The 288,358-nt window shown below is 48.3% G+C and overlaps 3 protein-coding genes across 7 annotated transcripts; 2 read left to right on the top strand and 1 right to left on the bottom strand.

The window, feature by feature from the left end:
* The first annotated feature begins 65,683 nt into the window (after nucleotides 1–65,683).
* On the top strand, nucleotides 65,684–217,441 carry LOC147090578 (chloride channel protein ClC-Kb-like). The gene is made up of 23 exons (XM_085977326.1): nucleotides 65,684–65,909; nucleotides 77,771–77,899; nucleotides 86,104–86,232; nucleotides 92,996–93,135; nucleotides 95,698–95,775; nucleotides 96,986–97,064; nucleotides 106,490–106,615; nucleotides 108,290–108,374; nucleotides 110,794–110,895; nucleotides 127,662–127,746; nucleotides 132,208–132,387; nucleotides 137,144–137,213; nucleotides 141,100–141,210; nucleotides 145,791–146,004; nucleotides 148,392–148,525; nucleotides 152,095–152,231; nucleotides 153,674–153,707; nucleotides 196,993–197,057; nucleotides 201,007–201,075; nucleotides 201,938–201,976; nucleotides 208,062–208,166; nucleotides 210,562–210,648; nucleotides 217,267–217,441. Exons 1-23 carry the CDS (start codon nucleotides 65,684–65,686, stop codon nucleotides 217,384–217,386), a joined length of 2,544 nt encoding a protein of 847 aa, XP_085833452.1. The 3' UTR covers nucleotides 217,387–217,441.
* Nucleotides 217,442–223,627: 6,186 nt separating this feature from the next.
* ufsp1 (UFM1-specific peptidase 1) lies at nucleotides 223,628–233,855 on the top strand. Of its 4 annotated transcripts, none has more exons than XM_085977325.1 (3): nucleotides 223,628–223,760; nucleotides 231,113–231,187; nucleotides 233,043–233,855. In XM_085977325.1, the coding sequence occupies exon 3, from the start codon at nucleotides 233,072–233,074 to the stop codon at nucleotides 233,720–233,722; it is 651 nt and encodes a 216-aa protein (XP_085833451.1). In that variant the 5' UTR covers nucleotides 223,628–223,760; nucleotides 231,113–231,187; nucleotides 233,043–233,071; the 3' UTR covers nucleotides 233,723–233,855. The 4 variants fall into 4 exon arrangements, with proteins under 4 accessions (XP_085833451.1, XP_085833449.1, XP_085833450.1 ...); XM_085977323.1 differs by having other exon boundaries at nucleotides 231,108–231,187; XM_085977324.1 differs by lacking the exon at nucleotides 223,628–223,760 and adding an exon at nucleotides 223,807–223,968.
* A 20,440-nt stretch (nucleotides 233,856–254,295) lies between these two features.
* Nucleotides 254,296–286,202, bottom strand: LOC147090576 (uncharacterized). 2 transcript variants are annotated; one of them, XM_085977320.1, is made up of 8 exons: nucleotides 286,057–286,202; nucleotides 277,244–277,455; nucleotides 276,222–276,420; nucleotides 270,427–270,539; nucleotides 264,182–264,333; nucleotides 260,769–260,988; nucleotides 259,382–259,476; nucleotides 254,296–256,912 (listed from the first exon to the last, which is right to left on the bottom strand). In XM_085977320.1, exons 2-8 carry the CDS (start codon nucleotides 277,386–277,388, stop codon nucleotides 256,244–256,246), a joined length of 1,593 nt encoding a protein of 530 aa, XP_085833446.1. In that variant the 5' UTR covers nucleotides 277,389–277,455; nucleotides 286,057–286,202; the 3' UTR covers nucleotides 254,296–256,243. The 2 variants fall into 2 exon arrangements, with proteins under 2 accessions (XP_085833446.1, XP_085833447.1); XM_085977321.1 differs by lacking the exon at nucleotides 286,057–286,202 and adding an exon at nucleotides 280,392–280,688.
* Nucleotides 286,203–288,358: the final 2,156 nt, after the last annotated feature.

The following is a 288,358-nucleotide window of genomic DNA, read 5'->3' as shown; positions in this document are numbered from 1 at the left end:
CCTTCTTGACTGGCATCCACATGTAGCACATATGGCAGCTGTGGGTTTGCAAAAGCCAACACGGGGGCTTGAGTAAGACTTTGCTTTAAGGTGTGGCAGGCCCCTTCGCATTTCTCATCCCATCTAACACCAAAAGGCTCAGAGGGTTTGAAGTAGTCCTTGTTCTCTTTACCTTTAGCCTTTTTCTTCCTCTCGGCTGGTGGGAGGTAACCAGCCAGCAGCTGATTCAGAGGATGGGCCACTTTGGAGTAATCCTGCACAAAGCGCCTGTAATATCCGCAGAACCCAAGAAATGACCGCAAGGCAGTCACTGTGTTCGGTTTGGGCCATGTGGTAACAGCTTCGATCTTGGATGGATCTGTGGCTACTCCATCCTGTGATACAATATGCCCCACATAGGACACGGATGTTTGGCAAAACTGACACTTGTCCAATGATAGCTTGAGACCTTCATCCTCCAGGCGACCAAGCACTTTCAGCAACCGAGCTTCGTGTTCTTCAAGGGTTGCCCCAAACACAATGATATCGTCCAAGTACACCAATACTTCGAGCAAGTTCATGTCCCCAACTGTTTGTTCCATTATTCTTTGAAAAGTTGCTGGAGCGCCTGAAACTCCCTGTGGCATCCTTTCAAATTGGTAGAACCCAACTGGACATATAAAGGCTGTCTTTTCTTTGTCCGATTCACTCATCAGTATTTGGTAGTATCCACTTCTGAGATCCAACACACTGAACCACTTGCTTCCATTAAGACAAGCCAGTGCATCCTCAATTCTTGGAACGGTGTATTGGTCGGGAATAGTACGTCTGTTAAGCGTCCTAAAGTCCACACATCCGAATCTTTCCGTTCTTTTTCCTCACCACCACTATAGGAGATGCATAAGGACTCCTGGACTCGGTAATGATCTCAGCTTCTTTTAGCTGCGACAGGTGCTGTCTCACTGCTTCGATGTCAGCTGGTGCCAGCCGTCGAGACCTCTCCCGAAAGGGTTTATCCTCGGTAATTCTGATAGAATGGCGAGTACTCTTACTACAACCAACATCAAACTCATGAGTAGAGAAAACGCCTCTCTGCTCCATCATCTTCCTGACTAATCGGTCCTTCCATTCTTTAGGAACGAATGAATCTCCAAAGTTGAAGGAGGAGGGTGTCAGATCTCCGGTTGAGTTAACTTTGGACTCTTCCTTCACATGTGACGACAGTACATTTACAGGAAACAGATGCGCAATCGGCATTCCTTTCCTCAATGTGATTCCTTTGCCTGACATATTCCTCACGGTCACTGTAACTCTCCTTGACATCACAGCTGTCGGGGTCTGCAACTCTGGTCTCACCAGAAGCTCATTTGGAAACCGTGACTCTTCTGCAGGATCATCAGGTGACTCTATCAGAATGGCTTCAGTACCTGGCGTTCCAGGGAATTTTGGTATCCCAGGGATTCTAGTCACTCCTCCAGGACGCAGGGTGATAGGTTTGGCTCGAACGTACCACACAGTTCCTCTTTTGCTATCATCTACGTCGGAAGAAAGTTCAGGCAGTTTCTCAAAAGCCTTTTTGAAAACAGGGTGAATGTGTCTGGTGCTCAAGAAGTTTTCACCTCCCTGCTCTTTGCAGCTTGTCAGGAGTCGTCTCACTATGGGTGTATTACTGCCAACCAGTATGGAAACCTCACCTTTCACCATGGGGTCAGGGCAAACCAACACAAGTGCATCAATGGTCTCAGTGGTCCCTACATCAGCTTCCAAGAACTCCAACCTCAGCGACAAATAGCCATCATATGGGTAATCAGCAGGACTAAGGCCCCAGATCTGCAGAAGACTGATTGGGGTTAACGGCAAATGCGTCAGGTATCGGTCATAGAAGGATCTGTACAATATGGTAACCTGAGAACCCGTGTCGAGGATAGCTTTAGTATAAATGCCTTCAATCTGTATTGATACAGCAGAACTCGGCCCTACTAAACCTTCAGGTATGATGTCTTTCATATCCCCTCGTCTATTATTGCACTTAGCGGAACGTGTCTTAACTACAGGGACAGCAGGCCGTTCCGTTACTGTGCCCCTTTGTAGTTTCCCGACTTCTTGGTAAGTTTTATGAGACGGTCATTTACTTTTTTTAGATTTTCCTCACCTCTACATTCTCGCTTGAAATGTCCATCCTTTCCACAGTTATAACAAAAGACTCCAGGTCTATCTCCTTCATGGGGATATCCTTTAGAGGAATCATTCATTTTGCTGTTAGACTTCGCAGGGTGTTCAACCTTTTGCACCCGGGCGTCATCCCTTTCTGTGTTGGGCTTAGACCGAAAATATGCCATCTCGGCTCTCATGACATTTATTTCCTTCTTCAGCTGCTCCATCTCAGGGTTGACATCACCCTTAGGAGTAGGAACTGTAACAGGAGTCACAAGCTTGGACATCACAGCACTCTTTGCTACATTCCGGGCCTGAAGCATATCCTCCTCCTCTCTGACTTCCCTTAGCAGCTCAGTGAAGGTAGGTGGATCTCGCAACTTCTGGGTCATGCGTATGTGAAGAGCAGTCACGTCTTCGAGCAATGCACCTCGCACAACCTGTTCAATGCGGAACCGATTCATTTCAGGCAACTCAATCCCTCTTTTCCGTAACATACAATGCAGCAGTTTGTCTATTCTCAGCAGATAACTGGACAGCTTCTCTCCCTCACACTGGAATGTGCTTCTGAATCTGACCATCAAATCTGAAATGGTTTCAGTAGTTCCAAAGGCAGTTTCTAGAGCCTGCATGTAGTCAAAGGAAGTAGCAGAGGTGTTCTGCGCCTTTAAGAATCTTACAATGTCAGCAGCAGGACCCTTAAGGCTTTCTACTATTCTCTGCCTCGTCACATTGTCACTGCACTGCCATTCCTCTAGCAGAGGCAGGGTCTGCTCAGCCCAGGCGTCGTACTCCTCTTCCCCACTGGGAGTTGGTCTCACTCCTTAGAACATACGGAGCTTACGGTATCCCTGAGCCTCGAAGGGCAGATTGGTGCATTTATCCACCAGAGAACTAATGGCACTGACCAACTGAGTGTTCATATCCAGGGCCGAAGGACCTATCAGACCTTTGACATCAGCAACAGTCTTTCCTTCTTGTCTCAAGAATGATAACAACTTGGTCTGAAACCCTTCTTCTTCCTTAGTAGTAATAGGGACAAACTGAACTGGCCAGGGACCAGCCTCTTCAGAAAGCCCAACTGCCTCAGGTAAACCATGACCTCTCAGGTTCTCTGATGTCTGGATCAACACAAACTGCTTCTTGGTAGCTGTATCCAAGCAGCGCTCAACTATCCTAACCTTTCCAAAGGCTTTGACACAATTCAGAGCCCTTAGCAAGACATCATCAGGGTCATCGTTAGCAACACCATTCAGCACAATGGCATGGGTAGTAGCTATCTGCTTCCGTTTGCACCAAGCTTCAACCTCAATAACATCCATCTTTTATGCTCAAACAGCCCAGTAGAAACCACAAACCACTCTCTTAGCAATGAGCATTCAATACTGTTAGTTTACTGACATAAATAGACCACAATCCCGGACGAGCCCCCAAAATGTAACCCCTTCACGGTTCTCTAGATATATGTGAGATGTGGTCTCTGTTGTAGACAGTATTCTATAGTCCAGTAAGGAGATCACTACTACAATGGCTTAATTCTAATTATCTTACTTTATAGTTTTAACGTCAGACAGTATAAGAAGATTACAGGTCAATGAACTAAATTAGACATTTGCATACATTAGAATGAATCTAGACATAATAAACATACATTCTCCATTTACATGGATTCAAAGGAGAATCTGTCCCTGTGTCCAAATTCGAGTGCACTCTTTCGTTGGCACGCTTAAGTTGGAGCTCATGGTATGTATAATGTCTGCAAGACTTACGACTCCGAACCCCTTCGTTGAATTCTCTTCACGATCACTGAATCCCACTTTGAGTTCTGGATGCAGAGCACACAGCAGCAGCTGGAGTTGGTGACTCTCTCTCTCTCTCTGCAGCTTTTCCAAGTAGCTCCCCATCAGCACGAGGCAAGCAGCTCTCCCCAGACCTCTGCCTTGCAGATCTGGGTTCAGACGACGATCCCCCGGTACTAGTGACTTGCAGCCAGCCAGTTCAGGATGCAGTGCTACTAATACGAAGGGCAGCGGCCGATTTTGGAAGCCCGGTTCGGGATGTGGCAGCCATTTGCCTCCTGAGCCCTCTTTTTAGAGCTCCTGCCCTCTTCTCTTCCAGTCGCTCGCTTTTTCCCGCTCGAAAACCCCGACTCCACCCCTTCCTCCTGGGGTTTCTGCCTGGAGACTGCGCAGCCTCACTGTCTGCAACAGTTGATACTGGTGCAGAATTATGGAAAGTCTGCTCTTAGTCACATTGTGTCCTTAAAAGTTCTTGCCGTACCTTCACATGGGCAACTTTAACCCAGGGATTTATAACAATGATAATACAGTGTCTAAGTTAAAGATTGATAACCATACTTAGCATACATAACATTTCCAGTGGGTATTACACTCCCCCCCTACCAAATATAGGCATATCCCCATGACTAATGAACTTTACACATAAGGGGTTGCATGCTTCCCAACCATGTATAAAGGGAGGTAACATATCGAACCGTAGGGGCTATCATTACACTTGGCACTCCTAGTGTACTGTATGTCAATCTTTCAGGAACCTTCTTAACTCGCTGTGAGCTCCTTATTTCGGATACCCGGTCTTCAGTTCCTTCAGCTACGTTGGAGGCGTTGGTTCCTTTGTTATCATGCCTTTCAGTCTCTTTTATCTCTTTCTCGGAAGCATCTGGTTCTTCCCAGACCATGTCCAAGTCTGAGCTAAATGGTTCAGACAATTCATCCAGATTCTGTCTTATGTGTCTTTCTGGGAGGTCGTACCATAGATCCCATTCTTCATCTTCCGACTCATCAGGTTCCTCATGATCCACACACTGTGTCATGGGTTTTCTGTCTTCTGGAACAAAGTTTTCCTGGTTTCTCGTTTTTTTCCTTCTTCTCTGCAGGGTTCTCCTACTAGGTGTCGGCTCATTATCCGCCGGCGGATCCAGACGCACTTGCTGTCCCAATGGCAGGATATGATTCCGGTGCAGTATTTTTATGGGTCCATTCCCACCTGCAGGTTTTAGCCGAAACACAGGTAGTTGTGACATTTGACTTTCAACAATGTAAGGTGTAGAAGCCCAGCGGTCTGCTAACTTATGTTTCCCTTGAAGTCCTAGGTTCCGTATGAGAACTCGGTCACCAGGCATGAGTTGGGAAAAACGGATCTTCTGGTCATATCTCTGCTTATTTCCTTTATTCTGTTTGGCAGAAACAGACTCAGCAAGTTCATAAGCAGCTTGCAATTCCTTTCTCATGTCAGATACATACTTGAGGTAAGTTCTCTGTGATGTGCCATCACTGGATACTCCGAAACACAAATCCACCGGCATCCTCGCTTCACGTCCAAACATGAGGTAGTACAGTGAAAAACCAGTAGCGTCATTTCGGGTACAATTATAAGAATGAACAAGATGTCCAATGTGCCGACTCCACTTGTTCTTTCGCTTTGAATCCAGCGTTCCAAGCATGTCTAACAAAGTACGGTTAAACCGCTCAGGTTGAGGATCTCCCTGAGGATGGTATGGAGTTGTTCTTGACTTCTCAATCCCGAGCATGGACAACAACTCATGTATAAGTCTACTTTCAAAGTCTCTACCTTGATCACTGTGTATTCGCTTTGGCAGTCCATAGTGGATGAAGTATTTCTCCCACAACACTTTGGCAACGGTGGATGCTTTCTGATCCTTTGTGGGAAAAGCTTGGGCGTAGCGAGTATAATGACCTGTAATGACCAAGACATTTGCGGTATTGCTGGAATCGGGTTCGATGGACAGAAAATCCATACAGACAAGGTCTAGAGGTCCATCACTTTGCATGTGAAACAGAGGAGCAACTCTTTTAGGTAAAGTCTTTCTCTGGACACAACGTGCACAGGACTTGCAGAACTCCTCAACCGCAGACTTCATACGCGGCCAATAGAATCTGTCCTTGACCAACCCATAGGTCTTATCTACTCCCAGATGACCTGCATCATCATGCAAAGACTTCATCACTATTTCCCTGTACTTTTCAGGCAGGACCAACTGTGAATGACATGGTTTAGTGGGTGGGTGAGTGATTCTACACAACACTCCCTCTTTAATTTCCAAGTGGTCCCATTCTCTTAGGAGCAGACGACAGTCAGGATGTTTTGATTTGTCGATCTGTGTAATATCACCCAGACGGAGAGCTGAAAACACCTCATGAATACAGGGATCCTCCTGTTGTGCTTTGGATATTTCAGATGAACACAACATGGGTAAGTTTTGTACATCCAAACTGGAAAGGTTGCAAAATGCCTGGGGAACAGCATGCATTGACGCTCCCAAGTGGTCAATCTCTCGGGCATGAAATGAATTCTTTGGTCCAGATACCACGGACATCTGACACATTACTTTCACATCTGCTGAAGCAACATCTTTCCACTCTGGTTTCTGGTAGTGTGGGCGACGAGACAGAGCATCTGCGTCAATGTTCTGGTTCCCAGGTCTGTACCTGAGACTAAAGTCGTAAGCAGATAGTGCAGCAAGCCAGCGGTGGCCGGTGGCATCAAGTTTTGCCGAAGTCAACACATAGGTTAATGGATTATTGTCTGTCCTCACTTCAAACTTCGCTCCATACAGATAATCCTGCAGCTTATCCACCACCCCCCACTTCAACGCCAAGAATTCTAGCTTATGAGCTGGGTAGTTACGCTCTGATGGCGTAAGACTGCGACTGATGAACGCTACGGGTCTCAGCCCTGCTCCTTGGTCCTGATAAAACACACCACCCAACCCTTCTTGACTGGCATCCACGTGTAGCACATATGGCAGCTGTGGGTTTGCAAAAGCCAACACGGGGGCTTGAGTAAGACTTTGCTTTAAGGTGTGGAAGGCCTCTTCGCATTTCTCATCCCATCTAACACCAAAAGGCTCAGAGGGTTTGAAGTAGTCCTTGTTCTCTTTACCTTTAGCCTTTTTCTTCCTCTCGGCTGGTGGGAGGTAACCAGCCAGCAGCTGATTCAGAGGATGGGCCACTTTGGAGTAATCCTGCACAAAGCGCCTGTAATATCCGCAGAACCCAAGAAATGACCGCAAGGCAGTCACTGTGTTCGGTTTGGGCCATGTGGTAACAGCTTCGATCTTGGATGGATCTGTGGCTACTCCATCCTGTGATACAATATGCCCCACATAGGACACGGATGTTTGGCAAAACTGACACTTGTCCAATGATAGCTTGAGACCTTCATCCTCCAGGCGACCAAGCACTTTCAGCAACCGAGCTTCGTGTTCTTCAAGGGTTGCCCCAAACACAATGATATCGTCCAAGTACACCAATACTTCGAGCAAGTTCATGTCCCCAACTGTTTGTTCCATTATTCTTTGAAAAGTTGCTGGAGCGCCTGAAACTCCCTGTGGCATCCTTTCAAATTGGTAGAACCCAACTGGACATATAAAGGCTGTCTTTTCTTTGTCCGATTCACTCATCAGTATTTGGTAGTATCCACTTCTGAGATCCAACACACTGAACCACTTGCTTCCATTAAGACAAGCCAGTGCATCCTCAATTCTTGGAACGGTGTATTGGTCGGGAATAGTACGTCTGTTAAGCGTCCTAAAGTCCACACATCCGAATCTTTCCGTTCTTTTTCCTCACCACCACTATAGGAGATGCATAAGGACTCCTGGACTCGGTAATGATCTCAGCTTCTTTTAGCTGCGACAGGTGCTGTCTCACTGCTTCGATGTCAGCTGGTGCCAGCCGTCGAGACCTCTCCCGAAAGGGTTTATCCTCGGTAATTCTGATAGAATGGCGAGTACTCTTACTACAACCAACATCAAACTCATGAGTAGAGAAAACGCCTCTCTGCTCCATCATCTTCCTGACTAATCGGTCCTTCCATTCTTTAGGAACGAATGAATCTCCAAAGTTGAAGGAGGAGGGTGTCAGATCTCCGGTTGAGTTAACTTTGGACTCTTCCTTCACATGTGACGACAGTACATTTACAGGAAACAGATGCGCAATCGGCATTCCTTTCCTCAATGTGATTCCTTTGCCTGACATATTCCTCACGGTCACTGTAACTCTCCTTGACATCACAGCTGTCGGGGTCTGCAACTCTGGTCTCACCAGAAGCTCATTTGGAAACCGTGACTCTTCTGCAGGATCATCAGGTGACTCTATCAGAATGGCTTCAGTACCTGGCGTTCCAGGGAATTTTGGTATCCCAGGGATTCTAGTCACTCCTCCAGGACGCAGGGTGATAGGTTTGGCTCGAACGTACCACACAGTTCCTCTTTTGCTATCATCTACGTCGGAAGAAAGTTCAGGCAGTTTCTCAAAAGCCTTTTTGAAAACAGGGTGAATGTGTCTGGTGCTCAAGAAGTTTTCACCTCCCTGCTCTTTGCAGCTTGTCAGGAGTCGTCTCACTATGGGTGTATTACTGCCAACCAGTATGGAAACCTCACCTTTCACCATGGGGTCAGGGCAAACCAACACAAGTGCATCAATGGTCTCAGTGGTCCCTACATCAGCTTCCAAGAACTCCAACCTCAGCGACAAATAGCCATCATATGGGTAATCAGCAGGACTAAGGCCCCAGATCTGCAGAAGACTGATTGGGGTTAACGGCAAATGCGTCAGGTATCGGTCATAGAAGGATCTGTACAATATGGTAACCTGAGAACCCGTGTCGAGGATAGCTTTAGTATAAATGCCTTCAATCTGTATTGATACAGCAGAACTCGGCCCTACTAAACCTTCAGGTATGATGTCTTTCATATCCCCTCGTCTATTATTGCACTTAGCGGAACGTGTCTTAACTACAGGGACAGCAGGCCGTTCCGTTACTGTGCCCCTTTGTAGTTTCCCGACTTCTTGGTAAGTTTTATGAGACGGTCATTTACTTTTTTTAGATTTTCCTCACCTCTACATTCTCGCTTGAAATGTCCATCCTTTCCACAGTTATAACAAAAGACTCCAGGTCTATCTCCTTCATGGGGATATCCTTTAGAGGAATCATTCATTTTGCTGTTAGACTTCGCAGGGTGTTCAACCTTTTGCACCCGGGCGTCATCCCTTTCTGTGTTGGGCTTAGACCGAAAATATGCCATCTCGGCTCTCATGACATTTATTTCCTTCTTCAGCTGCTCCATCTCAGGGTTGACATCACCCTTAGGAGTAGGAACTGTAACAGGAGTCACAAGCTTGGACATCACAGCACTCTTTGCTACATTCCGGGCCTGAAGCATATCCTCCTCCTCTGACTTCCCTTAGCAGCTCAGTGAAGGTAGGTGGATCTCGCAACTTCTGGGTCATGCGTATGTGAAGAGCAGTCACGTCTTCGAGCAATGCACCTCGCACAACCTGTTCAATGCGGAACCGATTCATTTCAGGCAACTCAATCCCTCTTTTCCGTAACATACAATGCAGCAGTTTGTCTATTCTCAGCAGATAACTGGACAGCTTCTCTCCCTCACACTGGAATGTGCTTCTGAATCTGACCATCAAATCTGAAATGGTTTCAGTAGTTCCAAAGGCAGTTTCTAGAGCCTGCATGTAGTCAAAGGAAGTAGCAGAGGTGTTCTGCGCCTTTAAGAATCTTACAATGTCAGCAGCAGGACCCTTAAGGCTTTCTACTATTCTCTGCCTCGTCACATTGTCACTGCACTGCCATTCCTCTAGCAGAGGCAGGGTCTGCTCAGCCCAGGCGTCGTACTCCTCTTCCCCACTGGGAGTTGGTCTCACTCCTTAGAACATACGGAGCTTACGGTATCCCTGAGCCTCGAAGGGCAGATTGGTGCATTTATCCACCAGAGAACTAATGGCACTGACCAACTGAGTGTTCATATCCAGGGCCGAAGGACCTATCAGACCTTTGACATCAGCAACAGTCTTTCCTTCTTGTCTCAAGAATGATAACAACTTGGTCTGAAACCCTTCTTCTTCCTTAGTAGTAATAGGGACAAACTGAACTGGCCAGGGACCAGCCTCTTCAGAAAGCCCAACTGCCTCAGGTAAACCATGACCTCTCAGGTTCTCTGATGTCTGGATCAACACAAACTGCTTCTTGGTAGCTGTATCCAAGCAGCGCTCAACTATCCTAACCTTTCCAAAGGCTTTGACACAATTCAGAGCCCTTAGCAAGACATCATCAGGGTCATCGTTAGCAACACCATTCAGCACAATGGCATGGGTAGTAGCTATCTGCTTCCGTTTGCACCAAGCTTCAACCTCAATAACATCCATCTTTTATGCTCAAACAGCCCAGTAGAAACCACAAACCACTCTCTTAGCAATGAGCATTCAATACTGTTAGTTTACTGACATAAATAGACCACAATCCCGGACGAGCCCCCAAAATGTAACCCCTTCACGGTTCTCTAGATATATGTGAGATGTGGTCTCTGTTGTAGACAGTATTCTATAGTCCAGTAAGGAGATCACTACTACAATGGCTTAATTCTAATTATCTTACTTTATAGTTTTAACGTCAGACAGTATAAGAAGATTACAGGTCAATGAACTAAATTAGACATTTGCATACATTAGAATGAATCTAGACATAATAAACATACATTCTCCATTTACATGGATTCAAAGGAGAATCTGTCCCTGTGTCCAAATTCGAGTGCACTCTTTCGTTGGCACGCTTAAGTTGGAGCTCATGGTATGTATAATGTCTGCAAGACTTACGACTCCGAACCCCTTCGTTGAATTCTCTTCACGATCACTGAATCCCACTTTGAGTTCTGGATGCAGAGCACACAGCAGCAGCTGGAGTTGGTGACTCTCTCTCTCTCTCTGCAGCTTTTCCAAGTAGCTCCCCATCAGCACGAGGCAAGCAGCTCTCCCCAGACCTCTGCCTTGCAGATCTGGGTTCAGACGACGATCCCCCGGTACTAGTGACTTGCAGCCAGCCAGTTCAGGATGCAGTGCTACTAATACGAAGGGCAGCGGCCGATTTTGGAAGCCCGGTTCGGGATGTGGCAGCCATTTGCCTCCTGAGCCCTCTTTTTAGAGCTCCTGCCCTCTTCTCTTCCAGTCGCTCGCTTTTTCCCGCTCGAAAACCCCGACTCCACCCCTTCCTCCTGGGGTTTCTGCCTGGAGACTGCGCAGCCTCACTGTCTGCAACAGTTGATACTGGTGCAGAATTATGGAAAGTCTGCTCTTAGTCACATTGTGTCCTTAAAAGTTCTTGCCGTACCTTCACATGGGCAACTTTAACCCAGGGATTTATAACAATGATAATACAGTGTCTAAGTTAAAGATTGATAACCATACTTAGCATACATAACATTTCCAGTGGGTATTACACTCCCCCCCTACCAAATATAGGCATATCCCCATGACTAATGAACTTTACACATAAGGGGTTGCATGCTTCCCAACCATGTATAAAGGGAGGTAACATATCGAACCGTAGGGGCTATCATTACACTTGGCACTCCTAGTGTACTGTATGTCAATCTTTCAGGAACCTTCTTAACTCGCTGTGAGCTCCTTATTTCGGATACCCGGTCTTCAGTTCCTTCAGCTACGTTGGAGGCGTTGGTTCCTTTGTTATCATGCCTTTCAGTCTCTTTTATCTCTTTCTCGGAAGCATCTGGTTCTTCCCAGACCATGTCCAAGTCTGAGCTAAATGGTTCAGACAATTCATCCAGATTCTGTCTTATGTGTCTTTCTGGGAGGTCGTACCATAGATCCCATTCTTCATCTTCCGACTCATCAGGTTCCTCATGATCCACACACTGTGTCATGGGTTTTCTGTCTTCTGGAACAAAGTTTTCCTGGTTTCTCGTTTTTTTCCTTCTTCTCTGCAGGGTTCTCCTACTAGGTGTCGGCTCATTATCCGCCGGCGGATCCAGACGCACTTGCTGTCCCAATGGCAGGATATGATTCCGGTGCAGTATTTTTATGGGTCCATTCCCACCTGCAGGTTTTAGCCGAAACACAGGTAGTTGTGACATTTGACTTTCAACAATGTAAGGTGTAGAAGCCCAGCGGTCTGCTAACTTATGTTTCCCTTGAAGTCCTAGGTTCCGTATGAGAACTCGGTCACCAGGCATGAGTTGGGAAAAACGGATCTTCTGGTCATATCTCTGCTTATTTCCTTTATTCTGTTTGGCAGAAACAGACTCAGCAAGTTCATAAGCAGCTTGCAATTCCTTTCTCATGTCAGATACATACTTGAGGTAAGTTCTCTGTGATGTGCCATCACTGGATACTCCGAAACACAAATCCACCGGCATCCTCGCTTCACGTCCAAACATGAGGTAGTACAGTGAAAAACCAGTAGCGTCATTTCGGGTACAATTATAAGAATGAACAAGATGTCCAATGTGCCGACTCCACTTGTTCTTTCGCTTTGAATCCAGCGTTCCAAGCATGTCTAACAAAGTACGGTTAAACCGCTCAGGTTGAGGATCTCCCTGAGGATGGTATGGAGTTGTTCTTGACTTCTCAATCCCGAGCATGGACAACAACTCATGTATAAGTCTACTTTCAAAGTCTCTACCTTGATCACTGTGTATTCGCTTTGGCAGTCCATAGTGGATGAAGTATTTCTCCCACAACACTTTGGCAACGGTGGATGCTTTCTGATCCTTTGTGGGAAAAGCTTGGGCGTAGCGAGTATAATGACCTGTAATGACCAAGACATTTGCGGTATTGCTGGAATCGGGTTCGATGGACAGAAAATCCATACAGACAAGGTCTAGAGGTCCATCACTTTGCATGTGAAACAGAGGAGCAACTCTTTTAGGTAAAGTCTTTCTCTGGACACAACGTGCACAGGACTTGCAGAACTCCTCAACCGCAGACTTCATACGCGGCCAATAGAATCTGTCCTTGACCAACCCATAGGTCTTATCTACTCCCAGATGACCTGCATCATCATGCAAAGACTTCATCACTATTTCCCTGTACTTTTCAGGCAGGACCAACTGTGAATGACATGGTTTAGTGGGTGGGTGAGTGATTCTACACAACACTCCCTCTTTAATTTCCAAGTGGTCCCATTCTCTTAGGAGCAGACGACAGTCAGGATGTTTTGATTTGTCGATCTGTGTAATATCACCCAGACGGAGAGCTGAAAACACCTCATGAATACAGGGATCCTCCTGTTGTGCTTTGGATATTTCAGATGAACACAACATGGGTAAGTTTTGTACATCCAAACTGGAAAGGTTGCAAAATGCCTGGGGAACAGCATGCATTGACGCTCCCAAGTGGTCAATCTCTCGGGCATGAAATGAATTCTTTGGTCCAGATACCACGGACATCTGACACATTACTTTCACATCTGCTGAAGCAACATCTTTCCACTCTGGTTTCTGGTAGTGTGGGCGACGAGACAGAGCATCTGCGTCAATGTTCTGGTTCCCAGGTCTGTACCTGAGACTAAAGTCGTAAGCAGATAGTGCAGCAAGCCAGCGGTGGCCGGTGGCATCAAGTTTTGCCGAAGTCAACACATAGGTTAATGGATTATTGTCTGTCCTCACTTCAAACTTCGCTCCATACAGATAATCCTGCAGCTTATCCACCACCCCCCACTTCAACGCCAAGAATTCTAGCTTATGAGCTGGGTAGTTACGCTCTGATGGCGTAAGACTGCGACTGATGAACGCTACGGGTCTCAGCCCTGCTCCTTGGTCCTGATAAAACACACCACCCAACCCTTCTTGACTGGCATCCACGTGTAGCACATATGGCAGCTGTGGGTTTGCAAAAGCCAACACGGGGGCTTGAGTAAGACTTTGCTTTAAGGTGTGGAAGGCCTCTTCGCATTTCTCATCCCATCTAACACCAAAAGGCTCAGAGGGTTTGAAGTAGTCCTTGTTCTCTTTACCTTTAGCCTTTTTCTTCCTCTCGGCTGGTGGGAGGTAACCAGCCAGCAGCTGATTCAGAGGATGGGCCACTTTGGAGTAATCCTGCACAAAGCGCCTGTAATATCCGCAGAACCCAAGAAATGACCGCAAGGCAGTCACTGTGTTCGGTTTGGGCCATGTGGTAACAGCTTCGATCTTGGATGGATCTGTGGCTACTCCATCCTGTGATACAATATGCCCCACATAACATTTCCAGTGGGTATTACACCTGCATTTAGTGCCCATCCCTAATTGCCCTTGAGAAGATGGTGGTGAGCCGCCTTCTTGAACCGCTGCAGTCCATATGGTGTAGGTACACCCACATTGCTGTTAGGAAGGGAATTCCAGGATTTTGGCCCAGCGACAGTGAAGGAACGGCGATATAGGTCCAAGTCAGGATGGTGTGTGGCTTGGAGGGGAACTTGTAGGTGGTGATGTTCCCATGCATCTGCTGCCCTTGTCCTTCTAAGTGGTAGAAGTCGCGGGTTTGGAAGGTGCTGTTGAAGGAGCTTTGGCGAGTTGCTGCAGTGCATTTTGTAGATGGTACACACTGCAGCCACAGTGCGCCGGTGGTGGAGGGAGTGAATGCTGAAGGTGGTGGATGGAGTGCCAATCAAGCGGGCTGCTTTGTCCTGAATGGTGTCGAGCTTCTTGAGTGTTGTTGGAGCTGCACTCATCCAGGCAAGTGGAGAGTATTCCATCACACTCCTGACTTGTGCCTTGTAGATGGTGGAAAGGCTTTGGGGAGTCAGGAGTTGAGACACTCGCCGCAGAATTCCCAGCCTCTGGCCTGCTCTTGTAGCCACAGTATTTATATGGCTGGTCCAGTTCAGTTTCTGATCAATGGTAACCCTCAGGATGTTGATAGTGGGGGATTCAGCAATGGTAATGCCATTGAATGTCAAGGGGAGATGGTTAGAGTCTCGCTTGTTGGAGATGGTCATTGCCTGGCACTTGTGTGGTGCGAATGTTACTTGCCACTTGTCAGCCCAAGTCTGAATGTTGTCCAGGTCTTGCTGCATATGGACGCGGACTGCGTCAGTATCTGACGAGTCTCGAATGGTGCTGAACACTGTGCAATCATCAGCGAACATCCCCACTTCAGACCTTATGATGGAGGGAAGGTCATTGATGAAACAGCTGAAGATGGTTGGGCCTAGGACACTGCCCTGAGGAACTCCTGCAGTGATGTCATGTGATTGAGATGAATGACCTCCAACAACCACAGCCAACTTCCTTTGTGCTAGGTATGATTCCAACCAATGGAGAGTTTTCCCCTTGATTCTCATTGACTTTTGAACAGGAGGATGAAAATTTAAAATTTGAGGCGTTGCTGGACCAGGGAGCCAATGTAGGTCAGTGAACACGGGGGGTGAACGGGACTTGGGGTGAGTTCGGATGAGCCCAAGTTTACTGAGGTGGAATATGGGAGGCCGGCCAGAGACCATTGGAATAGTCGAGTCTGGAGTTAAGAGTATGGGTGAGGATTTCAGCAGCAGATGAGCTGAGGCAGGAATAGAGACGGACAATATTAGGAAGGTGGAATTAGGTAGTCTTGGTGATGGAGAGGCTATGGGGTCGGACGCTCAGCTTAGGGTCAAACACCAAGGTTGCGAACGGTCTCGTACAGCCTCAGACAGTGGACAGTGGCCAAGGGATGGAGTCATGGGCTAGGGAATGGAATTTGTGGCAGGAACCAAGCCATTGGCTTTGGTCTTCTCAATATTTAATTGGAGGAAATTTCTGCTCATGCAGTACTGGATGTTGGACAAGCATCATGATAAAACAGCCAGTGGAGGGGTCGAGAGAGGTGGCGGTGAGGTAGAGCTGGGTGTTGTCAGCATACTTGCGGAAACTGACGCTGTGTTTTCGAATGATGTCGCCGAGGGGGAAGCATGTAGATGAGAAATAGGAGGGGGCCAAAGATGGATCAAGCAGAGGTAATGGTGTGGAAGCAGGAAGATAAGCCATTGCAGGGAATTCTCTGGCTACGACTAGATAGATAAGACTGGAACCAGGCGAGGGCAGACCCACCCAGCTGGACGATGGAGGAGAGACATTGGAGGAGGATGGTGTGGTCAACTGTGACAAAGGCTGCAGACCAGTCTCAAAGTTGTGAGAAGGGATAATCCGTCACAGTCACATAGGACGTCATTTGTGACTTTGATAAGGGCCATTTCAGTACTGTGGCAGGGGCGGAAACCTGATTGGAGAGGTTCAAACATGGTGTTGCGGGAAAGAGTGGCACGAATTTGGGAGCTGACAACACGTTCAAGGCTTTTGGAGCGGAAGGGAGGTTGAAGATGAGGCGGCAGTTTGCAAGGACAGAGGGGTCAAGGGTGGGTTTTTTGAGGAGGGGGCTGGATGACGGCACATTTAAAAGTGAGGGGGAGAGTACCAGAGGAGAGGGAATCATTTACAGTATTACCTAGCAAGGATGCCAGGGAGGGAAGTTGGTTGGTCAGCAGTTTAATAGGGTTGACAGAGCAGGAGGATCTCATGGACAAGATAAGCTCGGAGAGGTCGTGAGGAGACCTTGTGGGAAGTTTGGCTTGGTGGACTTGGGGAAAGGAAGGATGTGGTAGAGGCAGCTGGATGGATGGTCTCAATCTTAGTGACAAAGAAGTCCATGAGCTCCTCGCACTTGTTGGAGGTGAGGCTCGAGGAGGCAGGGGAGTGGGGTTTCAGTAGATGGTTGGTAGTGAAGAGAAGCCGTGGGTAATTTTGCATTCCAGGATGATCCTGGAGTGATGAGCAGTTCTGGCAGGGGACAGCAGGACCTGATATTGCTTGATGTGGTCCAGCCAGATCTGGCAATGAATGGCTAAACTAGTTGTCCGCTCTAAATGTTCAAATCACTTCTCATTCATTTCATTAATTTCTCATGTACAGAAATCTTGATCCAATAATATATTTTTGGATGGATGTTATGGATTTGTTAAGCCTCTCCATTATCTACCAGAGAGTCAATGACTCATGGTCATATTAACCCGTAGGATTTCAAACTCTGCAGGATCCACCAAAGGATCTCGGGGGTCCTCAGGTCATCACATTTCTGTCCATCGCCCACCAGATTTCTGTATTTTTGATTTACCAGCATATTATTTCTCTTGCTGTATACTAATGAAGGGATGTTTTCTGCAATAATAGCAATGCTTCTGTTTGGGTAACTAACACAGTCTTTCAGAATGTAAGTTATTGGTGGCGTTTCTCTTGAGTTTCGTACCTTGCAAATGGGATGCACGGATGGTAGTTGTCTTATGGTGGCAATGCAGAATGGCTCCACAATCAGGTGAGTCTTCAGAAGGTGGGAGATCAATTGATAGAGCTGAAAATCTGCACTCCGCACCCACATTTTGGCCAGCAGCCAGTCGAGCTCAGGATCCGAGGAAAGGAAAATTGGACTGTCTTTTCCTGGGGTTTGCTTCAACTGCAGCACAAGATATAAAGGCGAACAGATAGGGTAGATAGAGAGAAACTATTTCCGCTGCTCGGGGAGTCTAGGACTAGGGGACATAGCCTAAAAATTAGAGCCAGGCCTTTCAGGAGTGAAATTAGGAAACACTTCTACACACAAAGGGTGGTAGAAGTTTGGAACTCTCTTCCGCAAACGGCAGTTGATGCTGGGTCAATTGTTAATTTTAAATCTGAGATTGATAGCTTTTTGTTAACCAAAGCTATTAAGGGATATGGGCCAAAGGCGGGTATATGGAGTTTGGTCACAGATCAGCCACAATCTCATTGAATGGTGGAACAGGCTCGGGGTGCTAAATAGCCTCCTCAGTCCGTAAGGGTGACCCCGAGCTTCCGGTCGCCTGTCATTTTAATTCACCGCTCCATTCCCACTCGGACCTCACCGTCCTTGTCCTCTTGTATTGTTCCATGGAAGCTCAACGTAAACTCGAGGAACAGCACCTCATCTTCCGATTCGGCACTTTGCAGCCTTCCGGACTCAATATCGAGTTCAACAATTTCAGATCATAACCTCGGCCCCTATTACATTTTTACTTATATTTTTTTTCCACCCCTTTGTTTTGGGTTTTCCCTTCCCCCCCCCCTTTCCTTTTTTTTCTCTCTCCCACATGGCAGCTCTCTCTCATCCTGCCAGTACACTTCACACCTAATCTAGAGCCGTCTTTGGTCTCCACTGTCCTATCACCATCTCGTCTGGTTTTGAATACCTCTTAATGTCTCTTCACTTCTTTTGTTCTCTCCCAGCCCTGCCTTTCGATCTATTTCATTTCCTTTCCAGTTTTGAAAAAGGGTTTGACCTGAAACGTCGACTCTATTTTCTCTCCACGGATGTTGCCTGGCCTGCTGAGTTTTTCCAGCATTTTCTGTTGTTATTTCGGATTTCCAGCATCTGCAGTATTTTGCTATCAGCCTCCTCCTGTTCCTCTGTTCCTGTACAACAGAAACAAGTAAGGTTAGTGTGGAGCTCGTGTTAGCATAGTTATTCAGCACACTGTTCTTTCCTATCTGGCACCTGGGTTCAAAGCCAACCTAGACCTCTGGGATGGAGGTGTCTTCTCACTGTCGGTTCTAAGGGTAATATGTGAAATGAGTCTTAGCTAATCTTAAATAAAAACAGAAAATGCTGGAAATACTCAGCAGGTCAGGCAGCACCTGTGGAGAGAGAAACAGAGTTAACGTTTCAGGTCGATGACCCTTAGCTATTCTTAACCCACTTTGCAGTGGACACAGGTCAACACTCTCCAATTATCCTAATTTGGCATAAAATGAGCAATCTCGCTCAGAGGTCACAAGGATGGCTGTGTGGGAAATGGATAAAAAAGTGAAAATAGAGGGAACTTTATTCTGCATCTCATCCATTGAACTGATGTTTAAGTGCTGAATGCTGGCACTGGGTTCAAACAATGGGGAAGTGTTCATTCCACAAAAAGGCTTGCATTTCTATAGCACCTTTCACGACCTCAGGACGTCCCAAAGTGCTTTCCAGCCCATTTTAAGTGTAGCCACTGTTATGCACAGCAAGTTTCCACAAACAGCAATGTGATAATGACCAGAAATCTGTTTGTAATGATGTTGATTGAGGGATAAATATTTATGGGACACCGGGCAGAACTATCCTGCTCTTCTTCGAAACAGTGCTGTGGGATCTTTTATGTGCACTTGAGAAAGCAGACGGGGCCTTGGTTTAATGTGTCATCCGAAAGGCAGCGCCTCCGACAGTGCAGCACTCCCTCAGTTGAGCCTGATCATGCCCTCACCTGATTGTGATTAGCAGCAGATAGTAAGACTCTTCTTTAAAAAGGGGGTGATTGAATCCATCTTTGCTGATTACTTTGGACCTCTGTGGGGCCAAGTGATTTATAAATTATTAATAAATTATATATTAAAATTCTGAGGGGTATAGCTAAAATTTCACTAAGATTCCCCTTTATTTCTTAGATGCAGCAAGCCGAAAAACATTTCCATGACAACTGCAATGAGCTCACATGTCTGTGTGATGTAATCTCCTGCCTGGATGGCAATGGGCATCATGTGGTTCTGCTTGTCGAGGTAGAGCAGGCGGATTGGCGCTGCCAGGTACTGCTGGACGCCATTAAAGACATTGGCAGCACATGTGCTATGTGGGAAGTCGGGGACACTTTTGGTGTCCAGGGCGAACACGTGTGCAGGAAGTGTCTCCAGCTGCAGCTTCTCGAAATCCGCGTTTCGGATCTGGAGCTGCGGCTGGAGTCAATGTGGAACATCCGTGAGGCTGAGAACTATGTGGATAGCACGTTTAACGAGGTGGTCACACCACAGGTAAAGAGTGCACAGGCAGAAAGGGAATGGGTGACCGCCAGACAGAATAAAAGAACCAGGACAGGAGTCCCCTGTCCATCTCCCTCTCCAACAGATTTTCCGTTTTGGATAGCGCTGGGGGAGAGATGGTTTCTCAGGGGAATGCAGCAAGAGCCAAGTCCGTGGCACTACGAGTGGCTCAGCTGCACAGGAGGGGAGGAAAAAGAGTGGGAGAGCAACAGTGATAGGGGATTCTATCGTAAGGGGAACAGATAGACGTTTCTCTGGCCACAGATGTGACTCCAGGATGGTATGTTGCCTCCCTGGTTCCAGGGTCAAGGATGTCACTGAGCGGCTGCAGGACATTCTGGAGGGGGAGGGTGAAGAGCCAGAGGTCGTGGTCCATATGGGTACCAACGACATAGGTAGAAAGAGGGACGAGGTCCTGCAAGCAGAATATAGGGAGCTAGGAAATAAATTAAAAAGCAGGACCTCAAAGGTAGTAATCTCAGGATTACTCCCAGTGCCACGTGCTAGCGAGAGCGGAAATAGGAGAATAGACCAGATGAATGCGTGGCTGAAGAGATGGTGTAGGAGGGAGGGATTTAAATTCCTGAGGCATTGGGACTGATTCTGGATGGGTTACACCTCGGCAGAACCGGATCCAAAATCCTGGCAGGGGGGGTTTGCTAGTGCTGTTTTGAAGGATTTAAACTAGTTTGTCAAGGGGCTGGGAACCTAAGTGTGGGCCCAGAACAGAGAGAAACAAAGCTGGAAGTGCAAGTTAGAAAAGTAGTCAGCAAAACTAGTAGGGAGCAGAAACAAAGGCCAACAGTAAAGAGGGTCAAAGTGCAGAAAAATATTAAACAGGCAAAGTTGAAGGCACTTTATCTAAATGCACGTAGCATTCGCAACAAGGTGGATGAATTAATGGCACAAATAGAAGTAAATGGGTATGATGTAATTGCCATTACAGAGACATGGTTGCAGGGTAACCAAAGCTGGGAACTGAATGTTCCAGGGTACTCAACATTTAGGAAGGACAGACAAAAAGGAAAAGGAGGTGGTGTAGCGCTGTTAATAAGGGATGAGATCGGTACGGTAGAGATAAAAGATCATGGCTCGGCAGATCGTGATGTAGAACTGGAATCAGTTTGGGTGGAGCTAAGAAACAGCAAAGGGCGGAAAACATTGGTGAGTGTTGTGTATAGGCCACCAAACAGTAGTGGTAATGTAGGGCACTGTATCAATCAAGAAATTAGAAGTGCATGTAACAAGGGCAATATGGTAATCATGGGGGACTTTAATCTACATATTGACTGGGCAAATCAAATTACCACTAATGGTGTGGAGGGTGAATTCTTGGAATGCATGTGAGATGGTTTCCTGGATCAGTATGTGGAGGAACCAACCAGGGAACAGGCTATTCTGGACCTGGTACTGTGTAATGAGAAAGGGCTAATCAATAATCTTGTGGTAAAGGGGCCTTTAGGGACAAGTGACCATAACATGATTGAATTTTATATTAAGTTTGAGAGGGATGTATTCCAATCTGAAACTAAGGTCTTCAATCTAAACAGAGGAAACTACAAGGGTATGAGGGACAAGTTGGCCATGGTAGATTGGGAGACTACACTAAAAGGTATGAAGGTGGACATACAATGGCTAACATTCAAGGAAATAATGCATAATTTGCAACAAACATATATTCCTCTAGGGCATAAAAACCCAAAAGGAAAAGTGATCCAACCATGGCTAACAAAAGAAATTAAAGCTAGTACTAAGTCAAAGGAGGAAGCTTATAAAGTTGCCAGAAAAAGCGGTCAGCCTGAGGATTGGGATCTTTATAGAAATCAGCAAAGGGGGACCAAGAAATTGATAAAGAAAGGGAAAATGGAATATGAGCACAAACTAGCGAAAAATATAAAAACGGATTGTAAAAGTTTCTATAGGTATGTGAAAAGGAAAAGATTGGCAAAGGTAAATGTATGTCCTTTACAGTCAGAGACGGGAGAATTTATAATGGGGAATGAGGAAATGGCAGAGAAATTAAATAAATACTTTGTTTCTGTCTTCACTGAGGAAGACACAAAAAACCTCCCAGAAATACGAGAAAACCAAAGGGAGTGGCAAGAATGAAGAACTTAAAGAAATTGCTATTAGTAAAAAAACAGTACTGGCAAAATTAATGGGACTAAAAGTCAATAACTCCCAAGGACCGGATGACCTACATCCTAGGGTTTTGAAAGAGGTGGCCATTGGGATAGTGGACGCATTAGTTGTCATCTTCCAAAATTCTATAGATTCTGGAACGGTTCCTGCAGATTGGAGGATAGCAAATGTAACCCCGCTATTTAAGAAAGGAGGGAGAGAGAAAATGGGGAACTACAGATCTGATAACCTCACATCAGTAGTTGGGAAAATGCTGGAATCTATTATAAAGGATGCAATAACTGGGCACTTAGAAACTAATAGTAAGATTGGGCAGAGTCAACATGGATTTATGAAAGGGAAATCCTGTTTAACAAACCTATTGGAGTTCTTTGAGGATGTAACTAGTGGAGTAGACAAAGGGGAAACGGTAGTATTTGGATTTTCAAAAGGCCTTCGATAAGGTCCCACACAAGAGGTTGGTGAACAAAATTAGGGCACATGGAATTGGGGGTAATATACTAGCATGGTTTGAGAATTGGTTAACAGACAGAAAACAAAGAGTATGGATAAACGGGTCTTTTTCAGGATGGCAGGCTGTGACTAGTGGGGTACCACAAGGATCGGTGCTTGGGCCCCAGCTATTCACAATCTATATCAATGATTTGGATGAGGGGACTAAATGTAACATTTCCAAATTTGCTGATGATACAAAGCTAGGTGGCAGTGTCAGTTGTGAAGAGGATGTGAAGAGGCTTCAAGGGGATCGCGACAGGCTGTGAGTGGGCGAGAACATGGCAGATGGAAGATAATGTGGATAAATGTGAAGTTATCCACTTTGGTAGAAAAAACAGAAAGGCAGAGTATTTCCTAAATGGTGAAAGATTGGGGAATGCAGATGCTTAAAGGGACCTGGGTGTCCTTGTACATGAATCACTGAAAGTGAATGTGCAGGTGCAGCAAGCCATTAGGAAGGCAAATGGTATGCTGGCCTTCATTACAAGAGGATTTGAGTACAGGAGTAAAGAAGCCTTACTCCAATTATATAGGGCCTTGGTGAGACCACACCTGGAGTACTGTGTACAATTTTGGTGTCCTTACCTAAGGAAGGATATACTTGCCATAGAGGGAGTGCAACGAAGGTTCACGAGATTGATTCCTGGGATGGCGGGACTGTCGTATGAGAAGAGATTGAGTAAACTAGGCCTGTATTCTCTTGAATTCAGAAGAATGAGAGGGGATCTCATTGAAGCATACAAAATTATTACAGGGCTTGATAGGGTGGATGCTGGGAGAATGTTTCCCTTGGCTGGGGAGTCTAGAACCAGGGGCCACAGCCTCAGGATAAAGGGTAGGCCATTCAGGACTGAGATGAGGAGAAATTTCTTCACACAGAGGGTGGTGAATCTTTGGAATTCTCTACCCCAGAGGGCTGTGGAAGTTCAGTCATTGGGTATATTCAAAACAGAAGTCGATAGATTTCTGACTAGTAAAGACATCAAGGGATATGGCGATAGGGCCGGTGAATGGAGTTGAGGCAGAAGATCAGCCACGATCTCATTGAATGGCGGAGCAGGCTCGAGGGGCCGAATGGCCGACTCCTGCTCCTATTTCTTATGTTCTTATAACCCCATCCAACACCTTGTAGTTCACAATGAAGATATTCCCATTCTGCAACAAACACAAAGTGGGGAATTTTAACCCCCAGAAACGGATGGGTTTGGGTTGGGTAGGATGTAAAAAAAATTTCAAAACCAGAACCCAACGCCTTTGTATCCGCCCACTTCCGGTTTGAACAGGGGCGGGGTGGGGCAACCAACCTGCTCCCAGGAGGTGCGTCCCTCACTTAAATATTTTAATGAGGCTGTGATTTTATCTCCATCCTGGTCGGTGGTGTTTCCCGGGCCTCGGATACCCACTGGCCAGAATGAGGTGAGGACTGCACCATGGAAGAGGTAAATGCCTTTCCAGCACTGCTTATGGGCCAGGAGGAGCAGCAGTGCTTCCTCCCGCCCTCCCCCAAGCTAACTTGCTTCCTCTTCCCGCGATCGAACTCCCCGCCTTGATCCAAAGCTCCCCCCCCAACCCAAGACCCCCCCCTGCAATCAGCGACCCCCAATCTGTCTCTGACCCCCTGCGATCACACCCCCGCCTCCCCCCCCCAACCCTACAAGCAACCCTGTACCCATAGAAACACAGAAGATAGGAGCAGGAGTAGGCCATTCGGCCCCTCAAGCCTGCTCCGCCATTCAATGAGATCATGGCTGATCATCCAAATTCAGTACCCTGTCCCTGCTTTCTCCACATATCTCTTGATCCCTTTAGCATTAAGAAATATATCCAACTCCTTCTTGAATATATTTAATGAACTGGCCTCCACCGCCCTCTGGCAGAGAATTCCACAGGTTCCCCACTCTCTGGGTGAAGAAATTCCTCCTCATTTCTGTCCTAAATGGCCTACCCCTTATCCTTAGACTGTGACCCCTGGTTCTGGACTTCCCGACCATCGGGACCATCCTCCCTGCATCTAGTCTGTCCAGTCCTGCCAGAATTTTATAAGTTTCAATGAGATCCCCTCTCATTCTTCTAAACTCCAGCGAGTATAAGCCCAATCGACCCAATCTCTCCTCATACGTCATTCCTGCCATCCCAGGTATCAGCCTGGTGAATCTTCGCTGAACTCCTTCCATGGCAAGAACATCTTTCCTCAGATAAGGTGACCAAAACTGCACACAATACTCAAGATGTGGTCTCACCAAGGCACTGTACAACTGCAGCAAGACATCCTTGTTCCTGTACTGAAACCCTCTCGCTACGAAGGCCAACATACCATTTGCCTTCTTAACCGTCTGCTGCACCTGCATGCTTACCTTCAGCGACTGGTGCACAAGGACACCCAGGTCTCGTTGCACTTCCCCTTCTCACAATCTATTGCCATTCAGATAATAATCTGCCTTCCTGTTTTTGCCACCAAAGTGGATAACCTCACATTTATCCACATTATAGTGCATCTGCCATGCTTCTGCCCAATCACCCAACCTGTCCAAATCATCCTGGAGTTTCTCAGCATCCTCCTCACAGCACACACGCCCACCCAGCTTTGTGTCATCTGCAAACTTGGAGATATTACATCTAGTTCCCTTGTCTAGATCATTTATATGTATTGTGAATAGCTGGGGTCCAAGGACCGATTCCTGCGGTACCCCACTAGTCAGTGCCTGCCACTCGGAAAAAGACCCGTTTATTCCAACTCTTTGCTTTCTGTCTGCCAACCAGTTCTCTATCCAAGTCAATACCTAGCCCCCAATCCCACGTACCTTAACTTTACACGCTAATCTCTTATGCGGGACCTTATCGAAAGCCTTCTGAAAGTCCAAATACACCACATCTACTGGTTCTCCCTTATCTATTTTACCAGTTACCCACCCTGCTCCCCGCCCCAACGAGATCTCTACAGCACAACCTTTCCTGCTCTCCTGGACTGTGGTCCATGCTGTAGCGTTCTCCGCCTGACAGGAAGCCGAGCCTGTCAATCAGGCTGGCTTCCGGGTGGGGATCCAGTTTAAAAAAAAAAAAAAGCACGCATGCCGTGGAACCAAAACACCACAGTGTTCAACCAGAACTCTTCCCCACCACTTGGAAATCCCGCCCCAATAAATATCGGAGCCAAAAAGAGGGAAACAACGGAAATGGTTTAACAGTCAGCCATTGTCCTAATAAAGTATCTATGCAGGAGATCATCAGGACTCATTTTAGGGTTCAGGTACCTCCACTCCTTCACTTGTGTCCCCTCTGCAGACTAATGGGTGATTTGATCAAAGTTTTCAAGATAATTAAGGGGAACTGATAGGGTAGGTAACGAGGAACAATTTCTGCTGGTTGGGGAGTCTAGGACTAGGGGGCATAATCTAAAAATTAGAGCCAGGCCTTTCAGAAGTGAAGTTAGGAAACCCTTCTACACGCAAAGGGTGGGAGAAGTTTGGAACACTCTTCCGCAAACGGCAATTGACGCTAGGTCAGTTGTTAATTTTAAATCTGAGATTGATAGAAATAGGAGCATGAGTCGGCCATACGGCCCCTCGAGCCTGCTCCGCCATTCAATAAGATCATGGCTGATCATCGACCTCAACTCCACTTTCCCGCCCGATCTCCATATCCCTTGATTCCCATGGAGTCCAAAAATCTATTGATCTCAGCCTTGAATATACTCAAAGACTCAGCCCTCTGGGGCAGAGAATTCCAAAGATTCACAACCCTCTTGAGTGAAGAAATTCTTCCTCATCTCAGTCTTAAATGGCCGACCCCTTATCCTGAGACTATGCCCCCTAGTTCTAGACTCTCCAGCCAGGGGAAACAACCTCTCGGCATCTACCCTGTCAATCCCCTTCAGAATCTTGTATGTTTCAATGAGATCACCTCTCATTCTTCTAAACTCCAGAGAGTATCGGCCCAATCTACTCAATCTCTCCTCATAGGACAGCCCTCTCATCCCAGGAATCAATCTAGTGAACCTTCGTTGCACCGCCTCCATGGCAAGTATATCCTTCCTTAGATAAGGAGACCATAACTGTGCCCAGTACTCCAGGTGTGGTCTCACCAAGGCCCTGTACCATTGTAGCAAGACTTCCTTACTCTTATACTCCAACCCCCTTGCAATAAAGGCCAACATGCCATTTGCCTTCCTTATTGCTTGCTGTACCTGCATGCTAGCTTTCTGTGTTTCTTGCACGAGGACACCCAAATCTCTCTGAACACCAACATTTGAAAGTTTCTCACCATTTAAAAAATATTCTGTTTTTCTATTCTTCCTACCAAAGTGAATAACCTCACATTTTCCGACATTATACTCCATCTGCCACCTTACTCCCCACTCACTTAGTCTATCTATATCCCTTTGCAGACTCTGTGTTCTCCTCACAGCTTACTGTCCCACTTAGCTTTGTATCCTGATATACCTATCAATTCCTCCAATAAAAGGCGAAGAGTTACGAAGGTGACTAAAGGTTTTTATTGACTAAATAACAGAGCCCACTCTCGTGGGTGATCCGATCCAAGCAGGAGGAATACCAGTCAGTCGCTCACCTTTATACCTGGCCTGGTGGGTGGAGCCAAGGCGGAGTCGGCAGTGGTCATCCCAGGTATAGCAGTGTGGCAAGAGGCGACCTCGTACCGTGATACAATAGTGGTCAGTGATACAGTTATAACGAACAGTGGTGAACAGTGCTAACTACTAACAGTGATACGATAGTGAACGTGGTTTACCACATTCACCCCTTGTTTAGAATTAAGTCCGGCAGGGTGAAGTGTACTACCAATTCTGGTAGGTCAGTCTGTCCGGAGGCTTCGTAAGCCTCTCCGATCGCCGCAGCGGTGGTGTTGCCTTATCCGGTGCTGGTGCCTTATCCGGTGTTGATGCTGGTGTTTGCGTGGTCGGCGAGGGCTCGTGGGGTTCCGGCATGCCGTCTACCTGGGCTGGGGTTGGGGGGGGTGGTGGCGGTGTTTCCGGATCGGCTGAGGGTGCGAGGTCTCGTAGGGAGACAGTGTCCTCCCGCCCGTCTGGGTACGCCACGTAGGCGTACTGGGGGTTGGCGTGCAGGAGGTTCACCCTCTCGACCAGGGGGTCCGTTTTATGGGCCCTCACGTGTTTCCGCAGCCAGACCGGCCCTGGGGCGGTCAGCCAGGTTGGTAGAGTGGTTCCCGTAGTCGACTTCCTGGGGAAAACGAACATTCGTTCATGGGGGGTGGTGTTAGTGGCCGTGCAAAGTAATGACCGGATGGAGTGCAGCGCTGTCGGGAGGACTTCTTGCCAGCGGGAGGTTGGGAGGCCCTTAGACTTTAAGGCTAAGAGGACGGCCTTCCATACCGTCGCGTTCTCTCTTTCCACCTGACCGTTACCTCTGGGGTTGTAGCTGGTGGTCCTGCTTGCTGCAATACCTCTCTCTAGGAGGAATTGCCGGAGTTCCTCGCTCATGAAGGAGGAGCCCCGGTCGCTGTGTATATAGTTCGGGAACCCGAACAAGGCGAAGAGGGCATTCAGGCACTTAATGACCGTGCTACTGGTCATGTCGGGGCAGGGGAAGGCAAAGGGGAAACGGGAGTACTCATCAACGATGTTGAGGAAGTACACATTACGGTCAGAGGACGGGAGGGGCCCCTTAAAGTCGATGCTCAGGCGCTCGAAGGGGCGGGTGGCCTTGATCAGGCTTGCTCGGTCCGGCCTATAGAAGTGCGGTTTGCACTCCGCACAGGTCTGGCAGTTCCTGGTCATGGTCCTGACCTCCTCGATGGAGTAGGTCAGGTTGCGGGCCTTAATGAAATGGTAGAGTCTGGTGACTCCGGGGTGGCAGAGCTGGTCGTGGAGGGTCTGAAGCCTATCGATATGCGCGCTGGCGCATGTCATTCGTGAAAGGGCATCAGGGGATTCGTTCAGCTTGCCTGGCCGGTACAAGATCTCATAATCGTAGGTGGAGAGCTCGATTCTCCATCTCAAAATCTTGTCATTCTTGATTTTGCCCTTCAGCTTGTTATTAAACATGAAAGCCACCGAACGCTGGTCGGTGAGGAGGGTAAATCGTTTGCCTGCCAGGTAGTGCCTCCAGCGCCGTACTGCCTCCACGATCGCCTGGGCCTCTTTCTCGACCGACGAATGTCGGATCTCGGGGCCCTGTAGGGTCCTTGAGAAGAAGGCCACTGGCCTCCCCTCCTGGTTTAGGGTGGCGGCTAAGGCGAAGTCGGATGCGTCGCTCTCCACCTGGAAGGGGATGGACTCGTCCACTGCGTGCATCGTGGCCTTGGCTATGTCTCCCTTAATGAGGGAGAAGGCCGTGCACGCCTCCTCCGTGAGGGGGAAGGAAGTGGCTTTCAGGAGGGGTCTGGCTTTGTCCGCGTAATTGGGTACCCATTGGGCATAGTAGGCGAAAAGCCCCAGGGTTCTCCTAAGTGCTTTAGGGCAGTGGGGGAGGGGTAGCTCCATGAGGGGGCGCATTCTTTCTGGGTCGGGGCCGATGATTCCGTTCTCCACTACGCAGCCGAGGATGGCAAGGCGCGTGGTGTTAAACACGCATTTCTCCTTATTGTAGGTGAGGTTCAGCCGTTGGGCCGTACGGAGGAATTTCTCCAGATTCGCGTCATGTTCCTGCCGGTCGCGGCCGCAGATAGTGACGTTATCTAGGTAGGGGAATGTAGCCTGCAGTTCGTTCTGGTCAACCATCTGGTCCATCTCCCTTTGGAAGACCGAGACCCCATTAGTGACACCGAAGGGGACCCTAAGGAAGTGGTATAGGCGCCCATTCGCCTCGAAGGCGGTATACTGGCGGTCCTCAGGGTGGATAGGGAGTTGGTGGTAGGCCGACTTCAGGTCGATGGTCGAGAATACTTTATACTGTGCAATCTGATTGACCATGTCAGATATGCGGGGGAGGGGGTATGCGTCCAGCTGGGTATATCTGTTTATGGTCTGGCTGTAGTCGATGACCAGGCGGTTTTTATCGCCGGTCTTTACGACTACGACCTGGGCACGCCAGGGGCTGCTGCTCCCCTCGATAATGCCCTCTTTCAGGAGGCGCCGCACCTCAGAGCTAATGAAGGCTCTGTCCCCGGCGCTATACCGCCTGCTCTTGGTAGCGACGGGTTTGCAGTCAGGGGTAAGGTTAGCAAACAGAGAGGGTGGCGGGACCTTGAGGGTGGAGAGGCTGCAGGTGTTACGCGGTGGGCGGTTTAACGTTTGCTGGTTGTTGACTGTGAGTGGGGGGAGGGGTCCACCGTATGCTAGGGTTACGCTTTGGAGGTGGGATTGGAAGTCCAGCCCTAGTAGGACGGCAGCGCAGAGATGGGGGAGGACGAGGAGTTTAAAGTTTTTATACTCCGTGCCCTTAACCGACAGGGTCACGACACAGTAGCCGCTGATGTCCGTGGCGTGGGACCTCGATGCCATCGAGATTCGGCTGCGCGTTGGTAGGACAGAGAGGGAGTAGTGGCTCACCGTGTCTGGGTGGATGAAGCTCTCCGTGCTTCCGCTGTCGAACAGGCAGGTCGTGGCGTGGCCGTTCACTTTGATGTCCATCATTGACTTGGACAGATGGTGCGGGCGGGCTTGGTCCAGGGTGACGGAAGCTAGTGTGTAGCTGAGCGAGTCGTTGTCATCTGCGGGCGAGGCGGTCGGGCGTGGTGAGTAAAATGGCGTCTCCCACGAGGTAGGGCAAAATGACGGAGAAGATGGCTGCCCCCGTAGCTCACATGAGGCACTATTGGGGTCGGTTGCCTTAATCAAAGATGGCCGCCCCCATGACTCATGTGTGGGGATGCTGGCCTCAGTTGCCCTAAACAAAGATGGCCGCCCCCATGACTCATGTGTGGGGATGCTGGCCTCAGTTGCCCTAAACGAAGATGGCCGCCCCCATAGTTCGCATGCGGCACTGCTGGCCTCTGAGGATCCGCTCCTGCAGGCCTTGGAGAAGTGGCCTTTCTTCAGGCAGGTTCTGCATATGGAGTTCTTGGCTGGGCAGCGCGACCTCGGGTGCTTCTCCTGGCCACAAAAAAAACAGCCGGCGGCCCGATCGCGGATGCCCGATGTCGGGGCCGGTGCCGGGGGTGGCGGGGCCGGTCGGGTCCGGGATGCCGACGCAGAGGTAGGTCCCGGGGGCGGTGCTGGGAAGGGTGCTGTGGTAGGGGTCGGGCCCGAGTCCCAGGGTCGCGAGCAGTACCTGGTGAATGCTTCCTGATCTTGGTGGGCCACTTCCAGGGAGATAGCGAGGGCTTCAGCTTTTTCCATGCTGAGGTCTTTAGCTTCCAGCAGTCTTTGCCGTGAGTACTCGGACCGTAGGCCTTTCAGGAATGCGTCGCGGATATTATCTTCAGTATTTTCGGCTGCCGACACCGATTTAAAGTCACAGTTCCTGGCGAGTGCATATAGCGCCTGTGAGAATTCGGCTACTGATTCTCCTGGCTGTTGCGGCCGTGATCTTAGGAGGTGCCTAGCGTACATGTAGTTTACCGGGGTCCGGTACTTCTGTTTCAGCAGGTTGATGGCGGTCTCGTAGGTAGTCATGTCCTCGATGAGAGTGTATACTCTCGGGCTCAGTTGCGCCTGCAGGACACTTAGTTTGGATGCCTGAGGGACGCTGGATTCTCTCAGGTATGATTCGAAGCAGACCAGCCAGTGTTTAAAGTCTGCGGCTGAGTTTGCTGCTCGTGGGTTCAGGTCCAGGTACGGCGGTCTGAGGGCTCGCAGCCAAGCTGGCTGGTGTGGCTGTGCTCCTGGGAGCTGCGCTGGTGGCTCCTCCGCCGGTTGTGACTCGTTGTCGGACATCATTAAATTTAGTCAATAAAATTGATATACCTATCAATTCCTCCAATAAAAGGCGAAGAGTTACGAAGGTGACTAAAGGTTTTTATTGACTAAATAACAGAGCCCACTCTCGTGGGTGATCCGATCCAAGCAGGAGGAATACCAGTCAGTCGCTCACCTTTATACCTGGCCTGGTGGGTGGAGCCAAGGCGGAGTCGGCAGTGGTCATCCCAGGTATAGCAGTGTGGCAAGAGGCGACCTCGTACCGTGATACAATAGTGGTCAGTGATACAGTTATAACGAACAGTGGTGAACAGTGCTAACTACTAACAGTGATACGATAGTGAACGTGGTTTACCACATATCCTCAGCAAACTTGGATACATTACACTCGGTCCCTTCATCTAGGTCATTAATATAGATTGTAAAAAGCTGAGGCCCCAACACTGATCCTTGCGGCACCCCATTAGTTACAGCCTGCCAACCTGAAAAAGATCCGTTTATCCCTACTCTCTGTTTTCTGTCCGTTAACCAATCCTCTATCCATGCTGCTATATTACCCCCAACCCCATGAGCCCTAATCTTATGTAATAACCTTTTATGTGGCACCTTATCGAATGCATTTTTGGAAATCCAAATATACTACATCTGCTGGTTCCCCTTTATCTACCCTGCTAGTTACATCTTCTACTGTTTGAACCCATGTCAGTCGGCATCAAGCACTGCCAGGGCAAACTTAAGATGGGTAAACCTTACAGATCATCTGTAGGCTTGCCAACTCTGGTTGGAGGCATTCCTGGAGATTTGATCACATGACATCTGACCATGTGATGCCTGATCACATGACGTCTGATCACATGACATTCTGATCACAGGACTTCTACAAATGTTATTGCACGTACCTTACAACAGTTGGGTCCCATGTAGTTGAGTATCTTTGCCTGTTGTTTCGCCCCAGTGGTTGTTGTGCGAGAAGTTGCAAGAACCAGGAGGCCTCCCCTGAGCAGGTGAAGAGGGGAAACCAAGAAACTACAGCAGAGGAGGGGGCCTTCATCCCCAGTGCTCTACCTCACCACCACTTCTCTCCACCCCTCCACCAAATAGGTCTTCCCTCTGACATTGTGGATCAGCCTCATTGCTCTCCTCTGCCTCTAGATGTGTTGTTATGTTGAGATGATTAAAACTGTATACAGTACTCCAGGTTCAGCCAGACAAGGGGACTATGAAGCTTCAACATGATCGCTAGACATTTGAACTGATCTGATATGATGATTTAACTCAGTAGCCTATTTACTTTATTGTGATCTCACACTGTTTGGACATTGTGAAGAACACATTGAACTTTAAGCTTTCTGTAAAAGATACTGTGATTGTGTATTAAGACTGTCTCATTCTAAACATACACAGGCAACGTCAGATTCAGTATTATTCAATTAAAGACCAAAATGGATTCTACTACTGCACAGCTTTGATGCAGGAGCATTGCACAGACCTGTTCTTGGTTGTGGGAGATGGAAGGCATCTGTCTGCCCCCACCCCACCTCCGCTCTCCCTGCATTATAAGGCTGGTTCTGTATGAGTGAACTTACCTGGATGTTGTGGACTTATTTTACTCTGGGTTGTGCTGACCTGTGGTAGTGAATGGTTACTGTACCTGTCCTTTGTTTTTGTGCCATCTTGTGATCAAAGTTGACTCCTAATGCCGGGATCCAGCTCCCATGATTCTTCCAATGCCGTTCTGATCAGCCACGCAGAAATTCCCAGGAGCAGGGTGGTGAGCAGGGCAGTGTCCGTTATCTACCTGACATCTTCCTGCAGTAATGTAGCTGAAATCAGTGTGTCGAATCGACACAGCACCTGTGGATGTTACATCTGGCTGACCTGTACTGGTGGCCCACCTGGGCTTCCCTCCTCTTTGTCCTGAGTACGAATGGATCATTTTTCAGAGGTCTGTGGAAGATGCTTAATGAAGAAGAAATGTCTGTTTTTTGACTCTTCAAAAGTGAACATTTTCCACACACCATAACCCAACCACCCCCTTGCAGGGAGTGTGACATGAAGCTTGTCATTCACGTGGAAATGACTTCAGAAATGATACTGGGCGGCCTGCTGGTGGCGCTGTCCAGGGAGAGTATAAATACTCGGGCACGGGCCCAGCTTGCTCAGGACATTCTTTAACGGGAACTAGTGAAGGACACAACTAGACCTCCATGTTGAAAAACAGTTGATTAAAGCCTTGTTTAATACTCCGACCAAGTGCCTAGTAGTTTTCTTAAGTCAGAGTGTTTTACTTTTCATGTATTTCACTCTGATGAAAAACAAGCTGACGCTGCAATGTACAGCAATCTTATAACACACAACAGCAGAGAACCGTGTGGATCAATGCCACCCAATGCAAGTGTTTTAAAGTTAGGTGATCTCTTCACTTGGGTTCCCCAGAGCATAATCCAGCTCAACTCCAGCGATGTGTGAAGGATGTTCTTTTGCAAACAGCAAAGATCCTGCAAAGTAGATAATCTTTATAAGCATTGACATCCTAATGGGTCGGAATCTCATTTAAACCTCAGCCCAGAGACACAATACAACAAATGTACCTTTCCCATTGTAACACTTTTCAATAGAAAGGCGGCAGTTGTATTTCCTCTTATTTTAAACAGACCCAAAATAGCCAGCTCAGTATTTTCCTACCTGTCGACAATCATGAGCTCCCACTCAGAGCAGTGAGGTCGGATGTGGTGCTAGATGTCCACTGTAAATAATGTACTCACACTGTTGAAAATTGAAGTGAGGAGGACATGATCATTACTGACTTCATCAGGCCTCGCAGTCCTCCAGGCAGCAATTCCTGGCGGAGGCTCGTGTGGAGCATAAACACCGGCATGGACAGTGAAATTATCACTGTGACGTCTTCACAGTGACATCACCACAGTAACGTCGCCACAGTGACATCACCACAGTAAAGCCATCAGTGACATCACCATAGTGACATCATCAGTGACGTCTTCAGTGACATCACCACAGTAAAGCCATCAGTGACATCACCATAGTGACATCACCACAGTGACATCATCATTGACGTCTTCAGTGACATCACTACAGTAAAGCCATTAGTGACATCACCACAGTGACGTCTTCATAATGACATCACAGTAACGTCTTCACAGTGACATCACCACAGTAAAGCCATCGCAGTGACATCACCATTGATGTCTTCAGTGACGACATCATAATGATGTCTTCACAGTGACATCACCACAGTGAAGCCATCACAGTGACCACCACCACCACAGTGACATCACCACAGTGAAGTCATCGCAGTGACGTCACCATAGTGACATCATCACAGTGACATCACCACAGTAAATATGTGAAAACGTATGTAATAGTAACAAAAATCTCTGACCAGCCAGGAAGCTGAGCCATGCCGTGCCGACTGCCAGAAAACCCATTAATAGCTGGCACCACCGTGTGCTTTGCTTCTCCAGTCCCATGAATCCAGCAGATCTTCCATCTCAGTGACTTCATCACCACATCATCATTACAGTGATGTCAACAGTGACCTCACCACATCATCACAGGGAAGTCATCGTAATGACATCACAGTGACATCACCCCGGTGAAGTCATCGCAGTGATGTCACCCCAGTGACATCACGACCACATCCTCACCACAGCAGCTTTCAAATCGAGAGCTCCAATGCCGAGTCTCCACAGGGGCCGGAGAATCAAAGTATTTTTAACAGTTCAGGTCAAGTGGCAGCTCGGGTGAACCACATGGCGGAACAAAGAGGGTTTCTCCGGTTTCATTTCCCCTCCCCGGCCCGCCGCCTCCGCCATTCGCTGCCAGCCGGTGCTGAGGGAACCCGCCGCCGGCCGGCACGGTTGAAGGAGTCGATCAAACCCCGGCGGCCCGGGACTGAGGAGGGAAGGACTCACTGAACCAGCTGCTCTGGGAGTCAGTCACCCTTTTCTCCCCCTCCTTCCTCCGGCGGACCAGCGAGGCGGTGGAATGGCGGCCGCCTGACCGCCAGCAACGGACGTCAGGAGCACAAGGCACTTCCCGCCACCAGCGGCATCAGGTGAGCGGCCGGGGCCACCGCGCAGGCGCAGGGCGTGGGGGTCACTGAATGTGACATCACCCATCGTGAGATCACTGACCGCGCACGTGACATCACTGACTGAGGTCACCCACCGTGACATCTCTGACTGTGACATCGCCGACTGACATCACCACCCACGCACATGACTGACTGATACATCACTGACTGTGACATCACCGACCGCGCACGTGACTGACCGTGACGTCACCCACTGCGCACGTAACTAACCGTGACATCACTGAATGTGACATCACCGACTGCGCTCATGACTAACCATGACTTCACTGACTGTGCATCACCAACCATGCACGTGACTGACCGTGACATCACTGACCATGACTTGATAAGCTAGTACTTTTCAGTCTCAAAAAGAGACCTCTCAGGGGATCTGTATAGGTGTATAAAATAAGATAGAGAAAGCTCATCCAGAACTGGATGTCGGACAAGCAGTCTGATAATTTAGAGACCGTGGAGGGGTCACTGACCATGACATCACCCACCATGACATCACCCACCGCGCACGTGACTGACTGTGACATCACCCACCGTGACATCACCCACCGCCGTGCGCGTGACTGACCGTGATGTCACCGCCCATGCACGTGACTGCCCGTGACGTCAGTGCCCGCGCATGTGACTGACCGTGACGTCACTGCCTATGCACGTGACTCACAGTGACGTCACCGCCCACGCACATGACTGATCGTAACATCACAGCCCGCGCACGTGACTGACCGTGGTGTCACCGCCTGCCCTCGTGGCTGACCGTGGCGTCACCAATTGTGCATGTGACTGACTGTGATGTCACCAAGAGTGCGCCGATCTTCCAAAATTTCCTAGATTCAGGAACAGTTCCAGCGGATTGGAAGGTAGCAAATGTAACTCCACTATTCAAGAAAGAATGGAGAGAGAAAACCAGGAACTACAAGCCAGTTAGCCTGTCGTTGGGAAAATGCTGGAATCCATTATTACGGCAGTGTTAACAGGGCACTTAGAATATCATAATATGATTAGGCAGATTCAACATGGTTTTATGAAAGGTAATTCGGGTTTGACAAATTTATTAGAGTTTTTTGAGGATGTAACTAGCAGGGTAGATAAAGGGGAACCAGTGGATGTAGTATATTTGAATTTCCAAAAGGCATTCGATAAGATGCCACATAAAAGGTTGCTACGCACGCTAAGGGCTCATGGGGTTGGGGGTAAGGTATTAGCATGAATAGAGGATTGGTTAACGGACAGAATACAGAGAGTTGGGATAAAGGGGTCATTTTCAGATTGGCAGGCTGTAACTAGTGGGGTGCCGCAAGGGTCAGGCTTCAGCTATTTACGATTTATATTAATGACACAGATGAAGCGACCGAGTGCAATGTATCCAAGTTTGCTGACGTTGCAAAGCTAGGTGGAAAAATAAGATGTGAGGAGGATGCAAAGAGCTTGCAAAGGGATATAGACTGGTTAAGTGAGTGGGCAGTAAGGTGGCAGATGGAGTCCAATGTGGGGAAATGTGAGGTTATTCACTTTGGTAGGAAGAATAGAAAAACAGAATATTTTTTAACTGGTGAGAAACGATTAAATGTTGTTCAGAGAGATTTAGGTGTCCTCGTACAGGAAACACAGAGAGTTAGCATGCAGGTACAGCAAGCAGTTAGGATGGCAAATGGCAAGTTGGCCTTTATTGCTAGAGGGTTGGAGTGCAAGAGTAAGGAAGTCTTGTTACATTTGCACAGGGCTTTGGTGAGACCACACCTGGAGTACTGTGCACAGTTTTGGTCTCCTTATTTAAGGAAGAATAGCCTTAGAGGTGATGCAACTAGATTGATTCCTGGGATGAGAGGGTTGTCCTATGAGGAGAGATTGTGCAGAATGGGCCTATACTCTCTGGAGTTTAGAAGAATGAGAGGTGATCTCATTGAAACATATAAGATTGTGAGAGGGGATTGACAGGGTAGATGCTGAGAGGTTGTTTCCCCTGGCTGGAGTGTCTAGAACTAGGGGGCATAGTCTCGGGATAAGGGGTTGGCCTTCATTCAGAGGGTTGTGCATCTTTGGAATTCTCTGCCCCAAAGTGCTGTGGATTTTAAGTCGTTGAGTATATTCAAAACAGAGATTGATAGATTTTTGGATGCCAGACGATACAGAGTATAACTCCCTCGACACTGCCCCATCAAACACTCCCGGGGCAGGTACAGCACGGGTTAGATACAGAGTAAAGCTCCCTCTACACTGCCCCATCAAACACTTCCAGGGCAGGTACAGCACGGGTTAGATACAGAGTAAAGCTCCCTCTACACTGCCCCATCAAACACTCCCGGGGCAGGTACAGCACGGGTTAGATACAGAGTAAAGCTCCCTCTACACTGCCCCATCAAACACTCCCAGGGCAGGTACAGCACGGGTTAGATACAGAGTAAAGCTCCCTCTACACTGCCCCATCAAACACTCCCGGAGCAGGTACAGCACGGGTTAGATACAGGGTAAAGCTCCCTCTACACTGCCCCATCAAACACTCCCGGGGCAGGTACAGCACGGGTTAGATACAGAGTAAAGCTCCCTCTACACTGCCCCATCAAATACTCCCAGGGCAGGTACAGAACAGGTTAGATACAGAATAAAGCTCCCTCTACACTGCCCCATCAAACACTCCCAGGGCAGGTACAGAACAGGTTAGATACAGAGTAAAGCTCCCTCTACACTGTCCCATCAAACACTCGCAGGCCAGGTACAGCACAGGCTAGATACAGAGTAAAGCTCCCTCTACACTGTCCCATCAAACACTCTCAGGGCAGGTACAGCACAGATGAGTAATGTTCCCTCTCCTCCAACCTAATTATGTCCCTCAGTACCATCTCAGAAGCACCAGAGGGACATCTGTCCAGTTCTTAACCCACCTATGTGGCCTCTCTTAAGTTATCCAATTTAGTACCAAATTAAGGGCAGTTTTGCACTGTGGGCCACTGGTCTCTGGCAATTGGATTGAGACAGTCCCAAACTCATTTCACCCTTGGGTATCGTGCCCAACTAAGCCAATTCTTGGCAGTGGGTTTCAGCATGTTGGGCTTTCACTGTTATCGAGGCAGAGAGTGAAAAAGAATATTACAAGATGGCAGGCAGTGACTAGTGGGGTACCGCAGGGATCGGTGCTAGGACCCCAGTTATTCACAATATATATTAATGATCTGGACAAGGGAACTAGATGTAATATCTCCAAGTTTGCAGACGACACAAAGCTGGGTGGGCGTGTGTGCTGTGAGGAGGATGCCGAGAAGCTCCAGTATGATTTGGACAGGTTGGGTGATTGGGCAGAAACATGGCAGATGCAGTATAATGTGGATAAATGCGAGGTTATCCACTTTGGTGGCAAAAACAGGAAGACAGATTATTATCTGAACGGCAATAGATTGGGAAAAGGGGAAGTGCAACAAGACCTGGGTGTCCTTGTGCACCAGTCACTGAAGGTAAGCATGCAGGTGCAGCAGGCGGTTAAGAAGGCAAATGGTATGTTGGCCTTCGTAGTGAGAGGGTTTGAGTACAGGAACAAGGATGTCTTGCTGCAATTGTACAGGGCCTTGGTGAGACAACACCTTGAGTATTGTGTGCAGTTTTGGTCGTCTTATCTGAGGAAGGATGTTCTTGCAATGGAGGGAGTGCAGCGAAGATTCACCAGGCTGATACCTGGGATGGCAGGAATGACGTATGAGGAGAGATTGAGTCGATTAGGCTTATATTCACTAGAGTTTAGAAGAATGAGAGGGGATCTCATTGAAACTTATAAAATTCTAACAGGACTAGACAGACTAGATGCAGGAAGGATGTTCCTGATGGTGGGGGAGTCCAGAACCAGGGGTCACAGTCTAAGAATAAGGGGTAAGCCATTTAGGACTGAGATGAGGAATTTCTTCACCGAGAGTGGTGAACCTGTGGAATTCTCTACCACAGAAGGCAGTTGAGGCCAACTTATTAAATATATTCAAGAAGGAGTTAGATATATTTCTTAAGGCTAAAGGGATCAAGGAATATGGGGAGAAGGCAGGGACAGGGTACTGAGTTTGGATGATCAGCCCTGATCTCATTAAATGGCGGAACAGGCTCGAGGGGCCGAATGGCCTACTCCTGCTCCTATCTTCTATGTTTCTATGACTAATGTTTTCTGTGAATATGAAATTAAATATGCACAATAACTAGACAATTCAGGAGAAACTTCTTTACCCAGGGAGTTGGGTACCCCTTTTGAAAGTTACTATTGAATCTGCTTCCACCGCCCTTTCAAGCAGCGCATTCCAGATCACAACTCGCTGTGTAAAGAAATTTCTCCTCATCTTCCCTCTGGTTCTTCTCCAATCGCCTTAAATCTGTGTCCTCTGGTTACCGACCCTCCTGCCAGTGGAAACAGTTTCTTTTTATTTACCCTATCAAAACCCTTTATAATTTTGAACGCCTCTATTAAATCTCCCCTTAACCTTCTCTGCTCTCAGGAGAACCATTCCAGCTTTTCCAGTCTCTCCACATCACTGAAGTCCCTCATCATTCTGGTAAACCTCCTCTGCACCCTTTCCGAGTTTAAAATACCTGATGTACAGTGCCGACCAGTGCTGCTAGGTTACGGCAGAAGTATTAGGATGCATTGCTTGGACAATGCAATATAAAACCAGAAAGACCAGACTGTACAAGACCTTGCTTAGGCCTCGTCTAGAATAATGTGTCCGGTTTTGGTCCCTCACACGGTGGAAATGGCTCAGGGTAGAGCCACAGTAGACAGAAGCTCAACGGGACCAGCCTCATAAACGCCGTGGCTACTACAGCAGGCCAGAGGCTGGGTATTCTGCGGCGAGTGTCTCACCTCCCGACTGCCCAAAGCCTCTCCACAACCTACAAAATATAAGTCAGGAGTGTGACGGAACACTCTCCACTTGCCTGGATGAGCGCAGCGCCAACAACCCTCGAGAAACTCGACACCATCCAGGACAAAGCAGCCCGCTTGCTTGGCACCCCATCCACCACCTTAAACATTCACTCCCTCCACCACCGGCTGCAGTGTGTACCATCTACAAGATGCATTGCAGCAACTCTGTTCTCTAGAGTTTAGAAGAATGAGAGGTGATCTCATTGAAACATACAAAATTCTTACAGGGTAGATACAGGGAGGATGTTTCCCCCTGGCTGGAGAGTCTAGAACCAGGGGTCTCAGAATAAGGGGTCGGCCATTTAGGACTGAGATGAGGAGAAATTTCTTCACTCAGAGGGTTGTGAATCTTTAGAATTCTCTACCCCAGAGGGCTGTGGATTCTCAGTCATTGAGTATATTCAAGACAGAGATCGATAGATTTTTGAATATTAAGGGAATCAAGGGATATGGGGATAGTGCAGGAAAGTGGAGATGAGGTAGAAGATCAGCCATGATCTTATTGAATGGCGGAGCAGACTCGAGGGGCCGAATGGCCGACTCCTGCTCCTATTTCTTATGTTCTTAACTTGCCATGGTTTCTTCGACAGCACCTGGAGGGTATCTGGGAGGGTTGTGGGGCTGGAGGAGATTACAGAAATAGGGAGTGGGGGGCGAGGGATTTGAAAACGAGGATGAGGATTTTAAAATCGAGGCGTTGCTTAACCGGGAGCCAATGTAGGTCAGCGAGCACGGGATGGGCGATGCACTCTGATTTTTGGCCAAGTTCTCCTAGTTGCTCCAGTTGTGTGTCAACACAGATACCATCATCACACATGAGGACACCGCCCACCAGGTACATGGTACATACTCATGTGACTCGGCCAATGTTGTCTACCTCATACGTTGTAGGAAAGGATGCTCCGGAGCATGGTACATCGGCGAGACCATGCAGACACTGCGACAACGGATGAACGGACACCGCACAACAATCGCCAGGCAGGAGTGTTCCCTCCCAGTCGGGGAACACTTCAGCAGTCAAGGACATTCAGCCTCCGATCTTCGGGTAAGCATTCTCCAAGGCGGCCTTCGAGACACACGACAACGCAAAATCGTACAGCAGAAACTGATAGCCAAGCTCCGCACTCATGAGGTCGGCCTCAACCGGGATCTTGGGCTCATGTCACGCTACATGTAACCCCATCTGACGTAGGGTCATCCAGACGCGAGTCGTCGTTGGCTTGTTCTCTCTACACAGATGCGGCCGGACCTGCTGTGATTTCCAGCAAAAAAAATGTTCTTTTGTCTGTTTTTTGTTTTTCACACAGACCCCAGCATCTGCAACATTTTACCCCTTGTGACCCCACCTCATTGTTCTCTGATGTAATGTTTTCCTGACTGACCTGTTTGGACACCATTCACACCTTTGATTGCTGTGATTATCTCTCTGCCGAGGTGTGATAAATGGCAGTTAGAAAGATTACCTGTAATCATCTGGCATTATTCTCTGACTATGTAAGCTGTGTTTTTATGCATCTCTCCACTTCACCTGACGAAGGAGCAGTGCTCCGAAAGCTTGTGATTTCAAATAAAACTGTTGGACTATAACCTGGTGTTGTGTGACTTCTTACTAAAGATAAGGGGTAAGCCATTTAGGACTGAGATGAGGAGGAATTTCTTCACCCAGAGAGTGGTGAACCTAAGGAATTCTCTACCACAGAAGGCAGTTGAGGCCAATTCATTAAATATATTCAAGAAGGAGTTAGATATATTTCTTAAGGCTAAAGGGATCAAGGGATATGGGGAGAAAGCAGGGACAGGGTACTGAGTTTGGATGATCAGCCATGATCTCATTGAATGGCGGAGCAGGCTCGAGGGGCCGAATGGCCGACTCCTGCTCCTATCTTCTGTTTCTATGTTTCGATAAAATGTAAAAGTAGTACAACACCACCACCTGCTGGTGGTAGAGCAGATCAACAAGGGCAAAAAGACAATCATTGGGCGTTTTTGATTATATGAAGGATATTGCACAGTAACAGGCCATTCGGCCCAACTGGTCCACGCCGGTGTTTATGCTCCACACGAGCCTCCTTCTCACCCCCCTCCTCATCTCATCAATATATTCTTCTATTCCTTTCTCCCTCTGGGCCAACATTTATCCCTCAAACAACATCAATAAAACAGATGATCTGGTCATTGTCACATTGCTGTCTGTGGGAGCTTGCTGTGCGCAAATTGGCTGCCGCGTTTCCTACATTGCAACAGCGACCACACTTCAAAAAAGTATTTAATTGGCTGTAAAGCATTTTGGGGACGTCTCGAGGTCGTGAAAGGTGCTGTAGATATGCAAGTCTTTTTTTTTCCCTCGTGTATTATCCAGCTTCCCCTTAAATGCATCTCTGCTATTGGCCTCGACCACTCCCTGCGGGAGCGAGTTCCACATTCTCACCGCTCTCTGGGTGAAGAAGCTTCACCTGAATTCCCGACTGGATTTATTGGTGGACATCTTATGTTGATGGCCCCTAGTTTTGTACTCGCCCCACCACAAGTGGAAACGACGTCTGTACATCTATCCCTATTGAATCCCATCATAATTTTAAAGACCGCTATCAGATCACATCCCAGCTTTTCTAGGGTGCTTAGATGTTTATAGGTAGCACGCCCACTTGCAGGAATGCTTTTTTCATTCAGTACCACCGGTCCATCGGGAGGAGGGGAGCCGAGCATGGCAGCCAGAGGCCGACCCGTGAAGAAAGAGAGAAGTAGGCCCCGGGCCGTGGAGCGTGGAGCCGGCAGCGGTGACGAGGAGGCCGCATTGGAGCATTCACATCCCGACGATGTGTTCGGCGAGTCGGGCAGAGGAGCGCAGCGCAACGAGCAGCAGCAGCAGCAGACTCAACGACACGCTGCAGCACGTCGGCCGGCAGCTCCATTTCGGGTAACTCGCAGTCCGGATGGGAGGAGGGGAGCCGGGCATGGTGGCCAGAGCGGGCGAAGCAGGCCACCACACGTGGAGCCGGCAACAGTGAGGAGGAGGCCGCGGTGAAGAGGAGGACGGAGCGGCTGAGGGACATCGTGATCCCACTGCCATGGGAAGCCATTGTATTGACTCTGAACGCGGCGCTGTGTGTATAGCTGACGCGTCCCGACGGGGAACAAGCATTCCATAGTACTTGTTACATATGGCAAATAAATCTAATCTGAATCTGAATATCAGAACCGACTCGCCCTAAAGGTACAATTATTTTCAAGGTTAGAAGTTCGGATGTGTAACCAGAGCGGTTATGTTCACTGCCTCTGGAACTTCTTATGTTAAGTTTTGGTACTTGGGCAATAAATCGTGCCGGGGGATGTGGGAATCCCCCCGCTAGCCCCCGCCCCCCCGCCTTAACCGTGGGATATAGGCACCCTGATCTCTGGAAAAAGTGTACGTAGGATTACACAGTATTTATAGCACAGAAACAGGCCATTCGGCCCAACCAGTCCATGCCGGTGTTTATGCTCCACTCGAGCCTCCTCCCGTCTTTCCTCATCTAAATCTATCAGCGTAACCCTCTATTCCCTTCTCCCTCATATGCTCGTCTAGCCTCCCCTCAAATGCATCTATACTATTCCTGGGATGAGAGGGCTGTCCTATGATGAGAGATTGTGTAGAATGCGCCTATACTCTCTGGAGTTTAGAAGAATGAGAGGTGATCTCATTGAAACACACAAGATTCTGAAGGGGATTGACAGGGTAGATGCTGGGAGGGTGTTCCCCCTGGCTGGAGTGTCTCGAACCAGGGGTCACAGTCTCAGGATAAGGGGTCGGTCATTTAGGACTGAGATGAGGAGAAATTTCTTCACTCAGAGGCCGGTGAATCTTTGGAATTCTCTGCCCCAGAGGGCTGTGGAGGCTCAGTCGTTGAGTATATTCAAGGCTGAGATCAATAGATTTTTGGACTCTAGGGGAATCAAGGGATATGGGGATCAGGCGGGAAAGTTGAGTTGAGGACGAAGATCAGCCATGATCTTATTGAATGGTGGAGCAGGCTCGAGGGGCCGTATGGCCAACTCCTGCTCCTATTGCTTATGTTCTTATTCACTTCAACCACTCCCTGTGATAGTGAGTTCCACATTCTCGCCACTCTCTGGGTAAAGAAGTTTCTCCTGAATTCCCTATTGGATTTCTTGGTGACTATCTTATATTGATGGCCTCGAGTTATGCTCTTCCCCACAAGTGGAAACATTCTCTCTGTATCCACTCTATCAAAACCTTTCATAATTTTAAAGACCTCTATTAGGTCAACACTCAGCCTTCTTTCAAGAGAAAAGAGACCCAGCCTGTTCATCCTTTCCTGATAGGTATACCCTCGCATTTCTGGTATCATCTTTGTAAATCTTCTCTGCACCCTCTCCAGTGCCTCTATATCCTTTTTATAATATGGTGACCAGAACTGTCCGCAGTGCTCCAAGTGCGGTCTAACCAAGGTTCGATACAGGTTTAGCATAACCTCCCTACTTTTCAATTCTATCCCTCTAGAAATAAACCCTAGTGCTTGGTTTGCTTTTTTTATGGCCTTGCTAACCTGTGTCGCTACTTTTAGTGATTTGTGTGTTTGTACTCCGAGATCCCTTTGTTCCTCTACCCCACCTAGACTCGCACCCTCCAAGTGATAAGTGACCTCCCTATTCTTCCTAGCAAAATGTAATACCTCACATTGTAGATCCAACAGCCTGTGTTACAAAGTCAGATTTAATGACTGGAAATTCTCTCAGGCTAGGATTGCAATCGTACGCCGGCCTTTGCTTAGAATTATAGGCACTTTTCTTGCTTTCTCTCCCCGTGAAGAACAGCACACCGACAATGTGGCACTCCCTCAGTGCTGCACTGTGGACCGTGGGATCATGTCTAACTCCAAGTGAAAATGATGATTACTGAGCTAAGTTTATAACTTTGCATTTTAAATCTCAATCACTCCCAGAGCAGGTACAGCATGGGTTAGATACAGAGTAAAGCTCCCTCTACACTGTCCCATTAAACACTCCCAGGGCAGGTACAGCATGGGTTAGATACAGAGTAAAGCTCCCTCTACACTGTCCCATTAAACACTCCCAGGGCAGGTACAGCATGGGTTAGATACAGAGTAAAGCTCCCTCTACACTGTCCCATCAAACATTCCCAGGGCAGGTACAGCATGGGTTAGATACAGAGTAAAGCTCCCTCTACACTATCCCATCAAACACTCCCAGGGCAGGTACAGCATGGGTTAGATACAGAGTAAAGCTCCCTCTACACTGTCCCATCAAACACTCCCAGGGCAGATACAGCACGGGTTAGATACAGAGTAAAGCTCCCTCTACACTGTCCCATCAAACACTCCCAGGGCAGGTATAGCCCGGGTTAGATACAGAGTAAAGCTCCCTCTACACTGTCCCATCAAAGACTCCCAGGGCAGGTCCAGCACGGGTTAGATACAGAGTAAAGCTCCCTCTACACTGTCCCATCAATCACTCCCAGGGCAGGTACAGCACGGGTTAGATACAGAGTAAAGCTCCCTCTACACTGTCCCATCACACACTTCCAGAGCAGGTACAGCCTGGGTTAGATACAGAGTAAAGCTCCCTCTACACTGTCCCATCAAACACTCCCAGGGCAGGTACAGCACGGGTTAGATACAGAGTAAAGCTCCCTCTACACTGTCCCATCAAACACTCCCAGGGCAGATACAGCACGGGTTAGATACAGAGTAAAGCTCCCTCTACATTGTCCCATCAAACACTCCCAGAGCAGGTACAGCCTGGGTTAGATACAGAGTAAAGCTCCTTCTACACTGTCCCATCAATCACTCCCAGTGCAGGTACAGCACGGGTTAGATACAGAGTAAAGCTCCCTCTACACTGTCCCATCAAACACTCCCAGGGCAGGTACAGCACGGGTTAGATACAGAGTAAAGCTCCCTCTACACTGTCCCATCACACACTCCCAGAGCAGGTACAGCACGAGTTAGATACAGAGTAAAGCTCCCTCTACACTGCCCCATCAAACACTCCCAGGGCAGGTACAGCACGGGTTAGATACAGAGTAAAGCTCCCTCTACACTGTCCCATCAAACACTCCCAGGGCAGGTATAGCCCGGGTTAGATACAGAGTAAAGCTCCCTCTACACTGTCCTATCACACACTCCCAGGGCAGGTATAGCCCGGGTTAGATACAGAGTAAAGCTCCCTCTGCACTGTCCTATCACACACTCCCAGAGCAGGTACAGCCTGGGTTAGATACAGAGTAAAGCTCCCTCCACACTGTCCCATCAAATGTGTTTCAGTCCCAACCCTAGAGTAGCAGCTCGTACTGTCCTGTTTGACATAATCCCATCCGGTGCTGTCTGACTGTGATTGTCAGTTGATGCTGAATGAGGGGAGGTTTTGTCCGCAGTCTAACAGGTAGTGGGGAGAACGCTTCAAACACAGCCTTTCCACCATCTACAAGGCACAAGTAAGGAGTGTGATGGAATACTCTCCACTTGCCTGGATGAGTGCAGCTCCAACAACACTCAAGAAGCTCGAAACCATCCAGGACAAAGCAGCCCACTTGATTGGCACCCCATCCACCACCTTAAACATCCACTCCCTCCACCACCGGCGCACCGTGGCTGCAGTGTGTACCATCTACAAGATGCACTGCAGCAACTCACCAAGGCTTCTTCGGCAGCACCTCCCAAACCCGCGACCTCTACCACCTAGAAGGACAAGGGCAGCAGGCGCATGGGGACATCATCACCTTCCAAGTTCCCCTCCAAGTCACACACCACCCTGACTTGGAAATATATCGGCCGATCCTTCATCGTCGCTGGGTCAAAATCCTGGAACTCCCTCCCTAACAGCACTGTGGGAGCACCTTCACCACACGGACTGCAGCGGTTCAAGAAGGCAGCTCACCACCACCTTCTCAAGGGCAATTAGGGATGGGCAATAAATGCTGGCCCTGCTAGTGATGCCCACATCCCACGAACAAATGAAATAAAAAATGCCAGCTTTCCCCCAAATCCTTAACTTTAGTTGTCAGGTCCCCCGAGTTAAACGGACATTCGAAATGCGCCCTCTTTAATAATAGTAGGTGAAGCAGCATGTACAGTGAGCGCCAACAGCAGTGAATGTACGGGTACTGGGACAGCGGAACTGGCGCGTGCACTGTGTCAGGAGATCAGCGGGTCCCAGAACAGGCCCACACTGCTTGGTGCAGCCCTGACTCAGAACACTGTCCGCTTCACAGTATTATCGCAGCGTCGCTTGGGGCTCAGACATAGGGGATGCAGAACGGTTGCCAACATCTGATTGAACGGATTGCTGGAGGTACCGTCACGTGACCCTCCCGCCGCTAACTGCCCCGACCCCGCACTCACGCCATTGGTCGTCCAACATGTCCATCCTCACGTCGCCCCGCCTCTTGGCAAGTGAACGTCTCTCCATCACCCAATTGGATGATCCTTGACTGTCAGTCAAACGGCCGCCCCCCGCCCCCATCTCTAATACTTTTATAACTAATTAACGAAAATGGAAAAAATGCCCGAATGATTTTTCTCCCGGGATGCTGGAAGCAGTGTTCAGTAATCTTTTCATTCCTGGAGACTCCAGGCCAATCCCGGAGGGTCGGCGACTCGAAGATGCAGGAACGTGAGCATCTCGCACGTCCGATTGCCGCCTCGCACCGAGATGTCACCATCGCGAGGCCTTCGGTCAGACGGCGCGGTTCAGATTGACTGCACCGGGAAGGGGGGGAGGGGTGCGAAAGGGACCCAGAGACTCAAATCTGTATCATGTTCTAATGATGGGTTCTTTCTCCCAGTTACCCGTCAGTGGCAAGTGGGAGGGGTGCCAGCTGTGATTCGGTGGGTGGCACGCTCTTGCACGAGTCAGAAGGTTCGTGCGTTCAGGTCCCACTCCAGAGACTTGAGCACAAAAATCTAGGCCGACACTCCCAGTGCAGTACTGATGGACGCTGCACTGTCGGAGGTGCCACCTTTCGGATGAGACGTTAAACTGAGGCCCCATCTGCTCTCTCAGGTGGATGTAAAAGATCCTGTGGCCACTACTTTGATAAAGAGCAGGGGGAGGTCTCCACAGTGTCCTGGGCAATATTTATCCCTCAATCAACATCACTAAAACAGATGATCTGGCCATTATCACATTGCTGTTTGTGGGAGCTTGCTGTGCTCAAATTGGCTGCCGTGTTTCCCACATTACAACAGTGACTCCACTTCAAAAAGTACTTCATTGGCTCTAAATCGCTTTGGGATGGCCTTAAGGTGTGAAAGGCGCTATAGAAATGCAATGTCTTTCTTTCAGAGGACGGCAATGCTCCCGGTCTCTCGGAGGGGTGTGAGTGCCGCAGGCAGCTTGTAAGGAGATGTTATTTTTCAGGCGCGTCACAGAAGCTGGCCTGGGACGATAAAGCAGGGCGCCCCTCCACAGAGATGGGGGGGAGATCTGGGTCAACAACCCTCATTCACCATGTAGCAGCTCTCCAACCGCACCCGTTTCATAGGGGTGAGTCCACCACGCGAAGGCCAGCCATTTCCCCCGGAGACAGACAGACAGAGTGACCCCACCTGCTCTCGTATAAACTGCTGGACAAAGCGAGGTCCATCGAGAGTCAGCCTTCTACCATCCTGGGAGTCGCATGATACAACGATAATGGAGTTGTTGACCATTCATGGCAATCAATCTCTCTCAATGAGTCTACAACAGACCCAGACAGGAGGTGAGGCAACTCCCGGCGGCGGAGAGCTTTGGGAACCGTAGGTCTAAAGTCACCTGCTCCTCCCCGAGCTCGCTGCACTCACCACACGTCCTGTCTCCAATTACTCACATCTCACACCCTTTGTAGCCCAGGCATGGCACTGCATTGACCCGGGTACCAAATCTTCATACAATCATACAGCACAGAAGGAGGCCATTCGGCCCATCGTGCCTGTGCTGGCTCTTGGAAAGAGCTAAACAATTAGTCCCACTCCCCCCTGCTCTTTCCCCCGTAGCCCTGCAAATTTTTCCTTTTCAAGTATTTATCCAATTCCCTTTTGAAAATTACGCTTGAATCTGCTTCCACCGCCCTTTCAGGCAGCGCGTTCCAGATCACAACAACTCGCTGCGTAAAAAAAAAGCTCCCCTCACCTCCCCCTCTGGTTCTTTTGCAAATGATCTTAAATCTGTGTCCTCTGGTTACCGACCCTCTGGCCAGTGGAAACAGTTTCTCCTTATTTACGTTATCAAAACCCCTCATAATTATGAACACCTCCATTAAATCTCCCCTTAACCTTCTCTGCTCTAAGGAGAACAACTCCAGCTGAAACACATAACTGAAGTCCCTCATCCCTGGTACCATTCTAATGAGAAAGGAGGAAGGAACAAATTTCTACCGCGCCTTTCACGACCTCAGGACGTCCCAAAGTGCTCTTTACAGCCAATGAAGTACTTTCGAAGTGTAGTCGGATAGGGAAGCGCGGCAGCCAATTTGCGCACAGCAAGACCCCGCAAACAGCAATGAGGTAAATGACCAGATTGTCATGAATCTTGCCATTCATGTAGAAATGACTCATAAGAACATAAGAAATAGGAGCAAGAGTAGGCCAATCGGCCCCTCGAGCCTGCTCCACCATTCAATAAGATCATGGCTGATCTGATCCTAACCTCAAATCTTCTATCACTCTGCATCCACCCGAACCCATGTGATCTCCCGGGAGAGGCGAAAAACCAGATAAAAGACCCAATGGCCAATTTGGGAGAAAAAAATCTGGGAAATTCCTCTCTGACCCATCTAGGCGATCGAAATTCTTCCAGGAGATCACTCTGTCCCTATATTTTCTACAGTACTTACCTTCTGTAAAGGCAATCTCCACCCCAGCCAGGAACAGGAATAAAACCATCTCCTGAAATCTAACACAGAATTAGAACACAGTAGGAGCAGAACCAGGCGACACGGCCCCTGGGCCCACTCCACTACCCACAGGGCCATGACCATTCCGAACCTAGACTCATGTCCAATTTCCTGCCCGCTCCCCGTAACCCTTAATTCCCTTTACTTCTAGGAAACTATCTATTTCTGTTTTAAATTTATTTAATGATGTAGCTTCCACAGCTTTCTGGGGCAGCAAATTCCACAAACCTACCACCCTCTGAGTGAAGAAGTTTCTCCTCATCTCAGTTTTGAAAGAGCAGCCCCTTATTTTAAGATTATGCCCCCTAGTTCTAGTTTCACCCTTCATTGGGAACATCCTCACCGCATCCACCCGATCAAGCCCCTTCACAATCTTATATGTTTCAATAAGATCGCCTCTCATTCTTCTGAACTCCAATGAGTAGAGTCCCAATCTACTCAACCTCTCCTCATATGACCACCCCCTCATCCCCGGGATTAACCGAGTGAACCTTCTTTGTACTGACTCGAGAGCAAGTATGTCTTTTCTTAAGTATGGACACCAAAACTGTATGCAGTATTCCAGGTGCGGTCTCACCAATACCTTGTACAACTGCAGTTTTTATATTCCATCCCCCTAGCAATAAAAGCCAACATTCCATTGGCCTTCTTGATCACTTGCTGCACCTGCATACTAACGTTTTGAGTTTCGTGCACCAGGACCCCCAGATCCCTTTGTACTACAGTACTTTCCAGTTTCTTGCCATTAAGATAATAACTTGCTCTATGATTTTTCCTGTCAAAGTGCATAACCTCACACTTTCCAGTATTGTATTCCATCTGCCAAATCTCTGCCCACTTACTTAGCCTGTCTATGTCCCTTTGCAGGTTTTTTATGTCCTCCTCACTCACTACTTTCCGTCCCATCTTTGTATCATCTGCAAACTTTGATATGTTACACTCGGTCCCCTCCTCCAAGTCGTTAATATAGATTGTAAAGAGTTGGGGACCCAGCACTGACCCCTGCGGAACACCACTAGTTACTGGTTGCCAATCTGAGAACGAACCATTTATCCCAACTCTCTGCTTTCTGTTAGAGAGCCAATCCTCCACCCACGCCAGAATATTACCCCCAATCCCGTGATTTTTTATCTTGAGCAATAATCTTTTGTGTGGCACCTTGTCAAATGCCTTTTGGAAGTCTAAATACACTACGTCCACTGGTTCCCCTTTATCCACCCTGTATGTTACTTCCTCAAAAAACTCAAGCAAATTTGTCAAACATGACTTCCCCTTCATGAAACCATGCTGAGTTTGTCCTATTAAATTATGTTTATCCAAATGTCCCGTTACTGTCTCCTTAATAATGGACTCTAACATTTTACCAACCACAGATGTTAGGCTAACAGGTCTATAGTTTCCAGCCTTCTGCCTACTACCCTTTTTAAATAAGGGTGTTACATTAGCAGTTTTCCAATCTGCCGGGACCTTTGCTGAGTCCAGGGAGTTTTGGAAAATTATTACCAATGCATCCACAATCCCTACCGTCACTTCCCTCAAGACCACAGGATGCAAGCCATCAGGTCCAGGGGATTTATCCGCCTTGAGTCCCATTATTTTACCAAGTACCACTTCCTTAGTGATTTTAATCGTCTTTAGTTCCTCCCCCCCTAGAGCCCCTGTTTGTCCAGTGTTGGGATATTCTTAGTGTCCTCTACTGTAAAGACTGATACAAAATAATTGTTCAGTGTTTTTGCCATCTCCATGTTTCCCACCATTAATTTCCCGGTCTCATCCTCTAAGGGACCAACATTTACTTTAGCCACCCTTTTTCTTTTTATATAACTAGAAATTTTTGCTGTCTGTTTTTATATTTTTTGCTAATTTACTTTCATAATCTATCTTCCCTTTCTTAATCAATCTTTTAGTTATTTTTTGCTGTCTTTTAAAGACTTCCCAATCTTCCATCCTCCCACTAGATTTGGCTACCTTATATGCCCTTGTTTTTAGTCGGATACTATCCTTAATTACTTTACTTAGCCACGGATGGCTATCTTTTCTTTTACACCCTTTTTTCCTCAGTGGAATATATTTTTTTTGGAAGTTGTAAAATAACTCCTTAAATGTACACCACTGATCATGTACCGTCTTACCCTTTAATCTATTTTCCCAGTCCACTCTAATCAATTCCGCTCTCATACCTTCATAGTCTCCTTTATTCAAGCTCAGCACGCTTGTTTGAGATCCAACCTTCTCACCCTCTAATTGAATATGGAATTCAACCATGTTATGGTCACTCATTCCAAGGGGATCCTTTACTAGGACATTTTTAATTAATCCTGTCTCATTACACAGGACCAAATCTAAGGTTGCTTGCCCCCTGGTCGGTTCAGTTACATACTGCTCAAGAAACCCATCCCTAATACACTCAATGAACTCATCCTCAAGGCTGCTCTGCCCAATTTGATTTGTCCAGTTAATATGATAATTAAAATCCCCCATAATTATAGCTGTTCCCTTATTACAAGCCTCAACTATTTCCTGATTAATACTCCGTCCAACAGAGTTGCAACTGTTCGGAGGCCTATAAACTACACCCACTAGTGTTTTTTCCCCTTATTATTCTTATCTCCACCCAAACTGTTTCACTATCCTGCTCCTTTGACCCAATATCATTTCTCTGTATTATAGTGATTCCTTCCTGTTAAGTCCGTGAATGATTGAGACACGGACTAGCAGGAGAGAAACAAACAGAACTTTACTGGTGAAAGGCATAAACGAATCTAACAAAACAGAGGCTCTCTAGCGCCTTTTATACAGGGGTGGTCACTGCCGGTACTGCAGTCTGAGACCAGTTATTCTCTTAAAGGTACATACACAACAATTCCTCCCCTTTTAGATAAACAGCACATAACATTCATTTAACAACTAATGATAACGAATTACAATCACAATTACTGTTGCTAGATACATTGGTTAAGTTTAACCAATTATAAGTTCAGTCTTTGAGGAGACTTCCTGATTCTGTCTGGATAACGCCTCTTTGGGGTATCAGGTTCTTCTGGCAATGTTGAGTCGGAATCAATGTCATTGTTTGGTTCATCTGCTTCCAATATTACCGGTTCTGCGGTAGCTGCAATTGGAACGTCGATTTCATTACCAGGTGTATCAGATCGTGGTGTGGAGTTGACGTTTTCCAGTGACTCTAGAATCTGGTCAGCATGTCGTCTTACAATGCTCTCCCCAACGTCCACGGTATACATGAGAGGTCCTTGTCGTGTATAAATCGTTCCTGGCTGCCATTTCTCAGTGCGGTAGTCCCGGGCCAAAACTGGTTGACCTATCTTAAAACTCCTGGTCGGCCTTTCATTCATATTCTTAAACTGCCTGTTCTCCACATCTCTTCGGACGTTTGGCTTAACCAAATCCAAGCGGCATCGTAGTCTTCGATTGAAGAACATCATGGCTGGAGTTTGGTTGGTAACCGCATGTGTCGCATTCCGGTAGGCAAACAAGAAGTTGTCCACCTTGTGTTGTAGGGGTATATCTTCATTACACATTGCCTTGATAGCCTTCTTGAATGTTTGGACAAACCTCTCGGCCAATCCATTAGTGGCTGGATGATATGGGGCAGATGTGTAATGCTTAACACCATTGTTCTTTAAGAACCTCCGGAACTCTTCAGACACAAACTGTGGTCCATTGTCAGAGCAAATCTGTTCAGGCAGCCCATTCCTGGCGAATATGGTTCGTAAAACTGTGATAGTTTTTTCCGTGGTGGTTGAGGACATTTTTATTACCTCTGGCCACTTTGAATGTGCATCCACCGCAATTAAAAACATCGAGTCCATGAAGGGACCAGCAAAATCAATGTGCACCCTTTGCCATGGAGATGAGGGCCGCTCCCATGGATGCAGAGGAGCTTGTGGTGGGGCGTTTTGGACCTTCTGGCATCCTGCACAGCTCTTGGTCATCTCTTCGATTTCTCTATCGATTCCCGGCCACCACACAAACGCTCTGGCTAAGCTCTTCATTTTTACCCCACCCAGATGACCCTCATGAAGCTCATTGAGCACTCTATCCGTCAACTTAGGTGGAATTACTACTCTGGATCCACACATCAAGGTTCCTCTGCACACTGACAGCTGTTCTCTTCTCGGCGAGAATGCTGGCAGCAGTGGTTCGCCATGTGCTGGCCATCCCTTCACCGTTAAATCATAGACCCGTGATAGTGTCGGGTCATTCCGTGTTTCCTTTTCTATGTTTGCATTCGTCACAGGGAGACATTCGACTATGGTCGAGTGGAATAACTCCATTGGATCCACTGCAAGGTCTTCTTCTTCCACCGTCGGCAACGGTAGACGTGACAATCCATCAGCATTTCCATGCTGTTTAGTTCCTTTGTACTCGATGTCATATTGGTGTGCCCCTAGGAAAAGGGACCATCTCTGCAGCCGTTGTGCTGTCATTATCGGTACGCCCTTCTGAGGGTTGAAAATGGAGACGAGGTTGATGATCGGTTAGTAGAGTAAATTTTTGACCGTGCAGATAGTGATTGAACTTCTTCACCCCCCACACTAGGCTGAGGGCCTCTCTGTCAATCTGGGCGTAGTTACGCTCGGCAGAAGTTAACGAGCGTGACGCAAAAGCTATCGGCCTCTCCGAACCATCAAGGAATTTATGTGACAGTACCGCCCCAATGCCGTAGGGAGACGCATCACACGCCAGCCTGATTGGCAGTGCTGGGTTGTAGTGAGCCAATACTTCCTTTGAAGTGATTAAGTCCTTACTCTTCTGAAAAGCACGCTTACAATCATCGCTCCATTTCCATGCTACCCCCGTTCGTAGCAGGGCGTTCAGTGGGTGCAGAATTGTCGACAAATTCGGCAAAAACTTATGATAGTAATTCACCAACCCGAGGAATGACCTCAGCTGCGACACATTTTCAGGCGCTGGGGCCTTAACAACCGCTTCAATTTTGTCAGGGGACTTATGTAACCCCTCTTCATCGATCACGTGGCCACAATACGATATCTGTTTCTTAAAAAATTCGCACTTGGGGCGGTTGGCTCGCAGCCCATGTTCCCGTAGTCTAGTGAGCACCTGCTCCAGGTTGTTAAGGTGTTCACTGTCATCTTCACCTGTTACAAGGATGTCGTCCAAGTAACACTGAGTCCCTGGAATCCCTTGCAGGACTTGTTCCATCGCTCTTTGCCATATCGCCGGAGCAGATGCTACTCCGAATACCAATCAATGATACTGGTAAAGACCTTTGTGAGTGTTTATCGTGAGATACTTCCTAGAGGACTCTTCAACCTCCATCTGCAAATATGCTTGTGCTAGGTCAATTTTTGTAAAACGCTTCCCTCCAGACAGCGAGGCGAAGATGTCTTCTATCCTTGGAAGAGGATATTGTACTGTGCGAAGGACAGGGTTCACCGTCACCTTGAAATCCCCACAGATGCGAATCTTCCTTGGCTCTCCGGACTTATTGGTTAACGTTTTCTTCATGACAGGAACGATGGTTGTTGCCCACTCGCTCCAGTCGACCTTAGACAACACGCCCATTTCTCCAGATTCTCCAGCTCTGCCTCGACGGCTGGGCGAATTGCATATGGTACCGGTCTCGCTTTGAAAAACTTGGGAACTGCATTCTCTTCTATTTTTATCGAGGCGGTTACGCCTTTAAGCGTGCCCAGTTCTTGTTGAAATACCTCTTTGGCGTTAGCTAAGATTGTTGACAGTCGTCCAGGAGTGACGTCTTCATCTTTTTTTACCGTCCACCGTCATTGCATGAATGGAATGCCAATCTAAGTTTATCTTCCTGATCCATTCCCGTCACAATAACGGTGGTCCACCATTTGGCAGTATGTAGAGATACAATTTCCGTATTTTCTTGCCATTGTATTCGACAGGCACCCTTATTTTTCCTCTGGGGTATACTTTTTGCCCCGTATACGTCGTCAAGATGATGGATGTCTCTCTCAAGGGTATGTGTGAAAATAGCCGCTCGTAGTCGCGTCGATTCATGACGGTTAGCGCTGATCCTGTATCCAATTCCATTTTAACTTGGGACCCTGCTATCGTGAGAGTGACCCAAATGGTTCGGTGATCCTCTTTTGCGATTACATTGTGAAGTTTGAGACAGCTTAGTCTTCTGTTTCCGGATTCACTATCGCTCATCTGGTCTTCGGAACTACTGTCCGTCATCTTTTGTACTTTCCTGTACGGTTCCTTAGTAGCCTTTTTGTTGTCGCTGGTCTTCTTCCCAGACCTACAAACTTGTGCAATGTGTCCAATCTTTCCGCATTGTCTGCATATTTTGTCTTTGGACCAGCAGTCCTTCTGGTCATGGTTAGTTCTGCCGCAGCGATAACATTTTGCAAATTCCCGTGTCATTTCGTGGGTGCCGTATTCCTGTGGTTTTTGTTGAATTTCTGCAGCTCCCCTGGCTGCTGCTTCATACGATATTGCCACGCTGAAAGCCTTATCTAGCGTCAGCTCTTTTTCTGCGAGTAACTTCTTCTGTGTTCCTTCACTCAGGAGTCCACAGACAAATTTGTCCCGTAGGGTATCTGCCAGTCCTGCTCCGAACTGGTAGTGCTTTGATAGCTTGCGTAGTTCCGTAAGATACTCAGCATTGCTCTCATCTTTGTGCTGAGTTCTCCTGTGGAATTTAAATCTTTCTGCTATCAACAGCGGTGCAGGGTTTAAGTGCTCCTGTAGAACAGCAACAATTTCGTTAAAACTCTTCGCCTTCGGTTTGGCTGGAGTAATCAGGTCCCGCAATAGGCCGTACGTTCTAGCGCCCATTAAGTTTAACAATACCGATGCCTTTTTCCCCTCCGCTATATCGTTTGCCTCGAAATATACCTCTACTCTTTCCACATACGTGGTCCAGTCCTCTAATGTATTATCAAAAGCAGTGATACAGCCAGTCTTCGGCATCTTGCAAATCTAAAATGGCGCCTCCCGCGCTTTGCCTTCTTCTCCGATTTAACAAAATGGCGCCTCCCGCGCTTTTCCTGCTTCCCCGCTGTTGTTAGCGCTGCTTTCCACGGTTTCCTGCGCGTTAAATATTAATTCGTTTTCTTTTATTATCTTCCCGTCATGGAGCGGACCCTCTGGGACACTTCCCTCCCTCTTCTGAGGTCCGAACGCTGCCCAGCTTCGAAACACCGGCCGCGCCCTGTATGCTCCACCCTCTCTCTCTCTCTCCTTGCTTCCCGACTCGCTGCCCGGCCCCGTTGCAGCCCAGGAAGGATCAGAGCACTACCTGCCACCAGCCCGATTAGCTGGGAAACCACGGACCGAGGAACCCAGCCTGGCTCTGGACAGTCTCTCCTGCAAGTCTTGAAATCGATGATTGACGGTCGACGCCCGTTTCTCGAGTTTCAATGGCCTATTTTTTTTTTCTTTTTCTTCTGGCTCCGACCTTCAACACGTCGTCGGAGCTGCTGCTGAGTTGCAGGTAAGTTCGTTTCTAACTCGTCGCCAGTGTTAAGTCCGTGAATGATTGAGACACGGACTAGCAGGAGAGAAACAAACAGAACTTTACTGGTGAAAGGCATAAACGAATCTAACAAAACAGAGGCTCTCTAGCGCCTTTTATACAGGGGTGGTCACTGCCGGTACTGCAGTCTGAGACCAGTTATTCTCTTAAAGGTACATACACAACACTTCCTTTATTAACATAGCCACCCCACCTCCTCTCCCTTCCTGCCTGTCCTTCCTGATTGTTAAATAACCTGGTATGTTTAATTCCCAGTCATGGTCACCCTGCAGCCATGTTTCTGTAATGGCCACAATATCATACCCATATGTCATTATTTGTGCCGTTAACTCATTCATTTTGTTACGAATGCTACGTGCATTCAGATATAGAACTTTCAAATATGTTTTGTAACACTTAGTTCCTGTTTTTTCCCTTTTTAGTACTTTACTTTTTGCTCCATACCTTCTGTCCCTTCCTGACACATTCTGTTTTTTAATTCCCCCACTGCTATCTAAGTCTATGACCTTCTCTGTTGTCATTTCTATTATTTGCTCTCTAGAAACCTTCCCCCCACTAATTAGTTTAAAGCCCTCTCTACAGCCCTAGTTATATGATTCGCCAGGACTCTAGTCCCAGCACTGGCCAAGTGGAGTCCGTCCCAATGGAACAGCTCCCTCCTGTCCCAGTACTGGTGCCAGTGTCCGAAGAAGCAAAACCCATTTCTCCCACACCCATGAGATAACACTGGGCGGCCAGCTGGTGGCGCCGTTCAAGGAAAGTATAAATACTCGGGCGTGGGCCCAGCTTGCTCAGGATGTTTCTGTAACCAGGAACTAGTGATGTAACTAGAACTCATGGTTGTGAAACAGTTGATTAAAGCCTTGTTTTATACTCCAACCAAGTGCTTAGTAGTTTTCTTACGTCACAGATCATCTGTTTGTGTGAGCAAGTAATTCAGTAACGGAGGCCGTCTGCGGGGGAGGGGAATTAGCTGTGCTTTCCCGCCCCCCCCCCCCATGGTAGGACAGCCGGTCGATACTCTCTGTCCGGGCTCAGCCATGAAGCGCGACGCTTGAGCGAGGTACGGGAGGGGTGCTGGCGGCAGCGGGACGGGCAAGAGCCAGCTCTTTCAGGGGAGGGGAGGGATGGCGGGCAAAATGCGACGCAAGGTTTAAAAAGAAAGTACAGGGTCTTTTTCTTTCAACCCCCTGCTGTCCCTTCGCGTTCACATGAATGCACTGTGAAACACTTCTGTCTGAACACAGGATCTCAGTCTCCCTGAAATTTTAAGCAGCTCATCTGGCACTCGCCAACTTGATGGAAAATTTTAACTCGTTAAGCGCCCCGGTGTTATTCCCGGGGGAACGGGATAGGAGCCCAGGAGCAGAGCCCGGGAGAATTGCGATTCCATTTTACAACGGCCTTCGCTGTTACCGCGACGACAGGAGTCAAAGGTGGAGGCCTACTTCGATTTGACTCACGACAGAGTTTCCTACATTACGGGGCTAACTTACCAGGGCAGGTGGCAAAAACGTGCCCTGTATTCCCTAGAATTTAGAAGCTTATGGGGCGATCTGATCGAGGTGTTTCAAAAAAATCATGAAAGGATTCGATGGGGTAGATAGGGAGAAACTGTTTCCTGTGGCGGGGGCGGGGGGGGGACGGCGGTGTGGAAGCAAGAACAAGGAGGCTTAACCTTAAAATTAGAGCTAGAAGTGAAATCAGGAGGCACTTTTTTCACACAAAGGGTCGTAGAAACCTGGAACTCTCTCCCCCAAAAGGCTGTGGATACTGGGGGTCAATTGGAACTATCAAGACTTGAGATTGATGGATTTTTGTTTGGTCTCCTTACCTAAGGAAGGATATACTTGCCATAGAGGGAGTGCAATGAAGGTTCACCAGACTGGTTCCTGGGATGGGGGATTGTCCTATGAGGAGAGATTGAGTAGACTAGGCCTATATTTTCAAAAGTTTAGAAGAATGAGAAGTGATCTCATTCAAACATACAAAATTCTTACAGGGCTCGGCAGGGTAGATGCAGGGAGGATGTTTCCCCCTGGCTGGGAAGTCTAGAACTCGGGGTCACAGTCTCAGAATAAGGGGTCGGCCATTTAGGACTGAGATGAGGAGGAATTTCTTTACTCAGAGCGGGGTGAATCTTTGGAATTCTCTACCCCAGAGGGCTGTGGAGGCTCAGTCGTTGAGTATATTCAAGACAGAGATCGATAGATTTTTGAATATTAAGGGAATCAAGGGATATGGGGATAGTGCAGGAAAGTGGAGATGAGGTAGAAGATCAGCCACGATTTTATTGAATGGCAGAGCAGGGTCGAAGGGCCAAATGGCCGACTCCTGCTCCTATTTCTTATGTTCTTATGTAAGGGTATCGAGGGATATGGAGCTAAGGTGGGCGAATGGGGTTGAGGTACAGCTCGGCCATGATCTAATTGAATGGAGGAACAGCCTTGTTAGATTTAATTTCACAATTTACCAGTAGTCGGATTTCAAAGGGCCTACCTGCACAGGTGAGCACTGACGTTTAAGGCCCTTTGTCATTCTGCGCCTATCTCATTTCATGTTCCTGGCCCCGCGAAGGAGCCCGATCTAGCCTGGCCCGACCTGCTTCAGTCCTCCTTCTTGCGGAGAGAGAGGCGAAGGTTCTGACCTCAGAATCAAACAGTGAACTTTTATCAGCTTTCATACCTGTTGTTACTCTCTGGAACGCGCTGCCTGAATGTGCGGCGGAAGCCGATTCAATAGCAGCTTTCAAAAAAGGAATTTGAAAAATACTTGAAGAGGAAAAATTTGCAGGGCTGTGGGGGAAAGAGCAGGGGGAGAGTGGGACTAATCGGAGAGCTCTTTCACAGGCAGGATGGGCCAAACGGCCTCCTGTGTTGATATATCTGGTGCTAATATGTGGAATGTTCCCCAATCCCTGTTGTCGTCACTGTTATAAACCTCCATCATCAAGAAACTACTTATGAAATAACGCTGGACGGCCAGCTGGTGGCGCCGTCCAAGGAGTATAAATACTCGGGCGTGGGCCCAGCTTGCGAGGGACATTTTGTAAGACAGGAACTAGTGAAGTACAACTAGACCTCCATGTTCTGAAACAAGTTGATTAAAGCCTTGCTTTATACTCAAACCAAGTGAGTTTTATTACGTCAGTCACCATTTAGGAATTCTCTTCTCTTCTTTTTGTTCTAGTTTGAATCATCTCAACTTTATCTCTCTTGCGCATCCCCCGAATATCTTTGCTCCACCATTGGTTGGCCGTGCCTTCAGCTGCCGAAGCCCCAAGCTCCGGAATTCCCTCCCTAAACCTCTCCGCCTCTCCCTCCTCCTTCAAGATCCTCCTTAAAACCTACCTCTTTGACCAAGCTTTTGGTCATCTGCCCTATTGATTCCTGGGGTGAGAGGGCTGTCCTTTGAGGAGAGATTGTGTAGAATGGGCCTCTACACTCCGGAGTTTAGAAGAATGAGAGGTGATCTCATTGAAACATACAAGATTCTGAAGGGGATTGACAGGGTAGATGCTGAGAGGTTGTTTCCCCTGGCTGGAGTGTCTAGAACCAGGGGGATAGTCTCAGGATAAGGGGTCGGCCATTTAAGACTGAGATGAGGAGAAATTTCTTCACTCAGAGGGTAGTGAATCTTTGGAATTCTCTGCCCCAGAGGGCTGTGGAGGCTCAGTCGTTGAGTATATTCAAGACAGAGATCGATAGATTTTTGGACTCTAGGGGAATCGAGGGATATGGGGATCGGGCGGGAAAGTGGAGCTGAGGTTGATGATCAGCCGTGATCTTAGCCTGAATGGCGGAGCAGGCTCGAGGGGCCGTATGGCCTACTCCTGCTCCTAGTTCTTATGTTCTAATTTCTCCTTATGTGGCTCGGTGTCAAATTTTGCTTGCTAACGCTCCTGTGAAGCGCCTTGGGACGTTATACTACGTTAAAGGTGCAAGTTGTTGTTTCTGACTGATTGAACTCCACCCCCCACCACCCCCGGCCCTTACCCTTCAGCCTCCCAATGGCTCATTGAGCTTATCCAGCCTGCAGCTATACTGTGCATATCAGCAAAGACCCCCCCACCGCCCGTGTTGGATCCCCTGCTCTGTGTTGTGTCAGTTGCCGGTGGTGGTGTGTGGGGGGGTGGGGGGGAGGTTACATTTCGGGTCTTCACTACCCCTGCGTTTGCAGGGACGGAGGGGGGGGGAGGTGGGGGGGAAACGCCAGGGCTCCCTGGCTCCTGATCACCGTCCGTCTGCTGGTAAAGTGCAGACCACGGCTGAGAACCGGCCTGGGCTGGGTTGCGATGGCGCCCCTCTCCTGCGGTCGAACAGCCCGCTGCTCAACCGCTGCGGCTCAGACCCAAGTCGTGGTTGACATGAATCAGTCATTCATGAAAGAAAGACTTATGAAATAACACTGAGCGGCCTGCGGGTGGCGCTGTCCAGGGAGAGTATAAATACTCGGGCATGGGCCCAGCTTGCGCAGGACATTCTTAACAGGAACTAGTGAAGGACACAACTAGACCTCCATGTTGTAAAACAGTTGATTAAAGCCTTGTTTAACGCTTAGACCAAGTGCCTAGTAGTTTTCTTACGTCAGTGACCACCTGGACGAGGTGGCAAGCAGCCCCGGGAAAGGGTTCACACCATCGCACCGAGGAGGAGCAGGGAAACTCAGCATTTCAAACAATGAGGTTATTCCGCAGCCACAGTGTGCTGTGTTGTTTGTACCGTACAGTCAGGAACTCAGAGGTTAAAGTCCTGGAATTTATTCGGCCCAGCACTTAATCCTTGTTTTCAATTTTCTCAGTTGGAATAAATTCAGAATTAAGAAGCTCTGTACTGGCCACAATGCAGCCCTGTCAACCCCGTCACTCACCGCAAAATCCACAGGCTCCTGGGTTGCTGTTTCGCGGATTAAGGACAGCGACGTTTTCCATGGCTCTCCCCCCCGCCCACCCACTCCCCCACGGTCCTGTGGGTAGAGGGGCAGTGGGGCTGAGGGGTACTGAGCCACATTGGCCTGTGAGTCAGAGAGAGCAGGGAATGCAAATCAGCCAGGGCTCCTGCTCCGGATCACTATCCAGTGGCCATTGTTGGATGCACGTTTGTGTATGCGTAAGTGTGTGTGTGCATGTTATGAGGGCCCTAGATACAGTGGATAGGAAGGACATATTTCCCTTTGGACTTGGCTGTACAGGGCACAATTTCAAAATTTGCAGATGACACAAAACTTGGAAGTATAGTGAACAGTGAGGAGGATAGTGATAGACTTCACGAGGACATAGGCTGGTGGAATGTGCGGACACGTGGCAGATGAAATTTAATGCAGAAAAGTGTGAAGTGATACATTTTGGTAGGAAGAATGAGGAGAGGCGATATAAACTAAAGGGTACAATCCTAAAGTGGGTGCAGGAACAGAGAGACCTGGGGGTATGTGTGCACAAATCGTTGAAGGTGGCAGGGCAGGTTGAGAAAACGCTTAAAAAAGCACATGGGATCCTGGGCTTCATAAATAGAGGTATAAAGTACAAAAGTGTGGAAATTATGATGAGCCTGTATAAAACACTGGTTCGACCTCAACTGGAGTATTGTGTCCAATTCTGGGAAGATGTGAAGGCCTTAGAGAGGGTACAGAAAAGATTTACAAGAATGATTCCAGGGATGAGGGACTTCAGTTACGTGGATAGACTGGAGAAACTGGAGTTGTTCTCCTTAGAGCAGAGAAAGTTGAGAGGAGATTTGATAATAGTGTTCAAAATCATGAGGGGTCTGGACAGAGTAGATAGAGGGAAACTGTTCCCATTGGCGGAAGGGTCGAGAACACAGAGGACACAGATTTAAGGCGATTGGCCAAAGAACCAAAGGCGACATGAGGAAAAACATTTTAACGCAGCGAGTGTTTAGGATCTGGAATGCACTGCCCGAGAGGGCGGTGGAGGCAGACTCAATCGTGGCTTTCAAAAGGGAGTTGGATAAGTACCTGAAGGAAAAAATTTTGCAGGGGTACGGGGAAAGGGCGGGGGAGTGGGACTAGTTGAGGTGCTCTTGCAGAGAGCCGGCACGGACTCGACGAGTCGAATGGCCTCCTTCTGTGCTGTAACCATTCTATGGCTCTTAGCAGAGAGGTCGATAACCAGGGGGCAGACATTTAATGTAATTAGTAGAAGGTTTAGAGGGGAGTTGAGGAGAACTTTTTTTCACCCAGAGGGTGGTGGGGGTCTGGAACTCACTGCCTGAGAGGGTGGTAGAGGCAGAAACCCTCATCGCATTTAAAAAGTACTTGGATAGGCACTTGAAGTGCCGTAACCTGCAGGGCTACGGACCAAGAGCTGGAAAGTGGGATTAGGCTGGATGGCTCTTTGTCGTCCAGCACGGACACGATGGGCCCAATGGCCTCCTTCTGTGCCGTAAACTTCTCTGATCCACGTGTGCATGTGTGTTTGTGCGTCTGTCGGGTGAGGTGCCAGAGGACTGCTGGTGCCTGTGAACTGTTTCCGAGGATTGACTCAGGAAGAAAATTCGAGAGGATTCAGTAAATTTTAAAAGAAGATGCCCAGGAGGCTTATAATGACGGGAGATTATACCATTTAGTGGGTCGCACTCTCATCTGGCAGTCATGAAGGTCGTGGGTTCAAGTCCCACTCCAGAGTCAGGAGCACTTAATCCAGGCCAACACGCCCAGTGCAGTGCTGAGGGAGCGCCGCACTGTCGGAGGTGCCGTCTTTCGGACGAGACGTTAAACCCTCTCGGGTGGACGTAAAAGATCCTGCAGCACTATTGGAAGACGAGCAGGGGGAGTTCTCCCCGGTGTCCTGGGGCCGATATTTATCCCTCAATCAACATCACAAAAACCAGATTATCTGGTCATTATCACATTGCTGTTTGTGGGAGCTTGCTGTGCGCAAATTGGCTGCCGCATTTCCTTTACGTTACAGCACTTCACAAAGTCATCCATTGGCTGCAAAGCGTTTTGGGACGTCCTGAGGAGGTGAAAAGGTGCTGTATTATAAGAACATAAGGACTAGGAGCAGGAGTCGGCCATACGACCCCTCGAGCCTGCTCCGCCACTCAATAAGATCATGGCTGATCTTCGATCTCAATTCCACTTTCCCGCCTGATCTCTTGATTCCCTTCGTGGCCAAAAATCTATCGATCTCAGCCTTGAATATACTCAACGATTCAGCATCCACGGACCTTGGGGGTAGATAATTCCAAAGATTTACAACCCTCTGAGTGAAGAAATTCCTCTTCATCTCAGTCCTAAATGGCCGACCCCTTATCCTGAGTCTGTGCCCCCTGGTTCTAGACTCTCCAGCCAGGGGGAAACAATCTCAGCATTTACTGTCAATCCTCCTCAGAATCTTGTATGTTTCAATGAGATCATCTCTGATTCTTCTAAACTCCAGAGAATATGGGCCCAATCTACTCAAGCTTTGCTCATAGGACAACCCCCCCATCCCAGGGATCAAACTGGTGAACCTTCGTAGCACCGCCTCCAAGGCAACTCAGTCCTTCCTCAGATAAGGAGACCAAATTATTGCAAGTGCTTTCCGTCTCCGACGTACTGGCAGAGGGTGGAAGTGGCGGCACTGTGAGGTGACCAGCATGGGAGAACAGTCCGTTCAAGCCAGCGTTGTGTCGCTAAGCACCGTGGGGGGAGGGGGCAGCGATCGGCCACCTCACCAGCTCTGATTCGGATCAGCAATTTCTCCATCCCTTTGCAATTACCAGCCTCTGTTGGATGGGATTAACACTGTGAAGGGCCCTTTATAAGCCCAAGCACGTACTTAACTTTTCCCTGAGCACTTTATCAACGGTGACTCCTGACTTGCTGCAACTTCGTTGCTGAAGCACTTTGTAATCAGGGAGTTGCGAGCTCAGAACAACACTGTTGTGATAAAACACACACACACACACACAGAGTCCTTGCAACAACAGAGAGCCAATCGAGAAGGGGAGGTCAGAATGGACGGGCCAGACTGGTTTGATCTAGAGTTTGACTATGGAAGTCGGGTTATATAAAAAGGGATTAACCAATAACTAGCAGCACACCCTCCGGCTGCAGAAGCAGTCAGTGGAATCCAGACCCCCCACCCCGGGCCAGTCACGACGAGAAACCGAAACCCAGGCCGCCAGCAGCCGCCTGCTCCGGATCGCAGATGCCTCCTTATTCGGAGAAGAATGACCTGGACAAGGACGAGACGAGGGAGGAAACTGAGGCGCCAGGCAGCCCGGCTCCGGCCAGCGAGACGGGGAGAGGGGGCGGGAAGCTGGAGCAGGAGAGGGCCGAGGAGGGACGTGACCCGTACAAGCGCTACCGTGCGGCCGATGAAAGGCAGAGCACTGCCAGGAAGACGGCTCAGCGAATGCTCAAGCTCTTAAAACGTAAGTGAGGCACTTCAGGGCGGAGCGAGCGAATAAAGGGGTTTAGAGGTCCGCAGCGCAGAAGCAGGCGATTCAGCCGATCGTGTCTGTGCCGACTCATTGCAAGAGCAGTTCAGAACTAATCCCACTGCCCCGCTCTCTCCCCACAGCGCCGTATCAATCCCAAACTAATCCCACTGCCCCGCTCTCTCCCCATAGCCCTGCATCAATCCCAAACTAATTCCACTGCCCCGCTCTCTCCCCATAGCGCTGTATCAAACCCAAACTAATCCCACTGTCCCGCTCTCTCCCCATAGCCCGATATCAATCCCAAACTAATCCCACTGCCCCACTCTCTCCCCTTAGCCCTGTATCAATCCCAAACTAATCCCACTGCCCCGCTCTCTCCCCATAGCCCTGTATCAATCCCAAACTAATCCCACTGTCCCGCTCTCTCCCCATAGCCCTGTATCAAACCCAAACTAATCCCACTGCCCGCTCTCTCCCCATAGCCCTGTATCAAACCCAAACTAATCCCACTGCCCCGCTCTCTCCCCATAGCCCTGTATCAATCCCAAACTAATCCCACTGCCCCGCTCTCTCCCCATAGCCCTGTATCAATCCCAAACTAATCCCACTGCCCCGCTCTCTCCCCATAGCCCTGTATCAATCCCAAACGAATCCCATTGCCCTGCTCTCTCCCCATAGCCCTGTATCAATCCCAAACTAATCCCACTGCCCCGCTCTCTCCCCATAGCCCTGTATCAATCCAAACTAATCCTACTGCCCCGCTCCCTCCCCATAGCCCAGTATCAATCCCAAACTAAACTCACTGCCCCGCTCTCTCCCCATAGCCCTGTATTAATCCCAAACTAATCCCACTGCCGCGCTCTCTCCCCATAGCGCTGTATCAATCCCAAACTAATCCCACTGCCCCGCTCTCTCCCCATAGCCCTGTATCAATCCCAAACTAATCCCACTGCCCCGCTCTCTCCCCATAGCCCTGTATCAATCCCAAACTAATCCCACTGCCCGCTCTCTCCCCATAGCGCTGTATCAATCTCAAACTAATCCCACTGCCCCGCTCTCTCCCCATAGCCCTGTATCAATCCCAAACTAATCGCACTGCCCCGCTCTCTTCCCATAGCCCTGCATCATACCAAACTAATCCCACTGCCCCACTCTCTCCCCATAGCCCTGTATCAATCCCAAACTAATCCCCCCGCTCCGCTGTCTCCCCATAGCCCTGTATCAATCCAAGCTAATCCCACTGCCCCGCTCTCTCCCCATAGCCCAGTATCAATCCCAAACGAAACTCACTGCCCCGCTCTCTCCCCATAGCCCTGTATCAATCCCAAACTAATCCCACTGCCCCGCTCTCTCCCAATAGCCCTGTATCATTCCCAAACGAATCCCACTGCCCCGCTCTCTCCCCATAGCCCTGTATCAATCCCAAACTAATCCCACTGCCCCGCTCTCTCCCCATTGCCCTGTATCAATCTCAAACTAATCCCACTGCTCCGCTCTCTCCTCATAGCCCTGTATCAATCCCAAACTAATCCCACTGCCCGCTCTCTCCCCATAGCACTGTATCAATCCCAAACAAATCCCACTGCCCTGCTCTCTCCCCATAGCCCTGTATCAATCCCAAACTAATCCCACTGCCCCGCTCTCTTCCCATTGTCCTGTATCAATCCCAAACTAATCCCACTGCCCCTCTCTCTCCCCATAGCCCTGCATCATACCAAACTAATCCCACTGCCCCACCCTCTCCCCATAGCGCTGTATCAATCCCAAATTAATCCCCCCGCTCCGCTGTCTCCCCATAGCCCTGTATCAATCCCAAACTAATCCCACTGCCCTGCTCTCTCCCCATAGCCCTGCATCATACCAAACTAAACCTACTGCCCCTCTCTCTCCCCATAGCCCTGTATCAACCCCAAACTATTCCCAGTGCCCCGCTCTCTCCCCATAGCCCTGTAACAATCCCAAACTAATCCCACTGCCCTGCTCTCTCCCCATAGCCCTATATCAATCCCAAACTAATCCCAATGTCCCGCTGTCTCCCCATAGCCCTGTATCAATCCCAAACTAATCTAACTGCCCCACTGTCTCCCCATAGCCCTGTATCAATCCCAAGCTAATCCCACTGCCCCGCTCTCTCCCCATAGCCCTGTATCAATCCCAAACTAATCCCACTGCCTCGCTCTCTCCCCATAGCACTGTATCAATCCCAAACTACTCCCACTGTCCCGCTCTCTCCCCAAAGCTCTGTATCAATCACAAAGTAATCCCACTGCCCAGCTCTCTCCCCATAGCCCTGTCAATCCCAAACTAATCCCACTGCCACGCTCTATCCTCATAGCCCTGTCAATCCCAAACTAATCCCACTGCCCGCTCTCACCCCATATCGCTGTATGAATCCCAAACAAATCCCACTGCCCCGCTCTCTCCCCATAGCCCTGTATCAATCCCAAACTAATCCCACTGCCCCGCTCTCGTCCCATAGTCCTGTATCAATCCCAAACTAATCCCACTGCCCCTCTCTCTCCCCATAGCCCTGCATCATACCAAACCAATCCCACTGCCCCGCCCTCTCCCCATAGCGCTGTATCAATCCCAAACTAATCCCCCCGCTCCGCTGTCTCCCCATAGCCCTGTTTCAATCCCAAACTAATCCCACTGCCCCGCTCTCTCCCCATAGCCCTGCATCATACCAAACTAAACCTACTGCCCCTCTCTCTCCCCGTAGCCCTGTATCAATCCCAAACTAATCCCACTGCCCTGCTCTCTCCCCATAGCCCTGTATCAATCCCAAACTAATCCCACTGTCCCGTTGTCTCCCCATAGCCCTGTATCAATCCCAAACTAATCCAACTGCCCCACTGTCTCCCCATAGCCCTGTATAAATTTGAAGCTAATCCCACTGCCCTGCTCTCTCCCCATAGCCCTGTATCAATCCCAAACTAATCCCACTGCCCCGCTCTCTTCCCATAGTCCTGTATCAATCCCAAACTAATCCCACTGCCCCTCTCTCTCCCCATAGCCCTGCATCATACCAAACTAATCCCACTGCCCCGCCCTCTCCCCATAGCGCTGTATCAATCCCAAACTAATCCCCCCGCTCCGCTGTCTCCCCATAGCCCTGTATCAATCCCAAACTAATCCCACTGCCTCGCTCTCTCCCCATAGCACTGTATCAATCCCAAACTACTCCCACTGTCCCGCTCTCTGACCCAAGCCCTGTATCAATCACAAAGTAATCCCACTGCCCAGCTCTCTCCCCATAGCCCTGTCAATCCCAAACTGATCACACTGCCCGCTCTCACCCCATAGCGCTGTATGAATCCCAAACAAATCCCACTGCCCCGCTCTCTCCCCATAGCCCTGTATCAATCCCAAACGAATCCCACTGCCCCGCTCTCTTCCCATAGTCCTGTATCAATCCCAAACTAATCCCACTGCCCCACTGTCTCCCCAGAGCCCTGTATAAATCCCAAACTAATCCCACAGCCCCGCTCTCTCCCAATAGCCCTGTATCAATCCCAAACTAATCCCACTGCCCCGCTCTCTTCCCCATAGCCCTGAATCAATCCCCAACTAATCCTACTACCCCGCTCTCTCCCCATAGCCCAGTATCAATCCCAAACTAAACTCACTGCCCCGCTCTCTCCCCATAGCCCTGTATCAATCCCAAACTAATCCCACTGCCCCGCTCTCTCCCCATAGCCCTGTATCATTCCCAAACGAATCCCACTGCCCCGCTCTCTCCCCATAGCCCTGTATCAATCTCAAACTAATCCCACTGCCCCGCTCTCTCCCCATTGCCCTGTATCAATCTCAAATTAATCCCACTGCTCTGCTCTCTCCCCATAGCCCTGTATCAATCCCAATCTAATCCCACTGCCCGCTCTCTCCCCATAGCACTGTATCAATCCCAAACTAATCCCAGTGCCCCGCTCTCTCCCCATAGCCCTGTATCAATCCCAAACTAATCTAACTGCCCCACTGTCTCCCCATAGCCCTATATCAATCCCAAGCTAATCCCACTGCCCTGCTCTCTCCCCATAGCCCTGTACCAATCCCAAACTAATCCCACTGCCTCGCTCTCTCCCCATAGCACTGTATCAATCCCAAACTACTCCCACTGTCCCGCTCTCTCCCCAAAGCTCTGTATCAATCACAAAGTAATCCCACTGCCCAGCTCTCTCCCCATAGCCCTGTCAATCCCAAACTAATCCCACTGCCACGCTCTATCCTCATAGCCCTGTCAATCCCAAACTAATCCCACTGCTCGCTCTCACCCCATAGCGCTGTATCAATCCGAAACTAATCCCACTGCCCGCTCTCTTCCCCATAGCCCTGAATCAATCCCCAACTAATCCCACTACCCCGCTCTCTCCCCATAGCCCAGTATCAATCCCAAACTAAACTCACTGCCCCGCTCTCTCCCCATAGCTCTGTATCAATCCCAAACTAATCCCACTGCCCCGCTCTCTCCCCATAGCCCTGTATCATTCCCAAAGGAATCCCACTGCCCCGCTCTCTCCCCATAGCCCTGTATCAATCCCAAACTAATCCCACTGCCCCGCTCTCTCCCCATTGCCCTGTATCAATCTCAAATTATTCCCACTGCTCCGCTCTCTCCCCATAGCCCTGTATCAATCCCAAACTAATCCCACTGCCCGCTCTCTCCCCATAGCACTGTATCAATCCCAAACAAATCCCACTGCCCCGCTCTCTCCCCATAGCCCTGTATCAATCACAAACTAATCCCACTGCCCCGCTCTCTTCCCATAGTCCTGTATCAATCCCAAACTAATCCCACTGCCCCTCTCTCTCCCCATAGCCCTGCATCATACCAAACTAATCCCACTGCCCCGCCCTCTCCCCATAGCGCTGTATCAATCCCAAACTAATCCCCCCGCTCCGCTGTCTCCCCATAGCCCTGTATCAATCCCAAACTAATCCCACTGCCCCGCTCTCTCCCCATAGCCCTGCATCATACCAAACTAAACCTACTGCCCCTCTCTCTCCCCATAGCCCTGTATCAATCCCAAACTAATCGCAGTGCCCCGCTCTCTCCCCATAGCCCTGTAACAATCCCAAACTAATCCCACTGCCCTGCTCTCTCCCCATAGCCCTGTATCAATCCCAAACTAATCCCAATGTCCCGCTGTCTCCCCATAGCCCTGTATCAACCCCAAACTAATCTAACTGCCCCACTGTCTCCCCATAGCCCTGTATCAATCCCAAGCTAATCCCACTGCCCCGCTCTCTCCCCATAGCCCTGTATCAATCCCAAACTAATCCCACTGCCTCGCTCTCTCCCCATAGCACTGTATCAATCCCAAACTACTCCCACTGTCCTGCTCTCTGCCCAAAGCTCTGTATCAATCACAAAGTAATCCCACTGCCCAGCTCTCTCCCCATAGCCCTGTCAATCCCAAACTAATCCCACTGCCACGCTCTATCCTCATAGCCCTGTCAATCCCAAACTAATCCCACTGCCCGCTCTCACCCCATAGCGCTGTATCAATCCGAAACTAATCCCACTGCCCCGCTCTCTTCCCATAGTCCTGTATCAATCCCAAACTAATCCCACTGCCCCTCTCTCTCCCCATAGCCCTGCATCATACCAAACTAATCCCACTGCCCCGCCCTCTCCCCATAGCCCTGTATCAATCCCAAACTAATCCCACTGCCCCGCTCTCTTCCCATAGTCCTGTATCAATCCCAAACTAATCCCACTGCCCCGCTCTCTTCCCATAGCCCTGTATCAATCCCAAACAAATCCCACTGCCCCGCTCTCTCCCCATAGCCCTGTATCAATCCCAAACTAATCCCACTGCCCCGCTCTCTTCCCATAGTCCTGTATCAATCCCAAACTAATCCCACTGCCCCTCTCTCTCCCCATAGCCCTGCATCATACCAAACTAATCCCACTGCCCCGCCCTCTCCCCATAGCGCTGTATCAATCCCAAACTAATCCCCCCGCTCCGCTGTCTCCCCATAGCCCTGTTTCAATCCCAAACTAATCCCACTGCCCCGCTCTCTCCCCATAGCCCTGTATCAATCTCAAACTAATCCCACTGCCCCGCTCTCTCCCCATTGCCCTGTATCAATCTCAAATTAATCCCACTGCTCCGCTCTCTCCCCATAGCCCTGTATCAATCCCAATCTAATCCCACTGCCCACTCTCTCCCCATAGCACTGTATCAATCCCAAACTAATCCCAGTGCCCCGCTCTCTCCCCATAGCCCTGTATCAATCCCAAACTAATCTAACTGCCCCACTGTCTCCCCATAGCCCTATATCAATCCCAAGCTAATCCCACTGCCCTGCTGTCTCCCCATAGCCCTGTATCAATCCCAAACTAATCCCACTGCCTCGCTCTCTCCCCATAGCACTGCATCAATCCCAAACTACTCCCACTGTCCTGCTCTCTCCCCAAAGCTCTGTATCAATCACAAAGTAATCCCACTGCCCAGCTCTCTCCCCATAGCCCTGTCAATCCCAAACTAATCCCACTGCCACGCTCTATCCTCATAGCCCTGTCAATCCCAAACTAATCCCACTGCCCGCTCTCACCCCATAGCGCTGTATGAATCCCAAACAAATCCCACTGCCCCGCTCTCTCCCCATAGCCCTGTATCAATCCCAAACTAATCCCACTGCCCCGCTCTCTTCCCATAGTCCTGTATCAATCCCAAACTAATCCCACTGCCCCTCTCTCTCCCCATAGCCCTGCATCATACCAAACTAATCCCACTGCCCCGCCCTCTCCCCATAGCGCTGTATCAATCCCAAACTAATCCCCCCGCTCCGCTGTCTCCCCATAGCCCTGTTTCAATCCCAAACTAATCCCACTGCCCCGCTCGCTCCCCATAGCCCTGCATCATACCAAACTAAACCTACTGCCCCTCTCTCTCCCCGTAGCCCTGTATCAATCCCAAACTAATCCCACTGCCCTGCTCTCTCCCCATAGCCCTGTATCAATCCCAAACTAATCCCACTGTCCCATTTTCTCCCCATAGCCCTGTATCAATCCCAAACTAATCCAACTGCCCCACTGTCTCCCCATAGCCCTGTATCAATCCCAAGCTAATCCCACTGCCCTGCTCTCTCCCCATAGCCCTGTATCAATCCCAAACTAATCCCACTGCCTCGCTCTCTCCCCATAGCACTGTATCAATCCCAAACTACTCCCACTGTCCCGCTCTCTCCCCAAAGCCCTGTATCAATCCCAAACTGATCCCACTGCCCCACTCTCTCCCCATAGCCCTGTATCAATCCCAAACTAATCCCACTGCCCCGCTCTCTCCCTATAGCCCTGTAACAATCCCAAACTAATCCCACTGTCTCCCCAGAGCCCTGTATAAATCCCAAACTAATCCCACAGCCCCGCTCTCTCCCAATAGCCCTGTATCAATCCCAAACTAATCCCACTGCCCCGCTCTCTTCCCCATAGCCCTGAATCAATCCGCAACTAATCCCACTACCCCGCTCTCTCCCCATAGCCCTGTATCAATTCCAAACTAATCCCACTGCCACGCGCTCTCCCCATAGCCCTGTATCAATCCCAAACTAATCCCACTGCCCCGCTCTCTCCCCATAGCCCTGCAGCAATCCCAAACTAATCCCACTGCCCCGCTCTATCCCCATAGCCCTGTATCAATCCCAAACTAATCCCACTGTCCCGCTCTCTCCCCATAGCCCTGTATCAATCCCAAACTAATCCCACTGTCCCGCTCTCTCCCCATAGCCCTGTATCAATCCCAAACTAATCCCACTGCCCCGCTCACTCCCCATAGCCCTGTATGAATCCCAAACTAATCCCACTGCTCTGCTATCTCCCCATAGCCCTGTATCAAACCCAATCTAATCCCACTGCCCCTCTCTCTTCCCCACAGCCCTGTATCAATCCCAAACTAATCCCACTGCCCCGCTCACTCCCCATAGCCCTGTATCAATCCCAAACTAATCCGACTGCCCTGCTCTCTCCCAATAGCCCTGTATCAATCCCAAACTAATCCCAATGCCCCGCTCTCTCCCCATAGCCCTGTCTATCACAAACTAATCCCACTGCCCCGCTCTCTCCCCATAGCCCTGTATCATCCCAAACTAATCCCACTACCTTGCTCTGTCCCCATAGCCCTGTATCAATCCCAAACTAATCCCACAGCCACGCTCTATCCTCATAGCCCTGTCAATCCCAAAGTAATCCCACTGCCCCGCGCCCTCCCCATAGCCCTGTATCAATCCCAAACTAATCCCACTGCCCCACTCTCTCCCCATAGCCCTGTATCAATCCCAAACTAATCCCACTGCCCTGCTCTCTCCCTATAGCCCTGTATCAATCCCACTGCCCCACTGTCTCCCCAGAGCCCTGTATCAATCCCAAACTAATCCCACTGCCCCGCTCTCTCCCCATAGCCCTGTCTCAATCCCAAACTAATCCAACTGCCCCGCTCTCTTCCCATAGCCCTGTCTCAATCCCAAACAAGTCCCACTGCCCCGTTCTCTCCCCATAGCCCTATATCAATCCCAAACTAATCCTACTGCCCCGCTCTGTCCCCATAGCCCTGTATCAATCCCAAACTAATCCCACTTCCCCGCTCTCTCCCCATAGCCCTGTATCAATCCCAAACTAATCCCACTGCCCTGCTCTCTCCCAATAGCCCTGTATCAATCCCAAACTAATCCCACTGTCCCGCTCTCTCCCCATAGCCCTGTATCAATCCCAAACTAATCCCACTGCCCCGCTCACTCCCCATAGCCCTGTATGAATCCCAAACTAATCCCACTGCCCTGCTCTCTCCCTATAGCCCTGTATCAATCCCACTGCCCCACTGTCTCCCCAGAGCCCTGTATCAATCCCAAACTAATCCCACTGCCCCGCTCTCTCCCCATAGCCCTGTCTCAATCCCAAACTAATCCAACTGCCCCGCTCTCTTCCCATAGCCCTGTCTCAATCCCAAACAAATCCCACTGCCCCGTTCTCTCCCCATAGCCCTGTCTCAATCCCAAACTAATCCCACTTCCCCGCTCTCTCCCCATAGCCCTGTATCAATTCCAAACTAATCCCACTGCCACGCGCTCTCCCCATAGCCCTGTATCAATCCCAAACTAATCCCACTGCCCCGCTCTCTCCCCATAGCCCTGCAGCAATCCCAAACTAATCCCACTGCCCCGCTCTATCCCCATAGCCCTGTATCAATCCCAAACTAATCCCACTGTCCCGCTCTCTCCCCATAGCCCTGTATCAATCCCAAACTAATCCCACTTCCCCGCTCTCTCCCCATAGCCCTGTATCAATCCCAAACTAATCCCACTGCCCTGATCTCTCCCAATAGCCCTGTATCAATCCCAAACTAATCCCACTGCCCCGCTCTCTTCCCCTTAGCCCTGAATCAATCCCCAACTAATCCCACTGTCCCGCTCTCTCCCCATAGCCCTGCAGCAATCCCAAACTAATCCCACTGCCCCACTCTATCCCCATAGCCCTGTATCAATCCCAAACTAATCCCACTGCCCCGCTCACTCCCCGAAGTGTATTTAGACTTCCAAAAGGCATTTGACAAGGTGCCACACAAAAGATTATTGCTTAAGATAAAGAATCACGGGATTGGGGGTAATATTCTGGCATGGATAGAGGATTGGCTATCTAACAGAAGGCAGAGAGCTGGGATAAATGGTTCATTCTCAGACTGGCAATCAGTAACTAGTGGTGTTCCGCAGGGGTCAGTGCTGGGTCCCCAACTCTTTACAATCTATATTAACGATTTGGAGGAGGGGACCGAGTGTAACATATCAAAGTTTGCAGATGATACTAAGATGGGAGGGAAAGTAGTGAGTGAGGAGGACATAAAAAACCTGCAAGGGGACATAGACAGGCTAAGTAAGTGGGCAGAGGTTTGGCAGATGGAATACAATACTGGAAAGTGTGAGGTTATGCACTTTGGCAGGAAAAATCGTAGAGCAAGTTATTATCTTAATGGCAAGAAACTGGAAAGTACTGAAGTACAAAGGGATCTGGGGGCCCTGGTGCACGAAACTCAAAAGGTTAGTATGCAGGTGCAGCAAGTGATTAAGAAGGCCAATGGAATGTTGGCTTTCATTGCTAGGGGGATAGAATATAAAAATAGGGAGGTATTGCTTCAGTTGTACAAGGTATTGGTGAGACCGCACCTGGAATACTGCATACAGTTTTGGTGTCCATACTTAAGAAAAGACATACTTGCTCTCGAGTCAGTACAAAGAAGGTTCACTCGGTTAATCCCGGGGATGAGGGGATGGACATATGAGGAGAGGTTGAGTAGATTGGGACTCTACTCATTGGAGTTCAGAAGAATGAGAGGCGATCTTATTGAAACATATAAGATTGTGAAGGGATTGGATCGGGTGGATGCGGGGAGGATGTTCCCGATGATGGGTGAAACTAGAACTAGGGGGCAGAGTCTTAGAATAAGGGGCTGCTCTTTCAAAACTGAGATGAGGAGGAACTACTTCACTCAGAGGGTGGTAGGTCCACGGAATATGCTGCCCCACAAAGCTGTAGAAGCTACATCATCACATAAATTTAAAACAGAAATAGACAGTTTCCTAGAAGTAAAGGGAATTAAGGGTTACGGGGAGCGGGCAGGAATTTGGACATGAGTCTAGGTTCGGATCAGTCATGGCCCTGTGGGTAGCGGAGCGGGCCCAGGGGCCATGTAGCCTGATCCTGCTCCTATTTCGTGTGTCTAATTCTGTTAGATTCAGGAGATGGTTCTGTGATAGTAGATTGGCGGTTAGGATCAGATCAGCCATGATCTTATTGAATGGCGGAGCAGGCTCGAGGGGCCGATTGGCCTACTCCTGCTCCTATTTCTTATGTTCTTATGTTCTTATAGCCCTGTATGAATCCCAAACTAATCCCACTGCCCCGCTCTCTCCCCATAGCCCTGTATCAAACCCAAACTAATCCCACTGCCCCTCTCTCTTCCCCACAGCCCTGTATCAATCCCAAACTAATCCCACTGCCCCGCTCTCTCCCCATAGCCCTGTATCAATCCGAAACTAATCCAACTGCCCTGCTCTCTTCCAATAGCCCTGTATCAATCCCAAACTAATCCCAATGCCCCGCTCTCTCCTCATAGCCCTGTATCAATCCCAAACTAATCCCACTGCCCAGCTCTCTCCCAATAGCCCTGTATCAATCCCAAACTAATCCCAATGCCCCGCTCACTCCCCATAGCCCTGTATCAATCCCAAACTAATCCCACTACCCCGCTTTCTCCCCATAGCCCTGTATGAATCCCAAACTAATCCCACTACCCCGCTCTCTCCCCATAGCCCTGTATCAATTCCAAACTAATCCCACTGCCTCACTGTCTCCCCATAGCCCTATATCAATCCCAAACTAATCCCACTGCCCCACTCTCTCCCTATAGCCCTTTACCAATCCAAAACTAATCCCACTGCCCCGCTGTCTTACCATAGCCTGTATCAATCCCAAACTTATCCCACTGCCCCGCTCACTCCCCATAGCCCTGTATCAACCCCCAAACTAATCCCACTGCCCCGCTGTTTCCCTATAGCCCTGTACACGTGGAGTCGAATGGTGACCTCATCCAGAGCTTCAAAGTTCACTAACTCTAATGTTAGCTTGGGGCTTGAAGTGATGCGAGGAATTCCGGCTGTTACTGAATTGGACTGTTATCCTGATGCCTGTCCCACCAATCTAAGGACAAAGTAGCACAACTTGATTCAATGAATGATCGAAGTAGCAGAGATTAAACCCGTTATTGAATAGGTCCATACAAATCGACAGAGACCCACAGCTAGATAAGTGTCTGGGAGCCCGATGTGGTGCTGATATATGCCCCGTTTAATTACAGCGTTCATTCTGTCTGTACGAAAGCAGATCCTGAAGTTCGGTGAGGACTGGATTTTTCTCTTCCTGCTGGGTATGTTCATGGCCACCATCAGCTTCAGCCTGGACGTCATCATTTCCAAGTTTCAACGAGGTAACAAATGGTTTCCTCACGGTCGAGAAGATGCATCTATTTAATTTGCTTTCGGTTGCAAAGCGACAGCTAGGAAACACCAGCCCTGGAAACTAACGGTGCGATATTAGCAAGCAAATTAGTTTCATTCTGACGTAGAATCTTACAGCACGGAAAGAGGCCATTCGGCCCATCGTGCCTGTGCCGGCACTTTGAAAGAGCTTTCCAATTAGTCCCACTCCCCCCCACTCTTTCCCCACAGCCCGGCAAATTTCTCCCCTTCAAGTGTTTATCCAGTTCCCTTTTGAAAGTTACTATTGAATCTGCTTCCACCGCCCTTTCAGGCAGCGCATTCCAGATCATAGAAACATAGAAACTAGGAGCAGGAGTAGGCCATTCGGCCCTTCGAGCCTGCTCCGCCATTCAACGAGATCATGGCTGATCATCCAAACCCTAGCACCCGGGCCCTACACCGACAGCCATCCCACCCAAGCCCTATCCCCGTAACCCTGTAACCCCACGTATTTAATTCGCCCCTAACACTAAGGGCCAATTTTTTATCGTGGCCAATCAACCTAACCCGCACATCTTTGGACTGTGGGAGGAAACCGGAGCACCCGGAGAAAACCCACGCAAACACGGGGAGAATGTGCAAACTCCACACAGACAGTCACCCGAGGCCGGATTTGAACCCGGGTCCCTGGCGCTGTGAGGCAACAGTGCTAACCACTATGCCACAATAACTCGCTGCGTAAAGAAATTTCTCCTCATCTCCCTCCCTGCATGTTTTGCCAATAATTTAAAATCTGTGTCCCCTGGTTACCGACCCTCCCACCAATGGAAACAGTTTCTCCTTATTCACTATCCAAACCCCTCATCACTTTGGACGCCTCCATTAAATCTCCCCTTAACCTTCTCCGCTCCAAGGAGAACAATCCCAGCTTCTCTAAGTCCCTCCGAAGAACTGAAGTCCCTCATTCCTGGTGCCATCCTGCATTCTGCCGTATTTATTATCTCGACCCGATATCTCCTCAGCTTGTCACTGCTTCTGTTATCTTTTTTGAGAGAAGTGAATTTACATTTAGGTAACCAGTTTCGCAAAAAGGGTTTAAATAGTCCCTGAACTTTCACCCTTTGCAGTTTGTGTGCCCTGATTAAACCAAACACTACTTCTCTGTGTCCGAATAACAATGCAAATCAGACAGAGGCAAGCGATGCAGTCTGCGTTAAGTGGAAGCTTACTGCAGATGAAGTAACGTCAATAGCCGTGATTTAACAAGTAGAATAAAGGTCAAGGAAAAAATTTCTGAGGATACCACATCGCTTTAAGAGAACATAAGAACAACAACAACAACCACTTGTATTTATATAGCGCCTTTAACGTAGTAAAACGTCCCAAGGCACTTCACAGGAGTATTTTAAGACAAAAAATTTGACACCAATCCACATAAGGATAAATTAAGGCAGGTGACCAAAAGCTTGGTCAAAGAGGTAGGTTTTAAGGAGCGTCTTAAAGGAGGAGAGAGAGGTAGCGAGGCAGACAGGTTTAGGGAGGGAATTCCAGAGCTTAGGGCCCAGGCAACAGAAGGCACGGCCACCAATGGTGGAGCGATTATAATCAGGGATGCTCAAGAGGGCAGAATTGGAGGAGCGCAGATATCTTGGTGGGTTGTGGGGCTGAAGGAGATTACAGAGATAGGGAGGGGGCGAGGCCATGGAGGGATTTGAAAACAAGGATGAGAATTTTGAAATCGAGGCGCTGCTTAACCAGGAGCCAATGTAGGTCAGCGAGCACAGGGGTGATGGGTGAACGGGACTTGGTGCGAGTTAGGACACGGGCAGCCGAGTTTTGGATGACCTCAGGTTTACGTAGGGTGGAATGTGGGAGGCCGGCCAGGAGTGCGTTGGAATAGTCAAGTCTAGAGGTAACAAAGGCATGGATGAGGGTTTCAGCAGCGGATGAGCTGAGGCAGGGGCGGGGACGGGCGATGTTACGGAGGTGGAAGTAGGCAGTGTTTGTTATGCTGCGGATATGTGGTCGGAAGCTCATTTCAGGGTCAAGTATGACACTAAGTTTGCGAACAGTGTGGTTCAGCCTCAGACAGATGTTAGGGAGAGGGATGGAGTCAGTGGCTAGGGAACGGAGTTTGTGGCGGGGACTGAAAACAATGGCTTCGGTCTTCCCAATATTTAATTGGAGAACATTTTTGCTCATCCAGAACTGTATGTCGGACAAGCAGTCTGACAATTTAGACACCGTGGAGGGGTCAAGAGAAGAAGTAATGCGGTAGAGCTGGGTGTTGTCAGCGATCATGTGGAAACTGACGCTGTGTTTTCGGATGATGTCGCCAAGGGGCAACATGTAGATGAGAAATAGGAGGAGACCAAGGATAGATCCTTGGGGGACACCAGAGGTAACGATGTGGGAGCGGGAAGAGAAGCCATTGCAGGTGATTCTCTGGTTACGATTAGATAGACAAGAATGGAACCAGGCGAGTGCAGTCCCAGCCAGCTGGATGACGGTGGAGAGGCACTGGAGAAGGATGGAGTGGTCATCCGCGTCAAAGGCTGCAGACAAGTCAAGAAGGATGAGGAGGGATAGTTTACCTTTGTCACAGTCACAAAGGATGTCATTTGTGACTTTGATGAGAGCCATTTCGGTACTGTGGCAAGGGCGGAAACCTGATTGGAGGGATTCAAACATGGAATTGCAGGAAAGATGGGCACGATAGAACATAACAATTAGGAGCAGGAGTAGGCCATACGGCCCCTTGAGTCTGCTCTGCCATTCAATAAGATCATGGCTGATCTTCGACCTCAACTCCACTTTCCCGCCCGATCCCCATATCCCTTGATTCTCCTAGAGTCTAAAAATCTATCGATCTCAGCCTTGAATATACTCAATGACTGAGCATTCACAGCCCTCTGGGGTAGAGAATTCCAAAGATTCACAACTCTTTTGAGTGAAGAAATTCCTCTTCACCTCAGTCCTAAATGGCCGACCCCTTATCCTGAGACTACGCCTCCTAGTTCTAGACTCCAGCCAGGGGAAACAACCTCTCAGCATCTACCCTGTCAATCCCCCTTCAGAATCTTGTGTGTTTCAATGAGATCACATCTCACTTTTCTAAACTCCAGAGAGTACAGGCCCAATTTAGGATTACATACATTTTATCCCCCTTTTAACCCGCCACTGTACCATAACTGAATATTTAAAACACCTGGGGACGGTTTAATATTCTACTTCAAAATACCGTAAAATATTAAAATAAAAAAATGAATGCAGCACACCCAGATAGTGTGATCAAGCACGATGTCAATAATTAGCCTCTCTCCTGCATTTCAAAGTAGGAACAGGAAGCTGGCCATTCAGCCCCTCGAGCCTGTTCCGCCATTCAATGAGATCGTGGCTGATCTGTATCTTCACTCCCGCCTTTGATCGCCCAACAGAAATCTCAGTGTTGAAATTGTCAATTGACCCTCAGCCCCAACAGCTTCTCGAGGGAGATTTCGAATAATTTTGAAAGGTGTCTCGAATGAGAAAACGCGGACCGCCACTCTGGGTGGCAGCGGTCTTGTCGGGACATCGGGATGCTCTCTGCTAGCAGCCGGCCTTCTTCCTTCGACAAGGGCATAGGTTTAAGGTGATTGGTGAAAGAACCAGAGGAGGAGATGAGGGAACATTTTTTTCCACGCGGCGAGTTGTTGTACAGGAAACTTTCGATTTACCGGCCCCTAAATAACCAGAAATCTCGGTTAACCGGCAAAATTCAGGAGTAGGTTCAGGTAAGTTTTATTACTTGCCTTCCTCCATTTGTTGCTGTGCAAGGGTGTGGCTGCAGCTGTTGCTAAGCTACAGAGACGCTTGGAACTTGTGGCCATTGTTCTGAACCTGTTGCTAAGCAACAGGGTTTGTTGGTATATACGGAGCTCTCAGCTCCGTATCTTTTACTATAGCTTTCGGTTATCCGGAATTTTTGATGAACCGGCACCACGTCGGTCCCGTCGGTGCCGGATAAAAAAAAGTTTCCTGTAATCTGGATTGCGCTGCCTGTAAAGCCAATTCAGTGATCACCTTCAAAAGGGAATTGGATAAATACCTGAAGGGAAAAAATGTACAGGGCTGTGGGTAACGCTCGTTTTCAGGAGCAGGGATTCTGGCTCATTTTTTTCCTCTTTTAATTTGCACCTCCACCCTGCCACGCCCCCACCCCCGCCCCGCCCAATCTGAGGGATGCTGAGGCCAGTCGTGGCCCCTCTGCAGCCAGCCCAGCTGAGGTCCGTTCGCTCAGCGCGGACCCAGGGACCATTTCCGCCAGTGTGCCTCCACTTGACGCTCGGCAATTCATTTACCGCCGTGGGCCACTGGGACATATTCTTAGGCGGGCGCAGTCTGTTGGTGAGAGCGTCAGTGTACTGCTCGCCCTTACAGGTCCAATGGCCCCCTGTTTGAGCCCTTGGTCTAGCTTGAATTAGCTGATTGTGGCCAGGGCGGCAGCCAGGGAGCGGGAATTGCCCTCAGTGCTTCTCAGCTACGGAGGGGGAAAAGCATCCAGGTGTTGCTGCTCCTGATCGGAGGTGTTACGAGTTATTTCGTATATCAGAGAGTCCTGTGTTATGGGGCATTGCGTGTATTGGAGCACGTTATGTTGAGGGGTATTGGTTGTATGTGAGTGTTATGTTATAAATAACATAAGAACGTAAGAATTAGGAGCATATGTAGGCCATACGGCCCCTCGAGCCTGCTCCACCATTCAATAAGATCATGGCTGATCATCGACCTCAACTCCACTTTCCTGCCCAATCTCCATATCCCTTGATTCCCCTAGAGTCCAAAAATCTATCTATCTCAGCTTTGAATATACTCAACAATTCCTCTAGTTCTAGACTCTCCAGCCAGGGGAAACAACCTCAGCATCTACCCTGTCAATCCTCCTCAGAATCTTGTATGTTTCAATGAGATCACCTCTCATTCTTCTAAACTCCAGAGAGTATAGGTCCATTCTACTCAATCTCTCCTCGTAGGACAACCCTCACATCCCAGGAATCAATCTAGTGAGCCTTCGTCGCACCGCCTCTAAGGCAAGTATATCCTTCCTCAGATAAGGAGACTAAAACTGTGCACAGTACTCCAGGTGTGGTCTCACCAAAGCCCTGGACAATTGTAGCAAGACTTCCTCACTCTTGTACTCCAACCCCCTTGCAATAAAGGCCAATGTGCCATTTGCCTTCCTAATTGCTAAAGACTACCTTGAGTATTGTCCATGAAGACCAGGCCACTCAATTGGATTTGCAATTAAATTTCTAACTCCTGCTTGGGACTGCAGATTTGGAAAGGGCTGTTGCCTCATTGTCTGATAGTATAAGTGGCTTGAGATATCTGCGAATTACTGAGTGCTTGGGTCTGAGTGTTACTGGTGCCCCATGATATGGTCTGCGAAGATAAAAAGCTTGCACACTCCTGGACACTAATGCAGTGGTCAGACTAGTTGATATTTTGTAAACCTTCTGATAACAGCTAAAACTCGCCAAAAATGTTATGGCAACAAGGATAGGGAAGAACAGTAACAAGCTGCACAGGAGAGGTTCATCTGAGTTACTTTGGCACTGCACAATTATTCACGGATTGAAGGTCCATTTATCAATGTATAAAAGCCTTGCGTCCAGCGTGTGTCTGTCGCACTACAGACGTCACGCTCCAGACACCACGCTGCAGAAGTCATGCTCCAGACGTCACACTCTAGACGTCACATGCCAGATGTCACGCTCCAGACGTCACGTTCCAGACATCGCATTCCAGATGTCATGCTCTAGATGTCACAATCCAGACGTCACAATCCAGACGTCACAATCCAGATGTCACATTTCAGATGTCACATTCCAGACGTCACATTTCAGACGTCACAATCCAGACGTCACACTCTAGGCATCACATTTCAGACATCACAATCCAGACATCATGCTCTAGATGTCACAATCCAGACGTCACACTCCAGACGTCACACTCCAGACATCACACTCCAGGCATCACATTTCAGACGTCACACTCCAGACGTCACACTCCAGACGTCACACTCCAGACGTCACACTCCAGACGTCACATTTCAGACGTCACAATCCAGACGTCACACTCCAGGCATCACATTTCAGACATCACAATCCAGACATCATGCTCTAGACGTCACAACCCAGACATTACAATCCAGGCATCACACTCCAGACGTCACACTCCAGACGTCACATTCCAAAATGCCATATCTCGTTACAGATACAAAACAAAGGAGAAAGAAAAGCAGTCAGTGACCTGGAGCCTGAAATTTACAATCCGTAGCAGTCAAACTGTGATTGACCTCAGCAGTTTACAATCCACTACAGTTACCCGGATCTTCTGACTTAGAGCAGTGGCCTTAGAGGGACAGGCAAGTTAGCAGGTGACCACTCGAAGCATGATCCAAATCCCAGACCATGTACGAGCCTGTACCATCTGCTACGCAATGAAACGTCTTGCCAGCCGATCAAACATGTTGATAAGACACAGCAGCATGCCGGATGGCTCAAATGTCACACTCACTTAAAAAGTAACCAATCAGAAAACGTCTGTCAACAAATTCCGATTGGCAAATCAAGGAACCAATCACATTCCTAAATATCCCCCCCCCCCCACAAAGTGCTTTCAACAGCCCACCCCACTACATATTACTTCAAAAAATAGACTTCATAACATAATACAGTTTGCTTGAATTGGGTTTTAATCGGCTTAGTTCTGCTTTTAAGATCGTTCCCAATCTCTTGGTTACCCCTCTCCCTTGTGGAACGCGAGTTCCCAGACAAAGGTCCCTGGAATTCCCTGCTCCCCAGTGAGAGGATCCCAGGGAATCTCAATAATAATAATCATAATCAGAATCAACTTTTATTGTCATTGTTAGTGCACAAGTGCAGTACAACGAAATGTAGGCTTGCGGCTCCCGAGAGTGTACATTTAGATTAAGACATTTAAACATTCAACATTCATTTGGCTTGTAATACATTAACATAAACATAATAAAGTGCATTGACAGATGTGCAGGCTTTAGAGTTTATTTGTGGAGTTCAGTAGGATGACAGCCCTGGGAAAGAAGCTGTTCCTAAATCTGGTCGTTCGGGTGCGAATGCATCTGTAGCGTCTCCCAGATGGCAGGGGGGCGAACAGACTGTGGCTGGGGTGGGTAGGGTCTTTGATGATGGTCCGTGACCTCCGTAAACAGCGTTTCTGGTATATGTGCTCTATGGTCGGTAGCCGGGTGCCGGTAATGCGTTGGGCAGTTTTGACCACCCGCTGCAGGGCTTTCCGGTCAAGGTTACCAGACTTGTGCTCGCCTGTGTTTCTCTACCTTTGTTGACAACATTAATGTTATCTCTGTTGCCGCAGATGACTTAAAAACATGTTGTTTTTTTTTGCAATGATATGACTGTTTTCGTTTGGGCAGCTGACGCTGTCTTTTGGAAGGTCGTGGCGCGTCACTGGGAGTCGGAGGTCAAAGTGTGCAGGAGGTCCCTGGGCAGGTGTTAACACTTGCAGGGCATCTGCCACAGAGTTGCCCCCCCGCTATCTATCCCATTGATTCTCTTCATTACTTTAAACACTTCCATCAGACCAACCTTTAACCTTCTCATCTCCGGGGAATACAAGAAAGACTGAAAGAGTTTGCATTTCTATAGCACCTTTCACAATCTCAGGACGTCCCAAAGCGCTTTAGCACCAATGAAGCACTTTTGAAGTGTCGTCACTGTTGAAATGTAGGAAACGCGACAGCCTATTTGTGCACAGCAAGCTCCCACAAACAGCAATGTGATAATGGCCAGATCATCTGTTTTTGAGTGATGTTAATTGAGGGATAAATATTGGCCAGGATACCGGGGAGAATTCCCCTGCTCCCCCCGCACCCCCTCCCGCCCGCCCGCCAAGGCTAGCCTCACTCCCAAGCAGACGCTTTATTTAAATGACGACTCTGAGGTTGGAAATGCGGGGGGTAATGGAGGGGGCTGGGGCTGGGGCTGGGTTGGGTGTGGCAAAAGTCCTGGCCTAATGGACACATGGGGAGGCAGGTGAAAGACCCGGCCCACCGGACACGTGGCGGTCAGGTTGAGAAAGCCGACACCTAACCAGATGTAGCCTCGTGTAAAATAAGTCCCTTGATTTTCATTTTTCTTTTTCTCTTTCTCATTTTCTTTCCCCCCTGCGCCAGCCAACCTGTGGGTGTACGACACGCTGGAAAATTACCGCTACCTCCAGTACTTCTCGTGGGTCCTTTACCACGTCATCCTCACCATGGTGTCCGCTGGGGTGGCCAAGTACATCTCGCCGCAGGCCGCAGGTACGCACACGCCGCCGCTCTTCGTGTCTTGGGTGCGTCCGCGGTGGGCGCGGGATTGCCGTCAATGCCTGAACGTCTTCTGGGATCTCGGAGTCGCGTTGTGGGATCTATCGAGTTGTTTGCTTCTTGCCAAAGTTGGGGGGCAGGGGCGAAGGTTTTAATTATTAAAAAGGTGCGTACTCAGGTTGTAACTGCACTGCCCAGTGTGGAAGTGGACTTCACAGAACAGGTATGTCCAAGGTTCATTTTTAAAAAATTCATTCCTGGGATGTGGGCCTCGCTGGCAAGACCAGCATTTATTGCCCATCACTAATTGCCCTCGAGAAGGTGGTGGTGAGCCGCCTCCTTGAACCGCTGCAGTCCCGTGTGGTGAAGGTGCTCCCACAGTGACTTTGTCATAGCGGTTTGGTACAACTGAGTAACTTGCTCGGCCATTTCAGAGGGCGATTAAGAGTCAACCACATTGCTGTGGGTCTGGAGTCACATATCGGCCAGACCGGGTAAGGACGGCAGATTTCCTTCCCACATTAGTGAACCAGATGGGTTTTTACGACAATCCGATAGTTTCATGGTCACCGTTACTGATACCAGCTTTTTAATTCCAGATTTAGTTAATTAACTGAATTAAAATTCCTCCAACTGCTGTGAGGGGATTAAAACTCACATCTCTGAATTATTAGTCCAGGCCTCTGGATTACTAGTCCAATAACATAACCACTACCGTACCCCTATAGTTATAAGAGTAAGGAAGTCTTGCTACAATTGTACAGGGCCTTGGTGAGACCGCACCTGGAGTACTGTGCACAGTTTTGGTCTCCTTATCTAAGGAAGGATATACTTGCCATGGAGGGAGTGCAACGAAGGTTCACTAGATTGATTCCTGGGATGAGAGGGCTGTCCTGTGATGAGAGATTGTGCAGAATGGGCCTATATTCGCTGGAGTTTAAAAGAATGAGAGGTGATCTCATTGAAACATAAAAGATTCTGAGGGGGATTGACAAGGTAGATGCTGAGAGGTTGTTTCCCCTGACTGGGGAGTCTAGAACTAGGGGGCATAGTCTCAGGATAAGGGGTCGGCCATTTAAGACTGAGATGAGGAGGAATTTCTTCACTCAGAGGGTTGTGAATCTTTGGAATTCTCTGCCCCAGAGGGCTGTGGATGCTGAGTCTTTGAGTATATTCAAGGCTGAGATCGATAGATTTTTGGACTCTAGGGGAATCAAGGGATAAGGAGATCGGGCAGGAAAGTGGAGTTGAGGTCGAAGATCAGCCATGATCATATTGAATGGCGGAGCAGGCTCGAGGGGCTGAATGGCCTACTCCTGCTCCTATTTCTTATGTTCTTGTGTTCTTATGTCACGGCTCAGCAGTCAGTTTCTCCTGTATTTCCAATTTTCTTTTGCTGTCCTTTAATTTGTAAATATGATCCCCTGTGGTTAAATTCTGTACACAGTAGAAAAGCTAATGGGGATTCAAATGTTTCCATATCTTTCATCATCTCTCCGACACCTCCCTTCCAGGTCGAAAAGCTCAAGTTTCTCCAGCATTTCTTCACAACCCAGACATTTCACACTAGGCCCGTTGGGTAACTCCGACTAGTCTCCTCATCCCCGGGCTGGGCGGGCAATAACCACGCAGGGCTCCCACTCCTGATCGCTGTCCCGTGACGCTGTCCGGTGGAGGGTGTCAGCTGCGGCTCACTGGGTCGCACTCTCGCCTCGGACTCAGAAGGTCGTGTGGGTTCATAGTCCCACTCCAGAGACTGGGGCACAAAAATCCAGGCCGACACTCCCGGTTCAGTACTGAGGGAGCGCCGCACTGTCGGAGGTGCCGTCTTTCGGGATAAGACGTTAAACCGAGGCCCCGTCTGACCTCCCAGGGGTGGACGTAAAAGATCCCACGGGCACTATTTCGAAAAAGAGCAGGGGGGTGTCTGGTGTCCTGGGGCCAATATTTATCCCTCAATCAACATCACTAAAACACAGATGATCTGACCATTATCACATTGCTGTTTGTGGGAGCTTGCTGTGTGCTAGTTGGCTGCCATGTTTCCTACATTACAACAGTGACTCCACTTCAAAATGTGCTTCATTGGCTGTAAAGCTAGTTAGGATGCCCTGTGGTCATGAAAGGCACTATATAAATTCAAGTTCTTTCTTTCCTGCTGGACAGTGCGTGTGTGGATGTAACGGGCGGGGGAGGGGTGTTTGGATTCAGCTGTGATGGCACCACGGTTATCCCACCGGCTGACACGTGAAGGATGGCCATTTGCATAAGGTACCTCAAGCAAGCTTCAGCGCCTTGTACATCCTTACATTATACATCCCACATTATGTATCTTAAATTATATTCCCTATGTTATACACCCCGCATTATATATATTGCATTATACATCGGGGACCATAGTGGAGTGGTTATGTTACGGGACCAGTAGACTTAGACAAATGATCTGGAAATGTGGGTCCAAATCCCACCATGGCAGCTGGGGAATTTAAATTTGATTAATTAAATAAATCTGGAATTGGAAAAAAAAAGTTATTGGCCCAGAAATTCGGATCAGGGGCTTCCCGCGCGGGTGCAAGCCCCCGACCTGCACTTACCTAGCGTGCCGGCCATTGAGCTGTGGGCCCGCGTGGGAATCCGATCCTGGGCCTCCTCCAACTGCCGGCGCGCAGTGCTTGTGTATCCCAGGGGCGCAGTTAGTTCGATGCGTCCCCTGGGATCACGTGGGCCATGGAGAGCCAATGGTAGCAGGGAATGCTTCATTCATAAGTTTGACAGGAAGAGCTGTCAAAACTATAAATACTATGAGCCCCAAAACATCACTAAAATTTCAAATAAATTTTTAAAAAACATCACATTTTTAAAATAACTATAAATTACATGAAAAACTATTTTAAACAATAATTTAAATTTTTGAAAAAATTAATTACATTTTCTAACAGGGCTAAAAATAAACTTACCTTTCTTTAAAGTATTTAAAAATAATAAACCTGTGGAAAAAATGTTTTAATTTTAATTAATTCACCACTTACCTTGTTAAAAGCAGGCCTTGCGCCTGCTTTTTAAAAGTGTAACTGCTGGAGACTTACCCTCCCGGAAAAACCTGGGGAAAAAAACGTAAGTTCGATGCGCACGCGCTGCCTCTCCGGCGCACGTGTTCCACCTCTCAACCCCTTCTTTCAGGGGAACGGAAGTGCCAGTTTCCCGTGCATGCACAGTGCATGCATGAAACCGGCACTTTCGTTGGGCCTACGCGTGAGTACCCCGTGCGTACTCACCCGTGGAGACCCGAATTTCTGGGCCATTATCAGTAATGGTGACCATGAAACTACCGGATTGTCGTAAAAACCCAACTGGTTCACTAATGTCCTTTAGGGAAGGAAATCTGCCGTCCTTACCCGGTCTGGCCTACATGTGACTCCAGACCCACAGCAATGTGGTTGACTCGTAACTGCCCTCTGAAATGGCCTAGCAAGCCACTCAGTTGTACCAAACCGCTACGGCAAAGTCAGCACCATGGGAGTACCTTCACCACGAGGACTACAGCGGTACAACACCAACATCACAGGGGCAATTAGGGATGGGCAATAAATGCCGGCTTTCCCAGCGATGCACGCAACCTGTGAATGAATTTTTTAAAATCAGAATTTTATACGTTTCAATGAGATCCCCTCTCATTCTTCTAAACTCTAGTGAATTCAGGCCTAGTCGACCCAATCTCTCCTCATACGACAGTCCTGCCATCCCAGGAATCAGTCTGGTGAACCTTCGCTGCACTCCCTCTATGGCAAGTATATCCTTTCTTAGGTAAGGAGACCAAAACTGCACACAGTGCTCCAGGTGTGGTCTCACCAAGGCCCTGTACAACTGTAGTAAGAATTAGGGGTGGGCAATAAATGCTGGTTTTCCCAGCGATGCCCACAACCTGTGAATGAATAACAAAAAAATCCTACATTATATATCTTGCATCCTATATTCATTCTTGGCCAATTGCCTCCATTGACCACCACTTTCCATGGTCCCAGTAGCGGAGGAGCCATCAGGTTCCACATCGACCGTCAATAACTACAGTCGATTCTGTTGTTAACTGGATGTACAGCCAGCTCGTTGCAAGTGCCTTAATCAACACAGCATTAAGCGCTTTAGCTGGGCGTCTATTCCATAAGAAGCAATGCTCTGCGGGCGGGCTGAATCCTTGTGGTCTCAAGTCGCGCTTCCTGAGACTTGTTGACTTTGTACCCGTGCCCTCTCGTTCTGAGGTGGCAAAGGTCCTTCAGAGGGGAAAACTGCAAGGTGACAGCGCACGATTGTGTGTGGGGACTTTCGTGCTAACTGCATCCAAAAAGATTTCATGAGTTTACAAGATAGGAATTGCGATTTCATTCCACATGTGCGTACGGTAGGGGCTTACTTTGCTTAAGTAGACGTTCCTTCAACTATTTAAGCTCGCGATAGTGATCTGTAACGGTGAAACCTGTTGTTCAATTTGGCTCCCTCTTTGGTCAAGGAGTTAAGGAGCCACTTTAATTCTCCGCTCCACTCCCACTCTGATCTCTCTGTCCTCGGCCTATTACATTGTTCCAACGAAGCTCAACGTAAGCTCGAGGAACAGCACCTCATCTTTCGATTAGGCACTTTACAGCCTTCTGGACTCAACACCCAGTTCAACAATTTCAGACTATAAATTGGCCCCTGTATTTCTTCATATTTTTTTTCCTTGGTAGCTGTTAATGTTGCTGCCATCATCATTCACACATCATCTAGAGCCATCTTTTGTTACTTAACTTGTCCCATTAGCTCCTTTTGCCTCGCACCATCATCCCTTTTGTCATTTAATCTCTCCTGCCTTCCATCTTATCACAGACCTTCCCTTTGTTCTTTCCTCCCCTCCTCCCTGCCCCTGCTTAAAAATCTCTCTTCCCTAACCTTTTCCAGTTCCGATGAAGGGTCCTCGACCCAAAACATTGACTCTGTTTCTCTCCCCTCGATGCTGCCTGACCCGCTGAGTGTTTCCAGCACTTTCTGTTGTTATTTCAGATTTCCAGCATCCGCAGCATTTTGCTGCTGAGTTACGGGAGCTGCTCGATTTCCGCTCCTGATCTCAGCTGAGGGGGACCAGTTGGGATGCCACAATTGGACCTCGACCTCCCAGCGCTACGCGGGAGGGGCAGGGTGGGGGGGAATTCATCAAGGTCTCCACTCGGCTATCTGACGGCACTCGCTGGAATGTGCGTGTGCGGGGCTGTCGGCGCTGAGGGCAGCTTGGGCTTGACTGTGCTGCCCAACGCGGTTGAATAGCCTGCCGACACTCGCCTTCCGAGCTGACGGATGATAGATGGCCACTTGGGCAAGGTACTGGAGGACGGCCGGCACCTTTAGGAGAGGAAGGGGGAAAATTTGCAAAAAAAAAATGTAACTAATGTGTCTAAGTGTTATTGAACTGTTCTTATCTCATATAGAATTACATAAAATTAGAATTAATTAGAATATACAGCGCAGAAACAGGCCTCTTCATCTGACCCTATCACTATATCCTTCTATTCCTTTCTCCCTCATGTGTTTATCCAGCTTCCCCTGAAATGTATCTCTGCTATTCGCCTCCACCACTCCCTGTGGTAGCGAGTTCCACATTCTCCCCACTCTCTGGGGAAAGAAGTTTCTCCTGAATTCCCTATTGGATTTATTAGTGACTTTCTTATATTGATGGCCAATGTTCCCTCTAATTTTTGTTTTGGGGGGGCCGGGCGGCCCTTTTAACGGGCTGCGCTGCCCGTTCACAAATCCGCGCATGTGCGTTTTTTGCATTCCAGAGCGCTGTGCGGCCGCACGGCTTACAGGGAACATTGTTTATGGCCCCTAGTTTTGGACTCCCCCACAAGTGGAAGCATCTTCTCTACGTTAGCCCTGTCGAACCCCTTTTATAATTTTAAAGACCTCTCGCAGTTCACCCCCTCAGCCTTTTCGAGAAAGGAGCCCCAGCCTGTTCGACCTCTCCTGATAAGTCCACACAGGTCAGTGTCACAGTGGGTGATACCTGTACCCACTGAGCCATCGCAGTGGATCCTTGTGTCAGCCGTGGCTCAGTGGGCAGCACACTCGTCTCTCAGATCAGAAGGTTGTGGGTTCGAGTCCCACGCCAGGGACTTGAGCACATAAAGCTAGGCTGACACTTCAGTGCAGTGCTGAGGGAGCGCTGCACTGTCAGAGGTGCCATTTCGTGCGAGAGGTTAAACCGAGGCCACGTCTGCTCTCTCAGGTGAACGTAAAAAATCCCATGCCGCTCTTTCAAAGAAGCGCAGGGGAGTTATCCCCAGTGTCCTGGGCCAATATTTCTCCCTCAGCCAACACAACAAAAACAGATTATCTGGTCATTTTCACATTGCTGTTTGTGTGGGAGCTTGCTGTGCGCAGATTGGCTGCCACATTACAACAGCGACTCCACTTCAAATAGAACTTAATTGGCTGTAAAGCCCATTGAGACGTCCGGTGGTCGTGAAAGGCGCTGTAGAAATGCAAGTCTTTCTTTGAGGCAACCGCTCTTAATGTCATCTGCAGCCTATTATTTCAACGAAAAAAAATGAAGCTAACATCAGATCAAAGAGAAGGATAAAATTCTCGTATATATGAGAAGGTGCTTTCCGCCCCCCCCAGTTCGATTCTCAACAAGATAACAGGCTGCTTTGTACACAGTGTCGGAGCGGCTTTTTGTTAGCGATACTGGAATCTGTTTTTGGTTCACCGTCTCCCATTTCTGTGCCAGGGTCCGGTATCCCTGAGTTGAAGGTTACCTTGCGAGGGGTGGTGCTGGACGAGTTCTTCACCTTCAGGACCTTTGTGGCCAAGCTCATCGGCGTCATCTGCACCTTGGCGGCCGGGAGTACCATCTTCCTGGGCAAAGTGGTAAGTGGGCACCGGGCGCAGAAGTCTGGAGCACCCTTCCAACGTGTGGGGTGGGGGGGGGGGGTGCGTGGGGAAGTTGGTGTTGCGGGTCGGGGGGCTCGAAAAAGGAAGAAAGAGACTCGCGCCTTTCACAACCTCAGGACGTCCCAAAGCGCTTTCCAGCCCATGAAGTACTTTTTGGAGTGTAGTCGCTGTTGTAATGTAGGAAACGCGGCAGCCGATTTGCGCACAGCAAGGTCCCACAAACAGTGATACAAAAGCAAAATACTGCGGATGCTGGAAATCTGAAATAAAAACAGAAAATGCTGGAAATACTCAGCAGGTCAGGCAGCGTCTGTAGAGAGAGAAACAGAGTTAATGTTCTGACGAAGGGTCACCGACCTGAAACGTTAACTCTGTTTCTCTCTCTACAGATGCTGCCTGACCTGCTGAGCATTTCCAGCATTTTCTGTTTTTATTAATGTTTTAGTGATGTTGATTGAGGGATAAATATTGGCCCCAGGACACCGGGGAGAACTCACCCGCTCTTCTTCGAAATAGTGGCCGCGGGATCTTTTACGTCCACCTGAGAGAGCAGACGGGGCCTCGGTTTAACATCTCATCCGAAAGACGGCACCTCCGACAGTGCAGCACTCCACTGGAGTGTCAGCCTAGATTTTTGTGCTCTTGTCTCTGGAGTGGGACTTGAACCCACAACCTTCTGACTCAGAGGTGAGAGAGTGCGACCCACTGAGCCATAAACCATAAACGTGTACCTGAATAAGATCACCGGGTTGGTTCGTCTTCTAAGCTCATCATATATATGAGAGTATATATATATATAGGGATCAAGGGATATGGAGAGAAGGCAGGGGCAGGGTACTGAGTTTGGATGATCAGCCACATTGAATGGCGGAGCAGGCTCGAGGGGCTGAATGGCCTACTCCTGCTCCTATCTTCTATGTTTTTATGTTTCTATGAGTAGGAATAGACTGGGATGTTGGGCAGTTCTTTTCTCAGAGAGTAGTGAGTCACTCAGTGCCGGCTGGTGCGGTGGGTGCTGACTCTCTGCCTTCAAGAGGGGGCTGGACCGGTTCCTGACTGGAGCAGAGGTTGCACCATAGAGAAGGTCAGTGTCTTTACAGACAACACTTGGTCCGTGTGATCTCCCGGGACAGGTTTCCATCGCCTGAGAGTAATTTCCCAGAGTATTTTTTTCCCTTATGGGATTTCTTCTCTGCTTTTCTTTTTTTTTTTGCCTCTCCCGGGAGATGATGCGGCTGCGGGGGAAGGGAGGGACGGAGGAAGTTGTCTCCTCGCGATGCTGCACCCATCACCGGCGGGGGGGGGGGTGGTGTGGGGCCGGCTCGACGGGCCAGCTGGGCTTTTCCTGCCCGTCCGTCAATTTCGGATTCGTATTTCCGTCACTGCCAACTCATGTTTGAGTTCCGCCTCGGGGTCAATCTTTACAGACTGCTGCCCACGATTTCTCGACCGGGCGCTGCCAGTGGGCAAGCCGGTCCCTTGCCAGCAACGGGCATTTTGTGAAGTCCGCCTTTGCATCTCAAGTGATGACGAACTAGGGTTGGCATGGTGATGCTGAGCCACAGTGGAAATAGTGGGTTTTAATAGGCTAAAAAAAAATCTATCTCTTCGACCAATCTTTTGAGGGCAGAAGTTATGCTGTAGCTGTACAAAGCCCTGGTTAGACCACACCTGGAGCACTGTGAGCAGTTCTGGGCACCACACCTTAGGAAGGATATATTGGCCTTGGAGGGAGTGCAGCGTAGGTTTACCAGAATGATACCCGGACTCCGAGGGTTAAATTACGAGGAGAAATTGCACAAACAAGGGTTGTATTCCCTGGAATTTAGAAGGTTAAGGGGTGATCTGATCGAAGTTTTCAAGATATTACAGGGAACAGATAGGGTAGAGAGAGAAACTATTTCCGCTGGTTGGGGAATCCAGGACTAGGGGGCATAGCCTAAAAATTAGAGCCAGACCTTTCAGGAGTGAAATTAGGAAACACTTCTACACATACAGGGCGGTAGAAGTTTGGAACTCTCTTCCGCAAATGACAATTGATGCTGGGTCAATTGTTAATTTTAAATCGGAGATTGATGGATTTTTGTTAACCAAAGGTATTAAGGGATAGGGGGCAAAGGCGGGTTTCGCAGATCAGCCATGATCTCATTAAATGGCAGAACAGGCTCGAGGGGCTAAATGGCCTCCTCCTGTTCCTATGTGCCTGTCCTAATATCTCCTTATATGGCTCGGTGTCAAAATCTGTTTGTTAATCGCTCCTTGGGACGTTTTACTACGTTATAGGAGCTATATAAATGCAGGTTGACGCTGTCGTTGCTTGTAGAATGATACAACACAGAAGGAGGCCGTTCCCAGAGGTCAAAGCAGGAAGGGGTCACGGGCAGACCAGTAAACTCATCAACGGCGTGTCATTACTGCCCCCTACCCCCCTCCCACCCCCAACCCCTCAGCCATCCTCCATCCTCTTAGTACTGAAGCTGGCTTTATAACTCGCAGGTGATAGTATCACACTGAATGACGTCTTATTCTTGTTTACAGGGTCCCTTCGTTCACATGGCAACCATCCTTGCCACTTTGCTAGGAAAAGTCATGGTCAAATTCGCAGGAACCAAAGAGGTAAGCCTGGATTGAGAAATGTAGTGAATCCAGACATAGCAGATTCAAGGCAGAGACGCTCAACGGAATACGCCTTTTCTCAGTCACTTCAGTTGTATGGAATCCCAATGGCCCAAATTGCTCCCAATTCAACCCTGTTGCAAAGGACCTTATCAGGCTTCCCATTATTCCCCTTGCGCTCAATTCCAGTGGACCATTTGCTCCCCATTGAGTGTCGGACGTGACTCAGTGGGTCGCACCCTCGCCTCTGAGTCAAGTGGTCCTGGATTCAAGCCCCACTCCAGAGACTTGAACACAAAAAATCCAGGCTGACACGCTCAGTGCAGTGCTGAGGGAGTGCTGCAGTGTTGGAAGGGCCGTCTTTCAGCTGAGACATTGAACCGAGGCCCCCCCCCGTCTGCCAGTTCAGCTGGATTTAAAGATGCCATGGCACTATTCAAAGAAGAGCAGGCAGTTCTTCTGGTATCCTGGCTCACATACCTCCCTCAAACAACAACATCACTGACGTCTGGCTGATGTTGACCTCTGGTTCATGTTGCCCTCTGGCAGATGTTGACCTCTGGTTCATGTTGCCCTCTGGTTGATGTTGACCTCTGGTTGATGTTGACCCCTGGTTGATGTTGTCCTCTGGTTGATGTTGACCTCTGGTTGATGTTGCCCTCTGGCAGATGTTGTCCTCTGGTTGATGTTGACCTCTGGTTGATGTTGTCCTCTGGTTGATGTTGCCCTCTGGTTGATGTTGCCCTCTGGTTGATGTTGACCTCTGGCAGATGTTGCCCTCTGGCAGATGTTGTCCTCTGGTTGATGTTGACCTCTGGTTGATGTTGTCCTCTGGTTGATGTTGACCTCTGGCTGATGTTGACCTCTGGTTGATGTTGACCTCTGGTTGATGTTGTCCTCTGCCTGATGGTGTCCTCTGCCTGGTGGTGTCCTCTGCCTGATGGTGTCCTCTGCCTGATGGTGTCCTCTGGCAGATGTTGTCCTCTGGCAGATGTTGTCCACTGCCTTATGTTGTCCTCTGGCAGATGTTGTCCTCTGCCTGATGGTGTCCTCTGGCAGATGTTGTCCTCTGGCAGATGTTGTCCTCTGCCTGATGGTGTCCTCTGGCAGATGTTGTCCTCTGGCAGATGTTGTCCGCTGGCTGATGTTAAGTGCCTCTAATGATGTCTTATGCAGAGGCCCATTTGTTTTCTTTCTGTCCTTCACATAGAATAAAGGACGCAAGTATGAAATGCTGATCGCTGGCGCTGCGGTCGGTGTTGCCTGCTGCTTTGTGGCCCCTGTTGGAGGTAAGGACCTTCTGTCTTGCACCCTTCCTTCCCTCCCAACCGTTTTAAAAAATGTGTCATCCATCAGCTCTTCAAAAAAAAAATAAGGAGGTCACATATTACTTGGAAAATAGGAATCTAAATGGGGTAGCGGAGCAAAGAGATCTGGGAGTACAAATACACAAATCACTATAAGTAGTGACACAGGTTAATAAAAAAAGCAAACCAAACACTGGGGTTTATTTCTAGAGAGATAGAATTGAAAAGCAGAGAAGTTATGTTAAACTTGTATCGAACCTTGGTTAGACCACACTTGGATTACTGTGAACTCTTGTGGTCGCCATATTATAAAAGGGATATAAAGACACTGGAGAGGGTGCAAAAAAGATTTGCAAGAATGATACCAGAACTGAGAGGTTATAACAATCAGGAAAGGATGAACAGGCTGGATCTCTTTTCTCTTGAAAAGAGAAGGCTGAGGGGTGACCTAATAGAGGTCTTTAAAATTATGAAAGGTTTTGATAGAGTGGATACAGAGAGCGTGTTTCCACTTGTGGGGAAGAGCATAACTAGAGGCCATCAATATAAGATAGTCACCAAGAAATCCAATAGGGAATTCAGAAGAAACTTCTTTACCCAGAGAGTGGTGAGAATGTGGAACTCGCTACCACAGGGAGTGGTTGAAGCGAATAGTATAGATGCCTTTAAGGGGAGGCTGGACAAACATATGAGGGAGAAGGGAATAGAGGGTTACGCTGATAGATTTAGATGAGGAAAGACGGGAGGAGGCTCGAGTGGAGCATAAATGCCGGCATGGACTGGTTGGGCCGAATGGCCTGTTTCTGGGCTGTAAATTCTACATAATTCTATGTAAATTCGATGGTCCGGTTGCATTCGAAAAGGGTTCAGAGACGAGTGAGCAGGATGATCCCAGGCTTTAGGCGGCTAAGTTTTGAAGCAAAGTTTAACGTAACTAAACTTATCTTTGCTGGAGGGAAGACGACTGAGGGGGAGGTATGATGCGGATCTTCAGAGCAACGCAAGGTAGAGATCAGGTTGAATTAAGTTCTTTAACTGGGACAGCGAGCATGAGACTAGAGCGGAGGGGGTGTAAACTGCAGCCTGAGGGCCCCCCACCCCGAGCACTGGCTAACCACCTCACCGAGACCACCAGCTGATTTTATTCGGAGGTTTGGAAAAGGCTGTTGCCTCATCGGTGTACAAGTGCTAAATCTGAACACCAAAAGTACTTAGTATCAGCGAAGTTTTAAAAATTCGTTCCTGGGATGTGGGTGTCACTGGCAAGTACGGCATTTATTGCCCATCCCTAGTTGCCCTTGAGAAGGTGGTGGTGAGCCGCCTTCTTGAACCGCTGCAGTCTGTGTGGTGAAGGTACTCCCACAGTGCTGTTAGGGAGGGAGTTCCAGGATTTTGACCCAGCGACGATGAAGGAACGGCCAATATACTTCTAAGTCAGGATGGTGTGTGTAACTTGGAGGGGAACTTGGAGGTGGTGGTGTTCCCATGCGCCTGCTGCCCTTGTCCTTCTAGGTGGAAGAGGTCGCAGGTTTGGGAGGTGCTGCCGAAGAAGCCTTGGTGAGTTGCTGCAGTGCATCTTGTAGATGGTACACACTGCAGCCACGGTACGCCGGTGGTGGAGGGAGTGAATATTTAAGGTGGTGGATGGGGTGCCAATCAAGTGGGCTGTTTTGTCCTGGATGGTGTCGAGCTTCTTGAGTGTTGTTGGAGCTGCACTCATCCAGGCAAGTGGAGAGTATTCCATCACACTCCTGACTTGTGCCTTGTAGATGGTGGAAAGGCTTTGGGGAGTCAGGAGATGAGACACTCGCCACAGAATACCCAGCTCTCTGACCTGCTCTTGTTGCCAAAGTATTTATGTGGCTGGTCCAGTTAAGTTTCTGGTCAATGGTGACCCCCAGAATGTCGATGGTGTAAGGAATTAGCCACACGCTAGCGGGGCTGGGGTTATTTGTCTCTGGCCAGTCAGAAGCCTCTGAGCTGCTCCAGGGACCCCCTTGCGGTTTCAAAGCGCTCCACTATTCCTGAGTTCTGACCCCCCGGACTTACTCGGTGGCGATGTAGACAGAAAACAACGTGACTCGTGGTTTGGGTGCAAAACAGACCAGTATTTATTGAAAACAAATGAAAGAAAAATAGAAATGGCTCTTATGCCTGGTGCAACACTTTTGCTTAAACGCTGTACACTTAGTGTCCACTAGAGGGCTCCCTGCTCAGTGCAACTCTCTTTTATTTAATATACATGCAGTACACTCAGTGTCCACTAGAGCGCTCCCTGCCCAGTGCAACACTACCTTATTTTAAATACAGTACTTTAATATAGACTTTTAAAAAATAGCTACACAGCGTTCATCACAGCACTTCAGCTTGATGCAACACCCCTTTTAATACAGTTTTACATACAGTACTTTAAAACAGCTACTCCTTTTTAATACAGTTTTAAATACCGAATTCAATGTTCACTATAGCACTTCTCTGCTAGGTGCAACACTGTCTTGCTTAAATAGGGGAGGAGAAACGGACACAACGAAGGAAATCGACTAAAATCACAATTCTAACGAAATTCCCACTTTACTCCCACCCCTATACCTATCCTAAGTTGCCTTGTGGAAGGCCAGAAAAACATATGCTCACCACTGGAAATGCCTGCTCCGTGTCATGCGAACTTAGATCTTCACTGCCCCGAAGTGAAAAACACCCCAGTGTTTTAAAAGTAAACTGCTGGTGTTTCGCTTCTACAGGCAGACTCCCACGCTGTAGAGGGACACGGAGGCGAGGCCAGAGAGAGAGAGAGCTTCTGGGAAGCTATCTTTTATACCCCCATTTGGGGCCCACCCAAATCCTGATGTTTCTGGGCTAAAACAAAAGGGATCCAACTGCCCCATTGTCCAGTAACGGGTTTGAATGTGTTCTCCCATTCATTTAAACGGTTTCTCTTCAGTTTGGATGTGTCCACTTGATATACAAACAAATGCTAATAGCATTCAATTTCTTTGTAAACAAAGCATTGTCCTGTGGTCATCTGGGATCGCAATTGATTGACAGTCTTGAGTGCTTAGCAAACAAAGTTCCTTTGTTCATGCTGGCAGTTTCAAGCACTTGATCTTAGAGTCAACATTGTAGAACGTTCTGTAAACAGGCATCGATTGTCCTGCTGCAGGGCGGGGAGGGGGGGGAACTCCCCTTTGACAGATTTTACTGCCATTGAACCTCTCTTCACAGACTCACACACACAAGCTGTTTCCAAGCCCCTTTGTCTTCGGCCATGTGGTCTGACGGCCATTTTGATCCCTGGATTTTTTTTAAAGGTAAATCACCCAGGGATTCTTTAATCAAAAAAATTAATCTTCGGAGCTGTAAATTATTGCGAAATCTTACAGTGGTAATGCCGTTGAATGTCAAGGGGCGGTAATTAGACTCTCGCTTGTTGGAGATAGTCATTGCCTGGCACTTGTGTGGCATGAATGTTACCTGCCCCTTATCAGCCCAAGCCTGAATGTTGTCCAGATACAATTGATTAGTCGGAACTTGGACCCCACCTGAAGCTCCGTGGGACCCTAGTACGAGACCCACAAAGATAAAACCCCGTGGAATGGACCGATACAGGGGCTTAAAGGGTTAAATTACGAGGACAGGTTGCATTATATGTGTCGTAAGAAAACTACTAGGCACTTGGTCGGAGTATTAAACAAGGCTTTAATCAACTGTTTTTCAACATGGAGATCTAGTTGTGTCCTTCACTAGTTCCTGTTAAAGAATGTCCTGCACAAGGTGGGCCCATGCCCTAGTATTTATACTCTCCCTGGACAGTGCCACCAGCAGGCCGCCCAGTATTATTACATAAGTCATTTTCACATGAATGAAAAGATTCATGTGAATATGGTTGGCTTGTATTCCCTTGAGTTTAGCAGTGTGAAGGGTGATCTAATCGAGGTGTTTAAAAGGACTCAATAGCACTTTAGCCCAGCGTTGTCCCACAGGAATCACTGACCTGCCACAATTTTGACACCAACGACACTGCTTTAGCCACAGGCACTCGTTTTAGTTTTTTTTAAAAACGCCGCACACACAATACAGGTTAATGTACTTCACGCATGCAGATTTATGAAAACATCGACCGCCGTTTGGTGACCAAGGGAGTAAAGCAGCCACAACGATCAAAAAACACTCGCACTCTCTGCTTTTCCTCTTACCATTTTACCAACAAACACGCAAAATGGTTAATGTTCACACGCTCACGCCATGCGAATATGAGATCACATGACCAACGGCAGTGTCTGTCGCCCATTTTTATTTACTAATCGGAAAAGCAATTCGCCACTCCTGGATTCCCAATTGGCCACGGCTGGAGGCTAACATATTGAGCAAGAGTGTTTTAACACACTCCCCTAACACACTCCCCTAACACGCACAACCTAGCACACTCCCCTAACACACTCCCCTAACACACTCCCCTAACACGCACAACCTAGCACACTCCCCTAACACAATCCCCTAACACACTCCCCTAACACACTCCATTAACACACTCCCCTAGCACACTCCCCCAACACACTCCCCCAGCACACTCCCCCAACACACTCCCCCAGCACACTCCCTTAACACACGCCCCTAACACACTCCCCTAACACACTCCCTTAACACACTCCCTTAACACACTCCCCTAACACACTCCCCTAACACACTCCCCTAACACGCACAACCTAGCACACTCCCCTAACACACTCCCCTAACACACTCCCCTAACACGCACAACCTAGCACACTCCCCTAACACACTCCCCTAACACAATCCCCTAACACACTCCCCTAACACACTCCATTAACACACTCCCCTAGCACACTCCCCCAACACACTCCCCCAGCACACTCCCCCAGCACACTCCCTTAACACACGCCCCTAACACACTCCCTTAACACACTCCCTTAACACACGCACAGCCTAGCACATGCCCTAACACAGTCCGAACTCACCCCTAATAAACACCATCCCTAACAAGCCGCCGAGCATGCACCCCAATACAACCCTGAACACACCCCCCTAAACAGATCCGCGAACACACATCCCTAACACACACCCCTAAACGGGCCTCATAACATGCCCCTTAAAATGTTTAATACGCCCCAAACTAACCCTAGCAAACCTCCTAACATACCCCCGACACGTCAACTGGCGTACCCCTTAACACACCTTTACGATGGCAAAGGAAGAAAGAAAGAATGACTGACTTGCATTTATATAGCGCCTTTCACGACCACCGGACATCTCAAAGTGCTTTACACCCAATGAAGTACTTTTGGAGTGTAGTCACTGTTGTTGTAGTTTTATTTACTAATCGGAAATGCAAGTCAAAACATCTGGATTCCCTTGTATTCCCTTGAGTTTAGAAGTGTGAAGGGTGATCTAATCGAGGTGTTTAAAAGGATTCAATAGGGTAGATGCACGTCTGGATCAGTTGACAAGCAGCGAGTATAGGAATAGTAGGATAAAACAGGTCAAGGCATTGCTGGGGAACTGGTGCAGGAGGGAGGGCTTCAGATTGCTGGGGACATTGGGACCAGTTCTGGGGCGGGCTGCACCTCAACAGAGCCGGGACCAATTCCCTCCTGGGGGAGATTAACTAGTGCTGTTGCGGGAGGGTTTCAACTAATTTGGCAGGGGGATGGGCACCAGGATGAAATATTGGCGAGGAGAAACAAGGTGCATGGAGGGCAGAACGGTGGCATAGTGGTTAGCACTGTTGCCTCACAGTGCCAGAGACCCGGGTTCGAATCTGGCCTCGGGCGACTGTCTGTGTGGAGTTTGCACATTCTCCCCGTGTTTGCGTGGGTTTTCTCCGGGTGCTCCGGTTTCCTCCCACAGTCCAAAGATGTGCGGGTTAGGTTGATTGGCTATGATAAATTGACCCTTAGTGTTAGGGGGATTAAATAGGTGGGGTTACAGGGATAGGGTGGGATATGTGTTGGGGTTACGGGGATCGGGTGGGATATGTGTCGGTGCAGGCTCGATGGGCCGAAATGGCCTCTATCTGCACTGTGGGGTTTCTGTGATTCTGTGTGACTGAGGAGGCAAATAGCACCAGTGTAAAGAATAGTTCAGAACTAGGAGGGATCAGACAGCGGGGAAATGCGAGGCAATCTAAGATGGGTTTGGAGTGCATGTGCGTAAATGCACATCGCGTGGTAAATAAGGTTGGTGAGCTGCAGGCTCGTCGGTCTATGATATTAGTGGCAATAACAGACCTGGCTCAAAGAAGGCGAGGATTGGAAATGTAATATTCCTGGCTGCATGGTATTCAGGAAAGATAGGAAAATGGAGTGGGTGGCAGTATTGATCAATAAACTAGTATATCACTGGAAAGGTATGATGTAGTTGAGGGGTCAAACACAGAATTTATTTGGTTAGAATTAAGAAACAGTAGAGGAGTTATTACGCTACTGGGTGTATACTATAGGCCACCAAATAGTGGGAAGGAGATAGGGGAGCAAATTTGCAGGCCAATTACAGAAAGGTGCAAGAACTATAAGGTAGGACTAATTGAGGACTTCAATTATCCTAATATAGACTGGGATAGTAACAGTGTAAAGGGCAATTAGGCAGAGGAATTCTTGAGAAGTGTACAAGAGAACTTTCTTGAGCAGTGTGTTTCCAGCCCAACGAGGAAGGAAGCCGTGCTGGGTCTAGTTCTGGAGAATGAAGTGGGGCAAGTGGTGCACGTTTCAGTCGGGGAGCATTTGGGGAACAGTGATCACAATATCTATTGATGAAGTAACAGAGAGGGTTGATGAGGGTAGTACGGTTGATGATGTGTATATGGACTTTCAAAAAGCGTTTTACAAAGTGCCACATAATAGACTTGTTAGCGGAATTAAAGCCCATAGGATTAATGGACAGTGGCACCGTGGAAATGACATTGACTAAGAGACAGAAAGCTGAGAGTGGAGGTGAACGGTTGTTTTTCAGACTGGAGGGAAATTTACAGTGGTTTGCCCCAGGGGTCAGTATTAGGACCACTGCTCTTTCTGATATATATTAATGACCTGGACTTGGGCATACTGGGCATAATTTCAAAGCTTGTAGATGACACGAAACTCAGAAATGTAGTAAACAATGAGAAGGATAGTAACAGACTTCAGGAGGATGTAGACAGGCTGGTGAAATGGGCAGACACATGGCAGATGAAATTTAACGCAGAGAAATGTGAAGTGATACATTTTGGTAGGAAGAATGTGGAGAGGCAATATAATCTAAATGGTACAATTTTAAAGGGGGTGCAGGAATAGGGAGACCTGGGGTATACGTACACAAATCATTGAAGTTGGCAGGACAAGTTGAGAAGGCCGTTATAAAAGCATATGGGTGTTATGTCTGACATTTGTGATAGGCACTCGATTGCCTTGGCCTGAGCACATGGAGTTTGATAGTGCTGTTATCATTGTATTGTGTATAGGTATTCGATTGCTTGTGCCTGGGAGTGTGTGTGTGTGGCAGCCATTATAAAAGCAGCATGAACTGAACTCTGCTTACGGTCTCTGGATTATCTTTGCAAACGCAACAATGGGATTATAGAAACATAGAAGATAGGAGCAGGAGTAGGCCATTTGGCCCCTTGAGCCTGCTCCGCCATTTAATGAGATCATGGCTGATCATCCAAATTCAGTACCCTGTCCCTGCTTTCTCCCCATATTCCTTGATCCTTTTAGCCTTAAGAAATATATCTAACTCCTTCTTGAATATATTTAATAAGTTGGCCTCAACTGCCTTGTGTGGTAGAGAATTCCACAGGTTCACCACTCTCTGGGTGAAGAAATTCCTCCTCATCTCAGTCCTAAATGGTTTACCCCTTATCCTTAGACTGTGACCCCTGGTTCTGGACTCCCCCGCCATTGGGAACATCCTTCCTGCATCTAGCCTGTCTAGTCCTGTTAGAATTTTATAAGTTTCAATGGGATCCCCTCTCATTCTTCTAAACTCTAGCGAATGTAAGCCTAATCGACTCAATGGCCTAGAAATTCAGTGGGCTGCGCCACCCGTTAGCGCCTTAAGAGGGCGCTAAGTGGGTCGGAAGAAGTGGGTCGGAAGCCACTGGCCACGCCTCCCGCTAAATTTAGCGGGACGCTAATGGCGGCGCTAGCCGTTAGCGCTGCGCCGCTACCAATGACGTCATCGGTGTGCGCAGTGCCCCGCTACTGCCCCAATCGCGAAATTTAGTTGCGCCCCCTGCTTTAACGCTGGTCGCTATTTGCGACCGGTTCAGGGGGGCCTACCTGTGGCGGTAGAGGCGCTGAGGTGCGGGGCGGCCATTTTTTTTGCCTCCGCGCTGCCGTCCCCGGCCTCCTGGCCTCCTGAGCCCCCCCACCACCCCCCCCGCCCCGTGGAGTGCCGGCTATGTTCCAAGAGCCCGGCACTTCTCCTCAGTGCCGGGCTCTTTTGCCAGCACTCGCATTTATCCACATTATACTGCATTTGCTATGCACCTGCCCAATCACCCAACCTGTCCAAATCATACTGGAGTTTCTCGGCATCCTCCTCACAGCACACACGCCCACCCAGCTTTGTGTCATCTGCAAACTTGGAGATATTACATCTAGTTCCCATGTCTAGATCATTAATATATATTGTGAATAGCTGGGGTCCTAGCACCGATCCTTGGCTTTAATAATAGAGGCGTAGAGTATAAAAGCAAGGAAGTTATGCTAAACCTTAATAAGTCACTGGTTAGGCCTCAGCTGGAGTATTGTGTCCAATTCTGGGCACCGCACTTTAGGAAGGACGTCAAGGCCTTGGAGAGGGTGCGGAGGAGATTTACCAGAACAGTACCAGGGATGAGGGATTTCAGTTATGTGGAGAGACTGGAGAAGCTGGGGTTATTCTCCTTAGAGCAGAGAAGGTTAAGGGGAGATCTAATAGAGGTGTTCAAAATCACGAATGGTTTTGATAAGAGTAAATAAGGAGAAACTGTTTCCAGTGGCAGAAGGGTCGGTAACCAGAGGACCCAGATTTAAGGTGACAGGCAAGACAACTAGAGGCGAAATGAGGAAATTATTTTGTACGCAGCGAGTTGTTGTGATCTGGAACGTGCTGCCTGATAGGGCAGTGGAAGCAGATTCAATAGTAACTTTCAAAAGGGAATTGGATAAATACCTGAAGGGGGAAAAAAAATAGCTGGCTATGGGGAAAGGGCAGGGGGGAGTGGGACTAATTGGAGAGCTCTTTCAAAGAGCCGGTATAGGCACGATGGGCCGAATGGCCTCCTCCTGTGCAGTACGATTCCATGATTCTATAAGAGGCAAGCCTTGTCTTCCCATTGGTGGGCACAAGGCACCGGGGGCCCTTTGTTATCTGCAGAGTTATTCATGACCGCTCCAAGGCTGAAGTCCCGTTGTTGCTCTTCTCGCCCACCCCAGGTGTCCTGTTCAGTGTGGAGACAACAGCCACGCATTTTGCCGTGCGGAATTACTGGCGGGGGTTCTTCGCCGCCACCTGTGCTGCTCTGATGTTCCGGGTGCTGGCCGTGGTGAATAATGAACACGGTACTGCATTGAAGTTACTTAATGTCTGCATTGAACACAAAGTAAGAAATATTGAGGCATGTTACTGGGCTGTGCAGAACCAGGCAAGTCCCCCAGTTCAAATACTAAGACTGCCTACCTCCACCTCCGGTGCATCGCCCGACTCTGCCCCTTGCCTCAGCCCATCTGCTGCTGAAACCCTCATCCATGTTTTTGTTACCTCTAGCCTTGACTACTCCAAGGCACTCCTGGCTGGCCTCCCACGTTCTATCCTCCATAAACTTGAGGTCATCCATGGCCGCCCGTGCCCTAACTCGCACCAAGTCCCGTTCACCCATCACCCTCTGTGCTCGCTGACCTACATTGGCTCCCGGTCCGGCAACACCTCGATTTTAAAAAGCTCATCCTTGTGTTCAAATCCCTCTATGGCCTCGCCCCCCTCCCTATCTTTGTAATCTCCTCCAGCCCCACAACCCCCCCCGAAATATCTGCGCTCCTCCAATTCTGGCCTCTTGAGCATCCCCGATATTAATCGCTCCACCATTAGTGGCCGTGTGTTCAGCTGCCTGGGCCCTAAGCTCTGGAATTCCCTCCCTAAACCCTCTCTTTGCTCCTTCAAGATGCTCCTTAAAACCTACCTCTTTGACCAAGCTTTTGGTCATCTGCCCTAATATCTCCTTATGTGGCTCGGTGTCAAATTTTGTTTGATAATCGATCCTGTGAAGCGCCTTGGGACGTTTTACTACTTGAAAGGTGCGATATAAATGCAGGTTTTTGTTGTTCAAGCTCTGGCCTGTGACAATCTCAGCCAGGGCAGCAATAGGATATAGTGTTGCCAACTCTCGTTGGTTGAATTCCTGGAGATTTCATCACATGACCTCTCACCCCTAACCAGCCCACCCAGTCAAATAGCCTATTTTTGTCTCCATTTCCAATCTCTAAATAATGAATAAGCAAAAGAAAATGGGGGGTGGGGGGGAAATACTTTTTTTCATAATGCTTCTCTGATTTTATTCTCCTGGGTTACTCGCAGCAGAGTCCAGGAGATTAACCTGTCATTCATGGAGACTTTCGAAGCCCTCCTTGTCAGACCCTCACGCTATATGACACCTGACGTCCTCCCCACCCACTGTTCCCAGACCCCAGGTAAAGCTCCTGTTGCTCAGAAGCTGCACGCCCTCCGATTCACTGTGAGCAATGCCTACTTTGCACCAATCCACATTTTTAACTTGCATTTGCCACCTGTTGACCCAGTTACGTGAAAGACCTAAATCTGTCTTTCCTTTTCCTCTTTCATGGGATGCGGCCGTCGCTGACAAGGCTGACATTTATTGCCCATCCCTAGTTGCCCCTTGAGAAGGTGGTGGTGAGCCGCCTTCTTGAACCGCTGCAGTCCCGTGCGGTGAAGGTACTCCCATAGCGCTGTTAGGGAGGGAGTTCCAGGAATTTGACCCAGTGACCATAAAGGCACGGCCGATATATTTCCAAGTTGGGATGGGGTGTGTGTGGCTCGGCGGGGAACTAGGAGGTGGTGGTGTTCCCGTGCGCCTGCTGCCCTTGTCCTTCTCGATGCATTATCTTCCCTGTGTTGGTATCGTTTGACCCTGAGAGAAGTTGACTGCTTGGATTCTTGGCCACACTTTGAGTGGAGTGAACCATTTGGCCAACTCTTTATGCCGTTTATTATTCCCTCAGAAACAGTCGCTGTGCTCTTCACCACCAACTGGAAAGTGGAGTTCCCCTTCGATCTGCCGGAGTTCCTGTCCTTTGCCATTCTCGGGTAAGACGGGAAAATATTCAGAAAGAAAGGACTTACATTTATATAGCAATGTGGTCTACATTAATGATTTGGATGTGAATGTAAAAGGTATGATCAGTAAGTTCGCAGATGACACGAAAATTGGTGGGGTGGTAAATAGCGAGGAGGGAAGCCTCAGGCTACAGGACGATATAGATGGGTTGGTCAGATGGGCAGAACAGTGGCAAATGGAATTTAACCCTGAAAAGTGTGAGGTGATGCATTTTGGACGAACTAACAAGGCAAGGGAATACACAATGAATGGTAAGACCCTAGGAAAGACAGAGGATCAGCGGGACCTTGGTGTGCATGTACATAGATCCCTGAAGGCAGCAGAACAGGTGGATAAGGTGGTTAAAAAGGCATATGGGATACTTGCCTTCATTAGCCGAGGCATAGAATATAAGAGCAGGGAGGTTATGATGGAGCTGTACAAAACGCTGGTAAGGCCACAGCTGGAGTACTGTGTGCAGTTCTGGTCGCCACACTATAGGAAGGATGTGATTGCATTGGAGAGGGTGCAGAGGAGATTCAACAGGATGTTACCTGGGCTGGAGTGTTTCAGCTATGATGAGAGACTGGACAGGCTGGGGTTGTTTTCCTTGGAGCAGAGAAGGCTGAGGGGGGACCTGATTGAGGTGTACAAAATTATGAGGGGCATAGATAGGGTAGATAGAAAGGAACTTTTCCCCTTAGTAGAGGGGTCAATAACAAGGGGGCATAGATTCAAGGTAAGGGGCAGGAGGTTTAGAGGGGATTTGAGGAAAAACGTTTTCACCCAGAGGGTGGTTGGAATCTGGAACTCACTGCCTGAAAGGGTGGTAGAGGCAGGAACCCTCACAACATTCAAGAAGCATTTAGATGAGCACTTGAAACGCCATAGCATACAAGGCTACGGACCAGATGCTGGAAAATGGGATTAGATTAGACAGGGCTTGAAGGCCGGCGTGGACACGATTGGCCGAAGGGCCTCTTTCTGTGCTGTATAACTCTATGGGCTAGAAATTCAGTGGGCTTTGCGCCCAGTTACCGCCCAAATAGGGTTTCTGCGCCAGTGTAAGAGGGTGCGCTGATATTCAGCGCTGCGGTAATGGCGGCGGTAGCCGGTAGCGCTGCGCCGACACCGATGACGTCATCGGTGTGCGCAGTGCCCCGGTTCCGCCCCGCTTCCGGCCCAAACCCCATATTTAGTTGCGGCCGCCTCTTCTGCAGCGGCCGCAAACAACGATTGAAAAACGGGGCCGTACTGCTGCGCTACTGGGGCGCTTTAAGGTGGAGGTGCGGCCGGCCGCTTTTTCAGCGGCCGCCTGCCCGCACCTCCTTCCCCGGCCTCCTCCACCACCCCCCCGCGGCATTGCCGGCTGCTTTCCGCGAGCCCGGCACTTCTCCGTGGTGCCGGGCTCATTTGCCGGCACAATCCAGCGGCGATCTCGCTGTTGCAGGCACCTCCCCCTTAAGAGAAGGAGGAGGCCTGCAGTACCGCAGCCTGCCGCTCCGCAGCGGGTGGCGCAGCGGGGCCTACAGCGCAGAAATTCAGTTTCAGCGCCCCAAGCGGGGGCGGGCACACCCTGGAATAGCGCCCGGTTCCGACTTGGGGCGCAAAAGCCGAATATCTGACGGGCGCACCTGGCTCCGCGCGCAGCGCTAACTTTTGGGCATTAGCCTGCTGGCGGGCCTTAACTGAATTTCTAGGCCTATGACTCTAACTTTCACAACCTCAGGACGTCCCAAAGCGCTTAACAGCCAATGAAGTGCTTTTGAAGTGTAGTCACTGATGTAATGTGAGGAAGCATGGCAGCCAGTTTGTACAGAGCAAGATCCCACATACAGTAACGTGATAATGACCAGATTTTCTGTTTTTTTGATGTTGGTTGAGGGATAAATATTGGCCCAGGACACCGGGGGTAACCCCCCCTGCTCTTCTTCGATATAGTGCCCACGGGATCTTTTACGTCCACCTGAGAGGGCAGATGGGGGCCTCGGTTTAAAGTCTCATCCGAAAGGCGGCACCTCCGACTGTGCAGCACTGCACTGGGAGTGTCAGCCTAGATCACACATCGAAATCCCTGGAGTGGGACTTGAGCCCAGAACCTTCCAAGGCAGAGAGATGCAAGTGGTGACGACTAAGCCAAGTTTTCAGTTGGAGAAAGTGGAATTTGGGTGCAGACAGGATTAGACTCGACTGCGATGCCTCCTACGGTTCAACAGCCTGCCGACACCAACGGCCGAGGCTCACACACGAATGAACCTTGGGTAAGGTGTCGGGGCGTGCACGCGGAGCTGACAGCTTCTGGATGGTGGGGGTGGGGGGGTGGTGGGGAAATTGGATAGAAAATTGGTAAAATAAAGCAGAGCAAAAATTCGCATGGGGTGAATAACCTCCTCTCTCGAACTTTCCCAGGGTGGTCTGTGGATGTCTGTGTTGCGTCTACCTATTTTGCCACCGGAACCTCACGATATTCATGACCAACCATAAGAAGATCTCCAAGTTCATGGCCGACAAGTGAGTATTTCCGCGAGAAGGTGGGGGTCATTGCACAGTGTCGAAGCAGTATGGCGTCGCTCCTTGTGCACAAGTCCTTCTCCCTGCACCTTTGAGGTGCTGAAACCAAATAGGTAGAGCTTGCATTGAATAGAGCGCCTTTCACAACCTTGGGACATACTTGCATTGGAGGCAGTGCAGAGAAGGTTCACTAGGTTGATTCCTGGGATGAAGGGGTTGACGTATGTCGAAAGGTTAATAGAAACATATAGAAGATAGGAGCAGGAGTAGGCCATTCGGCCCTTCGAGCCTGCTCCGCCATTCAACGAGATCATGGCTGATCATCCAAACCCTAGCACCCGGTCCCTACACCGACAGCCATCCCACCCAAGCCCTATCCCCGTAACCCCGTAACCCCACGTATTTAATCCCCCCTAACACTAAGGGCCAATTTTTATCATGGCCAATCAACCTAACCCGCACATCTTTGGACTGTGGGAGGAAACCGGCGCACCCGGAGGAAACCCACGCAAACACGGGGAGAATGTCTGTGTGGAGTTTGCACATTCTCCCGAGGCCAGATTTGAACCCGGGTCCCTGGCGCTGTGAGGCAACAGTGCTAACCACTATGCCACCGTGCTGCAGGTTGAGCAGGTTGGGCCTATACTCATTGGAGTTTAGAAGAATGAGAGGTGATCTTATTGAAACATATACAAGATATTGAGGGGGATTGACAGGGTAGATGCTGAGAGGATGTTTCCCCTCGTGGGGGAATCTAGAACTAGGGGGCATAGTTTCAGGATAAGGGGTACTCAAGGAATGTGCTGATCAGCTGGCTGATGTCTTCACCGCCATCTTCAATCTGTCATTGGCCCAGGCAGTAGTCCCTACATGCTTCAAGACCGCTACCATTATTCCTGTGCCAAAGCAAACGGCTGTGACGTGCCTGAACGACTATCGACCTGTCGCACTCACACCCATCATAATGTAGTGTTTCGAGAGACTGGTCCTGGCTCACATCAAAGCCAGTGTTCCCGCCTCTCTTGACCAACACCAGTTTGCCTATCGTGCAAACAGATCAACGGAGGATGCAATCACAACTGCTCTACACTCTGCACTGAATCACTTAGATGGTAAAGAGACCTACATCAGAATGCTGTTCATAGACTACAGCTCAGCATTCAACACTATCGTCCCCAACAAGCTGGCCTCCAAACTCCACACTCTTGGCCTGAACACTTCCCTCTGCAACTGGACCCTGGACTTCCTAACAAACAGACCCCAGTCTGTCAAATTAGGTAACCACACCTCCCCCCCCCCTGACCCTGAACACGGGGGCCCCACAAGGATGTGTGCTGAGCCCCCTCCTCTACTCCCTCTTCACCCACGACTGTGTGGCTGTTCATGGTTCCAACACCATCATCAAGTTTGCGGATGATACCACGGTAGTAGGCCAGATCACCAACAACGATGAGTCAGCCTACAGGGAGGAGGTCCAGCATCTCGTGAAGTGGTGCGCCGATAACAACCTGGCCCTTAACATCAAGAAAACCAAAGAAATCATTGTGGACTTCAGGAAGTCTAAAGGCGGAAGTCACACCCCCATCCACATCCATGGGGCTGTGGTGGAAAGGGTGGACAGCTTTAAGTTCCTCGGAGTCCACATCACGGAAGACCTCTCCTGGTCCCTCAATATCTCCTCTCTGGTGAAGAAGGCCCAGCAGCGCCTATATTTCCTAAGGAGGCTGAAGGGATGTAACCTGTCACCCCTGATCCTCTCTAACTTTTACCGCTGCACAATAGAGAGCATCCTGACGAACTGTATCACAGTGTGGTATGGCAGCTGTAGCTACTATGACCGGAAAGCCTTGCAGCGGGTAGTCAAAACTGCCCAACGCATTACCGGCACCCGGCTACCGACCATAGAGCACATATACCAGAAACGCTGTCTACGGAGGTCACGGACCATCATCAAAGACCCTACCCACCCCAGCCACAGTCTGTTCGCCCTCCTGCCATCTGGGAGACGCTACAGATGCATTCGCACCCGAACGACCAGATTTAGGAACAGCTTCTTTCCCAGGGCTGTCATCCTACTGAACTCCACAAATAAACTCTAAAGCCTGCACATCTGCCAATGCACTTTATTATGTTTATGTTTATGTATTACAAGCCAAATGAATGTTGAATGTTTAAATGTCTTAATCTAAATGTACACTCTCGGGAGCCGCAAGCCTACATTTCGTTGTACTGCACTTGTGCACTAACAATGACAATAAAGTTGATTCTGATTCTGATTATGATTTAAAATGGAGATGAGGAGGAATTTCTTCTCTGAGGATCGGGAATCTTTGGAATTCTCTACCCCAGAGAGCTGTGGAGGCGGAGTCAGTGAATATATTCAAGGTGGAGATTGACAGACATTTGAACTACAGGGGAGTCCAGGGGTACCGGGAGAGAGCGGGAAAGTGGAGTTGAGGCCAAGATTGGATCCGCCATGATCTTATTGAATGGCGGAGCAGGCTCGAGGGGCCGATTGGCCGACTCCTGCTCCTGTTTCTTATGTTCTTATCCCAACTACTTCCCAGCCAATGGAGTACTTCTGAGGTGTGTTACATTGAATTTTCCACCACAGAAACAGTCCATTCGGACCAACTGGCCCACGCCGGTGTTTATGCTCCACACGAGCCTCCTTCTCACCCTATCAACATATCCTTCTATTCCTTTCTTCCTTGTGTTTATCTAGCTTCCCCTTAAATGCATCTATGCCATTCGCCTCAACCACTCCCTGTGGTAGCGAGTTCCACATTCCCACCACTCTCTGAGTAGTAGTGTAGTCACTGCTGTAAAGTTGGGAAACACCTGGATTATGTGTCCGAATCTCTAGAGAGGGGTTTGAAGCCACAACCTTCTGATTCAGAGATGAGAATGGGTATCACTGAGCCCTGGCCAAGATTTTTTATTGCACTTTCTCCGATCAATCTCTTTTTTTCTCATCACCTCCTCCCCTACAATCGGCGGTCTTTTGAAATTGAACTCGGCACCGCCCAATGAATTTATTGTTGTCTTATCTTGTCTGTACCTACGGGAGTTAAGTTTGAATCCAGCCCAGACAAATAGGTCCCCTCTGCCTGCTAGTTATGAGGCTCCTATGGGCCTATACTCTCTGGAGTTTAGAAGAATGAGAGGTGATCCCATTGAAACGTATAAGATTCCGAGGGGGCCTGACAGGGTAGATGCTGAGAGGTTGTTTCCCCTGGCTGGAGAGTCTAGAACTAGGGGACACAGTCTCAGGATAAGGGGTTGGCCATTTAGGACTGAGATGATGAGAAATTTCTTCACTCAGAGGGTTGTGAATCTTTGGAATTCTCTACCCCAGAGGACTGTGGATGCTCAGTCATTGAGTATATTCAAAGCTGAGATCGATAGATTTTTGGACTCTAGGGGAATCAAGGGACAATAGAGAGCATCCTGACGAACTGTATCACAGTATGGTATGGCAGCTGTAGCTACTATGAGCGGAAAGCCCTGCAGCGGGTAGTCAAAACTGCCCAACGCATTACCGGCACCCGGCTACCGACCATAGAGCACATATACCAGAAACGCTGTTTACGGAGGTCACGGACCATCATCAAAGACCCTACCCACCCCAGCCACAGTTTGTTCACCCCCCTGCCATCTGGGAGACGCTACAGATGCATTCGCACCCGAACGACCAGATTTAGGAACAGCTTCTTTCCCAGGGCTGTCATCCTACTGAACTCCACAAATAAACTCTAAAGCCTGCACATCTGCCAATGCACTTTATTATGGTTATGTTTATGTATTACAAGCCAAATGAATGTTGAATGTTAAATGCCTTAATCAAAATGTACACTCTCGGGAGCCGCAAGCCTACATTTCGTTGTACTGCACTTGTGCACTAACAATGACAATAAAGTTGATTATTATTATTATTATTATATTATCAGGTGTGAAAATGGAGTTGAGGTAGAGGATCAGCCATGATCTTATTGCAGGCTCGAGGGGCTGAATGGCCGACTCCTGCTCCTATTTCTTTGTTATGTTCTTATAAAATTAGTTTGTGACAATCTTGATTCAGGCCGTAACTACTACTAATTCAGCATAGATTGGCATCAAACAGGCAATCTCACTCAGAGGCCACAGGGATGCTTAACAAAACAGTGAAGCAGTAGAGGAGTTCTTCTGATGTTCAGTATTACCTCCTTCTGTATTATCTTCTGGGTATGGGTTTGTGTAGTCTAACCATTAACAACAAATATTGACAACGCACTTAATGGAGGGCACGTGCGATGACCACCCCATTCTGCCATCATTTTAGAAAGAGGAAAGGTAACATGCCACTTGACCACTCTGTACAGGCTAAACCCTCTGTTGGATTTATTTATAGATAAAACTACATATAATAGCAGAGAGATCGGCAAGATGCAATTCAGTACAAAAATCAAACTGGCACTAACACAAACAGGATTGGCTATTTAAAAACAGGCAGCATCCATAATTGTCACCTGTCCTCTCAGCCTCCTCTGACAAACACACATAGGGCTGGATTTTGTCAATGGTGACGTGATGGAGGCGGGACTCCCAGTTTTTGGGTTGTAGTCCCGCCTCCATTGATTTGTGGCCAACCCACGCGATTTTCCCTTGATTGATCTTGTTGAGCCCACCCAGCGGGCTCAGCAGGCCAATTAAGGGACACCCGGTTACAGGTGACATCAGGGATTGACATTTCATCTGTCAAGAGCTTTTGACAGATGAAATATCAGCATTTGACAGCTCTGTGAAGCTGTCAAACACTGACAATCTGACTTCTAACTTGAGTTCTTCTCCACAGACTCAGTTAGAAACCTCTCCAGAACAGAAAGCAGAACGCTGCAACTTTTGACAGCTCGCGGCCATTCTGCTTTCTGTGCCGGTGAGATGAGGGACTCCCGAGACCTGAAGGAAGGAAGCCTGCATTAGTAAGTAAAGGTAAGTAAAACTTATTTAAACACTTTACACACACCAAACACACTTACCTGTGCACTCATGCACTCATCACTCACCTGAACACCGGACATCTCGAACCCTCCAAGCCCTTCAGCCCGACGGCTCGCCTTGCTAACTTGGTGTGGTTTGGAGCCGTCGGGCAGCCCACACTTCAGGGCTAAAAATAGGGATTAGGCCAAAAACTGCCTGTTAACTACCTGTTAACAGGCAGTTAATTGGCACTAATCCCCTTCCCGCCTCGGGGAGGCGGCTCCCAGCACAGGTCGGGTACCCGCCTCCTGGGAAACGGGCATGGAGGCGGGTGGGGGGCGGGTTGGGGAAGGGTTCATGCCCCCCGATTCTGCAATTTTCCCCCCACTCTCGCCTCCAAACCCACCTCCACGGGGCTTGGAAATTTGAGCCTACAGCCTCTGATGAATAATTACAGAAGGCAGTTTTTCACAAAGTTCCAACTGCCCCTTATGCAAAAGAGACCAGGCAAATAGAAAAGTGAAGATCATAGGAGGGTCCCGGTGTCTTTTCCTATTGTCTTTAGCAAACCTTATCTAAGCGGGTTCGGTAGCATATGTAGTGTCCGCGCCTTAATAATACACGGACTGCAGGAAAACAATAAAAGACTGACGGACAGAAGCCTGCTATGGCTTTCTATACAGGGGTGGTCACTGCCGGTACTGCAGTATAGAATCAGTTCTTCTCTTAAAGGTACATACACAACAGCATAGTGTTTATGTTACTGGACTAGTAATCCAGAGGTCTGGACTAATGATCCGGAGATATGAGTTGAAATTCCACCACGGCAGCTGGGGAGTTTAAATTCAGTTAATGAAATAAATCTGGACTATAAAAACTAGTATCTAAACTACCGGATTGTTGTAAAAACTAATTTCCTTTAGGGAAGGAAATCTGCCATCCTCACCCGGCAGATTTGTGACTCCAAACCCACAGCAATGTGGTTGACTCTGAAATGGCCTAGCAAGTCATTCTGTCATATCAAAAAAAAAAGCAGCTATGATGGAATGCAGCGGTTCACCAACCTCCTCGAGGGGCAATTAGGGATGGGCAATAAATCCCGTGTGTTAATAGTTCAAGAAATGTGTCTCTTATAGTGGTTACACTGGTTCTCGGTGCCTTATTTTAGAGGAAATTATATTTTGAGATCACCACAGAACAACGATGCAGAGGAAGCCATGTACTGTAAAAAGACAACACATCCTGATTTAGGCATAGATAGAAACACTGAAACCACAATTAGTGTAGACAAGCACATTAAATGAGTTGGCAAGCTTGAACTGCAGTGCAGCCAACCACATGTGTTGGTCATGTAAGATTTGGATCACAGGCCACACACAGATTACCCAAAGGGTCTTAGGAGTTGGAGTCATAGGGGGAGAAATTCGGTGGAGCCGCAAACAGGGCGCCAAGCTCGCCTGGGCGCCGGAATTAGCGCAGCGATCGGAGCAGTTGCGACCGCCGGAAATTCAACTTGAACGCCCCAAGAGGGACACGGGGCGAGGCTCGAGGCGCTCCGCGTCCCTCTTAGGGCGCTGAAACTGAATATCGCAGCACAACGTGCCGCAGCGCCACACACTGCGGCACGGCGCGCTGCGGTACTGCAGGCCTTCCTCCCATTCGTAAGGGGGAGGGGCCTGCACCAGTGCGATGAGCGATCGCGAGTGCCGGCAAAAGAGCCCGGCACTGAGGAGAAGTGCCGGGCTCTCGGAAAACAGCCGGCACTGCCGCGGGGGGAGATCAGGAGGCCGGGGACGGAGGTGCTGGCAGGCGGCCGCCAAAAAAAACGGCTGCTCCGCACCTTCACCTTAATTTGCGCCACTGCCGCCACAGGTAGGCCCCGTGAACCGGGCGCGATTTGCGAACGGCACTACAGAGGCGGGCGCTACCGAATATCGAGATCGGGGCGGTAGCGGGGCACTGCGCACACCGATGACGTCATCAGTGGCGGCGCAGCGCAACAGGCTAACGCCGCCATTAGCGCCCCAGCTAAATATCGCGGGAGGCGTGGCCAGTGGCGCTAAAGCCACTGAGTGCCCTCTTTAGGCGCTAACTGGTGGCACAGCCCACCGAATTTCTAGGCCATAGAGTCATAGGGCTGGATTTTGATGGGCTGGGGTCGTGGAATCCGCATTTCGTGTTAGCCACCCGATTCTAAATCAATGTGGGAAAATGATGCCATTTTAACTTAATTGGCCAATTGAGTTCCAACGTGTGGGAACCCATGGCCAATGAGTTTTTTCAGTCTGAAAGTCGCCTCCGATGATGTCATCATTGCTGCTGCATTTAAGGTCTGCAGCAAGCCTTGCTTCTTCTGCAGACTGCCAAGCTTTTGCCCTTGCAGTGAGAGGCACCTGCAGGAAGAATGGCCAGCCAGAGACCTAGGCCTGCACCCCGCTTCGATGACGTTGCCCTGCAGGCTTTAGTAGAGGGAGCAAGAGCAAATAAAGAGGTGCTCTTCCCTTCTTCAGGGAGGAAGAAGCCTCCCCAGCAAACCAAGGCTGTGTGGATCCAGGTGGCAGAGGAGATCAACTCATTGTCAGTAACCCGCAGAACCTGGATTCAGTGCAGGAAGAGATTTCATGACCTTCTGTGCACTGGAAAAGTGAGTATGAATTTCCCATCACCCTCAATCTGATCCCCATTGCCTCTCCTCACCAGCACTCAGCTTTAGCAATCTCTTCCTCCACATCCCACTTGACACTGACATCCATGCACCCTTACCCATTCCCTCTCTCTCTATGGTCACATTCACCTAACTATTCGACTATGCAGCCCTCACACTCCCTATCACTGTGATGCAATTACAACTTACAACACACAGGGAGGGCCCTTGGTCTTGCCACCTCACTCCATCTTTGTCTCCTTCTAAGCATCTATGCTATGGATTCTCTACACTCACTCCTTCATTCTCACTCAAACTCCACTTGTCGCCCTCATTGCAGGAAAAGAGAGCTCACAATAAAAGGGAAAGAGTGAGGACAGGAGGAGGGCCACCCTCAGTAGTCCAGCTCACCCCCTGGGAGGAGGCGGTCCTGGAGATCGTGGGAGTGGAGGAAGATTCCCAAGTGGGGGACGGACAGACGGGCGCATCACAGCAAGCTGGTGACAGAATAGTTTTCCATCTCTCTCAATGACATTGCATGAGTCGCTGATAATGATTCTGAAGGTTTAACAGATGGACTTATGATCATCTGCAATATGCAATGTGCATGTAACCTTGGCATCACATCTCTGACTCTTTCCTTTACTCCCCCACAGGACCATCGCAAGCACCCGTCCCCACTAGCCAGGAGGAAGAGCCTGAGCATCCAGACTCCTCAGAGGAAGCTGTAATCTCTGAGGGCGCAGCGTCAGCAGAATTAAGCGCACCCAGCACCAGCGCAGACACTCACACCTCGGTGGGACCTTCGTGAGATAGAGTAGTGTTGTCACCTGGTGTATCACAGATCACAAGTGAGCATCAGCAGACGGTGGAGACAGGGACAGCAGTGGAGAGTCCTAGTCGGAGGGCGCAGGACTCTGCCAGCTCGGCTCAGCTGCATGTCGACCCTCTGCCTCTGGGTCCGTCCATAAGATCAGCGGTGCTGGAACTCCAGGAACAGATGCAGGAGTCTCTGGCAGGTTTTGTCTCCAGGATCGCTGCGAGTGTGGAGCGAATGGAGCAGTCCATTGTGAACATGAGCAGAGCCTTTGTGGAGTCACTGGCGCATGAACGCATCACCATGGAAAGGATGGCAACCTCCATGGAAGTGATAAGTCGCCAGAGTGCAGAAAACATGGTGAGTGTTCAGAATAGAATGACATCTCTGGAGGGGCGATGGTCATCTATTGAACAGAGAAACCAGACCTCCATGGAAGTCCTTCTGAGTAGGACTGCCAGTGCAGATACGGGTCCCCATGGCCCCCCTGATGTGCAGCAAGGTGCTCTCCAGCCACTTGCAGGCACTGAGGGGGACCTGACCCATGAGAGGGAAGTTGGTGGCAGACATCAAGGAAGTGGGGGCTCCTCTCCAAGCGCTCACACTTCCATGTCACTGCAGAGCCCTCGGTCAGAGCCCCACCAGAGTCCACACCCAACTGAGAGCGGTGTCTCAGCCCCTGCACAGCCGCAGGAGCAGCAGACTGTTGGCGAGCCCTCACAGGTTCGCAACCCCAGAGGACGCCCGCCAAAGGTGTCGAGACAGGAGCAGCAAGAAAGTGAACAAGGGGCCTCCACATCTGCTGAAGCCACAGGGGGAACACTATGTAGGAGCATGCGTAAGAGAAAGATACTGCACAAATAGTCACAAGTGTAGTCACTTGGGTGAAATTTGATGTTTAATGTTAAAAAGATGGTTACTGTAAATAAAAAATCTGATGGCTACTGCTGCAGTTGTGGCGTGTGTCATTTCGCTAATGGGACTTCCACATTGAGGGCTTAGGATTACTTGGTATATGCCTCAGTTGAGGAAGCGCTCAGTTAAGGTGCCCAGGAGGTCACACTGGAGATGGGTGTCAGGCTCCAAACTTCGATAGTTGTGGTTATGCCTTCTAAAAGTTCCCCCAGACCCGAGACAACAAAGTCCTGCCACCTGCAAATGATGGCTGATCAAATCTCCTCTTTAATGGTGGAGCTGCAGCTAATAGTCAGCAATGCAATTGTGCTCCTGCCAGGTTTCACCGTCATCTTTCAGAGCAGGCGTGCTTCACGTCGGAAAAGGGTTAAAATCACCAAGGCCTATCAAAATGGCATTATAGAGGCAATTTAGTGCTTGTTAAGGGCCTTAACGGCCTATCCCGCCTCTTGGAGGCGGGACGGAGACGGGACCAGTAGACACGATTTAATGAAAATTGCTTGGAGGCGGGATGGAGGTGGGGTTGGGCCCACCCGCCAGTTTTTGCAATTTTAACCCCCCACACGTCTCCAATCCCGCCTCAACGGCCCGATGAAATTCGAGCCCATAGAGTTATACAGCACAGAAAGAGGCCCTTCGGCCCATCGTGTCTGCACCAGCCATCAAGCCCTGTCTATTCTAATCCCATTTTCCAGCACTTGGTCCGTAGCCTTGTATGCTATGGCATTTCAAGTGCTCATCTAAATGCTTCTTGAATGTTGTGAGGGTTCCTGCCTCTACCACCCTTTCAGGCAGTGAGTTCCAGATTCCAACCACCCTCTGGGTGAAAAAGTTTTCCTCAAATCCCCTCTAAACCTCCTGCCCCTTACCTTAAAACTATGCCCCCTTGTTATTGACCCCTCTACTAAGGGGAAAAGTTCCTTTCTATCTACCCTATCTATGCCCCTCGTAATTTTGTACACCTCAATCAGGTCCCCCCTCAGCATTCTCTGCTCTAAGGAAAACAACCCCAGCCTGTCCAGTCTCTTATCATAGCTGAAGCGCTCCAACCCAGGTAACATCCTGGTGAATCTCCTCTGCACCCTCTCGAATGCAATTGCCTCCTTCCTATAGTGTGGCGACCAGAACTGCACACAGTATTCCAGTTGTGTCCTAACTAGCGTTTTGTACAGCTCCATCATAACCTCTCTGCTCTTATATTCTATGCCTCGGCTGATGAAGGCAAGTATCCCATTTGCCTTTTTAACCACCTTATCTACCTGCCCTGCTGCCTTCAGGGATCTATGTACATGCACACCAAGGTCCCTCTGATCCTCTGTCCTTCCTAGGATCCTACCATTCATTGTGTATTCCCTTGCCTTGTTAGTCCTCCCAAAAGGCATCACCTCACACTTTTCAGGGTTAAATTCCATTTGCCACTGTTCTGCCCATCTGACCAACCCATCTATATTGTCCTGTAGCCTGAGGCTTCCCTCCTCGCTATTTATCACTCCACCAAGTTTCGTGTCATCTGCGAACTTACTGATCATACCTCCTACATTCATATCTAAATCATTAATGTACACTACAAACAGCAAAGGGCCCAGCACCGATCGCTGCGGTACACCACTGGACACAGGCTTCCAGTCACAAAAACAACCTTCGACCATCACCCTCTGCCTCCTGCCACTAAGCCAATTTTGGATCCAATGTGCCAAATTGCCCTGGATCCCATGGGCTCTTACCTTCTTGACCAGTCTCCAATGCGGGACTTTGTCAAAAGCCTTACTGAAATCCATGTAGACTACATCAACTGCACTACCCTCATCCACACACCTAGTCACCCCCTCGAAAAATTCAATCAAATTGGTTAGACATGATCTCCCCCTGACAAAGCCATGCTGACTATCCTTGATTAATCCTTGCCTCTCCAAGTGGAGACTAATTCTGTCCCTCAGAATTTTTTCCAATACTTTCCCTACCACTGATGTTAGGCTCACTGGCCTGTAATTCACTGGTTTATCCCTACTACCCTTCTTGAATAATGGTACTACGTTAGCTGTCCTCCAGTCCTCTGGCACCTCCCCTGTGGCCAGAGAGGATCTGAAAAATTGTGTCAGTGCCCCTGCAATCTCCTCCCTTGCCTCACACAGCAGCCTGGGATACATCTCGTCGGCCTGGGGATTTATCCACTTTTAAGCCCGCTAAAACCGCTAGTACCTCCTCCCTCTCAATGCTAATTTGTTCAAGTATAACACAATCCCCCTGCCTGATTTCTCTGCCTACATCCTCTTTCTCCATAGTGAACACAGATGCAAAATATTCGTTTAAAACCTCACCTACATCTTCCGGCTCTACACACAGATTGCCACTTTGGCCCCTAATGGGCCCTACTCTTTCCCTGGTTATCCTCTTGCCCTTAATGGCCCAGAAATTTGGGTCGGGGGCTTCCCGCAGGTGTAAGCCCCCGACCTGCACTTACCTTGCTCGCCGGCAGTTGAGCTGTAGGGCCCCGTGGAATTCCGCTCTGGGGCCTGGCCCAGCTGCCGGCGCGCTGTGCTTGCGTGTCCCAGGGGCGCAGTTAGTGCGATGCGTCCCCTGGGATCATGTGAGCCATGGGCAACCAATCGGAGGAGGGAAAAGCCCATTCATAAGATTGGCAGGTAGACCTGTCAAAACTTATAAATACTACGGGCCCAAAATAACAGTAAACCTTCAAATAATTTTTTTTTTAAATCACACTTTTTAAATAAACTATAAATTACATTAAATAACTATTTTAAACAATAATTAAAATTTTTGAAAAAAATAATTTTATATTATAATGGGGCTAAAAATAAACTTACCGTGCTTTAAAGTATTTAAAAATAATAAACCTGTGGAAAAAATGTTTTAATTTTAATTAATTGACCACTTACCTTGCAAAAAGCAGGCCTTATGCCTGCTTTTTAAATGTGTAAATCCTGCAGGCTTACCCTCCCGGGAAAACCTGTAAAAAAAAAACTAAGTTCAAAGCGCACGCGCAGCCTCCCCTGCGCGCGCGTTCGACCTCTGAACCTCTTCGTTCAGAGGATCGGAAGTGCCGGTTTCCCGCGCATGCGCAGTGCATGCAGGAAACCAGCAATTCCATTCGGCCTACGGGTGAGTACCCTGTGCGTACTCACCCGGGGACAGCCGAATTTCTGGGTCATTATTATACTTATAAAACACCTTGGGATTTTCCTTTATTTTGCCCACCAGTGTTTTTACATGCCCCCTTTTCGCTCTCCTAATTTCTTTTTTAAGTATCCCCCTGCACTTTTTATACTCCTCTAGGGCTTCCACTGTTTTTAGTCCTTTGTATCTGCCAAAAGCCTCCTTTTTTTCCCTAATCCATTCTTGTATATCCCTTGACATCCAGGATTCCCTGGACTTGTTGGTTCCACCCTTGACCTTTACGGGAACATGTTGGCGTTGTACTCTCTCTATTTCCTTTTTGAAAGACTCCCACTGCTCTGATGTGGATTTTCCTACAAGTAGCTGATCCCAGTCCACTTTGGCCAGATCCTGCCTTATCATATTAAAATCGGCCTTCCCCCAATTTAGAACCTTTATTTCCGGTCCATCTTTGTCCTTTTCCATGACTACCTTAAATCTCACCGAATTATGGTCACTGTCACCAAAATGCTCTCCTACTGACACTTCTACCACTTGCCTGGCTACATTCCCTAGAATTAGGTCCAGTACCGCCCCCTCTTTTGTAGGACTTTCTACATGCTGGCTCAAAAAGCTCTCCTGGATGCACTTGAAGAATTCTGCACCATCTAAGCCTTTCACACTCTGACTATCCCAGTTAATATTGGAGAAGTTGAAATCCCCTACTATTATTACCCTATTATTTCTACACTTCCTGAGATTTGCCTACATATCTGTTTCTCTATGTCCTCCTGACTGTTTGGGGGCCTATAGTACACTCCCAGCAAAGTGCTTGCCCCCTTTTTGTTTTTAAGTTCCACCCATATGGCCTCATTAGAGAAAACTGCTAAGATATCATCCCTCCTTACAGCAGTAATTGACTCCTTGATTAATATTGCGACACCCCCTCCTTTTTTACACCCCCTCTGTCTCGACTGAAGATTCTATACCCCGGAATATTGAGCTGCCAATCCTGCCCCTCCCTCAACCATGTCTCTGTGATAGCAACAATATCATACTCCCATGTGTTCATCAACACCTTCAATTCATCTGCCTTACTCGCAAGACTCCTTGCATTAAAATAAATGCCATCCAGCCTTGCCACACTCCCTTGTGCCATTCCCTATTTGCTCTGCCTTCCAGACTGACTTGTTTTTTCCTCTATATTTGGCTGTGCATCACCCCTTGCTATAGCTCCACTCCATATCCCATCCCCCTGCCAAGTTAGTTTAAACACCCCCCACCCCCCCAACAGCACTAGCAAACCTCCCCGCAAGGATGTTGGCCCCGTTCCAGTTCAGGTGCAACCCATCCGACTTGTACAGGTCCCACCTTCCCCAGAACCAGACCCAGTGATCCAGGAAAGCCCTCCCTCCTGCACCAACTCTTTAGCCACGCATTCATCTGCTCTATCCTCCTATTCCTATATTCACTAGCACGTGGCACCAGGAGTAATCCAGAGATTACAACCTTTGAGGTCCTGCTTTTTAATCTGCTACCTAGCTCCCTAAATTCTTGTTGCAGGACCTCATCCCTCTTTCTACCCATGTTGTTGGTACCAATGTGAACCACGACCTCTGACTGTTCGCCCTCCCCCTTCAGAATGCCCTGCAGCCGTTCAGTGACATCCTTGACCCTGGCACCAGGGAGGCAACATACCATCCTGGAGTCATGTCTGCGGCCACAGAAACGTCTATCTGTTCCCCTTACGATAGAATCCCCTATCACTGTTGCTCTCCCACTCTTTTTCCTCTCCTCCTGTGCAGCTGAGTTGTAAGGCTTTTTATTAGAGAGATACAGTTTAAGCATAATCAGATGCTACATTCGATTGAAATAGATACAGTAGACATACAGCCTGTGACAGATGAGAACGATCTACGGCCGCGCGACAGAACGAATGGAACAATTTGACCGGACAGACGTCGGACGGACGGTGGACGGATGGACGTTGATGATTTTTTTTTTTATTCGTTTATGTGATGTGGGCATCGCTGGCAAGGCCAGCATTTATTGCCCATCCCTAATTTCCCTTGAGAAGGTGGTGAGCTGCCTTCTTGAACCGTGACGGTCCGTGTGGTGAAGGTGCTCCCACAGTGCTGGTAGGGAGGGAGTTCCAGGATTTTGACCCAGCAACGATGCAGGATCGGCTGATATACTTCTAAGTCAGGATGGTGTGTAACTTGGAGGGAAACTTGGAGGTAGTGGTGTTCCCATGCGCCTGCTGCCCTTGTCCTTCTAGGTGGTAGAGGTCGTGGGTTGCCTTGGCGAGTTGCTGCAGTGCATCTTGTAGATGGTGCACACTGCAGCCACGGTACGCCGATGGTGGAGGGAGTGAATGTTGAAGGTGGTGGATGGGGTGTCGCTCGAGCGGGCTGCTTTGTCCTGGATGGTGTCGAGCTTCTTGAGAGTTGTTGAAGCTGCACTCACCCAGGCAAGTGGAGAGTATTCCATCACACTCCTGACTTGTGCCTTGCAGATGGTGGAAAGGCTTTGGGGAGTCAGGAGGTGAGACACTCGCCGCAGAATACCCAGCCTCTGACCTGCTCTTGTTGCCATAGTATTTGGATGTCTGTCTGCAACAACGGTCACTTCTATTGGGTCTCTTCTCGAGCTGTCAGCCAGCACCTCAGAGTTGTCGAGCCTGATCAGAGTGTTAAGCCGAAGCTAGCATTCCATCCACCCCAAGGAAGCCCTTCCTCTCTCTCTGGCCTATTTTTATAGCTTATTTCGGTGGGCTGGGATCACAGATGTCTATCATTTTTCATTCACCTCATGACTTTTATTATCAGGGCAAAGGTACTTCCTGACCATCTTTGCCACAGAATAAATGGACCCTCACACGAACCTCCCAGAGATGCAACTGGTTATCCAGATTTACCCTGGCAATCTAAAGTCATATAAAATATAGACAATTGTTGGGGCACTGTAGAGGGAGCTTTACTTTGCATCTGGCTATGCCGTACCCAACCTGGCAGTACCTGGTGCTGACAATGGGTGCAAATAGCAGGAAAGAGATTGATTTATCAGCACAGGCATCCCTCAACCTTGATCAGCACTGAAACAAAATGGTGCTGGATTTGGAATAGCCAAGGGGTCAGGAACACAGCAATGTCATCCCCAGTGCTTCCTGCTGCAGCACTTTGGTGCTCTCATGTACTGCTCTTTCACCTATTTCCACCTCCGTATCAGCAGTCTTCTGGCAAGTGCAAAGTGGCTACATTTATTGTTCAAAGATTCAAACTTGGCAACATTAATGGGGGCTGTACTGGCATGCCACCTCGCCCCCCTGGATCTATGGTGGAGGGAGCGTAGGCAGCCAGAAATACGGGAACATGTGCACAGAGGGACGAGGAGGTACAGCAGGGCTCTCACCAGGAGGCCTTACACTCGGAGGTTATTCCGACAGCACTTCTCCTACCTTCAATTAAGCAAGGAGCAGTGTATTAGATGGCTCCATATCACCAAGGTAGTGGTCACAGAACTCTGCCACCTCCTCCAAACAGACCTCCAGCCTCACAGCAGGATGACTTAAACCCCAGATCCCTTTTGCTCACTACATGCCTATCATACCATCCCTCTGTCATGACATATCACAGTGTCCTCCTGGGCGCAGAGGTGAAATGAGAGAGACCACAAAATATTGCAAACTCCATTAATAAATTTATGCATAAGCATATCACACATTTTACATTCATTCTAATAACTAATGACCCTTGTGCCTGCCATAGTTGAATAGCTGTCATTGTGTGCAAGGCGTGAGATGTGGGTGTGAGTGTTGGTAGGTAGAGATTGTTGGTGGGTGAGCGCTGGGGTAGATGGTGGTATGTAGCATTTGGTAAAGCCTTCAATCACCCTGACCACCTGACTGAGGTGGATCTGCTATGAACACACCTGCTTCAGTCCTCCGGCTCCTTATCCTTTTTGTGCTTCTCCTTGCTGAGGCAGCTGCACAGCCAGCATTGCTGAGAATGAGGTGCTGCAGCATCAATGAACCTCCCCTTTAAGTACTGGGAAAAGCCTGTGGCAATGATGAGTTGAGATTAGACTGCACCCGATATTGGTCCACCTTTTGAGCGTAACGCCACTGAACTAGACTTTTAAGACTTGATTTAGCGCCCCAATCATTGAGCAGTGAGCACGAATTTTGAGTGCGGTCTAAAGCATTAGCGCCTGGCGCTAATTCTCAAACTTTTCTAAAGATACCGCCCATTCCTGGGCTATAATGAATTTCTAGCCCTTTATGTTTTAAATTAAAAACCAGACCTTTTGTTTTTGCAGCAAGATTCTATTTGCTGGGTTCGTGGCTCTTGTATTGGCAAGCGTGACCTTTCCTCACGGAGTCGGACAGTACATTGGTTCAAGGGTAAGTCAGTGCGGTTAGAATTTAGTATAAGGACATAAGTGTAGTGTCCGTGTGTTGATAAAGACACTGAAGACAGGAGTTGGTTCATAGGTGTTTATTAAGCAAAGTCTGGGGGGGGTTCTAACAGATATACACAATATACAGGCTTATATAGCCCGAGTGGCAATTACCGGTATTACAGCACACCTGGGGCTCTTAAAGGCACATACACTACAATTCCTCCCCTTTTAGCTAACCAGTACATCATATTTTAAGTAATTATTAATTACATGTTATAAGAAAAATAATATACACATTGCTGTAGTTAATTAATTATAAGTCAGTCTCTCAGGAGGCTTCCTGACTCGGTCCGGATAACGCCTCGGGGGTGTAGTAGTTTCTGGTGGTGTAGTAGGTTCTTCTGGCAAGGCTGATTCGGCTTGAATGCCAGTCTAAACGTATCTTTCTGATCCATTCACGTCCCAACAACGGTGGACCACCATCTTGTAGAATGTATAAATACAACTTTTGTATTTCTTTGCCGTTGTATACAACAGGCACCCTTATTTTTCCTTTGGGGTATACTTTCTGCCCCGTATATGTTTTTAAGATAATTGATGTGTCTTTTAGAGGTATATGCGAAAATAGCCTCTCGTAATCCCGTCGATTTATTACGGTTAGAGCTGATCCTGTATCTAGCTCCATTTTAACTGGGGACCCTGCTATCGTGAGGGTAACCCAAATGGTTTGGTAATCATCTTTGGCAAGTACATTATGTAATTTGAGACAGCTTGGTCTCTTGTTTTCGGAGTCGCTATTGCTCTTCTGGTCTTCGGAGCTACTGTCGGTCATCATTTGTACCTTCCTGTACTTTTCTTTATTGATTTTTTTTTTCTGTCTGTGGATTTATTTTGTCCAGATCGGCATACCCGTGCGATGTGTCCAATCTTTCCGCATTGCCTGCATGCTTTGTCCTTGAACCAGCAGTCCCTCTGGTTATGGGTGGATCTGCCGCAGCGATAACATCTTTCGAAACCCTGTGTCATTTCATGAGTGCCGAAGTCCTGTGTCTTTTGTTGTATCTCTGCAGCTCCTCTTGCTGCTGCTTCGTATGATACAGCCATACTGAAAGCTTTGTCCAATGTTAAATCTTTTTCAGAAAGCAGCCTTTTTTGTGTTCCTTCACTTAAGAGACCGCAAACGAATTTGTCTCGAAGATAATCTGATAGTCCTGCCCCGAATTGGCAATATTTTGATAGCTTTCTTAATTCGGTTAGGTAATCAGCGTTACTTTCATTCTTGTGTTGATTTCTCTTGAAGAACTTGAATCGTTCCGCTATCAGCAGTGGTGTTGGGTTTAACTGCTCCTGCAGGGTATCAACAATTTCTTTAAAATTCTTGTCCTTTGGTTTGGCTGGAGTGATTAAATTTCGTAACAGCCCGTATGCCTTTGCGCCCATTAGGTTCAGCAGTACTGAAGCTTTTTTTTCATCTTCTATTCCATTTGCTGTGCAATATACCTCTACTCTTTCTACGTATGTGGTCCAATCCTCTATTTCGCTATCAAAAGCATCAATATTGCCAGACTTAGGCATTTCAGAAAAGATATGGCGCTTCCCGCGCTTTTCTTTCTTTTCTGCAGCAAAGATATGGCGCTTCCCGCGCTTTCCCGCCGCTGCTGCCGATGAGAACGCTGTTTACCGCGGTTTCCGTTCTTTTTTTTATTTTTTATTTATTTACTGTTGGAGACTCGTTCCCTCCGGACTTTCTCTCCAGGTCTGAACGCTGACCTGCTTGCCGCGCCGGCCGTCTCCCGAGTGCTCCCTCCCAGTCCGTTATTGCTTGCCTCCGATTTCGCTGCCTGTCTCAGCTGTAGAGCCAGCCGCTGGAGCCCCAGCCTGACGCCCAGGAAGGATTAGTGCAGTACCTGCCACCAGCTTGGCCAGCTGGTGAAACCACAGCTTCTCTCAATTTCTTGAGTCTTCTGGACGCCCGAGGAATCGATGTCCTTGAGGTGCTGCCGAATTGCAGGTAAGTCCGTTTCCACTTCGTCGCCACTGTAGTGTCCGTGTGTTGATAAAGACACTGAAGACAGGAGTTGGTTCATAGGTGTTTATTAAGCAAAGTCTGGGGGGGGGTTCTAACGGATATACACAATATACAGCCCGAGTGGCAATTACCGGTATTACAGCACACCTGGGGCTCTTAAAGGCACATACACTACAATAAGAACATGAGAAATAGGAGCAGGAGTAGGCCATTCAGCCCCTTGAGCCTGCTCCGCCATTCAATAAGATCACGGCTGATCTGATCTTGGCCTCAACTCCACTTCCCTGCCTGTTCCCCATAACCCTCGACTCCCCTATCTGCCTATCTCCGCCTTGAATATATTCACTGACTCCACCTCCACAGCTCTCTGGGGTAGAGAATTCCAAAGATTCACGATCCTCTGAGAGAAGAAATTCCTCCTCATCTCCGTCTTAAATGGGCGACCCCTAATCCTGAAACTATGCCCCCTAGTTCTAGATTGCCCCACGAGGGGAAACATCCTCTCAGCATCTACCCTGTCAAGCCCCCTCAGAATCTGATATGTTTCAATAAGATCCCCTCTCATTCTTCTAAACTCCAATGAGTATAGGCCCAACCTGCTCAACCTTTTCTCATAAGACAACCCCTTCAACTCAGGAATCAACCTAGTGAACCTTCTCTGAACTGCCTCCAATGCAAGTATATCCTTCCTTAAATAAGGAGACCAAAACTGTACGCAGTGCTCCAGGTGTGGTCTCACCAATGCCCTGTTCAGTTGTAGCAAGACTTCCCTACTTTTATACTCCATCCCCTTTGCAATGAAGGCCAGACCAGAACTTAGTATAAATAGAAAGAAAGACTTGGATTTATATAGCGCCTTTCACGACCACCGGACATCCCAAAGCGCTTTACAGCCAATGAAGTACTTTTTTGAAGTGCAGTCACTGTTGTAATGTAGGAAACGCGGCAGCCAATTTGTGCACAGCAAGCTCCCACAAACAGCAATGTGATAATGACCGGATGATTGGCCTAGAAATTCGGTGGGTTGCGCCACCAGTTAGCGCCTAAAGAGGGCACTCAATGGCTTTAGCGCCACTGGCCACGCCTCCCGTGATATTTAGCTGGGGCGCTAATGACGGCGTTAGCCTGTTGCGCTGCGCCGCCACCGATGACGTCATCGGTGTGCGCAGCGCCCCGCTACCGCCCCGATCTCGATATTCGGTAGCGCCTGCCTCTGTAGCGCCGTTCGCAACTCGCGCCCAGTTCACGGGGCCTACCTGTGGTGGCAGTGGCGCAAATTAAGGTGGAGGTGCGGGGCGGCCGTTTTTTTCGGCGGCCGCCTGCCAGCACCTCCATCCCCGGCCTCCTGATCTCCCCCCGCGGCAGTGCCAGCTGTTTTCCGAGAGCCCGGCACTTCTCCTCGGTGCCGGGCTCTTTTGCCGGCACTCGCGATCGCTCATCGCGCTGGTGCAGGCCCCTCACCCTTAAGAATGGGAGGAAGGCCTGCAGTACCGCAGCGCGCGCTGCGGCACGTTGCGCTGCGATATTCAGTTTCAGCGCCCTAAGAGGGACGCGGAGCACCTCGAGCCTCGCCCCGTGTCCCTCTTGGGGCGTTCAAGCTGAATTTCCGGCGGTCGCTACTGCTCCGATCGCTGCGCTAATTCCGGCGCCCAGGCGAGCTTGTCGCCCCGTTTGCGGCTCCACCGAATTTCTCCCCCAATGTGTTTTTGTTATGTTGATTGAGGGATAAGTATTGGCCCAGGACACCTCCCCTGCTCTTCTTCGAAATAGTGGCCATGGGATCTTTTGCGTCCACCTAAGAGAGCAAACGGGGCCTCGGTTTAACGTCTCATTCAAAAGACGGCACCTCCGACAGTGCATAGTGGCATAGTGGTTAGCACTGTTGCCTCACAGCGCCAGGGACCCGGGTTCGAATCCGGCCTCGGGCGACTGTCTGTGTGGAGTTTGCACATTCTCCCCATGTTTGCGTGGGTTTCCTCCGGGTGCTCCGGTTTCCTCCCACAGTCCAAAGATGTGCGGGTTAGGTTGATTGGCTATGATAAAATTGACCCTTAGTGCTAGGGGGATTAAATACGTGGGGTTACGGGGATAGGATGGGATATGTGTTGGTGTAGGGATTACGGGGATCGGGTGGGATATGTGTCGGTGCAGGCTCGATGGGCCGAAATGGCCTCTATCTGCACTGTGGGGTTTCTGTGTGAATTCTGTGAGTGCAGCACTCCCTCAGTACCGCACTGGGAGTGTCGGCCTGGATTTTTGTGCTCGAGTCTCTGGAGTGGGACTTGAACCCACAACCTTGTGACTCAGAGACGAGAGAGAGAGTGCGACCCACTGAGCCACGGCTAACACGATATAGATACGGAGAGATGCAGTCCAATATTGGGCATGACCAAAGTAGTCTCTCTGTTTTAAGCACCAATCCTTTGCTCACAGCTCTCCATGAAGGAACACCTGGAAACGTTCTTTGACAACCGCACCTGGGGATCCGATGAGCTGATGTTGGAGAACAACACCAGGCAGCCTCCTGCCCCGACCTACAACGCTAACTGGCTTCAGTGGACCCATATGAGACTGTCCTCTCTGGAAATGTTGACGTTCTTTATAATACTGAAGGTAATCTCTTCTGTTTTTTTTTAAAAAGCAGGTAGATAAGACTGAGTAGTGTAGTTGGTTAGAACTAGGAAACCTTCCAGGCCTCTGTGTGTGTTTTTTTAATTACTTGTTCCCGGGATGTGGGTGACGCTGGCAAGGGTGACGTTCGTTGGCCGTCCCTGAGATGGTGGTAGTGGTCCTCCTCCTTAAACCATCCCTGTGGTGAAGGTGCTCCCACGATGGTGTTCAGGGGAGGGAATTGAGGGTGAGCCAAAGCTTGGTCCAAATGTTCTCCTCCTCGGAAGCTTTCAAAGCTCAGATAGCTCTTGTGTTGACCGACGGAGAATTCTCGGATAAGCTCAACCACGGCTTTGATCCTGCTTCTGGATGAAGCATTCTGTCCCCTGTATCTAGTTTATAGAATCTTACAGCACAGATGGGGGGTCTATTCTGCCCATCGTGCTTGTGCCGGCTCTTTGAAAGATCGATCCAATTTGTCCCATTCCCCTGCTCCTTCCCCATAGCCCTGCAATTTTCTTTTCTCCTTCTCAAATATTTATTCAGTTCCCTTTTGAAATTGAATCTGCTTCCACCACTCTTTCAGATAGCGCATTCCACATCATAACAACTCGCTGCACGAAAAACAATTCTCCTCATCTCCTCCCCCCTCCCCGGTTCTTTTACCGATTATCTTGAATCTGTGTCCTCTGGTTACCGACCCTCCTGCCAGTGGAAACAGTTTCTCCCTATCTACTCTGTCAAAACCCCACGTAAATCTGAACATTAAATCTCCCTTTAACCTTCTCTGCTCTAAGGAGAACAACCGCAGGCTTCTCCAGCCCCTCCGCGTAACTGAATTCCCTCATCCCCGGTACCGCTCTGGTAAATCTCCTCCGCACCCTCTCCGAGGCCTTGATGTCCTTCCTAAAGTGTGGTGCCCGGAATTGGACACAATGCTCCAACTGAGGCCCGACCAGTGATTTGTGAAGGTTTAACAATAAATTACTTTTGCGTTCATTTCTTTGAAAGCTGCCTGTACCCACGGCCAACCCTCAAAATCAGGGTGGCCACGTTTGAGGACCTTGCTGAAACATGAAGGTGATGTCACCTGCCAAACCCCTGCCAATCTGCAAACTTTCCTCGCCATAAGAGCATAAGAAATAGGAGCAGGAGTAGGCCATTTGGCCCCTCGAGCCTGCTCCGCCATTCAATGAGATCATGGCTGATCTTTTGTCTCAACTCCATTCACCGGCCTTATCGCCATATCCCCTGATGCCTTGACTAGTCAGAAATCTATCGACTTCTGTCTTGAATATACAGAATGACTGAGCCGCCACAGCCCTCTGGGGTAGAAAATTCCAAAGATTCACAACCCTCTGTGTAAAGACATTTCTTCTCATCTCAGTCCCGAATGGCCTACCCTTTATCCTGAGGCCGTGGCCCCTGGTTCTAGACTCCCCAGCCAAGAGAAACATTCTCCCAGCATCCACCCTATCAAGCCCTGTAATAATTTTGTATGCTTCAATGAGATCCCCTCTCATTCTTCTGAATTCAAGAGAATACAGGCCTAGTTTACTCAATCTCTTCTCGTACGACAGTCCTGCCATCCCAGGAATCAATCTCGTGAACCTTCGCTGCACTCCCGCTATGGCAAGTATATCCTTCCTTAGGTAAGGAGACCAAAACTGCACACAGTACTCCAGGTGTGGTCTCACCAAGGTCCTGTATAATTGGAGTAAGACTTCTTTACTCCTTTACTCAAATCCTCTTGTAATGAAGGCCAGCATACCATTTGCCTTCCTAATGGCTTGCTGCACCTGCACATTCACTTTCAGTGACTCATGTACAAGGACACCCAGGTCCCTTCGAGCATCTGCATTCCCCAATCTTTCACCATTTAGGAAATGCTCTGCCTTCCTGTTTTTTCTACCAAAGTGGATAACTTCACATTTAGCCACATTATATTCCATCTGCCATGTTCTCGCGCACTCACTGAGCCTGCCGAGATCCCCTTGAAGCCTCTTCACATCCTCTTCACAACTACCACTGCCACCTAGCTTTGTATCATCAGCAAATTTGGAAATGTTACATTTAGTCCCCTCATCCAAATCATTGATATAGATTGTGAATAGCTGGGGCCCAAGCACCGATCCTTGTGGTACCCCACTAGTCATAGCCTGCCATCCTGAAAAAGACCCATTTATCCCTACTCTTTCTTATTCTCAATCCATGCTAGTATATTACCCCCAATTCCATGTGCCCTAATTTTGTTCACCAACCTCTTGCGTGGGACCTTATCGAAGGCCTTCTGAAAATCCAGATACACCACATCTACTGGTTCCCCTTTGTCTACTCCACTAGTTACATCCTCAAAGAACTCCAATAGGTTTGTTAAACAGGATTTCCCTTTCATAAATCCATGTTGACTCTGCCCAATCTTACTATTAGTTTCTAAGTGCCCAGTTATTGCATTCTTTATAATAGATTCCAGCATTTTCCCAACTACTGATGTGAGGCTAACAGGTCTGTAGTTCCCCATTTTCTCTCTCCCTCCTTTCTTAAATAGCGGGGTTACATTTGCTATCCTCCAATCTGCAGGAACCGTTCCAGAATCTATAGAATTTTGGAAGATGACAACCAATGCGTCCACTATCCCAATGGCCACCTCTTTCAAAACCCTAGGATGTAGGTCATCCGGTCCTTGGGATTTATCGACTTTTAGTCCCATTAATTTTGCTCGTACTGTTATTTCACTAATAATAATTTATTTACATTCCTCATTCCCAAGCAGCAATTAAACTCTCATTGACCCCCTCTGCCCCCTAGGCTGTGTTTACTTACAACGAGTAGACAGTATGACCTTAAAAAAGACGGATCAAAAGAAAACAGTTCCACCTCAGCAGCAGAATAATACATTGTCCATCACAGGCTGCAACACTCCTGTCCTCATAAACCAGTCTATCATCGGAGTGAGCAACACCTTATAAAAGGGGCAAATTGTTTTCAGGGAAGGGCAGCTGGCCAGATGCCCCCCTCCCACTGTCACTTTCACTGCGAGCATCTCAAGTACAAGTCGTAAGAACATAAGAAATAGGAGCAGGAGTAGGCCATTCGGCCCTTCGAGACTGCCCCACCATTCAATAAGCTCATGGCTGATCTTCGACCTCTACTCCACCTTCCCACCCGATCCCCATATCCTTTGATTCCCTAAGTATCTAAAAATCTATTGGCACATTCCAATAGAAACAAGAACAACAACAACTTGTATTTATATAGCGCCTTTAAAGTAATAAAACGTCCCAAGGCGCTTCACAGGAGTATTATAAGACAAAAAAATTGACACCGAGCCACATAAGAAATTAGGGCAGAGGCCCAATTGCTTGGTCAAAGAGGTTGGTTTTAAGGAGCGTCTTAAAGGAGGAAAGAGAGGTAGAGAGACGGAGAGGTTTAGGGAGGGAATTCCAGAGCTTAGGGCCCGGGCAACAGAAGGCACGGCCACCAATGGTTGAGCGATTATAATCAGGGATGCTCAAGAAGGCAGTATTTGAGGAGTGCAGATATCTCGGGGGTGGGGGGCGGGGGGGTGCTGAAGGAGATTACAGAGATAGGGAGGGGGGGGGGGCGAGGCCATGGAGGGATTTGAAAACAAGGATGGGAATTTTGAAATCAAAGCGTTGCTTAACCAGGAGCCAATGTAGGTCAGCGGGTGAACAGGTTAGGACTCGGGCAGCCGAGTTTTGGATGACCTCAAGTTTACGTAGGGTGGAATGTGGGAGGCCAGCCAGGAGTGGGTTGGAATAGTCAAGTCTAGAGGTAACAAAGGCAGGGATGAGGGTTTCAGCAGCAGATGAGCTGAGGCAGGGGCGGAGACGGGCAAAGTTACGGAGGTGGAAATAAGCGGATTTAGATATGCCACGGATATGTGGCGGAAGCTCATTTCAGGGTCAAATATGACGCCAAGGTTGCGAACAGTGCTCAGACAGATGCTAGGGAGAGGGATGGAGTCGGTGGCTAGGGAACGGAGTTTGCGGCAGGGACCAAAAACAATGGCTCCGGTTTTCCCAATATTTATTTGGAGAAAATTTCTGCTCATCCAGTACTGGATGTCGGACAACCAGTGTGTCAATTTAGAGACCGTGGAGAGGGTCGAGAGAAGTGGTGCTGAGGTAGAGCTGGGTGTCGTCAGTGTACATGTGGAAAGTGACGACGTGTTTTCCGATGATGTCGCCAAGGGGCAGCGTATAGATGAGAAGTGGAAAGAAAGGATTTGTATTTATACAGTGCCTTTCATGACCTCATGACCTCCCTAAGTGCTTTACAGCCAATGAAGTACTTTTTGAAGTGTAGTCACTGTTGTAATGTAGGAAACGCGGCAGCCAATCAGCGCACAGCAAGCTCCCACAAACAGCAATGTGATAAATGAGCAGGAAATCTGACATGGCCGCCAATGGTGCTGTTGGTTGTGGGATATGTATTGGCCAGGCCACCGGGGAGAACTCCCCAGCTCTTCTTCGAAATAGTTCCACGGGGATCTTTTACAACCATCTGAGAGAGCAGGTTTACCGTCTCATCCAAAAAAAACCCGGCACCTCTGACAATGCAGCACTCCCTCAGTGGGAGTGTCAGCTGAGATTTTGTGCTCAAGTATCCGGAGTGGGACTTGAACCCACAGTCTTCTGAGTCGGAGGTGAGAGAGAGCCGCGGCTGAGCCCCCCCCCCGCCGCCGACGAGGAAAACGAAGCTTTGTGTCCTTATATTTCTGCTTTCTCCCTTTCAGTTCTTCATGCTGTTGTTGGCCACGACAATGGTTGTTCCTGCAGGTTACTTCCTGCCTGTGTTTGTTTACGGTAAGGACTCCAGAAGTGAACCATTATAAAGCAAAGCACTTTGCTCCCTTTCTGTGCCCTGCATTACTGTCTGACGTCTTTTCAAATGCATTTTCCCTGTGCAGACTGTACAACAACAACTTTCTTTTATATAGCGCCTTTAATATAGTAAAAGGTCCCAAGGCGCTTCAGATAGGGTCTGATGAAAGGGAGGAACTGAAAGAAATCAGTATTTCTCGGGAAATGGTGTTAGGGAAATTGATGGGATTGAAGGCCGATAAATCCCCAGGGCCTGATAATCTACATCCCAGGGTACTTAAGGAAGTGGCCCTAGAAATAGTAGATGCATTGCTGATCATCTTCCAACATTCGATGGAATCTGGAACAGTACCCATGGATTGGAGGGTAGCTAATGTAACCCCACTATTCAAAAAAGGTGGTAGAGAGAAAACGGGGAATTACAGACCGGTAAGCCTGACATCGGTAGTGGGGAAAATGCTAGAGTCCATTGTAAAAGATGTAATAGCAGAGCACTTGGAAAACAGTGACAGGATCGGACAAAGTCAACATGGATTTACAAAAGGTAAATCGTGCTTGACTAATCTACTGGAATTTTTTGAGGATGTAACTGGTAGAATAGATAAGGGAGAACCAGTGGATGTGGTGTATTTGGACTTTCAGAAGGCTTTCGATAAGGTCCCGCATAAGAGATTAGCGTGTAAAGTTAAGGCACATGGGATTGGGGGCAAGGTATTGACTTGGATAGAGAACTGGTTGGCAGACAGAAAGCAAAGAGTTGGAATAAACGGGTCTTTTTCCGAGTGGCAGGCAGTGACTAGTGGGGTACTGCAGGGATCGGTCCTTGGACCCCAGCTATTCACAATATATATTAATGATCTAGACAAGGAAACTAGATGTAATATCTCCAAATTTGCAGATGACACAAAGCTGGGTGGGCGTGTGTGCTGTGAGGAGGATGCCGAGAAACTCCAGGATGATTTGGACAGGTTGGGTGATTGGGCAGAAGCATGGCAGATGCAATATAACGTGGATAAATGTGAGGTTTTCCACTTTGGTGGCAAAAACAGGAAGGCAGATTATTATCTGAATGGCAATAGATTGGGAGAAGGGGAAGTGCAACGAGACCTGGGTGTCCTTGTGCACCAGTCGCTGAAGGTAAGCATGCAGGTGCAGCAGGCGGTTAAGAAGGCAAATGGTATGTTGGCCTTCGTAGCGAGAAGGTTGAGTACAGGAACAAGGATGTCTTGCTCCAGTTGTACAGGGCCTTGGTGAGACCACATCTTGAATATTGTGTGCAGTTTTGGTCGCCTTATCTGAGGAAGGGTGTTCTTGCCATGGAAGGAGTTCAGCGAAGATTCACCAGGCTGATACCTGGGATGGCAGGAATGACGTATGAGGAGAGATTGGGCCGATTGGGCTTGTACTCGCTGGAGTTTAGAAGAATGACAGGGGATCTCATTGAAACTTATAAAATTCTGACAGGACTGGACAGACTAGATGCAGGAAGGATGTTCCCGATGGTCAGGGAGTCCAGAACCAGGGGTCACAGTCTAAGGTTAAGGGGTAGGCCATTTAGGACAGAAATTAGGAGGAATTTCTTCACCCAGAGTGGTGAACCTGTGGAATTCTCTACCACAGAAGGCAGTAGAGGCCAATTCATTAAATATATTCAAGAAGGAGTTGGATATATTTCTTAAGGCTAAAGGGATCAAGGGGTATGGGGAGAAAGCAGGGACCGGGTACTGAATTTGGATGATCAGCCATGATCGCATTGAATGGCGGAGCAGGCTCGAGGGGCCGAATGGCCTACTCCTGCTCCTACCTTCTATGTTTCTACAGCAATGATTATCAAGCACAATTTGACACTGAGCCACATAAGGAAATAGTAGAGTCGATGATCCAAAGCTTGGTCAAAGAGGTAGGTTTTAAGGAGCGTCTTAAAGGAGGAGTGAGCGGCGGAGAGGTTTAGGGAGGGAACTCCAGGGCTTAAGGCCCAGGCGGCTGAAGGCACAGCCGCCAATGGTGGAGCGATGAAAATTGGGGATGCTCAAGAGGCCAGAATTGGATGAGCGCAGATATCTCGGGAGGTTTGTGGGGCTGGAGGAGATTACAGAGATAGGGAGGGGGCGAGGCCATGAAGGGATTTGAAAACAAGGATGGGAATTTTAAACTGTAAGCAGACTAGATTAGTTCAGGACTGGAAACTGAATCTTCTGCTCTCTGCCACACTGAGTTAGTGTAGCCCAGGTCGAACGGGTAACCCTGATTGCAGTAAATTACTCATTGGATTTAGGGTATGATGCCCACTATATCACCTGCAAATCTGGAATCACAATGCGACAACAGGCTAAAACTACTAATCAGGTTTATTGGCTATTACTGAATTTAGTGACATGATGATATATAGGGTATTTTCTGAGGGTTTTCTGAAGATATATAGAGAGTATAACTCTGTATCTAACCCAAGATGCACCAGCCCTGGAAGTGTTTTTTTTATTCGTTTATGGGATGCGGACGTCGCTGGCAGGGCCAGCATTTATTGCCCATCCCTAATTGCCCTTGAGAAGGTGGTGGTGAGCCGCCTTCTTGAACCGCTGCAGTCCGTGTGGTGAAGGTGCTCCCACAGTGCTGTTAGGGAGGGAGTTCCAGGACTTTGACCCAGCGACGATGAAGGATCAGCAATATATTTCCAAGTCAGGATGGTGTTTGACTTGGAGGGGAACTTGGAGATGGTGGTGTTCCCATGAGACTGTTTGATGGGACAGTGTAGAGGGAGCTTTACTCTGTATCTAACCTGTGCTGTACCTGCCCTGAGAGTGTTTGATGGGACAGTGTAGAGGGAGCTTTACTCTGTATGTAACCCGTGCTGTACCTGCCCTGGGAGTGTTTGATGGGACAGTGTAGAGGGAGCTTTACTCCGTATCTAACCTGTGCTGTACCTGCCCTGGGAGTGTTTGATGGGACAGTGTAGAGGGAGCTTTACTCTGTATCTAACCTGTGCTGTACCTGCCCTGAGAGTGTTTGATGGGCCAGTGTAGAGGGAGCTTTACTCTGTACCTAACCCGTGCTGTACCTGCCCTGGGAGTGTTTGATGGGACAGTGTAGAGGGAGCTTTACTCTGTATCTAACCCATGCTGTAACTGTCCTGGGAGCGTTTGATGAAACAGTGTAGAGGGAGCTTTACTCTGTATCTAACCCATGCTGTAACTGTCCTGGGAGCGTTTGATGGGACAATGTAGAGGGAGCTTTACTCTGTATCTAACCCGTGCTATAACTGCCCTGGGAGCGTTTGATGGGACAGTGTAGAGGGAGCTTTACTCTGTATCTAACCCGTGCTGTACCTGCCCTGGGAGTGTTTGATGGGACAGTGTAGAGGGAGCTTTACTCTGTATCTAACCCGTGCTGTACCTACCCCGGGAGTGTTTGATGGGACAGTGTAGAGGGAGCTTTACTCTGTATCTAACCCATGCTGTACCTGCACTGTGAGTGTTTGATGGGACAGTGTAGAGGGAGCTTTACTCTGTATCTAACCCGTGCTGTACCTGCCCTGAGAGTGTTTGATGGGTCAGTGTAGAGGGAGCTTTATTCTGTATCTAACCCGTGCTGTACCTGCCCTGGGAGTGTTTGATGGGACAGTGTAGAGGGAGCTTTACTCTGTTTCTAACCCGTGCTGTACCTGCCCTGGGTGTGTTTGATGGGACAGTGTAGAGGGAGCTTTACTCTGCATCTAACCCATGCTATACCTGCCCTGGGAGTGTTTGATGGGACAGTGTAGAGGGAGCTTTACTCTGTATCTAACCCGTGCTGTACCTGCCCTGGGAGTGTTTGAATGGCTCAGATTCCCATTAAAGCAGCAAAGTTTCTAAAACCTTTTTTCCTCCCGCAGGCGCTGGACTGGGACGTCTGTATGGGGAGATAATGGCAAAGATCTTTCCAGAAGGAATCATTTCGGAAGGAATTCATATCAAAATTACTCCTTCAGGATATGCTTTGGCAGGTGACTGGGCCCATTTTGTTTTGTACTGAACTTCCCTCCGCCAAGCAGCAGAGGGAGCTACAATCCACCTCAGTAGCTGACCTGTATCCTAACTCGCACCAAGTCCCCTTCACCCATCGCCCCCTGTCCTCGCCTCCATTTTAAAATTCTCATCCTCCTTTTCAAATCCCTCAATGGCCTCGCCCCCTTCCCGATCTCTGTAACCTCCTCCAGCCCCGCAAACCCTCTGAGATCTCCGCGCTCCTCCAATTCTCATGGAGTCATAGAGTTGTGCAGCACAGAAAGAGGCCCTTCAGCCCATCGTGTCTGCGCCGGCCATCAAGCCCTGTCTATTCTAATCCCATTTTCCAGCACTTGGTCCGTAGCCTTGTATGCTATGGCGTTTCAAGTGCTCATCTAAATGCTTCTTGAATGTTGTGAGGGTTCCTGCCTCTGCCACCCTTTCAGGCAGTGAGTTCCAGATTCCAACCACCCTCTGGGTGGAAAAGTTTTTCCTCAAATCCGCTCTGAACCTCCTGCCCCTAACCTTGAAACTATGCCCCCTGGTTATTGACCCCCCTACTAAGGGGAAAAGTTCCTTTCTATCTACCCTATCTATGCCCCTCATAATTTTGTACACCTCAATCAGGTCTCCCCTCAGCCTTCTCTGCTCTAAGGAAAACAACCCCAGCCTGTCCAGTCTCTCTTCATAGCTGAAGCGCTCCATCCCAGGTAACATCCTGGCTTCTTGCGCATCCCCGATTTTAATCGCCCCACCATTGGCGGCCGTGCCTTCAGGTGCCTGGGCCCCAAGCTCTGGAATTACCTCCCTAAACCTCTCCGCCTCTCTCTCCCCCTTTGAATTGCTCCTTAAAACCGACCTCTTTGACCAAGCATTTGGTCACCTGCCCTAATAGGCCCTTATGTGGCTCGGTGTGAAATTTTGTTTGCTAACGCCCCTGTGAAGCGCCCTGGGACGTTTTACTATGTTAAAGGCGCTACATAAATACAAGTTGTTGTAGTTGTTTTGAGCCCCAGATTGACGGGTTCTGTCACTCTTTAGTGACAACAGGTGCTGAAATTACTCACCTGGTATGATGGTTCTGCGATGGATGCACTGATTCAGACTGCAAACCTCAACGTATAGCGGAGCCAAAAAATTACACTCTCCTCGTCACCACCACTCCGCCCCGCCCACCCCCCCCACTCCCCAAACCTGCCGCTCTTGACGGCACTGAGCCAAAGTAGAAAAACATTTCTGCGTTTGTGTAGCTCTTAAAACCTCTGAATTAATTTGTCCGTAACTACGCAAACCACTCCGGGTACAGGTATATTAATGGCCCAGAAATTCGGGTCTCCACGGGTGAGTACGCACGGGGTGCTCACCCGTAGGCCCGATGGAAGTGCCGGTTTCCTGCATGCACTGCGCATGCGCGGGAAACCGGCACTTCCGTTCCCCTGAAAGCAGGGGTTCAGAGGTCGAACGCGTGCGCGGGAGAGGCGGCGCGTGCGCATCGAACTTAGGTTTTTTTTGCAGGTTTTCCCGGGCGGGTAAGTCTCCAGAATTTACACATTTAAAAAGCAGTCGCAAGGCCTGCTTTTTACAAGGTAAGTGGTGAATTAATTAAAATTAAAACAATTTTTCCACAGGTTTATTATTTTTAAATACTTTAAAGAAAGGTAAGTTTATTTTTAGCCCCGTTAGAAAATAAAATTATTTTTTTCAAAAATTTAAATTATTGTTTAAAATAGTTATTTCATGTATTTAAAAAATTGATTTTAATCAAATCAAATCAAATCAAATCAACTTTTATTGTCATTGTTAGTGCACAAGTGCAGTACAACGAAATGTAGGCTTGCGGCTCCCGAGAGTGTACAATTTGGATTAGGACACTTAAACATTTCAACATACATTTGTACATATATATTAGCATAAATATGACCATAATAAAGTGCATCGGCAGATGTGCAGGCTTTAGTGTTTATTTGTGGAGTTCAGTAGGATGACAGCCCTGGGAAAGAAGCTGTTCCTAAATCTGGTCGTACGGGTGCGAATGCATCTGTAGCGTCTTCCAGATGGTAGGGGGGCAAACAGACTGTGGCTGGGGTGGGTAGGGTCTTTGATGATGGAAAAAATATTTGAAGATTTAGTGATGTTTTGGGGCCGTAGTATCTCTAAGTTTTGACAGCTCTTCCTGTCAAACTTATGAATGGAGCATTCCCTGCTCCGATTGGCTCCCCATGGCCCACGTGATCCCAGGGGACGCATCGAACTAACTGCGCCCCTGGGATACGCAAGCACTGCACGCCGGCAGCTGGAGCAGGCCCAGGATCGGAATTCCACGCGGGCCCTACAGCTCAACGGCCGGTGCACAAGGTAAGTGCAGGTCGGGGGCTTGCACCTGCGGGAAGCCCCCCGACCCGAATTTCTAGGCCATTGTGTATCAGTAAAACAGGTTTATTAAGTATTAAACATCGAGTACAATGAAGTAATACTGAACAAGAAGATAGTCGCAGTCTGTTCATCGAACGCCGGCGTTCCTTCCGAGTGACTGTGGCGCAGTCTCTTTATTCTCTTGCTGTGTTCTGTTGACTGAAGCTTCTTCTTCCTGTGGCTTCGTGCTGCTTTCAGAGTTCAATATCTGTATTTGTATACCCTTTTTCTCCCTTTTGCCTACGTGGCAGTTAGTAAGCAAGCTATCCTTATCTGAGAACAATCTTCACACTAAGTTCTCACAGATGTCTTTTTGCTTTTTAATCAGCTCATTGTTTAGCCGGTTCTGCATTTTTGAGAAGACAGGGATTGGTTACTGTCTCCAGCCCCCTATCTTCTTTTGCAATGTTGCTGAATTTCCTATTCCCCACTATCTCCTTGATAACCTAACAGACCATTTTACAGAATTACATCAAGTTGGCATAATTTCCCATCCTGCTTTGCTCTCAGCCATTCGCCATTTTATACAGGTTTTTAGGTTTTTAACATACAATTTCACATATTATAGTTATTTAATAATGGTTACAAAATCTTAACAATGTTTACTAAATCCTACAGGTACTCTCTATTCTACATTCGTATAGCGCCTTTCACATCCACAGGACATCCAAAAAGCGCTTGACAATCAATGAACTACTTTTGAAGTGTAGTCTCCTTGGGAAGTAGTCAGAAGGTCATGGGTCCGAGTCCCACTCCGGAGACTTGAGCACACAAATCTAGGCCGACACTCCCAGTGCCAGTGCTGAGGGAGCGCCGCCCTGTCGGAGGTGCCGTCTTTCGGATGAGGCGTTAAATTGAGGCCCAGATGCAAAAGATCCCACGGCGCGCTTATGACCCCTCCCCCACTCCCAAGATATTAGGGTACATGTCATAAATCGCAACTTCTACAAGAAGTAACTCAGGAAGTACTACTGAACGGCCAGCTGAGGGCGCCGCCCGAGGAGTATAAATACTAGGGTGTGGGCCCAGCTTGGGCAGAGACAGTCTGGAAACAGGAAGCTAGTGGCTACTAACTAGACCTCCATGTTTTGTTACAAGTCGATTAAAGCCTTGCTTTATGTATAACCAAGTGCGTAGTGAGTCTTTATTACATCAATACATTTTCAACTTGTCATCCAGCGGTAAAACTGGCGGTGTGGATCGATCACTCAGTATAAAAACTGGCCAATTATTTTCCCCATTGAAGTGAATGGAAATAAATATGGTGCAGTTTCTATAACGGGCGGCCTATCCGCACTACCAGCCCCAGGTGGCAAGTTGAACATCTCCCCCATTAGGTCAAAGTTTCTGAGTCAGAAGGGACAGCCAGTGGCTCAGTGGGCAGCACCCTTGCCTCTGAGTCAGAAGGTCGTGGGTTCAAGTCCCACACCAGAGGCTTGAGCACAAAAATCTAGGCTGATGCTCCCAGTGCAGGACTGAGGGAGTGCTGCACTGTTGGAGGTGCCGTCCCTCAGATGAGGTGTTAAATCAGAGACCCAGCTCTCTCTCAGATGGACGTAAAAGATTCCAGGGCACTATTTCAAAGAAGAACAGGGGAGTTCGTCCTGGCCAATATTTATTCCTTAATCAGCATCACTAAAACAGATTGCTGTTTGTGGGAGCTTGCTGTTTGTGGGAGCTTGCTGTGTGCAAATTGGCTGCCGTGTTTCCTACATTACAAAAGTACTTCATTGGCTGTAAAGCACTTTGGGACGTCGTGCAAGGTGCTGTATAAATGCAAGTTTTTTTTTTAATGAATAATGCTCGCCAGATTCCCAGTATCCTTTCAACTCTTGTTTCAGGGCCAGTCCTTGCAAATCCGACTGCCTTCTGTCTCTGAGAGCAACAGCACCCTCAAGAACCTTCTCCTTGTGTTCACAGCACTGTCGCCTCCGGATGCACAGCCTTATTGCTGCCCCCCTTCCACTGGCTGTCAGTAGCATAGCAGCATTAAAATTCCCGTCCATTTCTATTAAATGCTGTAAAGAGTGAGATAATTGCTCCCCACATTAAATAAAGAACACGTGCTGGGAGGGGAGTCTCGGATTACCGCTCCGTTCACAGGGCTGGTTTCCAGTGTTGAACTTGCCCCTCTCCTCTCTCTCTCTCTCTCTCTCTCTCTCTGTAGGGGCTGCAGCCTATTCCGGGGCCGTCACCCACACCATCTCCACCGCCGTGCTGGTGTTTGAGCTGACGGGGCAGATGTCCCACATCCTGCCGGTGCTGATCGCCGTGTTGGTGGCCAACGTGATCAGCCAACGGTCCCAGCCGTCCTTCTTCGATGGGATTATCATTGTGAAGAAGCTGCCCTACCTGCCCAAGCTGACGGCGGGGAAGAGCGGGTAAGAAAAAGGATGAACGCACTGGGTCGGTATTCGAGAGTTGATAGAAACATAGAAGATAGGAGCAGGAGTAGGCCATTCAGCCCCTCAAGCCTGCTCCACCATTCAATGAGATCATGGCTGATCATCCAAATTCAGTACCCTGTCCCTGCTTTCTCCCCATATCCCTTGATCCCTTTAGCCTTAAGAAATATATCTAAATCCTTCTTGAATATATTTAATGAATTGGCCTCCACTGCCTTCTGTGGTAGAGAATTCCACAGGTTCACCATTCTCTGGGTGAAGAAATTCCTCTTCATCTCTGTCCTAAATGGCTTACCCCTTATCCTTAGACTGTGACCCCTGGTTCTGGACTCCCCCGCCCATCGCGAACATCCTTCCTGCATCTAGTCTGTCTAATCCTTTTAGAATTTTATAAGTTTCAATGAGATCCCCTCTCATTCTTCTAAACTCTAGCGAATATAAGCCCAATCGATCCAATCTCTCCTCATACATCATTCCTGCCATCCCAGGTATCAGTCTGGTGAATCTTCGCTGCACTCCCTCCATGGCAAGAACATCCTTTCTCAGATAAGGCGACCAAAACTGCACACAATACTCAAGGTGTGGTCTCACCAAGGCCCTGTACAACTGCAGCAAGACATCCTTGCTCCTGTACTCGAATCCTCTCGCTATGAAGGCCAACATACCATTTGCCTTCTTAACCGCCTGCTGCACCTGCATGCTTACCTTCAGCGACTGGTGCACAAGGACACCCAGGTCTCATTGCACTCCCCCTTCTCCCAATCTATTGCCATTCAGATAATAATCTGTCTTCCTGTTTTTGCCACCAAAGTGGATAACCTCACATTTATCCACATTATACTGCATCTGCCATGCTTCTGGCCAATCACCCAACCTGTCCAAATCATACTGGAGTTTCTCTGCATCCTCCTCACAGCACACACACCCACCCAGCTTTGTGTCGTCTGCAAACTTGATGGTGTGTCGGCCTTGGCTCTGTGAGTAACACTCTCGCTTCCGAGTCAGTGGGTTCAAGCCCCACTCGGGGGGATTTGAGCCCATAATCCAGGCCAACACTCCCAGTTGCTGCACTGTCGGGGGTGCCGTCTTTCAGATCAGATGTTTAACCGAGGCCCCGTCTGCCCTCTCAGGTGAACGTAAAAGATTCCATGGCCACTATTGGAAGGAGAGGTGGGCAGTTCTCCCCAGTGTCTTGGCCAATAAAACAGATTATCTGGTCATTATCACATTGCTGTTTGCGGGAGCTTGTTGCGCGCCTATTGGCTGCCGCGTTTCCTACATTACAACAGTGACTGCACTTCAAAAGTACTTCATTGGCTGTAAATCGCTTTGGGATGTCCTGAGGGTGTGACTTGTATATAAAGACAAGTCTTTCTTTCTATTTTGTGTAAAACTGAAGTCAACTGGATCAAGGGAACCACTGGCTGGAGTCATACCTGGCACAAAAGAAGATGGTTGTGGTGGTTGGAGGCCAATCATCTCAATCCCAGCACATCACTTCAGCAGTTCCTCAGGGCAGTGTCCGAGGCCCAACCATCTTCAGCTGCTTCATCAATGACCTTCCCTCCATCAGAAGGTCAGAAATGGGGATGTTCGCTGATGACTGCACAGTGTCCAGCGCCATTCACAACTCCACAGATAATGAAGCAGTCTGTGCCCGCATGCAACAAGACCTGGACATCCAGGCTTGGGCTGATAAGTGGCAGGTAACATTCGCATCACACAAGTGCCAGGCAATGCCCATCTCCAACAAGAGAGAGTCTAACCAACCTCCCCATGACTTTTAGTGGTGTTACCATCGCCTAATTCCCCCACGTTCAACATCCTGGGGGGTCACCATTGACCAGAAACTTAACTGGACCAGCCACATAAATGCCATGGCTTCTAGAACTGCCTCCCCAAAAGTATCTCCACCACCTACAAGGCATGAGTTAGGGGTGTGATAGAAAATGCTCCACTTACCTGGCTGAGTGCAGCTGCAACAACACTCAAGTGTGTGTGGCTGTTTGACCGAGAGAGGCATCAAGCCCAAGCCCAAGCCCATCCTCACCGAACATCCACAGGCAAATGCACAGAAGTGTGTGAGTGCGTGCATCCGTACGTGTGTGTGTGTACACTTTCCTGTAGATGTTCAGTGAGGACAGGATCGTGCTTGACTCTGACGGATCGATAGCCAAACAACGCTGATCTGTCAAGTGGGTCACACTTGAAAAATGGCCACTTGGCCGAGGTACTGTATCCCCACGAGAGCCGGTGCCTTCGGGGGAGGAGCGGAGCTGGAATAAAAGGAATATAAGAGCAGTTAGTGGACGACTGGATTCACTGCTGATTGGATGCACTGAATGTGTGGCTTCTTGTTCCAGTGCCCATGACATCTACGCGGAAGATTTTATGGTGACAGACCTGAAGTATCTGGCAAAGGACCTGAAATACAAAGACATCCGAAACCTGCTGAAGAACACGGAGCTGAAACAGTTCCCCCTGGTTGACTCGACAGGTACCTCCGTATAATTCTGTCTGTACTCAATGTAAGACTCGGTACGCTCTGCAGCATGGCCATAGTCTGAAGGTTGTGGACACAATGGCCCAGAAATTCGGGTCGGGGGCTTCCCGCGGGTGCAAGCCCCCGACCTGCACTTACCTAGCACGCCGGCCGTTGAGCTGTGGGCCTGCGTGGGATTCCGATCCTGGGCCTCCTCCAACTGCCGGCGCGCAGTGCTTGCGTATCCCAGGGGCGCAGTTAGTTCGCAGTTTTTTTTCTTAATCACATTTTAAAATAACTATAAATTACATAAAATAACTATTTTAAACAATAATTTAAATTTTTGAAAAAATTAATTACATTTTCTAACGGGGCTAAAAATAAACTTACCTTTCTTTAAAGTATTTAAAAGTAATAAACCTGTGGAAAAAATTTTTTAATTTGACTTAATTCACCACTTACCTTGTTAAAAGCAGGCCTTGCGACCGCTTTTTAAAAGTGTAACTCCTGGAGACTTACCCTCCTGGAGAAACCTGCAAAAAAACATAAGTTCCAGGCGCACGCGCTGCCTCTCCGGCGCACGTGTTTGACCTGTGAACCCCTTCCTTTAAGGGAACGGAAGTTACGGTTTCCCGCGCATGCGCAGTGCATGCACGAAACCGGCACTTTCGTTGGGCCTACGCGTGAGTACCCTGCGCGTACTCACCCGTGGGGACCCGAATTTCTGGGCCATTGACAGTCTGCGGGAATCGAAAATTTCCAAACTGAGATCGATAGGTTTTTTTTTTCCGCAAGAGCATTAAGGGTTAAGGAACCAAGGCGGGTAGATGGAGTTACGGTACAGATCAGCCACGATCTAATTGAATGGCGGAAGAGGCTCGAGGGGCTGGATGGGCCTCCTCCTGTTCCTACGTTCCTTCCTTTCTATGAGAAAGGAATGTTGATTAATGGGCACGGTGCCAGATAATCTGGGTGCAGGAAGGGCATTTAAAGCATGAATAGAGCAAGCTGTGAGATATACAACAACAGCAACAACTTGTATTTATATAGCGCCTTTAACGTAGTAAAACAGCCCAAGGCGCTGCACAGGAGTATTTTAAGACAACAAATTTGACACCGAGCCACATAAGGATAAATTAGGGCAGGTGACCAAAAGCTTGGTCAAAGAGGTAGGTTTTAAAAAGCGTCTTAAAGGAGGAAAGAGAGGTCGCGAGGCGGAGAGGTTTAGGCAGGGAATTCCAGAGTTTAGGGCCCAGGCAACAAAAGGCACGCCACCAATGGTTGAGCGATTATAATCAAGGATGCTCAGGAGGGCAGAATTAGAGGAGCGCAGATATCTCGGGGGTGTTGTGGGGCTGAAGGAGATTACAGAGATAGGGAGGGGGGCAAGGCCATGGAGGGATTTGAAAACAAGGATGAGAATTTTGAAATCGAGGCGCTGCTTATCCGGGAGCCAATGTAGGTCAGCGAGCACAGGGGAGATGGGCGAATGGGACTTGGTGTGAGTTGGGACACGGGCAGCCGAGATTTGGATGACCTCAAGTTTACGTAGGGTGGGATGTGGGAGGCCAGCCAGGGGTGCGTTGGAATAGTCAAGTCTAGAGGTAACAAAGACATGGATGAGGATGAGCACCAGCAGCGGATGAGCTGAGGCAAGGGCGGAGACGGGCAATGTTACGGAGGTGGAAGTAGGCGGCCTTTGTTATGCTGCGGATATGTGGTCGGAAGCTCATTTCAGGAAGGTACAAGAGAGTGACGGTCACGTCTGTCAGGCGTGGTGGCTAACGTAGAAGGGACAATGAACAGAGATCGATGGTATTGCGCAGGTGTGTTTGAAGAAGGGATGTGGGAACATCACTTGATGTGGTGACGTGTTAGGTAAACATACTGACATATTCATTCGGCATAGAATGGGCACACTGATGTAACAGTTAGAGGGAGGTAATTAACCCTATAAAGATACAGCACACTGGAGCTCCTTAGGGACTTCTACCTAGTCCTGCTGAGGCTAGCGTGAGCAGTCAAGACGACACGCTTATGACACCTCAAAGAGTCCGTTGTATGTGAGTAACTTTCGGTACCAGTCTCATGGTCAGGGCTGTATCAATGATATTATGAATAAAAGATATTAATTAGACAGCTCAGTTTTTCCTAGTCCTCGAACTTGCAGTAAGGGTAAGAATTAATGACTCGCCCATAAACCCAGTATTCGTGAGCAGGACCACCTTCCGAGGACAAGTGTTCCAGCGGAAGGGGTGGGTTTTGCACAGCCTGACAATTATCCACAGCCCCGCCTCCCTCCCTCTTCCAGATTCCCAATCCTCCTGGCCAATATTTAATCCCTCAACCCACATCGCTAAAAACAGATGAACTGGCCATTATCACATTGCTGTCTGTGGGATCTTGCTGTGCACAAATTGGCTGCCGCGTTACCTACGTTACAGCAGTGACTACATTTCAAAAGTACTTCATTGGCTGTAAAGCACTTTGGGACGTCCTGAGGTTGTGAAAGGCGCTATAGAAATGCAAGTCTTTCTTTCTCATCCCAAGGTTTGGAGAAAGTGTATAAAGTAGAGGTGTTTAACACCCCCCCGCACCACCCCCCCCCCCCGCCACCACCAATCCATGAACGATCGAACCGTTAGTTCCAGATTTTTGTGTGGGCCTTTAGTTTAAGGTCTCCTAAGGAAGCTGTGCATTTCTCCCCAATGCACAGGGTCGATGCTAGCTCCCCGTAAGGCTGCTCTATGTTACCGTGGACCTGTTCACCGCTGACGCCTCACGCACTCAACCACACTCCCCGGCATAGATCGCCGGATCTAAAATAAAAACAGAAAATGCTGGAAACACTCAGCAGGTCAGGCAGCATCTGTGGAGAGAGAAACGGAGTTAATGTTTCAGGTCGATGACCCTTCGTCAGAACTGGAAAAAGCTGGCGATGGAACAGGTTTTTAAGCAAGTTTAGGGGCTGGGAAAGGGGGGGGAGGGGAGGAAAGAACAAAAAGGAAGGTCTGTGATAGGCTGGAAGGCAGGAGAGATTAAAAGACAAAAGGGATGATGGTGCAAGGCAAAAGGAGATGGTAATGGGACAAGTTAAGAAACAAAAGATGGCTCTAGATGAAGTGTAAATGGCACAGGCAGAATGATTGACAGCTGCCATGTGAGAGAGAGAAAAAATAAAAATTAAAAATAGAGGCAGAGGTTATAGTCTGAAATTGTTGAACTCAATGTTGAGTCCAGAAGGCTGTAAAGTGCCTAATCGAAAGATGAGGTGCTGTTGCTCGAGCTTACGTTGAGCTTCATTGGAATGGTGTAAGAGGCCGAGGACAGGGATGCCTCATCTAACCTTGTTCCAGCAAGGGTGAGGCAGCAGAGGGCTGCCAGTGGCCCGTGAAACCCTAGCCCCAGCAAGAGCTAACGTCTTCAGGAGAGGAGGAGAGAGCACGAGCGAGGGGAGGGAATGTAACCATAAAACATTGAACAACCCCTTAAAACAAATCGCCGGGGAGGAGGGAGGAACTGCAATTAGATGAAGATTGTCAAGGATATAAAGTAAAACTTCTGTTACTCCTTCGGTTTGCTAGAATCCATGGTCCTCCTGGGATCCATTAAGCGTAAAAATCTCGCCAAACTTCTGGCGGAGCAGCTTAGCCCGGAGAGAAGGCTGAGGTACATTCTGGAACAATCCAAGGAACCCAAGGAGGCTTTCTCAGAACATGAGGTGAGCGGTGGGGCTGCGGGGGGGCGGGGGGGGGGGGGCGAGAAACGCACTTCAGAATGAAAGGAAGAACGAGAATGACCATTGCCCCAGAAAGCCCAATCCATCCATTGACTCACCAACCGTGTTGAAAGTGTCGAACTGCTGAACCTTCCACTCAGGGTGGACTTTCAGCTGGCTCGACATGGAGAGCGCATTCTCTTCCCCGGTAGGGACTCACCCCACTTATCAAAGCCCTGAGACCTTGGGCATAGGCTGGCAAGAGGCAACACTTAAGGATTCCCCCCCCCCCGTCACAAGTATGTGCGGGTGTGTTGATGAGGTCCCCGTTGCTTGTCCACCCAGGAACGCCCGGCCAGTTAGAGCGCTGGCTTTGGAGCGTTATCTGGAGCTGAGTGGGGACAATCCCAGTCACCAGCGACAGGTCCCATCAGCGAGACAACCCTTGGCACTGTCTTGAGTATGTGATTAACAAGGTCATAGAATCATAGAATGGTACAGCACAGCAGGAGGCCGTTCGGCCCATCGAGTCTGTGTCAGGTCTTTCGAAGAGTAATCCAGTTAGTCCCACTCCCCTGCTCTTTCCCCAAATCCCTGCAATTTTTTCTCCTTCAAGTAATTATCCAATTCCCTTTTGAAGGCTACTATTGAATCTGTATCCACCAGCCTATCAGACAGCGTATTCCAAATCCTAACCACACGTTGCGTAAAAAAGTTTCCCCTCATGCCGTCTCTGGTTCTTTTGCCAATCGCCTTAAATCCATGCCCTCTGGTTGTCGACCCTTCAGCCAGTGGAAACAGTTCCTCTGTCCAGACCCCTCGCGATTTTGAACACCTCTGTCAAATCTCCTCTTAGCCTTCTCTGCTCCAAGGAGAACAGCCCCAGCTCCTCCAGTCTCTCCATCTTCCACCATTTGGCCTGAGAGACATCACTGAGATGTCTTCCCTTCTGGGAATAGTGAACCGTGCTGTGATCATCAGGCCTCCGCTTGCAGCAAGAAGGGACCTGTTGCCTATCCTAATGCTGCGCCAATAGTGACTAAAATTAAGGTGGGGAGGGGAACAAGCACAGGGTTGGTTGTGATGCCTTCCAGGATAAATTGTCTGCTGCCGTCCACTAGTCTAGGGCTAACGCACGGTGCTCATGGGAGGGTACCTCAGCAAGAGTCAAAACCGACACAAGAGGAGGGGGAGCGAGCTGGAAATAATTTGTGGTGGGGGGGGTGGGGAGTTGGTTAAAAAATAAAATTATGATGCAAAACAAATTCTGAGTCAAAGGAAGCGAAACGTCAGATTTATTTTGTCCCGACTGAGAAGCCAGTGACTTTACAGGTACAAATAAAACCGATCACAATGTACTTGCAGGCTTCAGAAGAGAAGTCCTGTCGGTTCCAGAGTTTGATGGAAAACAATTCACATTTATGTTAATGTTTTGTTTAATCCAGAATAGCTCACCTTCCAACACAAATGACTCTGAAGGTGAGTAAAGCACATCTGTGTTTGTGTGTATCCATTTGTGTTCAAATCTGTGTACGGGCATGTGCAGTTGTGTCTATATGTGTGTGTATATAGGTGTGCGTGTGTAAAGGTGTGTGTGTGTGTATATAGGTGTGCGCGCGTGTGTATATAGGTGTGCGCGCGTGTGTATATTGGTGTGTGCGTGTGTATAGGTGTGTGCGTGTATATAGGTGTGTGTGTATATAGGTGTGTGTGTGTCTATAGGTGTGTGTATATAGGTGTGCGTGTGTGTATATAGGTGTGTGTGTATATAGGTGTGTGTGTGTCTATAGGTGTGTGTGTATATAGGTGTGTGTGTATATAGGTGTGTGTGTGTCTATAGGTGTGTGTGTATATAGGTGTGTGTGTGTGTATAGGTGTGTGCGTGTGTGTGTGTATAGGTGTGTGTGTGTCTATAGGTGTGTGTATATAGGTGTGCGTGTGTGTATATAGGTGTGTGTGTATATAGGTGTGCGTGTGTGTATATAGGTGTGTGTGTGTATGGGTGTGTGCGTGTGTCTATAGATGTGTGCATGTGTGTCTATAGGTGTGTGTATATATGGGCGTGTGCGTGTGTCTATAGGTGTGTGTGTATATAGGTGTGTGCGTGTGTATATAGATGTGTGTGTGTATATATGGGTGTGTGTGTGTATATAGGTGTGCATGTGTCTATAGGTGTGCGTGTGTGTATATGGGTGTGTGTGTGTGTGTATATAGGTGTGCATGCGTGTCTATAGGTATGCGTGTGTGTCTATATAGGTGTGTGTATATATAGCTGTGTGTGTTTGTATAGGTGTGCGTGTGTGTATATATAGGTGTGTGTGTGTGTGTATAGGTGTGCATGTGTGTATATATAGGTGTGTGAGTGTATATAGGTGTGCGTGTGTGTGTACATAGGTGTTTGTGTATATAGGTATGTGTCTATATAGGTGTGTGTCTATATAGGTGTGTGTATCTATATAGGTGTGTGTGTGTATATAGGTGTGCGTGTGTCTATAGGTGTGTGTGTGTCTATATAGGTGTGTGTCTATATAGGTGTGTGTGTATATAGGTGTGTGTGTTTGTATAGGTGTGCGTGTGTGTCTATATAGGTGTGTGTGTCTATATAGGTGTGTGTGTGTGTATATAGGTGTGCGTGTGTCTATAGGTGTGTGTGTGTCTATATAGGTGTGTGTGTATATAGGTGTGTGCGTTTGTATAGGTGTGCGTGTGTGTCTATATAGGTGTGTGTGTCTATATAGGTGTGTGTGTGTATATAGGTGTGCGTGTGTCTATAGGTGTGTGTGTATCTATATAGGTGTGTGTGTATATAGGTGTGTGTGTCTATATAGGTGTGTGTGTGTATATAGGTGTGTGTGTCTATATGGGTGTGTGTGTGTATATAGGTGTGCATGTGTCTATAGGTGTGCGTGTGTGTATACGGGTGTGTGTGTGTGTGTATGTGTGTGTGTATATAGGTGTGCATGCGTGTCTATAGGTGTGCGTGTGTGTCTATATAGGTGTGTGTGTATATAGGTGTGTGTGTTTGTATAGGTGTGCGTGTGTGTATATATAGGTGTGCGTGTGTGTATAGGTGTGCGTGTGTGTGTATAGGTGTGCGTGTGTATATATATAGGTGTGCGTGTGTGTATATAGGTGTGTGTGTGTCTATAGGTGTGTGTGTGAATATAGGTGTGCGTGCATATAGGTGTGTGTGTGTATAGGTGCGTGTGTGTCTATAGGTGTGTGCGTGTGTGTGTGTGTATAGGTGTGTGTGTGTCTATAGGTGTGTGTGAATATAGGTGTGCGTGCATGTAGGTGTGTGTGTGTATAGGTGCGTGTGTGTATATAGGGGTGTGTGTGTGTATAGGTGTGTGTGTGTCTATAGATGTGTGTGTGAATATAGGTGTGCGTGCATATAGGTGTGTGTGTGTATAGTTGCGTGTGTCTCTATAGGTGTGCGTGTGTGTCTATATAGGTGTGTGTGTATAGGTCTGCGTGTGTGTATAGAAACATAGAAACATAGAAGATAGGAGCAGGAGTAGGCCATTCGGCCCCTCGAGCCTGCTCCGCCATTCAATGAGATCATGGCTGATCATTCAAATTCAGTACCCTGTCCCTGCCTTCTCCCCATATCCCTTGATCCCTTTAGCCTTAAGAAATATATCTAACTCCTTCTTGAATATATTTAATGAATTGGCCTCAACTGCCTTCTGTGGTAGAGAATTCCACAGGTTCACCACTCTCTGGGTGAAGAAATTCCTCCTCATCTCTGTCCTAAATGGCTTACCCCTTATCTTTAGACTGTGACCCCTGGTTCTGGCCTCCCCCGCCATCGGGAACATCCTTACTGCATCTAGACTGTCTAGTCCTGTTAGAATTTTATAAGTTTCAATGAGATCCCCTCTCATTCTTCTAAACTCCAGCGAGTATAAGCCCAATCGACCCAATCTCTCCTCATACATCATTCCTGCCATCCCAGGTATCAGTCTGGTGAATCTTCGCTGCACTCCCTCCATGGCAAGAACATCCTTCCTCAGATAAGGCGACCAAAACTGCACACAATACTCAAGGTGTGGTCTCACCAAGGCCCTGTACAACTGCAGCAAGACATCCTTGTTCCTGTACTCGAACCCTCTCGCTACGAAGGCCAACATACCATTTGCCTTCTTAACTGCCTGCTGTACCTGCATGCTTACCTTCAGCGACTGGTGCACAAGGACACCCAGGTCTCGTTGCACTTCCCCTTCTCCCAATCTATTGCCGTTCAGATAATAATCTGCCTTCCTGGTTTTGCCACCAAAGTGGATAACCTTGCATTTATCCACATTATACTGCATCTGCCATGCATCTGCCCAATCACCCAACCTGTCCAAATCATACTGGAGTTTCTCTGCATCCTCCTCACAGCACACACGCCCACCCAGCTTTGTGTCGTCTGCAAACTTGGAGATATTACATCTAGTTCCCTCGTCTAGATCATTAATATATATTGTGAATAGCTGGGGTCCTAGCACTGATCCCTGCGGTACCCCACTAGTCACTGCCTGCCACTAGGAAAAAGACCCGTTTATTCCAACTCTTTGCTTCCTGTCTGCCAACTAGTTCTCTATCCAAGTCAGTACCTTGCCCCCAATCCCTTGTGCTTTAACTTTACACGCTAATCTCTTATGCGGGACCTTATCAAAAGCCTTCTGAAAGTCCAAATACACCACATCCACTGGTTCTCCCTTATCTATTCTACCAGTTACATCCTCAAAAAATTCCAGTAGATTAGTCAAGCACGATTTACCTTTTGTAAATCCATGTTGACTTTGTCCGATCCTGTCACTGCTTTCCAAGTGCTCTGCTATTACATCTTTTATAATGGACTCTAGCATTTTCCCCACTACCGATGTCAGGCTTACCGGTCTATAATTCCCCGTTTTCTCTCCACCACCTTTTTTGAATAGTGGGGTAACATTAGCTACCCTCCAATCCATGGGAACTGTTCCAGACTCTATAGAATTTTGGAAAATGACCAGCAATGCATCTACTATGTCTAGGGCCACTTCCTTAAGTACCCTAGGATGTAGATTATCAGGCTCTGGGGATTTATCGGCCTTCAATCCCGTCAATTTCCCTAACACCATTTCCCTACAAGTACTGATTTCATTCAGTTCCTCCCTCTCATTAGACCCTATGTTCCCCGACATTTCTGGGAGGTTATTTGTGTCTTCCTTTGTGAAGACAGAACCAGAGTATGTATTTAATTGGTCTGCCATTTCTTTGTTCCCCATTATAAATTCCCCTGATTCTGACTGCAAGGGACCTACGCTTGACTTCACCAATCTTTTTCTCTTCACATATCTATAGAAGCTTTTACAGTCAGATTTTATGTTGCCTGCAAGATTACTCTCATATTCTATTTTCACCCTCTTAATTAATCCCTTTGTCCTCCTTTGCTGAATCCTAAACTGCTCCCAATCCTCAGGTTTGCTGCTTTTTCTGGCCAATTTATATGTCCTCTCCTTGGATCTTATGCTATCCCTAATTTCCCTTGTTAGCCACGGTTGAGTCACCTTTTTTGTTTTATTTTTATGCCAAGCAGGGATGAACAAATTCTGTAGTTCATCCATGCGATCTTTAAATGTTTGCCATTGCCTATCCACCGTCAACCCTTTAAGTAACATTCCCCAACCCATCCTACCCAACTCGCACCTCATACCATCGTAGTTTCCTTTATTTAAATTCAGGACCCTAGTCTCTGAGTCAAATACTTCACTCTCCATCTTAATGAAGAATTCTATCATATTATGATCGCTCTGACCCAAGGGGCCTCGCACAACAAGATTGCTAATTAATCCTTTCTCATTACATAATACCCAGTCTAAGATGGCCTGATCTCTAGTTGGTTCCTCGACATATTGGAAACCATCCCGTATACACTCCAGGAATTCCTCCTCCACAGTATTGTTACTAATTTGGTTAGCCCAATCTATATGTAGATTAAAGTCACCCATGATAACTGCTGTGCCCTTATTGCACGCGTCTCTAATTTCCCAATTAATGCCATCCCCAACCTTAGCATTACAGTTTGGGGGTCTGTTTACAACTCCCACTAACCCTTTTCTGCCCCTTGGTATTTCTCAGCTCTACCCATACAGATTCCACATCATCAGAGCTAATATCCTTCCTTACTATTGTGTTAATCTCCTCTTTAACCAGCAGTGCTACCCCACCTCCTTTTCCTTTTTGCCTGTCTTTCCTGAATATTGAATACCCCTGGATGTTGAGTTCCCAGCCTTGGTCACCCTGGAGCCATGTTTCCGTTATCCCAATCATATCATATCCGTTTACATCTATTTGCGCAGCTAATTCATCCACCTTATTACGAATGCTACTCGCATTAAGACACAAAGCCTTCTAGCTTGTTTTTTTAAACACTTTTAGACCTTTTAGAATTATTTTTTCTGTGGCCATGTTTGATTTAAATCCTTGATTTCTCTGACTGCCACTTTTGCTTTTCTCCTTCCTGTCTTTTGCTTCTATCCTTGTTTCCCTTTCCTCTGTCTCCCTGCACAGGTTCCCAACCCCCTGCCATTTTAGTTTAAACCCTCCCCAACAGCACTAGCAAACACTCCCCCAAGGACATTGGTCCCGGTCCTGCCCAGGTGCAAACTGTCCAGTTTGTACTGGTCCCACCTCCCCCAGAACCGGTTCCAATGTCCCAGGAATTTGAATCCCTCCCCCTTGCACCATTCCTCTAGCCACATATTCATCTGAAATATCCTTCTATTTCTACTCTGACTAGCACGTAGCACAGGTAGCAATCCTGAGATTACTACCTTTGAGGTCCTATTTTTTAATTTACCTCCTAACTCCCTATATTCAGCTTTTAGGACCGCATCCCAGTTTTTACCTATATCGTTGGTACCTATATGCACCATGACAACTGGCTGTTCACCCTCCCCCCCCCCAGAATGCCCTGCAGCCGCTCTGAGACATCCTTGACCCTGGCACCAGGGCGGCAACATACCATCCTGGAGTCTCGTTTGTGGCTGCAGAAACGCCTATCTATTCCCCTTACAATAGAATCCCCTATTACTATAGCTCTCCCACTCTTTTTCCTCCTGTCCTGTGCAGCAGAACCACCCACGGTGCCAGGAAGTTGGCTGCTGCTGCCTTCCCCTGATAAGCCATCTCCCTCAACAATATCCAAAGCGGTATATCTGTTTGAGAGGGGGATGGCCACAGGCGACCCCTGCACTTTCTGCCTGCGCCTACTACTCTGCCTGGCGGTCACCCATTCCCTTCCTGCCTGTGCAGCCTTTACCTGCGGTGTGACCAACTCCCTAAACGTGCTATCCACGATGTCCTCAGCATTGCGAATGCTCCAGTATGTATCCATTCACAGCTCCAGTGCCGTAATGCAGTCTGCCAGTAGCTGCAGCTGTATACACTTCCCGCACACATGGTCGTCAGGGACACAGGAAGGGTCCCTGATTTCCCACATAGTGCAGGAGGAGCATGCCACAGGGCCGAGCTGTCCTGCCATGACTTACCCTTTAATTAATTCAAATTAAATTAAATCAAATCAATACCAGTAATTACACTACAATTAAATGATATACTCAAGGGCCCTTGTTTACTACCACTCCCCGCTACACAACAGAGACCTTAGCAACTATAACCCACAAAATTAAGACCTTTTAAATTTTATAAACTATTAACGTTAACTGTCAAACTATAGAGTAGTATAAATACTCACCTGGCCGTACTCACCCAATCAGCTGCTTCCCCTGCGCCGGTGTCACTTTCTGTACTGTGACGTCACTCTCGAATTCTGCCGCCGCTCCCGCTGCTCCCTCGCAGGTCCGACGCTCCCGCTGCTGCCGCTGTTCGCAGTGTGTGCATGTGTGTATATAGGTGTGTGCATGTGTCTATAGGTATGTGTGTGTATATAGGTGTGTGCATGTGTCCATAGGTATGTGTGTGTATATAGGTGTGTGTGTGTCTATATAGGTGTGCGTGTGTGTGTATTTAGGTATGTGTGTGTATATAGGTGTGTGCGTGTGTCTATAGATGAGTGTATGTATATAGGTGTGTGTCTAACGGTGTGCGTCTCTGTATATAGCTGTGCATGTACTGTATATAGGTGTGCGTATGTGTCTATAGGTGTGCGTGTGTGTATATAGGTGTACATATGTGTATATAGGTGTGTGTGTGTCTAAAGGTGTGCATGTGTGTATATAGGTGTGCGTGTATATAGATGTGCGTGTGTGTCTATAGGTGTGCATGTGTGTATATAGGTGTGCGTGTATATAGGTGTGTGTGTGTGTGTGTGTATATAGGTGTGCATGTGTGTATATAGGTTTGTGCGTGTGTGTATATAGGTGGGTGCGTGTGTCTATAGGTGAGCATGTGTGTCTATATAGGTGTGCGTGTGTGTATATAGGTGTGAATGTGTGTATATAGGTGTGTGTGTGTGTATTTAGGTGTGTGCGTGTGTCTATAGGTGTGCGTGTGTCTATATAGGTGTGTGCGTATGTCTATAGGTGTGCGTGTGTGTATATAGGCGTGCATGTATGTCTATAGGTGTGCGTGTGTGTATATAGGCGTGCATGTATGTCTATAGGTGTGTGCGTGTGTCTATAGGTGTGCGTGTGTGTCTATATAGGTGTGTGTGTGTATAGGTGTGCATGTATGTCCTTAGGTGTGTGCATGTGTCTATAGGTGTGTGTGCGTGTGTATAGGTGTGCATGTGTGCGTATAGGTGTGCATGTGTGTATATAGGTGTGTGTGTGCGTATAGGTGCGCATGTGTGTCCTTAGGTGTGTGCATGTGTCTATAGGTGTGTGTGCGTGTGTATAGGTGTGCATGTGTGTATATAGGTGTGCATGTGTGTCTATAGGTGTGTGCGTGTGTCTATAGGTGTGCGTGTGTGTGTAGGTGTGTGTGTGTGTGTATATAGGTGTGCGTGTGTGCCTATAGCTGTGCGTGTGTGTAAATACGTGTGCATGTGTGTATATAGGTGTGCGTGTGTGTGTATAAATGTGCATGTGTGTATATAGATGTGCATGTGTGTCTATAGGTGGGTGCGTGTGTCTATAGGTGAGCGTGTGTGTCTATATAGGTGTGAGTGTGTGTATATAGGTGTGCATGTGTGTACATAGGTGTGCACGTGTGTCTATAGGTGTGTGTGTCTATAAGTGTGTGTATATATGTGTGCATGTGTGTATATAGGTGTGCACGTGTGTCTATAGGTGTGCGTGTGCCTATAGGTGTGTGTCTATAGGTGTGTGAGTGTATATAGGTGTGCATATGTGTCTGTAGGTGTGTGCATCTGTCTATAGGTGCACATGTGTGTCTCTATAGGTGTGCGTGTGTGTATATAGGTGTGCGTGTGTGTATATAGGTGTGCATGTGTGTATATAAGTGTATGTGTGTATATAGGTGTGCATGTGTGTCTATAGGTATGTGTGTGTATCTAGGTGTGTGCGTGTGTCTATAGGCGTGTGTGTGTGTCTATAGGTGTGCCTGTGTGTATATAGATGTGCGTGTGTGTATATAGGTGTGCGTGTGTGTATATAGGTGTGCGTGTGTCTATAGGTGTGCGTATGTCTATATAGGTGTGTGTGTGTGTATATAGGTGTGCATGTATGTCTATAGGTGTGTGCGTGTGTCTATAGGTGTGCGCGTGTGTCTATAGGTGTGCGTGTGTGTATATAGGTGTGCATGTATGTCTACAGGTGTGTGCGTGTGTCTATAGGTGTGTGTGTGTGTATATAGGTGTGCGTGTGTGTATATAGGTGTGCATGTGTGTCTATAGGTGTGTGCATGTGTCTATAGGTGTGCGTGTGTGTGTATAGATGTGCGTGTGTGTATATAGGTGTGCGTGTGTGTATATAGGTGTGCGTGTATATAGATGTGCGCGTGTGTCTATAGGTGTGCATGTGTGTATATAGGTGTGCGTGTATATAGGCTTGTGCGTGTGTATATAGGTGGGTGCATGTGTCTATAGGTGAGCATGCGTGTCTATATAGGTGTGCGTGTGTGTATATAGGTGTGAATGTGTGTATATAGGTGTGTGCGTGTATTTAGGTGTGTGTGTGTGTATATAGGTGTGCGTGTGTCTATATAGGTGTGCGTGTGTCTATAGGTGTGCGTGTGTCTATATAGGTGTGTGCGTATGTCTATAGGTGTGCGTGTGTGTATATAGGCGTGCATGTATGTCTATAGGTGTGCGTGTGTGTCTATATAGGTGTGTGTGTATATAGGCGTGCATGTGTGTATATAGGTGTGTGTGTGTGTATAGGTGTGCATGTATGTCCTTAGGTGTGTGCATGTGTCTATAGGTGTGTATAGGTGTGCATGTGTGTATATAGGTGTGTGTGTGTGTGTATAGGTGCGCATGTGTGTCCTTAGGTGTGTGCATGTGTCTATAGGCGTGTGTGTGTGTCTATAGGTGTGCCTGTGTGTATATAGATGTGCGTGTGTGTATATAGGTGTGTGTGTGTGTATATAGGTGTGCGTGTGTCTATAGGTGTGCGTATGTCTATATAGGTGTGTGTGTGTGTATATAGGTGTGCATGTATGTCTATAGGTGTGTGCGTGTGTCTATAGGTGTGCGTGTGTGTCTATAGGTGTGCGTGTGTGTATATAGGTGTGCATGTATGTCTACAGGTGTGTGCGTGTGTCTATAGGTGTGTGTGTGTATATAGGTGTGCATGTATGTCTATAGGTGTGTGCGTGTGTCTATAGGTGTGCGTGTGTGTCTATAGGTGTGCGTGTGTGTATATAGGTGTGCATGTATGTCTACAGGTGTGTGCGTGTGTCTATAGGTGCGTGTGTGTATATAGGTGTACGTGTGTTCGTATATAGGTGTGCGTGTGTATAGGTGCGTGTGTGTCTCTATAGTTGTGTGCGTGTGTCTATATAGGTGTGCGTGTGTGTATATAGGTGTGTGTGCGTGTGTCTATAGGTGTGCATGTGTGTATATAGGTGTGCGTGTGTGTATGTAGGTGTGCGTGTGTGTATACAGGTGTGCGTGTGTGTATATAGGTGTACTTCTGTATATAGGTGTGTGTGTGTCTATATAGGTGTGTGTGTGTCTATATAGGTGTGCGTGTGTATATAGGTGTGCATGTGTGTGTATAGGTGTACATGTGTGTATATAGGTGTGTGTGTGTGTGTGTCTATTGGTGTGTGTGTATATAGGTGTGCGTGTGTGTCTAGGTGAGCGTGTGTCTATATAGGTGTGCGTGTGTGTCTATAGGTGTGCGTCTGTCTATATAGGTGTGCGTGTGTATATATGTGTGCATGTGTATATATAGGTGTGCATGTGTATATATAGTTATACATGTGTGCATATAGGTGTGCGGCGTCTATATAGGTGTGCGTGTGTCTATATAGGTGTGTGTGTGTCTATATATGTGCGTGTGTGTATATAGGTGTGTCCGCGTGTGTATATAGGTGTGTGTGTGTATATAGGTCTGCATGTGTGTATATAGGTGTATATGTGTGTAAATAGGTGTGTGCCTACGTGTCTATAGGTGTGCGTGTGTATGTAGGTGTGTGTGTATATAGGTGTGCATGTGTCTATAGGTGCGCGTGTGACTATATAGGTGTGTGTGTGTGTCTATAGGTGTGTCCGTGTGTGTCTATAGGTGTGTGCGCGTGTGTATATAGGTGTGTGTGTGTTTATAGGGGTGCATGTGTGTGTATAGGTGTGCGTGTGTGTATATAGGTGTGTGCGTGTGTGTCTATAGGTGTGCATGTATAAAGGTATGTGTGTGTATATATAGGTGTGTGTATATAGGGGTGTGTGTGTGTATATAGGTGTGTGTCTGTATAGGTGTGCATGTGTGTCTATAGGTGTGCGTGTGTCTATATAGGTGTGCGTGTGTGTCTGTAGGTGTGAATGTGTCTATATAGGTGTGCATGTGTGTATATAGGCATGTGTGTGTGTATATAGCTGTGCATGTGTGCATATAGGTGTGTGTGTCTCTATATAGGTGTCCGTGTGTATATAGGTGTGCGTGTGTGTCTATATAGGTGTGCGTGTGTATATATAGGCGCGCATGTGTGTATAGGTGTGCGTGTGTGTCTATAGGTGTGCATGTGTCTATATAGGTGTGCGTGTGTGTCTGTATAGGTGTGCGTGTGTGTCTATAGGTGTGCATGTGTGTATGTAGGTGTGTGTGTGTCTATCAGTGTGTGTGTATATAGGTGTGCAAGTGTGTATATAGGTGTGTGTGTGTATAAAGGTGTGCGTGTGTCTATATAGGTGTGCGAGTGTGTCTATAGGTGTGTGCGTCTGTCTATATAGGTGTGCGTGTGTCTATAGGTGTGCATGTGTCTATATAGGTGTGCGTGTGTCTCTATAGGTGTGTGTGTCTATAGGTGTGCGTGTGTGTCTATACAGGTGTGCATGTGTGTATATAGGTGTGCATGTGTGTATATAGGTGTGTGTGCATATAGGTGCGCGTGTGACTATATAGGTGTGTGTGTGTCTATAGGTGTGCATGTGTGTATATAGGTGTGTGCATGTGTGTCTATAGGTGTGCGTCTATGTAGGTGTGTGTGTGGGTATATAGGCGTGTGTGTGTATATAGGTGTGTGTGTGTATAGGTGTGTGTGTCTATAGGCGTGTGTGTGTGTCTGTAGGTGTCTGTGTGTCTATATAGGTGCGTGTGTGTATATGGGTGTGTGTGTGTATATAGGTGTGTGTGCATATAGGTATGTGCGTGTGTGTATATAGGCGTGTGTGTGTCTATCGGTGTGTGTGTATATAGGTGTGTGTGTATATATAAGTGTTTGTGTATATAGGTGTGTGTGTGTATAAAGGTGTGCGTGTGTCTATATAGGTGTGCGTGTGTGTCTATAGGTGTGTGCGTCTGTCTATATAGGTGTATGTGTGTCTATAGGTGTGCATGTGACTATATAGGTGTGTGTGTGTCTCTATAGGTGTGTGTGTCTATAGGTGTGCGTGTGTGTCTATATAGGTGTGTGTGTGTATATAGGTGTGTATGTGTGTATATAGGTGTGTGCGTGTGTGCCTATAGGTGTGCGTGTGTATGTAGGTGTGTGTATATAGGTGTTGTGTGTATATAGGTGTGTGTGGATATAGGCGTGTGTGTGTATATAGGTGTGTGTGTGTCTGTAGGTGTGTGTGTGTGTCTATAGGCGTGTGTGTGTGTCTGTAGGTGTCTGTGTGTCTATATAGGTGCGTGTGTGTATATGGGTGTATGTGTGTATATAGGTGTGTGTGCATATAGGTGTGTGTGTATATAGTGCGCGTGTGTCTATATAGGTGTGCATGTGTGTATATAGGTGTGTGCGTGTGTGTATATAGGTGTGTGTGTGTATATATAAGTGTGTTTGTGTATATAGGTGTGCAAGTGTGTATATAGGTGTGTGTGTGTATAAAGGTGTGCGTGTGTCTATATAGGTGTGCGTGTGTCTATAGGTGTGCGTGTGTGTCTATATAGGTGTGTGTGTGTATATAGGTGTGTATGTGTGTTTATAGGTGTACATGTGTGTATATAGGTGTGTGTGTATATAGGCGTGTGTGTGTATATAGGTGTGTGTGTATATAGGTGTGTGTGTGTATAGGTGTGTGTGTCTGTAGGTGTGTGTGTCTGTAGGCATGTGTGTGTGTCTATATAGGTGCGTGTGTGTATCTGGGTCTGCGTGTGTGTATATAAGTGTGTGTGTGTCTATAGGTGTGCGTGAGATTCTATATAGGTGTGTGTGTGTATATAGGTGTACTTGTGTGTATATAGGTGTGTGTGTGTGATTCAAGGTGTGCGTGTGTGTTTGTGTGTATATAGGCATGCATGTGTGTATATAGGTGTGTGCGTGTGTGTATATAGGTGTGCGTGTGTGTATATATGTGAGTGTGTGTGTGTGTGTGTATAGGTGTGTGCGTGTGTATATATGTGTGTGTGTATATAAATGTGTGCGTGTGTGTATATAAGTGTGTGCGTGTGTGTATATAGGTGTGTGTGTGTGTGTATAGGTGTACATGTGTGTATATAGGTGTGTGTGTGTGTGTCTATTGGTGTGCGTGTGTCTATATAGGTGTGCGTGTGTCTATGTGTGCGTGTGTGTATATAGCTGTGTGCGTGTGTGTATATAGGTGTGTGTGGGTCTATACAGGTGTACGTGTGTAGATAAATGTGCATGTGTGTTTATAGCTGTGTGTGTCTCTTTATAGGTGTCCATGTGTATATAGGTGTGCGTGTGTGTGCATAGGTGTGCATGTGTGTATATAGGGGTGTGCGTGTGTGTCTATATAGGTGTGCGTGTGTATATAGGTGTGCATGTGTGTGCATAGGTGTACATGTGTGTATATAGGTGTGTGTGTCTATTGGTGTGCGTGTGTTTATATAGGTGTGCGTGTGTATGTATGTGTGTGTGTGTATATAGGTGTGCAGTGTCTATATAGGTGTGTGTGTCTATATGTGTGCGTGTGTATATAGGTGTGTGCGTGTGTGTATATAGGTGTGTGTGTGTCTATACAGGTGTACGTGTATACATAGGTGTGCATGTGTGTAAATAGGTGTGTGCCTGTGTGTCTATAGGTGTGCGTGTGTATGTAGGTGTGTGTGTGTATATAGGTGAGCGTGTGCCTCTAGGTGCGCGTGTGACTATATAGGTGTGTGTGTGTCTATATGTGTGTCCGTGTGTGTCTATAGGTGTGTGCGCGTGTGTATATAGGTGTGTGTGTGTTTATAGGGGTGCATGTGTGTGTATAGGTGTGCGTGTGTGTCTATAGGTGTACGTGTGTCTAGGGGTGCATGTGTGTGTATAGGAGTGCGTGTGTGTATATAGGTGTGTGCATGTGTATATATAGGTGTGCGTGTATATAGTTATGTGTGTGTATATATAGGTGTGTGTGTCTCTATATAGGTGTCCATGTGTATATAGGTGTGCGTGTGTCTATATAGGTGTGTGTGTGTATATAGGTGTGCATGTGTGTATATAGGTGTGTGTGTGTGTGTATAGGTGTGCGTGTGTGTCTATAGGTATGCATGTGTGTCTATAGGTGTGCGTGTGTGTCTATAGGTGTGCATGTGTCTATATAGGTGTGCATGTGTGTATATAGGCATGTGTGTGTGTGTATATAGCTGTGCATGTGTGTATATAGGTGCGTGTGTCTCTATGTAGGTGTCCATGTGTATATAGGTGTGCGTGTGTCTCCATACAGGTGTGCATGTGTGTATATAGGTGTGTGTCTGTGTATAGGTGTGCGTGTGTGTCTATAGGTGTGCGTGTGTCTATATAGGTGTGCATGTGTGTGTATATAGTTGTGCGCGTGTGTCTATATAGGTGTACATGTGTGTATATAGGTGTGTTCGTTTGTGTATATAGGTGTGTGTGTCTATCGGTGTGTGTGTGTCTATAGGTGTGCGTGTGTGTGTGTATATAGGTGTGTGTGTGTGTGTGTGTATATAGGTGTGTGTGTGTGTATATAGGTGTGTGTGTATATAGGCATGTGTGTGTGTCTAGGTGTGCGTGTGTGTCTATAGGTGTGCGTGTGTGTATATAGGTGTGTGTATATAGGTGTGCGTGTGTTTGTAGGTGTGCGTGTGTGTATATAGGTGTGTGTCTGTATAGGTGTGCGCGTGTGTGCGTCTGCAGGTGTGTGTGTGTATAGGTGCGTGTGTGTATATAGGTGTGTGTATATAGGTGTGCGTGTGTTTGTAGGTGTGCGTGTGTGTATATAGGTGTGCGTGTGTGTCTATATAGGTGTGTGTGTCTATATAGGTGTGTGTGTGTGTGTCTATATAGGTGTGTGTGTGCATCTATATAGGTGTGCATGTGTGTATATAGGTGTGTGCGTGTGTGTATAAGTGTGTGTGTATATAGGTGTGTGCATGTGTGTATATAAGTGTGCATGTGTGTATATAGATGTGTGCGTGTGTATAAGTGTGTGTGTGTGTATATAGGTGTGCGTGTGTGCATATAGGTGTGTGCATGTGTGTATATAAGTGTGCATGTGTGTATATAGGTGTGTGTGTATAGGTGTGCGTGTGTGTATATAGGTGTGTGTGTGTTTATAGGTGTGCGTGTGTCTATATAGGTGTGCTTGTGTGTGTATAAGTGTGTGTGTGTGTATATAGGTGTGTGTGTGTATATAGGTGTACGTGTCTATATAGGTGTGCGTGTGTGTCTGCATAGGTGTGCGTGTGTGTCTATATAGGTGTGCGTGTGTATATATAGGTGTGCATGTGTATATAGGTGTGTGTCTGTGTATAGGTGTGCATGTGTGTCTATAGGTGTGCTTGTGTGTGTCTATATAGGTGTGCATGTGTGTGTATAAGTGTGTGTTTATATAGGTGTGTGTGTGTCTATAGGTGTGCATGTGTCTATATAGTTGTGCGTGTGTGTCTGTATAGGTGTGCGTGTGTGTCTATAGGTGTGCATGTGTGTATATAGGTGTGTGCGTGTGTGTATATAGGTGTGTGTGTGTCTATTGGTGTGTGTGTGTCTATAGGTGTGCGTGTGTGTATATAGGTGTGTGTGTGTGTGTATATAGGTGTACGTGTGTCCATATAAGTGTGCATGTGTGTATATAGGTGTGCGTGTCTATATAGGTGTGCGTGTGTATATAGGCGTGCGTGTGTGTCTATATAGGTGTGCGTGTGTGTATATAGGTGTGCGCGTGTGTCTATATAGATGTGCGTGTGTGTCTGTATAGGTGTGCGTGTGTGTCTATAGGTGTGCATGTGTGTATATAGGTGTGTGCGTGTGTATAGGTGTGCATGTGTGTATATAGGTGTGCGTGTGTCTATAGGTGTGCGTGTGTGTATATAGGTGTGTGCGTGTGTGTATAGGTGTGCATGTGTGTATAGGTCTGTGTGTGTATATAGGCATGTGTGTGTGTCTATAGGTGTGCATGTGTGTCTATAGGTGTGCGTGTATATAGGTGCACGTGTGTGTCTATATAGGTGTGCGTGTGTATCTGTATAGGTGTGCGTGTGTGTCTATAGGTGTGCGTGTGTGTCTATAGGTGTGTGTGTATATAGGTGTGCGTGTGTGTCTATATAGGTGTGCGTGTGTATCTGTATAGGTGTGCATGTGTGTCTATAGGTGTGCGTGTGTGTATATAGGTGTGCGTGTGTATCTGTGTAGGTGTGCGTGTGTGTCTATAGGTGTGTGTATATAGGTGTGCGTGTGTGTCTATATAGGTGTGCGTGTGTATCTGTATAGGTGTGCGTGTGTGTCTATAGGTGTGTGTGTGTGTATATAGGTGTGCATGTGTGTGTATATAGGTGTGCGTGTGTGTCTATATAGGTGTGCGTGTGTGTCTATAGGTGTGCGTGTGTGTCTATAGGTGTGCGTGTGTATATAGGTGTGCGTGTGTGTCTATAGGTGTGCGTGTGTATATAGGTGTGCGTGTGTCTATAGGTGTGCGTGTGTATATAGGTGTGCGTGTGTCTATAGGTGTGCGTGTGTATATAGGTGTGCGTGTGTCTATAGGTGTGTGTGTGTCTATAGGTGTGCGTGTGTCCATAGGTGTGCATGTGTCTATAGGTGTGCGTGTGTGTCTATAGGTGTGCGTGTGTGTCTATAGGTGTGCGTGTGTATATAGGTGTGCGTGTGTATATTGGTGTGTGTGTGTCTATAGGTGTGCGTGTGTGTCTATAGGTGTGCGTGTGTATATAGGTGTGCGTGTGTATATAGGTGTGCGTGTGTGTCTATAGGTGTGCGTGTGTATATAGGTGTGCGTGTGTCTATAGGTGTGCGTGTGTATTTAGGTGTGCGTGTGTCTATAGGTGTGTGTGTGTCTATAGGTGTGCGTGTGTCCATAGGTGTGCATGTGTCTATAGGTGTGCGTGTGTGTCTATAGGTGTGCGTGTGTGTCTATAGGTGTGCGTGTGTGTCTAGGTGTGCGTGTGTATATAGGTGTGCGTGTGTCTATAGGTGTGTGTGTGTGTCTATAGGTGTGCGTGTGTGTCTATAGGTGTGCGTGTGTATATAGGTGTGCGTGTGTCTATAGGTGTGCGTGTGTATATAGGTGTGCGTGTGTCTATAGGTGTGAGCGTGTGTGTATTGACGTTAAGAAAACTACTGAGTGCTTGGTTTGAGTATAAAACAAGGGTTTAATCCACTGTTTCACAACCATGAGTTTCTAGTTACATCACTAGTTCCTGGTTACAAAAACGTCCTGAGCAAGCTGGGCCCACGTCTGAGTATTTATACTTTCCTTGGACGGCGCCACCAGCTGGCCGCCCAGTGTTATCTCATGAGTTATTTCTACATGAATGGTAAGATTCATGACATTCTTCCCGCCTGAAAGATTTGGAAGTCCGATGAGTTCCTTCTAGCGGATATGACGGACCACGAAGTGCCGCAGTCGTATCAATTTCTGTTTGTGGCTGGAAGGCACGTCTCCTCGGACCATGTCTTGGTCCCTGGGTCACTTGGTTCGTACAGGTAGGTTAACGGGGCCCGTGTCGCCTTGATCGACCTGAGGGAGACTAGGGAGATCGTGATTCCGGGTGCGGGTCCCCACAGGCGCAGAGCTGGCTTCATCTTGGTTGGTAGCCGGGGATTGTCCGGCGTCCTGGCTTCGGGTGGCCATCCCGTGGGGAGCGCTCAGCTCCCCGAGTTGATCCGGTGGAGTAGCCGGCAGATCCCTTGATGTCCCGGGTAGGGCGTCATCCTCAAAGGAGCGCAGAGTGTCGGCATCATTACTATGGATCCCTCTATCGGTGGACAGGGAGCCAGATCTCGGAGTGAAACGGTGGACTCCCGGCCATCCGGGTACCGCACGTGCGCGTATGTGGGATTAACGTCTGTTGGTTCCACATCGTCGATGAGGGGATCGTTCTTGGAAGATCGAACGAATCTTCGGAGCAGCACGGGGCCGGGAGCTGCCAACCATGATGGTAGGGACGTCCCATGAGTGGAGCGATGCTGGAATCCAAAGAATCGTTCGTGAGGTGTGACATTGGTGGACGTAGAAAGAAGAGACCTGATGGAATGCAACACGTCAGGGAGCACAGTTTCCCACTGCTGGTCTGGTAGGTTGCGTGACCTCAGTGCAAAATGAACAGCGTTCCAAATGATAGCGTTGTATCTCTCAACCTGTCCGTTACCGATGGGATGATACGGTGTCGTTTTACTTGTGGCGATTCCCCGTTGGGAAAGATAACTTTTGAGTTCGCTTGACATGAAGGAGGGACCCCGATCAGAGTGGATGAAATTGGCCGTACCGCAAAGGGAAAAGACTTGATCGAGGCATTTGATCACTGTGGAAGTAAGCATATTGGGACAGGGGAAAGCAAAGGGAAAGCGTGAATATTCATCCACCATAGTAAGCAAGTAGGTGTTCCATGTTGAGGAAGGCAGTGGCCCTTTAAAGTCAATGCTGAGTCGCTGCATAGGCTGCATAGCGTGTATGAGCGAGCCATCCGACGGACGGAAGAATTGCGGTTTTAATTCCGTGCAAATTCTACACGTGGAACATGTTCTTTTCACGTCTTCCGTAGAAAATGGGAGATTTTTAGATCACACAAAGTGCAACATATGGGTAATGCCAGGATGGCATAATTCAGTATGAAGATCCGCAAGAGTCGAAGTTGACATAGAAGAGCAGAATGGCTGCGTGAGGGTATCCGGGGCCACATTCTCTTTGCCGGGTCGATAATGTATGGTGTAGCCAAAGGCAGCCAATTCCATCCTCCAGAGCTGTATTTTGTTATTCTTGATCTTAGTGCATTTCCGGTTATCCAGCATTAAGGCCATGGAACGCTGATCGGTTATAAGCATGAAATGGCGACAAGCGAGAAAATGACTCCATTTACGTACTGCTTCGATGATGGCCATAGCCTCCTCCTCGACAGGAGGATAATGGAGCTCGCTACCCTGCAAAGTTCTGGACAGAAATGCAACGGGTCGACCACCTTGATTCAAGGTAACCGAGAACGCTACCTCCGATGCATCGCACTCGACCACGAAAGGGAGATTTTCATCAATGGAACGAAGCATGGCTGTTTCCAGTTGTCGCTTGAGGAGGTTGAACGCTGAAATAGCCGTTGCCTCCAACGGAAATGACTTCGCGTGAAGCAGGGGCTGGATCTTGTCGGAGAAGTGGGGTATCCATTTCGCATAATAGGTGAACTTGTCGAGTGCCCGACGAAGAGAGCCGAGATTCGTAGGAGGAGGGAGCTCCTGAAGCGGACGAGGTCGTTCCGGAACCGGTTTGATGACACCATTGCTCACCCAGTAGCCAAGGATGTTGACTGATGGTACTGATTTCACAGATTTGGACTCATTTAAGGTTAAGTTGCGACGGCGGGGAATGTCAATAAATTTTTGGAGGTTGGCATCATGCTCCTTCTGGTCATGACCAGCAAAGGTGGTATTATCCAGATATGGAAAAGTTCTCTTGCTTGACTAGGCTATCCATTGTCCGTTGAAAGACGGCCACCCCATTGGTGACCCCAAATGGAAGGCGACAAAACTGGAAAAGCCAACCATTGGCCTCAAAGGCCGTATACTTTTTGTCAGAGTCTTTTAACGGTACTTGATGGTACGCGCTCTTTAAGTTAAAAGTTGAAAATACCTTGTAGTTGGCAAGGTTATTGACCATGTCATCGATGCGTGGCAGTGGGTAGGCATCCAAGTCAGTATACTGGTTAATAGTTTGCGAGTAATCGATGCAAAGACGTTTCTTGTGTTGCTTCAGAGGATTTTTAACAACGACGACTTGAGCCCGCCAGGAAGATGAACATGGCTCAATGATACAGTCAGCTAGAAGGCGAGAGATCTCTGCCTCAATAAAGGATAGATCATCTTGGCTGAAACGTCGTGATTTAGTGACTAAGGGCTTACATCGGGGGGAAAGATTGGCAAACAAGGAGGGCTCGTCGAGCGAAGCCACTGAAAGCTCACAAAACGGTACTTTGGAAATAGTAAGCTCCGGCTTTGACCCTCCAAACTTGAAAGTGAGTCTTTTGTGTTGTTTCTGGAAATCCTGTCCCAGGAGCACATCACTGCATAGGTTTTTGAGCACCCCAAGCTGGGTGGAGAAATAAGTGCAGCCATTGAGAATAAGGTCGACAAGACAAAAGCCGGAAGAGTTGGTGGTCTGTGTCGTCAGAGCCATTGCAATTTCCCTGTCTGAGGGGTAAATATACAGTTTTAACTTACTGACAGCCCGCTCACTAATGACGCTGTCAGAGCTGCATGAGTCGATTGGTGCGCTCAAAATGTGCCCATTTACCGAAACCTTCGTGGCTGCATGGGACAGAATTTGGGGAAAAACAGCTGTGATGGGAGGAGGAGCAGTTTTACCCTTGACAGCTGTAACCTTAGTAGTAGTTCTTGGGGGAGGAGCAGTTTTATAGATAGCAGCTGTAACCTTAGTAGTGGCTCTTGGGGGAGGAGCAGTTTTATAGATAGTAGCTGCAAAACTAACAGGGGCTCTCAACCAGTATACCTTAGAAAAGTGGCCTTTCTTACTAACAGAGGCTCTTGACTGGCATACCTTAGAAAAGTGACCTTTCTTACTGCAATGATTGCAGGTTGCGTTACGAGCAGGACAGAATTTCCTATAGTGGAATGCACCTCCACAGAAGAAACACTTCCTTCCAGATTGCCAAGATGCCGCTAGGGCAGGGTCGTCATCAGTGAAGGCTTCTAGGGTAGGGTTGTCATCAGCTAGGTTAGAGTCATCATCAGTGAGGGCTTCTGCCCGAGGCCTATCGAAGGAGTCACTAAAAGTGATAGCAGCAGCCCGTGCACATGGTAAAAGATAGGTATCTGCATTCCTCTTTGCTAAGTCCAGAGAACATGCCTGGTCATAGACAGCCTGTAACTTGAGGGTTTTATTCTCCAACAGATGCTGGCGTATGAAGGGAGACGCAATCCCATTAATAAAGGAATCACAAATTAACTCCTCCTGGTACTGCTCAGCTGTGACAGCTTTAAGATTACAATCCTTGCTGAGCCTGTGAAGCTTTTGAAGGAATTCGTCAAGTGATTCCCCGGGTTGTTGTCGAGTTGTGGCCAGTAGATGCCAAGCAAAAATTTTGTTTGGGGCCTTAACATATAGTCGCTGTAATATTAGGGTAGCGGAGCCATAGGGGTCGATTTTAGTTCAGGTGTGGGAAATTGTCGGGTTCCCCGAATTTAGTAATTCCAACACGATTGTAAATGGGTCTGTGAGATTGATGCAAATTTAACACAATTGGCCAATTGATTTCCAGCGTGTGGGAAGCCTTGGCAATTGAGTATTTCCAGTCAGAAAGTCGCAGAATATGACGTCATCATTGCTGCTGCTTTTAAGGTCCACAGCAAGCCTTGCTTCCTCTGCAGGCTTCCAACCTTCACCATTAAGATGGCACAAGAGCCTGCAGGAGGAACGGCCAGCGGGAGGGCCAGATCTGCGCCCAAATTTGACGAGGCTTCACTACAGGCATTATTGGATGGTGCTAGGGCCCACAGGGAGGTCCTCTTCCCTTCTTCAGGGAGGAAGAGGCCTCTCAGCCAGACCAAGGCTGTGTGGCTAGAGGTGGCAGGTCAAGTCAACTGCTTGGGGCTCACACGCAGAACGTGGTTGCAGTGCAGGAAAAGATTCCATGACCACCTTCGCACTGGAAAAGTAAGTACTGTATGAAGTTTCCATCACCCTCAATCTGTTCCCCATTGCCTTTCCTCACCAGCACTCAGCTTTAGCAATCTCTTCCTCCACATCCCACTTGACAGTGACATCCATGCACCCTTAGCCATTCCCTCTCTCTCTATGCTCACATTCACGGAACTATTCCAGCATGCAGCCCTCACACTCCCTCTCACTCTGATGCTTTGAACACAACTGACTACAGACAGGGAGGGCCCTTGGTCTTGCAACCTCACTCCACCTTTGTCTCCTTCTAAGTATCTATGCTATGCAATCTCTGCACTCACTCCTTCATTCTCACTCAACTCCACTTGCCTCCCTCATTGCAGGAAAAGAGAGCTCACAACAGGAGAGAGCGAGCCAGGACAGGAGGAGGGCCACCCTCATTAGCCCAGCTCACCCCCTGGGAGGAAGGTGTCCTGGAGATTTCCAGGGCTGACTGAGGTGTGGACGTTGGGGAAGGACAGGCAGGAGCATCCCCGCAAGCTGGTGACAGAATAGTTTTCCATCTCTCTCATTGACACTGCATGAGTCGCTGATAATGATTCTGAAGCTACATCATATGGACTTATGATCATCTGCAAAATGCAATGTGCATGTAACCTTGGCATCACATCTCTAACTTTTTCCTTGACTCCCCCACAGGACCATCGAGAGCCCCCGTCCCCACTCTGCAGGAGGAAGAGCCTGAGCAGCCAGACTCCTCAGAGGAATCTGCAACCTCTGAGGGCGCAGCGTCATCAGAAATAAGCGCACCCAGCACCAGCGCAGACACTCACACCTCGGGGGGGACCTTCGGGACATAGAGTAGTGTTGTCACCTGGTGCATCAGCAGAGTGTGGAGAGAGGGGCAGCAGTGGAGAGTCCTCGTCGGTGGGCGCAGCACTCTGCCAGCTGGGCCCAGCTGCATGTCGACCCCCTGCCTCTGGGTCCATCTGTAAGATCAGAGGTGATGGAACTCCAGGCACAGATGCAGGAGTCTCTGGCAGGTTTTGTCTCCAGGGTCGCTGCGAGTGTGGAGCGAATGAAGGAGTCCATAGCGAACATGAGCAGAGCCTTTGTGGAGTCAGTGGCGCATGAACGCTTCAACACAGAAAGGATGGCTACCTACGTGGAAATTATTGCTGCCTCCATGGTAAGGCTGGCTATAGTAGAGGAGAGGAGGGCTACGGCCATGGAGGAGGTTAGTCACCAGGGTATGGAAAACATGGTGAGTGTTCAGAATAGAATGACATCTCTGGAGGAGTGGATGGTCATCTATTGAATAGAGAAACCAGACCTTCATGGAAGTCCTTCTGAGTAGGACTGCCATTGCAGATACGGGTCCCCATGGCCCCTCTGATGTGCAGCAAGCTGCTCTCAAGCCACTTGCAGGCACTGAGGGGGACCTGACCCATGAGAGGGAGGTTGGTGGCAGACATCAAGGAAGTGGAGGCTCCTCTCCAAGTGCTCACACTTCCATGCCACTGCAGAGCCCTCGGTCAGAGCCCCGCCGGAGTCCACACCCAACGGAGATAGACGTCTCAACTCCTGCACAGCCGCAGGAGCAGCAGACTGCTGGCGAGCCCTCACATGCTCGCCACCCTAGAGGACGCCCGCCAAAGGTGTCGAGACAGGAGTAGCAGGAAAGTGAGTAAGGGGCCTCCACATCTGCTAAAGCCACAGGGGAACCATTACGTAGGAGCACGCGTAAGAGGAAAATAAAGCACAAATAGCCACAAGGGTAGTCACTTGGGTGAAATGCTGTGTATTTTGGAAAAATGCCATCAGTTGTGTGTGTTTCATAAAAATTCTGATGGCAACTGCTGCAGTTCTGGCGTGTGTCATTTCGCGAATGGGGCTTTCACATTGAGGGCTTAGGATTACTTGCAGTTGTCAGGATGCTGGTCAAATAGCTCGGAATCCGCAGGGTCTTGGCCATTGTCGATGCTCAGGTAAGAAGCTGCGAGGCAAAAGAGTTTGATTTACTAGGCTAAGCAAATCTGGCCAGGATGAGTGCGTTCCTTGCATCCCGAGCAGCTATGTTCTTGTGTAATGCTGCCGCTGGTTGATGGGCCTCTGCAGGATGCTCATTCTCACACTCCTCCTCCTCCTCCTCCTCATCATCATCATCTGAGGAGGGTATGAGAGGAGCCACTTGGTCCTCAGGAATCTGCAAGCCACGACGCTGTGCCATGTTGTGGAGTGCACAGCAAACCACGACGATTCTGGAGACCCTGGCTGCTGAGTACTGCAGGGCTCCACCTGATCTATCCAGGCATCTGAAGCGCATCTTCAGCAAGCCGATGGTTTGCTCGATTATGGATCTGGTGGAAATGTGGCTGCAGTTGTAGCGCTCCTCAGCTTCGTTGGCTGGCCTCCTCAATGGCGTCATTAGCCAAGTCCTCAGCCCTTGTCTCCAAGTAGCTATTCGTGAAGTTGGTCTGGCGGACTGAATAGCGAAGGCACACTAGACTGGCGCAGTATGAAGGAGTCATGGCAACTGCCAGGGTACTTGGCACAAACATGCAAAATCTCCTTCTTGTGGTCACACACCAGCTGAACGTTAAGGGAGTGGAAGCCCTTGCAGTTGACAAAAATACCTGGTTTGCGAGGGGGTGCCCTAAGGGCCACATGTGTGCAGTCAACGACGCCCTGCACCCTTGGAAAGCCTGCCAGATGACCTAATCCAACCACTCGCGCCGTCACATTTGCGCGATCCCTGGTGAAATGGATGTGATTGTGCGCGAGGGCAAAGAGGGCATCGGTTACCTGCGTGATGCAAGTGTGTGCGGCCGACTGGGAGATGCCGCTGATGTCTGCTGCTGATCCCTGGAATGAGCCTGAGGCAAAAAAGTTGAATGCGGTGGTGACATTGATGGTCACTGGTAAGGAATGTCCACCTGGTCCTCTGGGCAGCAGGTCTTGCTGTATCATTGCGCAGATGTCAGTCACCACCTGTCGCGAAAGTCAGAGCCGCCTTTGGCACTGCTGCTCAGTCATGTTGAGGTAGCTGACCCTGTGTCTGTAGACCCTGTTTAGGGGGTATCTCCTGCGCCGACGGGCTTCCATGCGCTGGCCCCTTCTGGCCTGTGCTGCCTCAGGTGAATGAGCAGCAGCCTGTCGCTCCTGCTGCTCCTGTTGCTGCTGCTGCTGTTGCTGGTGCTGCTGTTGTGCCTGGTTCTGTTGCTGGCGCACCTGGTGCTGGAGGTCCTCTAATGCCAAGAAGCGAAGGAAAAAAAGGCCTCCCATGCTTCTGGTAGATGCCTCAGTTGAGGAAGCGCTGAGTGAGGGTGGCGAGAGGGGTCTCGCAGGAGGTCACACTGGAGAAGTGTGTGAGGCTCCAACCTTCCACAGGTGTGGCTAGACCTGGTAAAAGTTCCCCCAGACCTGAGACAACAAAGTCCTGCCACCTGCAAATGATGACTGCTCAAATATCCTCTTTAATGTTGGACCTGCAGCTGATAGTCAACAAGCCAATAGTGTTCATGCCAGGTTTCACAGGTGTGATTCCCCACAAGGCGTGTTTTACATGGGAAAAGGGTTAAACAGGCAAGGGCCTGTTAAAATGGGATTATAAAGGCCAATCAGTGCTGTTTAAGGGCCCTAAAGACCAGTCCCGCCTGCTGCAGGCGAGACTGATTCAGGTCAATCAGACACACCTAGGTTAAAATGGCGTGGAGGCGGGAACCAAGCGGGGGGGGTTGCGACCCCTAGGTTTTGCGATTTTAACCTCCCGCACGCCTAAAAGCCCACCTCACGGCCCAATGAAAATTGAGGCCGTAGTCTACACAGTCTTCGATATAGTCAAACACATGAGATACATAATTGGCAAGTATCTCTAATTTATCAGGAACATTCTCACCACACACCCTGAGGAAGTTGCTGAGGGTACGATACCAGTGTTTCCATACTTTAGCAGTTGTAGGTGAATTCGGGTCCAGGCCAAGACGGGCGGGTCTGAGTAGTTTGTCCATGATGGATTGATTACTACGTCGGAGTTCCCTTCTACAGTTGAAGTCGTAGCTGGCTGTTCACGAAATCACTCAGAGCGAGTAGCCGATACACAGTTGATAAAATTGACGTAAGAAAACTACTAAGCACTTGGTTAACAAGGCTTTAATCAACTGTTTCACAACCATGAGTTTCTAGTTACATCACTAGTTCCTGGTTACAAAACGTCCTGAGCAAGCTGGGCCCACACCCGAGTATTTATACTTTCCTTGGACGGCGCCACCAGCTGGCCGCCCAGTGTTATCTCATGAGTCATTTCTAAATGAATGGTAAGATTCATGACATGTATATAGGTGTGTGTGTGTCTATAGTTGTGCGTGTGTGTATATAGGTGTGTGTGTTTATATAGGTGTGTGTGTGTCTATAGATGAGTGTATATAGGTGTGCGTGTGTATCTATAGGTGTGTGTGTATATAGGTGTGTGTCTAAAGGTGTACGTGTGTGTATATAGGTGTACATGTGTGTATATAGGTGTGTGTGTCTAAAGGTGTGCATGTGTATATAGGTGTGCATGTATGTATATAGGTGTGTGCATGTGTGTATATAGGTGTGTGCGTATGTGTATATACATGTGCGTGTGTGTATATAGGTGTGCATGTATGTGTATAGGTGTGTGCGTGCATGTATATAGGTTGTGTGTGTGTATATACATGTGCATGTGTGTATATAGGGGTGTGTGTATATAGGTGCATGCGTGTGTGTATATAGGTATGTGCGTGTGTGTATATAGGTGTGTGAGTGTGTCTATATAGGTGTGCGTGTTTGTACATAGGTGTGTGCGTGTGTCTATATAGGTGTGCATGTGTCTATAGGTGTGCATGTGTGTATATAGGTGTGTGCGTGTGTGTCCGTATAGGTGTGCGTGTGTGTATATAAGTGTGTGCGTGTGTGTCTATATAGGTGTGCGTGTGTGTATATAGGTGTGCGTGTGTGTATATACGTGTGTGCGTGTGTCTATAGGTGTGCGTGTGTCTATAGGTGTGCGTGAGTGTCTATATAGGTGTGTGTGCCTATAGGTGTGCGTGTGTGTATATAGGTGTGCATGTGTGTCTATAGGTGTGTGCGTGTGTCTATAGGTGTGCGTGTGTGTCTATATAGGTGTGCGTGTGTGTATATAGGTGTGCATGTGTATATAGGTGTGCGTGTGTGTCTATAGGCGTGTGTATATAGGTGTGCATGTGTGTATATAGGTGTGCGTCTGTATATAGGTGTGCATGTGTGTCTATAGGTGTGTGCGTGTGTCTATAGGTGAGCGTGTGTGTCTATATAGGTGTGCGTATGTGTATATAGGTGTGCATGTGTATATAGGTGTGCGTGTGTGTCTATAGGCGTGTGTATATAGGTGTGCATATGTGTCTATAGGTGTGCGTGTGTCTATAGGTGTGCATGTGTGTCTATATAGGTGTGCGTGTGTGTATATAGATGTGCGTGTGTATCTATAGGTGTGTGTGTATATAGGTGTGTGCATGTGTCTATGGGTGTGTGTATATAGGTGTGCCTGTGTATATAGGTGCGCGTGTGTCTACATAGGTGTGTGTCTATAGGTGTGCGTGTGTCTATATATGGGTGTGTGTGTCTATATAGGGGTGTGTGTGTATATATGTGTGTTTGTGTGTCTATATAGGTGTTTGTGTGTCTATATAGGTGTGTGTGTGTCTATATAGGGGTGTGTGTGTATATATGTGTGTTTGTGTGTCTATATAGGTGTGAGTGTCTATAGGTGCGCTTGTGTGCCTATATAGGTGTGCGTGTGTACCTATAGGTGTGTGTGTGTGTATATAGGTGTGCGTGTGTGTATATAGGTGTATGCATGTGTGTATATAGGCGTGCATGTGTCTATAGGTGTGCGTGCCTGTATATAGGTGTGTGCGTGTGTGCATATAGGCATGCATGTGTGTATATAGGTGTTGCTGTGTGTATATGGGTGTGTGCGTGTGTCTATATAGGTATGCGTGTGTGTATATACGTGTGCGTGTGTGTATATAGGTGTGTGTGTCTGTAGATGTGTATGTGTGTCTATAGGTTTGTGCATGTGTCTGTCGGTGTGTGTGTCTATAGGTGTGCGTGTGTGTATATAGGTGTGCGTGTGTGTATATAGGTGTGTGTGTGTATAGGTGTGCACGTCTGTATATAGGTGTACATGTGTGTATATAGGTGAATGTGTGTCTAAAGGTGTGCGTGTGTGTCTATAGGTATGTGTGTGTCTAAAGGTTTGAGTGTGTGTCTATAGGTGTGCGTATATAGGTGTACATGTGTGTATATAGGTGTGTGTATGTGTCTATAGGTGTACATGTGTGTATATAGGTGTACATGTGTGTATATAGGTGTGTGCGTGTGTCTATATAGGTGTGCGTGTGTGTATATAGGTGTATGCGTGTGTGTATATAGGTGTGCGTGTGTGTATACAGGTGTGTGCGTGTGTGTATATAGGTGTGCGTGTGTGTATGTGTGTCTCGATAGGTGTGCGTGTGTGTATATAGGTGTGTGCGTGTGTGTATATAGGTGTGCATGTGTGCATAGGTGTGCGTGTGTGTATAGGTGTGTGTATAGGTGTGCGTGTGTGTATATAGGGTTTGCGCGTGTGTCTGTATAGGTGTGCGTGTGTGTCTATACGGGTGCGAGTGTGTCTATAGGTGTGGATGTGTGTATATAGGTGTGTACGTCTGTCTATAGGTGTGCGTGTGTGTATATAGGTGCGTGTGTCTAGGTGTGTGTGTATATAGGTGTGCGTGTGTGTCTATAGGTGTGTGTATATAGCTGTGTGTGTGTGTATATAGGTGTGTGTGTATATAGGTGTGCATGTGTGTATATAGGTGTGTGTGTATATAGGTGTGTGTCTAGGTGTGTGTGTCTAGGTGTGTGTGTGTGTATAGATGTGCGTGTGTGTATATAGGTGTGTGTGTCTGTAGGTGTGTGTGTATAGGTGTGCGTGTGTGAATATAGGTGTGTGTATATAGGTGTGTGTGTGTCTGTAGGTGTGTGTGTATAGGTGTGTGTGTGTGTGTATATATGTGTGTGTGTCGGTAGGTGTGTGTGTGTGTATAGGTGTGCATGTGTATATAGGTGTGTGTGTGTGTGTGTTTATAGGTGTGCGTGTGTGTCTGTAGGTGTGTGTATATAGGTGTGCATGTGTGTATATAGGTGTGTGCGTGTGTGCATATAGGTGTGCGTGTGTATATAGGTGTGCGTGTGTATATAGGCGTGCGGTGTGTCTATAGGTGTGTGTGTGTAATGGTGCGTGTATGTATATAGGTGTGTGCATGTGTGTATATAGGTGCGCGCGTGTGTCTATAGGTGTGCGTATGTGCCTATATAGGTGTGCGTGTGTGTATACAGGTGTGCGTGTGTGTATGTAGGTGTGTGCGTGTGTGTATATAGGTGTGTGCGTGTGTGTATATAGGTGGGCGTGTGTATATAGGTGGGCGTGTGTGTATATAGGTGTGCATTTCTGTAGGTGTGCGTGTGTGTATAGGTGTGTGTGTATATAGGTGTGTGTGTGTATAGGTGTGCATGTGTATATAGGTGTGTGTGTGTATAGGTGTGTGTGTGTGTGTGTGTGTGTGTATAGGTGTGCGTGTGTGTCTGTAGGTGTGTGTGTATATAGGTGTGCATGTGTGTATATAGGTGTGCGTGTGTGTATATAGGTGTGCGTGTGTGTATATAGGCGTGCATTTGTCTATATAGGTGTGCATGTGTGTATATAGGTGTGTGTGTGTCAATAGGTGTGAGTATGGGTATATAGGTGTGTGTGTGTCTGTAGGTGTGTATGTTTGTCTATAGGTGTGCATGTGTGTATATAGGTGTGTGTATGTGTATAGGTGTGTGCGTGTGTGTATATAGGTTTGCATGTGTGTATATAGGTGTACATGTGTGTATATAGGTGTGCGTGTGTGTCTATACGTGTGCGTGTGTGTATATAGGTGTGTGTGTGTAGATATATAGGTGTGAGTGTGTATATAGGTGTGTGTGTCTGTCGGTGTGTGTGTGTGTATATAGGTGTGTGTGTGTGTATATAGGCGTGTGCGTGTGTGTATATAGGTGTGTGCGTGTGTGTATATAGGTGTGTGTGTGTGTATATAGGTGTGCGTGTGTGTCTGTAGGTGTGCATGTGTGTATATAGGTGTGTGCGTGTCTATATAGGTGTGCATATGTATATAGGTGTGTGTGTGTTTATATAGGTGTGCGTGTGTCTCTATAGGTGTGTGCATGTGTATATAGGTGTGTGCGTGTGTCTCTATAGGTGTGTGCATGTGTATATAGGTGTGTGCGTGTGTGTATATAGGTGTGCGCGTGTGTCTGTAGGTGTGCGTGTGTGTGTCTATAGGTGTGCATGTGTGTGTATAGGTGTGTGCGTGTGTGTATATAGGTGTGTGCGTGTATCTATAGGTGTGCGTGTGTGTCTGTAGGTGTGCATGTGTGTATATAGGTGCATGTGTGTATATAGCTGTGCGTGTGTATATATAGGTGTGAGTGTGTGTAAAGGTGCCTGTATGTATATAGGTGTGTGTGTGTATATAGGTGTGCATGTGTGTATAGGTGCGTGTATGTATATAGGTGTTTGTGTGTATATAGGTCTGCGTGTGTGTGTATATAGGTGTGCGTGTGTGTATATAGGAGTGTGTGTGTATATAGGTGTGCGTGTGTGTATATAGGTGTGCGTGTGTATATAGGTGTGTGTATATAGGTGTGCTTGTGTGCATATAGGCGTGCGTGTGTGTCTATAGGTGTGTGTAAAGGTGCGTGTATGTATATAAGTGTGTGTGTATATAGGTGTGCATGTGTGCTATAGGTGTGTGCGTGTGACTATAGGTGTGTGTGTGTCTTTATAGGTGTGTGTGTCTATAGGTGTGCGTGTGAGTACGTAGGTGTGCGTGTGTGTATATAGATGCATGTGTGTATATAGGTGCGTGTGTGTCTATATAGGTGTGCGTATTGTTTCTATATAGGTGTGTGTGCGTATATGGGTGTACGTGAGTGTATATAGGTGTGTGCGTGTGTCTATAGGTGTGCATCTTGTTTCTATATAAGTGTGCGTGAGTGTATATAGGTGTGTGTGTGTCTATAGGTCTGCGTGTGTGTCTATAGGTGTTCGTGAGTGTATACAGGTGTGCATGAGTGTATATATGTGTGTGTGTGTGTGTGTCTAGGTGTGCGTGTGTGTCTATAGGCGTGCGTGTGTGTATATAGGTGTGTGCGTGTGTCTATAGGTGTGCATATTGTGTCTATATAGGTGTGCGTATATAGGTGTGTGTGTCTGTCTATAGGTGTGCGTGTGTGTATATAGGTGTGTGTGTGTGACTATAGGTGTGCGTATCGTGTCTATATAGGTGTGCGTGTATCTATATAGGTGTGCGTGTGTCTATAGGTGTGCGTGAGTGTATATAGGTGTGCGTGTGTGTCTATAGGTGTGTGTGTGTATATAGGTGTGCGTGTGTGTATTTAGGTGTGTGTGTGTGTGTCTGTAGGTGTGTGTGTGTGTGTCTGTAGGTGTGCGTGTGTGTCTATAGGTTTGCGTGTGCATGTGTGTTTATAGTTGTGTGCGTGAGTCTATAGGTGTGTGCATTGTGTCTATATAGGTGTGCGTGTGTCTATAGCTGTGCATGTGTGTATATAGTTGTGCGTGCGTGTCTATAGGTCTGCATGTGTGTATATAGGTGTGCGTGTGTGTATATAGGTGTATGTGTGTGTCTATAGGTGTGCGTGTGTGTCTATAGGTGTGCGTGTGTGTATATAGGTGTGCGTGCGTGTATACAGGTGTGTGTCTGTCTATAGGTGTGCGTGTGTGCCTATAGGTGTGCGTGTGTGTCTATAGGTGTACGTGTGTGTCTATAGGAGTGCGTGTGTGTATATAGGCGTGCGTGTGTGTCTATAGGTGTGTGTGTGTAAAGGTGCATGTATGTGCATAGGTGTGTGTGTGTATATAGGTGTGCGTGTGTGTATATAGGTGTGTGTGTGTGCGTCTATAGGTGTGCATGTGTGTGTATAGGTGTGCATGTGTGTCTCTTGGTGTGCATGTGTGTATATAGGTGTGTGTGTGTATATAGGAGTGCGTGTGTGTATATAGCTGTGCATGTGTGTCTATAGGTGTGCGTGTGTGTATATAGGTGTGTGTGTATATAGGTGCGTGTGTATATAGGTGTGCGTGTGTCTGTAGATGTGCGTGTGTGTCTATAGGCGTGTGTCTATAGGTGTGTGCATGTGTCTATAGGTGTGTGTGTGTCTATATAGGTGTGTGTGTGTCTATAGGTGTGCATGTGTGTCTATAGGTGTGCGTGTGTGTATATAGATGTGTGTGTGTGTGTTTATAGGTGTGTGTGTATATGGGGTGTGCATATGTCTATAGGTGTGCGTGTGTGTATGTAGGTGTGTGTGTGTATATAGGTGTGCTTGTGTATATATAGATGTGCGTGTGTATATAGGTGTGCATGTGTATATATAGGCGTGCGTGTGTGTCTATAGGTGTGTGTGTAAAGGTGCATGTATGTACATAGGTGTGTGTGTATATAGGTGTGCGTGTGTGTATATATGTGTGTGTGTATATAGGTGCGTGTCTGTATATAGGTGTGCGTGTGTCTGTAGATGTGCGTGTGTCTATAGGTGTGCGTGTGTGTCTATAGGCGTGTCTATAGGTGTGTGCATGTGTCTATAGGTGTGTGTGTGTCTATATAGGTGTGTGTGTATAGGTGTGCGTGTGTGTAGGTGTGTGTATAAGTGCGTGTGTGTTTATAGGTGTGTGTGTATATGGGGTGTGCGTATGTCTATAGGTGTGCATGTGTGTATGTAGGTGTGTGTGTGTATCTAGGTGTGCTTGTGTATATATAGGCGTGCGTGTGTGTCTATAGGTGTGTGTAAAGGTGCATGTATGTACATAGGTGTGTGTATATAGGTGTGCGTGTGTGTATATAGGTGTGTGTGTGTATATAGGTGTGCGTGTGTATATATAGGTGTGCGTGTGTATATAGGTGTGCGTGTGTGTATATAGGCATACGTGTGTGTCTATAGGTTGTGTGTGTAAAGGTGCGTGTATGTACATAGGTGTGTGTGTATATAGGTGTGTGTGTCTATAGGTGTGCGTGTGTGTGTATATAGGTGTGCGTGTGTGTATATAGATGTGCGTGTGTGTCTATAGGTGTGCGTGTGTGTCTATAGGTGGGTGTGTGTGTATATAGCGGTGCATATTGTGTTTATATAGGTGTGCGTGTGTATATATAGGTGTGTGTGTGTATAGATGCGTGTATGTATAGATGCGTGTATGTATATAGGTGTGTGTGTGTTTATAGGTGTGTGTGTATAGGTGCATGTGTATATAGGTGTGCGTGTGTGTATATGGGTGTGTGTGTATATATAGGTGTGAATGTGGGTTTAAAGGAGTGCGTCTGTCTATAGGTGTGCGTATTGTGTCTATATAGGTGTGCATGTGTGTGTATATAGGTGTGTGTGTGTATATAGGTGTGCATGTGTGTATATAGGTGTGCGTGTGTGTATATAGGTGTGCATGTGTGTCTGTAGGTGTGCGTATGTGTCTATAGGTGTGTGTGTATATAGGTGTGTGTGGGTATATAGGTGCGTGCATGTGTCTATAGGTGTGCGTGTGTCTATATAGGTGTGCGTGTGTGTATATAGGTGTGCATCTGCGTCTGTAGGTGTGCGTATGTGTCTATAGGTGCGTGTGTGTGTATATAGGTGTGCGTGTGTATATATGTGTGCATGTATATAGGTGTGTGCATAGGTTTGTGTGTGTATATAGGTATGTGTGTGTCTAAAGGTGTGTGTGTGTATAGGTGTGCGTGTCTCTATAGGTGTGTGTGTGTGTATATAGGTGTGTGCATGTGTGTATAGGTGTGTGTGTGTATATAGGTGTGTGCGTGTGTGTAAAGGTGTGCGTGTGTATATAGGTGTGTGCGCGTGTGTATAGGTGTGCGTGTGTGTATATAGGTGTGCATGTGTGTATATATAGGTGTGCATGTGTGTATATAGGTGTGTGTGTGTGTATATAGGTGTGCATGTGTGTATATAGGTGTGCCTGTGTGTATATAGGTGTGCGTGTGTGTATATAGGTGTGCATGTGTGTATATAGGTGTGTGTATGTATATAGGTGTGCGTGTGTGTATATAGGTGTGCATGTGTGTCTGTAGGTGTGTGTATGTGTCTATAGGTGTGTGTGTATATAGGTGTGCATGTGCGTCTGTAGGTGTGCGTATGTGTCTATAGGTGCGTGTGTGTATATAGGTGTGCGTGTGTGTATATAGGTGTGCGTGTGTGTATATAGGTGTGTGCGTGTATATAGGTGTGTGTGTGTGTATATAGGTGTGTGTGTGTATATAGGTGTGTGTGTCTATAGGTGTGTATATCGATGTGTGTGTATATAGGTGTGCGTGTGTATATAGGTGTGTGTATAGGTGTGTGTGTATATAGGCGTGTGTATAGGTGTGTGTGTGTGTGTATATAGGTGTGTGCGTGTATATAGGTGTGTGTGTCTATAGGTGTGCATGTGTGTATATCGATGTGTGTGTATATAGGTGTGCGTGTGTATATAGGTGTGCGTGTGTGTATATAGGTGTGCATGTGTGTTTATAGGGGTGTGTGTGCATAAGTTTGTGTGTGTATATAGGTATGTGCGTGTGTGTAAAGGCGTGTGTGTGTATATAGGTGTGTGCGTGTGTCTATATTTGTGCGTGTGTCTATATAGGTGTGCGTGTGTGTATATAGGTGTGTGTGTCTGTAGTTGCGCATGTGTCTATATAGGTGTGCCTGTGTCTATATAGGTGTTTGTGTATATATATATGTCTGTGTGTGTGTCTATTGGTGCACGTGTGTCTATATAGGTGTGTGTGTGTCTATAGGTGAGTGTGTGTATATAGGTGTGTGTGTATATAGGTGTGTGCGTGTGTCTATAGGTGTGCATGTGTGTATATAGGTGTGCGCGTGTGTATATAGGTGTGTGTGTGTGTATATAGGTGTGCATGTGTGTATATAGGTGTGTGCGTGTGTCTATAGGTGAGCGTGTGTGTAAATTGGTGTGCATGTGTGTATATAGGTGTGTGTGTATATAGTTGTGCGTGTGTGTATATAGGTGTGCGTGTGTGTATATAGGTGTGCGTGTGTGTCTATAGGTCTGCGTGTGTGTATATAGGTGTGCGTGTGTGTCTGTAGGTGTGTGTATGTGTCTGTAGGTGTGTGTATGTGTCTGTAGGTGTGTGTGTGTGTATATAGGTGTGTGTGGGTATATAGGTGTGTGCGTGTGTCTATAGGTGTGCGTGTGTGTATATGGGTGTGCATGTGCATCTGTAGGTGTGCGTATGTGTCTATAGGTGCGTGTGTGTATATAGGTGTGTGTGCGTGTATATAGGTGTGCGTGTGTATATAGGTGTGCGTGTGTATATAGGTGTGCGTGTGTATATAGGTGTGCGTGTGTCTATATAGGTGTGTGTGTGTCTTTAAGTGCGTGTGTGTATATAGGTGTGCGTGTGTATATAGATGTGTGTGTGTATATATAGGTGTGTGTATATAGGTGTGTGTGTTTGTAGGTGTGCGTGAGTGTAAATAGGTGTGTGTGTTTATATAGCTGTGTGTGTATATAGGTGTGTGTGTATATAGGTGTGTGTGTCTGTAGGTGTGCATGTGTCTATGTAGGTGAGCGTGTGTCTATAGGTGTGTGTGTGTATATAGGTGTGCGTGTGTCTATATAGGTGTGCATGTGTCTATAGGTGTGTGTGTGTATATAGGTGTGCATGTGTGCATATAGGCGTGCGTGTGTATATAGGTGTGCGTGTGTCTATAGGTGTGCGTGTGTTTCGGTGTGTGTGTGTATATAGGTGTGCGTGTGTCTGTATAGGTGTGCGTGTGTCTATAGGTGTGTGCGTGTGTGTATAGGTTTGTGTGTGTATATAGGTGTGTGCGTGTGTCTATAGGTGTGCGTGTGTATAGGTGTGTGTGTGTATATAGGTGTGCGTGTGTCTGTATAGGTGTGCGTGTGTCTATAGGTGTGTGCGTGTGTGTATAGGTTTGTGTGTGTATATAGGTGTGTGCGTGTGTCTATATAGGTGTGCATGTGTGTATATAGGTGTGTGTGTCTAGAGTTGCGCGTGTGTCTATATAGGTGTGTGTGTCTATTGGTGTGCGTGTGTCTATATAGGTGTGCATGTGTGTATATAGTTGCGCGTGTGTCTATATAGGTGCGCGTGTGTCTATATAGGTGTGTTTGTGTCTATATAGGTGTGCATGTGTCTATATAGGTGTGTGTGTGCCTATAGGTGTGTGTGTATATAGGTGTGCATGTGTGTCTGTAGGTGTGCGTATGTGTCTATAGGTGTGCGCATGTGTATATAGGTGTGCGTGTGTGTATATAGGTGTGCGTGTGTGTATATAGATGTATGTGTGTGTATATAGGTGTGTGTATATATAGGTGTGTGTGTCTGTAGGTGTGCATGTGTGTATATAGGTGTGTGTGTCTAAAGGTGTGTGTGTGTGTATATAGGTGTGCGTGTGTCTATATAGGTGTACGTGTGTCTATAGGTGTGCGTGTGTCTATGGGTGTGCGTGTGTCTATAGGTGTGCATGTGTCTATATAGGTGAGCGTGTGTCTATAGGTGTGTGCATGTATATAGGTGTGGGTGTGTCTATATAGGTGTACGTGTGTCTATAGGTGTGCGTGTGTCTATAGGCGTGCGTGTGTCTATAGGCGTGTGTGTGTATATAGGTATGCGTGTCTATATAGGTGTGTGCGTGTGTATATAGGTGTGTGCATGTGTGTATAGGTATGTGTGTATATAGGTGTGCGTGTGTCTATATTTGTGCGTGTGTCTATATAGGTGTGCGTGTGTGTATATAGGTGTGTGTCTAGAGTTGCGCGTGTGTGTCTATACGTGTGCATGTGTCTATATAGGTGTGCGTGTGTCTATATAGGTGTTTGTGTGTATATATATGTGTGTTTGTGTGTCCATATATTTGTGTGTGTGTGTCTATAGGTGTGTGTGTGTCTATATAGGTGTGCATGTGTGTATATAGGTGTGTGTGTGTCTATAGGTGCGCGTGTGTCTATATAGGTGTGTTTGATTCTATATAGGTGTGCGTGTGTCTATATAGGTGTGCGTGTGTCTATAGATGTGTGTGTGTGTATATAGGTGTCCATGTGTGTATATAGGTGTGCGTGTGTCTATAGGTGTGCATGTGTATAGGTTTGTGTGTGTATATAGGTGTGTGCGTGTGTGTATAGGTGTGTGTGTCTAGAGTTGCGCGTGTGTCTATATAGGTGTGTGTGTCTATACGTGTGCGTGTGTCTATATAGGTGTGCGTGTGTCTATATAGGCGTTTGTGTGTATATATATGTGTGTTTGTGTGTCCATATATTTGTGTGTGTGTGTCTATAGGTGTGCGTGTGTCTATATAGGTGTGCGTGTGTGTATATAGGTGTGTGTGTGTCTATAGGTGCGCGTGTGTCTATATAGGTGTGTTTGTGTCTATATAGGTGTGCGTGTGTGTATATAGGTGTGTGTGTGTCTATAGGTGTGTGTGTATATAGGTGTGCATGTGTGTATATAGGTGTGCGTGTGTGTATATAGGTGTGTGTGTGTGTGTATATAGGTGTGCATGTGTGTATATAGGTGTGTGTGTGTATATAGGTGTGCGTGTGTGTATATAGGTGTGTGCGTTTATATAGGTTGTGTGTGTGTCTATAGGTGTGCATGTGTGTATATCGATGTTTGTGTATATAGGTGTGCATGTGTGTATATAGGTGTGTGTGTGTCTAAAGGTGTGTGTGTGTATAGGTTTGTGTAGTGTATGTGCCTTTAAGTCAGAACTACTTTTACAGCTCCTGTATACTGTAGTACCGGCAGTAACCACACCGGTATATAAGCTTTGCGCATGCCTCTGTACCCCCAGTCGTGAGACTACCCTCCTCCAGTAAAGACCTGTTTATTGTTGATGTACAGCATCTGTGTGATTATTTTATAACAGCATATCCTCTGAATCACGGATCCAACAGTGGCGACGAGTGTCGATTCGAATCTACCTGCAACATAAAAAATAAAAAAAATAGTCGAGGCCAGGAACACGGGCGTCGACCACGAGCAACCGCCCAGCCGTCAGGCAGAGATTGAACTTCGCAGGGGAGGCTGTGGAGAGCCGGGCTTGGTTCCCCAGCCACGACGAGCAGCAAGAGACCGACGACAGGTCCAGTGCAGACCCTTCCCGAGCAGCGGTGGCTGGAGCCGACCGACGGCGGAGAGAAAGCCGAGCAGCGTCGACGGGGTAAGACAAAGGGTGAAGAGCGCAGGGCACAGCCGGGGGTTGAACACCGAGCGGCGTCGAGAAAAAGAAAACAAACCGGAGAGAGAGAGGGTAGAGCACAGCCAGGGCTCACGGGCTGAACAGGGTCCGCGGGGCGAAGAAAGGGGAGCGCGGGAGACGCCATTGAGCCACGGAGAAGAAGGAAGAGCGCAGGAGACGCCATTGAGCCGCGGAGAAGAAGGAAGAGTGCAGGAGACGCCATTTTTAGAAGCCGAAGCGGAGAAGAAGGGCGAGCGCGGGAAGGAAGGAAAGCACGGGAGACGCCATTTTGTGCCAGCGGAGAAGAAGGGGAAGCGCGGGAGGTGCCAATTTTGACAGTTAACTCACACCCAAGGATGCCGAAGAGTGGCAGTATCTCTACGTTCGACAATGAAGTCGAAGATTGGGCGACATATATGGAACGTATTGAGGTGCACTGCAGGGCAAATGAAGTGCCAGATGCTAATAAAGCACTGGTTCTGTTAAATTCCATGGGTGCAAAAACTTATGGGTTACTGCGAAATCTAATAACCCCAGAGAAGCCGGTAAACAAGAATTTTGAAAGCATAGTAGAAATCCTACAGGACCACTTAAACCCCACACCGCTGCTGATAGCAGAATGATTTAAGTTCCATAAAAGGAACCAACACAAAGACGAAAGCAATGCTGAGTACCTAACGGAACTGCGCAAGCTATCGAAACACTGCCAGTTTGGAGCGGGACTAGAAGATACGTTAAGGGACAAGTTTGTGTGTGGGCTACAGAGTGAAGGAACCCAGAAACGGCTTCTGTCGGAAAAGGATCTTACGCTGGACAAAGCTTTCAGTATGGCAGTATCACACGAAGCAGCCGCAAGGGGCGCTGCAGAGATACAACGGAGACCGCAAGAATATGGCACCAATGAAATGTCCTATGGAACAGGGAAGTGCTATCACTGCGGCAGAACAACACATGACCAGAAGGATTGTTGGTTCAAGGACCAAGTGTGCAGACAGTGTGGGAAAGCAGGACACATAGCAAGAGTCTGCAGGTCTGGGAAGAAAACCAACAGTAAGAAATCTCCACAGGAGAAGTACAAAAAGGTACACCAGGTGATGGACAGTGGTTCAGACGAACAGAAAAGTGACACAGACTCCGGAAGCAAGGAGTTGGGTTGTCTGAAACTACATAAGGTAACCGAAATGGAGGATCACCAGACTATCTGGGTTACACTCAAGATAGACGGAGTCCAAGTGAAAATGGAATTGGACACAGGGTCAGCTCTAACAGTCATAAATCAAAGAGACTACAAGCGGCTATTTTCACACATACCCTTGAAAGCTACAGAGATTGTCTTGAAGACATATACGCGGCAAAAAGTCTACCCCAAAGGAAAAATAAGGGTGAAAGTGACATATAAAGGCCAGGAAATACCTAAAATGGATATATATGTATTGCCAGATGGAGGACCACCACTGCTAGGACGTGAATGGATCCGAAAGATACAATTAGATTGGCATTCCATACAGGCACTGAAGGTGGAGGCCAAAAAGGATGACGACGTCACACCTGGACGACTGTCAAAAATGCTAACCAACGCAAAAGAAGTGTTCCAGGAAGGACTCGGAACACTAAAAGGAATAACAGCAACGATTAAAATAGAGGAAAATGCAAGCCCAAAGTTTCTGAAGGCCAGACCAGTGCCTTATGCGATCAGACCAGCTGTTGAAGCAGAGCTGGAAGGGTTGGAATGTTCAGGAGTACTGTCAAAAGTGGACTGGAGTGAGTGGGTTACACCCATCGTTCCTGTAATGAAGAGGTCGTTGAGTAATACGCCTGGGGAACCAAAGAAGGTCCGCATCTGTGGGGATTTTAAGGTGACAGTGAACCCAATCCTTCACACGGTACAATATCCGCTTCCACGAATTGAGGATATTTTCGCCTCGCTATCTGGAGGTAAACACTTCACCAAAATTGATCTAGCCCAGGCGCACTTGCAAATGGAGGTAGAAGAAGCTTCGAAACAATACCTTACGATCAACACTCATAAAGCTCTCTACCAATACAACCGGCTGGTGTTTGGAGTAGCCTCGGCTCCGGCTATCTGGCAAAGGGCGATGGATCAGGTCCTGCAAGGGATTCCAGGGACCCAGTGTTATTTGGACAACATCTTGGTCACAGGCGAAAATGACGGTGATCACCTCGCCAATTTGGAGAAGGTGCTCACCAGATTAAAGGACTATGGGCTACGAGCTAATCGCCACAAGTGCGAGTTTTTCCAGAAACAGATCTCGTATTGTGGCCACGTCATCGATGAAGAGGGATTACATAAGTCCCCTGACAAGATTGAGGCAGTAGTCAAGGCTCCAGCACCGGAAAATGTGTCACAACTGAGGTCGTTCCTCGGGCTGGTAAACTACTACCACAAGTTCTTACCAAATTTGTCTACGGTATTACACCCACTGAACACCCTACTGCAAACAGGGGTACCATGGAAGTGGGATGACGAACGTAGACGAGCTTTCCAGAAGTGTAAGGAATTGATCACATCAAAAGAGGTGTTGGCCCATTTCAACCAGCACTGCCAATTCGTTTGGCATGTGATGCATCACCCTATGGTATTGGAGCGGTGCTGTCGCACAAATTCCCAGACGGGTTGGAGAGGCCAGTAGCCTTTGCGTCTCGGTCACTAACCTCGGCCGAGCGTAACTACGCCCAGATTGACAGGGAGGCCCTCAGCCTAGTATGGGGAGTAAAAAAAATTCAACCACTATCTGCATGGGCAGCAGTTCACCTTGCTGACTGACCACCAACCACTTGTCTCCATCTTTAATCCTAAGAAGGGCGTTCCAGTGATGACTGCACAGCAGTTACAAAGATGGTCCCTGTTTCTAGGGGCGAATCAATATAAAATAGAATATAAAGGCACGAAACAGCATGGGAACGCTGATGGGCTATAGCGCCTGCCACTGCCTACTGTGGAGGAAGCACCAGCAGTGGACCCTATCGAGATATTTTATTCATCAATAATTGAACGATTGCCAGTAACAAACGCGGATATAGAGAAGGAGACCCGAAATGATCCGACGCTGTCGCGGGTATATGAATTGACGGTGAGGGGATGGCCAGCACATGGCGACTCACTGTTGCCAGCATTCTCATCCAGAAGAGAACAGCTGTCAGTATGCCAGGGGACAGTGATGTGTGGATCCAGAGTGGTGATTCCACCCAAGTTAAGGGAGAGAGTGCTAAAGGAGCTACATGGAGGTCATCTGGGGGGAGTGAAAATGAAAAGCCTTGCTAGGGCTTATGTGTGGTGGCCGGGAATCGATCAACAAATCGAAGACCTAACTAAGAGCTGCTTAGGATGCCAGAAGGTCCAAAATGCACCACCACATGCCCCTCTACACCCATGGGAGTGGCCCTCCTCTCCATGGCAACGGGTGCATATTGATTTCGCTGGTCCATTCATGGACTCAATGTTCTTAATAGCAGTGGATGCTCATTCAAAGTGGCCTGAGGTGATAAAAATGTCTTCAACCACTACAGAGAAAACAATTGCAGTCCTACGGACCATATTTGCCAGAAACGGCTTGCCAGAGCAGATTTGCTCTGATAATGGACCACAGTTTGTGTCCGACGAGTTCCAAAAATTTATGAGAAGGAATGGGGTAAGGCATTACACATCCGCCCCGTATCATCCAGCCACAAATGGATTGACTGAGAGGTTCGTACAAACCTTTAAGAAGGCGATAAAGGCCATGTGCGACGATGAAATTCCACTGCAGCATAAGATGGACAATTTCTTATTAGCCTACCGAAACGCGACACATGCAGTTACCAACCAGACCCCGGCCATGATGTTCTTTAACCGAAGGTTGAGATCTCGTCTGGACTTGCTCAGACCAAATGTGCGAAGAAATGTTGAGGACAAACAATTCCAGCACATCAATGAGAAGCCGACAAGGAGCTTCAATGTAGGGCAACCAGTCTTGGCCCGTGACTATCGAACAGAGAAATGGCAACCCGGAACGATATGCACAAGGCAGGGGCCATTAATGTACACAGTGGATGTCAGGGAGAACATTGTGAGACGCCACGTCGATCAGATCTTAGCGTCACAGGAACGCGTCAACCCCATGTCTCGAGTACCTGAGGATGAACCCGACATACCGGTAGCATCTACTTCAGACCCAGTAGCAGTGGAACCCGATGAACTACCCGATGAAAAGGAGTCAGAATCGCCTCTGCACCAAGAACAAGAACCTCCGGAAAGGCGCTATCCCGAAAGGGTCAGGAAGCCGCCCCAAAGACTGAATCTATAAATGGACTTTTGTTGTTTACTGTACATGTTAAGAATGTTAATTGTTATTTGAATATTAGGGGTACGACTAATGTAAAAGGGGAGGAATTGTAGTGTATGTGCCTTTAAGTCAGAACTACTTTTACAGCTCCTGTATACTGTAGTACCGGCAGTAACCACACCGGTATATAAGCTTTGCGCATGCCTCTGTACCCCCAGTCATGAGACTACCCTCCTCCAGTAAAGACCTGTTTATTGTTGATGTACAGCAGCCGTGTGATTATTTTATAACAGCATATCCTCTGAATCACGGATCCAACAGTTTGTGTGTGTATATAAAGGTGTGCGTGTGTATATAGATGTGTGCGTGTGTGTATAGGTGTGTGTGTGCGTATTAAGGTGTGTGCGTGTGTGTATATTTGTGCGTGTGTCTACATAGGTGTGCGTGTGTTTATATAGGTGTGTGTGTCTATAGTTGCGCGTGTGTCTATATTGGTGTGTGTGTCTATACGTGTGCATGTGTCTATATAGGTGTGCGTGTGTCTATATAGGTGTATGTGTGTATATATGTGTGTGTTTGTGTGTCCATATAGGCGTGTGTGTGTCTATAGGTGTGTGTGTGTATATAGGGGTGTGTGTGTGTATATAGGTGTGCATGTGTGTATATAGGTGTGCGTGTGTGTGTATATAGGTGTGTTTCTGTCTATATAGGTGTGCGTGTGTCTATATAGGTGTGTGTGTGTCTATAGGTGTGTGTGTGTATATAGGTGTGCATGTGTGTGTCGATAGGTGTGCATGTGTGTCTGTAGGTGTGCGTATGTGTCTATAGATGTGTGTGTCTATATAGGTGTGTGTTTATGTATATAGGTGTGTGTGTCTGTAGGTGTGCGTATGTGTCTATAGGTGTTTGTGTCTATAGGTGTGCATGTGTGTATATAGGTGTGCATGTGTGTATATAGGTGTGTGTGTGTGTCTGTAGGTGTGCGTGTGTGTCTATATGCGCATGTGAAATGTGTGTGTGTGTGTATTAATGTTCCCTGTAATTTCTTTTGGGGCTGCGCGGCCTCCTTCAAAAGTCTGCGCATAAGCGTTTTTTTTTCCATTTAGAAGCCGTCTCACCTTAAATCTGTGCCCTCTGGTTATTGACCCTTCAGCCGTTGAAAATTGCGCGGGACCCCTGGAATGCTGCGTGGCTACGGAGCCGCGCAGCTCAAAGGGAACATTGGTGTGTGTATATATATGTGTGTGTGTGTTTGTGTGTGTGTGTATATATATATATGTGTGCGTGTGTATGCATGTGCATTCAGGTGAGCATTTAGTTGTGTCTGTTCACTTACATACCTACCTGTGCCGGCTCTCTGAAAGAGCGCTCCCCTTAGATGCAATCCCCTGCCCTTTCCCACATAATCCTTTAAACATTTTCTTTTTCAAATATTGTAAAAGCTATTCTGGATTCTGCTACCCCCCTCAGTGTTCCTGATCGGACATTCCACTTCCTAACAACCCTCTGCAAAAAAAAATTCATCCTATCCTGTGTTTCCCTTGTGCCTCAGTGACCAGAATTGAACACAGTACTAAATGACTACAAAGTCCATTCACCCCATCTTCATTGGGTTTCATTGCAGAAGTCCATCCTCCTGAAACGCAGCCGGTCAATGGAGAAGACAACATCTATATTGAAAATGAAGAGGTAAGTACTCAAATCCGTCTCGTCTATCTCGTGTTGTTTAAAACGTGGACGTTCTCACCAGCTCAGCTCCGCTCAGTGGATGGAGGGTGGGGGGGCGGGGTTGCGGGATGCTAGGGGGGTCAAGGGTCGAGGGGTGTTGTTGCTTCATCCCTTCTCTACAGAGCTGGTAGTTCCTCAGTAAGGCTCAGCAGGTGACCCAACAAGTTTAGTGGGCCTAAGACCTCCCCACAGGCCACCGGACATCTGCTCTGTCGCAACCTTGGAGTGCAAACATCCGGCTTCCCCCTGCTGCCTTTTCCTACCCCTCTGCGATTGCGTTCCCTAACGCATCATGTAATATCATATAACACTGCTGTTATGTATGTTTCTATGTTCCCTTGTCTTTTGTTTCCCCATATACGAGCTCAGTGTTGCCACATACCTTGGCCACTAGCCACACGTGGCTAATTGGGGGTCCAGATGTGGATAATTGGGGGTCCAGATGTGGATAATTGGGAATCCAGATGTGGCTAATTGCATTTCTGATTGGTAAATAAAAATTGTGTAACAGATACTATCGTTGGTCATGTGATCTCAATACTCCTATTCGCATGGCGTGTGCACTTTAGCCTTTTTGCGTGTTTGCTGGTAGAATGCTAAGCAGAGGGTGCGAGTGTTTTTTGATCATTGTGGCTGCTCTACTCCCTTGGTTACTGAACGACGGTCGATGTTTTAAGTAAATATACCCCCTTGTGAAGCACATTTACCTGCTTATACTCACTGGAGTTTAGAAGATTGAGAGGGGATCTCATCGAAACCTATAAAATTCTGTCAGGCCTGGACAGACTAGATGCAGGAAGGATGTTTCTGGTGGCCGGGGAGTCCAGAACCAGGGGTCACAGTCTAAGGATAAGGGGTAAGCCATTTAGGACAGAAATGAGGAGGAATTTCTTCACCCAGAGAGTGGTGAACCTGTGGAATTCTCTGCCACAGAGGGCAGTGGAGGCCGGTTCATAAAATATATTCAAGAAAGAGTTGGATATATTTTTTAAGGCTAAAGGGATCAAGGGATATGGGGAGAAGACAGGGACAAGGTACTGAATTTGGATGATCAGCCATGATCTCATTGAATGGCGGAGCAGGCTCGAAGGACCGAATGGCCTACTCCTGCTCCTATCTTCTATGTTTGTGTGTGTACGAGGCGCCTTCCACTAAAATTAGTCCCTGCGGTTGAAACGGTGTCGCCCTCGTCACACCCGTGGCTAGTCAGCGACTTCTATTGGACAACACTGGGCTAGCTGATCTCCCGTGGCGTTGCTGGTGGTAGTTTGGGGGATGCCCTCAGGACAGGAGCGTCATACCAAGTAACGCACAATGTGTTATTCCGCTGCCAAAATGCAGCCATGTGCAACGTGCCCCTTTAAGTCCAGAAGGAAGCATTGCTGTGTTTTCCCGAGGACCATTACAGGCTAATTACTGTTTGTAGTTCCTGGGGTCGGTTGGAGTTCAACTGCCACAGTATGACACTTGAAGTGTAATAGTATCTGAAAACGTTACACTATTAGATCCTCCATGATGCTGTGCATGATATAAAGTTGGGTGATATGCTGTTTTTATGAGGACAGCAGTGTTACGCATTGCTATATAAAGGCACAATGTATTAATCTGCTGCTAAGGTGGGGCTCTGTTGCTCTAACGTCGCTACATTTAATTGTGCCAAGTGAGCAGTTCTCCGGGTCAGTCAGAGTTTAATTGCTTGGCAAGGGACTCATTACCAGCTAAGGTCAATCAGAGTTTAATTGCTCTCAGGCAGCAGGTCAGAACTCACAAATTACCCTTTGTGCTTCTGATACAATTACTGAGTTAATGGCCCAGAAATTCGGGTCTCCACGGGTGAGTACGCACAGGGTACTCACCCGTAAGCCCAACGGAAGTGCCGGTTTCGTGCATGCACTGCGCATGCGTGGGAAACCGGCACTTCCGTTCCCTTGAAAGAAGGGGTTAAGAGGTGGAACACGTGTGCGGGAGAGCCCCTGCTTCACGCGCAGTCATTTCTGTTGGAGACAACGGCTATTTCGGCTTTCAACCTCCTCAAGCAACAACTGGAAAAAGCCACGCTTCGTTCCATCGATGAAAATCTCCCTTTCGTCGTCGAGTGCAATGCATCGGAGGTGGCGATCTCGGCTACCTTGAATCAAGGTGGTCGACCCGTTGCATTTCTGTCCAGAACTTTGCAGGGTAGCGAACTCCATTATCCTCCTGTTGAGAAGGAGGCTACGGCTATCATCGAAGCAGTACGTAAATGGAGTCATTTTCTCGCTCGTCACCATTTCACGCTTATAACCGATCAGTGCTCCGTGGCCTTTATGCTGGATAACCGGAAACGCACTAAGATCAAGAATAACAAAATACAACTCTGGAGGATGGAATTGGCCGCCTTTGGATACACCATACGTTATCGACCCAGCAAAGAGAATGTGGCCCCGGATACCCTCACCCGTGCATTCTGCTCTTCTATGTCAACTTCGACTCTTGCGGATCTTCATACTGACTTATGCCATCCTGGCGTTACCCATATGTTGCACTTTGTGCGATCTAAAAATCTCCCATTTTCTACAGAAGATGTGAGAAGAACATGTTCCACTTGTAGAATTTGCGCGGAATTAAAACCGCAATTCTTCCGTTCGTCGGATGGCTCGCTCATACACGCTACACAGTCTATGCAGCGACTCAGCATTGACTTTAAAGGGCCACTGCCTTCCTCAACGCGAAACACCTACTTGCTTACTATGGTGGACGAATATTCATGCTTTCCCTTTGCTTTCCCCTGTCCCAATATGCTTACTTCCACAGTGATCAAATGCCTCGATCAGGTCTTTTCCCTTTGCGGTACAGCCACCAGCAGAGACCCAAACGCACCCGGAGCCACGATCTCCCCAGTCCCCCTCAGGTCGATCAAGGCGACACGGACTCTGCCAGCCCGCTGGTACGAACTAAGCGACCCAGGGACCAAAACACAGTCCGAGGAGACGTGGCTTCCGGCCACCGACGGAGATCCAAACGACTGCGTCTATTCTTAGTCCGATTAATTCGGTAGAAAGAAGCCGCCAGACTTCCAATCTTTCAGGCGGGAAGAATGACATGAATCTTGCCATTCATGTAGAAATGACTTATGAAATAATACTGGGCGGCCTGCTGGTGGCGCTGTCCAGGGAGAGTATAAATACTCGGGCAGGGGCCCAGCTTGCTCAGGACATTTTGTAAACAGGAACTAGTGAAGGACAACTAGACCTCCATGTTGTGAAACAGTTGATTAAAGTCTTGGTTAATACTCTGACCAAGTGCCTAGTAGTTTTCTTACGTCAGGGATCCTCTGCATTTTATGTACAGGCAGGACTTCAGCGGTTCAAGAAAAAGGCCCATCGCCACCTCCTGAGGGTAGTTATGGATGAGCAATAAATGCCGGCCTTGCCAGCGACGCCCACATCCCGAGAACTAGTAAGTGAAAGAGTCCTGCTGCTGTGACTTAACACCTCACGCAGGTTCATCATCACATAAGATGAGGAGATGACTCTTCACATCCTCGCATCAGCGGTTGACGTGCCGCTGCAGCATGTCCACGCTTCATGTGTCGTCTCACGGTAAAGTTGGACGCAGATCTTCTGCTCGTTGACTTACCAGGCTCCATCGATTTGTCAGGAGGAAGGGCCTCCGAGTGAGACAAGGAGGGAACTCCGAGGGGTGAGCCGCCCCTGAGGGGCCCCCCCTCACCCACCTCCGAGAGGCTGGTCACTCCCCGACGCTGGCTAGAGATGGGACAAGTTCTGCCCCACCCACCCTCTCAGCCGGGCAGTAGGGCACACTTTAAAAGAGATGGAAAGAGACAAAGTAAAATGCAAAAGTGAAAAAAAATATAAGGGAGAGGGGGAAAAAAAAGACGTTCTAAAGTTTCTTCTCTCATTGTTGACAGGCCAAGATGGTTCCAGAAAATCGCCCGTCAAAGTCAAACAAGCAGAAGCGGTTTCGCTGTTACACCTTGGTAATCAGCCCAGATGTTAATTAAACGTGACGCTCCAACTACAGTTCTGGTTTCAGGCAGGGAGGAGGTTTTAATTTACGTCTGACAGGGTGTTTCAGATTCGGGAGGTTGAGAAGGAGCGCTGGCCATTGAGTTATTGATGGGGGGAAGGTAGGCGATCCGCACTGCCCGATGATGCCTGGACTGGGTGATGGGGTTGGGACTCGGTGCGAGGCTTAAAAAGATGTGCACAGCTGCCATTCTCTAGAGTTTAGAAGAATGGGAGGTGATCTCATTGAAACATACAAAATTCTTTACCGGGCTTGACGGGGTAGATGCACGGAAGATGTTTCCCCCTGGCTGGGGAGTCTAGAACCAGGGGTCTCAGAATAAGGGGTCGGCCATTTAGGACTGAGATGAGGAGGAATTTCTTCACTCAGAGAGTGGTGAATCTTTGGAATTCTCTACCCCAGAGGGCTGTGAAGGTTCAGTCGTTGAGTATATTCAGGACAGAGATCGATAGATTTTTGGATACTTAGGGAATCAAGGGATATGGGGATCAGGCGGGAAGTTGGAGCTGAGGTTGAAGATCAGCCATGATCTTATTGAATGGCGGAGCAGGCTCGAAGAGCCAAATGGCCGACTCCTGCTCCTATTTCTTATGTTCTTATGCCATCCTCAAAGCTCTCCAGGATGACCATTCAGCCAGGGGAATAATAGGGGAGCGAGTTCCATTTTGGGCGAGTCAGTTTGTACTGCCAACCACACACCCCATTGCCAAGCAGAGGCAAGGAATGTTGTGCGTGGCCCTGAACCTCATATTGCATGAATCAAAGATACTCATTGTCCCAATAAACACTCTTGATTTTGACTTCTATTCCAGGACGGAGAGGAAGTGTTTGACACGATGACCACGAGTGAGGTAATGGTGCTTTTTATGAGTTGTAAAGAAGGAACTAGCTTTTACGTAGCACCTCTCACCACCTCGGGACATCCCAAAGCGCTTCACAGCCAGTTAATATTTTTGAAGTGCACTTGCTGTTGTGTCGGCTAACTTGGCAGCCAATTTTATGCATAGCAAGATCCCACAAGCCTCAAATTAGATAAATGACCAGTTGATTTTTATTTTTGGTGAAGTTGGTTGAGGGACAACTGTTGGCCCAGAACTGTCCTGCTCTTTTTCCAATCGTGCCCGTGGGATCTTTTACGTCCACTTGAGAGGGCAGACGAGAGCCTCGGTTTAACGTCTCAGCTGAAAGACGGCCCCTCCGACAGTGCGGCGCCTTCCTCAGTACTGGCACTTAAAATGGCAGCCGAGATTGTTTGCTCAAGCCCTGGGGTTGGATTTGGTCCCACCACCTCCTGACTCAGAGGGGAGAGTGCTAACCAGCCGAGCCAAGGCTGACGCTAGGCAAAAGTTGTCATAAATCGTAAGGAAATACATTGCACTACGAACATAGGAACAGGAGGAGGCCGTTCAGCCCCTCGAGCCTGTTCCCCCATTCAATGAGATCACGGCTGATCTACGATCTAACTCCATGTACCCGCCTTTGGCCCACATCCTTTAATACCTTTGGTTAACAAAAAGCTATCAATCTCCGATTTAAAATTAACAATTGATCTGGCATCAATTGCCGTTTGCGGAAGAGAGTTCCAAAATTCTACCAGCCTTTGTGTGTAGAAGTGTTTCCTAATTTCACTCCTGAAAAGCCTAGCTCTAATTTTTAGAGACCAACAGTTATTCCTAGTCCTAGAATCCCCAACCAGCGGAAACAGTTTCTCTCTATCTACCCTCTCTGTTCCCCTTAATATCCTGAAAACTTTGATCAGATCACCCTTTAACCTTCTAAATTCCAGGGAATACAACCCTAGTTTGTGTAATCTCTCCTCGTAACTTAATCCTTGGAGTCCGGGTATCATTCTGGTAAACCTACGCTGCACTCCCTCCAAGCCCAATATATCCTTCCTAATACAAAAAGAAAATACTGCAGATGCTGGAAATCTGAAATATCCTGTGATGCCCAGATCTGCTCACAGTACTCCGGGTGTGGTCTAACCAGGGTTTTCTACCCCCTTGTATTCTAGTCCTCTAGATTTAAAGGCCAGCATCCCATTAGCCTTTTTGATTATTTTCTGTACCTGTTCATGACATTTTAATGATCTATGTACCTGGACCCACCAAGTCTCTTTGGACCTCCACTGTTTTTAGACTTTCACCATTTAGAAAGTACCCTGTTCTATACTTTTTAGAGCCAAAGTGGATGACCTCACATTTGCCTACACTGAAATCCATTTGCCACAGTTTTGCCCATTCACTTAATCTGTCGATATCCCTTTGCAATGTTATGTTTCCACTACACTGTCTACAATGCCGCCTATCTTTGTGTCATCGGCAAATTTGGATATATGACTTTCTATGCCATCATCTATGTCGTTAATAAATACTGTGAATAGTTGAGGCCCCAACTCAGATCCCTGCGGGACGCCGCTAGTCACCTCCTGCCAATTTGAGTACCTGCCCATTATCCCTACCGCCTGTCTCCTGCCGCTCAGCCAATTTCCTAATGTCAACCATCAGTGTCTTAGTCTCCAGCAACAACAGGAGCTGGAATCAGAGCCAGGTATCGGACGCACGTGGAAAACTATCAAAGAGTCACCGAGCAAAAGTACCGTGAAATTCACACGGGTAGAGATTCAGTTTGTTTGATGTGCAGCATTGCACACACACTCTCCCCATAGGGACACACTTCATGCACCTAAACTGAAGAGCAATTATACAACAACAACTTGTATTTATACGGCGCCTTTAACGTAGTAAAACGTCCCAAGGCGCTTCACAGGAGCGATTATCGGACAAAATTTGACACCGAGCCACATAAGGAAAAATTAGGGCCGATTGGTCAAAGAGGTAGGTTTTAAGGAATGTCTTAAAGGAAGAAAAAGAGGCAGAGAGGTTTAGGGAGGAAATTCCAGAGCTTGGAGCCTCGGCAGCTGAAGGCACGGCTGCCAATGGTGGAGCGATTAAAATCAGGGATGCTCAAGAAGCCAGATTTAGAGGAGCGCAGAGATTTCGGGAGGGTTGTGGGGCTGGAGGAGATTACAGAGGTAGGGAGGGGGGCGAGACCATGGAGGGATTTGAAAACAAGGATGCGAATTTTAAAATCGATAATTTATACATAGGTAGGCAAGAGCTGAGAGTTAGGGACTCCCGAGTGCATCGCTGGAGCTTAACCAGTGACTATCACACAGCTTACCCTCACAGAAGACTGATAGGCCTATCCAAGACCACCCTACCCATGATGGGGTTAGCTAGGGTTATCGGGAGCTGAGTGGGAAGAACACCAGTCCTCGGAGTCTGCATTGAGGATCTGCTCGGATCCAATCTCCCATCCTCAGGTATGTCATAGGAACAGGAGGAGGCCATTCAGCCCCTCGAGCCTGTTCGCCCATTCAATTAGATTGTGGCTGATCTGTACCGTAACTCCATCTGCCCACCTTGGTGCTGTAATCCTTAATACTCTCAGTTTTGAAAATTTCAATTGACCCCTGGCCTCACGGCTTTTTGGGGGCGGGCGTTCCAGATTTCCGCTATCCTTTGTGTGAAGAAGTGCTTCCTGATGTCAAAAACAGGAAGGCAGATTATTATCTGAATGGCAATAGATTGGGAGAAGGGGAAGTGCAACGAGACCTGGGTGTCCTTGTGCACCAGTCGCTGAAGGTAAGCATGCAGGTGCAACAGGCGGTTAAGAAGGCAAATGGTATGTTGGCCTTCATAGCGAGAGGGTTTGAGTACAGGAACAAGGATGTCTTGCTGCAGTTGTACAGGGCCTTGGTGAGGCCACATCTTGAGTATTGTGTGTAGTTTTGGTCGCCTTATGGATATTCTTGCCATGGAAGGAGTTCAGCGAAGATTCACCAGGCTGATACCTGGGATGGCAGGAATGACGTATGAGGAGAGATTGGGTCGATTGGGCTTGTACTCGCTGGAGTTTAGAAGAATGAGAGGGGATCTCATTGAAACTTATAAAATTCTGGCAGGACTGGACAGACTAGATGCAGGGAGGATGTTCCCGATGGTCGGGGAATCGAGAACCAGGGGTCAGTCTAAGGATAAGGGGTAGGCCTTTTAGGACAGAAATGAGAAGGAATTTCTTCACCCAGAGAGTGGTGAACCTGTGGAATTCTCTACCACAGAAGGCAGTAGAGGCCAATTCATTAAATATATTCAAGAAGGAGTTGGATATATTTCTTAAGGCTAAAGGGATGAAGGGGTATGGGGAGAAAGCAGGGACCGGGTACTGAACTTGGATGATCAGCCATGATCGCATTGAATGGCGGAGCAGACTAGAGGGGCCGAATGGCCTACTCCTGCTCCTATCTTCTATGTTTCTGACATCACTTCTGAATGGCCTGGCTCTAATTTTAAGGTTACGCCCCCTTGTTCTGGACCGCTCCCCCCCACCGCACCAGAGGAAATAGCTTCTCTACATCTACCATATCATCTTAAACACCTCAATTAGATCACCCCTTAATCTCCTATACTCGAGGGAAGACAAGCCTAGGGGGAGAAATTGGGTATGTAGCGCCACCTATTAGCGCCTAAAGAGGGCAGTCAGTGGCTGTAGCGCCACTGGCCGCGCCTGCCGCGATATTCAGCGGGGGCGCTAATGGTGGCGTTAGCCGGTTGCGCTGCGCCGCCACCGATGACGTCATCGGTGTGCGCAGCGCCCCATTAGCGCCCCGATCGCGATATTTGGTAGCGAACGCCGCTGTAGTGCCGTTCGCTACCCCCGCCCGGTTCACGGGGCCTTGCTGTGCCGGCAGTGGCGCAAGTTAAGGTGGAGGTGCGGGGCGGCCGCCTTTTTCGGCGGCCGCCTGCCAGCACCTCCATCCCCGGCCTCCTGACCCCCCCCGCGGCATTGCCAGCTGTTTCCCGAGAGCCCGGCACATCTCCTCGGTGCTGGGCTCTTTTGCCGGCACTCGCGAGCGGGGATCGCGCTGTTGCAGGCCCCTCCCCCTTAACAATGGGAGGAAGGCCTGCAGGACCGCAGCGCACGCTGCGGCACGTTGCGCTGCGATATTCAGTTTCAGCGCCCTAAGAGGGACGCGGAGCGCCTCGAGCCTCGCCCCGTGTCCCTCTTGGGGCACTCAAGCTGAATTTCTGACGTTCGTTAAGGCTCCGAACGCTGCGCAAAAATCGGCGCCCAGGCGAACTTGGCGCCACTTTGGCGCCTCAACCCAATTTCTAGGCCCTAGTCTGTACAACCTACCCTCTTAATTTAACCCTTTTAGTCCTGGTATCATTCTGGTGAATCTGTGCTGCTCTCCCTGCCTTATATAAATGTAAGCCTTTCTTTCTTTCTTTCTCCAAGGCCGATATATCCTTCCTGAGGTGTGGGGCCCAGAACTGAACGCAGGGGGGTCTGACCAGAGCTTTGTACATTTGAAGCATCACTTCCACCCCTTTCTATTCCAACCCCCGTGAAAGGAAGACCAACATTCCATTAGCCTTTTTAATTACTTTTTTGTACCTCCCCACTAGCTTTTAGTGATTTATGTCATCCTGCACCCAACTTAATGTCAAAGAGGCTCTGCTTACAAGAGGCCCATTATTTGTCCTGTAACAATTTTCTTATGAGCTGAATGAAGGACTTGCTTAAGATTTGCAGGTAATGTCCTGCATTGCTGTTATATCCTAATAACAGGAGTTGAACTGACTGTCTGACGCAAAGACTTGTACACGTACGGCTACGTATCGCAGCAATCCAATGGAAGTGCTGAGAACAGCCAGCTCATTCATTGTCGACAAGCTGCTTTCTCTTTCTGCCTGAATATTCTTTTTCCCAGTTCTCTCCTGAAGGCACTTTGCCCCACTGGTTCGACCTGCCGTCTGGCGTCTCGCAGACAGGGCAGTTTTACACGTGAGCCTAGATGGCAGGGGCCAGCAAGCCATTCACTCGTGGGGGCGATCCCACACTAACTCAATGAGTTCATCCAATGACCAACTGAGTCATACAGATGCGTAGAATGAGCTGTTTAGAGGTGTGGGCTCAGGTACGTTGTTGGGTGATGGGGAGGAAAGAGGGAGCTTCACTCTGGGCATCTAACCCGTGCTGTGCCTGCCCTGGGAGTGTTTGATGGGACAGTGTAGAGGGAGCTTTACTCTGTATCTAACCCGTGCTGTACCTGCCCTGGGAGTGTTTGATGGGACAGTGTAGAGGGAGCTTTACTCTGTATCTAACCCGTGCTGTACCTGCCCTGGGAGTGTTTGATGGGACAGTGTAGAGGGAGCTTTACTCTGTATCTAACCCGTGCTGTACCTGCCCTGGGAGTGTTTGATGGGACAGTGTGGAGGGAGCTTTACTCTGTATCTAACCCGTGCTGTACCTGCTCTGGGAGTGTTTGATGGGACAGTGTAGAGGGAGGTTTACTCTGTATCTAACCCGTGCTGTACCTGCCCTGGGAGTGTTTGATGGGACAGTGTAGAGGGAGTTTTACGCTGTATCTAACCCGTGCTGTACCTGCCCTGGGAGTGTTTGATGGGACAGTGTAGAGGGAGGTTTACTCTGTATCTAACCCGTGCTGTACCTGCCCTGGGAGTGTTTGATGGGACAGTGTAGAGGGAGCTTCGCTCTGTATCTAACCCATGCTGTACCTGCCCTGGGAGTGTTTGATGGGACAGTGTTGAGGGAGTTTTACGCTGTATCTAACCCATGCTGTACCTGCCCTGGGAGTATTTGATGGGACAGTGTAGAGGGAGTTTTACGCTGTATCTAACCTGAACTGTAACTAACCTGTGACGCGTCTAAAATGGGAACCATTCCTCAGCACTGACTTTGATGAGCAAAAATGTTTTTTATAAGCTGCTTGAACTAGTGCTCCAGGGTGTGATGCGTTGCTGCCCATTCATGGCCATTCCCTCCAGCGCTGATATGAAACTACAGACTCCAAGATTGCGTTTTGATTTTTTAAATAAGCTATTATTTATTGATCTTTTCTTGCTGCAGGTGGAAGACTGGGAGTATGCTCAACTTCAGGAGATCCTCAAACTGGATGAGTGCGTGATTGACCCAGCCCCATTCAGACTGGTGGAGAAGGAAACGCTGTACGAGGTAAAGGCTTTGGCCTTGTCTTACAGTGGCTTCCAACCATGTATTGTCGTATCTGATTGTCTTGTTCCCCTGCTGGCTCAATGAACAGAATCGCAGCCTGGAGCGGAACTGAGTCCAAAAACGGTGAGTGCCGAGTCTCGGGTGGCCAACTCTGGTTGGGCATCTTCCTGGACGTACCATCACACATGACACCCCCGCCTCCAAACGCCCCAGCCCTGCTCTCCCGCCATTGGCCGCCCGACACGTCCACCCTGGCGGAGCCCCGCCTTCCCAATTGGAAAGCGAACAGACCCCATTGAATGAATGTCACGCCGCAGTACTGCAGGCCTTCCTTCCCTTCTTAAAGGGGAGGGGCCTTGCGCAGCGCGACCTGGGTCCAGCTGGGCCAGTGGGATCGGAGTGCCAGCAAAAGAGCCCGGCACTCGAGAGGGGTTGCTCAGGCAGCCAGGGACGGCAATGGAGGCAGGTGGCCAGCAACAAAATAGCCGCCCGGCCCCTACACTTTAATTAGCGCCACCCCGGCCACAGGAAGGCCCCCCTGACCCCATCGGACATAGCTTCCGGCGGTAAGTCAGGGGGCGCTACCGAAGATTGCGGCCGGGGCGCTGCGCACAGCAATGACGTCATCGCCGGCAGCGCAGCGCCGCGGGCCGCCGACGGTTACCGCCGCCGCTAACCTCCCGCTGAATTTCACGGGAGGTGTTGGCGAGGCGCCCAGGCGCTAGTTGCTTTGCACCCCTCCTAGGGAGCTAACGGGAGGCGCAAAGCAACCGAATTTCTCCCCCTGTGACCCCCTGATTCTAGACTCCCCAGCCAGGGGAAACAGCCTCTCAGCATCGACCTTGTCAAGCCCGCTAAGAATTTTATACGTTTCAGTGAGATCACCTCTCATTCTTGTAAACTCCAGAGAGTATAGACCCATTCTACTCAATCTCCTCATAGGACAACCCTCTCATCCCAGGAATCAGTCTGGTACAGGCTGAGCATCAGCCACTCTGGCGAGGTACCAGCCCGGTTGGCTGTCAGCTCCTTCACAAGAGGTCGGGAGTCTGGGAGAGCAATCACATACCATCAACTGAGCCGTCAAATAGATTTTTATGGACTCCCGGGCCGCCTGTATACTTTTTCCCTCCTGAACGAATCCGTGTTTTACATCAGCACGGAGTGTGAGAGGTTGAGGCCCCTGCCCCACTATTTGAAGGGGGCTGCTCCTCAACTTCAGTCTCGCACTCCTGATCATCGGGCCGCCCGGTGCGGAGGGAGGGGGGTGGTGTGCGGGCAAGTCGGAGGACCTCCTCGCGGGTCTACTCCCAGGTCTGGCCAAAGTGGTCGGGGGATGGGGGGGGAGGGAGGCAGTCGCTCTGGCTGCCCGCCTCTCTTCAGCAGCCTTGTCCACGCCCGGGTAACCCTGGAGAAGAGAAGGAGTGCGAGGTGCCCGTCGGTAGGCTTGATGCTTTCCGCAACCGGAGAGATTTGGTGGAGAGGGAAAATGATACTATTTAAGTTGTGTTTCCTTTGTTTTTGTTTCAGTTTTTTTATTAGTGTTTGAAGTTTTCCATTCGATGAGACTGGGGCAACCCCTTATCGTTTTAATTAAAAGAGGCAACTCCATCAACCGAGACTCAACAGCCACTTTAACCAGTCGGCTGGCACAGGGCTCATCGACTGATCGGTGGTCTCACCGTGATTGGTGGATGAAGTGAGGGGTGTGTTTGTCAGGGTACATCACAAATTAACCTGCTACAACAATAACTTGCATTTATATAGCGCCTTTCACGTAGTAATAAGGTCCCCAAGGCGCTTCACAGCAACGTTAATCAAGCAAAACTTTGACACCGAGCCAGCATAAGGAGCGATTAGGACAGGTGACCAAAAGCTTGGTCAAAGAGGTAGGTTTTAAGGAGCGTCTTAAAGGAGGAGAGAGAGAGGCGGAGAGGTTTAGGGAGGGAATTCCAGAGCTTGGGGCCTCAACAGCTGAAGGCACGGCCGCCAATGGTGGAGCGATTAACATCGGGGATGGGCAAGAGGCCAGAATTGGAGGAGCGCAGAGATCTCGGGAGGTTGTGCAGCTGGAGGACATTACAGAGATAGGGAGGAGGGGGCGAGGCCGTGGTGGGATTTGAAAACAAGGATGAGAATTTTCAAATCGAGGCGTGGCCGGACTGGGAGCCAATGTAGGTCAGCGAGCACAGATGGGTGAATGGGACTCGGTGCGAGTTAGGACACGGGGCAGCAGAGATTGGGACGGGTTCAAGTTCATGCAGGGTGGAAGATGGGGGAGGCCGGCCAGGTAAGCGTAGGAATAGTCAAAGAGGCCGGCCACAAGACTCAATACAGGGCGCTGTTTGGCTCTGTACAATTCACTATTTTAAAAAAAACACTCCTTTAATTACAGTGCTACGACCTCTACAATCTCCTTGGACTGCGGATTGCCTATGTGACTTCCACAGGAAGGCTTGTCGGTGTAGTTGCTCTGAAAGAGGTAAGGGGAGCGCTGCAGTCTGCATCCTGCATTCGTCAGTGACTTTGCCACAAGTTCCGATTCAAATCATATCGATTCAAGAAAAGAAAGTAACTTGCATTTTGACAGAACGTGGCATTCACGACCTCAGAACCTCCAAAGCGCTTTACAGTCAATGGAAGTACTTTTGAAGAGCAGTCACTGTTGTAATGTGGGAAACGCAGCAGCCAATTTGCACACAGCAAGCTCCCGCAAACAGCAATGAACTGATCATCTGTATTAGTGATGTGATGCCATGGGATCTTTTACGTCCACCTGAGAGGGCAGATGGGGCCTCGGTTTAACGTCTCATCCGAAAGACGGCACCTCTGACAGTGCGGCACTCCCTCAGTACTGGCACTGGGAGTGTCAGCCTGGATTTTTGTGCTCAAGTCTCTGAAGTGGGACTTGAACCCACGACCTTCTGGCTCAGAGGCGAGAGAGAGTGCCACCCAGTGAGCCGCAGCTGACGCCTGGCATCACTTAGAACGCTAAGTCCGTTCAGTCCAAATCAAGCCTGACTGATGGGACAAACGCCTTCTCTCCCTCCTGACTGTAAAGGTGCGAAGTGAAATGTGTTCGGGGAGGACAAAGGAAGCCTGCAGAAGGACACTTAACGTGAGCAATGGGCTAGGATTTCAGGGGTTGGGGCTGAGGCACAGCTACAGACCAGAGTAGAGGACGCATTACTCCGCATCTACACCAGTCCTGGGAATGCTTAAGGGCTGGGTGCCTTGATTTGGAGTAAAAGTTCACACAAAAATTCAAAAAAGGAACCTAGGCAGCGGCGGGCGGTGGGTTTGACGATGTCTAAGTGACATTGTGGCCAGTTAATCAGGTTTAATTACATGGCAGAGGAGTGAGTGTTCTTCGGGCTGCACTGCCCCACTCCCCCACACTGCGGGCGGGAACTCCCTGTGCAGAGATATTACTCGAGCCTGGGATCAGTACGTACAGTACCTGACCAGCAAACCTAAAAACTAATCTCAGTATTAGACGTTTCTTTAGCCTATTAGTACCAGACTGGGACATTAGAGTACAGGAGGGGGGCGCATTAGTGGGTCAGATGGCCTTTGCCCGACTCTTCCTCTGTGTCCGTGTACATTATAGTACACCCCGCAGACAGACCTGTCCCCACCAGTACTGTACCCCAGTGTTATACAGTGACAGACCTGTACCCACCAGTACTGTACCCCAGTGTTATACAGTGACAGACCTGTACCCACCAGTACTGTACCCCAGTGTTATACAGTGACAGACCTGTACCCTCCAGTACTGTACCCCAGTGTTATAGTGACAGACCTGTACCCACCAGTACTGTACCCCAGTGTTATACAGTGACAGACCTGTACCCACCAGTACTGTACCCCAGTGTTATACAGTGACAGACCTGTACCCACCAGTACTGTACCCCAGTGTTATACAGTGACAGACCTGTAACCACCAGTACTGTACCCCAGTGTTACACAGTGACAGTCCTGTACCCACCAGTACTGTACACCAGTGTTATACAGGGACAAACCTGTACCCACCAGTACTGTACCCCAGTGTTATACAGTGACAGACCTGTACCCACCAGTACTGTACCCCAGTGTTATACAGTGACAGACCTGTACCCACCAGTACTGTACCCCAGTGTTATACAGTGACAGACCTGTAACCATCAGAGTAGAAATAGAAGGATATTTATGATGAATACGTGGCTAGAGGAATGGTGCAAGGGGGAGGGATTCAAATTCCTGGGACATTGGAACCGGTTCTGGGGGAGGTCGGACCAGTACTAAACGGACAGTTTGCACCTGGGCAGGACCGGGACCGATGTCCTAGGGGGAGTGTTTGCTTGTGCTCTGGGGGAAGGTTTAAACTAAAATGGCAGGGGGTTGGGAACCTGAGCAGGGAGACAGAGGAAAGGGAAACAAGGATAGAAGCAAAAGACAGGAAGGAGAAAAGCAAAAGTGGCAGTCAGAGAAATCAGGGGTTTAAATCAAACATGGCCACAGTAAATAATAATTTAAAAAGGTGTAAGAGTGTTAAAAAAACAAGCCTGAAGGCCTTGTGTCTTAATGCGAGGAGCATTCGTAATAAGGTGGATGAATTAGCTGCGCAAATAGAGGTAAACGGATATGATATGATTGGGATTACGGAAACATGGATCCAGGGTGACCAAGGCTGGGAACTCAACATCCAGGGGTATTCAATATTCAGGAAAGATAGGCAAAAAGGAAAAGGGGGTGGGGTAGCATTGCTGGTTAAAGAGGGGATTAACACAATTGAAAGGAAGGATATTAGCTCTGATGATGTGGAATCTGTATGGGTAGAACTGAGAAATACCAAGGGGCAGAAAACGTTAGTGGGAGTGGTATACAGACCTCCAAACAGTAATGCGGAGGTTGGGGATGGCATTAAACGGGAAATTAGAGACGCGTGCAATAAGGGCACAGCAGTTATCATTGGTGACTTTAAACTACATATAGATTGGGCTAACCAAATTAGTAACAATACTGTGGAGGAGGAATTCCTGGAGTGTATACGAGATGGTTTCCTGGACCAATATGTCAAGGAACCAACGAGAGATCAGGCCATGTTAGACTGGGTATTATGTAATGAGAAAGGATTATTTAGCAATCTTGTTGTGTGAGGTCCCTTGGGTCAGAGCTATCATAATATGATAGAATTCTTCATTAAGATGGAGAGTGAAGTAGTTGACTCAGATACTAGGGTCCTGAATTTAAATAAAGGAAACTACGATGGTATGAGGCGCGAGTTGGGTAGGATTGATTGGGGAATGTTACTCAAAGGGTTGACGGTGGGTAGGCAATGGCAAACATTCAAAGATCGCATGGATGAACTACAGAATTTGTTCATCCCTGTTTGGCATAAAAATAAAACAAAAAAGGTGACTCAACCGTGGCTAACAAGGGAAATTAGGGATAGCATAACGTCCAAGGAGAGGACATATAAATTGGCCAGAAAAAGCAGTAAACCTGAGGATTGGGAGCAGTTTAGGATTTAGCAAAAGAGGACAAAGGGATTAATTAAGAGGGAGAAAATAGAGTATGAGAGTAAGCTTTCAGGAAACATAAAAACTGACTGTAAAAGCTTTTATAGATATGTGAAGAGAAAAAGATTGGTGAAGTCAAGCGTAGGTCCCTTGCAGACAGAATCAGGGGAATTTATAATAGGGAACAAAGAAATGGCAAGCCAATTAAATACATACTTTGGTTCTGTCTTCACAAAGGAGGACACAAATAACCTCCCAGAGATGTCGGGGAACATAGGGTCTAATGAGAGGGAGGAACTGAAAGAAATCAGTATTTGTAGGGAAATGGTGTTAGGGAAATTGACGGGATTGAAGGCTGATAAATCCCCAGGGCCTGATAATCTGCATCCCAGGGTACTTAAGGAAGTGGCCCTAGAAATAGTAGATGCATTGCTGGTCATCTTCCAAAATTCTATAGACTCTGGAACAGTTCCCATGGATTGGAGGATAGCTAATGTTACCCCACTATTCAAAAAAGGTGGTAGAGAGAAAACGGGGAATTATAGACCGATAAGCCTGACATCAGTAGTGGGGAAAATGCTAGAGTCCATTATAAAAGATGTAATAGCAGAGCACTTGGAAAACAGTGACAGGATCGGACAAAGTCAACATAGATTTACAAAAGGTAAATCGTGCTTGACTAATCTACTAGAATTTTTTGAGGATGTAACTAGTAGAATAGATAAGGGAGAACCAGTGGATGTGGTGTATTTGGACTTTCAGAAGGCTTTCGATAAGGTCCCGCATAAGAGATTAGCGTGTAAAGTTAAGGCACATGGGATTGGGGGCAAGATACTGACTTGGATAAAGAACTGGTTGGCAGACAGGAAGCAAAGAGTTGGAATAAACGGCTCTTTTTCCGAGTGGCAGGCAGTGACTAGTGGGGTACCACAGGGATCGGTCCTAGGACCCCAGCTATTCACAATATATATAAATGATCTAGACGAGAGAACTAGATGTAATACCTCCAAGTTTGCAGACGACACAAAGCTGGGTGGACGTGTGTGCTGTGAGGAGGATGCAGAGAAAGTCCAGTATGATTTGGACAGGTTGGGTGATTGGGCAGAAGCATGGCAGATGCAGTATAATGTGGACAAATGCAAGTTTATCCACTTTGGTGGCAAAAACAGGAAGGCAGATTATTATCTGAACGGCAATAGATTGGGAGAAGGGAAGTGCAACGAGACCTGGGTTTCCTTGTGCACAAGTCGCTGAAGGTAAGCATGCAGGTGCAGCAGGCGGTTAAGAAGGCAAATGGTATGTTGGCCTTCGTAGCGAGAGGGTTCGAGTACAAGAACAAGGATGTTTTGCTGCAGTTGTACAGGGCCTTGGTGAGACCACACCTTGAGTATTGTGTGCAGTTTTAGTCGCCTTATCTGAGGAAGGATGTTCTTGCCATGGAGGGAGTGCAGCGAAGATTCACCAGACTGATACCTGGGATGGCAAGAATGACGTATGAGGAGAGATTGGGTCGATTGAGCTTATACTCGCTGGAGTTTAGAAGAATGAGAGGGGATCTCATTGAAACTTATAAAACTCTAACAGGACTGGACAGACTGGATGCAGGAAGGATGTTCCCGATGGCCGGGGAGTCCAGAACCAGGGGTCACAGTCTAAGGATAAGGGGTAAGCCATTTAGGACAGAGATGAGGAGGAATTTCTTCACCCAGAGAGTAGTGAACCTGTGGAATTCTCTACCACAGAAGGCAGTGGAGGCCAATTCATTAAATATATTCAAGAAGGATTTGGATATATTTCTTAAGGCTAAAGGGATCAAGGGATATGGGGAGAAGGCAGGGACAGGGTACTGAATTTGGATGATCAGCCATGATCTCATTGAATGGCGGAGCAGACTCGAGGGGCCGAATGGCATACTCCTGCTCCTATCTTCTATGTTTCTATGTTTTACTGTACCCCAGTGTCATACAGCGACAAACCTGTACCCACCAGTCCCGTACCCCAGTGTTATACAGTGACAGACCTGTACCCACCAGTGCTGTACCCCAGTGTTATAAAGTGACAGACCTGTACCCACCAGTGCTATACCCCAGTGTTAGACAGTGACAGTCCTGTACCCACCAGTACTGTACCCCAGTGTTATACAGTGACAGACCTGCACCCACCAGTACTGTACCCCAGTGTTATACAGTGACAGACCTGTACCCACCAGTACTGTACCCCAGTGTTATAGTGATAGACCTGTACCCCCCAGTAGTGTACCCTAGTGTTATACAGTGACAGACCTGTACCCACCAGTACTGTACCCCAGTGTTATACAGCGACAGACCCGTACCCACCAGTACTGTACCCCAGTGTTATACAGCGACAGACCTGTACCCACCAGTACTGTACCCCAGTGTTATACAGTGACAGACCTGTACCCACCAGTACTGTACCCCAGTGTTATACAGTGACAGACCTGTACCCACCAGTACTGTACCCCAGTGTTATACAGTGACAGACCTGACCCCACCAGAACTGTACCCCAGTGTTATACAGTGACAGAACTGTACCCACCAGTACTGTACCCGTGTTATACAGTGACAGACCTGTACCCACCAGTACTGTACCCGTGTTGTACAGCGACAGACCTGTATCCACCAGTACTGTACCCCAGTGTTATACAGTGACAGACCTGTACCCACCAGTACTGTACCCCAGTGTTATACAGTGACAGACCTGTACCAACCAGTACTGTACCCCAGTGTTATACAGTGACAGACCTGTACCCAACAGTACTGTACCCCAGTGTTATAGTGACAGACCTGTACCCACCAGTACTGTACCCCAGTGTTATACAGTGACAGACCTGTACCCACCAGTACTATACCCCAGTGTTATACAGTGACAGACCTGTACCCACCAGTACTGTACCCCAGCGTTATACAGCGACAGACCCGTACCCACCAGTACTGTACCCCAGTGTTATACAGTGACAGACCTGTACCCACCAGTACTGTACCCCAGTGTTATACAGTGACAGACCTGTACCCACCAGTACTGTACCCCAGTGTTATAGTGACAGACCTGTACCCTCCAGTACTGTACCCCAGTGTTATACAGTGAAAGACCTGTACCCACCAGTACTGTACCCCAGTGTTATACAGTGACAGACCTGTACCCACCAGTACTGTACCCCAGTGTTATACAGCGACAGACCTGTACCCACCAGTACTGTACCCCAGTGTTATACAGCGACAGACCTGTACCCACCAGTACTGTACCCCAGTGTTATACAGTGACAGACCTGTACCCACCAGTACTGTACCCCAGTGTTATACAGTGATAGACCTGTACCCACCAGTACTGTACCCCAGTGTTATACAGGGACAGACCTGTCCCCACCAGTACTGTACCCAGTGTCACACAGCTTAATATATTTTCTCCAAATACAACCCAAGTTTGGAGGGGCAGGACCCAGGATTGTGCAGCTGGGTGTTTCTCTTAGTTCAAGTTTCACCCTGGCACCATGGCGCGGCCTGATGCCCTGGTCCTGGTGACGACAGCACGTGTCAGGCAGCCTCGTCGCTTGCTCCAACTTTCCTTTGCTTCCTCCGCAGCTGAAGGCGGCCGTTGAGAGCTGCGTGAAGGGGACGTCCACCAGGGGAAGCTCGGCAAAGCAGGAGGACCTGGCTCAGAACATCACGCTGATCCCGAACGAAGGCGCCAAGGACAACTGAAGGGCGGCGGAATGCAGAGCTTAGCGGGTCCTGGAGTCCCGCTCACAACCCCCTCCCCCCCACCCACCCCGATCTGCATGTTGCCTGAGCGTTACTGCATCCCCTCATTCACAGGAGCAGTTGCCCAAAAGCCACAGACAAGCGCGTTGTAGTGGATCTGTAGATCAGCTTTGGACAGTTTCACACTCCTGCGACCGTTGGCCTAACCCTCTACATGGCTTCGCCTCGCCCTGTCTCTGTGACCTCTCCCAGTTCTATAGTCCTGCCTGGCCCTCCGCCCCTCGAACTCTCCATTCCTCCAACTCTGGCCTCTGGGGTACCCTCCCCCTCCCCCTCCCTCCGCCCCACCACTGGCGGCCGTGCCTTCAGCCGTCTCGGCCCCAGGCTCTGGAATTCTATCCCGGTGGCCCGCCACCTCTGCACCTTTTAAGACCCTCCTTAAAACCCAGCTCTTTGACCGAGCTTTTGATCGCCCCCCAGCTGATATCTCCTGCTTTCGCTCATGTTCCTTTATTTCTGATTACACCTCTGTGAAGTGCCTTGGGACGTTATCTGTTAAAGGTGCTATTTAGTTGTGAGTTGTTGTTGTAATGCCTGCTGTTCTTCGCTTCTCCACCAGGTGACACTGTTACCTCCCTAAAACAATATTGCAAGAGCCCCGGTCCTTGGAACCTCTCTGAACCCATTGCAGAAAGCACAGCTAAAACACATACAGGAAACTTTCTTTTATCCGGCACGGACGGGACCGACGTGGTGCCGGTTCATCAAAAATTCCGGATAACCGAAAGCTATAGTAAAAGATACGGAGCTGAGAGCTCCGTATAAAGCAACAAACCCTGTTGCTTAGCAACAGGTTCAGAACAATGGCCACAAGTTGCAAGCGTCTCTGTAGCTTAGCAACAGCTGCAGCCACACCCTTGCACAGCAACAAATGGAGGAAGGCAAGTAATCACAGAATCACAGAAACCCCACAGTGCAGATAGAGGCCATTTCGGCCCATCGAGCCTGCACCGACACATATCCCACCCGATCACCGTAACCCCACGTATTTAATCCCCCTAACACTAAGTTACCTGAACCTACTCCTGAATTTTGCCAGTTAACCGAGATTTCCGGTTATTTAGGTGCCGGTAAATCGAAAGTTTCCTGTACCATTTGAATTCAATGGGTATCAGGGCGGGCGGGGGGCGGGGGGGAACTCTCCACTGGCTGGAGTCATCCCTGGCACAAAGGAAGATGGTTGTGGTGATTGAAGGCCAATCATCTCAGTCCTAGGACATCGCTGCAGGAGTTCCTCAGGGCAGTGTCCTCGGCCCAACCATCTTCAGCTGCTTCATCAATGACCTTCCCCCCAACATAAGGTCAGAAATGGGGATGTTCGCTGATGACTGCACAGTGTTCAGTGCCATGCACAACTCCTCAGATAATGAAGCAGTCCGTGCCCACATGCAACAAGACCTGGACGACATTCAGGCTTGGGCTGATAAGTGGCAGGTAACAATCGCACCACACAAGTGCCAGGCAATGACCATCTCCAACAAGAGAGATTCTAAGCACCTCCCATTGACGTTCAGTAGCATTGCTATCACCGAATAGCCTACCATCAGCATCCTGGAGTTCGCCATTGGCCAGGAACCCAACTGGACCAGCCACATAAATGCCGTAGCTACTGGAACAGGTCAGAGGCTGCCTATTCTGCGGTGAGTGGTTCACCTCTTGACTCCCCGCCAAAGCCTTTCCAGGACCTACAAGGTAGAAGTCAGGAGCGTGACGGTCCGCCCACTTTGTAAGGAGCCACTTTATTCCCAATGGGTGGGAAACACCCAGCTCGGAAAGGCGGGAGCTTGGAATGGAAATGCTAGCGTGGGTCGGGATTGGCCTGCACGCTAATTCCCAACGTTCCGGTGTGTGCGGGACATCGGTTCCAACTGATGCCAGTGTGAAACGGGTGTCCGGCTTGCTGGGGAATGAGCTGTGAGCGGGGCTGATGGAACCGTACAGCACAGGAGGAGGCCAGTCGGCCCGTCCTGCCTGTGCTGGCTCTTTGCAAGAGCGCTCCAATTAGCCCCACTCCCCACCTGCTCATTCCCGTTAGCCCTGCAAATGTTTCCCTTTCCGTTGTGGGTATTGAGGACACTGGTCGTTATTTTTTTATTGCTGAAGGCTCCTGCAATTGTTGTTGCTGTCAGCTGGTGGTTAGCGTGATTTGCAATTCCAGCTCATTTTTTAAAAAACTTTTTTTATTATTAATTGACTTCTTTCTTGCAGCTGTCTTGGATTAGCACAGCTGTTTATTGTTTAAATTCTGTTTCTGCGTCGATTCTCCAAGCATGCCTTGCGGGGGGTGGGGAAAGAGGAGGAAGAGGCTTGCTGTTAATTACTTCCTTGAGTCAGTGTGCAGAGGGGGGGAGGTGTAAAAGCAAGGCATGTGGTGACGCAGGGTGTCAGAACCACTGTCTCGGCCAATGAGTTGGAGACAGGGCGGGATTTACGGCAGGACTCATAGCCAACAGTCTATTTTACAGCAAACAAAGTCTGTTTACTCACCAAACAGAGTCTATTTAAACTGTGCACTACAGCAAACAGTCCAGAGTCTATTTAAACTGCGCACTACAGCAAACAGTCTATAGAGTCTATTTAAACCATGCACTACAGCAAACAGTCCACGGAGTCTATTTAAACCGCCCACTACAGCAAACAGTCCACAGAGTCTATTTAAGCAGCGCACTACAGCAAACGGTCCAGTGTCTATTTAAACCGCGCACTACAGCAAACAGTCCAGAGTCTATTTAGACCGTGCACTACAGCAAACAGTCCAGAGTCTATTTAGACCGTGCACTACAGCAAACAGTCCAGAGTCTATTTAAGCCGTGCACTACAGCAAACAGTCCAGAGTCTATTTAAACCGTGCACTACAGCAAAAAGTCCACGGAGTCTATTTAAACCGTGCACTACAGCAAACAGTCCACAGTGTCTATTTAAACCATGCAAAACAGCAAAAAGTCCACCGAGTCTATTTAAACCGTGCACTACAGCAAACAGTCCACAGTGTCTATTTAAACCATGCAAAACAGCAAAAAGTCCATGGAGTCTATTTAAACCGTGCACTACAGCAAAAAGTCCATGGAGTCTATTTAAACCGTGCACTACAGCAAACAGTCCAGAGTCTATTTAAACCGTGCACTGCAGCAAACAGTCCAGAGTCTATTTAAACCGTGCACTACAGCAAAAAGTCCACGGAGTCTATTTAAACCGTGCACTACAGCAAACAGTCCAGAGTCTATTTGAACAGGGCACTACAGCAAACAGTCCAGAGTCTATTTAAACCGTGCACTACAGCAAACAGTCCAGAGTCTATTTAAACCGTGCACTACAGCAAACAGTCCAGAGTCTATTTAAACCGTGCACTACAGCAAACAGTCCAGAGTCTATTTAAACCGTGCACTACAGCAAAAAGTCCACGGAGTCTATTTAAACTGTGCACTACAGCAAACAGTCCAGAGTCTATTTAAACAGCGCAAAACAGCAAACAGTCCACAGAGTCTATTTAAACAGCGCACAACAGCAAACATCCACAGTCTATTTAAACGCACACTACAGCAAACAGTCCATAGAATCTATTTAAACGCACACTACAGCAAACAGTCCATAGAGTCCATTTAAACAGCGCACAACAGCAAACATCCATAGAGTTTATTTAAACAGCGCACTGCAGCAAACAGTCCAGAGTCTATTTCAACAGCACACTACAGCAAACAGTCCACAGAATCTATTTAAAGAGTCTCTACGAACTACAGCAAACAGAACTCATGACCAAAACTTCAACAAAGTCTCCCGAAATAAACAGGCTGATTTCTCCAGCACAGTGCAGTGAGTGGAGGATAGTTACATAATACGAATTCATGTGCGGAAAATCAATCCCAGTCACTTTCGGCGGTGCAGTCTCCAGGCGTGAATGACAGGAGTAATTACCCAATCATCTCCATTCTAGCCGTGAATAGTGGCGTCACTAAATGCGGCCTCAGGACACTAACACTCTGCACCATTAGTTGGCCGTGTTTGTGTTCGTGCCTGCAGTCTGCCTGCACTAATTTCTTTCACCGAATGGCTGAAAGGAGGAGATTCACTGGGTGCCTGAGAGCATGTTCGGCTGCCCTGTGGAGGCAGGGGCCTGGGATACTTGGGAATGTGCGTTAAGGAGAAGGGGCAGAATTACCTACAAACTGCAGAGAAATGGTCTTTGCCACGGAACCCCATGTATCATTGTGATTATCTTCTGGTTTTGCGAGCCCGAGGTGTACAAAATCTTAATCAGTCAATAAAAGTATATTTAAGTATATAAAATCTGCAGATGTTAAATAAAAGAAACATTTTTGTTCAATTTTACATTAAATTGCTGGATTTAAAAAAAAACTGGAAATCTGAAACGGAAATAGAAAATGATTGGAATGCACAGCAAGTCGGTCAGGGGGCAGCGAGGTTAGGATTACCAAAGCGGACCCTTAGTGTTTTGAGTAAAGGATGTTTCTTAATCCGAAGTGTTAACCTGTCTATTCCATTCTCAGATCCTGATGGACCTGCAATTCATTTTCAGCATCTTCTAAGCTTATATAATTTACATTTTATTAATCTTTCAAAGATATTCTGGCACTCGTCTCCCTCCTATTGGCTTGAGCATAGGAACAGGAGGAGGCCATTCAGCCACTCGAGCCTGTTCCGCCATTCAATGGCTGATCTGTATCCCAACTCCATTTACCTGCCTTGGCTCCATATCCCTTAATACCCTTGGCTAGCAAAAATCTGTCACTCACAGATTTAAAATGATTAATTGAGCTTGCATCTACACTTGATACGGGAGAGAGCGCCACACTTCCACCACCCTTTGTGCAAAGAAGTGTTTCCTAACTTGTCTACGCTGGCGGTAAGGGCCCCGGGTTCGATAACTGGCCTGTGCTGCGTTAACTGATCTCACCTGGCGAGGCAGTGTGTGGTGTAATTATCCTCAGCGCCTCAAGGCTAAGGAGGGGAAAAAAGAATCAGCTCCCGTCCTCTGGGCTTTCCCCCGCCAGCACCTCCATCTTGTCACCTGCCCCCCTCCTGTCAAAAGTCCCCCAAAGACCATTCTTATAGAATCTTACAGGACAGAAGGAAGACTTGCATCTATATACAGCACCTATCACGATCTTAGGATGTCCCAAAATCGCTTTACAGCCAATGAAGTACTTTTGAAGTGTATACGCTGTTGTGATCATAGAAGTTTACGGCACAGGAGGCCATTCGGCCCACCCTGTCCGTGCCGGCCGAAAAAGAGCTCTCCAATCTAATCCCACTTTCCAGCTCTTGGTCCGTAGCCGTGTAGGTCACGGCATTTCAAGTGCATAGCCAAGTACTTTTTAAATGCGATGAGGGTTTCTGCCTCGACCACCCTTTCAGGCAGCGAGTTCCTAAAATAAAGGAAACGCGGCAGCCAATTTGCGCACAGCAAGCTCCCAGAAACATCCATGTGATAATGACCCAGATAAGAGTGATGTTCGTTGAGGGATAAATTTCGGCCCCAGGGCACCGGGGAGAACTCCCCTGCGTTTCTTCGAAATAGTGCCCGTGGGATCTTTTACGTCCACCTGAGAGATGGCGGCTCGGATGGCGCGACGCTCCCTCGGCGCTGCCCCGGAGGGTGCAGCTTGAGCGCTGGATCTGTGTGCTGGGAGGCGAGGGTGAGGACAGGGGCAGGCGACGGGGGCTGGGTTGCCCTGCGGATGCTGGCTGCGCAGCGACGGCGTGTGTGCCCGCCGCCCAGGAAACGGCCGCCACCCCCCTCCCCTGGGCAGCAAGGAGCCACCATCTGGGCTGGGGGAGGGGGAGTCACGTGGGGGGGGGTGCTGGCCCGCATCCGGGTTCTGCTGGTCGCCGAGGGGGGCGGGGATAGAGAGAGGAGCAGTCACGTGGTGCGTCGCTCTCTCCTCTTGTGTTAAATCAATCAAATCAAAAAACAAATATAACTAAAAAAACCAGTAACTTTTAAAAAACTCAAATCAGAAATTAAATTAAAATTTGGTCATTTGGACCTATTATGCACTCCAGTCCCCGCGGCGCCCACCGGTCACGAAATTGTCTCTCGCTCTCTCGCTCTCTCTCTCCTTCGCATCCGGGTCCTGCCTGCCGGCCGGAAGGGGGGAGTCACGTGCCGTTATGGTCATCACGTGGTGTAGTGCTGGTTGGCATCCGGGTCCTGCTGGTCACCGAGGCGGTTGGAGGAGAGGAGGCACGTGGTAACCTTCCCCGTAACATCCGGGTCCTGCTGGTCACCAAGGTGTTGTGTTTGGAGTCACGTGGTGCGGTTCTCGCTGGCATCCGGGGCTTGCTCGTCGCCGAGGGTAAGAAGGGAGAGTCACGTGATGCGGTGCCCAGTCGCTGGCTGGCATCCGGGTCCTGCTGCTGACGGCCGGGGAGTCACGTGGTGCGGTTCTCGCTGGTATCCGGGACCTGCTGGTCACCAATGGGCGGGGCGAGGGTCTGGCAGCCATTTTGGGAATGGCAGAAGCGGCGGAGAGAGACAGCGACTCGCCGCTTGAGCTGAGTGAGGTAAGGCGCTCGATATGGGCGGCAGACCGATGCTCCGGCTAGGTTAGGCCCGGGCGGGTTAAAGCTGCCTCATGGAATGGTTACAGCACAGGAGGAGGCCATTCAGTCCGTGCCGGCTCGCTGCAAGAGCACTTCAGCCAGCCCCACTCCCCCGCCCTTTCCCCAGAGCCCTGCAATTGTTTTCCTGCAGCTATTTATCCAATTCTCTTTTGAAAGCCACGATTGAATCTGCCTCCACCACCCTCGCAGGCAGCGCATTCCAGATCCTAACCACTCGCTGCGTAAAAAAGTTTCTTCCTCCTGTCGCCTTTGGTTCTTCTGCCAATCACCTTAAATCTGTGTCCTCTGGTTCTCCAGCCTTCCGCCAATGGGAACAGTTTCTCTCTATCTACTCTGTTCAGACCCCTCATGATTTTGAACAGCTCTATCAAATCTCCTCTCAATCTTCTCTGCTCTAAGGAGAACAACCCCAGCTTCTCCAGTCTATCCACGTAACTGAAGTCCCTCATCCCTGGAACCATTCTTGTAAATCTTTTCTGCACCCTCTCTGAGGCCTTCACATCCTTCCTAAAGTGCGGTGCCCAGAATTGGACACAATACTCCAGTTGGGGCCGAACCAGTGTTTTATACAGGTTCATCATAACTTCCTTGCTTTTGTACTCTATGCCTCTATTTATGAAGCCCAGGTTCCCATAAGCCTTTTTAAGATTTGTGCACACATAACCCCAGGTCTCTCTGTTCATGCACTCTCTTCAGGATTATACCATTTAGTTTATATGTTCTCACATTTTGGTACAAAGAATGAATCACTTCACACTTTTCTGTTAAATTTCATCTGCCACGTGTCCGCCCATTTCACCAGCCTGTCAGTCTTCCTGAAGACTATCACTCGCCTCCTCACTGTTAACTATGCTTCCAAGTTTTGTCATCTGCAAATTTTGAAATTGTGCCCTGTACAACCATGTCCAAGTCATCATTAATATATATCATGAAAAGCAATGGTCCTAGAACCAACCGCTTGGTTAACACCACTGTATATCACAGAAACCCCACAGTGCGGATAGAGGCCATTTCGGCCCATCGAGCCCGCACCGACACATATCCCACCCGATCCCCGTAACCCCACGTATTTAATCCCCCTAACACTAAGGGTCAATTTATCATAGCCAATCAACCTAGCCCGCACATCTTTGGACTGTGGGAGGAAACCGGAGCACCCGGAGGAAACCCACGCAAACACGGGGAGAATGTGCAAACTCCACACAGACAGTCACCCGAGGCCGGATTTGAACCCGGGTCCCTGGCGCTGTGAGGCAACAGTGCTAACCACTATGCCACCGTATATGTTCCTCCAGTCTGGAAAAACAACCGTTCAGCGCTACTGTTTCCTGTCACTTAGCCAATTTTGTATCCATGCTGCCCTGCCACTGTCCCTTTTATTCCATGGGCTTCAACTTTGCTGGCGAGCCTATTATATGGTACTTTGTCAAACACCTTTTCGAAATCCACGTACACTACATCAACCGCATTACCCTCATGAACCTCATCAAAAAACTCGGAAGAAGTTGGTTAAACACGATTTGCCTTTAACAAATCCGTGCTGGCTTTCCTTAATTAGTCGACACCTATCTAAGTGACTTAATTTTGTTCCTGATTACTGTTTCTAAAAGCTTCCCCACTACTGAGGTTCAACTGACTGGCATGTAGTTGCTGTGCTTATCTTTACACCCTTTCTTGAACAATGGTGTAATATTGGCAATTCTCCAGTCCTGTGGTACCATCCCCGTATCTATGGAGGATTGGAATATTATGGCCAGTATCTCTGCGATTTTTGTCCTCAATTCCCTCAGGATGCATCCCATCTGCTTCTGGTGATTTATCTACTTTAAGTACAGCCAGCCTTTCGAATACCTCTATCAATTTTTATACTATCAACTGTCTCCACTACCTCCTCCGTCACTGTCTATAGTAGCATCCTCTTCCTTGAAGACAGATGCAATGTACCTCAACCATACCCTCTGCCTCCATGCATAGGTCACTTTTGGCCCCGAATTGGCCCCACCCCTCCTTTTACTATCCTTTTACTGTTTATATTCCTATAGAAGACTTTTATAAGCATATAAATAGTAACCGTTTATGTTGATTGCTGTTCTATTCTCATACCCTCTCTTTGCCCCTCTTTTCTTTTTCACTCCTCTGAAGCACGGTGGCATAGTGGTTAGCACTGTTGCCTCACAGCGCCAGGGACCCGGGTTCGAATCCAGCCTCGGGCGACTGTCTGTGTGGAGTTTGCACATTCTCCCCGTGTTTGCGTGGGTTTACTCCGGGTGCTCCGGTTTCCTCCCACAGTCCAAAGATGTGCGGGTTAGGTTGATTGGCTATGATAAATTGACCCTTAGTGTTAGGGGGATTAAATACGTGGGGTTACGGGGATAGGGTGGGATATGTGTTGGTGTAGGGGTTACGGGGATCGGGTGGGATATGTGTCGGTGCAGGCTCGATGGGCCGAAATGGCCTCTATCTGCACTCTGTGGTTTCTGTGATTTCTGTGATCTTTCTATATATAAAGCCTGATTCTCAGATGTATTTGCAACCTGACATCTGTCATACGTGCTCTTTTTCTGCTTCATATTGGCTATCTGTTTCGTCATCCAGGGAGCTCTGACTTTAGTTGCCCTACCTTTCCCCCTCACGGAAATGTACCTTGACTGTATCCGAATTATTTCCTCTTTAAAGGCAGCCCATTGTTCCACTACAGTTTTGCCTGCTAATCTTTGATTCCAGTTTACCCGGGCCAGATCTGTTCTCATCCCACTGAAATTGGCCTTCCCTCAGTTAAACATTCTTACTCTAGATTGCTCCTTGTCCTTTTCCATAGCTAATCTAAACCTTATGATACTATGATCACTGTTCCCTAAATGTTCACCGACTGATACTTGCTCTACTTGACCCACCTCATTCCCCAGAACCAGATCCAGCAATGCCTCCTTCCTCGTCTGGCCGGAAACGTACTGATCAAGAAAGTTCTTCTGAACACACTTCAGAAATTCTTGCCCTTCTCTGGCCTTTATTCCGTGTTTTAATCCCTCCAATCAGGTTTCTGCCCTTGCCACAGTACCGAAACAGCTCTCATCAAAGTCACAAATGACATCCTTTGTGACTGTGACAAAGGTAAACTATCCCTCCTCATCCTTCTTGACTTATCTGCAGCCTTACGACACGGTTGATCACTCCACCCTTCTCCAACGCCTCTCCACCGTCGTCCAGCTGGCTGGGACTGCACTCGCCTGGTTCCATTCTTATCTATCTAGTCGTAACCAGAGAATCACCTGCAACGGCTTCTCTTCCTGCTCCCACATCGTTACCTCTGGTGTCCCCCAAGGATCTATCCTTGGCCCCCTCCTATTTCTCATCTACATGTTGCCCCTTGGCAGTTTCCACATGTACGCTGACTACACCCAGCTCTACTGCATTACTACTTCTCTCGACCCCTCCACGGTGTCTGAATTGTCACATTGCTTGTCTCCAACATACAGTTCTGAATGAGCAAAAAATTTCTCCAATTAAGTATATTGCGATAACCGAAGCCATTGTTTTTGGTCCCTGCCACAAACTCCGTTCCCCAGCCACTGACTCCATCCCTCTCTCTAACATCTGTCTGAGGCTGAACCACACTGTTCGCAAACTTGGTGTCATATTTGACCCGGAAATGATCTTCCGGCCACATATCCGCAGCGTAACAAAGACTGCCTACTTCTACCTCCGTAACATCACCTGACTCTGCCCCTTGCCTCAGCTCATCCGCTGCTGAAACCCTCATCCATGCCTTTGTTACCTCTAGACTTGACTATTCCAACGCACTCCTGGCCGGCCTCCCACACTCCACCCTACGTAAACCTGAGGTCGTCCAAAACTCGGCTGCCCGTGTCCTAACTCGCACCAAGTCCCGTTCGCCCATCACCCCTGTGCTCGCTGACCTACATTGGCTCCTGGTTAAGCAGCGCCTCGATTTCAAAATTCTCATCCTTGTTTTCAAATCCCTCCATGGCCCTCGCCCCCTCCCTATCTCTGTAATCTCCTCCAGCCCCACAACCCCCCGAGATATCTGCGCTCCTCCAATTCTGCCCTCTTGAGGATCCCTGATTATAATCGCTCCACCATTGGCGACTGTGCCTTCTGTTGCCTGGGCCCTAAGCTCTGGAATTCCCTCCCTAAACCTCTCCGCCTCTCTACCTCTCTCTCCTCCTTTAAGACGCTCCTTAAAACCTACCTCTTTGACCAAGCTTTTGGTCACCTGCCCTAATTCACCCTTATATGAATCGGCGTCAAATATTTTGTCTTAAAATACTCCGGTGCAGTGCCTTGGGACGTTTTAATACGTTAAAGGCGCGATATAAATACAAGTTGTTGTTAAATATTGCCTCAGATTGTTCCCACCGCCAGTGCATTGCCCTTGTGTTACGCAGCTCTCTCCAGGCACAATCTGTTTGTAAAATCTATCGTCGTACCTCATGTGGACGTGAAAAGTTCACATGTTTGGTCCTGTCACAAGTTCAGTAAAATATCTCATTCACACTGCGCCTAGTTACAATGTAGTTATCTACCCCAGCCCTCCCAGATCTCTGCGCTCCTCCAATTCTAGCCTCTTGTTCATCCTCCACTTCCTTCTCCCCACCATTGGCGGCCGTGCCTTCAGCCACCTGGGCCCTAAGCTCTGGAGTTCCCTCCCTAAACCTCTCCGCCTCTCTACCTTTCTGACCAAGCTTTTAGTGACCTGTCCTAATAGCCCCTTCTTTAACTCTGTGCCAATTTTTGCCTGATGACGCCCCTGTGAAGCGCCTTGGGTCGTTTCACTACATTCAAGCCGCTATATAAATGCAAGTTGTTGGTTAGTGATCAGTAATGCTGCGTTTTGGTAATTGAAGATTTATCTTAATTACACTGAGATTGGGCGCGAAGGCTTGCTGTCCTTGTTTTTGAAGTGTCGATAGTAGCCATGGTGTGGAGATGCCGGTGTTGGACTGGGGTGGACAAGTGTAAGAAGTCACAACACCAGGTTATAGTCCAACAGCTTTATTTGAAATCACAAGCTTTCAGAGCGCTGCTCCTTCGTCAGACTTCACCTGACGAAGGAGCAGCGCTCCGAAAGCTTGTGATTTCAAATAAAGCTGTTGGACTATAACCTGGTGTTGTGTGACTTCTTACACTTGTTTTTGAAGGAGTGCTTTCTGCCTATTTTATATAGGGGATGTCACGGTGGGCCTACTCCCACTGAAAGCCTGGAGGGTTTATTTTATTAAATATCTCCTGGAGAAGGCGAGTTAGAGATGGAGTTGGCAGATGAGCTATCTGTGGCTCAGTGGGCAGCACTCTCGCCTCTGAGTCAGTAGGTTGTGGGTTCAAGTTCCACTCCAGAGACTTGAGCACAAACCTCTAGGCCGACACTCCCAGTGCAGTGCTGAGGGAGGTGCCGTCTTTCGGAGGAGACGTTCAACAGAGGCCCTGTCTGCCCCCCTCAGTTGGGCGTAAAAGATTCCCTGGCGCTATTTTGAAGACGACCAGGGAAGTTCTCCCTGGTGTCATGGCCAATATTTATCCCTCAATCGATTTCATTAATACCGGTAATTTATTTCATTGCTGTTTGTGGGAGCTTGCTGTGTGCAATTTGGCTGCTGCATTTCCCACATTACAACCGTGACTACACTTCAAAAAATACTTCATTGACTGACTGTAAAGCGCTTTGGGACGTCCGGTGGTCGTGAAAGGCACTATATAAATGCAAGTCTTTCTTTTGTTTTGAGGCTGCTTTCACAAGTTAACAGTCCCTACCCGAACAGCTTGAAATGGCTCTTCTCATTGGCTTGAAGAGTTCAGATTTCCCCAGTGTTTCCTCATCACACAATCTAGGGATTTGCCTCACTGCCTCCCTGGAGGGTTCGCTGCCCCAGATTCGGAGCATTTACCAAAAAAGGAAGAAGGCCCTTCCTGCTCTGCAGCCTTACTGGATGCCCTCGCAGGCGTCCTTGAGCTGCTGCGTCACCAGGCACCTGCATTGGGCTCCGCACCGACTATCCAATCCTGGATACTGAGCAGGATCTGTGTGCACATTGAGCTGATACTCGCTCAGAGAATCATTAGTGGCTCCCGATCGGTAAGTGGAAATTCTACCTTGCGTTCTTCTTTGCCAGGACAGTGCAATAGTACTTTATCCTGTCTTTTCGCTAGCATTACAATGACTCATAATGAGAGCAGCATGAATTTTTATTAACTGCGCACACTTGAACTGTGGAGAAACAGCCAGCGGTCTATTTATAGATTGTGTGCTTCCAAACCGTGGGCTCTTCAGCCTTGAAAGGAGGTCATTTATAAGCTGAATTTAAATACAGAATGTCACTCCGATTAGGTAGGAGCCGTTACTATACGACACTCCGATAAGGCATCGATTCACTCCATCCCTGACCGGCTGCCATTGAAGTGAGGGGCAACCTTGTCGTTTTTGAGTTGTGTAACACCAGGGTTGGTGCACTGTTCACTGGTGGTGGGGACACTTTGAGGGCATGAATTAAGAATGTCGCCTAAGACGGCGTTGCCCAGTAGAAATCGCTGACTTGCCCCGGCTGTGGCGACACCAGCGCAGCCACATGCGCTAATTTTAGTGGAAACCGCCGTATACACACTCGCACAATACAGGTAAACGCGCTTCACTTAAAACATCCTAACACCACGCAGTAACCAAGGAAGTAAAGCACTCGCAATGATCAAAACACACACTCGCACTCTGACTTTCCTCCATTTTACCAGCAAATGCACAAAAAGGTTAAAGTTCACACGCTGTGCGAATGCGTATTGAGATCACATGACCAGTAACGGTGTCTGTTAATCTTTATTTACTAATCGAATACAATTAGCCACACATCTTAATTACCCATATGTGGCTAATGTATTGGACGACAGTGACTTATTAACAAGTGTAACTTTCTACAGCCTATTGGTTATCAGTAAGCTAGATATTTACCGCGTTGATTCTCCTATTCTCAATCGCCAAAGTGTTGCAGTGTGTTCTTAAACGTTCGTCATTTGCAGTGTGCACTTTTTTTTTTTTTCCTTTTTAATATTCCATGAATCCTGTCCTGGCGCAGATCAGAGGCCCTATGGCTCCCAGCGTAGTAATCCGGAACACATGCCGCTCCCACCAGCATCCAAGTTACAACAAGTAAATGTAAGTAAATATATTGTATGAACTATTTGGTTGTTGACGGGAGATGATGAGTGGTGTGGGGAGAGGTAGAGTAGGACCTCTAGTCTCTGCATCCTGGCAGGTGTCCCCGTGTCATGCAAGCTGCCCGGGAGTGTTGCAAATTCGAAAATGCTGAATAGGGCAAAGCTCCCTGCTGCACTTTCGGGTGGTGATTTATAACCTTTTATTCCCCGGTATAGCCATCGATAGTTTCTGTAGCTTCTCCACGTACGTCAGGCGCCTATATCAAGCTATGAATTTGTTTTCCTTTCTCTGCACCCTCTCCTGTCTCCATTGTAGTATGGTGGCCAGAATTGTACACTGCGGTCTAGGTGGGGCTGAACCAATACTTTCTACACACTCACTTCCTTGGATGTGTACTCTATCCCTCTAACCATACAGTTCCTGTTTGCTGTCTTTACTGCTGCCATGCACTATGCTGATGGTTACAGCAAACTGTTCTTGAGTTAAGAACATAAGAAATAGGAGCAGGAGTCGGCCATACGGCCCCTCGAGCCTGCTCTGCCATTCAATAAGGTCACGGCTGATCTTCTACCTCAACTCCACTTTCCCGCCCGATCCCCATATCCCTGGATTCCCTTAGTGCCCAAAAATCTATCGATCTCTGTCTTGAATATTCTCAACGACTGAGCCTCCACTGCCCTCTGGGGTAGAGAATTCCAAAGATTCACCACCCTCCGTGAAGAAATTCCTCCTCCATCTCCATAAAATGGAGAGGAAATGGCCGACCCCTTATCCTGAGACTCTGCCCCCTAGTTCTAGACACTCCAGCCAGGGGAAACAACCTCTCGGCATCTACCCTGTCAATCCCCCTTGGAATGAGATGAGTTAACCCAGATCTTTCTCCTGTGTTAAGTCCTGTAGACTAATATTATTCCCGCTGCTTATTCCTCTTCCCTAAACTGAGGACATGACATAACAGGAGCTTGATTGAGGGCTTCTTATGAATCAGAAGCCTTTTGCAATTTACAGCAACAGCTTGTATTTATATAGCACCTTTAATGCAGTAAAATGTTCCAAGGTGCTTCACGGGAGTATTTTAAGACAAAAATTTGACACCGAGCCACATAAGCAGAAATTAGGGCAGATGACCAAAAACTTGGTCAAAGAGGTTTTAAGAAGCGCCCGAGAGAGAGAGTGTGTGTTCAGGGCCCAGACAACAGAAGGCACGGCCGCCAATGGTTGAGTGATTATAATCAGGGATGCTCAAGAGGGCAGTATCAGCGGAGTGCAGATATCTTTTGGGGGGGGGGGTGGCTGCGGGTGGGGTGGGTTTGTGGGGCTGAAGGAGATTCCAGAGATAGGAAGGGGCGATGCCATGGAGGGATTTGAAAACGAGGATGATCATTTTGAAATCGAGGCGTTGATGGACCGGGAGCCAGTGTAGGTCAGCGAGCACAGGGGTGATGGGCGAAAGGGACTTGGTGCGAGTTAGGACGCGGGCAGCCGAGTTTAGGATGAGCTCAAGTTTACGTAGAGTGGAATGTGGGAGGCCAGCCAGGAGTGCGTTGGGATAGTCAAGTCTAGAGGTAACAAAGGCATGGATGAGGGTTTCAGCAGCGGATGAGCTGAGGCAAGGGTGGAGACGGGCGATGTTACGGAGGTGGAAATAGGCGGTCTTAGTTATGCTGCGGGTATGTGGTCGGAAGCTCATTTCCGGGTCAAATACGACACCAAGGTTGCGAATGTATATATGTGGAATTCTAGTGTAACTACTTCAGATTATAAATGACATTTAATGCTGTTGTAGTTCACAACCATGCGCATTTGTATTGTTGCTGATTATTAATAAAATGTGTGGATTTTTCCTCTTAAGTCAAGCTGCTCGAGGACCAAGCACGAGGCATGGAATTGGTGAAGAACATTCATTCTGGCCTCCCTCTCCCTGAGCCGGAGTCTGAGATCCAGCACCTGTCTCTGATCCGGGGGGATTACCTCTATTACCATTACCGCTGCGATGGCACGGATGACTGCGGCTGGGGCTGCGGGTACCGGACGATGCAGACCCTCTCCTCCTGGATTATCTTGCAACAGACTAATATAAAGAAGCACAGAGTGCCCGTGTTGAAAGAGGTGCAAGAGGCCCTGGTGGAAATGGAAGACAAGCCCCCGAATTTCGTCAACTCCAAGACCTGGATCGGCTCCTTCGAGATCGCCTTGTGCATCGACAAGTTCTACGATGTCCCGTGCAAACTCGTCCACGTGCGTCGGGGGGGTGAGCTCTTGCAAAAAGCCGAAGAGCTCTACTTGCACTTCGACACTTTGGGGTCCCCGGTCATGATGGGCGGGGACAATGACAGCGCGTCAAAGGGGATTTTGGGAATGTGCACGGGGTCGGAGAACCACTACCTGCTCGTTCTGGATCCCCATTATTCTGGGAAGACCCTGGACAAGGAATATGCTCAAAGAAAAGGCTGGGTCGCCTGGAAGAGACTGGATTTGTTTGACCAGAATTCGTTCTATAACTTCTGCCTCCCTCAGTGCAAAGGTGTGTAACTCGTCCGACGTCACTGGAGCACGCATTAACTGTAGACCGAAATGTCGCTTTTGTGCCGTAATGTATTTATAGAGCAACTTATGAAAAGTGGATGGAAATGAAGCTCCTATTAAACGAATCTTAGTAAAACGAGCACAACCTGTGAGGTTATTGTAAGATGGCTCCACCATCCTTGCGATGAGAGTGGACGTGCTTGGGGACAGAGGACTCCTTTTACCTTCCTGAGTAAAAAGGTGAATGCGGAGGAGGGTCCAAGGGATGTCCCGTTGCAGATATACTCGGCTGCCGGCACAGTCACTGTACACTTATAAAATTCTGACAGGACTGGACAGACTCGATGCAGGAAGGATGTTCCCGATGGTCGGGGAGTCCAGAACCAGGAGTCACAGTCTAAGGATAAGGAGTAAGCCATTTAGGACTGAGATGAGGAGGAATTTCTTCACCCAGAGAGTGGTGAACCTGTGGAATTCTCTACCACAGAAGGCAGTAGAGGCCAATTCATTAAATATATTCAAGAAGGAGTTGGATATATTTCTTAAGGTTATGGGGAGAAAGCAGGGACAGGGTACTGAATTTGGATGATCAGCCATATCTCATTGAATGGCGGAGCAGGCTCAAGGGGCCGAATGGCCTACTCCTGCTCCTATCTTCTATGTTTCTATGTTACACGACCAACACAGTTTCTCATGTAGCGCCGGTGATGCGGTAAAACATCAACAAAGGAGATTCACAACTGAAGGGGCGATGAGCACTGAACAGGAGTTGGAGTGAGAGTTAGAGGAGTGAAGCTGGCGGCGCGATGGAAGAGGTGCGCTCTGAGGCTTTGTAAGTTAGCCAGTTGGGAGGGATGCAGTCGACCATTTTGCCCCTCGAGCCTGTTCTGCCATTTGATGAGATCATGGCTGATCTGCGACCTAACTCCATATGCCCGACTTTGCCCTGTATCCATTAATACCTTTGGTTAACAAAAATCTTATCAATCTCCTATTTAAAATTTAAAATTGATCCAGCATCAATTGCCGTTTGCGGAAGAGAGTTCCAAACTTCTCCCACCCTTTGCGTGTAGAAGTGTTTCCCAACTTCACTCCTGAAAGGTCTGGCTGTAATTTATAGACTATGCCACCCCCCCCCAGTCTTTAACTAGGAGGGGAACTTGAAGGTGCTGAATGTTCCCACGAGCATGCGGTGTGCTGCAGGAGAGCCTGGAAGTCTATATTGAGCCACCTGCACTTACAATGTGTCAGTCTGGCTGAACTTTAAATGCCTGGTGCGATCGCTGCTAAGGGTGAGAGAAAAGTTTGAAGGGAAAGAACGAACTCGCATTTTTATGGTGTCTTCGATCGATGGCCTCTGAGCACCGCAAAGCGCTTCACGGTCAATGCGTTACTTTTGAAATATAATCAGCGTTGTGTAGACGCACATAGCAGCTGATTTGCATACAGCAAGGACCGTTGCGATAAGTGACCAATTAATCCGTTTCAGTGATGCTGGTTGAGTGATAAATCGCAAGGACACCGGGAGAACTCTACGTTCTTCAAATAACGCCATGGATTCTTTTATATCCACCTGCAGATGTTTAATGTCTCGTCCGAAAGCCAGGCCCCCCCCCCCGGCAATGTAGCACTCCCTCAGTACTGCACTGAAGTGCCCGTCTCCATTACATAAGAAATAGGAGCAGGAGTCGGCCATTCGGCCCCTCGCGCCTGCTCCACCATTCAATAAGATCATGGCTGATCTTCTACCTCATCTCCACTTTCCTGCACTATCCCCCATCCCTTGATTCCCTTAATATTCAAAAATCTATCGAGATCTGTCTTGAACATACTCAGCGACTGAGCCTCCACAGCCCTCTGGGGTAGAGAATTCCAAAGATTCACCACCCTCTGAGTGAAGAAATTTCTCCTCATCTCACTCCTAAATGGCCGACCCCTTATTCTGAGACTGTGACCCCTGGTTCTAGACTCCCCAGCCAGGGGAAACATCCTCCCTGCATCTACCCTGTCAAGCCCTGTAAGAATTTTATGTTTCAATGAGATCACCTTTCATTCTTCTAAACCCTACAGAATATAGGCCGAGTCTACTCAATCTCTCCTCATAGGACAATCCCCCCATCCCAGGACCCAGTCTGCTTTCCTAATTGCTTGCTGTTCCTGCATGTTAACTTTGTGATTCTTGTACAAGGACACCCAGGTCCCTCTGAACACCAACATTTCCCAATCTCTCACCATTTAAAAAAAATACTCTGCTTTTCTATTTTTCCTACCAAAATGGATAACTTCACATTTCTCCACATTATATTCCATTTGCCATGTTCTTGCCCACTCACTTAGCCTGTCTATATCCCCTTGAAGCCTCCTTGCATCCTCCTCACAACTTACATTCCCACCAAGCAGCAAACTTGGATATATTACATTTGGTCCCCTCATCCAAATCATTGATATAGATTGTGAATAGCTGAGGCCCAAGCACTGATCCTTGTGGTACTCCACTAGTTACAGCCTGCCAACCTGAAAATGACCTGTTTATTCCTACTCTCTTGTTTTCTGTCCATTAACCAATCCTCAATCCATGCTAGTATATTACCCCCAATCCCATGATCCCTAGTTTTGTTTAATAACCTCTTGTGTGGCACCTTATCGAATGCCTTCTGAAAATCTAAATACACCACATCCACTGGTTCCCCCTTATCTGTTCTGCTAGTTACAACCTCAAAAAACTCTTAACAGATCTGTCAAACACGATTTCCCTTTCATATTACGTGGGCCTCCTGACTGTTGAGAGTACTGCCAACTTAGGAGGAGTGTTCGAGTGCAGGGCCGTAGTGGCTGAAGGCTCTGCCAATAGCACTGCCTTAAGGACAGAGCAGGAACATTCACAGCTTCTGATTTCAGGATCGTACCTTGCTGTTCACTGTGGCGTTTTAAAACGCAGAACTGTGCCGTTCTGGCCACTCAAACATGCTGGTTAATGACCCGACACTAGAGTCCAGATTTTTGTACTTGCTGGTGGTCTCCAGCTCCAGCATTTCATGGTGGGTATCACTCGGTGAGGGAGCCTCGATTTAAATTGGAAGCTCTGCGAATCCAATCAAATGGCAGACTGATCCAGGCAGACCCGCGCTGCTTTAGAACTGACCAGTACAATGTCCATGACTGGGCGAGGTTCTGTACCAAACTTAGACCCAAGAAGTTGTTGTTTGTGTTCTTGGGGTGGGGGGGGCGGGCACGCTAGCGAGACCCTCCCTCGTCGCCCTGAGATGGTGGTGGGCATCCGTCTTGGACATCGGCAGCCATTATGGTGACGGGTGCTTCCATGATTGGCGTTCGGTGAGGAGTTCCAGGATACTGACCCAGCAACAAAGAGAGAGACGGTGTTTGGTATCTGAGTCAGGATGGTGTGTGACTAGGAAGGGGACCTTGAGGTGCTGGATGTTCCTGCGAGCTTGCTTTGTGTTGCAGGAGAGCCTGGAAGTCCATATCGAGCCACCTTGTCTCAACGGACTTTTAAATGCCTGGTTTATATCACTGCTAATCCTGTGCTGCAGTGCGTATAACTCTTTGGGTCAAAAAAAATGTACTGCTCTGGGCAGATTGTTGTGACAGGCTGCTTTGCAGGCAAGTGACAGAGAGTCCCCCCCCCTTTATCACACAATCTAAGTCAATATAAATTAAAGACAGGAGTGAATCATTCCTTTTTAACTTTTACATACTGAGATATGGACGAGCCGTGCGGTGCTAGAAGGGAGGACATTATTCCCTTTCTTTAATCAGGTGTGTGTTGTATGCTTACAGAAACTGACGCTGAGCTACCGACAGATGACAGTACCAGACAGGAGTGCAACATTACTCCTTGCCTGCTCCCTGCAGCACAGACACAGGAGCTGACAGGCACACTGTATAGTACCAAATAGAGGTGGTTAAAGAAAGAAGTCAGACAGACTTGCATTTATATAGCGCCTTTCACAACCACGGGACGTCCCAAAGCACTTTACAACCAATGAAGTACTTTTTGAAGCGCAGTCACTGTTGTAACGTGGGAGACGCGGCAGCCAATTTGCGCACAGCAAGCTCCCACACAGCAATGTCGTAATTTTCAATTTCAATTTTATTTGTCACGTAACCAAATACAACAAGTGAAATCCAGTCAGTGAAATGCTTTTTTCTTGACGAGCCGAGAGCACCAAGCAGCAAGGACACTGAGCTGCCTGGTACGCACGGAGCCCGCAAGGACGGCAGCCATCTTCATCGGCGCCATCGCAATAGGGTCCGCTCGCGCCTCGCTCCGCCTTTCCTGCACTCCTGCCTGACAATCTTCAGCCGCCGTGGTACCGACATCCCGGGGCCTGCTTCTCCTTGGCTCTCCTTCCACTTATATCCTTCTCAATCTTTATCTTAAACCTTCTTTGTGGTCTGGTACTTCAAGGAATGGGAGGGTCTGGCATCAAACAGCAAAGGTCCCTTCACCAAATGTAGATCATGAGCTGCAATAGTTGCCAACATTCTCCTCTGACAGACATCATCTTTTAATTTGGTCTGAGCTACGAGGAATCGTTTCAGTGACCAGATCATCTGTTTTATTGATGTTGATTGAGGGATAAATATCGGCCCAGGACACCGGGGAGAACTCCCCCTGCTCCTCTTCGAAATAGTGGCTGCGGGATCTTTTACAGCCACCCGAGAGAGCAGACAGGGCCTCGGTTTAACGTCTCATCCGAAAGACGGCACCTCCGACAGTGCAGCACTGCCCAGGAGTGTCGACCTAGATTTTTGTGCTCGAGTCTCTGGAATAGGACTTGAACCCACAACCTTGTGACTCGGAGGCGAGGGTGCGACCAAGTGTGCTACATAATCATTGTACTTTTGTCCATAGTTTATGGGACCCCACTGCTCTCATTCCTCTGCTTAAAAAGTTTTTTTTTTTTTTTTTTTTTAAAAAGCACCATCTCCGAAATGGCTTCTGTAACTGGCTGCTTGCAAATTGGCTTCCATTGTTTTGTTTTTTCTCAGCATATTGGAAAGTATGAGAAGTCACACAACACCAGGTTATAGTCCAACAGCTTTATTTGAAATCACAAGCTTTCGGAGCACTGCTCCTTCATCGGGTGAAGTGGAGAGATGCATATAGGCACAGCATATATAGTCAGAGAACACTGCCAGATGATTACAGGTAATCTTTCTAACTGTCCTTTCTGACTATATATGCTGTGCCTATATGCATCTCTTCACTTCACCTGACGAAGGAGCAGCGCTCCGAAAGCTTGTGATTTCAAATAAAACTGTTGGACTATAACCTGGTGTTGTGTGACTTACATTTGTCCACCCCAGTCCAACACCGGCATCTCCACATATTGGAAAGTAGCCAGACAAACCAACGCTATTGATTATCAGCAGAGACGAGCGCAAGTGGAAGAAGCAATTCACGTCCTCGACTATTAAGCAATGTTGCAATCTAATCAGGATAGCCTAGGCATAGACAGCAGTCGTCAGATTCCCCTGGTAGCCATATTTTTCTGTGTGCATTATGGAGCTGGCTGTTGGTTGTGTAAGTTAAAGGCACCGGCCTCGCAGATTCCCTTCTGAGAAACACGGCTGTGTTGCAAAAGGGTTTTCGGAGCAGCGGCGTCGGGACACTTTCTGTGTATCCGTCAGTGATGGTTTTGACCAAGTTAGAGATGCTCCACTAGGTAGGAACGCCTATATTAAAGACTTAGAAACATAGAAGATAGGAGCAGGAGTAGGCCATTCGAGCCTGCTCCGCCATTCAATGAGATCATGGCTGATCCTCCAAATTCAGTACCCTGTCCCTGCTTTCTCCCCATATCCCTTGATCCCTTTAGCCTTAAGAAATATATCCAACTCCTTCTTGAATATACTTAATGAACTGGCCTCCACCCCCCTCTGTGGTAGAGAATTCCACAGGTTCACCACTCTCTGGGTGATTAAATTCCTCCTCATTTCAGTCCTAAATGGCTTACCCCTTATCCTTAGACTATGACCCCTGGTTCTGGACTCCCCGGCCATCAGAAACATCCTTCCTGCATCTAGTCTGTCCAGGCCTGACAGAATTTTATAGGTTTCGATGAGATCCCCTCTCAATCTTCTAAACTCCAGTGAGTATAAGCCCAATCGACACAATCTCTCCTCATACGTCATTCCTGCCATCCCAGGTATCAGCCTGGTGAATCTTCGCTGCACTCCTTCCATGGCAAGAACGTCCTTCCTCAGGTAAGGCGACCAAAACTGCACACAATACTCAAGGTGCGGTCTCACTCATTGCATTTATATCGTGCCTTTCACGACCACCGGACGTCCCAAAGCGCTTTGCAGCCAATGAAGTACTTTTTGAAGTGTTGTCACTGTTTTAATGTAGGAAACGCAGCAGCCAATTTGCGCACAGCAAGCTCCCACAAACATTGTGATAATGAGCAGATAATCCGTTGAGTGGCCAGGAGAACTCCCTGTTCTTCTTTGAAATCGTGGCCGTAGGATCTTTTACGTTCACCTGAGAGGGCAGACTCTGTTTAACGTCTCATCCGAAACACGGCACCTCAGACAGTGCAGCGCTCCCTCAGTACTGCACTGGGGTGTCGGTCTAGATTTTTGTGCTCAAGTTTCTGGAGTGGGACTTGAACCCGTGACCTTCTGACTCAGAGGCGAGAGTTCTGCCAACTGAGCCACTGGCTGACAATTAAAATATAACTTTGAGATGGGCTAGCCAGTGGGGATGAGGTGGCCATAACCCATGCGTTCTCAATCTCAGAAGACATTCAACGAAGCTCAACTGACTGACTTGTCTGTTTAATCCTTTCCTGAAAGTTGCTGGACCTGATTTCAATAACTGCCTGCTATTGTAAATGACTTTATCTGTGAATAAATCCATCTGGCAGCTTAGTCTGCTACCATGGCGTCGGGCGTGCGACTCATATGACTCCTCCTCTGAAGTGATGTGAATGCGCAGTGGCAATCCTCTGTGTCATCCAGGGACAATAAAGGGATCTGTTGTTTGCCATGGGCATGCTATCCCAGATTACTCGGCTGCATATAGTGACACTATTATTCCTGGCCAGAATGGAGATGATTGTGTAATTTCCCCCGTCAATCATATCTGGAGAACCCACCGCTGTAAGTACCTGGGATTGATTTTACGCACATGTATGTAACTGCCGTCCACTCACTGCATTCTGCTGGAGAAATCAGCCTGCTTTTATTGGGAGGCGTTGCTGTAGTTTTGGTCATGAGTTCTGTTTCCTGCAGTTCGCAGAGACTCTTTAAATAGACTCTAGACTGTTTGCTGCAGTACGCTGTTTAAATAGACTGCTGAGTAAATGGACTTGAGAGTCCTGCCGTAAATCTCAGCCCCGCCTCCCAACTCATTGAGAAGAAAGGCTTGCATTTATATAGTGTCTTGCACAACCTCAGCACATCCCAAAGTGCTTTACTGCTAATGTAAGTACAACATAAACATAAGATAAGAAATAGGAGCAGGAGTAGGCCAATCGGCCCCTCGAGCCTGCTCCACCATTCAATAAGATCATGGCTGAGCTGATCCTAACCTCAAATCTTCTATCACTCTCCATCCACCCGAACCCATGTGATCTCCCGGGAGAGGCGAAAAACCAGATAAAAGAGCCAATGGCCAATTTGGGAGAAAAAAATCTGGGAAATTCCTCTCCGACCCATCTAGGCGATCAAAATTCTTCCAGGAGATCACTCTGTCCCCATATTTTCTACAGTACTTACCTTCTGTAAAGGTGATCTCCACCCCAGCCAGAAACAGGAATAAAACCATCTCCTGAAATCTAACACAGAATTAGAACACAGTAGGAGCAGAACCAGGCTACACGGCCCCTGGGCCCACTCCACTACCCACAGGGCCATGACCATTCCGAACCTAGACTCACGTCCAATTTCCTGCCCGCTCCCCGTAACCCTTAATTCCCTTTACTTCTAGGAAACTATCTATTTCTGTTTTAAATTTATTTAATGATGTAGCTTCCACAGCTTTCTGGGGCAGCAAATTCCACAAACCTACCACCCTCTGAGTGAAGAAGTTTCTCCTCATCTCAGTTTTGAAAGAGCAGCCCCTTATTTTAAGATTATGCCCCCTAGTTCTAGTTTCACCCTTCATTGGGAACATCCTCACTGCATCCACCCGATCAAGCCCCTTCGCAATCTTATATGTTTCAATAAGATCGCCTCTCATTCTTCTGAACTCCAATGAGTAGAGTCCCAATCTACTCAACCTCTCCTCATATGACCACCCCCTCATCCCCGGGATTAACCGAGTGAACCTTCTTTGTACTGACTCGAGAGCAAGTATGTCTTTTCTTAAGTATGGACACCAAAACTGCATGCAGTATTCCAGGTGCGGTCTCACCAATACCTTGTACAACTGCAGTTTTTATATTCCATCCCCCTAGCAATAAAAGCCAACATTCCATTGGCCTTCTTGATCACTTGCTGCACCTGCATACTAACTTTTTGAGTTTCGTGCACCAGGACCCCCAGATCCCTTTGTACTACAGTACTTTCCAGTTTCTTGCCATTAAGATAATAACTTGCTCTATGATTTTTCCTGCCAAAGTGCATAACCTCACACTTTCCAGTATTGTATTCCATCTGCCAAATCTCTGCCCACTTACTTAGCCTGTCTATGTCCCTTTGCAGGTTTTTTATGTCCTCCTCACTCACTACTTTCCGTCCCATCTTTGTATCATCTGCAAACTTTGATATGTTACACTCGGTCCCCTCCTCCAAATCGTTAATATAGATTGTAAAGAGTTGGGGACCCAGCACTGACCCCTGCGGAACACCACTAGTTACTGGTTGCCAATCTGAGAACGAACCATTTATCCCAACTCTCTGCTTTCTGTTAGAGAGCCAATCCTCCACCCACGCCAGAATATTACCCCCAATCCCGTGATTTTTTATCTTGAGCAATAATCTTTTGTGTGGCACCTTGTCAAATGCCTTTTGGAAGTCTAAATACACTACGTCCACTGGTTCCCCTTTATCCACCCTGTATGTTACTTCCTCAAAAAACTCAAGCAAATTTGTCAAACATGACTTCCCCTTCATGAAACCATGCTGAGTTTGTCCTATTAAATTATGTTTATCCAAATGTCCCGTTACTGTCTCCTTAATAATGGACTCTAACATTTTACCAACCACAGATGTTAGGCTAACAGGTCTATAGTTTCCAGCCTTCTGCCTACTACCCTTTTTAAATAAGGGTGTTACATTAGCAGTTTTCCAATCTGCCGGGACCTTTGCTGAGTCCAGGGAGTTTTGGAAAATTATTACCAATGCATCCACAATCCCTACCGTCACTTCCCTCAAGACCACAGGATGCAAGCCATCAGGTCCAGGGGATTTATCCGCCTTGAGTCCCATTATTTTACCAAGTACCACTTCCTTAGTGATTTTAATCGTCTTTCGTTCCTCCCCCACTAGAGTCCCTGTTTGTCCAGTGTTGGGATATTCTTAGTGTCCTCTACTGTAAAGACTGATACAAAATAATTGTTCAGTGTTTTTGCCATCTCCATGTTTCCCACCATTAATTTCCCGGTCTCATCCTCTAAGGGACCAACATTTACTTTAGCCACCCTTTTTCTTTTTATATAACTATAGAAACTTTTGCTGTCTGTTTTTATATTTTTTGCTAATTTACTTTCATAATCTATCTTCCCTTTCTTAATCAATCTTTTAGTTATTTTTTGCTGTCTTTTAAAGACTTCCCAATCTTCCATCCTCCCACTAGATTTGGCTACCTTATATGCCCTTGTTTTTAGTCGGATACTATCCTTAATTACTTTACTTAGCCACGGATGGCTATCTTTTCTTTTACACCCTTTTTTCCTCAGTGGAATATATTTTTTTTGGAAGTTGTAAAATAACTCCTTAAATGTACACCACTGATCATGTACCGTCTTACCCTTTAATCTATTTTCCCAGTCCACTCTAATCAATTCCGCTCTCATACCTTCATAGTCTCCTTTATTCAAGCTCAGCACGCTTGTTTGAGATCCAACCTTCTCACCCTCTAATTGAATATGGAATTCAACCATGTTATGGTCACTCATTCCAAGGGGATCCTTTACTAGGACATTTTTAATTAATCCTGTCTCATTACACAGGACCAAATCTAAGGTTGCTTGCCCCCTGGTCGGTTCAGTTACATACTGCTCAAGAAACCCATCCCTAATACACTCAATGAACTCATCCTCAAGGCTGCTCTGCCCAATTTGATTTGTCCAGTTAATATGATAATTAAAATCCCCCATAATTATAGCTGTTCCCTTATTACAAGCCTCAACTATTTCCTGATTAATACTCCGTCCAACAGAGTTGCAACTGTTCGGAGGCCTATAGACTACACCCACTAGTGTTTTTTTCCCCTTATTATTCCTTATCTCCACCCAAACTGTTTCACTATCCTGCTCCTTTGACCCAATATCATTTCTCTATTATAGTGATTCCTTCCTTTATTAACATAGCCACCCCACTTCCTCTCCCTTCCTGCCTGTCCTTCCTGATTGTTAAATAACCTGGTATGTTTAATTCCCAGTCATGGTCACCCTGCAGCCATGTTTCTGTAATGGCCACAAGATCATACCCATATGTCGTTATTTGTGCCGTTAACTCATTCATTTTGTTACGAATGCTACGTGCATTCAGATAAAGAACTTTCAAATATGTTTTGTAACACTTAGTTCCTGTTTTTACCCTTTTTAGTACTTTATTTTTTACGCCATACCTTCTGTCCCTTCCTGACACGTTCTATTTTTTAATTCCCCCACTGCTACCTAAGTCTATGACCTTCTCTGTTGTCATTTCTATTATTTGCTCTCTAGAAACCTCCCCCCCACTAATTAGTTTAAAGCCCTCTCTACAGCCCTAGTTATATGATTCGCCAGGACTCTCGTCCCAGCACTGACCAAGTGGAGTCCGTCCCAACGGAACAGCTCCCTCCTGTCCCAGTACTGGTGCCAATGTCCCAAGAAGCAAAACCCATTTCTCCCACACCAGTCTTTGAGCCATGCATTTAACTCTTTAATTTTATTTATCCTAGCCAAATTCGCTCGTGGCTCAGGTAATAACCCAGAGATTATTACCCTTGAGGTTCTGTTTTCTAATTTGACCCCTAGCTGCTCATACTCCTTTAACAGAACCGTCTTCCTTGTCCTATCTATGTCGTTTGTACCAACATGGACCACGACAACTGGATCCTCCCCCTCCCACTCCAAGTTTCTTTCCAGCCCAGAAGAGATGTCCTTAACCCTGGCACCGGGCAGGCAACACAGCCTTCGGGACTCCCGCTCTTGACTGCAGAGAACCCTATCTATCCCCCTAATGATACTATCCCCTACCACTACAACATTTTTTACTCCCTCCACTTGAATGGCCCCCTGTACCACGGTGCTGTGGCCAGGTTGCTCATCCTCCCTGCAGTCCCCGCTCCCGCCCTCACAGGGAGTAAGAACCTTGATCCTGCTTGACAAGAGCAAGGGCTGCGTCTCCTTCAACACTACATCCTGGATCCCTGTACCTTCCTCACTCGTAGTCACACCGTCCTGTCCCTGACCACGGACTACATCTGCAGTAATTAACTTCATAGGTGTGACCATCTCCTGAAACATAGAGTCCAGGAACTTCTCCCCCTCCCTGATGTGTCGCAGTGTCTGAAGCTCGGTCTCAAGCTCTTTAACATGGAGCTTGAGTTCCTCTAGCAGCATACACTTATCGCAAATGTAATCACCGTGAGCCTCAATGGGGTCCACCAGCTCCCACATTTTTGAAGTGTAGTCACTGTTGTAATAAAGGCAACGCGGCAGCCAATTTTCACACAGCAAGCTCCCACAAACAGCAATGTGATAATGACCAGATAATCTGTTTTAGTAGAACATAAGTAATAGGAGCAGGAGTAGACCATATGGCCCCTCGAGCCTGCTCCGCCATTCAATAAGATCATGGCTGATAATCGACCTCAACTCCACTTTCCTGCCGGATCTCCATATCCCTCTGGGGTAGAGAATTCCAAAGATTCACAACCCTCTGAGTGAAGAAATTCTTCCTCATCTCAGTCTTAAATGGCCTACCCCTTATCCTAAGACTATGTCCACTAGTTCTAGACTCTCCAGCCAGGGGAAACAACTTCTCAGCATCTACCCTGTTAATCCCCTTCAGAATCTTGTGTGTTTCAATGAGATTACCTCTCATTCTTCTAAACTCCAGAGATTATAGGCCCATTTTACTCAATCTCTCATCATAGGACAGCCATCTCATCCCAGAAATCAATCTAGTGAATCTTCGTTGCACCGCCTCCAAGGCAAGTGTATCCTTCCTTAGATAAGGAGACTAAAACTGTGCGCAGTACTCCAGGTGTGGTCTCACCAAAGCCCTGTACAATTGTAGCAAGACTTCCTTACACTTATACTCCAACCCCCTTGCAATAAAGGCCAACATGACATTTGCCTTCCTTATTGCTTGCTGTACCTGCATGCTAGCTTTCTGTGTTTCTTCCACGAGGACACCCAAATCTCTCTGAACATCAACATTTGAAAGTTTCTCACCATTTAAAAAATATTCTGTTTTTCTATTCTTCCTACCAAAGTGAATAACCTCACATTTCCCCACATTATACTCCATCTGCCACCTTACTGCCCACTCACTTAGTCTATCTATATCCCTTTGCAGATTCTTTGTGTTCTCCTCACAGCTTACTGTCCCACCTAGCTTTGTATCATCAGCAAACTTGGATACATTACACTCGGTCCCTTCATCTAGGTCATTAATATAGATTGTAAATAGCTGAGGCCCCAACACTGATCCTTGCGGCACCCCACTAGTTACAGCCTGCCAACCTGAAAAAGACCCGTTTATCCCTACTCTCTGTTTTCTGTCTGTTAACCAATCCTCTATCCATGCTACTATATTACCCCCAACCCCATGAGCCCTAATCTTGTGTAATAACCTTTCATGTGGCACCTTATCGAATGCCTTTTGGAAATCCAAATATACTGCATCCGCTGGTTCCCCTTTATCTACACTGCTAGTTACATCCTCAAAAAACTCTTAGGTAATTTGTCTTTGACAAATTTATTTTCATAAAACCATGTTGACTGCCTAATCATGTTATGATTTTCTAAGTGCCCTGATACTATTTCCTTAATGGATTCCAGCATTTTCCCGACGACTGATGTCAGGCTAACCCGCCTGTAGTTCCCTGTTTTTTCTCTTCCCTCCTTTCTTGAATAGCGGTGTTACATTTGCGACCTTCCAATTGGCTGGGACCATTCCAGATCTAGGGAATTTTGGAAGATCAAAACCAATGCATCCACTATCTCTTCAGCCACCTCTTTTAGAACCCTAGGATGTAGGCCGTCAGGTCCGGGGGATTTGTCGGCTTTTAGTCCCATTAGTTTCTCTAGTAATTTTTCTCTACTTATTAATTATGTTAAGTTCCTCGCCCTCATTAAATAGTTCCCCACCATTTTTGGTATACTTTGTGTCTTCTACTGTGAAGACAACTACAAAATATTTGTTTAACGTTTCTGCCATTTCCTTATTCCCCATAATAATTTCTCCTGTCTCAGCCTCTAAGGGACCAACATTTACTTTTGCTACTCTCTTCCTTTTTTATATACTTGTAGAAGCTCTTACAATCTGTTTTTATATTTCTTGCGAGTTGCAGACACTTAGTGCAGATGTGGTTGCTCGGGACCACGATGCTCTCTACAAACTCCCAGATGCTGCAGTTAACAACACATCACCTGCCATCTCTAGCCTTGTTTTATTTAATTATTTAGTTACAGCTTTTATTCAATTGATATTTTTAGTTTGATTGTTTTATCTAGTTTGTTAATTTAATAAGTACTAGCAAGTTAGTTTCTCAGCTCTTAATTTAACCACCTTCCCTAACTTAGAGAGCAAATAAAAAGCTGCAATACTCACCAACCAATCACCTACCTGCTCTCTTGTGACGTGACTTTGATTTTTTTTTGTTGTTTTTGAATTGAAACCTCGCGCTGCCGCTGCTTTAATTCAGGTCTGTTCTCGGGCCGCTCTTTATCCTCTCGCCGCTGCCGCTGCTTTAATTCAGGGCCGCTCTCGGGACGCTTTTTATCCTCTCGCCGCTGCTTTAATTCAGGGCCGCTCTTTATTCTCCTCCACCGCACCACCCACCCCTCCTCAGCCACAGGATCATGGAGAAGTGTACGCACTTAGTTATAGAGTCATAGAGTTTTACAGCACAGAAAGAGGCCCTTTGGCCCATCGTGTCCGCGCCGCCCATCCACCCCTGTCCTGTCTAATCCCATTTTCCAGCATTTGGTCCATAGCCTTGTATGCAATGGCATTTCAAGTGCTCATCCAAATGCTTCTTGAATGTTGTGAGGGTTCCTGCCTCTACCACCCTTTCAGGCAGTGAGTTCCAGATTCCAACCACCCTCTGGGTGAAAAAGTTCCTCCTCAAATCCCCTCTAAATCTCCTGCCCCTTACCCTGAATCTATGCCCCCTTGTTATTGACCCCCCTACTAAGGGGAAAAGTTCCTCTTTATCTACCCTATCTATGCCCCTCATCATTTTGTACACCTCAATCAGGTCCCCCCTCAGCCTTCTTTGCTCCAAGGAAAACAACCCCAGCCTGTTTAGTCTTTCTTCATAGCTGAGGCGCTCCATCCCAGGTAACATCCTGGTGAATCTTCTCTGCACCCTCTCCAAAGCAATCACATCCTTCCTATAGTGAGGTGACCAGAACTGCACACAGTACTCCAGCTGTGGCCTCAACAGCGTTTTGTACAGCTTCATCATAACCTCCCTGCTCTTATATTCTATGCCTCGGCTAATGAAGGCAAGTATCCCATATGCCTTTTTAACCACCTTATCTACCTGTTCCGCTGCCTTCAGAGATCTATGTACATGTACACCAAGGTCCCTCTGACCCTCTGTACTTCCTAGGGTCCTACCACTCATTGTGTATTCCCTTGCCTTATTTGTCCGTCCAACATGCATCACCTCGCACTTTTCAGGGTTAAATTCCATTTGCCACTTTTCCGCCCATCTGACCAACCCGTTTATATCGTCCTGTAGCCTGAGGCTTTCCTCCTCGCAATTTACCACCCCACCAATTTTCGTGTCATCTGCGAACTTACTGATCATACCTTTTACATTCTCATCCAAATCATTTATGTAGATCACAAACAACAAGGGACCCAGCACCGATCCCTGAGGTACCCCACTGGACACAGGTTTCCAGTCGCAAAAGCATCCTTCCACCATCACCCTCTGCCTCCTGCCACTCAGCCAGTTTAGGATCCAACACGCCAAGGCACCCTGGACCCCATGGGCTCTTACCTTCTTGACCAGTCTCCTATGCGGGACTTTGTCAAAAGCTTTACTGAAGTCCATGTAAACCACATCCACAGCATTTCCCTCATCCACACCCCTAGTCACCCCCTCGAAAAATTCAATCAGATTTGTCAGACATGATTTACCCTTGACAAAGCCATGCTGACTATCCCCGATTAATCCTTGCCTCTCCAAGTGGAGACTAATTTTGTCCCTCAGAATTTTTTCCAATAATTTCCCTACCACAGATGTTAGGCTCACTGGCCTGTAATTCCCTGGTTTATCCCTGCTACCCTTCTTGTATAGTGGTACTACATTAGCTGTTCTCCAGTCCTCTGGTACATCCCCTGTGGCCAGAGAGGTTCTGAAAATTTGTGTCAGAGCCCCTGCAATCTCCTCCTTTGCCTCCCACAGCAGCCTGGGATACATCTCGTCCGGGCCTGGGGATTTATCCACTTTTTGGCCTGCTAAAACTGCTAGCACTTCCTCCCTCTCGATGCTAATATGTTCAAGTATGTCACAGTCCCCTTGCCCGATTTCTATGTCTGCATCGTCTCTCTCCATAGTGAACACAGATGCAAAAAATTCATTTAAAACCCCGCCTACATCATCTGGCTCTACACACAGATTGCCACTTTGGTCCCTAATGGGCCCTACCCTTTCCCTGGTTATCCTCTTGCCCTTAATATACTTATAAAACATCTTAGGATTTTCCTTTATTTTGCTCGCCAGTGTTATTTCATGGCCCCTCCTCGCCCTCCTAATTTCTTTTTTAAGTATGCCCCTGCACTTTTTATACTCCTCTAGGGCTTCTTCCGTCTTTAGTCTTTTGTAACTGCCAAAAGCCCCCCTTTTATTTCTAATGCATTTTTGTATATCCCTTGTCATCCAAGGTTCCCTTTGCTTGTTGGTCCCACCCTTGACCTTTACAGGAACATGTTGGCGTTGTACTCTCTCTATTTCCCTTCTGAAAGTCTCCCACTGTCTTGATGTGGATTTTCCTATAAGTAGCTGCTCCCAGTCCACTTTGGCCAGATCCTGCCTTATCATATTAAAATCGGCCTTCCCCCAATTTAGAACCCTTATTTCCGGGCCGTCTTTGTCTTTTTCCATGACCACCTTAAATCTCACCGAATTATGGTCACTATCGCCAAAATGCTCTCCTACTGACACTTCCACCACTTGCCCGGCTACATTCCCCAGAATTAGGTCCAGTATCGCCCCCTCTCTTGTAGGACTTTCTACATGTTGGCTCAAAAAGCTCTCCTGGATGCACTTTAAGAATTCTGCACCCTCTAAGCCTTTCACACTCTGACTATCCCAATTTATATTGGGGAAGTTGAAATCCCCCACTATTATTACCCTATTATTTTCGCACTTTTCTGAGATTTGCCTACATATCTGTTCCTCTATCTCCCCCTGACTGTTTGGGGGCCTATAGTACACTCCCAGCAAAGTGCTTGCCCCCTTTTTGTTTTTAAGTTCTACCCATATGGCCTCATTAGAGGAACCCGCTAATATATCATCCCTCCTTACAGCAGTAATTGACTCCTTAATTAATATTGCAACACCCCCTCCCCTTTTACACCCCCCTCTGTCTCGCCTGAAGATTCTATACCCCGGAATATTGAGCTGCCAGTCCTGACCCTCCCTCAACCATGTCTCCGTGATAGCAACAATATCGTACTCCCATGTGTTCAACAACAACTTCAGTTCGTCCACCTTATTTGCAAGACTCCTTGCATTAAAATAAATGCCTTCCAGCCCTGCCATATTCCCTTTTGCCTTCGCATATTTGCTCTGCCTTGTTTTTTTCTCTGTATTTGGCTGTAAATCACCCCCTGCTATAGCTCCACTCTGTACCCCACCCCCCTGCCAAGTTAGTTTAAACCTCCCCCAGCAGTGCTAGCAAACCTCCCCGCAAGGATATTGGTTCCCCTCTGGTTCAGGTGTAAACCGTCCGACTTGTACAAGTCCCACCTTTCCCAGAAGCAGACCCAGTGATCCAGGAAACTAAAGCCCTCCCTCCTGCACCATCCCTTTAGCCACGCATTCATCTGTTCTATCTTCCCATTCCTATACTCACTAGCACGTGGCACCGGGAGTAATCCAGAGATTACAACCTTTGAGGTCCTGCTCTTTAATCCTTCACCTAGCTCCCTAAATTCTTGCTGCAGGACCTCATCCCTCTTTTTACCTATGTCGTTGGTACCAATGTGGACCACGACCTCTGGCTGTTCACCCTCCCCCTCCAGAATGCCCTGCAGCCGCTCAGTGATATCCTTGACCCTGGCACCAGGGAGGCAACAAACCATCCTGGATTCACGTCTACGGCCACAGAAACGCCTATCTGTTCCCCTTACTATAGAATCCCCTACCACTATTGCTCTCCCACTCTTTTCCCCCCCTTCCTGGGCAGCAGGAGCACCCCCAGTGCCAGGAAGTTGGCTGCTGCTGCCTTCCCCTGGTGAGTCATCCCCCTCAACAGTATCCAAAGCGGCATACCTGTTTGAGAGGGGAATGGTCACAGGGGTCTCCTGCACTACCTGCCTGCTTCTATTGCTCCTCCTGGTGGTCACCCATTTCCTATCTTCCTGTGCAGCCCTTCCCTGCGGTGTGACCAACTCACTAAACGTGTTATCCACGAACCTCTCAGCATCGTGAATGCTCAACAACCCATCCACCCGCAGCTCCAGCGCCTCAATGCGGTTTGCTAGTAGCTGCAGATGGATGCATCTCTGGCACACGTGGTCATCAGGGGCACCGGCAGTGTCCCTGAATTCCCACATAGAGCAAGAGGAGCATATCACGGGGCTGGGCTCACCTGGCATGACCTTTCCTTTACTTAATTTAAATTAATTTACTATCACCAATTAAAAATATCTCTAAGGCGCTTGTATAGTCTACCAACAGTCCCTGCTACACCAGAAAAGACCCTAGTAACTATAAACTACAGAGTTTAAGTTTAAAAAAGAGAAATACTCACCAACCAATCACTTACCTGCTCCCTGGTGACGTCACACTCTGATTACTTTTTACCTCTCTCCTCTGCTGTTGATTTGGTGCGCCTCTGCTGAACCCGCCGGTTTTAAGTGCCGCCGGTCGCGCTGCTGCTCTCCCACAGGTCCAAGCTCTCTGACCTCGCCTCTGCTGAACCCGCCGGTTTTAAGTGCTGCCGGTCGCGCTGCTGCTCTCCCACAGGTCCAAGCTCTCTGACCTCGCCTCTGCTGAACCCGCCGGTTTTAAGTGCCGCCGGTCGCGCTGCTGCTCTCCCACAGGTCCAAGCTCTCTGACCTCGCCTCTGCTGAACCCGCCGGTTTTAAGTGCCGCCGGTCGCGCTGCTGCTCTCCCACAGGTCCAAGCTCTCTGACCTCGCCTCTGCTGGATGTGAGCTGTCTTTTCCCATTGGGCACGAGGAAGGTATGGTGAGAAACTGGATTGTAGCAAGTATTCATTCCAGCGTGATGGATTGGGTCGGGCCATAGATCTACCAGGCCGCTGCCCCTTTTGTTTGCAATGCAATAGGTGTAACTCTGTGAGGAGCATAAATTTGGAAAATGATTCCGACGGCGCCCACTTGGAACTGTGAAATGCCCAGCTGTACAATTGTAGATCTTCTTGAAGAGCAGGGGAGTTCATCCTGTTGTTCTAGTCAATATTTATCCCTCAAACATCACTAAAAGACAGATGATCTGGTCATTATCACATTGCTGTTTGTGGGAGCTTACTGTGCACCAATTGGCTGCCACGTTTCCTACATTACAACAGTGACTACACTCCAAAAGTACTTCATTGGCTAAAGCGCTTTGGGACGTCCAATGGTTGCGAAAGGCGCTATATAAATGCAAGTCTGTCTTTCTTTCTTTGTCCTGCCAAACTTGGGTTGGGGCTAGAGAGTGCATTTTGAGCTGTGTAATAGTGGGGTAAAGTACCGTTGGGTGAAGGTCTATGACTGCAACCCTAAAAATCCACGGTCCTATAGTTATGCGGGGGTTAGCAAGAGGGCCTCTAATTTGCATGGGGCTGATGGGCAAATTTTCACCTGCCTGCTGCAGATAGCTAGAAAAGCTGGTGCCTGGCCGCCGAGACCCCACTGCGTAACGCCACCCCTCCCTGTTTAAGGGGTTGATCTAGATTTTTAAAGAACGGTCTTTGCCTTCAGGGGTTCCCACTTGCCCCCTCCTGGAGGACTTAACAGCCTCAAGTGCAACTCGGTCCGAACTGAGCTGGGGAAGTGGGAGCTGCCAGCGTGGGTTGTTGCCTTTGCCCTTGTAAGCGGTGGCTCCGATCCTTAACAGGGCTGCCTAGGAACCAGGTGCTGCCTGGATCTCTGGCATTCCCCCAGGTGCTGCCTGGATCTCTGGCGTTCCCCCAGGTGCTGCCTGGATCTCCGGCGTTCCCCCAGGTGCTGCCTGGACCTCCGGCGTTCCCCCAGGTGCTGCCTGGACCTCCGGCGTTCCCCCAGGTGCTGCCTGGACCTCCGGCGTTCCCCCAGGTGCTGCCTGGATCTCCGGCGTTCCCCCAGGTGCTGCCTGGATCTCCGGCGTTCCCCCAGGTGCTGCCTGGATCTCCGGCGTTCCCCCAGGTGCTGCCTGGATCTCCGGCGTTCCCCCAGGTGCTGCCTGGATCTCCGGCGTTCCCCCAGGTGCTGCCTGGATCTCCGGCGTTCCCCCAGGTGCTGCCTGGATCTCCGGCGTTCCCCCAGGTGCTGCCTGGATCTCCGGCGTTCCCCCAGGTGCTGCCTGGATCTCCGGCGTTCCCCCAGGTGCTGCCTGGATCTCTGGCGTTCCCCCAGGTGCTACCTGGATCCCTGGCAGGAGTCTAGTGAAGCCTCTAAGGAAAGTGGGGCAATAGGACCAAGGTTCCATTTTTGGTCTGTGCTGAGATATTTTATTGCAGCGGGTGTGGAACTTGTGGGTGCTACAGTTGGCCCCTGTGACCTTGAGATAGGAAGGGAGGGGTGAAATCAGCCATGGTTCTTACTCATCACTACTGCCCAGTGAAACCATCCCCCTCCCCGTGGAAAGTATGGGAGTCTGCAGACAGGATCGGGCTCACCTGTGCTTGTCCCTTTAGTCAGATACTTATCAACGCTCATTGCCTAGGTTAGAGACAGGCAGAGAGTGGCCCTTGGAGATTCTGGAGGAGGCCCAATTGTACCCCAGCAGGAGTCAGTGCTTCCAAAAGAACGAGAGGGACAAAATAAAGTGACGTTGACAATGAATAACTTTAAACGTGTTTATTTGTGGATTAACACACTGCTCGGCCTCAACTTAAGTCAGACTTGTTACTCCTGTTCATTGTAATAAACAAAAGACCTCTCAGAAGCACATATGAGATGAGGTTTCACTCCCGTTTGATGGGCCAAAGAACAATCTGCATTCAAGTTTATTTTTACCCAACATCTACATACACGGTACAGTAACCCATAACAGTATTTTCATGTCAGGATTGGAGGGCTGCTTTCTTGTAGGTCATCCTGCTGTTGCACTTGTAAAATCATTCATTCACTGCTCTTGCTTCTGGACTCTATCCATGGAGCCGATTCCTCCTGCATCCTCTGCATTTAATGCAATACTCGTCACAAATGTAAACATTTTATAGAAAAAAAAGGGGGGTTCACTATTCCCTTGTGAACATAATGAAATATCGGCAGGCAGCAAAGCACGCAGAACTATCATGTGACTCGACCATGGGAGCCTGCGGTCTCGCTGCCTGACCCTGGAAAACGCAAAACAAAAAACTGAACAAAATCGCCTCTGTGACCTTCACAAGCTTAGACGCAAAATCAGAGGCTGCAGTGTGATTGAAGGATGTAACATACTGTAAACTGGGCTGTTACGTTATGTGGATAAAGTGTCTGCCCGCTTATCGCAAAATTAAACCTCATCACCAAGGACCTTGGTTTAGGGTGACTGACTAAGTCAATTGCAGGATCTCTCCTGGTATTTTAAGAATTATGTTCCACTAGTTCCCACATTACAACCGTGACTACACTCCAAAAGTACTTCTTTGAGATGTCCGGTGGTCATGAAAGACGCTATATAAATGTAAGTCTTTTTACTATTCTGTCCAATTTTGCATGAAAATGGCAGTTCAGTGGCACAGTCCATGGGGATGTTTTGTCCTGTCAATATCCTTACCACAGTTCACCTGCTAGGCACCAAAAGTAAACCTTGCAATTTGTCGCAAAGCTCTCTCGACCCCCCCACCCACCAAGATTAATCTCGAGTAAATTTCCCAGTTTACAATATCTCTGGGTTCAAATGTGGTTTATGAAGCCATCTGAATTCTTCAATCTGTTAAAACCTTGTACCACAATCCAGCCTGTATCCTATATCCTGCAAGCATGGGTCTGTGACTTCCCCCGAACTTCACTCATTCTGTTCGTTCCGATCCAGCCCTGATGTTTTGCTCATTCACTGCGCGTCTTCTCAGCTTTGTCCCAACAAATTCACCATTCTCTGACCTCGCACTGCTCGTCCAAACAAGTTGAATGTTTTCAGATGTTGCGAGGCTCCACCTCGGTCTCACCATTTCTCACTCAACCCTTTCATTAAGCCGAGCTCCTCAATAAAGGTAACTGGACTGGGAGCGACTGCAACAAATTCCTCAGGGACGTAAACGCCAAAACAAGGCCTTTAATCATTTCTAGGATTAGCTTGGTATATTGACCACCCAATGCTTCACTTACTGACCAATTTTCTTATTTTTTTTGGTGTGTACTTGGACAGTGAATTCTCGGACATTCAACCAGTCGAATCCAATTCAGTGCAATTATCGGCATCTTCCTAATTGTAGATCGCTTGACTCTTGTCTCAGTACCTTTCATTTTCCAGATGGAAGGACCACAAATTTTAACCTCCTCAAGGTGTTTCAGCTGTGCTACGTGTTTAAGTCCGAGGGTACTTGTTCCATTTCACCCTGGTTCTCCCAAAATGCTCGCTGACAACAGGTGTTGGAGCTATGACAAGCTGGGCAGAATTAACACGTGCAACTTTGTCTCGATGAGCTGAATTAAAAATAGTTTCAACACGTGATAAACTCTGGCCGTTGACCAACGCCCCATCGTTATCTTTCTCAGGGCACACATCTCCGGGCACAATAATGCCGTTTCATTTCTCCTTCCATGGCCTTTTCCAATAATCTCTCATTTTTTCAACGTGGCTGTATTAAGTAAGGAAATCACAACTGCTGATTTCAATTTCCTGAGCTACCTCTGGCACGATGTCCATGAACTCTGCAGGCTGTCTCCCGGTGCAGAGCGACTTTGCAGAGTCGAAAGTTTGAATCTCGGCCCACGAGGTTGTACTGGCCAGTCTGCCTTCGGACTTGCTGGAGGTCTGAGCGGAATCAGTGGATTTATGCTGCCACGGGGAGTGTTCTAATTCAGGCTTGGGTACGTGACAGATTTGATGAAGCTCTGCGGTTTGAGGAGACTCTAATGAGGAGTTGCTCCAATCGTTAAGAAACGAGAGGTGCCTTTGTTTGGTGCCAGTACAGTCCTTTATTCCCGCACCTCCGGAATTGGCTGGTAAATTAACGCCATTAATTCCAACGTCCTGGAGGTCCTCTGATGTCTGGTGAACACCTTTGCTCTTCAGCGAGCACTTCAGGGCTTCTGCCCCTGTACTGTCCAACTGGCTGCACTGCTTAAGTTCCAGCAAGGTGCTGATGGTGCCATGCTCATCTTTGGATATAGGGCTGGTCTGCTCCTGGTATCTATTTAAAGAGTGAGTAGCATGACTGGCCGGAGCGTGATTCTCCCTCTGAACAGTTGCTGGAGCCACACCCGCAGACATGACTGGAGGAGGAGTGTTGAGCCGTAAACCTTGAAGCACCTTGAAGCAGAGTCAATAGAATAGTAATTGTTAATCACATGGTTAATCCTTTACCAACTCCAGTAGCTATGAAAAAACAAAGATTAATCATAGAAAATCTCACTGGGGTGACGAATCACAATATCCGCCACCGCCACCACCGAGAAGGGACAAGGGCAGCAGGCGCACGGGAACACCACCACCTCCAAGTTCCCCTCCAAGTCACACACCATCCTGACTTGGAAATATATCGGCCGTTCCTTCATCGTCACTGGGTCAAAATCCTGGAACTCCCTCCCTAACGGCACTGTGGGAGCACCTTCACCACACGGGCTGCAGCGGTTCAAGGCGGCGGCTCACCACCACCTTCTCAAAGGGCAATTAGGGAAGGGCAATAAATGCCGGCCTCGCCAGCGATGCCCACATCCCGTGAATGAATTGACAAGTTTGAATACAGTGACCTCCCGCTTGGATCGCGTTCAAGGTTTTGGTGGGTGGTGAGCACAGAAAGATGGGGAAATAAAGAAATCGTGGCACTGTTTACGGTCGGACTAAGTCACGTGTACGAGGAAATTGCCATTTTTCATGCCTAGTCGCTGCTGATCTCAACTGAGGCAACTGGGGTAGGCCATTTAGGACAGAGATGAGGAGGAATTTCTTCACCCAGAGTGGTGAACCTGTGGAATTCTCTACCACAGAAGGCAGTAGAGGCCAATTCATTAAATATATTCAAGAAGGAGTTAGATATATTTCTTAAGGCTAAAGGGATATGGGGAGAAGGCAGGAACGGGGTACTGAATTTGGATGATCAGCCATGATCGCATTGAATGGCGGAGCAGGCTCGAGGGGCCGAATGGCCTACTCCTGCTCCTATCTTCTATGTTTCTACCGTTGGACCTAGTTACCACCACCCCCCCTCCCCCCCAAGCTGAGGAGAAAAAGCTAAGTCAGCCACGGTCCTTGCTGTGGATATTGGGTGAGAATAGGGTTGGGTTTCACCGAAACCGTTCGCATTCAAGTTACCTCCCAGCACTCAAGTCTAGATTCATACTTAGCCAAGGTACAGGAACACTGCCAGTCCCTCTGGAAAAGAATTGAGACCTTCAGAACAGGAGGGAAGAAAGCAATGTAACATCTCTCCTGTGGAATGCATAGAAGAGTAACTTCATTAAATGCGATAGGTGTCGGGAGTTAGATGTGCCTTATGTGGAAACTAGTGTTCTCCTCAGAGCTGAGAAGGTTACAAGGAGATATGATAGAGGTGCTCAAAATTATGAAGGGTTTTGATAGAGTAATTAGGGAGAAACGGTTTCCACTGGCAGAGGGGTCGGTGACCAGAGGGCACAGATTTAAGAGAATTGACAAAAGAATCAGGGGAGATGAGGGAAAAAAAAATGACACAAGTTGTTATGATCTGGAATGCACTGCCTGAAGGGGTAGGGGTGGGTGGGGAAGCGGAGGGGTCCCGGAGCAGCAGAGGCCCAGATTAGTTTTGTGGGCCCCAGATTCAAGATTATCGTCAGAGGGGCCTCTTTTCTTCCATCCCCCGTTGGACTGATCGAAGCCTGCCCGAGCAGTTCCAACTTAAAATGACAATCGGGGTCCTATTTACGTCATAGGACGCCGATTTCCATATTAAAAGGAGCCTATTGCCTGGAACAGGTGGACGCTTTGGTCACCCGGCGGTAGGCCTTTTGTATAAATGGACCGGCCGCATCGCCAGTGTTATGGGGACGATGGGTCTACTGACCCCATTTTGGGGCTGTTACCGTCAGACGAGAGTACTCAAAAATGGTCAAAACAACAACAACTTGCATTTACAGGAAACTTTTTTTTATCCGGCACCGACGGGACCGACGTGGTGCCGGTTCATCAAAAATTCCGGATAACCAAAAGCTATAGTAAAAGATACCGAGAGCTGAGAGCTCCGTATAAAGCAACAAACCCTGTTGCTTAGCAACAGGTTCAGAACAATGGCCACAAGTTCCAAGCGTCTCTGTAGCTTAGCAACAGCTGCAGCCACACCCTTGCACAGCAACAGATCGAGGAAGGCAAGTAATAAAACTTACCTGAACCTACTCCTGAATTTTGCCGGTTAGCCGAGATTTCCGGTTATTTAGGTGCCGGTAAATCGAAAGTTTCCTGTATATAGCGCCTTTGAGGTAGTGAAACGTCTCAAGGCGCTTCACAGGAGCGTTATCAAAACAAAATTTTACACCGAGCCACATTTAAAAAGATATCAGAACAGGTGACCAAAAAGCTTGGTCAAAGAGGGAGGTTTTAAAGAGCGTCTTAAAAAGAGGAGAGAGAGAGGTAGAGATGAGGAAAGGTTTAGGGAGGGAATTCCAGAGCTTAGACCCCAGGCAGCTGAAGGCACGGCCGCCAATGGTGGAGCGATGGAAATCGGGAATGCGCAAGAGGCCAGATGAAGACGCTCAATGAAGATGCTCCACTCAAACAACCTGCATTTTCCAACTGTTATGTCATTACCTGACGTGTGGGAAGTGAGAGATGGTTGTAAACCCGATAACCAGATGGCAGCAATGGGTCTGTGTAGAAAAACTCACATTGATGGATAGCTGGCACTGAAACAAAAAAGCAGAAAGCTCATGAGACAGCGAGTTAAACGTTCCCTCTCTCTTTCTTAGGTCTCGGCAACAATTTGCATTTAAATAACATCTCTCCTGTAATTTTACACCCGAAAGTGCTTAGTAAGGGGATCGGAGAACACCAAGCAAGGAGAGGGAGATCGGTCAGGGGAAGTAGCTAAAGCCGGTCAAAAAGGTGAGCTTTACATAGTCTTACACCGTATTTACAGCACAATAACAGGCCATTCTGCCCAACAGGTCCATGCCTGGTGCTTATGCTCCACACGAGCTTTGAGAAAGATTTGAAAGGTAGGAAGAGGGAAACAAAGCTGAGAGTTTTAGGTCGAGAATCCGAGAGGGTATGGGCGTGAACACCACCGCCAAAGCAGATTAACTGGTCATTTACCCAAATCTTTGTTTGGGACGCCTTACTACGTGCAATTTGGCTGCCACACTAGCCTACAGAACAGTAACTGCACTTCAAAAGTAATTTATTGGTTGTGAAGTGCTTAGGGGTGCCCTGAGGAAGTGAAAAGCACCGTATAACTGCAAGTTCTTCCTATTAGCATCGATATAATAGAAACGGGAAAGAAAGATTGAGATGAAAAGCAAGAAGTTGGAAACGAGAGACGAGAGAAGATCCCCAATCAGAAGATAAGAACATAAGAATAGGAGCAGGAGTCAGCCATTTGGCCCTTCGAGCCTGCTTCGCCATTTAGTAAGATCATGGCTGATCTTCTACCTCAACTCCACTTTCCTGCACTATCCCACGATTCCCTTAATATTCAAAAATCTATCGATCTCTTTCTTGAATATACTCAACGACTGAGCCTCCGCAGCCTTCTGGGGTAGAGAATTCCAAAGATTCACCACCCTCTGAGTGAAGAAGTCTCTCCTTGTCTCAGTCCTAAATGGCCGACCCCTTATTCTGAGACTGTGACCCCTGGTTCTAGACACTCCAGCCAGGGGAAACATCCTCCCTGCATCTACCCTGTCAAGCCCTGTATGTTTCAATGAGATCACCTCTCATTCTTCTAAACTCCAGGGAATATAGGCCTAGTCAACTCAATCTCTCCTCATAGGACAATCCCCCCATCCCAGGAATCAGTCTGGGGAACCTTTGTTGCACTCCCTCTAAGGCAAGTATATCTTTCCTTAGGTAAGGAGACCGAAACTGTACACAGTACTCCAGGTGTGTTGCTCGGTCACACCTTGTACTGGAGTATAAAAACACAGCTGATTTCACAGTTTCTGATGACATTGTTGCAAAGTTCTTTACTGAGTCTTACTGTCAATTTCTTGGGAACGGAGGAGGCTGGCTTCAGATTTCACTGTGAAGCCAGGCGTGGAGTGGGAATCGATGGAGCCTTGGTTCTCCAGTCTGGAGCCGTCGACGTCAGCGGGGAAGTCCTGTGACTGCCGAGACCCAACCGCGGCATAAAAGGAATGAAAGGATGGGTGCGACAGGGTTCTCGTGGAGAATGGGGCAACGACACCTGAATGCTTTACCTATATGGAAAAAGAGAGAGAGACGCATGTAAATACTCAGACTCAGAGCCCAGTAAGATCTAGCTTTCTCAAATTAGGAATCCATTTAGGCTGCCATGACTTAAGGGGATAGAAACACATCTTGAAAGTCGCGCCAAATGGACAGTATTGCATTGGTTGCCTGTTATACGCCCCTCCCGATATTCAAAGCAATTGGCTAGAGAATCGTAGAATAGCATAGCACAGCACAGAGGGAGGCCACTCGGTCCATCGAATCTGTGCCGGCTCTTTCGGAGAGCAATCCAGTCAGTCCCACTCCCCCGCTCTTTCCCCATAGCCCTGCTATTTTTTCTCCTTCAAGTATTTATCCAATTCCCTTTTGAAGGCTACTATTGAATCTGTATCCACCGCCCCATCAGACAGTGCGTTCCAAATCCTCACCACTCGTTGCATAAAGAGTTTATCCTCATGTCGCCTCTGGTTCTTTTGCCAATCACCGTTAAATCATCTGTGCCCTCTGGTGATCGGTCCTTCAGCCACTGGAAACGGTTTCTCTTTATTTGCTCGATCTAAACCCTTCATGATTTTGAACACTTCTATCAAATCTCCTCTTGGCCTTCTCTGCTCTCCAGTCTCTCCACGTAACTGTGATCCCTCACCCCTGGAACCATTCTAGTAAATCTCCTCTCCAAGGTCTTCACGTCCTTCCTAAACCGCGGTGCCCAGAATTGGACACGAGGAGCGGGTGGCGGGGGGAGTGTCCCTGAGCGGCAGCGGCCCAGTTTATTTTAGTGGGTTCATCCTGCGCCTCCCGGGGCCTACAAGAATAATTCAAGATTACCTTCGGAGGGCCTTGTCAATCCGCCCCCCCCGCCGCCCCACCACCCATCGAACCGAGAACAGGCGACCAGTACGACACCGCCTGTTTTGCGTTACCACCCAAGACGAGTTTCGACCCCAAGGAGCTCAAGTGAATGAAAGCTCAGCACGCCGACCGCACTCTGCCACTCGCTTTGGCTTCGGAAAGGTGATATTTAATTGGTTAGTCTACACTTGACTATTCCAACGCACTCCTGGCCGGCCTCCCACGGTCCACCTTACGTCAACCTGAGGTCATCCAAAACTCGGCTGCCTGTGTCCTAACCCGCACCAAGTCTCATTCGCCCATCACCCCTGTGCTCGCTGACCTACATTGGCTCCCGGTTAAGCAGCACCTCGATTTCAAAATCCTCATCCTTGTTTTCAAATCCCTCCATGGCCTCATCCCTTCCTATCTCTGTAACCTCCTTAAGATCCACAACCCCCTTAGATATCTGCGCTCCTCTAATTCTGCCCTCTTGAGCATCCCTGATTATAATCACTCCACCTTTGGTGGCCGTGCCATCTGTTACCTGGGCCCTAAACTCTGGAATTCCCTCCCTAAACCTCTCCACCTCTCTACCTCTCTCTCCTCCTTTAAGACGCTCCTTAAAACCGACCTCTTTGACCAAGCTTTTGGTCACCTGCCCTAATTTCTCCTTATGTGGCTCGGTGTCAAATTTTTTGTCTTAAAATACTCCTGTGCAGCGCCTTAGGACGTTTTACTACGTTAAAGGCGCTCTATAAATACAAGTGGTTGTTGTAGTTTAAGCCTCCTTCCTGTCCCTAGCCTAATTCATTGGCGGCAGTGCAGTTGCTAAGGGGAACGTAAAGCCCGAAATTTAGCGGCTGTGCCTACCTGGGCTGCAGCTGCACCTGCATCAACAGCGGGAGGGTTTCTCTCGCTGAAAGCGGCAAAAAGCTCGCTCCTCCTACTGACTGCAACAGGCGCCAGGCTCTCAACACCCGGGAAAACAGGTGGAGGGAGCTTAGCCCAGCAACCAATGAGGAAGGCTAATGGAAGGTTGGCCTTTATTGCAAGGGGGATGGAGTATAAAAGTAGGGAGGTTTTGATGCAACTTTACAGGGCGTTGGTGAGACCACACCTGGAGTACTGCGTACAGTTTTGGTCACCTTATTTAAGGAAGGATGTACTTGCATTGGAGGCAGTTCAGAGAAGGTTCACTAGGTTGATTCCTGGGATGAAGGGTGACATGAATCAGACATTCATGAAAGAAAGACTTATGAAATGAAATAATACTGAGCGGCCTGCGGGTGGCGCTGTCCAGGGAGAGTATAAATACTCGGGCACGGGCCCAGCTTGCGCAGGACATTCTTAACAGGAACTAGTGAAGGACACAACTAGACCTCCATGTTGTAAAACAGTTGATTAAAGCTTTGTTTAACGCTTAGACCAAGTGCCTAGTAGTTTTCTTACGTCAATGGGGTTGACGTATGACGAAAGGTTGAGCAGGTTGGGCCTATACTCATTGGAGCTTAGAAGAATGAGAGGTGATCTTATTGAAACATATAAGATTCTGAGGGGGATTGACAGGGTGGATACTGAGAGGATGTTTCCCCTCATGGGGCAATCTAGAACTAGGGGGCATATTTTCAGGATATGGGGGCATCCATTTAAGATGGAGATGAGGAGGAATTTCTTCTCTCAGAGGGTCATGAATCTTTGGAATTCTCTTCACCAGAGAGCTGTGGAGGCGGAATCATTGAATATATTCAAGGCGGAGCTAGACAGACATTTGAACTACAGGGGAGTTGAGGGGTACCGGGAGAGAGCGGGAAAGTGGTGTTGAGGCCAAGATTGGATCCGCCATGATCTTATTGAATGGCGGAGCAGGCTCGAGGGGCCGATTGGCCTACTCCTGCTCCTGTTTCTTAACCAACAATGCTGCAGGAAAACAAAATGCAAGGGGAAAAGGACGGGTTGTGGCAATTAGGCGCCGGACATGGAAACTTAAATGACGGGTCCTCCCGCTGACCCCCCGCATACTCCAGCGGGATCAGCGCTGGAGGTCTGTGCTAGGCGCAGTCTGGGATCACTGCCTCGATTTTATTGGGGCTACTGTGCCATGGAGCGTATGCCCGTGGTTTTCTATGAGTGTTGGGTCTATGTGTCGCTGTGCTGGGCCGGGATGTTTCCCCACAGGGAGGAAGGGGAGGGGGCAGCCATTCAGCTGCTTTCACGTACTCCCAAGGTTGAAGCCAAACCAACATTCACGAAGGCCTGCAAACCGGTGGAAAAATTGCTTTGGAGAAAGACAATGAAATGGAGGGGGGGTGGGGGGGGCGGAAGAAGAGAAAAAATACCAAAGTAAAGCAAAGACAGACATGTTCAAACCTTTCTGTACTGGGAAATGTTTCCTAAACTGGATGTGTCTGCCTTGTCGATGCTGTTAACTGTCGAAGATTTATCTTTGTCCGATGACAGTGCAGCATGCTGACCATGGACTGACTCCCCACCTCCTCTGCAGTTATCCTTCCTGGAACAGACTAGGTGAAAAGGTAGCGTTATTACCCGAGTTCTACATGGCGCATAAAAAGTATAGCATTAATAAAAAAAGAAAAATGTTGAGGATACACACTGGGTCTGTCAGGTTTCATCATCTGAAAGAAAGCATTTTGGGTGGAGCCTCCATCAGAGAGATATTAAACTACCTTTTCCAAATGCTGACTGACCCACTTTGTGTTCCCAGAATTTAATTTTTTAAATTCTGATTTCCCCTTTTTATTCAAGATAAAATATATTATGGAATTGGTAACTGTGTGATAGGTAGACAGTTCGGCCATTTAGGACTGAGATGAGGAGACATTTCTTCACTCAGAGGGTTGTGAATCTTTGGAAATCACTGCCCCAAAGGGCTGTGGATGCTCAGTCGCTGTGGCCTCGTCCCTAGCTTCCCAGCAAAACTCATGGCTGGGAATGCAGACCAGAACCTCCCTACCAACATCCCAGCACAGCTTATCATTCATGCACCCTCGGAAGAGACGAGCTGCAACCCTCTCACGCCGGAGACAGGTCTGTGCCTTGCACTGGGGTGAGCAGCCCTCCCAATCTGGCACAGCAAAGGACTCCCAGGAGGACTCAACGCAAGTCCTCCGCAAGGGCCAGACTATGCTCTTAGAATCATAGAAAGTTGCAGCATGGAAGGAGGCCATTTCGGCCCATCGTGTCTGCGCCGGCCAACAATGAGCTATCCAGCCTAATCCCACTTCCCAACTCTTGGTCCGTAGCCCTGCAGGTTAGAGCATCCCAAGTTCACATCCAAGTACTTTTTAAAATGCGATGAGGGTTTCTGCCTCTACCACCCTTTCAGGCAGTGAGTTCCAGACCCCCACCACCCTCTGGGTGGAGAAATTTCCCCTCAAATCCCCTCTAAACCTTCCCCCAATTACTTTAAATCTGTGCGCCCTAGTTTTTGGCCCCTCTACTAAGGGAAATAGCTCCTTTCTATCCACTTTATCTATGCCCCTCATAATTTTATACACCTCAAAAAGGTCTCCCCTCAGCCTCCTCTGTTAGAAATATAGAAACATAGAAGATAGGAGCAGGAGTAGGCCATTCGGCCCCTCGAGCCTGCTCCGCCATTCAATGCGATCATGGCTGATCATCCAAATTCAGTACCCTGTCCCTGCTTTCTCCCCATATCCCTTGGTCCCTTTAGCCTTAAGAAATATATCCAACTCCTTCTTGAATATATTTAATGAATTGGCCTCTACTGCCTTCTGTGGTAGAGAATTCCACAGGTTCACCACTCTCTGGGTGAAGAAATTCCTCCTCATTTCTGTCCTAAAAGGCCTACCCCTTATCCTTAGACTGTGACCCCTGGTTCTGGACTCCCTGACCATCGGGAACATCCTTCCTGCATCTAGACTGTCTAGTCCTGTTAGAATTTTATAAGTTTCAATGAGATCCCCTCTCATTCTTCTAAACTCCAGCGAGTGCAAGCCCAATCGACCCAATCTCTCCTCATACGTCATTCCTGCCATCCCAGGTATCAGCCTGGTGAATCTTCGCTGAACTCCTTCCATGGCAAGAACATCCTTCCTCAGATAAGGCGACCAAAACTGCACACAATACTCAAGATGTGGTCTCACCAAGGTCCTGTACAACTGCAGCAAGACATCCTTGTTCCTGTACTCAAACCCTCTCGCTATGAAGGCCAACATACCATTTGCCTTCTTAACCGCCTGCTGCACCTGCATGCTTACCTTCAGCGACTGGTGCACAAGGACACCCAGGTCTCGTTGCACTTCCCCTTCTCCCAATCTATTGCCATTCAGATAATAATCTGCCTTCCTGTTTTTGACACCAAAGTGGATAACCTTGCATTTATCCACGTTATATTGCATCTGCCATGCTTCTGCTCAATCACCCAACCTGTCCAAATCATCCTGGAGTTTCTCGGCATCCTCCTCACAGCACACACGCCCACCCAGCTTTGTGTCATCTGCAAACTTGGAGATATTACATCTAGTTCCCTTGTCTAGACCATTAATATATATTGTGAATAGCTGGGGTCCAAGGACCGATCCCTGCGGTACCCCACTAGTCACTGCCTGCCACTCGGAAAAAGACCCGTTTATTCCAACTCTTTGCTTTCTGTCTGCCAACCAGTTCTCTATCCAAGTCAATACCTTGCACCCAATCCCATGTGCCTTAACTTTACACGCTAATCTCTTATGCGGGACCTTATCGAAAGCCTTCTGAAAGTCCAAATACACCACATCCACTGGTTCTCCCTTATCTATTTTACCAGTTACATCCTCAAAAAATTCCAGTAGATTAGTCAAGCACGATTTACCTTTTGTAAATCCATGTTGACTTTGTCCGATCCTGTCACTGTTTTCCAAGTGCACTGCTATTACATCTTTTATAATGGACTCTAGCATTTTCCCCACTACCGATGACAGGCTTATCGGTCTGTAATTCCCCGTTTTCTCTCTACCACCTTTTTTGAATAGTGGGGTAACATTAGCTACCCTCCAATCCATGGGTACTGTTCCAGATTTCATCGAATGTTGGAAGATGATCAGCAACGCATCTACTATTTCCAGGGCCACTTCCTTAAGTACCCTAGGATGTAGATTATCAGGCCCTGGGGATTTATCGGCCTTCAATCCCGTCAATTTCCCTGACACTATTTCCCTACAAATACTGATTTCTTTCAGATCCTCCTTTTCATCAGACCCTATGTTCCCCAACATCTCTGGGAGGTTATGTGTGTCCTCCTTTGTGAAGACAACCAAAATATGTATTTAATTGGTCTGCCATTTCTTTGTTCCCCATTATAAATTCCCCTGATTCTGACTGCAAGGGACCTACGCTTGACTTCACCAATCTTTTTCTCTTCACATATCTATAAAAGCTTTTACAGTCAGTTTTTATGTTCCCTGCAAGCTTACTCTCATATTCTATTTTCCCCTTCTTAATTAATCCCTTTGTCCTCCTTTGTTGAATCCTAAACTGCTCCCAATCCTCAGGTTTACTGCTTTTTCTGGCCAATTTATATGTCCTCTCCTTGGATCTTATGCTATCCCTAATTTCCCTTGTTAGCCACGGTTGAGTCACCTTTTTTGTTTTATTTTTATGCCAAACTGGGATGAACAAATTCTGTAGTTCATCCATGCAGTCTTTGAATGTTTGCCATTGCCTATCCACCGTCAACCCTTTGAATGACATTCCCCAATCAATCCTACCCAACTCGCGCCTCAGACCATTGTAGTTTCCTTTATTTAAATTCAGGACCCTAGTCTCTGAGGCCTAGAAATTCAGTGGGCTGCGCCACCCGTTAGCACCTTAAGAGGGTGCTAAGTGGGTCGGAAGCCACTGGCTACGCCTCCTGCTAAATTCAGCGGAACGCTAATGGCGGCGCTAGCCGTTAGCGCTGCGCCACCACCGATGACGTCATCGGTGTGCGCAGCGCCCCGCTAACGCCCCGATCACGATATTTTGATGCGCCCCCTGCTTTAACACCGGACGCTATTTGCGACCGGTTCAGGGGGGCCTACCTGCGGCGGTAGAGGCGCGGGGCGGCCATTTTTTTTTATTGGCCGCCTGCCAGCACCTCTCCACGCTGCCGTCCCCAGCCTCCTGAGCCCCCGCCCCCACGGAGTGCCGACTGCGTTCCAAGAGCCCGGCACTTCTCCTCGGTGCCGGGCCCTTTTGCCGGCACTCGCGATCCTCGATCGCGCTGCACAAGGCCCCTTCCCTTTAAGAGGAGGTAGGCCTGCAGTACCGCAGTATTCAGCTGCAGCGCCCCAAGAGGGATGCGGGGCGCCTCCAGTAGCGCCGCACTTCCCTCTGGGGCGCGCCAACTGAATTTCCGGCGGGCGACCGCGACTGCTTCCGGGGCGCTACTTTTAGCGCCCTGGCGAGGCTGGTGCCCCGAACGGGGCTATAGTGAATTTCTAGGCCTGAGTCAACTACTTCATTCTCTATCTTAATGAAGAATTCTATCATATTATGATCGCTCCGACCCAAGGGGCCTCGTACAACAAGATTGCTAATTAATCCTTTCTCATTACATAATACGCAGTCTAAGATGGCCTGATCTCTGGTTGGTTCCTCGACATATTGGTCCAGGAAACCATCCCGTAAACACTCCAGGAATTCCTCCTCCACAGTATTGTTACTAATTTGGTTAGCCCAATCTATATGTAGATTAAAGTCACCCATGATGATTGCTGTGCCCTTATTGCACGCTTCTCTAATTTCCCTTTTAATGCCATCCCCAACCTCCGCATTACTGTTTGGAGGTCTATATACCACTCCCACTAACGTTTTCTGCCCCTTGGTATTTCTCAGTTCTACCCATACAGAGCTAATATCCTTCCTTACAATTGTGTTAATCCCTTCTTTAACCAGCAATGCTACCCCACCTCCCTTTCCTTTTTGCCTATCTTTCCTGAATATTGAATACCCCTGGATGTTGAGTTCCCAGCCTTGGCCACCCTGGAGCCACGTTTCCGTAATCCCAATCAAATCATATTCGTTTACCTCTATTTGCGCAGCTAATTCATCCACCTTATTACGAATGCTCCTCGCATTAAGACACAAAGCCTTCAGGTTTGTTTTTTTAACGCTCTTAGACCTATTAGAATTATTATTTACTGTGGCCATGTTTGATTTAAACCGTTGATTTCTCTGACTGCCACTTTTGTTTTTCTCCTTCCTATCTTTTGCTTTTATCTTTGTTTCCCTTTCCTCTGTCTCCCTGCTCAGGTTCCCAACCCCCTGCCATTTTAGTTTAAACCCTCCCCCAGAGCACTCGCAAACACTCCCCCTAGGACATCGGTCCCGGCCCTGCCCAGGTGCAAACCGTCCGTTTTGTACTGGTCCCACCTCCCCCAGAACCGGTTCCAATGTCCCAGGAATTTGAATCCCTCCCCCTTGCACCATTCCTATAGCCACGTATTCATCTGAAATATCCTTCTATTTCTACTCTGACTAGCACGTGGCACTGGTAGCAATCCTGAGATTACTACCTTTGAGGTCCTATTTTTTAATTTACCTCCTAACTCCCTATATTCAGCTTTTAGGACCTCATCCCATTTTTTACCTATATCATTGGTACCTATATGCACCACGACAACTGGCTGTTCACCCTCCCCTTCCAAAATGTTCTGCAGCCGCTCTGAGACATCCTTGACCCTTGCACCAGGGAGGCAACACACCATCCTGGAGTCTCGTTTGCGGTTCCAAGGAAAATAAACCCAGCCTATCCAGTCTTTCCTCATAGTTAAGATTCTCTACTCCCGGCAACATCCTTGTAAATCTCCTCTGTACCTTCTCTAGTGCAATCACATCTTTCCTGTAATGTGGTGACCAGAACTGCCACAGTACTCTAGCTGAGGCCTAACTAGTGTTTTATATCAGTTAGGTGACAAGCATTTTCAGCTGTTTTATCAACTCACAGCGCAAGGCTTCATTCGTGTTATCTGAACTGAGTGATTGAGATTCCCTCCCCAAAAAGGCTGCGGTACATCTTTAAACTTCAAATTTTCTACCAGAGAAAAATTCATTCCTGTTTAAGGAACAATTCCCGAAGCTTATGTGGTGCAGCAACAAACACCCGTACTAGTTATTGTGTTGCATCATTGCCATCAACTGGCTTCACTCGGTTACTACAATATCAAATATTTAACTTGAGCCTTACAACATGTAAGTAATTCAGCAAGTAATAAGTAAGAGCTCGATAGATTTTTGGACTCTAGGGGATTCAAGGGATATGGGAACAGGGCGGGAAGGTGGAGCTGAGGTCACAGATCAGATCAGCCATGATCTTATTGAATGGCGGAGCAGGCTCGAGGGGCCGAATGGCCTACGCCTGCTCCTATTTCTTATGTTCTTACAGCACAACCTACTGCCATGAGTAATTTTACAGCATCATAACCGAAGTAATTACAGCGGAATTTTCATTATTGTCTGGGTAACTAGGGTTGGGCAAGAAATGCGAGCTACCCACACAGCCCCAAGAGAAAGAAATAGGAAACCGGTCAGAATTAAAGCGATTTCCTAATATTATAATCAATCAATCAGAAAACACACAGTCACCTCCCTGTAACTCTCATCAATTCTCTTACCACTGGCATGCAGAAGTGAGAAAGAACTTTCTGTTCCGGGACTGTTCATAGCATTCTCAAACTCACTGTAATACTGAAATGGGGGAGGCTCCCCAATGATCCGCAGCAGAGACCTACAACATGAAGGACAATGATCAGTCACAAGGTCGTCAGCTTATTTGATCTCCAAAACACCAACCCTACCCTAGCTGACCTGGCAACTCAATTAAGTGTCCAACTGGCTTGGTTTATCGACACCTTACATTGTTTAGACCTAGTGAGCACATTACATGCGACTCAGCAATACCCGGAAGTTTCTTTTACCTCGCCACTTGGCCAGTTCTAGCGCAGCCATGGAGTACAATCAGTCCGCACCCAAAACACTAACTTTGTCAGCCTGGGGGGGCACAGTAGATAGTGCCCTCGTCTCTGAGTCAGAAGGTTGTGGGTTCAAGTCCCACTCCAGAAACTGGAGCACAAAAATCCAGGCTGACTGAGCGAGTGCTGCACTGTCGGAGGTGCCGTCTTTCGGATGAGACGTTAAACCGAGGCCCCGTCTGCTCTCTCAGGTGGACATAAAAGATCCCACAGCCACTATTTCAAAGAAGAGCAGGGGGAGTTCTCCCCAGTGTCCTGGAGCCAATATTTATCCCTCAATCAACATCACCGAAACAGATGATCTGGTCATTATCACATTGCTGTTTGTGGGAGCTTGCTGTGTACATTTTGGCTGCTGCGTTTCCTACATTACAACAGTGACTACACTTCAAAAAGTACTTAGTTGGCTGTAAAGCGCGTTGGGACGTCCGGTGGCCATGAAAGGCGCTGTATAAATGCAAGTCTTTTTTCCTCTCCACAGATGCTGCCTGACCCGCTGAGCTACCCCAGCATTTTCTGGTCTTTTGTTTTTGTAGGGGTCATAAATACAAGATAGTCACTAATAAATCCAATAAGGGATTCAGGAGAGACGTCCTTACCCAGAGAGCGGTGAGAATGTGGAACTCGCCACCACTTGGAATATTTCAGGCGAATAGCAGGGATACATTTCAGGGGGAGCTAGATAAACATGTGAGGGAGAAAGGAATAGAGGGATATGCTGACAGGGTGAGATGAAGTATGGGGTGGGAGGAGGCTCGTGTGGAGCAGTTGGGCCGAGTGGCTGCATAAATTCTATGTAATATTTACTCGATTTCCAGCAACTGTAGTATTGTGCTTGTTGTTCAGAGAGTACAAGTGCCTCCTATGCTTTCTTCCGATGTACAGTTCCATGAATTTCTCCATATTAAAGGAGAAACTTCTTTACCCAGAGAGTGGTGAGAATGTGGAACTCGCTACCACAGGGAGTGGTTGAGGCGAACAGCACAGATGCCTTTAAGGTGAAGCGAGATAAGCACATGAGGGAGAAGGGAATAGAGGGTTACGCTGATTGAGTTAGATGAGGAAAGACGGGAGGAGGCTCGAGTGGAGCATAAACGCCGGCATGGACTGGTTGGGCAGGCTTTGGTCGGTTTCTGTGCCGTACAGGAAACTCTCTGGTATCCGGCACCGACGGGACCGGCGTGTTGCCGGTTGATTAAAAATTACAGATGACGGAGACGGTTATCTACCGAGGCTATTTTTAACAAACAAAGAATCAGACTCCTGTTATTGAGGTGTTCGGACTTCCGACAGCGCCAAGAAGCCGAGTAGTGGCAGTTTGGAGAACTACCCCCACAGATTAACTCGGCCACCGCTGGAGACTCGGACTCGGCAACATTTCCGGTTATTGAGGTGTTTTCGGAGTATGAATTTTGCCGGTTAATAGAGAATTCCGGATATTTAGGTGCCGCTTAAACGAGAGTTTCCTGTGTATCCTGTGCAATATTAAACTTCCATTTGCCACTGATCAGACCAACGCAAGCATAAGAACATAAGAACATAAGAAGTAGGAGCAGGAGTAGGCCATACGGCCCCTCGGGCCTGCTCCGCCATTCAATAGGATCATGGCTGGTCTGAATCTAGACTCACGTCCACTTCCCTGCCCTCTCCCCGTAACCCCTAATTCCCTTATCTGCTCGGAAAATGTCTATCTCCATTTTAAATTTATTTAATGTCGCAGCTTCCACAGCTCTCTGGGGTAGCAAATTCCATAGATTTACTACCCTCTGAGTGAAGAAGTTTCTCCTCATCTCAGTTTTGAAAGGGCAGCCCCTTATTCTAAGATTATGCCCCCTAATTCTAATCTCACCCATCAGTGGAAACACCCTCACCGCATCCACCCGATCAAGCCCCCTCACAATCTTATATGTTTCGATAAGATCGCCTCTCATTCTTCTGAACTCCAATGAGTAGAGTCCCAACCTACTCAACCTTTCCTCATACGTCAACCCCCTCATCTCTGGAATCAACCGAGTGAACCTTCTCTGAACCGCTTCGAGAGCAAGTATATCTTTTCTTAAATATGGAAACCAAAACTGCATGCAGTATTCCAGGTGTGGCCTCACCAATACCCTGTATAACTGCAGCAAGACTTCCCTGTTTTTATACTCCATCCCCCTTGCAATAAAAGCCAAGATTCCATTTGGCCTTCCTGATCACCTGCTGCACCTGCATACTAACTTTTTGTGTTTCATGCACCAGGACCCCCAGATCCCTTTGTACTGTAGCACTTTGCAGTTTCTCTCCATTTAGATAATAACTTGCTCTTTGATTTTTTTCTGCCAAAGTGCATAACCTCACACTTTCCAACATTATATTGCATCTGCCAAATTTCTGCCCACTCACTTAGCCTGTCTATGTTCTTTTGCAGGTTTTTTATGTCCTCCTCACTCACTGCTTTCCCTCCCATCTTTGTATCGTTGGCAAACTTGGATATGTTGCACTCGGTCCCTTCCTCCAAATCGTTAATATAGATTGTAAAGAGTTGGGGTCCCAGCACTGACCCCTGCGGAACACCACTAGTTACTGATTGCCAGCCCGAGAACGAACCATTTATCCCAACTCTTTGTTTTCTGTTAGATAGCCAATCTTCCACCCATGCCAGTATATTACCCCCAATCCCGTGATTTTTTATCTTTATCAATAAGCCTTCCTTATGAGATCTTGACTGCCTTCTCCGAGTCCAATGTACCGTCCCTTCCCTCCCCAAGCTTGGTACCATCTGTAAATGTAACTACTATGCATTGAGGCCATTAGGTTCTGGGCAGTGATGTTTAATCTAGGGGTCAAATGGTTTCCACGGCAAATAATAGATACCCCGAGAACGATAAAAAGGCAGTTATGCTTTCTTCTTTTGTCCCCATCCTCTGCTGGACGCACCGATGCTTGCTGGGTTACAGTTCCGCAGGCCTCCGGTACCTTGCCACGTGTCTACCCTTCAGCTGTGAGCCTACAAATTGGGTGTATTCGAGAACAGGGGGCTCCACCTGGTGCCCCAGCATGTGCTTTTTCCCAGCAGGGGTAAGGGGACGATAGCAAAATACTGCGGATGCTGGAAATCCGAAATAACAACAGAAAACGCTGGAAAAACTCAGCAGGCCAGGCAGCATCCGTGGAGAGAGGAACAGAGTTAACGCTTCAGGTCGATGACCCTTCGTCAGAACTGGAAAAAAGCAGGAAATGGAAAGGAAGTTTAGGGGCTGGGATAAGGGGGAGGGGATGAAAGAACAAAAGGGAAGGTCAGTGATAGGATAGAAAGCAGGAGACATTGAGAGACATTAAGAGATATTCAAGGCGAGAGGAGATGGTAATGGGGCAGGTTAAGGAACAAAGGATGGCTCTAGATGGGGTGTGAATTGCACTGGCAGAATGAAGGACAGCCGCCATGTGGGAGGGAAGAAAAAGAAAAGGAGGGCCAAACAAAAAGTGTGGATAAAAAAAAGAAGAAAATATATATATATGATAGGGGCCGAGGTTATGATCTGAAATTGTTCAGATTGTTCCGCACTCATGAGGACGGCCTCAACCGGGATCTTGGGTTCATGTCACGCTACATGTAACCCCACCTGACGTAGGGTCATCCAGACTCAAGTCGTCGTTGGCTTGTTCTCTCTACACAGATGCGGCCGGACCTGCTGTGATTTCCAGCAAAGAAAATGTTTTTTGTCTGTTTTTTGTTTTTCATACAGACCCCAGCATCTACAACATTTTACCCCTTGTGACCCCACCTCATTGTTCTTTGATGTAATGTTTTCCTGACTGACCTGTTTGGACACCATTCACACCTTTGATTGCTGTGATTATCTCTCTGCCGAGGTGTGATAAATGGCAGTTAGAAAGATTACCTGTAATCATCTGGCATTATTCTCTGACTATATAATCTGTGTCTATAGGCATCTCTCCACTTCACCTGACGAAGGAGCAGCGCTCCGAAAGCTTGTGAGTTCAAATAAAACTGTTGGACTATAACCTGGTGTTGTGTGACTTATTACATTTGAAATAGTTGAACTCGATGTTGAGTCCAGAGGGCTGTAGAGTGCCTAATCGAAAGATGAGGTGCTGTTCCTCGAGCTTCCTCAAGGGGTAAGGGGACACTCAACGGGTTGGAACCATGGTAGACTTCCCTTCCACCCCTCCCCACTCTAACTCGTGGGGTGCTGAATCCAATTGCAGCGCCTTGCATGCTTTTACGTGACTGAACTATCTCGGCATTCAACAGCGAATTTCGGGCTTTTACTCTGTGAAAATATTAACAAGGTCCCAGCGATTCCCATGTCAGCTACACGGAGGAAAACAGTGCAATTATGGCAGACAACATTTTGTGTTAGTGTGTAGCAGCAGAAGTAATGTGCTGGTAAATCAACAGATACAGAAAAAATCTGATGCTAGACAGGCAAAGATCTGATGGCCTTTTGGAATTTCAGCAACCTCCAGGCAATCTGGGCAGAGACCAAGTATGGACTCTGGGACCTTCTGGTCTGTATGGTGGTGCCTTTAACCAGGTGGTCATCAGGAAGCTAAAAGGCAGTGGCTCGGATATTACAGGGAACGGCTAACCTTAACCAGTCCAAACAGCACTACTTGACTTGACATCTCCACAGTAAAAGAACACACAGGGATTAGGAGAGCTTATTATTTGACCCCGAGATGAGCTTCCGACCACATATCTACGCCATCACTAAGACTGCCTATTTCCACCTCCTTAACATCACCTGACTCTGCCCCTTGCCTCAGCTCATCCGCTGCTGAAACCCTCATCCACGCCTTTGTTACCTCTAGACTTGACTATTCCAATGCACCCCTGGCTGGCCTCCCACATTCCACCCTATGTAAACTTGAGGTCATCCAAAACTCGGCTGCCCGTGTCCTAACTCGCACCAAGTCCCATTGACCCATCACCCCTGTGCTCGCTGACCTACACTGGCTCCCGGTTAAGCAACGCCTCGATTTTAAAATTCTCATCCTTGTTTTCAAATCTTTCCATGGCCTCGCCCCTCCCTATCTCTGTAATCTCCTTCAGCCCCACAACCCCCCGGCCCCCCCGCCGAGATATCTGCGCTCCTCCAATTCTGCCCCCTTGAGCATCCCTGATTTTAATCACTCCACCATTGGCAGCCGTGCCTTCAGCTGCCTGGGCCCTAAACTCTGGAATTCCCTCCCTAAACCTCTCCGCCTCACTCTCCTCCTTTAAGACGCTCCTTAAAGCCCACCTCTTTGATCAAGCTTTTGGTCACCTGTCCTAATATCTCCTTATGTGGCTCGGTGTCAAATTTTGTTTTGATAATCGCTCCTGTGAAGCGCCTGGGAATGTTTTGCTGCGTTAAAGGCGCTATATAAATGCACATTGTTGTTCTTTAGAACCCAGCGACGATTAAAATTACTTGTCTTGCAGGGAATACCTGAGATAGTCATGTTCCTCAGTTTGCTCCTCATCTAACGCATCGGATCCTATGCTGTCCAAATCAGAAATGCATTCTTCCGACTCCGAAGATGAAGACTCTGGACAACCCCAGGTCTGATTCCCCGCGCTCGCTGTAAGATTGCCACTTCTTTCTTCCATCGCCGACTCGCAATTCCATAGACGTTCCTCCTCTACAGCTGAACAGATAAAAGAAATTGCACTTTCACATTGATTTGCGCTAAAAAAAAACTATTTAAAATTAAATACGGTGCAGATGTGGCTCCGTTAGGAACCACAGAAACAGAAGGAATTGTCGGGGGGAGATCTTCTGCTTCTGCACCAGGGGCGTGTAATGGGAAATGGTGCGTTTCCGCTCAGTAAAATCAGTGCTCCGAAAACCGCAGTGCCCGCCATTTCCAGATTATGTGCTCCCCAGCACCACTGGAGCAGATAAACTCCCCTCCTGAGCGGCTGCAACCAAATACATGCAAAGTTGCCCATAAGCTCGCACAACAGCTCTGTGGCAAAAAGCACCCATTGCTGTGGTACTGAACCATGCAAACCAGTAAGGTCCCCAGGTTGAATGCCGTGGGCTGTGCTGAGTTAGTTGGTATCAGCGAGGACAGCAGTGCTTCAATTAGGGTCCGTGCCCGAGTGAGGGAAGGAAAGAAAGAGAATTCAGTTGGGGGGGTCCCTGCTCCTGATTACTATCCAGTAACCCGCCCCCCCTGCTGGAAACTGCAGGTAAGGACAGGATCAGGTGCGATGCCCTCCACAGTTGAATAGGCTGGCAACACTCACTCTTTATGCTCATTCTTGAAGAATGGCCAAGTTGCTGGTTCCCCATGGCAACGACATGAGCCACTGCCATTAGGAGAGGACAAACACTCCAGGAACATGTTGAGAGGGGAAAAAAAAGAGAAGCGATTTTATTTTGTGGAGCTCCAGTTTGCAAATACTGCTGCACGCTCCACAAATTCTTCTTGGGCAATCTGTGGATCAAAATATGGAATTACTTGCCTCCACCGCACGCAGAACCGAGGCGAGCTTGCTCTTCGGGCGTGCTGCGACTGCCTTGGCTTGGAGTGGCGTTGATGGCCATGGCAGAGCCAGAAACCCTTACTTCCGTCCCCTGGTTGACGACATCATTATTGTTGTCTTCCATCTCTTTGGGTCAAAATGTCGGCAAATCCAGAAGTTGCATCATGAGAGGAGGTACCAGCACTAGGAGTCTAAAGGACAATGGCAAGTTACCAATCTCCACCCACATCCTAAATCTCTTTGCCAAGTAGCACATGGTACAGTGATCTGGAGGTAGGACCAGCTGGGTTGAAGTTGGCATTGGATCAACTCTTAAGATTTTTTTTTAAGCAAGTGCGTTTTATTTATTGTAAAAATGACGCAGAGCTGCTCAGGTGACTCAGTACACTGCTCAATGTGGTACTGAGACACACAGACCAGGACGATCCCGCGTTCGATTCCGTGTTGACTTAACTGATCCCAACCAGAGCAAGGGTGGGATCTAATACCGGACTCAGAATCCCTTGCTAGAGAAGGAGAAAAACATCAGCAGGGTCCTTAAACTATGGGGTAACCCCTTACTGGAAGTGCGCACATGTGCGGATGTCATGTGAGAACAAGATCAGGTTTGGTAGGAACATAGGAACAGGAGGAGGCCATTCAGCCCCTCGAGCCTGTTCGATGAGATCATGGCTGATCTGTGACCTAACTCCATAAAGCCCGCCTTTGCCCCCTATCCCTTAATACCTTTGGTGAACAAAAAGCTATCAATCTCAGATTTAAAATTAACAATTGAACTAGCATCAATTGCCGTTTGTGGAAGACAGTTCCAAACTTCTACTGCCCTTTGTGTGTAGACATGTTTCCTAATTTCACTCCTGAAAGGTCTGGCTCTAATTTATAGACTATGCCCCCTAGTCCTAGACTCCCCAACCAGCGGAAATAGTTTCTCTCTATCTACCCTATCTGTTCCCCTTAATATGTTGAAAACTTCGATCAAATCACCCTTTAACCTACTAAATTCTAGGGAATACAATCCTAGTTTGTGTAATCTCTCCTCATAATTTAACCCTTGGAGTCCGGGTATCATTCTGGTAAACCTACGCTGCACTCCCTCCAAGGCCAATATATCCTTCCTAAGGTGTGGTGCCCAGAACTGATCATGGTACTCCAGGTGTGGTCTAACCAGTATAGCTGTAGCATAACTTCTGCCCCCTTGTATTGTAGTCCCCTAGATATAAAGGCCAGCATTCCATTAGCCTTTTTGATTATTTTCTGTACCTGTTCATGACATTTTAATGATCTATGTACCTGGACCCCCCCAGATGCCCCCTGTAGCCTGTTGATGGTCACATTATTGGGTCATATTCAAACACGAGGAAAATCCATGTGGGTCACGCATGAAGAACGGCCATGTGGGTCACGCATGAATAAACACCATGTTGGTCACGCATGAGGAACAGCCACGTGGGTCATGCACAAGGAACGGCCACGTGTATCACGCATGAGAAACAGCCACGTGTGTCATACACGAGGAATGGCCACGTGCATCACGCACAACGAACGGCCACGCATGAGGAACGGTCACGTACGAGAAACGGCCACGTGGGTGAGGCACCTGCTGGCAGCTGCCACTGGTGCAGCGCCAAGAGTCGGTAACTCGGGGCAGAAAGATCGGAAACGATGCTGCCATTAAAACCACTGGGCTTCGTTAATCAGGAAAATGGGGAGAGGGAGAAAGATGTTTTTTTTAAAAAGTTGAGAAACACGCTGCAGGGCGTGGCATGGCTGGCTTGGTATGGCCAGGCAGACGAGGTGGGTCTGATATGGCATGGGGTGGCGCCATTCTGGGCAGGCCTGGTATGGGCGTGGAGCGAGCCCAGTCTGGGCGTGCCTGGTATGGACGTGGGGCGGGTCCATTCTGGGAGGGCCTGGTATGGGCGTGGAGTGGACCCTGTCTGGGCGGGCCTTGTATGGGTGGGTCTCATATGGGCGAGGGGCAGGCCTGTTATGGGAGTGGGACGGGCCCAGTCTGGGCGTGCCTGGTGTGGGCGGGTCTCATACAGGCATTGGGCAGGCCTGATATGGGAATGGGGCGGGCCCAGTCTGGGCGGGCCTGTTATGGGCGGGAGGGAGGAGTGGGCCCTGGTCTGGGGGAGGGGCGGGCCCCGGTCTGGGGGAGGGGCAGGCCTGGTCTGGGGGGAGGGGCGAGCCCGGTCTGGGGGGAGGGGCGAGCCCGGTCTGGGGGGAGGGGCGGGCCCGGTCGGGGGGGAGGGGCGGGCCCAGTCTGGGGGGAGGGGCAGGGCCCAGCCTGGCGGGAGGGGCAGGGCCAGCCTGGGGGCGGGGCCAGTCTGGGGGAGGGGCAGGGCCCAGCCTGGCAGGAGGGGCAGGGCCAGCCTGGGGGAGGGGCGGGGCCAGTCTAGGGGAGGGGCAGGGCCCAGCCTGGCGGGAGGGGCGGGGCCCAGCCTGGGGGGAGGGGCAGGGCCCAGCCTGGGGGGAGGGGTGGGCTCAGCCTGGGAGCGAGGCCAGCCTGGGGGGGAGGTGCGGGGCCCAGCCTGGGGGGAGGGGCGGGGCCCAGTCTGGGGGGAGGGGCAGGGCCCAGCCTGGGGGGAGGGGTGGGCCCAGCCTGGGAGCGAGGCCAGCCTGGGGGGAGGGGTGGGCACAGCCTGGGGGGAGGGGCGGGCCCAGTCTGGGGGGGGGAGGGGCGAGCCCGGTCTGGGGGGAGGGGCAGGCCCAGTCTGGGGGTGGGGGGCGGCCCAGCCTGGGGGGGGAGGGTCGGGGCCCAGCCTGGGGGGGAGGGGCGGGCCTGTTATGGGCGGGCCCAGTCTGGGGGGAGGGGCGGGCCCAGCCTGGGGGGAGGGGCGGGCCTGTTATGGGCGGGACGATGGGCTAGCCCGGGCGCGAGCCGCCGGCAAAGGGCGGTTGGCCCAACTACCGCCGCCTCACGCACCTTTCAAATCGCTGCGCGTGTGCCGGGCAGCTGTCGCCGAATGCGGACCGTGTCGGGCGAAGGGGAGGTGGAGGGTCTCGCCCCTCCCCCTCCCCCAGCCACACTCACCCTGCCCGGCCAACAGACCCCCTCCCCACTGACACTGGTGCTTTTCTATGTTATATTATAATTATATTAACTCGCTGTCTCTTTCCTCACCTGCAATTCCCGGTTTGGGTGTCTTTCACTCTCTTCAGTTGCAAACGTCCTGCACTGAGCTTGGAGCCGTCCTCAGCTCCTCAAACTGCCCCCAGTGCTGGCAGCCAAAACAATCACTTGAAACAAATTAACTCCTTATATATAAATTATTTTAAAAAAACATTTTATTTCCGTCAGGACCCCGTGACCCTGGCGTTTTTTTAAAAAACCCACCAGTTTCAGTCACCTGAGGGAAGAAACCTATGAGACACACCCCAAACAAACCATTCACACTCTGACCCCCTCCCTCAGACTTAAACAAACATTTGACACCGTTGTAATCCTTGTCAAGTGTTTTCCCCTCCTCTTAAGAAAGTGCAGGAAACACATATCCAAAAGGAGAATTTAAACTCTGGATAAAAAAAAAATTCATTCAACCCATCAAGCTTGCTCCATCCAGAGTCTATGGTTATTCTTTTAAGAAATAAATTTCTACAGTGCCTTTTACAACCTCAGGGCGTCCCAAAGCGCTTTACGGCCAATGAAGTACTTTTTGAAGCATAGTCACTGTTGTAATGTAGGAAACGCAGCAGCCAATTTGCGCACAGCAAGCTCCCACAAACAGCAATACGATAATGAACAGATCATCTGTTTTAGCAATGTTGATTGAGGGGCACCCAGGACGCCACGGAGAACGCCTCCCCTGCTCTTCTTCGAAATAGTGGCCGTGGGATCTTTTACGCCCACCTGAGAGAGGAGACATCTTTAAACATCTCATCCGAAAGACGGCACCTCTGACAGTGCGGCGCTCCCTCGGTACTGCACTGGGAGTGTCAGCCTAGATTTTTATGCTCAAGTCTCTGGAGTGGGACTTGAACCCATGACCTTCTGGCTCAGCATGCTACCCTCTGAGCCACTGGCTGACACAGTTGCCCTTGCCCTTGCTACTTTAAGGAACACTATGGCCCAAAAATTATGCTATGGGATAGCAATCTGAGAACCTTTGAAATTATTGTTTTCCTCTTTTATTGGAAGCGTTGCTGCTTAAATTAAGGATGTGTCTAGTGACAACGTTGTAGTCAATCATTTTTTAAAAAGGTTTCTAATCCTAACCACTAACCCTAACCCTAACCACTAACACTAACCACTAACTCTAACCTTAACTACTAACCCTAACCACTAACTCTAACCTTAACCACTAACCCTAACCACTAACCTTAACCACTAACCCTAACCATTAACTCTAACTTTAACCACGCTTAACCACTAACCCAAACCTCTAACTCTAATCAGTAACCCTAAATCCTACCCCTAAACCCTAAATCCTGCGGTATCACTAGGCATCGATAATGCAGGTTGGCCGTGTTGTCAATAGTCACTCTGTAAAATAAATGGGCTATCACCTACACTAAAACAGTGGAGGGAGGAATTTCAGATGAATGTTTTAAGCATTAATATGCTAGTAGCCCATGGTATGACTTCAGGGCCTAAGTTCCTGCTATTATGTAGAATCACACAGCACAGAAGGGAGCCATTCAGCTCATTGTGCCTATGCCATTCCCTAAAAAAATCCACATGTCCACTATCTGTGAAGGAAAAAAAGCTAATCTTTTAACTTGGCACAAGGCTTGTAAATTTTGTGTCCTCTAGTTCCATGCTTGACATAATTAACCACCTTCCTTGATCCTTATTTCTACCTTTCACTCGATGTAGATGGCTCTGAAATGATTGAAAAGAGAAGCCATTAACGTCAAGAGAAATGTTTAGAATGAGACATAATCAAAAAGTGAAGCAGATTGTGAACCCAGTTAATCATGGAGCTGTGTTTATTTTTAAGGGTGAGATGTATGTTCAATTTTAACCAAAAATCTCACTCCAAAGTGTCAGCTGTGGCTCAGTTGGTAGCACCCTCACCTCTTGAATCAGAAGGTTGTGGATTTAAGTCCCACTCCAGAGACTTGAGCACAACAATCCAGGCTGACCCTCCAGCGCAGTACTGAGGGAGTCCTGCACTGTCGGAGGTGCCGTCTTTCGGATGAGACGTTAAATTGAGGTCTCTCAGGTGGACGTAAAACAGCCCATGGAACTATTTGAAGAAGAGCAGGGGAGTTCTCCCTGGTGTCTTGGCCAATATTTATCCCTCAACCAACATCACTAAAACAGATTAGCTGGTCATGATCACGTTGCTGTTTGTGGGATCTTGCATTTTTATAGCGCCTTTCACGAGCTCAGGACCTCCCAAAGCACTTTAGAGCCAATGAAGTACTTTTGAAATGTAGACACTGTTGTAATGTGGGAAAAGTAGCAGCCAATTTGTACACAGCAAGCTCCCACAAACAGCAATGTGATAATGACCAAATAATCTGTTTTAGTGATGTTGGTTGAGGGATAAATATTGGGCAGGACACTGGGGATAACTCCCCTGCTCTTCTTCGAAATAGTAGCCACGGGATCTTTTACGCTCACCTGAGAGAGCAGACGGGGTCTCGGTTTAATGTCTCATCCGAAAGACGGCACCTCTGACAGTGCGGCACTCCCTCAGTATTGCACTGGGGATGTCAGCCTAGATTTTTGTGCTCAAGTCTCTAGAGCGGGACTTGAACCCACGACCTTCTGATTCAGGAGGTGAGAGTGCTCCTCACTGAGCCACAGCCGGCAATGGGGGCAAAAAGAGGGAAATTAGCCCTAAAAAAAAAACGGAAAAAAATTACTGAAGATAAATACCTGTTTACTCTATTTGGTATAAGTAGTCCTGATGACTCGCATGTGAAAACATAAGAACATAACATAAGAAATAGGAGCAGGAGTAAGTTCCTTGGCCCCTCGAGCCTGCTCCGCCATTCAATAAGATCGTGGCTGATCTTCGACCTCAACTCCACTTTCCTGCATTATCCCCATATCCCTTAATTCCCATAATATGCAAAATACTATCGATCTCTGTCTTGAATATACTCAACGACTGAGCCTCCACAGCCCTCTGGGGTAGAGAATTCCAAAGATTCACCACCCTCTGAGTGAAGAAATTTCACCTCATCTCGGTCCTAAATGGCCGACCCCTTATCCTGAGACTGTGGCCCCTGGTTCTAGACTCCCCAGCCAGGGGAAACATCCTCCCTGCATCTACCCTGTCAAACCCTGTAAGAATTTTGTATGTTTCAATGAGATCGCCTCTCATTCTTCTAAACTCTAGAGAATATAGACCTAATCTACTCAATCTGTCCTCATAGGACAATCCCCCCATCCCAGGACCCAGTCTGGTGAACCTTCGTTGCACTCCCTCTATGGCAAGTATATCCTTCCTTAGGTAAGGCGACCAAAACTGTACACAATACTCCAGGTGTGGTCTCACCAGGGTCCTATATAATTGCAGTAAGACGTCTTTACTCTTATACTCAAATCCTCTTGTAATAAAGGCCAACATACCATTTGCTTTCCTAATTGCTTGCTGTACCTGTATGTTAACTTTCAGTGATTCGTGTACAAGGACACCCACATCCCTCTGAACACCAACATTTCCCAATCTCTCACCATTTAAAAAATACTCTGCTTTTCTATTTTTCCTACCAAAGTGGATAACTTCACATTCCTCCACATTATATTCCATTTGCCATGTTCTTGCCCACTCACATGGCCTGTCTATATCCCCTTGAAGCCTCCTTGCATCCTCCTCACAACTTACATTCCCACCAAGCTTTGTATCATCAGCAAACTTGCATATATTACATTTGGTCCCCTCATCCAAATCATTGATGTAGATTGTGAATAGCTGAGACCCAAGCACTGATCCTTGCAGTACCCCCCTAGTTACAGCCTGCCAACCCGAAAATGACCCGTTTATTCCTACTCTGTTTTCTGTCCGTTAACCAATCCTCAATCCATATTACCCCCCAATCCCATGAGCCCTAATTTTGTTTAATAACCTCTTGTGTGGCACCTTATCGAATGCCTTCTGAAAATCCAAATACACCACATCCACCGGCTCCTCCTTATCTATTCTGCTAGTTACAACCTCAAAAAACTCTAACAGCACTGCACCTGGGTTCCCCTTACCTGCCTGAGTTGCAGTCACACCCTCCTGTCCAGACCACTAACCAGACCTAACCCAAGGGGTGTGACTGCCTCCGGGATCAAAGTGTCCAGGTAATTATCCCCATCCCTGATGCCCCGCAATGTCTGCACCTCAGACTCCAGCTCAAAAACTCTGAGCTGAAGTTCCTCAAGATGCAGGCACTTACTGCAAACGTGGTTGTCCGGGATCACAATGCTCGCCACAAACTCCCGCAGTTGCGGCACACCACCTGCACTGCCATCCCTATATGACCTTGTTTTATTCAATTTAATTTAATTAAATTTGTAATTAGGTAGCTTAGTTTACAGTGTAGTTTCTTGACTACTTACTTGATCTAGCTTAAGTTAAGGGTACTGAAATTAAGGGGGAAAAATTCGGTCGCACCACCTTTGGGGCGCTAAACTTCGCTGGGACGCTACTTTTAGCGCCCCGGAAAAGTTAGTGCCCCTGCGCCGTAAATTAAGTGGTAGCGCCCCAAGAAGGAGGTGGGGCACTACTGGAAGCACTCCCCCTCCTAACTGGGGCGCTACTATTCAATATCGCGGCGCCACGCTCATCAGCACGTAGCACCACAGTACTGCAGGCCTCCCTCCCCTCCCCTGGACCACCGGGGAGCGGGGTGCCAGAAAAACAGCCTGGCACTCAAGAGGACTACCGGGTTGACTGATCGCGGCCAGCACCCCGCATGAAGAAGGGGAAGGGGGCAGGTGCGTGCAGGCGGCCCAAAACAAAATGGCCGCCCGGCACCTGCCCTTTAAGTAGCTCCGCCGCAGCCGCAAAAACGCCACCCCGACCCTGTCAGACATATCGTCCAGCGTTAGGTCAGGGGGCGCGTTGGAAGTTTGCGGCCAGGTTGCTGCACACGGCGATGATGTCATCATCGGAGGCACAGTGCCTCGGGGTGCTACCGGCTACCGCCGCCGCTAACCTCCCGCTGAATTTCGCAGGAGGCGTTAACGACACCACGCCCAGGCGCTAGGGGCTATGCGCCCCGTTAGTGCCCCCGGGGGCGCTAACGGGAGGCGCCAAGCAACCCAATTTTTCCCCCTAAATATCTACCTGTAACACACAGCACTACAAGTAGTGTTAGCAAAAAGCAACAGCTCTTCCCCCTCTTTTCAAAATTCCCGCTCTTTCCAAATTCCCAAATAAAGTACTCTGTTCAAGTCCACTCCATTTAATCCCGCTCTGTGCAGAGTGCCCCAAGCAGGATTAAACGGAGACTGTGTTTCCGAGCCATGCAACAGGCCCAGGTTTGTGCATGGCCAGCAGTGGGGATACCACAGCTGAGACTGCAGGTAAGAATCCCCTGTATACGGCTTGTTAACTGGTCATTTTTCTGTTTGTAGGAACTCGCTCTGTGCAAATTGACTGCCATGTTTGCCCAGATGACTTCAATAACTAACCTTTAAAAGTAATTCACTGGACCTGAAGGGCTTTAAGACGTCACGAGGGCGTGACAAAGCACTAAATAAATGCTTCCCATTTTTTTTCTCTATTGCAGTCACTGTAAACCAGCGGCCCTGCCTATGACTCATTTAGAAAAGCACTCAGTCTGATCAGGCCACGAACTGCTTTAATAAGTTATAATTTGCAACTGTGTGAATGCGATCTTACCTACGTCCACGAGTGCTTCAAAGCAAACATCGCCACGTTCGATGGGGTTGTGACGGGCTTGCCTCTGGAGCGAGATTCCCCCTGCTATCCTTGAAGTTGGCTGTGACTTTGCAGTGACCGACCAGATTGCAAACTCCTGTCTGGCATTCGGTGTGCCAGAATCCAAATCAGATTGACAAGCAAGGCAACTGGCCCAGTTTACCCGAGCGTCCTCTCCCAGAACCAGTCCGGCGACTGAGGGGAAGGAATAGGAGGCAAATGAGGTGCTAATGGCCTCATTATCTCAGAGAGACAGAGGTGGCTCCAACATCCATGGTCACCTGCCAGTTAGTGGCTCCCCATCCCCCAAAGTGGGAGCTCTGTTGTCCCGCCGAAACATTGTTTTAAAAAAGTGTAAAGGGGCCGATTACAGAGCTGATGAGGAGCACTGTGAGGGAGGGGGGAGGGGAAAATGTGCATTTTCCACTGATTAATCAGGAAAGGCAGGAGCTGCGGGCCTTGCAATTTCCCGATCTGTGCTTGTTGGCGTACGTCACTCCTGTTCAGGGAAGCCCCATCGTGGAAGCAGCCCGAGGTTTCAGGTTTTCTTTCCCCCTCCCCTCCTGAAGGCGATGGTCCCCTCACTTGGGGCTCAGTCCCGGAGGGTTGATTCATTCCCCCTCCTGCGGTATCTCGATCGAATCACTGTTGATCGGGTGCGAGCCTCGACGGTGAGTGTAGGCAGGACTGTCCGACTACAAAGGACGGGACAACGGATCCTGATCCCGTCCGAATTCAGCATCCGCACGTGTGAGCTTCCAGCGGGGGCGGGGGTGGGTTGTGGTTTGCCAGCCCTCCCGGGATTGTGTGAAGAGCCTCCCGGGAATCGACAACTGGCAGGGTGGGGGAGACTCGCAAGACAGCTTCCACTATCTGGGGCCAAACCCGTTCCTGCCCCCATTGTCGTGAGGGGGAACTGACCCGAGGTTGTGGTCAACGGTGCGGACCAGTCAACGCTGGGGAAGCGGCATGGACGGTATGAGTGATGACGCCAAGTTTGAATTGAGTCTAAAACTAGACAAGCAAAAAGGAAAGAACTGCATTGAGATACCGCCTCTCAAAGCCTAAGCCTGTCCTAAAGCACTTCAACAACATTAACTTGTATTTATATAGCGCCTTTAACGTAGTAAAACATCCCAAGGCACTTCACAGGCGTGTTAAAAGACTAAAAATTTGACGCCGAGCCACATAAGGAGAAATTAGGGCAGGTGACCAAAAACTTGGTCAAAGAGGTAGGTTTTAAGAAGCGTCTTAAAGGAGGAAAGAGAGGTAGAGAGGTGGAGAGGTTTAGGGAGGGAATTCCAGAGCTTAGGGCCCAGGCAACAGAAGGCACGGCCACCAATGGTGGAGCGATTATAATCAGGGATGCTCAGGAGGGCAGAATTAGAGGAGCACAGATATCTCGGGGGGTTGTGGGGCTGAAGGAGATTAGAGAGATAGGGAGGTGGCGAGGGCCATGGAGGGAACTGAAAACAATGATGAGAATTTTGAAATCGAGGCGCTGCTTAACCGGGAGCCAATGTAGGTCAGCGAGCACAGGGGTGATGGGCGAACAGGACTTGGTGCGAGTTAGGACACGGGCAGCCGAGTTTTGGATGACCTCAAGTTTACGTAGGGTAGAATGTGGGAGGCCAGCCAGGAGTGCGTTGGAATAGTCAAGTCTAGAGGTAACAAAGGCATGGATGAGGGTTTCAGCAGCGGATTAGCTGAGGCAAGGGGCGGAGACAGGCGATATTACAGAGGTGGAAATAGGTGGTGTTAGTTATGGCGCGGATATGTGGTCGGAAGCTAATTTCAGGGTCAAATATGATACCAAGGTTGTGAACAGTGTGGTTCAGCCTCAGACAGATAAAGTACTTTTGAAGTGTAGTCACTGTTGTAATGTAGGAAATGCGACCGACAATTTGTCCAGATAATAGTTTTTAGCAATGTTGATTTGAAGGATAAATATTGCTGCTCCTCTTCGAAATAGTGGCCATGAGATCTTTTACGTCCACCTGAGGGAGCAGGCGGGGGCCTCGGTTTAACATCTCCTTTGAAAGGCACCGTCTCCGACAGTGCAGCGCTCCCTCAGTACTGCATGGGCGTGTCAGCCTAGATTTTGTGTGCAGGTATCTGGAGTGGGACTTGAACCCACAACCTTCTGCCTCAGAGGCGAGAGTGCTACCCACTGAGCCATGGCTGACACGTGAAGTGACATGGATTCACAAAATATGTTTAAGCCACAAATGAAGGCGTGGTTTAAACACATTCCCGCCCGATC

Source organism: Somniosus microcephalus, unplaced genomic scaffold, assembly GCF_052327205.1.
Source record: "Somniosus microcephalus isolate GS21.2 unplaced genomic scaffold, FLI_Smic_1.0 unresolved_chr4, whole genome shotgun sequence".
In the NCBI taxonomy this organism is placed as follows: Eukaryota; Metazoa; Chordata; class Chondrichthyes; order Squaliformes; family Somniosidae; genus Somniosus; species Somniosus microcephalus.
This window is presented reverse-complemented; position numbering and strand designations above follow the sequence as displayed.

Coding starts and splice junctions, on each gene's coding strand:
- LOC147090578 (XM_085977326.1), top strand. CDS start 65,684: ATGCCTCCTTATTCGGAGAAGAATGACCTGGACAAGGACGAGACGAGG. Junction 108,375..110,793: donor CTGTCCTTTGCCATTCTCGG/GTAAGACGGGAA, acceptor GAACTTTCCCAG/GGTGGTCTGTGGATGTCTGT. Junction 152,232..153,673: donor AGGCTTTCTCAGAACATGAG/GTGAGCGGTGGG, acceptor TGTTTAATCCAG/AATAGCTCACCTTCCAACAC.
- ufsp1 (XM_085977325.1), top strand. CDS start 233,072: ATGGAATTGGTGAAGAACATTCATTCTGGCCTCCCTCTCCCTGAGCCG.
- LOC147090576 (XM_085977320.1), bottom strand. CDS start 277,388: ATGGAAGACAACAATAATGATGTCGTCAACCAGGGGACGGAAGTAAGG. Junction 276,421..277,243: donor CGGTTCTGCGTGCGGTGGAG/GCAAGTAATTCC, acceptor TTATCTGTTCAG/CTGTAGAGGAGGAACGTCTA. Junction 270,540..276,221: donor GAGGAACATGACTATCTCAG/GTATTCCCTGCA, acceptor TTCATGTTGTAG/GTCTCTGCTGCGGATCATTG.